The sequence below is a fragment of the Canis lupus genome, chromosome 19 (genome assembly GCF_003254725.2).
Source record: "Canis lupus dingo isolate Sandy chromosome 19, ASM325472v2, whole genome shotgun sequence".
Lineage (NCBI taxonomy): Eukaryota > Metazoa > Chordata > Mammalia > Carnivora > Canidae > Canis > Canis lupus.
In genome coordinates, this window is record NC_064261.1 from 4,123,572 (window position 1) to 4,411,929 (window position 288,358).

General features: G+C 39.5%; 4 long non-coding RNA genes and 1 other non-coding gene across 10 annotated transcripts; 3 read left to right on the forward strand and 2 right to left on the reverse strand.

Moving 5' to 3' along the window:
* Positions 1-3,576: 3,576 nt before the first annotated feature.
* Positions 3,577-3,683, forward strand: LOC112669347 (U6 spliceosomal RNA). Its single transcript, XR_003142189.1, has one exon. It is a non-coding gene; the product is annotated as a U6 spliceosomal RNA (small nuclear RNA).
* Positions 3,684-24,537: 20,854 nt separating this feature from the next.
* On the reverse strand, positions 24,538-29,331 carry LOC112669287 (uncharacterized). Its single transcript, XR_004806974.2, has 2 exons — positions 29,243-29,331; positions 24,538-24,800 (listed from the first exon to the last, which is right to left on the reverse strand). It is a non-coding gene; the product is annotated as an uncharacterized LOC112669287 (long non-coding RNA).
* A 1,353-nt stretch (positions 29,332-30,684) lies between these two features.
* On the forward strand, positions 30,685-50,193 carry LOC112669286 (uncharacterized). Its single transcript, XR_003142149.3, has 4 exons — positions 30,685-30,899; positions 45,595-45,730; positions 45,970-46,191; positions 49,596-50,193. It is a non-coding gene; the product is annotated as an uncharacterized LOC112669286 (long non-coding RNA).
* Positions 50,194-70,490: 20,297 nt separating this feature from the next.
* LOC112669285 (uncharacterized) lies at positions 70,491-221,682 on the forward strand. Of its 6 annotated transcripts, none has more exons than XR_007403919.1 (7): positions 70,491-70,756; positions 125,092-125,271; positions 186,733-186,851; positions 190,754-190,857; positions 205,479-205,873; positions 219,195-219,417; positions 221,035-221,682. It is a non-coding gene; the product is annotated as an uncharacterized LOC112669285 (long non-coding RNA). The 6 variants fall into 6 exon arrangements; XR_007403920.1 differs by lacking the exon at positions 190,754-190,857 and adding an exon at positions 198,199-200,217; XR_004807056.2 differs by lacking the exon at positions 190,754-190,857.
* LOC112669284 (uncharacterized) lies at positions 102,945-104,910 on the reverse strand. Its single transcript, XR_003142146.3, has 3 exons — positions 104,585-104,910; positions 103,206-103,314; positions 102,945-103,113 (listed from the first exon to the last, which is right to left on the reverse strand). It is a non-coding gene; the product is annotated as an uncharacterized LOC112669284 (long non-coding RNA).
* Positions 221,683-288,358: the final 66,676 nt, after the last annotated feature.

The following is a 288,358-nucleotide window of genomic DNA, read 5'->3' on the forward strand; positions in this document are numbered from 1 at the left end:
ACCCCCCTTCACTGTGGCTCTACTGCCAGAAAGGGGCCTGGATGCATCTCATTAAGTGAAGCATTAACATTTTAACACACATCCAAATGGCATAAACATCTGGGTCTGCTCAAGATAGACACATTCCAATCTGCATTACCAACCGACTACAGAATGCCTGACAAGGCTTTTCAGTGTTTCTTTTTGCTTACAGAAGATCTCAGTCAACATTTGGGTTCTTGTAAGTGTGGGGTGATGAAACTCCCTTGGCATCACAAAGAGATCGTATTTTTAGTTGCCTTTCTCAAGACCTGACATCTACCTTGAACGTGACGGACAAAATAGACCCCTTCCCTTTACAGAGGAGGAAAGTGAGGCTCACAGAGAGCAAAGGACCTGCTTAAGGTTGCTCAGCTTGCTATTGGCAGAGCAAACCCCCAGTTTCTGTGTTCTTCCTACCACCCCTCTGAATACAATCTAATTCACAGACAGCAATGCTATTTTTTTTTATGATGGTGAAAGATTTACTTTTTTTAATTTAAAAGCATTTATTTATTTATTTTTAATTGGAGTTCAATTTGCCAACATATAGTATAACACCCAGTGCTCATCCCATCAAGTGCCTCTCTCAGTGCCTGTCACCCAGTCACCCCCACCCCCCGCCCACCTCCCTTTCCACCACCCCTTGACCATCAGCTATAGACCAAACCCTTAATTTTTGACTCTTTTGTATGCTTTCTAGGTATCATCCTGAGCTATTTTTACCCTCAGATGTTAAGCCTGGAGCATCTCTCAGGTAGGCTAATTCACAGATGAGGAGACTGTATCATATATAGGGTAAAATAATTTGTTTGAGGTCACTGACAACGAAGCCCATGTAGAAATGATCCTTAACGCCATTGGAGCTTTTATTTGGACATTTAGTTCTGGCAAAGAAAAAAAAAACTCATTAACTTCTCTCTGCTCTTGCTGAGCTGGTCCCCCTTGGGACCAATAATAGGCATTTTTTTATCCTCTTTTTTTTTTTTTTTCTTTTTTTAAGACCTCTCCAGGCGTGTGTGGGGCCGCAGGTGAAGCTGGGCATGTACCTGACAACTGAATTCTCAGCTTTAGAAATTAAGCAGCATTATGGACTGTTCTGCTTGCTTTCTGCGGCGACCCCCTGGCTCCCAGCCCTCAGAGCCATCGGACGGGGGCCTCTGCAATCTCAGATGTCTGTTTGGTCATGGTGGCAGCTGTGAGGCCACTGATACTGGTGCTAAGTGCTGCCTTTTGGTTCTACTCATGCCCATCTTTAGGCTTCTGAGTGTCAGGGGATTCTCCGCCGAAATGGAGAATGGCTCTCTTCCATTTCTTTGCCTCACTTGGGCCCTAAAACATCACAACTTGGGTATACAGTCACAAAAGTCGCTTTAGAAAACAGTTACTTCAGGGGCAGCCTGGGTGGCTCAGTGGTTGAGCATCTGCCTTCGGACCAGGGCCTGATCCTGGAGACCCGGGATCAAGTCCCACATCGGGCTCCCTGCATGGAGCCTGCGTCTCCCTCTGCCCATGTCTCTGCCTCTCTCTCTTTGTGTCTTTCATGAATAAATAAATAAAATCTTTAAGAAAAAGAACACAGCTCCTTCAGACCTTGTCCTCTCTGACTTGAGGAACCATATGAAGCCAAGTGGCAGGGCGGGAATAGGTCCCTTATTACCTTCCCTGTGTTCTTCATTTCTCCCTCCCAGACTCTCCTAAAACAAAAAATAATTCCTTGCCCTCCTTGAGCAAAACAACAAAAGAATCTTGTATATCAACTCATGCGAATAATTGTTGGAAAGGATGGCAGGCCCTGTTCCTCAGATGAGTGGGCAACATACAAATGTGAAAACCCTTGCTCTTTCTGTCTTCAGATTTGTACTCTGTGCTCTGCATTTTGACATACATTCTCACGACAATTTGGAGCTGTCCCAAATTTACAGGGAGGGACCCAAAGCTCACCGAAATTAAGTCAAGATTAAGGAACGTACCCAAGTCAGGCAGTAATAAGTAAAATATCTGGGGTTCTAACCCACATCTGGCTGACTCCTCAGCTGATGCTCTTTCCCTGGGCATACTTGCCTTGGTGTTATGCAGCGAACTTTAGGGTACGTAACATTTGCCTGGCATGCTTGTTAAAAAAACAAATCACTGGACTCTGTCTGAGGTTCCAGGGATTGTCATACCCTAGGTGATTCAAACCATAGGACGCTATGGAAAACTCTGGCGTGAAGGATGTCTGTGGGGCCAGGAGCAGAACAGGATCTGTTAAAGTAAGTGGAGTGGGATCTTAATGCCAGACTTGCTTCGTGGCACTGTTTTCACTGGAGCCTCTCTCATCTGGGGCCAAGGTCGCAGGGATTGTTAACACCCACGTCCAGGCGTGCATGTGGATGAACACAGCACTTCCCGAGGTCCCCCAGATCATCTGCTTCAGAGTAGGGCTTTTAGGTAAAGGTTGCAGATACCCCAGTACTTTCACAGATCTACCAATCTGTATGATGTGAAGCCCAGGAACCTGCATTTTTACCCCGCTCCTAGCTGGATGTTATGCACAGTCAACACCAGACATAAAAACAAAGACATAAACAAACCCAGAAGCAGATTCAGTAAATAGCTCTTTCTATGCAGCTTCCAAAATTAGTCTGTGTTCCTGTGTTTCAGTGGCGAATAAATGGGAAAAAAAAAAAAAAAAAAAGTATGACCAAAGGCATCTCCAGGTTTGATTTCAATTAAATTTGTCGTCTGGGCTGGGCCTACCTGTTCAAATCAATACACAGAGAGGAAGGCAATGAGAACATTATGAGAAACAGACGAAATCAGAGCATATCAGATGAATCCTTTTCTTTCCCCCCAGGTCCGTGGAGTGTACACTTCCTAGTTGCTTTTCCCCACAGGCTTTCAAAGGAGACGCTGGGACCAAAGTCCTATGAGAATGCGGTTGATTGAAACTGCAAGAATATTGGAGCATAAGGGCTAGAATTAATTAGCATCCTTAAAACAGCAGCACTAGGCCCTTGAATTTTTGGAACATATGAATGGTAACTGTTGATTTCTCAACCCAAAGCAGAACATCTGTTCTTTTGCAGAGAGTCTAGCAAAGATTGCAATGCAGAGTCAGGTGGGGGTAGTGTTGTTAGGATACGCGGTTCGTACCAGAGCTGTCCATTTGGATTTATTATTAGACAGCACTCAGTATAATTGCTTTCTCAAGAATTTTTAGATGTCTGACACATTCACTGTACATCTTGTGGGGTTTTATTGGGCCTTAATCCTCTGTAAAGTTATTCTAATCACAAACGCACATGAGAAGTGTCCATAAAGTGTAACAATCTGTATTCAGAATTAATTTTTCATTAAACACAATTCATTAATTCCCATCAAGTCATATGGGGATCTTGACTTGCCTGGATCTCTGGGAGATCTAAACGAGCCAGTGAAGGAAGGAAAGGGTGCAGATGAAGGAGGAGAAAGGAATGGGTACAGATGAACTTCTTGTTTCTTAAGAAGTAAATGACTATCCCCAAGAATAAGGTAGAAGCAAAGCAAATGTAACACTTAAAAATAAACAGAATTGTGCTCGCTTCGGCAGCACATATACTAAAATTGGAATGATACAGAGAATATTAGCACGGCCCCTGTGCAAGGATGACACACAAATTCGTGAAGCGTTCCATATTAAAAAAAAAAAACAGAATTATTAAAATTAAGTCCAGAGACTCACGTAGTGAATAATCATACATAAGGTGTCATGATTTTTTATCATTTCCTTATTTCCATTTTAACTCAAGGAGTCCAAGAGACCTCGGGTCTCGTCCCAGCGATACCACACACTCGTTCCGTGGTCTTGGGGACGTCATTTAAATTTTGCACTTAAGGAGAGTTTATGTAAAATGGGGATAATCATTCCTTCCTTTCCTGTGCTCCTATGAGGATGAAAATATAAAAGATCCGTGCAAGGGCCTAGCGAAGTGCCCGATGTAGAGGGCATTTAAAAATGCTAGTGACTTCTCTTCCTTCTCCTGTTGCCAAGTGCTATGCAGCTGATATTTTTATGTTCAGACTTGATGGAATTGGATTATTTAGTTGCCGCTTCACTAAATTAATTGGAAAGTGAACAGCTGACTACATTAATTTTCTGTCTGGTGCTCTACAAACAAATACGGGTTCTTGTTGTTAGCTGAAGTGTGTGGAGAGCCATTCGGTTAGGACTGAGGAGCAAGGGGATGCTTGAAAAGCAGGTTCACTTTCATTTTTACTCAATAGATTATGGTTTTCATTCCATGGTGATGGAAATGAAAAATCAAAATATTGTGGCATTCTCTTTTGTTGCACAGTCTGCCACGCTTTTGGATACCTGAGGCATCCTGCGGAGTCGTGCGTGGGGGAGAGGGGTTAGCAATGGGAGGTGTGACCTGGGGGCAGGCGCTCCTGCTCCTATGGCCTTAGCTTCTGCTCCTTTTGTTTTGGGATGCCTCTGTTCCCTTTCAATGGCTGATATTCTGGTAGGCCTTAAAAACATTAAATATGCTTCTCCACTAGTATTTTCAAAATTTATAAACTCAAGAACTTCTTATACGGTATAAAGAGGCCTATCAAGTGGAAAATGAGAGATCGACAACCAGATGTAGATCATTGGAGGCATTATGAACTTGGCTTTTTCCAATTTATACCTTAATGGTCTGATCTCTGGTTACCTTAAATTGGCTGGATGGCGAGTGATTAACGCTGTTGTGGGTAGAGCTGGCACCTCTGGCTTTTCTAACAGGCTTCCAAATTATGCCATTTGTTAACTAAATTAACTCAGCCTGGTGATTTTATTTCTATAGTCTCCGTCATTGGTGAGTATTATCTCTGTGATAGGGAATGCTTGTAAGAATTTAGATTTCACCTAGCAATTGTTAGCTGCAATTTCTCTTAGCTGCTTTGTTATTATTATCATTTTTTAAAGATTTTTAAATTTATATATTCATGATAGACACAGAGAGAGAGGCAGAGACACAGGCAGAGGGAGAAGCAGGCTCCATGCAGGGAGCCCGACACGGGACTCGATCCCGGGTCTCCAGGATCAGGCCCGGGCCCAAAGGCAGGCGCTAAACCACTGAGCCACCCAGGGATCCCCTGCTTTGTCATTATTGCTTTGACACTAGGAATCGGAATTCCTCTATATGAGTAGAGGGGGAGAGATTAAAGTTAAAAATAAAAGTAAGTAACATATTTTCAGCTTTCACAGAAGATTCCCAAAACACCTTTCAAGGATTCCTCATGCCTTAATCTCGAGAAGGTAAGGGAGAGCTATCTTTTTATAAGACAAAAACGATAGTGTATGATTAACTGTACACTGTGACAGTAACTTTCTACTTTATTTCCCTTCCGTAAGGGTGACATGGAGACAGTGGTGCTTCCGGAGTAAGTGACAGAAATGAAATTAGCACTAGGATTCGGAATCGACACTCTGGACTGCCGTGGAAGACAGACCGGCCAGTTATGAAATGATGAAGTCTGGGTTTTTCTGTATCGATACCTATCATTTATCTGTCTATCAATCATCTGTCAGAGAGCCAAGATTTGGGTAAAGTCCATGCTGGTGAAGCTCTCATGGATATGGCACATTAGTGGATTTGGAAGACACTGAAAAAAAAAAAGTCTAAATTTAAAAAAGAAATGTAGAGTGGCTGTATTGGTTCAGATAACCTGGCAGTAAAAACAAATCCATTCCTGTGATTCCTTCTCCTATGCTCCCTTGCACAAGGTATAGCGTTCTCTTGGCAGGTTTTGTTTTGTTTTGTTTTGTGTTTTTGAGTCAGCGCCAGAAGGAAGACACACAGGTGTCACCAGCGTATTTTTTCCAGAGCCTCAAAAGGAAATTTCAGGTAGATTTCGTTAGGAAATGGTATTCATTGCTGAACTGCAAATTAGATTGCAAGTGCTTTGGGCATTCTTAGTAAATTATATAGCTAAAACCTGGAGCTATACTAAACCCTTTGAATTTAATTTGACTGCTGGCAGCCATCAATGGTTAAAAGATTTTAGAAAACCTGAATGCTAATGCTTGAACGTGCTGGTAGGGGAAGTTGTAGAAAAGACAGGTGGCTCAGGGAGCCAAATAAAACACTGGCCTTTTTACAGACTATTCAAAAACTAATACAATAAAAATGAATATACTGCATAATATCACAAGCAGCGCTAATGTAATCAAGGCCCACACAGCCCGACGAGGTGCAAGTTCATTTTCCACCTTCGGAGTGGTTACTAGTACCATTTACCTCTTCCCTCTACAGTCTTTATTCTGGGAGGGCTCGTCTCCGCCTGTATTGCTGGCCTGTGTCCTTTTGCATGCTAATGCAATATTCTGTTCTAACCTGACCATAACAGATTAGCAAACAAACAAACAAACAAACAAACAAAAAAAATAAAAAACAAAACAAAAAACCCCCCCAAAAAACCCCAAACAGATTAGCAAGTGTCCCTGACTCCCTTTTTTGCCTAATGTGATTCCAGTCGAGCAGGGAACCTGACGTTTGTCTTAAACAGTCCTAAGCATTTTTCATATGAAATTCAATTAAACTATTTCCTAGTCTAAGTGTTCCGTTTCTTACCTTTCAGCAAAATGAAGTTTTCCTTCCTGTGAAAATACTTAAAAGCAAGCAGTTGGAGGAAGGAGGGAGAGGAGCAGGTGGGGGCGGGAGGGGGCGCACCGTGCTGTTTGGCGCAGTCAGCTAATTGTTCTAGCCTTTGTTTTTCTGTTCTCCTTGAAGATGAGCTGTATTTTAATTACCGCATAAAAGATTTGTCTTGATTAGATGGCTAGGAGGTGTCAGTGCTTCTGAAAGAGAGGGAAATGCACAGAGCAGGGAAAGGAGGCAGAGGCAGGAAAAGTGGATTTATTTTGGAAACTTCCTAAGTGTCTGCTTTCTCCTTCTCCCCTGGCCACCGCACACCTCCTTCTCCTGCAGGCTCCATTTCAGGTATAAGAGGAGCCTTGGGATATTTGATGACATGGAGGCCTGAGATTGGACCCTCCTTGCTTGGGATGAGGAATGTACAGATGAGAACTTTGCCTGGAAAGATATCAGGCCAGACCTCTCTGTCTCGATGGCATGAGAAGTAGCTACTACCATGCAGCATCCAGGACTTGCTGGCCTACCTCCTGAGATTGAAGAGAGAGCAGAGTTGAGACCCTGGGTGGGCGATGTGGGAATCAAGATAAACAAGGCTAAAGCCTGTCCTGGCATTGCTCCTACACAGTGGGGAGGTGGGGGAGACAAATAAATGGGTCCCCTGCTGCATGGAATTTCTCTTAGAACATGCAAAGGTGCTCCAGGAGGACAGGGTGGAACGCCCAAGGTCGCCACTGGGGCTCCATCTCAGGACCCCGGGATCATGACCTGAGCCAAAAGCAGGTGCTTAATGGACTGAGGACCCAGGTGCCCCTTGGAGCAAGATAAATTCCTAATTAGAGTGTTTTCAGTGTAGGCTTGCATGTAAAGCAAAGAAAAAAAAGTTGATATTTAGATATCTCAGGCCCCTAAGTATTGCTATTAAACAAAACCCAGACTCCATTAAGTGTACATTTTTCAAACAGCCAACACAATTAATGACATCAGGAGACCATTGCTCAATTCCCCCACGTTTTGTTTTGTTTTGTTGTTTTCTTTCTAACAGAGCCTTTTAAAGAGAATATTCCTCAAGGGAATCTGACCTGTCTCCTCTTTACTCTAGACATTTTTTTTGACTTTTTAAAATTAACAGAGATATAGAACCTACTTTATTTAATACATTGGTTTAAAATTAGTGTATAAGGCATAAATGAGTTTGGCTTCACCTAATAGCTAAAGAAGCAGTAGACATTTAACCTAAGGTAACATTTAGTTGTATAAAGAGCTTTTTTTTAAAAAAAAATGCAAAACACATTTGATTCATTTATATTTTAAAAGGACAATTTCCAACTTCTTTATAAAAGTCAGTATGAGACCCACAACTACCATATTTTCCACTTATTTCCTTTTTATTATTAAACTTTATTATTATTTCCTTTTATTATTAAACTCCTTTTTATTATTAAATAGCATTTTCAGTGCTCTCAGTGAAAGGGCTTTTCAAATCCTGGTTGCGCTAGGGGAATAAACATAGCTGTCCGTTGTCCACCAAGTGAATTTTACAAGGTACAGGAGGGAGGCAGGAACTTGGAGACTCCGTCATCATCGTGTGTGAGAATCAGCCTTGGCCTGACCATCAGGTTGATTCTGGGCTAAGTAAACATGTTTCCTTTGGAGTTCAAGCTTTCAGTGTTCAGGACCATTGCCAACGAGTCGAAATGAGGGAAAAGAGTAAGGAAAGTGTTAAAAAAAAAAAAAAGAGTGTTGCCAAATCTGGAAAAATTTGCATCATACAATGGCATCATATTTTTATCATGGAAGGCATAATTTTCCCTATCATTGCCACTCGAGTTTGTTTTGCTAAAAGTAAGCAATTATTGAATGCCTGATGAATATGTGATCTAGATGTGGCCGTTCATATTTAAGTGGATGCTATTTTCTTTTTTTTCAATCCTACTTCTTCAACTTTTTGGTTTTAGAAACTACCCAGGACATTTTGAGGTCCAGAAAGATCAATAGATGTTGAGGCTGAATTTTATAGGATGTGGAAATACTGCAGTAAATTTGATTGGATTGTTTTTAGGTAGAAAATAAACATTTGTCTTTTTAAAGCATTTAATCAACTTTGGGGGGAAAAATTACCCACAAATCAGGAAATGGGTGTTAGAAATCACTGTGCAGTGTTCTAATGTGTTAGATCTCCTTCCTGTGTCTCATGTAGGAGACAGTGAGATAGTGACTGTGAAGCTTGATTTGAAATAGTCGCATATACAGAAGAAAGCCACTAGACCTCCAGACTCCAGTGGGAGAGCCCAATTATTTAAAGAAAGCCTGAGTCAGGAAGCAAATATATGGGCCAGGAAAGATGTAAGTTGGTGGTCTTTTTCTGAAATTTTATGTTAATACAAATTAATTTTTATATTACTTTTCATGAAGCCAGGAAGCTTCTTGAACTTAAGTAGGGATCACTGAGGATGATTGTTCGGGTTTGTCTTTCAACTTGGAGACAATGACTCACAGCATTCATAATAAAAAGAGTATGATTTGTTAAAGAATCAGTAAATCATAAATCAGTTTCTCCTTAGAATGCCTCGTATTTTCTTAGGTGGTGGTGACAATGGAACTTTTTCCCAGGAGAGGGACACGAATTATGTATGAACTAGGTGAAGAAAATCTTATCACTTGCAAAAGGAAAGACCAAAAAGTTCTTATTGAAAAGTCTAGAAGAAGCAATTTGAATCTCCTATGAAGGGGACAGATTTTAACCTGCTATCCAGTGCAATAGGAGATATTTAAAGCTATGCCATGCATCTGATATTAGAATCTGCTCCCTGAGCCTGTCTTATTACTGGCTGTTATTCAATAAAGCATAAAAGAGTTTTAGTTCAATTTATCTTACTCGTATTTGTTGTGGGGGAAGAAAGCCATATGAACCACCAATCTGAATTTATAGTTATTTCACAAAAGACAGAGGCTTGAAAGAATCTTAAAAAGTTAATGCAGTTAACATCCCTGTCAGTCAATTTATGATCGTCTCTCAACGAAAAGCAGTTTTAGAGAAATGATATTTCTCCCAAGGTCTGAGAAGGCCTGTCTTAAGTTTCTTAATTTCAAATTTCAAATGAGATATGTGGACATATGGAGTGTCAGAGGCATCTGTTAAATCAAATCGTGGACATTGCTAGGGTTTATGTGTGTGTGTAAATATGCAGGAGTGTAGAATTTCTGTGGATTATACTGACTAACGGAAGGTCACAGAAGGACACATTTTCCTTCCAAGCTTTAGAAAGCTAGTAATTTTAGGCTATTGAATTTTATGTTAATTGCATATTGCCTAAATAGATTGATCCGGTAAATGGAATTGTAATTACTACAAAAACACATATTTAGAAATTTTAATTTGATAGTTTCATAGGACTGGATGACAAAGAGAGATGAGTTCATTGTTTATTCTGTGCACCTAGGGTTCACGTAGGGCCGAAATGGGATAGTACATGGATGGGATTTTGTAAGTAAAATAAACTCCGGTAAACATGTTGTCAAGTAAATGGAATTTTTTAGGTGTTGAACACTTAAGGAATATTTAGGATCCTTATCAGGAGACAGTTGCATGTCCGTGCTCCGAGTCAGCCAGATCTTGATTAATCAGAAACCAATTCTCCTGACTAGGAATTACTCAGGGCTGCCTCTGCTGCTGGTCATTTCACTTCTTATTAGCATAATCCTCAAGCATATGGAAGGGAGTTGGGAGATAAAACTCAAATCAGCTTTGTTCCTTGCTAACAACTCTGGCAAACTGTTGACACTTCTGGCTAAAATGAAGTTTGGGTATTCTCTGTGGATTTTTATTATTTGTACTGTCCTTGTCTCCGCAGATAATCAACAGCTCACTGCATAATATATAGCAGATGCAACCCGGCTCGTTCTTTTGAATGAGTAATCAGAGGTAATGCAAATTAACACCTTCACCTCAAAAAAAAAAAACAACAAAAAAAAAAACCAAAAAAAAACTTTAGCATTCACCAGGTTCAGTAAATAGAAGAAGTAATCTTAATCATAGGGTTTTAATGATAAAGGATTGAGAGAAAAAGCAAGGCATTTTCCTCCTGCTTTTTCAGTAGAAGATATACATTCTAATTATATTTGATATCTACGCGATTCAAGTTGGGTTGACCCTACATTTCAATGAACTTGAATAAGCAAAAACAACTCAAGTTAGTTTTCTCCTCCCTTCTTTCTTCTTTCCCAGTAGCTGTGCTAATAATTAATATTGGGGGATATTTGTTTGAGATCTAGAAGTCGTAGTTAAACAACTTTCACTTTTTATTTTAAATAGTCCATATTCGTTGTATAGACTTCAGAAGCCACCCCAAAATATAAACACGTTGGTGAAGCTTTTGATTCTCTTACTTTTGTTTACTTATATTTTTTATGGTGGCTTTCCCTAATAGAATCATATGGTTCATATTGTTTTATAATCTTTTTTCCCTGTTAATGTATCATGTTACTAAATATCCTTCCATATTCCATAACACTACTTTTAAACAGTGTATAGCGTTTCATGCCAATATATTAGAGTTTATTCAATCTCCTAATGCTAGCTAGATAATTGATTCCAGTTTTTTTTTTCAGTTTTTTTTTTAAGATTTTTAGTTATTTATTTGAGAGAGAGAGAGAGAGAGAGAGGGCATGAGAAGGGAGAGGTGCAGAGGGAGAAGCAGACTTCCTGCTGAGCAGGGAGTCTGATGTGGGGCTCCATCCCAGTACCCTTTGATCATGACCTGAGTGGAAGGCAGACGCTTAACCAACTGAGCTACCCAGATGCCCCTTCCAGTTTTCTCCTACTGTAAACAAATATAGGTTAAATATCCTTTATGGTTAGATCTTTGCATAAATCCATATATACATATATATGGTTTTACATATATATACATATACATACACATACATTTTCAGGATAAAGTTCTAGATGGGAAATTGCTGAGTCCTAGAGTACATACACATCTAAAAGCTTTTGAAAAGTTTTGCTAAATTGTCCTTCAGAAAAATAAATAAACAAATAGTCCTTCAGAACAGTTAAACCTATTGATATTTATGTTTGTCATGATTTATTATGTATTTATTTTTAAAGATTTTTTTTTTTTTTATTTTAGAGGGAGAGGGGCAGGGAAAGAGAGAGAGAGAGGGAGAGAAGTAGACTCACTACTGAGCATGGAGCCCCACAAGGGGCTCACAGTCACGACCCTGAGATCGCGACCTGAGCCATCCAGGTGTCCCTATGTTTGTGATAGGCCTAAGTCATGGGGCAACCTTTCCATATGAGTTTTGTTTGATCTCAACAAAGAAAACATAAATTTACCTGTGTGCAGACACAGCCCTGATGGCTGTGGTACTACTGAGTGACACTTGCCTCTTCCCTTAGATCTTTCCTAGCATTTTGACACCTTTAGAATATGCCCGGTTTTCTTCTGGAGTTTTGCAGAATCTGTTTGGTATTCAGGGGAAGTACAAGACCCTCCGTAGAAATGAGTTACTTTAGGTCTGACACCTGTTCTCTACCCCTTCACTCCTCCAAGGGGCAGTTTCTTTTCATCTCCCTGAAATAATAGGATTATTGTGTGTGGTATGCAACACTGAACCCGAACTGGTACCCGAACACTGAACGTGGGGTTCCAGAGTGGGTTGGGTCTGTGAGGGTTGATAGGGGAAACCTGTCACTGCCATATGGAGAGAGACACAAGTTAGAGGCCATATAGGCATGGTTTTAACTACCCCAAGGCCTGTCTAGTGGCTCAGGAATCCCCTTCTTTGGTGCCCAGCGGTGGGGAAGCCTTTTCTACCTTATGATTGCTCTTTGAGCAGAGAAAAATTTCCACTATAAATGGGGAAGGGGAGGGGGCTGAAAGGTACAGAAAATCTTTATTTAAAAGAAAAATACTAAACTTAAACTACATTCTGGGTATATAAAAGTGTTGTGGTTTAATCAATAACATTAACAGACACCAGAAAACTCACCTCATAGTCACAGAGACAGCTTCTGAAAAGCCTTGTTTAGAGCTTTGTTTCTTGTGTCGCCACTACCCCCCATCAAGTGTAATGGCTTTTAGGCATGCATTCTGAGGGTACAACAGACTACCACCAATTATCATGGATTATCAAACTGCTATTTTAGGGTGCTTTGTTCATAGGGGCTCTACACTCATCTACCCATACTCCTTCCTATCACAAGGTAAGAAAAATTTACACTCTGTACACTTGCCACAACTCCCAACAGGGTCTGTGTTTAATACTCATTTTAGGCTGTAGGTCAAAAGAGTATTAGAAAGCTGTGTTATGGGGGCATCTGGGTGGCTCAGTCAGCAAAGTGTTCGACTCTTGATTTTGGTTTAGGTCATGATCTCAGGGTTGTGAGATCATCCCCCCCATCAGGCTACACACTGGGCATGGAGTCCTAAGATCCTCTCTCCCCCTCTGCCCTTCCCTGACCCCCTCTCTCTCCCTCTCTAAAAAAAAAAAAAAAAAGAAAAAAGAAAGCTGTTATGGATCAAAAATTTTTCTTCTAGACTTTGAACCATGTTTACAAAACCAGACACTGGTGTGCCAATATAATTAGTAAGATAGGGCAGCCCAGGTGGCTCAGTGATTTAGCGCTGCCTTCAGCCCAGGGTGTGATCCTGGAGTCCCAGGATTGAGTCCCACGTCGGGGTCCCTACATTGGAGCCTGCTTCTCCCTCTGCCTGTGTCTCTGCCTCTCTCTCTCTGTGTCTCTCATGAATAAATAATAAAAAAAAAACATTAGTAAGATAAATGTATATTCTGATCCTCACCTCTTCTTTCTAAATTTAATAATTCAGGATTTAAAAAATCTTTTCATTAAAAAAGAAAGTCTGTTCTCCATCTGACTATATAGCTATGATGTCGGTTTTTCAGTGTTAATTTCAAAAATACTTTTCTCTTGTTCTCCATTGTATTAAATATAAAAATTTTGGGGGGTTATAAATCATACTTTTTGTTTCAAGAAATGTGGTCACCATATCTATGGTTAAAATACTGCTCATATCCCTCCCCCCTTTTATTTAACAATCCTTTGTCTTCACCTTGAGAGTATACTTACTATTCCCTGTCTCTTTGGGACAGATAGGCTTGGGCAAGCACCCAAAAAGAACAATATTGGATTCATAGGATGAGTAGTTTAATATAGAACTTATTCTCAGGTTTCAAGTTTTGTTTTTCTGTGGTGCATTGTAAACCCAGGTGAACAGTATAAAAAGAAGACAACCCATGTGTGCCCTAACTGTTAGATGCCATCAATAACGGGGTGAGTTAGTTTTCTACTTGTGTCCATCGGCCTCTGGACTCGGAGGGAAGTCATGTGTGAAGGATGCTCTCCAGCCCCATAGCTGCCCATGGGAATCATCGTAAAGCAGTCTGCCAGAAGGAATGTGTGAGCAAATGACAAACGGTACCTGACTCCAGGGGAAAATAGACTTTGGGAAGCTTTTAATGCCAAGCTTTATAATGTTTAGGATGAAATACTGCATCAGATTTCTCATGAGGATGGAAACGACCTCAGATCAGTTTAACAAAGCATTTTCCAGCAGAAGAGAACATGCTTGAATAGAAACAGAAAATAAGCTAGTACTTAGAGCACACAGAGGCCTTCTTTCTTTACCTGTTGCTGGCTCTCCATACTCTTTCATCCTGACTCCTATTCTATAACTCTCAGCCATGCTCACTTAAAAAAAAAAAAGTGTCTGTATGGATTTTCTGTATTAGCCCTGAGAGCAAATAATCTGCCCCATTGAACCCAAAAGTACCCTCATGATCGTCAGTCCACGTGTCCCATTTTTTTTGGTTCAGAAGACATGGACATCACCTTTATATCCACTCAGTCATCAATACCTTTGTTTATCTTCCTTTAACGGACGTCTCATCTCTACCCTGTCCTGCATCCTATTCTCATTTGTCACCATCTCAGCTCAGATCCTCATTCTCTGCCTGGATTAATGCCATTCTTTCCTCCCTATTTCCATCTAGATTGATGAGAATAGGAAAGGTGGAATGGATGCAAGAGACTTTCTCAAATTAAAATTCACACGACCTAGGAGTGGCTGTGGGGAGGAAGGCATCAGTGATATAATTCTTAAAGGATTCCAACCTCATCTGGGTGACCATCTGTCAGGGATGTAGAGAAGAATCCTGCTCTTGATGGCTAAAGGTACTATGCTACCATTTTAATTGCTTAATTTAATTTAATAATTTAATCCAAGACTGCTTTTCTAAGGCTCTTCCCACCATTGTGGCCTGCTCTGAAGTCTGTCTACAATGATCGCTTACATCGTTCTTCTCCATTTTGACACAAAAGCACAGACAAAATGAGGAGGTGGGGATAGTTGTATTTAAGTACCTTCTAATTCCTAAATTCTACAAATTTCTGACTTGCATTGTTAGGAGATAAATAGTTATGTATCTATCCATTCATTCATCTTTTTTCTACTTCCTAATCATATTATTTCCTAAAACTGAGATCTTTTCATGTCTTTGTTTTTTCTTATGGCTCATGAATGTAATACGATAAGAGGAACAGAGCTGTAATTAATATTATTGATCAGGATTCAATAATGAAGGGGAAACACTGAGGGTTCATGATTTATTGATTGATTTTTAATATTTTTAAAAATTTAAATTCAATTTGCCAACGTATTTATTTATTTTTAAATTCCTCTCCATGAATCAGAGTTGACTTGATGTTATTTTTCTCTGTTTGGGATTTTCTATTGGTGTGTAGATACGAAGCTGTTTGATGTATTCAGTGAAGAAATGGGATGAGAGAAGGGAGAAAAGTCATGTCTTAAGGCTTCTTTAAGAGCATTCCAGAATCTATCTTCTCCTGGTTATTTACGTGGCTGAAGTTGATAACCCTGAAATTTGAGCAGATTAGGTTTCATTGGCTTCAATCAACTTTTATATGATGAGAATGTTTTCAAAATAGCCCAATCTGAAGAAAACATGGAGAAAAGCCAGTTTCTTTTAAGGCCTAAACTATATTGAGCTGCACTTTTAGAAGAATTAATAACTTTTTATGGAGTTTACTGTTTCCATTGTAAAAGTTATACATGCTCATTACAAAAAATTTAGAAATAGAAAATAGAAAAAGTGAAAAGTTTTGCTTGTATTCCAGCTACCCATAGGTATCCATCTAGTGCCTACTATATATATATAGTAATGATACTTTTAGTATGATTTTTTACCTGTTATTTCTAGGGCAGCTTTTAAATGGCTTCATAATACCCCATTTAATTGTCACAAAGAACCTGTGTAATATACTGACTCGTTGGGCATTGTGATATTCTATTTTTCATTATCTTACATAATGCTGTAATGAGTATCTTTGAGCTTTTCCAGTAATTAGGATTAATTCCTTAGGCTAGATTATGCAAAGCGAATGTTTTTAAAGCCTATTATAAATTTTGCCAAATTAGTTTTAGAAGTTCTTCCGTCACTGTGTGTGTCTTTTTCATCTCCCCCTTACCAGTGTGGAATAATTTTAGTTAAAAAGATATTAATTTTAAAGGCAAAAATTGTCTTTAATTTAGTTTTCCTTGATTTCTAGTGATGCTTACAGTTTTCTAGTGCTCATTATTTGCTTGTTGAGTGTTCTGTTTTGTAAATTATTTGTATGTCTCTTTTGGCTACTTATCAGTTGCTAGTTCAGTGGCTTTCATTTTTTAGAGAATCGGTTTCATTTTTTAGAGACTATGTGTTGAACATTAATCTTTGTTATAGGTTTTGAATTTTTGCCTATTTTATTTGGGTTAATTTTTTTCTGAACCTGCAATATTTTTAACTTTTATATAGTGAAATCGTAATTCCTCAACTTTCTTGGCAACTAAAGAAATGCAGGTTCAGCTTAGAAATTTACCTTCCTCCCCAAACACTCACCCCCCCCATATCAACTGAAGATTTAAATAAGAGTGTAATTAACACTTGTGATAAGAAATCAAAACTCTTGGGAAAGTTTTTGGGAAAAATGTTTATGGATGTTTTATTTTACGGTTATAGCGAAACATCCAGAAAAGATGATTTGTGCTTTAACTTTTATTTCCCCAACCGGGGCTGGGTTTCACGATGTTTTACATATAGGAATTAGGCCTTACAACAGCAGTTCTCAACCTGGGGCAATTTGGTTCCCAAGGGACATTTGGTAATGTCTGGAGACATTTTTGATTGTCACAACCTGGAGGGAGTCATGTTACTGGCATGTAGTAGGTAGAGCCCAGGGATGCTGCTAAGCATCCAGCGGTGCCCACAACAAATAATTATCCAGCTTAAAATGTCAGTGGTGCTGTTGTGGAGAAATTGTCATGGAGTTAGTGCTAGTTGAAAAGATTATTTCTACTGTATGAGTGGGAGAGAAATTTAGTGACAATTTTTTTTTTTTAGAGAATTCTAAAAATTCTTTTTTTTAGAGAAAAAAGTTATTTTAAATAACTTAAAATTTGCCATTTCTCTTTCCTTTTTTTATGAGTAGAGCATCCATTATCTTTCACTTTGTTTTCTTCAAGAATTCTAATGACTTCCTTTACTCACCTTTAGGAAATTGTCCAACATGGGGAAGGGCATGTGTACAAGGGGATGGTGGTTGACCCTCCTTCTGTGTGAATTTTCCTGCAGTGGGGACCAGGTTATGGACCAGTTCTGGGCCATGTGTGATCCCTGCTTTCCCTCTTTCTGTCCCTTTCTTGTTTGGAGTGGATAATGTGGAAAGCCGTATTAAAAACTGTGGATATGATCTGTTTGCATGAAGCTCAGAGACATGCCATTGCATTTGGGGAGTGCTAGGATTTCCAGGCTGCCTCAAGTCAGGTTGAATGAAGGGAGAGGGGTAAGAAAGGTTTGCCTCAGTCCTGTTCCTTAAGGAGAAACCGACATCCAAGTTTGGGAGAGTCAGTGCCAATATAAAATCCGGAAATAGGAATGAAATAAATAGTAAATAGAAATAGAAATAGAAATGAGGAGTTAAATGAAAGCAAAATTGTAGTACAGAAGTTGTTACAAACTGCATCTAGGGTAGCTCTTCACTCAGAAAACATGGCAACAGCCTTTATTTAAGTATATTTCTACTACACGCGAGGCTCATTCATATTATGTAAAAACCAACCATCTAGCCACCAAACAAGCAAGCAAACAAAACAAGTTCCTTTTGTAATTAAATCTTGAGAAAAATGTAAATAAATTTAAATAAAATTAAATTGAATTCTTTGTTGTAGGACTTCCAGAGCCTTCGATACGACAGTCTGTCCTGGGAATCTAGAAGAGGGGCTTAGAGAATACTGCCTCTACACTCATCTCGACAGCCCTTGTGTTTCCCGGAGCATCTTACAGAGCTGGTGCTAAAACGCTGCTTTGCATTTCTGGTTGTAGATGTGAAGAAAAATGACCGTGTGGATGGGACTTAAAATTCCCAGGCTCCACACCTTGCAACTTCTGTGCAGTCAGAGATGAGGACCCCTACCTAGTGGAACAGGCTTTGAGAATTGCCAACTGGCACTATGTGGAACAGTGTCTCCAAGCCTGTCCATGCCTGAGGGCCATCTGAGTGCTTGTTTGATACTTATTCCCATGTCTCCCTCTTGGAGATTCTGATTCAGTGGGTGGGTTCCAGGAATATGTATGTTCAGCAAGCTCTTCGAGTGATGCTGATGCTCAGGCAAGACTGAGGCACAGCCTGCTGTTCCACAGTCTTCAGTGGTGATGCCTGTAAGCCAAAGGGAGTGTGGCTGGTGGGCGGGGAGCTGTCCAACATCGTACTCTGCAGTCTTGCCTTTCATACTTCTCGGCTCTATTTTTGGTCCTTTGCATGCCTACAGACCTCTCAGTATATATATATATTTTACAAATGAATGGATTTTTCCATAAAGGATTTCTGAGTGTTCAGCAGTCCTTCCTTCCTTTCAGTACCCTCAGGAGTTTATGGGTTTCAAAGAAGTTTTGGAAATAAAATAGATGGCTAGTCATGAGTAGGAAAGGCAAATGAGTGAGGACGGGGAAGGGGAAGAGAGGAAAAAATAAAGAGCTAGAGCAAGATCTCAAAGTGCAATAAGGAGTGAAGACCTGGATTGGACAACAAAGACCTGATGCGAGATAGAGCTTTTCATGTTTGCCAATGTGGCTTGTAAATCTGCAGAGTCTAGAGGTGAACCTCAAATTGGGTAGATCTTGAGGTAGTTGTTATAATGCTAAAATATTGCATTAATCCTGTTGATACTTTTTATCTGATTTCCTTCTAGACTTCTAAAGCCCAAGTCGGCAATTATTTTAAGAAGAGGTCAAACGAGCAGGCCGAAGCTACAAAAGATTATTGCTGTTTTGGTTAAAGCTGCTAGGAGCAGTTATCAGCTAAGTGGTAGGTTAGATTCGAGTGAAGTTAAGAGTCAGAAAATATTTTATTATCTGGGCAACTCCCTTTAAGGAACAAAAGCTATCTTTTTTTTATATGGGGATCAAGAACTTGCTTACCCTGCCAGGTTTGACTGAAAAAGGATCTCCAAATGTGTCCTCTAGATAGAAAATTCTGACAAATTTTCATCCAGCCATTACTCAGCAAACCCTGTGCCTAACTCTCTGTTAGACAGAACAGAGCAGTGAAAGTTTGGTTATGTCCCAGGAGATAGTGCGACAGGGGTGTCCCAGACTTGTCTATTGTTTAAGACAGTTTATCCCCAGGTAAATGTAGCTAAATTCCATACAAAGACACCCTATGGGTCTTGAGTAAGCAGACTAGACCTGAATCGAGGGCACTAATCCACCAAGATACAAGTGGCACAAAACCATGGGATGGGAGGGACCAATCAAATTCCTCCTGTAGAAACTTGGAGTCAGGAAGCTGAGAGATGACACCTGCTGACACAAGAGACAGAAGATGAAAGGTAATGTGGAGGGCTAGGTATGGTAGTGCAGGCTGGGATGGGCTTGTGGGTTGAGCTGAGGTAGGGGAGGCTGGCTGATAGAGAGAGAGAGAGAGAGAGAGAGAGAATGGAGAATGGGGAGTGATGAGCAGAGAGGAGCGATGATGCTGTGACCGTAGGTTCTCAGAGCGGGAGACAGAAAGAAGAGCTTCAATTTCTGGTGGCTTTTATGTTCCAGTTCCTATGAAGCTCATGTTCTCAGATGCCTGTGAGGTCCCTTGCATCCTTGCAATGATCCCACTCAGTGTGGTCTGACTTGAGGGCATCTCTACTCTTTGCAGAGAATGTGCAATGCCAAGCAGCAAACAGGCAGTTGCCAAGTTGTGCTAAGTGCTGGGATGGGGGAAGTACTATGCGCTGTGGGAGGATCTGGGGAGCACCTGGTCAGGACTGGGGGACGCAGGGAAAGATTCCTGGGGGAGGTGATAGCTAAGATGGGAACTGAAGGACAAGGAAGAGTTAGCTGGACAAACAAGGTTGGACAGCATTAGGGAGCAGCATAGACAAAGGTCTGATAATGAGAGGAAACAGGACACTCTCAAGGAGGAAAAAAAAGTCCCAAATGATAACAGAGGCAATGAGAGTTAAAATGGATGAGATTGGAGAGACATTGAAAGCCTAGTAAATCATATGAAGAAGTTGGAAATTTAACCTAGGGCAGAGGGGGAAGCATGTAGGGATGTTAAGCAGGGGACCTCGATAGAATGATTTGCTCTTAAGATGGAACAATCTGGAGGCGGGAAGACCAGGTGGGAGGCTTGTTGTAGGATCAGCTTATGGCTGGCTACAGGGGAGCAGAGCCCGATCATTCCTAGTAAAACTTTCAGGAGCCTAGTCCCCAGGGTGCTCTTAGCCTTGGTCTGTGAAACTGCGATACAAAGATTGAAGTTCTTTGTTCCTACCGCCGGGCGGTAGGAAGAGCTAGGGTCTCAGTTTCCTGGAGGAGGACACTGAGTTGGGGCTAGGAGTTTGTGAAACTCTGTTGGATGGGGAAGGGGTGCAAAAGGGGAAAGCACATCACACACGGAGAGGAAATGGAATATGAAAGGATTTTGAAGAGGGAAGAGTTCGGGCCTTGCAGGACCGACGTGGTGCTCCTGGAGTATAGGACACCAGGAAGCCAGGCCAGGCAAGTTATTCTAGACACCTGTGTTCCCTGTCCTGCCTGCAGGATTTTAGTGAATGTAAAAATGGCCAAGTCACTGAGAAGTGACCTAAGAAGACTTGCAACAATGCAGGCTTTTAGGACTATGAGCGTGGTTTTCCTTAAGACTTGATCTGTCCTGGGTCTCAAGAAAAGTTAGCTATAGAGTCAACATGCTCTTTCCCTCACTCGCCCACCTGTGCCCCATCTCACAGCCGGTGGGTGCAACCCCAGTGCCCCAGCTTGTACATATTGTCTTGGGCTTGATGCTACACTGATTTATTATTTAGGTTAGGTGCCTAATGCTTTGCATAGAACCTTGGCCTCTCACCGTTGTCGTAGAGTGGATTTTTTTTTTTTGAAGCTGCAGCCAATTTACAGTAATTAATGTGCTAAGGACAGCAGCTGTGGCAGCCATTAATTCCTTAATCTTGGAGTAGAGAGAAATGGATTAGTTAGAGATAAATATAGCTTATGGCATTTTCTCCTGAGAACAACCCTTTAAAAACAGTGTGTTTCTGTTGCAGTGTGTGTGTGGGGGGGGGGAAGGGGGCGGGTGGTAGGAAAATGAAAGCCCATTTCCCTTCTTGGGGAATTATTCTTGCAAGAAAGAAGAGATGGGGGTGAGGTGAAATGGAGGTTCATTTAAAATGAGACAAAAAGGCTGACCCTGGGCACCACGGAGGCTTTTGTCTTCGCTCCCAGGACCCCGAGACCTCTGGGTGAAGATTCGCTATTTGAGCTTCCTACGTGCAAGCATCAGATCTCTGCTCTGGAAGCCAAGCTGGGGGAGGAGGGAGGAGGAAAACCAACCAGATTCTCCTCTGTGGAGTGAGCCATTTGTTTTAAAATGAGATGAGAGGTGGCTCAGAGATGTTAATGGAAATCTTTGCAAACACAAACTTAAAGTTTCTTCAATCCAAAGAGTCACTCGGCCATAAATATGTGTGGGTTATTTAGATGCTTCCAAAGGTTACTCGAAAATTGCCTATTTTTCCACAAAGAAGTGAGCTGTTTATTGCTTCAAAAGCATGCCTCAGAGCGGATGCTTGCTTTTCTTCTTTGGAGAAGGAAAAAAAAATATGCTGAAATACGTGCAGTGCTGGGAAAGATTGAGTGGAGAGCAGAGGTGTGGGGGGCTGAGGCTTTAGCAGGGCTGCAGAAAGGAGGGGAAGAAGCAGGTGACTTGCTCCGCAGGTGGCATTAGCAAGTGCTGGTCTCTTAGCAGGTCAGATAACAGGTCACGGTGAGGTGGACTGTAGGCCCGAGAAGGGCCCTTTGTGAGGGAGTTTCCGTAGCAGAGACTGCTGGGGGCTGCAGAAGCATGCCTCCCTGCGTGCTTCCTGACTGCTACCTGCCAGCAGGGGAGAGCTTGGCTGAGCTCTCCATGGAACCTCATTACTTCATGGCCAGTCCTATTGCAGGGTCACAGAATAACAGGGCCCAGTTTGTGTTCTTTAGGAGACCCTATAATAGAGAATGTTTGCTGACCTTAGGTAGATTTACACTAGATCCCCAGAAAGTGAAGGCCGATGTTTTGTAGTTCAGATACATCTTTTTATTATTATTTTTTTATTTTTTATTTTTTTAAAGAATTATTTATTTATTCAGAGAGAGAGAGAGAGGCAGAGACACAGGCAGAGGGAGAAGCAGGCTCCATGCAGGAAGCCCGACGTGGGACTCGATCCTGGGACTCCAGGATCACACCCCAGGCTGCAGGCGGCGCTAAACCGCTGTGCCACCGGGGCTGCCCTCAGATACATCTTTTTGTGGAGCGCTGGTATGGCCTTGCCTGGGATTGAATTGAAAATTAGGGTTGAGGCCAGGGCCTCTAAGTGTGATTGCTAATTGCTGTGGTGCTGGTCAGGGGTCAGGGGAGTGTGGAGGGTCACCTTTTCATGAGATCCTTGTCGTGGGGAAGTTTAAAGCAGGCTGAGAGAGAACATTGGTTGAGGATCTACTATGTGCAGTGCTATGCTAGGAATTTTTCATGTAGTATTTTAATATAACCTCAAAATAACCCTGCAGGGTATTTCCTCATTTTCACATACGGGTGAATTCATTTGCGGGAGGATGAAAGAGAGGGAGATACACACACACACACACACACACACACACACACACGACAGTGTTGAACCTCCCTACACTGCTGGGTCATGTGACCTCTTAGAGCCCCTCAGGTGAATGTGGCCAAGCATCCCAGTTCCGCACAATAACTTTGAATTGGGAGAGTCAACTGGCGTGTTGGGCTCAATGCCACCAATGCTCAATGCTCAATGCTTTGGAAATGCATCCAAGCCCTTTTAATAAGTTCTTTATAGATCCTTGGATTCAGGATCTATAAAGAACTTATTAAACTCAACAGCCAAGAAACAAACAATCTGATCATGAAATGGGCAAAAGACATGAACAGACATATCACAGAGGAAGACATCGACATGGCCAACAAGCACATGAGAAAATGCTCCACGTCACTGGCCATCAGGGAAACACAAATCAAAACCACGATGAGATCCCACCTCACCCCAGTGAGAATGGGGAAAATTAACAAGGTAGGAAACAACAGATGTTGGAGAGGATGTGGAGAAAGGGGAACCCTCTTGCACAGTTGGTGGGAATGTGACCTGGTGCAGCCACTCTGGAAAACCGCGTGGAGGTTCCTCAAAGAGTTAAAAATAGACCTGCCCTACGACCCAGCAATTGCACTGCTGGGGATTTACCCCAAAGATACAGATGCAGTGAAACGCCGGGACACCTGCACCCCAAGGTTTATAGCAGCAATGTCCACAATAGCCAAACTATGGAAGGAGCCTCGGTGTCCATCGAAAGATGATGGATAGAGAAGATGTGGTTTATGTATACAATGGAATATTCCTCAGCCATTAGAAACGACAAATACCCACCATTTGCTTCACTGTGGCTGGAACTGGAGGGTATTATGCTGAGTGAAATAAGTCAATCGGAAAAAGACAAACATTATATGGTCTCATTCATTTGGGGAATATAAAAATTAGTGAAAGGGAATAAAGGGAAAGGAGAGAAAATGAGTGAAAATATCATGAGGGTGACAAAACATGAGAGACTCCTAACTCTGGGAAATGAACAAGGGGTGGTGGAAGGGGAGGTGGGAGGGGAGTGGGGGTGACTGGGTGACAGGCACTGAGGGGGGCACTTGGTGGGATGAGCACTGGGTGTTGTGCTAAATGTTAGCAAATTGAACTCCAATAAAAAATAATATAAAATAAAAAATAAAAAAAAGAAAAAGGAAATGCATCCAAGGCCTTACGGCTGTGCACATCACCTTCCCTCTGCCCTCTTCCAGGGCTCCCCAGCAGCCTGCAGAAAGCATGGTCCACACTGTGGATCAAGACAATGGGGTTTCCTTTACCTCTCCCAAAGCCCTGAGGATGGAGACCAAATGGAATCACGTAGTGTTATGATTTGTACACTAACTGAAAAATTTATGACTCTTGTAAAAATATAGACGAATATGTTGTCTGCTGAGAACTGAAGATAAGATATAAACCAAGTTATTGGCAACATTTCCCATGGGTTCCACTTGAGCGAGAATGAATCATTCATTGGCTGTTCATGACCACAACCACCACCAATCTTGCTGCTTTTAGAAACTGGGGGGAAAGTTTTTACTACTGTTGCAGGAAATGATAAAGCAAATTAATTTTGAATCCACACAATGCCCAGCATTTTCCTTTGGTATGGCTTAGATTTGGGAGTCTGCGGACAGGCCTTTCAAACTCGTCCAGTCAGATATTTTGAACCTCTTGGAGCATCCTCTTGCTTAGTCAGGATGATTTCAGGTCCTGTGTTTTATCTTTTTTTTTTTTTTTTGGCCTCAAAGCCTGACTCAACTTGCAGGGCTTTATGCAGAGGAGTTTGTTTACAACCCCATTTAATAAAGCTGGCTATAAATTTGGCCCATTTTCACGTTGTCAACGGGCAGTATAAGGGTTTCATTGGAATTCAGTTTTGATCGTTAAAATGGATAGAAGATAAACTGCTTAGCAGCTCCTCACAACCACATAAATTGGATGTCCAACAGTGCAAAACTCCAAAATGCATCTTTTAAACCTGTGAAAAGAAGCATGAGAGGCAGAATTTAGAATTTGTTTCAATCGAGTTGACACTAATCCCAGACACAAGGGAGTGTCCTAGGTACTATTTATTTCTTTGAAAATTGATATGTTATGGCTAAAACCAGCTGATAGCTCTGGAAAGAAAAGCTAACACATTTGTGAATTATCCTTGAGTTTTTGTGCTTTACTTTAGAATTGTTAAAGTCATGCCTGACTCCACCAAGAGAGCTTTGACTGACTTTGGCTACCTGCTAAAAATTCAATAAAGTAGGGGCATCTGGGTGGTTGGGCTGGTTGGTTAAGTGACCGATTCTTAGTTTCAGCTCAGGGTTGTGATCTCAGGATCCCCGGATCGAGCCCCACGTCAGGCCCTAAGCTCAGTGGGGAGTCTGCTTTAGATTGCTTTCTCTCCCTCTCCTTCTGTGCCTTTCCTGGCTCATGCATTAGCTAGAGCTCTCTCTCTCTCTCTCAAATAGATAAATATTTAAACAAAATCAATAAAGTGAAATGTAAGTTACAAGTAGTTTTGTATATTGATGCTAAATAATGATATTGATATATATGCTTAAAAAAACAGTTTCTTCCTTGATGTGTAAATGGATCTTATAAATGTGTTGTTTCTTCTTTATTAGAGGTAAGAAGTTTCCTTTGTGATAAGAGACAAACTTCTAAGCAATTTGCTGCTCGGAAATCTATAGTAGTTAACTATGCTCAAACTATGGGAAAATATCCAAATTTCCTGTCTGGCTCAAGGGCTTACCTTGCCAACTTCAACAGCAGGACTCCTTGGAGCTACCACTTCCTGTGTGGACCCAGACTCTTCCAGCCTACAATGTTACAGGCTTTCATCTCTAATTATATACCTGTCCTCCAAACTTCCAGCTGAATCTGACCTCTTCCATGATTTTGTTTTTTCTCTCTGTTCTAGATGAATTCCTATTAGCAAATGTTTATATCACTTGCATGTCACAAAGGATGAGCTCTACAGGCTGGTACTGAATTAGTAAGGAACATAAATATTAAGCAAAACTCTCAAACTTCCTCTATGGCTATTTCTAAATTAAACCTAAGTACCCATTTGGTAGGTTTTTTGGCAGGGCAGTTGAATAGACACTCTATCTTTCTCTTTTCTGTGGGGTCCCCAGGCTTGTTGTGGGATAGAGTTGACTTCATTTCCCCGCATTCCCCTTTCCTGGATGATAAGTGGGGTTGTTTCTGCGAAGGAGCTAGGCATTCCAGTTCTGCAAATCCTCCTGAATGTCTTCCCTCAGAGGTTTGGCTTTAGAGAAAAAACACTAGAAGGAGTTTTGCTGGCATCCTAGGTTCCTTCCACTGCAGTCTGGAGTACTCGTTCCTTTATTCTTTGTCTGTCTACATTCTCAAAGGATGCGTCTAGAAGTTGGGTCATCTCTCCCAAAGTCTTGGCCGGCTGAAGTCCCTTGATTTGGTTACTTGGCCCAAGTGGCACATGGTTACCTTAGAGCTGCTTCTGTCTTCTTCCATCTCCCAAGCTGAGCTCGGCTAAGTTTCCAGAGACTTCATGTGGATACTGCAAACTCTTTGGTGTCTGTTGCTGCTGTCCAATTTTGTCCTCACAGCACTATGGCCTCGATGAGACACTTAACTTCCTAGTTAAGGGACTTACCTACTAACCTAATAGGACTTCTGACTCTTCTTTACCTTGGTTGCATGGTTGCAGGGGTGGGGGGGGTGGGACTACCTCCCAAGAGCTATATTCTTATTGAACAGATGAAATCCAGCAGCATCTCTGCCTTTTGCCAGCTTCTTCTTTTTTTTTTTTTTAATTTTTATTTATTTATGATAGTCACAGAGAGAGAGAGAGAGGCAGAGACACAGGCAGAGGGAGAAGCAGGCTCCATGCACCGGGAGCCCGACGTGGGATTCAATCCCGGGTCTCCAGGATCGCGCCCTGGGCCAAAGGCAGGCGCCAAACCGCTGCGCCACCCAGGGATCCCTTTTTGCCAGCTTCTTTTTTCCTTCTGTGGGGATGTCAGCAGGGAGCTGTGTCACATCTTAGCTTCTCCTTTTCCCTTTCCTAGGGTTTGTAGTTTACCCTTGGTGGCATTAATGAAGGTTCTGGCTGGCCTTAGACGTACCCACACCTTTCAAAATCCATACCTCCATCATTATCTGTGTGGTAGATGTCCTAAGGTTTCACACCAGTCATGTTCCTACTACTTTATTTGACATGCTTGCATCAGTCTGGGGGCCTTCTGTGAATGTCCTTCAAATTGCCCAACTGTGTGTGTGCATGGAGGCTCATGAGTGTGTGCACTGGTATAGTCTCCTGTCTTCAACTGGCTTTGTTCCATAGTTCCAGTCATCCACATGCTCCTATAGAAATAACCCCAGGACATCAGTGTGGTCTTTGGAAGCAAACCCACTTGGGGTGGAATCCCATCCAATTATCTACTAGCTATGTCTTCTTGGGCAAGTTCTTTAACCTTTCTTCTCTTCAGTTCCTAATCTCTAAAATGAAGATTATGATTGTAGCCACCTCAGAAGTTCATTATGGGATTAGATGGGAGATGGCAGATTAGAGCTCACTGCAGCATCCAGCATATATTAGTTATTATTTTTTTTGGCCAGGTGTGTGTGTATGTGTTAATTCCTACAGATATTCATGATGATAGAGTCATCACCCACTGGCCTGGTTTAGTCATTCAACAAATATTCTTCAAATGCTTATCATGTGATCTCTGTTCTAGGCCCTGGGATAACATTAAGCCAAATCAAATGTGGTCCCTGGCTTCATGGAGCTTATAACCCTAGTGGGAGATACAGACATTAATCAACTAATCATAAACATATGTGTTTAACTGATAAGTATAACCTATTCTGAGAACTAAAAGTATATGATACTAGGAGGTTATTTAACAGGAACAGTTGGCCTCGCTTGAAGGATGGTTACTATAAATTAAGTGAAAGCAGAGAGATCTCTGTGCAAAGGTCATGTGGCAGAGGTAACTATAATTTATTTGAGGAATTATAAGAACATCAGTGGGTGTTGGAACTCTTGGAAAAGTAAGGGATAATTCTACGAAGTAAGACTGGAGAGGTAGGAGTAGTAGGTAAAAAAATGGCTCCATCTCTTACTCCCTGTGAATAAGTTACCTTGCTTGGCAAAGGGACTTTATGGAAGTAATTAGGGTTAGGAATCTTGAGATGGGGAGATTATCTTGGATTATTTGGGTGGACCCCAATGTGATCACAAGGGTTCTTGTAAGAGAAAGAGGGAGGCAGGGGTGTCAGCATGAAAGAGAGAGAGAGAGAGATTAGAAGATTCTACACTAGTGGTTTTGAAGATGGAGGAAGGATGCTGCAAGCCAAGGACTTTTAGAAGCTGGAAAAGACAAGGAAACAAATTATCCTTTAGAACCTCTAGAAGGGATGCAGCCCTGCCGAAGCCTTCATTTTAGCTCCATGAGACCAATTTTGGACTTCTGACTCCTAGAACCATATGTTTGCGTTGTTTGAAGCTACTACGTTTGTGGTCATTTGTCCTATAGCAATAGGAAACTGATGTAGTAAGTGGGCAAGGCCCAGGCTTGTAGGTCAAAAACACTCCCATTTAGAGTGTCCTTGAGACCACCTAGAGGTAAAGAAGTAGCTAGGGTGAGCATGGCAATCCCGAGTTATGGGTAGGGGTGGGTAAGCTTGGGAACTGAGAAGAAGACGTGAATCTGAAAGGTTGTGAAACATGGCAGGATATTGTGCCCATTGGTTGTGAAGGACAGAGAAGCGGCTCCATCAGTGAAGATCTGAGGGTTTTGAGACTGAAGAGTGAGAGGGCAGTGATTCAATTCGATTAGAGAACATGAAAGGGAGCTAGAGAGCACAATAGGTTTCTCGACAGCAGGTGGAGTGGTTGGGCTGGAGTTAATGGTAAGCCTCGCTTCATTGATGTTGAACTTAATGCACTGATAGAAAAGTCAAATCCTGGGATCTGGGGAAACATGGAATGATGACAGAGGAATAGATCAGAGTTAGGTTAATAGGATGCTTAGTAGAGGAAGAGTTGAGGTCGAAGATGTGCTTCTGGAAGACGAAGTTGGGATGTGAGCTGAAGCGATGAACATAGACGTTTCTCCGAGATAGCCTAAAGACAGCAGACAAGAGGGAAGGGTGGGTAGCATTCACTGAGCACCTACTCTGACCAGGCATTAGAGGACCTTTTATTTTTAAAATATGTATTAACTAGTTTAACCCTTATAGCGCCCCTCCATTCTGTCCCTCTATTACAACATAGTGTTAGCACCATTTTTATAGGTGATAAATACAGAATTAGAGAAGTTAAGTAATTTGGAGATAGTCCATCAGCCAGTAACGGTCTTTCACACCATGTGCACAGTTAGGGGAAGGGTAGCTGCTCCTAAAGGCAAAGATAGGAGCAGACAGAGGGAGGGAGAGAGATACCTGGTGTGGTGTCATTGAAGCCGAGAAGCAGGAGAGACCTACGGTGTGGAATAGTCTTTGTAAAAGATTGGGCAGTCAGAATTCGGAATTCAGAATCCTGAATGACTCTTTGTTGGAACCCAGCCTCTGGATCGCTGGGTATTAGTAGCACTTTTTCTAGAAGTCTGTTTCCTTGGGGACTGGCTCTTTAGTTATATAATGGCGGCTAATGTGGTGTCTGATATTTGGTGATGGTCAACCACCGTGTGTGTGTGTGTGTGTGTGTGTGTGTGTGTGTGTGTATGTGTGTGTGTGAGAGAGAGAGAGAGAGAGAGAGAGAGAGAGAAGGAAAGAAAGAGAGAGAGAGGGTGGGGGAGAGAGGGAGAGAGAGGGAAAGAGAGAGAGAGAGTGGGAGAGAGATGGAAAAAAAGAGAGGGTAGGAGAGAGAGGGAGAGAGAGGGAAAGAGAGAGAGAGGGTGGGGGAGAGGGGGAGGGAGAGGGAAAGAGAGAGAGAGAGAGAGAGAGAGAGAGAGAAACAGAGGCAGAGGGAGACACCATCAGAAAAATCATGGCTCACTAATCTCACAGGCACAACTGGTCTTCCCAACTAGAAAGTATGGTTATTGAAGAAGCTTCTGATTTTGAAGATGCCACACCTTCCCAGGAGTATTGGTTATAATTTTGTGACAACCATTGAGGGAAGTATTTGACTTCTGCCTCGGAAGTTTCATGGTCCAGATGAATCAATAATATATGACACGACTTTAAAATCCAGCCCCCCCCCCCATCATGTCTATCAAGGGCACCTTTAAGATGGGCCCACCCACATCCAGGCTGAATCAGATGGTCTATTAATTCAGGTTTGAATTAAAAACTCTCGCCTCTTTTGCTTGAGCTGTTCAGGATGCACTCTGCATAGAGTTATTAAAATGAACACTTACAGTGACCAGAGCTTTGAATCGAATACTCCATATGGCACCAGAGTGAAGACTCTCGACATGTGCACTTTTGTCTTTGGTCATTTCAGACTGAAAATACAATTAGACTTGGCTGTCAGACAGATGAAATCTGTCATATTTCCCCTATAGGACCTGCACTCGGTCCAGATCAATAAATACAAAACCGCTCGCACATAAATTGCAAACTAAGCTTGCAGCCTCAATACATGCGGGCTTAGATTCGCTTGTATCCGGCATACACTGCTTCCTGGCCAAACAGTCTGTTTCTGTGATTAGTGCAATTTCATAGCTGGACCAGAAAAACAAGGCTGAAAACCATCACTATAAAGCAGCAGATGGCTTTGCCACACCTTCCCTGTAAGGGCAGCGCCCCCCCTCCGGAATGGGGTTTTCGCTGCCTGCCATATAGGATGGAACTTTAAAATTGGGATGAGTTCAAATCATTTCCTGGGTATAGCTCCATAAAGCTGTTGTTATTTTCCCCCCTCTTCCTTCTCTAGATTTTAGACTGAATTGATAATAAGCTTTGCCTGGACATGACTTGTCACACGGAAGAGATGTGATTTATACACGGAGATACAAGATTCTCTGTATATGCTCAACTGAGCCAGCTTTTGCTTGATGATACAACCACGTTGGATTGGCTTCATGGAGAGTGAGATGTATTTACGTTTTCCCCGGAGATTGTTAACCAAGATAATGTGTATTTGGGGCAACAGGTAAACTGTGACCCATTTCCTACCCGCCCCCCACCCCCGGTTTAACTTAGAGGTCCAATTTCACACAAAGGGAATTTTATTTTTCTAGTGTAACATTGAATTAGGCTGTAGAATTTGCTGCTGTAGGATATTAAGAGAGGCAATTAACCTAGGCTATTTAGAGGGAAGAATTAGACACTTGCTGTATCTGAATAAGAAGAACATCTCTATTTTCAGGAGCTGCTGTGGAATAGAAACCTCCAGACTTCCAAATATGGTGCTTGCTAAGCAAAGTGATTATAAAATCAGGTCAAGAAAAAAAAAATCCCCTGTAACACACAATATAAAACGACATGTCAAGTGTGGGGGTGGAACTTCCTTGAAGGCCACTGCCGTTGGACTTAGGACGTATTTTATTCTAAGCATGGCAAAATCCACCTGGCTGCATGCCCTTCCTTGTTCAGTCTGGCCATTCCTCTTGGGGGAATTCTTGGGGTTCAGTAACACTGTCGGATGCTCACGTTGTTACCGAAGCTTCTTGGGAATGGTAAATAAGTGTCCACTCTTGAAGGCCAACTAAAATCCCTAATTCAAAAGAGGTAGAGCAAACAATACACATTGTGTTTCCAGGGCATGTATTTTGGGGGAATCATACAATTTGGGTAAATTATTCCTGAATTCGTGTTAGACTTCAGATGTGTTGTTAATTCTGGTAAGTAAAGTTTGTTCGAGGTTTGGATTGCTAGAGACCAAGGCTCGCAATCTTTCAGAAGTTGTAGGAGGGTGGAGGACACCAGGCTGGTCCACAGATAGACCAGAGACCAAGAATGAACTTTGATCTTAAAACCACAAAACACAACTTTGGGCCTCATTTTACTAACTAGAGATGAATTTACCCGAATGAGCTGGTTTTAAAACATTCCTTCCTCCACCCCCAAAACCCAGTTCTACCAATCTATACATATCAAGGTCTTAACAGGAAACAGCTGAAACAGTCAAATTAAGGTAGTTCAAGAAAAATCTAAGGAGATTTATTTATAAAAAGGATGGTTCGTGGAAACCAGAAAGGATAGGAGGAAGAAAGGAGACTGGAGTTGCAACAATTGAGCTGTTACCACGCCTGGGAATTAAAGGGTGCAAGGGAGGAGAGGTTGCCCACCAGTTATTAAAGCCCATAGGAAGAAAGAGTTTCCTTGAACATGACCTTCAATGAAGCTGTCGGTCATCTCCAGGAAACCTACCAGAGAAGCAGCCAGGGAGGTAGTACCCTGACCTCGTTTTCCTTTCTGCCTTCCCCTGATTTCCTGTTAGGACTTCCCATTGGCCAGACAGGGAATGGGTCCCATTCTGCTGATGTGGTCCATAAAGGTCAGAGTAGGGGGTAGGGAATACGTCTCCACCAAATGGGAGACACACTGCACACTAACCTAATTTCCTGAGTGAAAAGAGAGTCAATCCAACAGACTTTTACTTTCCTTATAACACTCAGCTGAGACCAGCCACACTGCAAGAATAGTAGTTAGGAGCAAGCGGGCATTTCCGGAAGGAGGGGCTTATGTGTGAAGATTAGGTGCAGCGGGAAGACAGCACAAAGGGCCTAGGAGGACTTAACAGCCAGGGAAAAATCCTTGCCCGAATGGGTAAAGGATACAACTTGAGGTGGGACAGCAGAAAGGATGCCATACACAGCAGTTTGTAGTTGGAAACAGCATCACAGAGTTCAGTCCCCTAATTTTACTCTGGTAGAGACCGAGGCTCAGAGGGGTTAAGGGTTAGCTTACGGTCAGAGGGGAGTCATTGAAGAGTCAGAGTGCGAATTTTAGTTCCTTAATTTCCCATCCACTCAGCTTCTCTCTGTTCCACACAGTCTCCTGGGCAAATATCACCAACGCAACATTTTGCCAAGGCTCCTATTTACCTCCAGTGGCTCTTCTTTGTCTGAGCCACATTTTGATCACAACTTCCTGTGTTTCAGACAGAAAAATATACGAAAGTGTACTTGGAAACTACTTAATGCTCATTACATATAGTATCTATCTGTGTATCTATCTACATCTATCTATTGAAATCCCATCTAACACTTCGAGGTGTTAGGATAGTTATAAGGGAAATAATAGTCATGGTGTCTGCCCTCAAGTGGTTTACCAACTAAATTGTTTGATGCTCGGCCTTGATCAGTATCCTCCCTGTTTTCTGTGGTGTTTCCCTTATTCTTTTCCTGGTCCCATGGCATGTCTTACTCATGGAATCTTGTCCTCGTTGAGTCTTTCTTTGGTTCTGTGATGCCATTTTCTTATTTTCCCCCCTTTCCTTTATTCTTGCTCAATGATCCTTCTTTTCTCTGTGGGTTTGAATGTTGGGGTTTCCTGACTTCTGCTCCCAGACCTTTGCTCTGTGGGCTCATTGCCTGAGAGGAGGGGATTTTCCAGTAGGGAACAGAACACAAAACCTCAAGTATGTTGCACTTATCACTGATTGACCTGTGATAGAAGAATCTCCAATACGGAGGAGTTAGACGTATATAAGTGATACGTGTGCTTCTGCCATAGGAACAGAAACCACCATAGCAGCAGGAAGCAAGAGCTATGTTGGGAGTCCCTCTAACTATCTGATAATTATTGCTGGAATGCATTGAAATCTCCCTTTGGATCTGAAATGCTCTCTTAAAAAAAATCATTATGGCCACAAGACCTTGGAACTCATGAAAGTTTATACGGAAAATAGAGATATTAAAGAAATGGCCTGAGGTGAAGAAACCAGCTTCTACAAAATTATAAATGATGCATTAAAGTAAGTTAAACATGAGATTGAAATCCCACCATTTTCTGCACTGAGCTGTAGACCTCGACCGATTGGCCCAGTAATAAATAAGGAAGTGTTTTTGGTACATGGTTTGCATCACAGAGGTATAGGTTTCCTCCTTTTTGACGTTTCGGAGTTACGCACAGTGATCCGAATGCCAAAATATCTGATACAAGAGGGCTGGTGGTGAGATTCACACGAAGAATCAAGCTTTGTCAAATCGAAATCTCACAATAAACCTGGATCATCCTTCTAACACAACTGAGATCTTCCAGAAGCTCTCTGCAATGAGACACACAACTGTAAGCACAGAGTGGGAGCAGCGGAGCAGACCCTGACCCAGGAGCCAAGATCCTGATGCTTGTCTCGCTGGAAATGCACTTCTCCACTGGCCTCTTGGGGACCACAATTTTCCTGGATTTTACTTCTAAGAGAGGACGCTGTCTTTGCCAAGCCATGAAACTTTAAAGGAGATTACTAAGCTTAGCTGCCATTTCAGGATTCAGACATTCGTTCCATGCTCTATTACCTGGAGAGAGGGAAAAAATGAGACAGACTTTTCATGTCCATAAAGTACAACAGGCATTAAAGCTAATGGACAGAAGGAGAGGTTCGGGCTGTGTACTCACCTCCCGCAGGACGGATAGGCTCTCACCAAATCTAAGGGAAACACCACACAACTTTTGGTTGTGCCTTTGCTCATGCAGAGGCAGTGACTAGCTAAATGCACCCATGGGAGGGGGCACGATTACGATCCCCTGGCTTCATCTGAGGGTCAAGCTATACAAGTGGGTGCTTAGAAGAGTCAGCAGGTCTGATTAATATCCTCTAGGCAGTACTTACGAGGCATTTTTGGTGCATCAAATGGCTAATCATAAAGTACAGTGGTGCAATTTGTATTTTTACTGCAGGCCAATTAAGAAGGGGGAGAGAGAGTGTAAGTAAGATGACATGTCCTTGCAAAGCAGAAACAACAGTCATAGCGGCAGGGGGTGGGGTGGGGAAGAAAGATGCACAGAAAGGAAATAGCCAGCCACTTAAAGCAGTTAAAAGGGTCAAGGCATCTCATGTCTTGTTGCCCACCCCCTGCCAGCAAACTCTCTTTTCCTGCTGGTTTGTAGGACAGTGGAGATTTTCAAAGGGGAATAATTGTGTCTTAACACATGTTCATCCAGACAGGGATTGGCAAGTTTAAAATCAAAGAGCATTAAGAAAAAAAAAAAAAAAAAAAGTGCTGTTTGAAGAGGAAATGGTGTTTCTCAACATTCGTATGAGAGTTCTCTGAGGCTTGGGTTCTTGGGTTTTGGGGTTTAGACTTCCCTCCTGTGTCGGTTTCTATTTTGCCTTCATAAAGCCAGGGAATAGGCCCTTGGAAAACTTTTCTCATTCGATTATTACTTTTTCCAGTCTTCACTAAGGGCACGGTTTTGAGTGTGGGTTATAAACCTGGCCCTTTCTGTAATGTTGGGGTCGTGGATCACTCCATGAAATTCTCTCGGGGCAGCTCCTCCCCACGCTGCTGCTTAACCATTATTCTCTTTGGGCACCTGGGACTGCTTGAGAAGAGGAGTAAGCAGAGAGCGATGAAGGAAGAGAGAGGGTAGGGGGCAAGGGAGCCTGGGGAAATAAATCAGGGGTTACTTTATGAAGGGAAAGGAAGAGACACGAAGGAGAAAAGGCAGGAAGCAGGAATCAATGGAAAATGTTAGTGATTTCAATAATCAAGAATAACATCATGCCATTTAAAACAGATGATAAGAAATAAATTCATAAATACTGCTGACTGCCTGGAGGGGATGAGAGGAGAGCTGGATGGGGTAAACATGAGAAGCTTGGGACCTGTCCAGATGTATTTGGTCAGTAGGACATGAGACTAGATCCTGGGAGAGGAAAAAGCAAGTAGAAGACATTTTGTAGGGCAGCCTGGGTGGCTCAGGGGTTTAGTGCTGCCTTCAGCCCAGGGCCTGATCCTGGAGACCCGGGATCAAGTCCCACATCGGGCTCCCTGCATGGGGCCGCTTCTCCTTCTGCCTGTGTCTCTGCCTCTCTCTCTATCTGTGCCTCTCATGAATAAATAAATAAAATAAAATAAAAAGAAGTCATTTTGTAGGTAAGTTGGGTCCAAAATACTACTAGTGAAAAAAAAAAAAGAGGGGTGTAGTGAAGGCAGGAATAAGGCTAAAATATTCATTGTCAGCTGACTGTTTAAGTTGATGGAATTCCCTGGATGTTTCTCACCCATCTCCTTTTCTTGGCATGTTCTGTTTTTCACTTCACTTTTTACCAGGCAATGTTGAGCTTTTTCTTTTTGCCTGATTATAAAAAGGCAACCCAGGATCAGCCCTTTCTGATCCCGGTCCTGTGCTACTTGGCGAAGATGGTATCTGTCTCACATCCTTTTCTGGGTTGTCCCCCCCCAATCCCCCAGCTGCCTGCCTAAGTCACCAGCAAACTGTGGGTTCTTCCGGGTAAAACAAACAAACAAACAAACAAACAAACAACAACAACAACAAAAAACCAGAATAGCCATGTGAAAAGTGAGCTGGGTGAGTGTTAGCTACTCCTCACAATCCCGCTCTCAGTTTGCCTCTGAGAGTGATCTTGGCTAGTTCTAGCACATATGCAGGACTTCGGTGAATAAACAATCATTACCAGGCAAGAGCAAAACAACACAGTACATCTAATCTATTCTATAAATCCCCTGAAATCCTCTTAAGGTAGTTTCTCCTTTTAGAGGCTCCAACTCTAACTTCAATGAAGAGTTCACTTGAAACCCTACTGAATTCTCTAGACAATGTTCTCTTATCCTTAAGGTCAGCAATAGGCAACCAGAAAGCTTTAAACTGATGGGTGGATATAGGACTGTTTAAGGATCAAGACTCAGGGGACACCTCTGAAAATACAGCTCTCGGGCCTCTCTAGATATTTTTTACTCTGCTCATGCGAGGGGAGGGACGTCTCTAAAACCTTTTAGCCAACTCACATTTCTTGAATTCTACAAATTTCACCAATGATTGCCCATTTCTAATATCCATTATGCTCATTAACAACCCATTAATTTCCCCTATGAAAACCCATTTCTGAAATTCAGTATGCTAATTAACTAAAGTTTTTTTGTTGATTAGAGATGTGGATTACAGGAGGGCTTTTAGTAATAGCCTCTGGAGTGGCCTTTCCGATAAAAGCCTAGCTGACCATGCTGGGGTATGGATTCCTGATTAGAACAATTGTCTCCTTCTAGGGTGTAGCCTAAACTGTAAAGAAAGAAAAAAAACAAAAACAAAAAACAAAAACCCATGCACATCTCTATTATACTATATTGCTAAAGTATTTAGTAAACTATGGATATAGGTGAATATATGTCTTTATACAGTGTACTATAAATTTAAATGGCCATAGAGTACTAATTGTATGTGGATCATAAAAATTAATTCCCTTTTGTAGGACATTTAGGTTGTTTCTGGCTTTTTAAGTAGTAATTAATAATATGAACATCTTTATTTTTATTCACCTTTTGGTTCCTTTTTTTTTTTTTAAGATTTATTTGTTTGAGAGAGTGGGGGAGAGCTAGTGACTTGCATTGCATTTCATGAGAGAGTAAGGGGCGGGGAAGAGGAAGAGGGAGAGAGAGAATCTGAAGCCGACTCCACGGTGAGTGCAGAGCCAGATACAGGGCTCCGTGTGGGGCTCAATCTCACGACCCTGAGAGCATGGCTTGAGCTGAAACCAAGAGTCAGACCCTGAACCAACTGCCCCGCCTAGATGTCCCTGTTTGGTTCTTTCTTTAAGGCAAATTCCTAGAAATGGAATTACTGAGTCAGAAGTATATAGGTTTAAATCTTGATATATGGTGCTCATAGATTTTATTCTGATTTAGGGCATATGGGAATGTGCATTTTCTTGGGTACCTGTCGATATTTGGTATTGTCAATATTCTTAATCTTTGCTCATGTCCTGGTGGCCTCACTTAGTTGCATGGCCTTAAATTCTACCTAGATGCTTATGGCTTCCAAGTACATGTCTGCAGGTGCAAGAGATCTTTGGAACTTACCTTATAGATCCAGCTGACTATTTGACATCTCTATTGAGATTCTTAGTAGGTATCTTGGAACTGAACCCCTCAATCTCTCAAAATCCCCAAATTTGTTTCACCTGCAGCCTTCCCATCACTGTTAATGGCTACTCCATCATTCTAGTTGCTTCAGTCAAAAACCTGATGCTGTTTTGACTCATTTTTCAGACATCAATTACATCTAATCCCTTGCTACCACATGGCCCAAGTCACTGTCATCTCTCAACTGGATTATTGGAATTGTCTGCTACCATTGTTGTTCTGCTTCCAGGGGAGTCTAGTCTCAATGTGGAAGCCAGAGTGATTCCAATAATTTGTGAGGTAATTCTGAATTCTTGCAGTAGCTCGTAAGACCTAGGTGACATTGCCCTCTTCCCACCTATTTCCACACTTACCCTGCTTTCCAACCCCTCTGGTCACGTTGGCTTGCTTGCTGTTCCTGAAGGACACCATGACTTACACTGGCTCAAAGCTCTGCCTGAATCACTGATCGTTCTATTTAAAATGCTTCCTGTCCCACCCTCCAGCATCCCTTATTCGCTTTTCTAGCTTTATTTTATTTCATAGCATTTCTCTAGTATATTATGTAGTTTACTTAGTCATCCTGTTTATTGCTTATCTGGACCCAATAGAAGGTAAATGTCACAATGGAAGAATTTTTTCCCTGTTTTCTTTATCTCTGGATCCCCAGCTCTTAGTACAATGCTTGTTACATAATGGACATCTGACAAATATTTGTTAAGGAAATGAATGAATCTGATAGGTAGAAATCTAATCTAATTTTATTTGCATTTTTTGATTATTAGTGGGTGATATTTTAATAATCTTTGTGTATAGAGGCTTTTCTGAGCTTAATAATAAATTCACAAAGCATGCGGGAAAACACTGATAAATTTGACTGATTACAAATTTGAAACTTCTGCATAGAAAAAAATTCCTATCATGAACAAGACTGACAGATAGGAAATCTACTTGTAACACGTATTTCGGAAAAGAGGTTAATAGACCTAATACACAAAGAGTGCTTACGAATCAATAAAAAAGATGAAAGCTACAAGAGAAAAACAAGGAAGAACTGGCCACTCACAAACAAGAAACACACAGAAGCATCTGAAAATGTTTACCATCACTTTACTCTTTCTTAAATGAGCCTTCTTTAAATCAAAGAGAATTTTCATTTCCTCTTGCTTTCAATTTCATCTTCCCTGAATTTAATTTCCAAGAAACTCTTATTTTCTCTAACAACCACAGTGTATTTCCAGCTGCTTTTCTCTTAGCAAATAGAGCCCCATATCCTGCCTCCCTCAGTTTTATAATTGCTTTCCCCCTTCTCCCTTCTTAGCCTCCAAAATACTCTATTATCATGGGCAAAACTCCCCAGAGCTGTACTGCTGGGTACGATGCTTTGCCTCACCACCGAAGAAGAATTGGAATGTGAGGACCAGTGCTATGCTTATATATGTAGTAGCAGTTCTATTACAAATATTTCAAATCACACAAAATGTGCACATTTGCTATTTCAACAACGATAAAGACCTGCTTGACTTGCATAGCATTTAATGAGCAGCGTGCCAGGAATGCTGATTGACGATATTTGGCTATTGAGTTTCCTAAGTTTATTTTGTACAAAGTTTGTAAACTTACGCTCTAAAATTATTTTTCTTTTGTGCGTGCCAAAGGCAGTATCCTTGTCTCCTTTTGGAATGAGCATTGTGTCCTATGTAGAGCTACGTATCTCCAAAGACAAGGAGAGATAAAATAGGAGAGACTCATTAATCAGGAAATGCAGGAGTGGAAATAAGTAGCAAGCAGAACGAACATAGACTACTAAGGCCGAGAATGTTTTTGACACCTTGGTAATGAGAGAATCCTCTTGGCAGACACCTACTCTCCACTTTAATTGGACTACCCCAATATTTCCAGAAGAAAAGTGTGATAAACAGAAGAATACTACCATCTTTCTCCCCAACATGTCCTTGTCTAATCCCTAGAACCAGTGGATATGTTACTTTACATGGCAAAGGGGCTTTGCAGATGTGATTAAATTAAAGATTATCAGATGGAGGAGACTATCCTGGTGGGCCCAATGTAATCATGAGGGTCCTTTTTTTTTTTAAGATTTTATTTATTTATTCGGCAGAAAGAGAGAGAGAGATTGAGAGCATGCACAAACTGACAGAGTGGCAGTGAGAGGGAGAAGCAGGCTCCCCACTGAGCAGATCTAAATGTGGGGCTCAATCCCAGGACCCTGGGATCATGACCTGAGCCAAAGGCAGACGCTTAACCGGCTGAGCCACCCAGGCTCCCCTACACAAGGGTCCTTTTAAGTAAAAGAGAAAGGCCGGAGAGTCAGAATCAGAGAAGCCAAAGTTGGAGTGACGTGCTTGCTGACTGGGGACCACCAGCCAAAGCACACAGACAGGAAGCCTCTAGAAGCTGAAGAAGGCAAGGATCAGATTTTCCCTTTGAGCCTCTGGAAAGGACACAGCTTTGCCAACCCCTGGGCTTTAGTTCCATGAGGCCCATTTTGGACTTTTGACCTCCTGAACAATAAGATAACAAATTTGCATTGTTTCAAGCTACTAAATTTGTTGTGATTTGTTACAGCAGGAAGAGGAAATTAATACAAAAAGAATGAATCCTGTTTTATTATTCCACTGCTTTTGCTCATCTCTAATGATGACTTGGAGTATCTGGAAGGTGCGTTGGGAAGTGAAGGTCCTCTCAGGTGTGCCTTCCATTTGGGATCTCATCCTGACACCCACAGGTGCCAAATCCGGCTGCACAGCAGAAGCACCTGTGGAATTTTTAGACGCTACCATGCTCAGTTCTTCTCCACATCTCATTTTCCAGCGTTGGGGGCCTGGTCTTGAATACTTTATCTTAGGTTCCAGAGGTGACAGTGAGATTAGGAAACAGGGTTTCTGGTAGTTGGAGGTAGCTACCGCTCTGGTGCCCAGGCTGTCTCTACTGGCAGGCAGACCTTCCCGAAGGAGCGTCCTCCCGCTGAATGTAGGTAGGTCCACTTGTCCTTACCCCATCACTTCTGCAGAGCAGCCCAGGTGAACCAGCTGGAGCACTTCTAAACATCTCTCCACAACCCACTCGGATGAAGTGCATGTTGAGAAGTGTGCGGGTCTTCCGGCCTTCAGGAAGATTCAAGGAAGAAGGGTTTTCCATCTTGGGGGCTGGGCCACATATTGAATATGGGCTCACCTTCAGTGTTGTACTGAATTCACTTATTTGGAGACGCTGCGTCACGCGGAAGAGGGAACTTACCATCTTTGTAGACTTTGTGGACATTCTGTATTACATGTTTAGTTTCTCTCTCTCTTTCCTCATCTTTCTTTTTAATTATAAAGGACAGAATAAAAGAGAGAGTGTAAGTACATAAAAAAGTTTTGTCTTAGGAGAAATCTGGCAGTAGTATTATTTGAAAGGAGTAGCAATTCTTTTCAGTGTCGTCGCTGGTTAGGGACGGATCAGGACAATGCCTAGGAAGGGTGGTCAAAGAAGTTGGCTCCACACATACTCTTGTATAATATAATATCACGGTGCTAAATGCACTCAGTGACTGGGAAGAAGAATGGAGAGTTGCCCAGATGATTAAAGTGAAGCCTAAATAAATGGCGCCCTCCCTGTTTCAAAGATGTGGAGGTCAGATCTGCAGGAGAAGAGCTCCTTGTCCTCTCTGGGTATGAATGCCCAGGGCTGGGGAAACAGGGCAATGTTTTGCTACCCTGTGGCTTCCAGGACCGCTGGAGAAATGAAAAGACTTGTTTCCAGAGGGGAACCCAAGAATGTAGATTGGAGGCGGCATTCAGTGCCTGCCATGGAAAGGGCAGGGAGAAGGGATTCCAGGAGAAGTTATAAGGGCTATTTTTAGTGTCTGGCCAGGGGCCTTCAGGGCTGACCAGTTTATAGAATTGATCCAGTCGGTAGATATGTTTAAGAATGGTTTAGAAACAAGGCATTGGGGATCCCTGGGTGGCGCAGCGGTTTGGCGCCTGCCTTTGGCCCAGGGCACGATCCTGGAGACCCGGGATCGAATCCCACATCAGGCTCCCGGTGCATGGAGCCTGCTTCTCCCTCTGCCTGTGTCTCTGCCTCTCTCTCTCTCTCTGTGACTATCACAAATAAATTAAAAAAAAAAAATAAAAAAAAAAGAAACAAGGCATTGGGAAATTTAGAATGAGAAAAAAATATTCTTAGGATTTTCTTTGGTTCGGGGGAAAAACCTTCTAGATTTGTGACCTATGTTTTCATGACGTTGAAAGCTTTCCTAGACTTCTTTTTCGTTTACCCCAAACTTTGCTTCTTGGACAAGTCTTTGAAGAAGAATAGAAATGGAACAAAAGTAGGGATTTCATTGGAAGCTCCCAAGATATGTTACTTATCAAAGTGGATAAATGTGTTATTATCATTCTCCGCCTTGAGAACCATTTATTTGCAGGAGAGAATGACACACTTGTTGGTTGATGGCTCTGTTACCATGGAAGCATATAAATAAAAAATAAGAAAAATGTTTTAATCCATTAATTTTTAGATCTCCTATACCAGCCCCCCTTTCCCCCCGAGGTGTAGCACGGCAAAATGAAAACATAGCCCTGACCCAGGTCATTGTTCCAAGCAGTGCTTGCAAAGGGGGCAAGGCCAGCCCTTCCACTTCTCCTGCCTCCCAGCTTGGCCAGATATGCATTTTAAATGCACACTTTCAGTGTGAATAGGTTGCCTTGGGTACATGAAGAAAAAGCAAAGCACTCGGCCTGTGGGCCTTGGCTGAATAGCTGTGGGAAGCGAAATCGCTTGGGATAGAATAGGTGACCAGGCCACAGTCCAGATTTCCAAATGGCTGCTTTATCCAATCCTTGAGATACCATAATAGGCTCTGCCTTTCTTGTGGGTGTAACTGGATAGAAGTTGGGATAGCACCAAGACAGTTAAGGAGTATAAAATAATACCCATTCCAGGGTTATCTTTGGGCTCATATTCAATGTGGTACTGAATTCACTTATTTGGAGACGCTGTGTCACGCGCAAGAGGGAACTTACCATCTTGCTCAAGATGAGCCCAGGCTTTGAAGCCAGGCACACCTGTTCTTTCTCTTCTTGTTCTGCCTCTAACCAGCTTGGTAACCTGGGGCAGGTGCCGAATCTCTGTCAGCCTTGACTTCACCAGCTCAACAATGGGGGTTGTAACTCCGGCACCACGGTGTCTTTATGGATATTTGTTGACATAACACTGTCTCTGTACCATGCTCAGCATCTTGCTGGGCTCTCCGTGAGTCCCTGGTACAGTGTAACTATAAATATAATCTTTGCTGACGTGTACCAAATGTGTTGTTCTGCTTAGCACACCCCACGTGGAAGGGAGGGGCCTTCTGGCCCGGCAGCAGGATTCGCAGGGCTTCTGTGTTCCTCAGAGAAGGCCCCCAAATCCTTGCTTTTCTGCTTACAGCTTTATTGGAAGCTGGTTAAACACCACCCTATTTCACCTTAATACCAATGTAAATTTGAAAATATTTCACTGAACTCTCCTTAAATAGATGCACATCCTCCTTTTTGGTTTATTCAAGAGATATTTGTGGCGTACCTACACACACAGGCCCGGCCTGTGTTAGGTGCTGGAGTTAAAACAAGGAATGAGGTAGAAATGGGTCTGCATTTACGGATGTTACAATGTGGTGGGGACAAAAAAAGACCCCTGAGCGGGCAATTACAAGGTGACATATTCAGTGCTGCGGCAGGGGAAGGTGCTGCTGGAGCATTTTGCTGGGGCGCCCAACCCAGGTTTTGGGGGGATGTTGTCTCTGGAAGTGGGATCATTTTTAGAGCCGTCTCAAGGCTGGAGGCCTTGTGGGCTGACTTGAAGTGCTGGAATCTGTTCATTTACACCTTTACTCATTCATTCACTCACTTATTGAGTGTCTGTTGAGTGCCTATTAGTTTCCCAAATTCCGTGGCAAGCACTGGGGAGAGTCCTCGGTAGAACATTCTTGCAGGGAGCCTGCTTCTCCCTCTGCCTATGTCCCTGCCTCTCTTTCTTTTCCTCTCTCTTTCTGTATCTCTCATGAATAAATAAATAAAATCCTTAAAAAAAATGAAGAGAGGAATTACCCAGCAGGAGAAGTGAGAGACGCTAATGGACTGGCCAGCTGGAGGACGTCAGACGTCATCCATCCTGGGGAGGGGTTTGGGCTTGAGCCAGGCCCTGAGAGGGAGTAGGAATCAGGTGAGGCAGAGGATGGTGGTGTGTGGTGAAGGAGAGCCTGGTCCTCAGAGACACGGAGGAGGTCAGATGGCTGGAGGGTAGAGGGGGAATAGGAGGAGAGGCTGGACCTGGAATTATCTGGAAGCCACAGAGCAGCCCTGGCTGGAGGGAGGCATTCCTAGTCTTCCCATCCTTTTTAGGCTGGATGGGCTTGAAACCTGGTTTGCCCTTCTCGCCATTACCACCTCAGTTTTTCAGTTGGGTTGGGATTGAGTGTGGCTTTCTCCAGGAAATTAGGATTCTCCTTCCTGGGGGGCTGCTACAATGTGTTGCCCATTTTCCCCTTCAGGACCAAAGGATTTATTCCCAAACTTTGTAGGTGCTGCTGATAGACAGCTCTCCGTTTCTAGCTTGCCCTGGAGATTGCTTCAGCTGGAGAGAGCCACCCCACCCCCTTCCCAAGGTAGTCCACAGCCATTGACTGATGGGAATAGGACTACAAAGGCTTAAACCGCCTCTCCCCAACTGCTCACTACTCTGCGGGGTCATCCCAGCTTCAGTGCTCCCTGTGGGGCTGCCTGGGGTCTTTATTGGGACTCCCTTGTTGCCCAGTGTCTCCCTCTGCCCACCCGTGCTCTCCTTCCCCGCCCCTCTATCGGGGATATGACCCCAAGGGCACCCCTTAATGTACGTTTTTTTCTCAAAGTTGGCTTCCCAAAGAACCTCACCCGGGACACCCTCAGAAGTCAACCCCTAGGAGGCCAGAGTACAGATATATGAACACCACTTAATAAAGACAGACTGATGTCCAGGAGAGCAAGGATTTGGTTAGAACTGATAGGATTTGTCAGTGAGGAGGAGGATCACTCAGTCCCAGGTAGAGAGCAAAGTGGGTCACAGAAATCTCCCCGCCTCAAAGTCTTGTCTAAGGAAGGGGAAGACTCGACCAGTTGAAATCTGGTCTGATTCACAAGGCCGTCCCTTTTGTGGAGCCAGATTCGTTGATAAGCTGCCACCGGGAGATGCTGTTAAACCTGCATCTGAGAGCATATATTCTGATTTCATGTTCACCAACTCCCTCTGATTATGGGCTGACTTCCCCTGCAGGGCCGCCTAAGGGGAGAATTAGGTAGATGAGTTTCCACTATGGTTCACATGGCACATCTAATTTTTGTCGGAAATTAATGCTTTGGGATTCTGGTTTTATGAATCATTGTTATTCTTCCTCTACGTCTGAGATGGACTTGGGTCCACTCTTGGTGTAGTGGCGAAATCGGGCCTCGGGCTGGAAGGATCTGGACTCTTTGGGGACAGCCAGCTGACCTTTCCTGGAAGCCCTACACTAAATCCCTGTGCTCTGAAAAAGGTTTTTTTTTATTTTTTATTTTTTATTTTTTATTTTTTTAAATCCACACCCATATTTTTGAGTCTGTTTGGACTGATCCATTTATTTTTATTTTTATTCTTTATTTTTTTTGCATCGTAGGCTTAAATTTAACTGACTGGCTTTTATTAAGCTCATAAACTAAAGGTACTTTAAGTATTGTTTATGTTCAGGGGATGTGGTTGTCATGATCTAATGGATCTTTTCTAAAACATTTTTTTCTTTTTTCATATTTTTTTCTTAAAAAGAGGTTTCAAGCAAGCAGCATATCAGAGTGATGGGTGAGGGGTTGAAGGTCAGCGAACAGGATTTGGATTCTGGATCTGCCGTTGTCCTGTCGCTTGGGAAGGTTACTCTCTGCTTATGCTACAACCTCCTTATCAGGTTGGTTGGGGGTGATGCAAGTAAAGTGCTCAGAACAGTGCCTGGCGCATGGAAAACTATTATACAGAAAAAGTATGATAATCACGCACATCTCAGCTATTTCTATTGTGCTCCAGAAGCTTTGTATCAGGGGTCTTTTGTGTTTTATAAGTGCTAACACAAGTAAACCCCCCATGCTCCCATCCCAAATAGATTTCCAATTTCTCTCTCTCTCTTTTTTTTATAAATTTATTTTTTAGTGGTATTCAGTTTGCCAACACATAGAATAACGCCCACTGCTCATCCTGTCAAGTGCCCCCCTCAGTGCCCAATTTACTGCTTTTCAAAAAGCAGTAAAGCAGATTTCTCAGCTCGTCCCCCTGTTGGAGAGTCGGGTCAGACCGAAGGGCTGGAGCAGCAGCGTCTGTGAGCGCTGGTCGCCAGCAGCTGGGAGAGAGCTCTCCGGCAAATGTGCAAACGTGGTAAGTTTGTGGCATGTGACATCGCTTCCCCTCCCCATCTCTGCCCAATTGCATTTTTAAAAGTAATGCAGTTAATTTTCATGAGTATTTTAAGCTCAAATTAGATCTCATATGGTAAACACTGCAGAAGCTGAGAAAGATCTTGTTAACAAAGGCAAATTACTCAACTTCCACAAATCTGAATCAGACCCACAGAATTGAGACGGAGCCGGAGTACATGCCCACAGAATTCATGCCGGTTCATTTCTGCAGGATTAAAGTAAATGCTGGTGCTCTAAGCTGCCAGAGGATCTGTGACCGTGGCATCTAATTGCAGCTTCCTTTAAACCTTGAACAGGTCAATGGAGGCACGATGATCTCAGGGATAATTTGTCTTTTATGTATTTCTATGGTGTGATAGATAATCCCTTGCTGCAAAGGGTCCTTGTGGGTGTCAGTTTTCTGTCCCTACCTGTAATAGAATAAAGAACTGATAAATAGGTGATTCTTTATATCTATCTCTTTTGTCCTGCATAATGTGGGCCAAGAGTGAGCCCGCCTCCATTTAGGTAGCAATGGGGGCATTCAACCCGTAAATGATTCTGGGTTCCCTTATGTCGTGATTGGACTGAACAGCGTGTGCAGATGCATCTGGAATCTTGCTACACCGTAATGACGGTGATGAAGAGCCAGAGAGCTATTTTCCACTTTGCATCTTAAGTCCTACTTTTCTCTGCTTGCTCCTGGGGTAGCTACGTGCCTCATATGGGGTGGAGTGAAGAGATGTGAAAAAAAAGCAGTCATGCCATCTTGAGATGCAGGAGCCAGGGAGACAAAACACAAAACAAAAAAACCTCAACAACAAAAAACCCAGCTTTGTCCGTTTTTGAACATAGTAGGAGTCCTCTGCTAGAGGGCTGACGGTCAGGCGGTCAGCAGGGTTTCACAGGGAAAACACAAGAGCCTAGCAGTGATAGGGCAAAACCCTGCCCTAAATGTTACAGGTGTGCTGAGTATGGATAGGGTTTCTGCTCTCTTGACTTCATGGTCTTCTGCCTTTGTCACCCCCACCCCAGGCTCTTCCTAGGTTTGAAGTCCTGAGGGATGGGGATGCTCCCAATAGCCAAAGTGTGCGGAACCTTCGTTGAGTGTCCTGGTGTGGTGTAGTTTAGGGAAAACTCTCCCCTTAAGCCAAGAATGTTTCCCCATCCCCGTGCCCGGTATCCAGGGTGGCATCTCTGTAGGCCCACCCATGGCAACTCCATGCTGGACAGCAGCAGAACCAAGCAGATTGAGCACCCCCACTCCACCCACCCAGCCCACCAGTGTAAATGCGAGTCTCCGAGTGTCCCAGCTCCTTCCTCCCCACAGGCAGGATGCACTCTCTGCTTCTGGGCTGCTTTCCTTTCCCTCCTCAGGGCTCTTTATCTCTCTCAAGTCTGTGCTGGACAAATACCTTCTTTGGTTCGGAAATCCATTTCCCTTCATTTTCTCTTCCTGACCTCCCTCCCTCTGGCTTTCTTTCTGTTCTAATCATTATATAATTCAGGTAGATAAATAGCCCAGACGTAAGCTATTTTGTAAGTAAATAAGAGAGTCCCCTGGAAAGGTCAGCGATTGTGGAGAATTAATGGGCAAAAACTTCAAGGAGGAGGTGGACCTTGAGTTTCTTTTAATAGAGTAGGAGGGCTGGCGTTGGCCGATGGAAGGAGGAGGGATGTACTGTGTTGAAGAAGATGGTCCAGCGATGGGGAAGGTTATGGTTTAAGAAGCCCGGGGTTGCATCCTGGCCTCCACAGTTACTTAGCTCTGTGACCTTGGGAAAGTCACTATAGCACTCTGAGACTCAGGCTTCTTACTTGTAAGATAGGGATCATCACACCTGGCTTCCACCGTTGTTATAAGACTATAATCGACTCATTTCGATCGTTATGGGTTATTATATGCTGATCCCTATGCTAGGTGTTAGGATGAAATGGTCCTAGTCTTTGCCTTCCAGGAACTCCGAGGAAAGAGAGACAAATAAGTGAAGAAGCATATAATTCAAACTGCATTATGAGCCATGAAGGATGCAATGTAATAATTATGTCAGTGGTTTTTACCGAGGGGTCAGAGAAGGTTCCTGAATAATGTCTGTGTGGCACTCATCATAGCTCCCAGCACAGTGCAAAATGAGATCTCAGTAGTTCATTGTATCCAGGGGACACCTGCACGAGGACAGGAGACGTTGGGAAGGGCTGCGTGGTGGCAACAGGGATTGTCGTACCAGTGGACTTCCCTCCCTGCCCATCGTGCCCTTTTCTGTCAAAGGGGATAAGTTCACAGGCAACCTTCAGGAGGAGAGATCTGCCCTGGAATTTGCTGGTTCACCCTGTGTCCTTGGCCAGAAGACCCTCTCTATGGCCTTAGCTTGCTGTCGGTCTATTCCTGTGTGGAGGTGAAGAGGGCGCCCGTGAAACATCTCAAAACTTGGGAAGAACGCAGCAACTGTGGAGCAAATATTAAGAACGTGGTTACTGGACTTTGAATCGAGGGAGTATTTTCCTCTCAAGTGCTCAGAGGAGAGATGGTAATAGGGTTTGGCATTATTCTTTCTCAGGAGAGAAAAAACAATACAAGGGCATTGAAGATATTTGCTAGAAATTTCATGAATAGAATCAGCCAGTCCTTTCACATAGGTCCTCGCCACCAGTTTAGTACGTTACCACCAGGCCATTTGCTTGAGGTGGACATTTGGGGGCCACCTCCTTCTCTGGCTACTTCCTCCCTGTGACTTCCAGGCACAGCCTGGAAGGAGGTCTTGTCTGGGTTTGTTGTCACCTCCCTACCGGGGTTAATTAGACAGGGCTGCACTGTCTTCCCATGATAGAGGACTGGGAAGCAAAGTGAAGATATTTCCTTGGCAGCCACAGCTTCTTAACCAGGACATTAATTTAATATAAGGAGGCCAGAGGTCAAATATTTTAAAAATCCAATTTAGCCCAGATTGTAACCAAGGTAGGGGATATTTTTCTTCTTCTTTTCTTCTTTTTTTTTTAAGGTTTAGGGAGACCAGGATAGGAAAGGGTGAATGGCCAGGATTTTCCATGGGATATTCCTGAGAGACCTTGTAAGAGGTGGATTCACGCCTTGGTCAAAAGTGGGTGTGGCAAATGCCAATAGACCAACAGAGAGTGCCCGAGGTCTCAGGAGCCTCAGGTGAAAGGTGGGTAGGGCAGATCAAAGGCTCACTCAGGGGATGATTATTATTTTTACATTTGGTTAAAAATTGACAAACTAATTGCTGAGTCCATTGTCAGAAAACTGGCAACCCATTAGGGATGATTGTAAGCAATTTTCTCTATTATTCTTAATGAGATGGACACTGGCTCCTGTTCTGTATTTATTGCTCAGAGAGAAATGAAGGTTTTGTCTCTCTCACTCAGAGCCAGAGAATGATGCATCAGGCCGGCTCTGGGCAGCTCCACAGGATGCAGGGCTTTCCTCTCCTTCCTGACCTGAGCCCAGAAGACAGATGATTTGTTTGTCTGACTGCCCGAGTGAGTCCCTTGCTGCCTCTTCATTTTCCACCTTTTCTCCCTTCCAAACACCCTTCTTCCTCCTGGCCAGCTCTCAAGATATCATTAATCTAAAAAACAAGAAAACAAACTTGAATAGGAAAACAAAACCAAAATTCTTTGGGAAGTGAAACTTTACTGTCAAGCTAAAGCTTCCTGGAGTTTAGGTTTTTGGTGGGGTTTAGGGAGACCAAAATATTCTTTAAAAACCATTTAGAGTATTTCCCACTGTGAAATATCAGAGGAAGTGCTTGTGCATCAGTGGAGTGTCCAGAGTGTTGAGTATGAAAGAGAAAGTGCCTGCAATCCCTTCACACTGGGGTGTTACACCCTGGCCTAGTCTTCCAGAGCTAGCCTGGAAAGAGTGGATAGTCATGAGTCCCGCTCGAAGGCAGGGTTTCCCACACCAAGTCACACCCCTAGGTCCCCATCTCATTTCCCACATCAAGTCAGGCCCCTGGGTCCCCGTCAGGCCTGGACATTGTGTTTGCTCTGCACGGCGATGTGTGTGCTCGGTGATGGCTTCCCCTCACGCTTCATTCCCCCATGGCCCTCTATGACTGGGATGCATGTTTTAGCAACAAAATGAGATCTGGTTTATCTGGCAGATGTGCAGATCAGAAAGTACATTTTCGTGGGGCTCTCTCCCTCATTTGAAACCCATTTCTGTGTCAACTTCCCACTGTTTGTTACATCAGGAAGATCAGAGGAAATGAGAAAACAAAATGGCGGCCTAACCAGTTTACATGAGCAGTTTTCATCATTCTGGTGTACTCTTGGATGAATCCTTGGTAATTTCTTCTATTAAATAAAATGCCCAACTTTGCTTGTTTAGTTTTGCTGGTGATTGACACCCATAGCTATAAAACATGTGGCAGGCTTTAGTTATGCCCCAGAAGATCATCAGCTTTGAGTGTTGGCCTGCTGTTCCACTGTCGGTCTTTGAGACATGGAAAATGGTCATCATAATTCCTCCCAGGAAGGCCTTGGCGACCGTACTGGTTTCTGATTTCTGCTCTAACAAATGATCACAACCTTAGGGGCTTGGAAACCCCACAAATTTATTATCTTACCGTTTTGGAGGTCTGAAGTCCAAAACGGGTCTCACCGAGTTAAAATCAAGGTCTCAGCAGAGCTGCGTTGCCTGGAGGCTCTAGAGGAGAATCTGTTTCCCTGCCTTTCCAGCTGCGGGAGGCCTCCCAAATTCCTTGGATGGAAACTCCTTCCATCTCCAAAAGCCAGTGGTCCCTTCACTCCTGCTTCTGCTTCCACCATCTCCTCTGAAGGGCCCCCCTGCCTCCTTAATCTTAGGGGGACCCCTATGATTGCAGTGGACCCACCAGATAATCTGGTGATAATCTTCCTATCCAAGGTCCTTGACTTGATCACATCTGCAAAGTACCTTTCACCATAGAAGAGAGCATATTCAGATTCCATGGATAATGATGTGGATATATGTATTTTTTTGGCCGGGGGTGGGTGGGGAGCTTTATTGTGCCTCTCCCAGGAACAAAGGGCAAAAACCAGCCAATCAGTTTTTTTTTTTTTTTTTTTCAGCCAGTCAGTTCTTATAAATAAGCAATAACCAATACTTTTTTGGACTCCTCTCCCCTTTTTTTTTAAAACCATTACTTCCGGTCCCATATGGTATGACTTGCAAATGGCAGCCCACTCATTGAATTCCTGTTCCACTGTACCCTGTGATTTATTTCGTGTGTATGAAAGTATAGTCTTTTCGTAGGATGAAAAATTTACTTTCTGATTTCCTTTCAAAGGTCAAGTGGCAAAGAGAACTACTTTTAAATGCAAGGTACCCACATGGAGCAATTAAGGAGAGCTATAAAGTGGTATGGATTTTCAGATGTGGCAAGGGCCAGACACAAATGGAGGACAATTGACTAAGATATTAGCTGATTTAGGAAAATCCACATCCTACCTGTGGGAGAACCCTTACGTGCATGTATATTTATTGTGATTCATTAAAAAAACTCTTCTAAACTGTCCTATCCTTCAATTTGCAATTTGCTTCTCTTTGCAGCCAGACGTAAACAGCGAGAGCCAACCTCTGTGGTGAATTCTTGTCCCCGGCTTCTCTTTGCTATCCTTGGGCGCTGCTCGTGACTTAGAGCCTCCTTTCCGGGATGTATTGAAATTCTATATTACGTTAAAGGATGCTCTGTGATATTTGATCTCTCCCAGAACAAACTGGCCTGATGTGGTCACAATGTCCCTCTTCAGAATAACCTAAGACGCTCTTCTCTTAAGGTCACTCGTGATTGTAGGCCATCCCCCTGGAGATTTGGCTCTTGGCTATGAGCCTGACCTTTGGGGTATTTCTAGATTTCCACGCCAGTCTGCTCTCCCTGTGGTCTTGGCCCGAGGGAACTTTCTCTTCAGTCCTGGTTTGTCTGGAGAGCCCGGCCTGATGAAGCCCAGTCGCTGCCCTCCCCTTGCCAGGGCCCAGAAACAGGGGGGGTCTCTTTGGCTCCCCACCCAGGGGGTGGTGGTGGCTGAGTGATAGCCCAGTGGGTGGCCAGAAGAGCTCAAAGACCCTCTCTAAGCTTCATGCCTACACCTTGAGGCACAACCATCACCCCTCTGCACCCCTTGCTGTCGCCTCCCGTGGCTCAGTCAAGCAATACAGGGAAACCATGAAATACAACCTGTCGGGCCTGGCACCTGTTCAGGCCCTGTGGCCTACGTGGAGACAGCCTGCCCATGCTGGCATCTGGGCCCTGGCCTGGCAAGTCCAGAGCATCACCCATCCTCACTGTGGCCCGGACAGGACCCGGTGACAGGTAGCCACAGAATGCTGACCGAGAGAGGCAGAGAACAATGGCAGAGAACAATGGGGAAGCAGGAGGCCAGGCCGGGAGCAGCTGTGTGGGTCAGAAGGGAGGAAAAATCAGGAAGTGCTAGTGCCCATGATTTCTTTTCCTTTGTTTCCTTCTCTCTCTCTCTCTCTCTCTCTCTCTCTCTCTCTCTCTATTTATTTTTGGCTCATTTTGGTCAGGTTCTTCTCTACGAGCGAGGAGAGCTCTCCAGGCTTGTCAAATCTTCTGATTTAGTGCATTTTTCTGCTTTAATGAATCGTTCCATGCTACCGTCTGAGGAGCCTTTTGAAAGCCTGGCTTTGGGGTAAGAAGTCAGCAAAGAGCACCGGCAGGGACCTAGTGGGGTCTGTGGTTTGGGCTGGTCCTCACCGCTGTGTGCTGGCCAGAGAGCGCCTTGCGCTGCCTTTGGCTTTGTAGAAAACCAAGGCAACGTGCTAATTGGTAAACATAAGGTATTATTATTATTTTTTTGTTATTTTGTAGCTTCGTCGTGTTGGAGAATTCCCCAATAGGAGAATCTTCTACGTGAAAATTGAAAATTGCTTTGAATTTTACTCAGTGGTTCTCAAAATGTAGTGCGCTTGGAATTACCTAAGGCACTGGGTAAAATGCAAACTTCTAGGTCCTCGGCCCTGGGTTGGGCCCCCAAATTTGCATGTTAACGACCTCCCAGGTTATTGGGATGCAGGTGGTGGGCTCCCAGCTCACAGAAAATGAGATCCTACGCTTGGCCTTAGCTCATCACGGTGTGATGAGCTCTCACTCAATCCCTCCTTACACGTTTTCACATGATATAATTTTCTCAAGCCAGCAGCCGTGTTTTCGTGCATTCAGGAAGGGGCTCCTGATAGTGCAGTGTACCACCTGCATTATTTTCAGAGCTTTGGGTCTCAGGTTTATTCCCGGTACAAAGATTGAAGGATGATGTGAAATCAAATACATTTGTCTGGGAGTTGAATGTCTGTCAGGCCCAGGCATTGATTCCTGGAGCTTGAGTTCTCAGTAAATGTCTTTCCAGGGAGAATTCCAATCAGGATTCTAAAGGTTATATGCAATAGGCCTGATTTCTGAGCTTTCTCTGGGGAGACTGCTTAATTTATAAGCAAAAGGGGGAGAAAATCCGCTCACCACCGACGCTTATTTTATAATCAGCACACAGTTCCTATTTTAGGATAAAATGCTATGTTGATTAGTGGTGTGAACTAGGCTGAGTCAGAAAATGTCTCCACGCAGAGGATCTTTAAGGATGAAATATTTGCACTTTCGAGGATGAAAAGAGAACAAAATGAAATCTCTGCTGAACTGTGAGGAGCTGGGCCCAGGAGCGGAGCGGGAGGTCTGCGGGCGCTCTTGCGGAGGCCCATCGCTCGGGGGCAGCATTGCACTTCGTTGGAAAATGCTCTCTGCGGCGGGCTGCCCTTTAAAGGAAAACACATCCCAAAGTGAGCAAAACTAAAAAACCAGAACATTAGCAAGAACCAGAAAACCAACAACACAGAGCCCAAACTGTCTTTGTTGCACTGTGCCATCGTTGCTTGTCTTGGTGCACAGAGTTTCATATTGTAGTATTAAGACTCTCCAGGGCACACTTTCTCGGTCCATTAATACACTCTCAGGGGTGGTGGATGATGCAGTGAGATTATTTTTTCCTTTCTCCCACTTTGTCTGGCTCTCCCATCTCATCTCACTGTTCTTGTCTTGCTGCCAAGGAGCTACTCTCCTATCTACTTCCCTCCAGGAAGAGACGGACTGGCGGCTGGCCGTACCTTGGAAATGTTGGTCATTTGGGGAGGCCTGGTGGACGTGTGTAGAGCTGGCTGGAAAGCTCCCCGCCTTCTTCCCGGTGTGAAACCAGGCTCACAATCTGTGTGATTCTGGGATAGTCCTGGGGATCGTAGTTACTTTTATGTACCTGTACAGACACACTTTTACGGGAGTCAAACCATCATTTTATGGAGAGTGATGCAAAGTAGGGAGATGCTAAGCTTTTGCATCTTCAAAATGGACTCATACTGATAAGAAGTGGGTGGGTGGGCTAAAAACAGACCCAGTCGTTGGCTTTAGGAATGTGAATTCCACCGGTGCAGGAATTTTTGTCTGTCTGGTCACGGAGGTATCCCAACCTCTTAGAACAGTGCACGGTGGAGAAGGCACTCAATAAATGTGTTGAGTGAATGAATGAATTTAAACACAGGTGTGATGATAGCACCCCCCCCCCCATCTTGCTTTTGCTTTCAAGCAACGGTTCTCTGATTTTTGGGGGGACTGAAGCAAGGTAGGGCACCTGACAAGTCCTCGTCTCAGTCTTTGTGTCATTTCTGGGCTCTTGGGATTACAACGGTTGATGGTTTCTGGAGGGGAAGTTCTCAAATTCAGCCTTCAAGATCAACTATAAACCCCCAATATGTTTGTTTCTCTGAAACTTGCACATAAAGTTGCAAATAATTACAGTGTTAATTCCACCATATTTTTTTTGGGTGGGGGGATAAGCATAAAGTCTAGGTTTGAAAAGAACTTCCTATTAATGCCCTTATTTCTATAAGGAATTCTTTCTATTTCGCTTCCTCCTCTCTTTTCTTCTCTTGGAAGAAACAGGCAGGTTGGGAAAGTTGACTTTGAACAGCAGCAGAAGTATGCACAGGGCAGGGAATAACAGGCAGCATGAAGATTAATTACCCTCATTGGAATCTAGCTTGACTGGGCAAGGTGAGACAGTTCAATTATTTAATCATGTTGGCGCTCCTGGCTTCTGAGGCCTTGAGTGCTGGGATAGTCCTCCCTTCCCACTTAATCTATATGAGGAATCGGTCCTCAACTCACTGTTCCCAGTTGAACCCTGAGGCAGAGGGAGAGGAGCAATCGATTTGGGAAGGAGATGGTCCCTTCTCTGCCTCCTCCTAGGCCGCTTCTGCAGCAGGTTCTCATGCTTATGCTGGACACTTGCTGCCTGCCTGGTCCCCTCTGCGCTTTTCCCTTCCAACACAGCTTTTTAAGATTTTCATTTGGCTGGACGTGGCTACCCACTGGACCATACACCAGAGTCGGCCATCAGACCAGAACGTGCCAGAGCAGTGCAGCGCAGTAGAACTTGCTGTAATCAGAGGTGTTCTGGGTCTGTCCCATCCCATGTGGCAGGCACTGACCCGGTGCGGCTGCTAGCACTTGAGTTGTGGGGGGTGCAATTAAATAACTGAATTTTTAATTTAATTTAGAGTTACACGGTTACCTATAGTGAGTGGGTACTGTTGGGCAGTGAAAAACTAGGCTGTACCCATAATGCCAAGGGAGATGCTTCTGTTTCATTAATGACTTTTTCCTTCCTTCCTTCCTTCCTTCCTTCCTTCCTTCCTTCCTTCCTTCCTTCCTTCCTTCCTTCCTTCCTTCCTTCCTTTCCTCTGATGGAGCTTGATCATTGCACTATCATATAGAGAGGTTGGTCTGTACCAGAGTCCTGCTGTTATTCATGTAGGTTTTCTTCTTTTTCCCCCTTAATCTCATCTCGCCATGCCCTCTTGTTTCTCACCATGCTCCTTGGCTGCCTTTGAGTTGGTCCTGTCACTCCTCATTAGCATCTGAGGAGGGACTGGAGAATGGAATTTTACACATTTTGCCCCGGTTCCTTGTTTCCTGGGGGTGGTGAAAGGTCTTAATCACAATGCAAACTGCATTCCCTCAAAACAAACTGAGTTAGGTGGGCTGGCTTTCTCCAGACACTTGAGTATTGTTAGGTCCTTGAACACTGCCACAAGGGTGTCACCTACTTAGTGTCACAGAGCGTGGCACTCAAATACCATTTGGCATAGTTCAGAGACCCGTGGACGGTTTGTCTATCAAAATGAGCCCTTTAAAAAAATGACCTTATGAGCGAGGTATCAATGGTCCCAAGCAGATGCACTCAGAAAGGTATAGGACATGAAGTGTCACAGTATGTAACAATGAAAGACAATGACTAAGCTAACCCCCCAGGCACCAACGTTGAATGATGGAGTAATAATGAATGACTTCCAATCTTCTCTCTTCTCCAACATCCATCCTGCCCCCAAGCTGATCAACTCAATAGCCTCCTGCTGCCTCTGCCACACTGACACTCCGGCCTGTGTACCTCATATCCTAGTTGCTAAAATTATACAAATTAGAAGAAAAACCCTGAGTCTGTGAAATCACTCCCTTGGTTTCTGCAGTTTACACTGGCTAGTTAATTTGAGACTTCACGTTGGTCTCTCAGAGTGACAGAAACAGTAGCCAGTCTGCTGTTGTACAAGCAAGCGCACACAGCCTCATTGCTAACACCCTTGAAAAATGTCCCCAGAAATGCAGCTCACGGAGAGAGTTCTTTAAATTAAGCTAGATTTGTAAAGAGCCCATTTACTGCCTGACTTAGAGTTAAATCCTGTGGCAGAATGGAATTTGAGGCTAGCTGCCAGTGAACAGAAAACAGCTTGGGTACCAAACCATGAGCCTGGGAGTGGCAGGGAGAGGAGTGATGCTAGAACAGAAGGCAGCCCGAAGTCTGAGAGGAAAGAAAATACAAAACAGAAGGAAGTGTCTAGAGGCCAAGTACAGATAGGTTGTCCAAGAAAAGTTGAGATGCAGAGAATGAACACGGAGAGAGAGAGAAAAAGGAATAAGAAAGGAGAGTTCATGGAAGAAAAGATGGAGGGAGAGGAAGAAAAGGAGAAATCATCTGTGGACAGAGAAGCTATTTTCTTGCTTTAGATCATTAAAGAGACGTAGCTGGAGTTCAGGTTGTCTCAATAGGCAAACAGATGGTACTGAGTGGGCAAAACTGCTTCCCCACCTAGGTGTCAAGTTCTGAGTTTATGAGTGCAAATAAGCAAGCCATCAAACAATCAAACAAACCCTATCCTTATATTCTGCTCTCTCTAGGTAATAGCTGCTTTTAATAGAAAGAATTTTTTCCCCTCCCCTGGATATTCTAATACGGTTGATTTCGAATCTCTTGGAGAGGAATTTAAACAGTGATGAGAAACTGGATTTTCCTATAGCCAGCCTATTTCTCGTGGCCTCCCGCCCAAAAGTTGTCCCTCCTTATTTTCCCCACAAATGAAGACACCAGAAAAAAAAAAAAAAAAGATACCATGACTGATTGATACCCACCTGCAAAATGTTAACTTGTTTTGTATCTTGGGACTCCTACTTGGGGAGGGGGTGCTCTAGAACTGCCTGGGGAGCTTATTATGAATATAGTTGCCTGGACCCCACCCATGGAGTCTCAAGGGAGGCCAATGTCCCTACAGAGAAACTCAGGCTGGGGAATGTTGAAAAAACAGGATCAAGCTGTAAAATGTGAAAATTTTAGAGCTGAGAGGATGAAGCCATCTCCCTTGATGCTGGTTAAATCTCCCCAAAAGGCAGTCTCATGGAATGACATCTGTATACTTGATTGAAAATTAAGGATCAAGGGAAGAGAAGATGGCTTATTTTTCCCCCATCATCATTCTTGGCTAGCAGAGTCCTCTTTTTCTTTCCACGTAGTTACTGAAGAAAGAGCAAATTCCCAACTATGAACACAAATTTTGGGGTGGTCCAGATGGGAGTATATCTGGGCTCGTGGATCTCTGTGGAATCTGGCTTGTAGTTCCACTGATCCTCTTAGCCAGGATACGTTCCGGGTCCCCAAAGTCCCCCTTGTCAGCCTCTGTCACATTCCCTGTCTCTGGAGGGCCAGCCTCTGCCCTGAGCCACTGTATGAGGGGGAGCTGTAATGTGAAAGTCAGGCAAACGCGGTCTCCCTCCCGCTCAGCTGCTTACTCTGTGACAGTGGGAAAGTGGCTCTCCGAACTTCAGTGGCCTCTGTTGTTAAAATGGGTATAAGCGTTATTCCTCACTGAGTTGTAATTCTTAAAAGAATTAGCCTGAAAGTGTTTGGCAGGGTAAGTGTTCAGTAGCCATGACCACCTCTTGGGCATTTCTCTTCTCTTATCCAGCACACAGTCACCTGCCCTCCACAGGGCCCAAGTATTGAGTTCTTAGCAGTAAGCCTTACCTCCAACCCTGCCCCACATGACGTGGCTGTCCGTGTTGGTAAGCTTTGGTGGCCCTTAGGTCCTCTAGTTGGTTGTTGCTCTGGTCACGTTCTCTGACAAGACCTGAAAAACCACCAGGTGCTCCATCTACAAGCTGAGGTTGGCAGGTGGCAGGTCAGCCTGGCTGTCTCAGGACCTGCCGAGTTGCTCATCCTGCTAGACACAAGAACACCAGGAGTTCTCTGGATTGTTTGTTGTGAAGCACAGTTACATATTTGCCGAGTGGTATTTATACCCTAATTTCAAGGATCGACATGTAAAATTTTCAACAGCGCCTTGTCCTTGATCCCTCCTGGGCAATATACAAGATGGAGAGTCTAACATCCTTGTGGGAATTCAAACATGTCATACTCGGTGACAGGCAATCATGATTCTAATGAGGGCAGAAGAATTTAATTCAATAAAAAACCTATTAGAATTGACAGTAGAAATGTAAACGGGTCCCTGGTGAATAATTGTGCTGGGCCTTCTCTGCTGCTGTATTTGTTGACATAGACCATAACCAAACGCGGAAGGCAGATGCTCAAGCCTGTTCCAACAGGATCAGATGCCTCCCCGTTAACCAGTGACGGGGCGTATCATACCATTTGCGTTGAAACCATGGACCTAGTTGCTGGGGGCGGTCTCATAAAAATTGGCATCGGTATGGGAGGACTGGAGGTATTGTTGGGAGTTGTTATTATTATTATTATTTTGTCATTTTCAAGATAAAAAATAAAAGGAGTCTTCAGTTAGCTGCTTTGGTTTTTCCCTGAGACTCAGCATATCATGCCAAATAATCAATCATATGAATGTCTAGAGATTTTTCCTTCTGTTTTAGCAACCAGATTTTAAAGACTTCTCATTCAGTTAGTTTATAAGCTATTGCCGGTTACGGCCAACTTAAATATCATCCAACAATACCCTGCTCCATTTTTAACAGATACAATTAATAATAAGAATTAATTAGCATTAATTTCTCTAGGACTCTGAGACATAGCTATGTCACTGTACCAATCATTCCTTGTAAAAACCGTGTTTTTTTTTTTTTCCTTCACTGTTGTTTGCTAGTGCTTCAGAGTAGAGATACTAGGATGTTTGATCACTTTCTTAAAAAAAGACAGAGAAGGAAAAAAAGAGGCCCAGGGGAGAGATCCTTTCCTTTCCTCCAAGTTAGGATACGGTGAAAGTGCCAGCTATAAAGTAGGACGAGAGCTTCTCATCAGGCTGTGCTGGCGCCTGACCTTAGACTTTCCAGCCTCCAAAACTGTGGGAAATAGATTTCAGTTGTTTGTAAGCAATATATTCATTAATTCATTATAACCTCAGGGATAAATTTACTCTCAATACTTGAAGGTTCCCTCCATCTTTCTATTTTTAAAAGCTGGCTTCAAAATTGACCAAATCATTCTTCATCTTCAGTTTTTTGGGTGGAGGTTTATCTTATTTATTTTCTTTAAAGATTTTATTTATTTGAGATGGAGAGAAAGAGCGAGCACACTAGCAGAGGCAGAGGGAGAAGGGACACAGGGCTCGATCCCAGGACTCCGGGATCATGACCTGAGTCAAAGGCAGATGCTTAACCAACCAAGCCAGCCAGGCCTCCTGGATGGAGATTTATATAAAAGAAGCAAGAGGCTGAGGGCCCCAGATAAGTGGTTCCTCAGGTGTGGGCTTTGCACCTCCAGGAGGAGGGAGGTTAATCACACTGTTGCAATGCATCCAGAAGGCTGTATTCTCACTCAGTATCTTCTCTTGTGGGATCAATAGTATTTTTACACACACACGTCGCGAAACCATAGGGTTAAATATAATTCACATTTAGGGTCGGCTTTTGAGATTATAGGTTTTCTTAATTGACAGGTACAAAAAGGGCATCTTGGGCCGCGTAGGGTGTTCTGTGACTCTCTATTGCAAAAGAAACTGCTCTCGTATTTTTAAATATTGGGAACTCCTGCCCTTAGCTAAAGTCGGATGACCAAGTAAGTGTTTGGAGACCAACCCTGGCCTTATACCATGAAAAATACTGGCTGTGATGCTGCTGTCCTTGGTTCAGTTTCTATACTGAAAGGAAAGATCAGTGGTCACAGGGCCAAGGTGAGCGATGACGCTCCTCAGCGGGCAGGGGCCTCACAAGGGCCCCCTGTGTGAGATTTTGGTGAATTTGTGGGCACTTGTTCTGCTCAATGCAAGAGGACAGAACTAAGTAAGTACTTACGATGGTTTTGTAGTGACTGAGAACCATTAGCCATTTCTTGGGATTGCTTGCCTCGGTTTTACTCATTGATCCATTGCTGTTTTCTTGCCCCTGACTGCCTCTGCCTCCACAAATTGAAGTTCAAGACCTTATGCAGAGAATTCCATGTTGCTTCCCCAAAGCTGTTCTGAAGGAAGAAGGGATGAGCTCCTATTTCCCAAGTGCTACATGCTGGGCTTAGCCCTTTAGCCCCTCTCAGATGGCGTGATCACAGAGAGGGATTTGGGGCTTGGACGGGGGGAGCAGCACCCTGATGGTTGCCACAACATAGATGGCACATCCAGGAACCAGTCTCGGGGTTGGAGATTTCTCAAACCCCTCCTTCCTTCCGTCCCCGCTTTATCTGTAACACACCAGTGCTTATTAACTACTTTGGATTTTTCGGTGCATTTATGTTTGTCATGGACACATGAGCTTCATTTTCCACTCAAGATTTCATTTACCTTCTCAAACAGGTGCCAATCCTTTGTCTTTGATTTTTTTTTTCCCCTGTAGCTAGGAACATCCAAATATAGGATCTGATATGTTCAGGTTTAGGCCTTGGAAATCTACTGATAAACAGACATATGTATTAGACAGTAAAGTTCTTTGCTTTGTGTTCCTAGTAAAGAGAGTGCTCCCGTGAGCAACAGAAACAAATTCCAAATGCAGACTCCTTGAACCCACCACGAACCCTTTGCTAAGGACACACATGTGTCTTAGTCTGATCGTCCCCAGGGACCCAAGTGTTGTCACGTGTTGGCCTGGGCTCCTTGTCCCTGTTTGGATGATCCCTTAGTCTTGGCGCCCCTCCGAATTGACGGTGTATGGAAACCCCACTGTCCAGCCTTGCTTGTTTGTCCTTTCCCCTTTGTTCTGTCTCCTGGTTCATCATTAATTCTGTCATTTTCCTACTGCTTGTCCACTTGGGGCCGTGAGCGGTAACAGACAGCTCAGAATTCTGACCTTTTCTGCTTCTCACGTTCTTTTGCAGAAGCACTTAGTAAACAGCCGAGTTGAGAATTCCCATTGGCAAGAGAGTGCTGTTGCCTTCCTCTCCAGGCCTGCGGGCCTGTTTGCTGGCGCTGGAGCTGCTGGGGTCACAGGCTCCCCTCCCCAAGTCCTCCCCATCCCTGGCCCCCCCATTCCTGAGCTCCCTCTTCAACCCCCGCCCCTCCCCAGCCCCTGGCCCAGGAGCCCTGCTACCACACCAAGGGCCTAGTGCGGTCCTGAGTGTGCCGCACACCTGGGCTGCCCCTGTGTGTAGTGGTTTACTACAACCTCACCCTCTTAGCCACTTTGGAGAGGGTGAAACTTTTGTGCCTCCCTGGCCAAAATCCAATGTCTTCCAAAGAAAAAGTGCACCTAGGAGGAAAGGAGGGGTGTGGAGGTCAAAGTTGGCAACACCAACATCTTTCAGATCTCTTGGTGGGAGTCAGTGGAGCCTCTCAGGGCTGAGGGCTTCTCTCTTGAATAAACACTCATGCTCACGAGGGCACAGTTGCTGACTCTAGGCTCCCGGAAACCTCTGGCTTGGAAGCTCTACAGCCCCTCAGGATTTCCTTCTCCAAGCCTTCCAGAACACATAGTGTTTCCCTGCCTTGCGAGGGATCCATCAACCCTCTCTTTGGTGTGTTTTACAGTTTCTTTGTCCTGGTGGCTGGGAGAGATTAGACCTTCAGCCACCCCAGGATCATTCTAGTGGCTCAGGAAAGTGAAAGCTAGGAGCAAACTGGACGGTGCTCGCGTGTAACGGGGACCTGCTCCATCTGCTACAGCCACAGAGGTGAGGCTGGCTGGTGGCTGGGGGTGACGGAGGTGAGCACACAGATGAGCTCCTAGATGCCTTGTACTAATTAGCTGATCATAACTCTTTATTTTTTTTAGCCACATAAAGTGAATCCTGCCCTTAGTCTTGTGAACTCAAGACATCCACTCACCCTTTCTGAAGGCTACATGAAGATGCAGGTACACCTGCCAGGGTCGTCTCTTTCTTGGGGTGCTGCTCTGATCTGGGATCCCCTTCATTGCTGCCCCTCTTGTCCATCTGCTCCTGCTGCTCTGGCTCTCTGTGCTCTGGTTTGCCCCAAAACACACATACATGTTCTTCTTTCATTCCCCAAGGCTGCTATTGGGATATAGTGGTGAACGGATGACAGGAAGTCATCGTGAAAGAATTACAACATGGGGAAGGAAAGCATAAGTGAGAGGTTAGCTATCGCCGCTCCAACAGCATCTCCTGCAGCCCTGGCCAGCAGTCGTCTTGCTGTTGAGGTTGATTCCCCCACCAAGCTATCTATTTCCCCAGCCCCAGGCTCCTCACTGGGGAAGAACAGGGAGACTTTCTTCGCAGCCAGGTAGTGTCTCCTTAGGCGTGCATCACACCACCTAAGGCCTTGATTTTAACACTGTTTGGTTTCTTATGATCTTAGTCTCTTTTTCCATAGCAGGCTTTGGGCATTTCCTTTGTAAATTAAAAAGGAAACCACAGTGTTTTCCCCAATTAAAAAAAAACTCCAGATCTTCCCCAAAGATAAATCTGTTATACCACCTGGAATGCAGAAATTGCCATCCATCGCTTTTCAAGTAGCATTTACCCCAGGATGAAGATGACAGGGCCCCTGCACACAACCTGAGCATAGTAGGAGAGCCAATGAGAGAACCAACTTTGCAGCAGAGTATTTTGAGTGATGTGACAAGAGGTGTGCGTGGGCTGCTATAGGACCACACAGAAGGAAGCATTTAATTCCACCCACTGGTCCCTGGAAGGCTTTGCAGACTCACTCGAGTTAGGAATTTTCCAGCAAGATAATGGGAAGACAGCATTCCAAGCAGCTAGAAGAGGATGTGAAAATTATAGAAGCATTCCGGTTGGGGGAACATTAGGTGTTGGCAGGACAGGACCATGGTATGGAAAGATGGGCAAGGACCACGCGGCATGCTCAGAGTTGATCGGTAACCTTATAGTGGCAGTGCCATGATCAGATCTGTGCTGTGGAGACGGCCATGTGTCAGCACAGAGGATGGACTGAGGAGGAGGGAGGCAGGAGCTCAGATGTGGAGTCAACTGTGCCTTCAGCTGCAGTGATGAAGGCTTGAGCTCCAGTAGGGCATGGTGATCAGACAAATGGCGAGCCAAGAGACTTCATCTCTAATGTGTGTGTTTGGGGTGGGGTTGGGGCTACCCAGCGGACTCCCTGCATCAGCCAGCTTGCCTAGAACAGTGTCTGTGTTCAGCACATAGAAGCCAACCAATCCATATTGGCTGAAAGAATGAAGGGTGCAGCTGAACATTGGTGTCCCAAGATGTCCACAGTGACTGTCATTTCATATAAATGTGGCTGAGGACCCTTCGCCATACTGACATGTGTAATATGAGTTTTGGAGTAAATGTAACACCTTTTCCTCCATCACTGTAAAGGAATAATTTGAGGGTGGTTTAATACACACGTTACCAAGGTGTGGATGGAACGTAGGGCAAGCTTAAGTGATAGCAAAGGGCCTAGTAGTTGTCATCCCTCTAAGCCTCTGGAGACGTGGGGAGGTAGTGTTCCCACAGCCTGAAAGGAGGAAGTTACGTGCGGTGGGCTGCCTTGACAGCACCTGTAACCTCTTGTGGAGGTTCGCAGTCAGCTGGAAGAAGCTGAGGGAATAAATACCTCGTCATTGCTCTCTTCTCTCCCTCAGTCTGTTAGCAGGCCTTCTTATTGGCTGAATTCCACCAGCAGTGGAAGGTCAAGGGAGCCCGTGGCCCGTCCCAGACAGAGGACAGAGTTTCCTTGCCATTTCCTACAGGTCTGCCTTCTTTTTAGTTCAAGGTCAGAATGCATGTGGAGGCAAAGAGATTAGACTCTGGCCTGCCCTAATCTTCTGCTTCAACTGCTGCCTCAAAGCTACCCAGGCTTCAAATAGACTTGAGGCAGTTATGTGTCCCTTCTTTGCGCAGCCGAGGCCACTTTCTGACCTTACATAACTGGGTGGTACGCGACCACCTCACTGACGGGCCCAGATCAGTGGCCAAAAGAGAGAGAGTCCATTCAGTTGGGTGCTTAATTCACACAGTAGCAAAAGCAGAAGTATCTCCTTATCTGAAATTTGGTTAGAAAACATAAAGTCTCTGACATAATTAAGGGCTTTAGAGAAAAATCTGTGCCATGGTTGAATAGAAACCCACAGTGTGGTCAGCTTGAAGGGCGAGGGAAGTGATATTCGCTGGATGTCTACTGTGTTCAGATTCTGGGTCGGCGCTTTGTGTAACTGGGGCTCTCCGGTAATTGAACTTGGGAGGTCCGCATCACTCGTTACCAGTTAGTCGTAGTTCTGGAAAAATGACTTTGATAAAACGTCCCATCTCTGTGCATTAACGTCTGTTAAACTAGAAAAAAAAATGTAGAACTTTGAAAAATTAAACTAATGTAAAACCTCTGTGGGGAATTGCTGCCACAGCTGGATGGCACGCGTCAACTATTAAATAACAACACTTCACGAGGCAGCCGAGCGTGGAGCATGGTGTCCCACTGACGCCACAGAGAAATCTTACTAGAATGCAGAAGCTCAGTAGGCATTTGACTAGGCTAATAATACTGCATGGATATGTGAACCTATAATTTAGCCTCAGGATTTCTGCCCTTTGTTATCCTTCTCCGTTTGGTTTTCCCATATACTTTCTGACAAGGGAAATAAGGTTGTCATAAACCTTCTACCTTGGTTGGTGGATTCATTGCAAGCTGCGCAGCTTTCACTACAAACCACCGTAGGAGACAAGGAGGATAAATGTTACAATAGAATTTTATGCCGTTGAGCTTGGCGACCTTTTAATTTGTGGTGAGTGTCTTGATGTTCATGTGCGCACCCCCTCTCCTGGGAATTTTGTTTCTCCAGGTGAAGCCAACCAAAGAGAGTCTAACTTTGATCACTTTTCTTCAATAAAATCACAATGATGGAGGTGAATGGAGTAATGTATCTCTTTATTTGATTTTCTTTTTTTTATTTTAAAGATTTTATTTATTTATTCATGAGAGACACAGAGAGAGAGAGGCAGAGACACAGGCAGAGGGAGAAGCAGGCTCCATGCAGGGAGCCCGACATGGGACTCGATCCCAGGACCCCCGGATCATGGCCTGAGACAAAGGCAGATGCTCAACCACTAGGCCCCCTGGGCGCCCCTTTGGTAGACTTCCTTGACCCATGAAGTTCCATTGCCCTAGTGAAGATGACAGCCTACCAGTGTTCAATGAGACAGGAGAATGCATCTCTTTAACACGATGCGATTAGAAGAAATATACTGGCCAGATGCTAACATTAAATTATGACCTTTCTGGCTTGGATTAAACGAAATTGAAATTGCATTGCAATCCATCAGGAGCTCTCCTTTTAAAAAATGTCACTTCTCTAGAAACTCTTTCTTTAACTGTGACTTTGGAAGCCCTAGTTAAGCAGTCAGGCACACATACAAAAAGAAAAAGTCCTTATTTTTGGAGACAATGTGTATTTGTTAACTCTTGCTCTTACCTGCTATGATACATACCCTAGGTCCTGATGAAATCACTCCCATCTCCCTCAGTGATTTCTGAAAACTTCCATGATGTGACTTAAGTGTTCTCACGAGCCTCGGCGGTCACTTACCCCTTGGTATCTCCTGGGCACCATACTTCCCACTCCTGCTTCTTCAGGACATAGCTGTATCCACCACATGCTGCTACTTATGTCACATCTGGTTGATGTCCTGGGGCACTTTGTCATCAAAGCTTTACTGCATTTTCTGAGCCCTCGGTGTACTCAGCTACGCTGTTTTAAGCTAGGAAATAAGGATAATGTTACTCCCTATTAGCCAGGTAATAAGGCAGGATTGCTTATGCTACCAAAACTGAACATATTTAGGGCAGCCTGGGTGGCTCAGCGGTTTAGCACCCCCTTCGGCCCAGGGCCTGATCCTGGAGTCCCGGGATCGAGTCCCACGTCGGGCTCCCTGCATGGAGCCTGCTTCTCCCTCTGCCTGTGTCTCTGCCTCTCTGTCTCTGTGTCTCTCATGAATAAATAAATAAAGTCTTAAAAAAAAGGAAAATGGAACATATTAAAAAAAATAAAAACAGCTCTTTTACTTTTAATTTGGAATCTATCTTTTCCCCCAAGGACTATGAATTTATAGGGATATCCAGTGACAGACCCTGTGTTCTTTCTTGCTGGCCACTCACCTTCCTCTCCTTTTCTGTGTCAGTTTACTCCACAAGATCACCCAGTCTCTCAGGTGGCAATAAGCCCTTGGCAATCCTGCCTCCCCAACCTTTTAAGACACACTCACATATGAGGCTTTAGCAGGGGATACCATTTGGATTTCCTCATTATAGGACTGAGGTTGAGTTGAAAATCACTGCTTTTAGACTCTCAAGCTCAGACCACGTAGACAGTGGGTTGAACTAAACTGGAGTGATGGCATCTGTTACCAGTGTTATGTGCCCCCTGCCCCTGCTGCCATTCCTTTGTTGATCCTAACGTCTCAGAACCTTAGAATGTGGCCATATTCAAGATGGGAGTCTTCGCAGAGGTAATTAAAGTAAAATGTGGTTCATCAATGTAGGCCCTAATCCATTCTGACTGGTACCCTTATAAGACAAGGAAATGTGTGCACAGACACACATGCACACACACACAGGGATAATGCTGTGAAGACACAGGGAGAATATGGCTGTCTACAAGCCATGGAGAGAAGCCTGAAACAGATCCTTTCCTCATGGCCCTTAGGAGGAACCAATACTGCTGATACTTTGAGCTCAGACTTCTAGCTTTCAGAACTGTGAGACAATGCATTTCTATTGTTGAAGACACCTGGTCTGTGGTCCTTGGTTATGGCAGCCCCAGCAGCCTTACAATATCCTAGGAACAGTTTACATCCTTGTGGTGCGGCAGGTCCTGAGAGGCTGAGTCTGCCTGCAGGGGTGGAAGCGACCACCCTGCGTGCTATGTGTGGTTTCTGAAAAGCCACAATGGTGGTAGATTGGAGAAGAGCCAGTGTCAAGGTGGGCCAGCCAGTGACAGGTGGTATTCTTGCAAGGAGGTGGAGCCCAGTGGTGCAAAGTCTGGACAAAGCAAGATGCTCAGACTCAGAAAGGCATACATCATTGTAGAGCATCTGTCAGAGCCCAGACTGAATGAAGAAATAATAATAGGGCTCTGGTTTTGAGGAGACTGAGGATGAGATAGAGAGCACAGGAGGACCAAGTGGCTGGAAACAGGAGGAATGCGGGCACCTGGTCATAGTGGAAGGCTCTAGTTACTAGAATCTGAAGTCAGATTGGGTCTACCAAGGTCATTTTCCATCCCAAATACATTTCTAAGCTGAATGTCCCTAAAGAAGCCCTGACTAGGAATAGATGGGGTCCTAGTGTCCAAAGCAAGCCTCAACCTATAAGAAATAATGTCAAATGGCTTTAGCAATGAGTGGTAGTGGCCCAGGGAGGCAGGGAGGTCATTACGCTGACAATACAATTCTGCTGAACGAACAAGAGGATACATCTTCCATAGGAGCCATTTGCTTGGTACGCTTATTAATTTCCAATGTGCCATTCTGGGATCTTTCCCAGAAATGTCATCCATGACTCCTGGGAAGAATTTTTCCAAGCAGGTGTCACTGCTTTGCTGCTCATAGAGGGAACTTCCGAAAGCAACAGGAGTTGCCTTTCGTGTACCAGATATCCCAGGCAGAAGCAAAAATGCCCAACATAGTTGAGATTGTAGAAAATGTAACTAGGGTTTTAGCTTAGTTTGGCCTGTAAATGGAAGATAATTTAAGCCCATTGCTCCACTGGGTCGTGAAAATAATCTGAGCTACTAGCAGAGGACATGGCCTCAGATTTGTTGGGCTTAATACTCTAGAACAGCACTTTTCAAACATTTTGCAGCTATAGAATCCCTTATTAAAATGAATTCTTGAGAGGAACTTGAAATATGACAGTGGTGGGGGGGGGACCAAATTTAATTGGAGCTGGAGCATGAGGCCCACATCCTATTCAGTCTCAACCCCCACTTAGAATTTTTGGTGGAATAGAGTTTGAATGCCACACAGAGCATGTATGTCCCTCAAAAAAGAGTAGCCCATTCATTAATTAACTGGCCAAGTTAATATATTATGGATATTGAAAAGTCTAGGAAATATTTAGATTTTTAAACCATGAGACATGTCCCAATTATTTGCTGTTTTTGAACAAACCATCCCAATGCTTAATGGCTTGAAATGGCAACACTCATTTAATTTGTTTGCAAATTGCCATTTGGTGGGTTTGCCGGGGTAGCTCTGTTCTACTGGCCTCAGGTTGGGGTGGCTCAACAGGGGCTGGAGCTTTTACCTTCAAGATGGTTCACTCATATGGTTGGCTAGTTGGTGCAACCGTCAGCTGAGAGCTGTTGGAGCCTTGACTCATTTCCTCTTTGGGCTTCTTATACTTCTCCAGCATGGTAACTGGGTTCCAAGAATTATTGTTCCAGGACAGGCAGTGGAAGCATCTTATAAGAACTAGGCTTGGAAACTGGCACGGTGCCATTTTTACTTTATTCAATTGGCCAAAGTAGTTACAGAGCCTACCCACATGCAAGGGGACTGTACTTCTTCATAGCAAGAGTGTCAAAAAATTGGTGGCCATCTTTATGCCACCTAATGGTCTTTTCTCTTTTTCCCTTTCTCTTTTTAATATCAATATCCTCTTCCTCCTCAATAATGACAAATATGTATGGAATTATTACCGCTTACCAGACACTGTTCAGTGTTCAGCAGCACCTAAGGGAGAAGATATAATCACATATTGGCAAGAGAAGCTTTACTTCCTGTACGATCCATTGTTGAAAGAGGAGGAAAGACAAAATCAATGCCTCAAATGTGAAGGGTCAAGAGCAAAAATTTCAAGAGACAGGGGGATCCCTGGGTGGCTCAGTGGTTGAGCGTCTGCCTTCAGCTCAGGGAGTGATCTGGGTCCCGGGATCGAGTCCTGCATCGGGCTTCCCACAGGGAGTCTGCTTCTCCCTCTGCCTGTGTCTCTGCATCTCTCATAAATAAATAAAATCTTAAAGGAAAAAAGAGTCCATTATTGAAGAGAAAGAATCAATACAATTCCTTACATTTAACAAATAACTAAATATTGCCTGTTTGCATGTGCTGGACGCTGGAGGGAAAAACAAGATCAGTAAGACTCAGGCCTTACCTTCAGTGAGTTTAGAGTCCATGGCTATTATGCAAGACAGGACTCGGCCCGTTTTATTGTAGGTCTATAAGCAGTGTATCAGGAAAGCATGCTGAAGAGGAGATGGGTTTTGGCTGGAGGGGGATGGAGACGGATTCATGGGGGGAGGCGGCAGCTAAAGGAGTCTCAAACGAGCGCTGAGAATGAAGAATATTCCAAGGCAGAGGGATCTGGTGAGCAGATGCTCAGAGGTTGGAAAATAGGGGGTTTGTTTAGAAACCAGTGCTTCAGGTGTTTTGGCAGGAGTTTTTACACACATGAAGGAGAATTAAGGATAATAATGTCGGAAAGCTGGGTTGGGGCCTTTGTCAGGAAGGTCCCAGGATTATTTAAAAACCTTGAAAGCTCTGGTTTGGAATATTTAACATTTTCATATTTTATTTGAGAATAAAAATGTGTTCTGAGCTCACAGAGATGCAGAGTTCCGGAATGCTGTCTATAGCTGCCAAGAAAGGAAATATCGCCTCGCAGAAGAGACTAGCTGGAGATGTGGGGCAGTTCTTTCTGCGTCTTTGTCCAGCGCCGGTGTGGCTGAAGGCTCTTGGAGATATTCCATTTCCTGCTGAAAACTTTGAGTGAGGATTATCGCCTTTTCCTACGCTTTTCTCTTAGAATCTCAAAGGCCTGCCTGCTGGTGTGGAAAAGGCTTCCAGAATAGCTCTTGCTCACTTTGGGTGAGATGCTTATGGTCGGCTAGAGAAAAGTAAGCAGCATATGGACCCGAGGATCTATAGAAGTGGCTGCTGTTCCTGGGTCTGCTGCCAGTTGACAGCAGGCTCTTGGAGAAGAACAAAGAAGCAGATTTATGTGCTGGGGGGTGCCATAGGAAAGTATTTTTCAAATTAGAGGTCAGGGTAGCTGGGGGTCCTTTGCGGTCTAGGGGCCGAGAGGAGAAGAAGAGTGTCAGTGATTATTTTGAGTTAGAAGACGCTGCCATAACCAGAATCGCTGCCACAGGGAACATAAGAAATCACTTCAAAGGGAAATAAGAAGGTTGGCATCAGGTGGTTAGTAGGTAATAGCAAGGCCTGCAAACATTTTGAAGGGAAAGATAAAATGCTTCGGGAGCTGTAAAGACATAGGAACGAAGGAAAAAAGGAAACAGTCCTTTAAAACTTTATTTCGATATTCCTAAATTTGGTTAGAAAAATTGAGGAAGGTCTTTAGGAATGAGGTAGGAAAAATCCTGGTCGTCAGATTATCAATGCATCTTTTATTTTGATTACATTCTTGGCCCGTATGCTTGTGAGGAAACAAAACTATAAATTAAAATAATGTAAACCCCACTTTCTGGCATTTTGTGTACAAAGAGAGAGGTCATTTCATTTTGCCAGGGGAACTTCCCCCCCCACTCGGGACATCCCTCTGTCCCACAAAAAGGAACCCCCATTAAGTCACCCTGTGAGGGTGGAGTAGTCACTGCAGGGTCACACCATAGAATTTGTTATGTGCGTGTTGTTCTTCCCTCTCCCCAGAGTCGTGACCTATTTGAGGCCTGTGTCGCGAGTTTACACAGAGGGCTCATCAAAATGTGTAGTTATCTGGTTTATTTTCCTTTCCTTTCCTACTCTCTATTTCTCTGCTTCCCTCCCCTCAAACTAGGATGGAAGTTTCCTAAGAGCAGGGACGTTGCTTGTGTCGCCCATTGTCTGAATATCAAGTATGTAGCGCAGTGACTGGGCAGGCCCCCCCTCTGCAGAGAGGGGTTTAATGGGTCAATGGGACCTGCCTTCACCCAGAGATAATTTTTCCACAACTTTTGGAAGAAACACTTTCCAGCTTGCAAGTCATGTGGTGTAACTTCCTAGAAATTGTGTCTCGGTTTTGAAACATACACAACGAGGCCCAAGAATGCGGAGGAAGGGGAGTTGAGTTGTGAATGGCAATAGAGCCATAAACGTACGGGAAGAAATGGTAGTTGGACATCAGGGTGAATGAGAGGTATCATCTTTGTGAGGGTGACAGGTCCGAGGGGAGGGGACAAACGAATTGGAAGCACCCTACTTTTGCATGATGTTGTTCAGAGTTCTCAGAAGGAAAACAGATCAGCACTGAAGAACAGGCTGCCCAGAGTCAGGAGAGCCTGTTGGTGGAACTAGATTCAGGGTTTCCCCCACCGATTATGAGGTATGCGAGGGACCGCCATTCTGTCCTAGTATATGGCACCCTTGTGTCTACAAGACGCACAGCGAGAGTTTGAAGGAATCGCTTCATGGAGGATGGGAGGATATTCCTGCTGTCTGTGTGATGGGACAGTTAGTGGTTCCCAAGGTAGAGTGCCAGAGAGGTGAATAACTAAAGGTTTAAAGGAAATTCCTAGCTTTCAGACTGTCTGAGTTGAATTCAAACAGGTGAGTAGTCGCCCTAAAAATATGAACCCTTTTATTTTCCACTTTTCTTTTAATTTTAAAAAATATATCCACAGAGCTGAGTGTCTGGAGGCACGCTTGGAGACTTGGTTTGCTGTCATTGGAGGCCATTTCCTTTACAAACACAAAATTCCCAGGGAAGTTATATGTCTGTCATCTTTCTCTGCCGAAAGCTGTCAGTTTCTTTGGGATTAAGAAGCCAGGGTTGGCTTGGTGTTACTTGCACTGGGTAGAACAATCATTTCTCCAGGTTCCGTGGTGTGACTGGGCCTTGTGTAAGAAGCAGAGGGAAACTCTGTGTCTTTGCTGGTTGTGCAAAGGCCACACCTCTGCTAAGAGCCCACTTGCAAAAGCCATTGTAAGCACAAATAGACTGTGGTGCCACAGTAATCCTGTAAATTCAAGGGTACGGAATTAGGGGAAGTGGGGGAGGGGTGTCTTTTGGTTCAGCCAAACACATACCCAGCAAATGTGTGTGAAGATGGTTTTTTTTTTTTTTTTTTTTTCCTTACCACTAATAGCCTAGACGGATCCTTAGCAGGACCACGGGAATAGCTAATTTATGTGAGGAAATTTAGTACAGTGGTGGCATGCTCACAAGTTGGACTTTTATTTTTAAAAGTTGCGTGGCATTTTAACTTATTAACAGAACAGTTTCAGTCAAGATGAGGTCTTTTGAATTACTGATGATTTGCATGGTTCCTTTTTGCCACGTCCTCATATGAAATATGGTAGGGCATTCTCTGTTCCACATTTTAATTAATCTTTCAACTCTATTTATCTATGAGAGAGCAGAGATTTTCAATTGCTTTAAATAGAAGACAACATTAAAACCCAGAGCAGGCCAGAAAAGTCTAAGCTAAGTGAGTGTTTCACTTTGAATGAGGTTGTTTAGGATTTTAAAGTCCTATAACTTGTGATCTTCAAATGTCTTTTGAAGATGAATTGTGGGCATGACAGTATAATAGGGTCAGTCCTCAACTGATGGTGGGTAATTGAAGTGCACAGACAATAATACCACCTCCTCTCCAACCAGTGGTTGTAATCCCTCCACATGCCCACCCCTCACCTCATATTTGTTGGAAATCTTAACAGGAAGCAAAATGACATTGCTCAAGTTTCCTGATTAGGTTGTCTCAGTCTGTTCAGGCTGCCGTGGATGGGTGGCTTGTAAGCCACATACATTTAATCTCACACAGTTTTAGGCTGGGAAGTTCTAGATCAAGGTGTCCAAAGATTTGGTGTTTGGTGAGAACCTGCTTTCTGGGTCACAGACTGTAGACTTCTTATTGTGACCCCCCATGGTGGAAGGGGCAACGGAGTTCTCTGGGGTCTCTCTTAAGGACACTAATCCCATTTACAGGGGCTCTGCTTTCATGACCCAATCACCTCGCAAAGGCCCCACCTCCAAATTCCCTAACCCTGGGGGTCAGGTTTTAATATATGAATTCTGGAGGAACTCAAGATTTGCTGGTGTGCAGTGAGGTAGAGGGCAGGGTAAATAATAGGAGGGAGGAGAGAAAAGGAGGACAATGAGACAAAAAGTAGACAGCTAAACTGTCTCCAGCACCCTGGTCGCTACAGTGGTCATTTCTGATTGGAGCTCTCCACACCCCAGGCTTTTCCTGCCCAGTGCCCAGCTCTTACCAGCTGAGAGGGCTTCAGCTTGTCCAGGCAGGAATGACCCTTGAGAACCCCAGCTTGGCTGCTCGGTTGTCAAATGGACACATGCAGATATTGGTTGCCCTTTGGCTTTCTGGAGACTCTCAGCTAGAGGCCTTTGTTCTGGTTTTGGACCTTTTGTGGAATCTAAGGAATCCATCTACCTTCTCCTTGGTGCCTGCCAAGCCAATCTCTCCACTGCTCCTTTCTCTAGTAGCAAAGATAAACGAAAATCCCATTATTCAGCTCATGGTATTGTGATGGCAGTTTCCTTTGAGCTTCTTTGCAAAACCCTGCTTGCTTTAGAGCCGTACATCATATTGGATCCATTGAGAGCCATTATTTATCTGACAGGATATTTATAAAAGCCAGCATTAGCTGCAGCTCCAAGTCAATATGTTTCTCTCTTGCTGACACACATCACACCAACAGGCTTGAAATATTTAAATACAATAGTCCCTTCAAGAAATCATTAATTTTTCTATCACCACTAGAAGTGATAATTTGATGGAAATGGATTTAGTTGGAAGAGTTGAGTCAACCGGAGTGGATACTTTCAAGTGTCTGGACTTCAGAGAAGCCTGCGAGGAACGCAGTGAGGGTCCAGTGAGGACCAGAATCCAGAGCCCCAGCACCATCCCACCCAATTCAGTCAGAAGGACTGGCCCTCCAGAAGAAAACGTTTAAATATCAAGGACGGGAAAGGAAACAGAGGCCAAACCCCCTCGTTACAGCCCTGTCTGTCTCTTTCTGTCCCAGCCTGTCTCCCTCCAGCTCCTCTTCTCTCACTCTCCTTTGCCCTCCTCTCTCTTTTATCCCACCTCTCTATTTTTGTCTGCCTCTTCCCCTGGCTTCCTCTTTTGTTCTTTGATCTCCCTCTTCCCTTATTCATGTTCCCTGCTGTGTGTGGCTGCGCTGAAATTGAGGACAGTCTTAAGTGTCTGCACCACTGTCACCGCTCCGGAGAGGGGAGGGGTCGGGGACACACAGTATGTGTGCACCTGGCTGATGGCTTGATCCTGCCCCAGGGTTCCTCATACATAATTCATGCAGAAAGTTTCCCTGATCCTTCACAGTGTGGGACATGGAGTCAAAGTTTTGAAACTTTCTGGACTGGTGAAGGCCTTGGGCCTTGACTAAGCGAACAGTACCTTGTGTTCCTGTATATGTTTCCTGACCAGCGGAAAGCACACAATCCCCAAGCTAGCATTATGTTCTTTCCCAAAGCAGCTTCGAACTAGCCTTTCTATACCAGAAATCGCCCGTCATGGCCTTGAAGGTGAGGCAAGCAGTAAGACAGGAAACACGTTTCCCTGTAGTTCTTGGTGACAAATCTTTTTTGAGCCAGGAAAATGGGAAAAACAAACAATTCACTGTAGAATTAAATGATCATGTTGGATCAACCTTGCCATTTTTCTCTCAGCCACATGTACAGTGAAGAAGGAAACCAGAAGCCCAGAGGAGCTGTAGGCCAAATGGTGAGGAGGATCCTCCATTGCCTTCTATTTATTTATTTATTTATTTATTTATTTATTTATTTATTTATTTATTTTCGTCCATTGCCTTCTGCAGTGCTGTCCACCTTAGTAGCAGCACTACTGGGACCACCAGCCTTGTTCCTCCCCTTTTGCTCCCTTATCAAAACAACCTTCTCCTGTATCCCATTACTTCTGTTCTTTCTTTTGACCTAGGGTCAACTCTAGTTGTAATTAACTCAGCTCTAGGCCATTAAAAAAAAAAAAAAAAAAAAGAATAACTCCCTAAATTCTGAGTTCAGAGACTATACAACATACTTGGGATTTAGCTGAAGAGAGAGAGAAAAAGCCAGCAAATAAAAGCAGTTTATGATTGAAAGTGCAAGGAGTAAGCAAAGAGAGAAACTCACTCTAAGCGGTAGTGGAAAAAGGTTCGACTAGGAGGTGGGCATTTGAGTATAACCTTGGAGGATGGACTGGATTGTCAAGAATGGAGAGGACAGAGCAGGGCAGAGCGGTAGAGAGGCAACAAGCTTCAGCGAGGGCCTGGCATTAGGACAGAGAGTGTAAACCCTTCTTCAGGGTATTTGCTCTTGGGGAAGGATTCCCTACTGGTGTGAATTTCAGGCTTCAAGACAAGTGGGTGGGAACTACGTGCATGGGCTGGTGGTCCTCACTTCAGTGTGCAGATGGTGATTCTCCACCAATGCTTACAGGAAATTCTGCAGAGTAGCCTATCTGGCCAGCCACTTACCATGACTTTTTACCAATGAAGTCTTGTAAATGTAGCCTTCCTCCCTCTCGTTGTCTAGGAAAATGTCATTGTTAAACCCACAGGGCTTACTTGGTGCCAGTTGTGAGATGTATCTCCTGTTATTCTTGCTGAGAAAGCCATTTAATCTCTGGATTCAACCTCAGAGTCCGTGAAGAAAGAAGTGATTTAAGGTTTAAGAGCGCCAACGGTAGCATTCAGGCGTCAAACCATCTTTCTGGGTTGACTTACCTCTCAGTTCACTCAGAGACATTTGAGCGGACAAGGACCTTAGAGATCATTTCATAAAACATAGTTTCTCAAACTAGCCATACAATCTTGGAGATTTCTGAGTTATCCTCAGAATTCTTAAATTTTGAGTTTTTACTTAGATAAGAATCTAAAATAAGCAGGCTATATTCTAAATAACCACCTCATTACCACATCCTCTTCTTTCAGTGCCCAGTGGTATTGATGACCAAATTGGCGGTAAGCATTATGACTTAGATTATGCTGGCTGGTGAATAAAGAAGAGAGGTAGCTCTCGTGTGGGGGAAAAAAATACATTTGGATCAGGTGAAGGCCAGATGGTATTATGAAGTCAAATGTGAACAAGGGTTGAATGAGGATTCCATATAAATGCCTCTTTCCCCTCCGATATCCTCAGGTAAACTCTGGAGATACCTGTTGGATTACCCACACATTGCTTTGTTATAGAGATTGCCTTAATCAACTGGGCGTGGTGAATGATTTCCAAATGGAGGATTTGCATTGGAAAGAGCTCAGTTTGGTTCAAATAGGAAAGAAAAAGGAAGAGGGCAGAAGGAATAGAGGAAATAAATGAGTCTTTGGAGCTTCTGAGAGAGTGTGGGTAGGAAATTCAGGGTGAGGAGGAGAAAAGAAGACTTAGGCCAGTGTTGGTATGAAGAGCCTGGAAAATGAAAGGAATAAAGGAATGGGATTTTAAAAAGAGCAATTCACAGTTATAAATGGGATCTCCTTATATATTCTGGGGCCCCAGAAGAATTAAAACTCTCAGCTAGGAGCTCAGCTACACCAGGAATGAAGTAGTGATTGTGCTGGTTCACATCTTTCACTCATACTATCTGTGTGAAAGTTTAATGAAGGCTGAGTTTTTAAAGCTTTGACGGGGCTTTGGATAGTTTCCTTGCATGACAGAAGAATGGGGGTGGGGTGAGGAGGGACGGGGTAGGCAAGGGGCAGGCTGCACACAAGCAAAGTATGTGGCAGGGCACGCAACTCATGAACATTTATCCAAGGAAAAGATTAAGATATAACTCAAATAGAAAAGTCTGTTTAGCTTCGGGGGATTTTGAACATGGATTGGGGCTCATTAAGTAGATGACCCTTAGATGGAAAAATCTGCCATTTCAAGTTCATTTTGAAGCCTGGTACTTGTCATGTTCCCGCTGCTGGTGGCTAGTTCTTCATATAATGGCATTTTTCATTTTTAGGGGCTTTAAATAGAAGAGCCGCGTGTTCAAAACCACTGAAACTGCTCCAGGAGGCTGTAGAGCTTTCAAAGAATGGCTTTCTCCAAGGGGAGGAAATAAAAGAAAGCCCTTCTCTTCCTAGATTTTTAAAAATTGGAGCCACTATGCTTTGTACTTTCGGGGACTCCATGACCATCCACAGTTATATGGTTGTTTTCCAATTCAGGCAGGTTGATAGGGTTAGTTAGGTTCATTCCACAAGCTACCTGGGTCAGAGTGATCAAATGCTTGGCACCGATGGCTGTACCAGTTCTGTTTACTGTGGAATGGGAGGATGCTTTGAAACTGGGCAAGAACTCAGCAACAACACAACGCCGTACTTCTTGGATAGCTACGCGGGAGTTCACCAGATTTCTCAGCTAGTTGTGAAGTGCCTTTGAAGTTGCTGATTTTTTTTTTTTTTTTTTAACCATGGTTGACAGTTCTGGTGAGTGTTTTTTTTTTTTTTTTTTTCCTGCAAAGCAACCATAAGACCGTATTAAAAAGCTACAGAAGAAACCAGTTCTTGCTAGACACAATTATGTGGGTGTGCCCAGTTTTTCTTTTCTTTCTTTTTTAAAGCTTCTGGATTTTTATGTTTTTGGAACAGTAACACATATTTGTTAATGAAATGCCTACAGTGGGGGATTGGTATTTCTCTAAATGCATGACTCCTCTGACTGCTGAGATTCCAAACACTGGAAGCAATAAAGAAACTGTTTCAAATACCTCTTTGTCATTGCCTGGGAGTGTACATCTTCAAGATACTGGCCAAAGGCAAGGCCTTGTCTGAGGTTGTTGCAGACTACTTTATATACCTTCTCTAATATTACAGCATGCTGTGATGTCATGTGAATTTTATTTTGTCCAAGCATATCATTTATGTCTTGTCCACTTCACATGTTTTTTAATTTATTTTTATTTTTTATTTTTACCTTCACTTTTCTCATTAGCCCATGACAAAAAATAATGGTATTTGGCAGCATTTCCATCATAAACACACATTTAAACACAGTCAAGGGAATCACAAGGCATTTCTTGTTCAAATAACTGTAAGGTGGCCATCTAGTTCAATATTTAATTTATATCAATACATCATGATCAATATGAAAACCAAAAATTTACAAGTTTTTTTTTTTATTTTTATTTACTTATGATAGTCACACACAGAGAGAGAGAGAGAGAGGCAGAGACACAGGCAGAGGGAGAAGCAGGCTCCATGCACCGGGAGCCCGACGTGGGACTCGATCCCGGGTCTCCAGGATCGTGCCCTGGGCCAAAGGCAGGCGCCAAACCGCTGTGCCACCCAGGGATCCCTACAAGTTTTTATAACTTGCAAACCACTGAGGATATATCTGGAAAACCCAATGCTAGTTGCTAACCCCATATCCATTCTACCCCTTTTTCCTTGGAGATTGTGATTTTTAAAAACTCACCTGCCCAGATTAGTTTGCCTCAAAGGGTACCTACTGGCATGGTTCTGACTAATGAGATACAAGCAGAAAATTGTTAGAGATTTCAGGGAAAGTTTTGCATTTCTTTTCTCCTTTGCTCCCTCTTTTTTTCTTGTCTGGAATTCGGATGTGATGACTGGAGGTGCAGTAGTCATCTTGCAACCACAAGGCAACAGGCATGAGAACAAAGGCCTATGTGCTGGGGTGATAGAGAGAAGAGATGGATGAGCTTGGTCTCTGATGACATCCCTGAGCCACTGTATCTGCCCTGGATTGTCTACTCCTGGATTCTAGTTGTCAAGACATCTATTTGTTTCAAGTACTATGGTAGGGTTTTCTGTCATTTGCAGTAGAGTACAATCCTAAGTGATACTCCCAGATTGTTAGAATTTGTTTACAGTTGTTCCTTCTTTAAGGAAAGGAAAGAGGCAAAGAAACGATTGATAGGCAGTTTCTGTGTTTGACCTCTTCATACAGTTGTATATCATTAATAGTTACCCTCAGCACCATTTCTCTGAGTCAACTGATCCCACTACCCTTCTGATTTCCTACTTTTTGGCACAGCACCATCTAATGTTTTCAAACTATGTTTAACCAGAGTCAGGGTTCAGGTTAGTATAGCTATCTAAAGCTAAGCATAATGGATGGTGGTAGTTTCCACATGCTGTCTAATGGGACACCTGGAGTTGTTATTTCATTAAAAGAGGCACTTTGTGGCTGATTGTATGTAGCTAAATTATTTTATGGCATGTCCATATGTCATGCTCTGTTTAATTTGCATATCATATTTTTCTCCTTTAGTATAGTCATTACTTATACATTTAATATTTTATTAATATGTCCGCAAACCTGAATGGATGTAAATACTGACAAAACATACATAATTGAGATTTAATCAGTGATTTAGGATGATAGTTGCTCCATTTTGAATTAACTATTATTGTTTTCCTTTGGTTATATTAATTATTAGAAATATTAAACATTCTTATAGCTATTACATGATACTTTTCTTTCCTGTTTTGAATTTTCTAAAAACTTGAGGCCACCTTATTGGAAGTGCATACCTCGAAACTACATCAGACATACTTTATTTGAATATGAAATTTTGTTATTCAGTTAAAAGTACCCATAGAACTTAGAAGTCATATCTGATGGTTGTCATTTCCTCTTTATAAAAGGGGACACATATCAGTGACAGGTGGAGTATAAGGAAGGTTCCAGCAGAATGCTTATTTTGTCATTAGAGTACATGAGAAAGAGGAGTCAAGACTGAGGCAGGGGGCAGGAACTGGAGAAGTAGATTTGCTCTCCATAATAAAGTGAGCGGGATTATTTTTCTGTTGCTCTGGGGGAAGAAGAAGGGGAAAGAATGAGGACTGAGCAAATTAGTGCATGTCTGGAGGCTAGCTTGTGGAAATATCTGAGAACTTTTTTTTTTTATATAGAACAGCTTTATTGAGATATAATTCACATACCATAAAATCCACTCTTTTAAAGCATGCAATTCAGTGTTTTTACTATATTTATGGTGCTATGCAACCATCACCACTGGGTAATTTTAGAACATTTTCATTACTCTCAAAGGAAGCCCTGTACCCATTGCAGTCACTCCTACTCTCCCTCCCCACTGCCCCTGACAACCACTAATTTAGCTTTTGTTTCTATGGATTTGCCTTTTCTGCACATCTCATATAAACGGAATCATACAATATGTGGTCTTTTGTAACTGGCTTCCTTCACTTAGCGTAATGTTTCAAGATTCACCCATGTTGTAGCATGTATCAATGCTTCATTCCTTTTTATTGTGGAATACTATTCCATTGTATGAATAAATCATATTTTATTCAACCTTTCATCAGTTCATGGGGCATTTGGGTGTTCCTGCTTTTCGGCTATGATGAATAATGCTGCTACAGACATATGTGTGCTAGTTTTTGTGCGGACTGATGAAGACTCTCTCCTTGACCAAACTTTAGTTAGGCTCCTCTGAGTCCTCTCCTTGACTGGTCCTTGACCGTGGCTCTGTCCTTGCCAGGCCTTCAACAGCCCAGTGGTAGCAAGAATCCTGCTAGGTGAGTTTGGCCACAATCGTCCCACCCTTGATATCTGATTACCTCTGATAACTGGTCAAATTCCTCCATCCCACTTTTGATGTATGAGTCTGTGATCTGCCTTCAGAATAATGCTGTTATATTAGTTTAGCAAGAATCCCTCTACCTTGGATGTGTCCTCCTATCTTTCTCCATCCACTGACTCCTTCACTCTGCTCATTGGTTCTAAATCCCCAGCCATCTCTGCTCTTTGGAGTTGAGCCCAGTTTTCTCCCTATTGGGCCCATCTCTCTCCCTATTGTGATAGTCCTCATAGCTATAGCAGTAGTCCTGAATAAAGTCTTCCTTATCATTTTAGCAAGAGTCAGAATGATTTTTTCTTTAACAGTACATATATTTCCATTTTTTGGGGGGAGTATAAGTAGGAGTGGAATGGCTGGGTCATATAGTAACTCTGTATTTAACATTCAGACCGGCAGTGTCGTTTTACATTCCCAGCAGCAATATATGAAAGGTCCAACTTCTCTACATCCTTGCCGACACAAGTGTTTGTCTGCTGAGAAATGTTTTAATGATAGAAAAGCCAACAATTAATTTTGGAGTTTTGTGGCTTTTCTGTGATATAATTTCCTCTGACCTCAGGAAACTTCAGCAAAGTCTTCTGTGTCATAAATGGTGTGTGCAGTAGGCTTAGGGAAAGTGGTGGGTGCCAGACTGTGTCTGCAGAGACCTGGTCCTGGGGGCCACGAGTGTGACTCGGGTGAGGCTCCCATCAGCAACAGATGCCCTAGGAAGAGCGCTCAGAAACCTGTGGAGAATTGGGACCAGCCGTTTCAGCTGATATCTGGGTGACACCTTAAAGACCTGTGGAAATACGCAGAGAAGAGTAGCTGGTGCCTCCTAGCTGCCCTGCAATTCACTTCTTCATTTTGCCTTTCTTTAAAAAAAAAACAAAAACAAAAACAAAAAAACTTACTACTTGTAAGTTTTTTCTACTTGTAAAAAAACCACATTTGCAATTATCCTTAAAACAAAGACCCTCTCTTGTTATGCTGAATAAGTCAATCAGAGAAAGACAATTATTATGTGGTTTCACCCATATGTGGAATATAAGAAACAGTGCAGAGGATTGTAGAGGAAGGGAGGGAAAATTGAATGGGAAGCAATCAGAGGAGACAAACCACGAGAGACTCTTAACCATGGGAAACAAACTTAGGGTTGCTGGAGGGAGGGTGGATGGAAGTGGTAGGTAACTGGGTGATGGGCATTAAGGAGGACACTTGATGTAATGAGCACTGGGTGTTATATGCAGCTGATGAATCACTAACTCTACCTCTGAAACTAATGATGTACTAGAATTTGGCTAATTGAAAATCAAACAAACAACAAAGACCCTCTTCCTGAGAAAGGTGTAAGACACACACATGGTTTAAATAAAATGACTTTAATTTTGCACATTTGTTATATTGTTGGAATGATTGCATTTACTACAGGGGGTTGCAAAACCAAGATTAAGAGCGACCGTTTTGCACAATTTTCAGGCACAATCTAACTCTCTGGTCACCTGTTCTGTTCTCAAAGGACAGAGAAGGAAATAAGAGAGAGGAACAAAGGCCTGTAGGAATGAGTTAGTGCCTTCCCTTCCACATGTTTGCTTTACTAAATGTGCTTGTATGTGGGCACACGGGTGTGCAGGCACCAGAATGTGTTCTCTAAGCACTGTGTGTGCAAGATTAGAAAAACTCTTCATAACCCTCATGATGCTCTCCACCGCTGTGGGGTTGGACACACAACAAACACAGTTGATTGATTCTCCCAGCTTCTGCTCGCTCTGTTGTTAAAAACCTCAATACCTAAATAGCGTCCTTTCTGTAATATATATTTTTTCATAAGTCAGACATGGAACATTTATTTTCTTTTGAAATAGGCTCTTTTATGGACAGAATGTTGTAGATCAATTACTTCATTTAGAAAGATTTGTCTTTCCAGAAGTTGAAGAAGAAAAACAACAAAAGAACCCATAATCTTATTGATTAGAATTTTTAACTGAAGTGAATTTTTTGTGGCACTCAGACTCAGTGGCTTTGAAGTAGGAAGTAGATGGTTTTCCATGAAGACACAGAGCTTTTAATTAATATTCATAACAATTGATATGTATAATTTTGGTCACTGGGGGACTACTACAGTTTCCCATTGATGCAATAGAAATATATTGAGGACAACGGAAAAGTAATTAACAGCTGAATATGAGGGTCATAAAGTTAAATTATTCCCTAGTTCGCAGTAAGCTTTACATGCATACAGAATTATTTTCTGAAAGTAAGACAATACTGAATGTCATGTTTTTCTTCTCTAAATTGTGTATTTAATGCTTTTCTTGAACACGGATGACTCTGGGTGCAATAAGGATAATTAAATGCTGAGCGGATCAAGCTTGAGCTTTGAGAGGAATTTCAGAATAATGATAAGAGATATAATAATAGATAAAAGAAAAACTGCACTTGTCAAATTTCCTCCTTCTTAGTGTGATTTCAATGCAGAAATTTGGAGCATTGTAGTGTTTGAAATAGTCATGTGGAAATTTCTGATTCCATTCAAAAAAAATCAGAAATCTCTGATCCTTTTTCTATAACTGACTTAACTGGTGAAAATCGATAAGCTGATTATGTGTTTGTAGGCCAGCCAATACGTACTGCTTCATTTCAATTTAGTTCAGTTCAACATAGCTAGAGAGCACCTTGTTTTGTTTGAGGGATCTGGGGGTTCTGACTCAGTCCTTTGCAGAGACAAGCCTAGGAAGAAGCCTGTGCATATGGCTGGGAACAGCTATGGTTTACGGTGCCAACAAACATTTGACATCCTTTCCCCCTTTTGGTTTCCGTTCTTTTAATATGCTTTTCAGAATGGTTTTCTGGATAACAAGGATAATAGATAAAATATAACTTGTGGCATATGACAATGTCCATTTGAGAATATGTTCTCTTTTTAGATGCAGTCCTAACTTTTCTGTCCCTATGATTTGCTAAGTACATAATAAAAAAAGTGAAAAGACGTGATTCTCCTAGGCACTAGATGCTACACCAGAGGCTGGCTATGCAGAGATGTTCTTACACAGACTATAATATGCTTAGAGTCAAACTGCAGCTTTTGAAGCATAATATCTAAGAGAACTTATGAAAGGAGAGACTTGTGTTTTGCAATGTGTATGGTTTTTTTTTTTTTTTTTTTTTTTTTTTTTTTTTTAATGATTCTAATCCTTTGCTCCCAGAGGTGACCTTCCATGTTTTATTGAACTCCATGTCTGCTGCCTAAGTGAGTAGTAATGTATTCTTTGAGTGGAAGTGGAGGAGGAGATATGGTGTTGAAGAAACCTATATATGTTAATTTTGAATACCCGACATGCTTGTTGGGGGATGGGATGGACAGCAAGGGGATGGTGAGGAGTTGAAGTAGAAGGTGCAAAAACCACCCAAAAGACCAGCACTTCTCACCTCCATTGCCACCAACTGCATGTTCTACTAATTAGAGCAACGTTTTAGTTATCCAGCTTCTCTAAAATGCTATTTATTCTGAGACAGCCCACGCTAGTTATTCCAGTAATCATGTAATCAAAAAAGAGGGATAAGAGACACATAGAACGTGAGTTTGGGAAATGGAAGAAAGGTGATTGAGACTTTCCAGATGTGGACAGTGGACAGTGAGCTTCAAACATGGGGAGAATAGGATGTTGGGTTGAGTGTCTTGAGGTCCTAGAGTAGGTATTATAATTTGAATTGTTATCTTTCCTAAATTTATATATTGAGCTCTAACCCCTACCACTTCAGAATGTGACTAAATTTGGAGATAGAGCCTTTCAAAAGGTAATTAAGGTAAAATGAGGTTATATTGGTAGGTCCTGATCCAATATGACTCGTGTCCTTATTAGAAGAGGCAATTAGGACATGGATGTGCACAGAGGGAAGACCATATAAAGACAGAGGGAATAAATGGCAGGTGGCTGTCGTCTAAAGGCCAACGCTGCCAGGCTAATGTGAAAGGCTGCAGAAATTCATCCTTGACTCCTCAGGTGAGGCTCCTCTTAGCTATACTCTCCAGGAGACACTTGGGCCTCCCTGTTCTATACCTGCTCCTGTCTCCTACAAGGAAGTGAAGAGATGTTATAATACAATGGAGGAACGAGGAAGGAGATATTTCCTATGGTCTTCATGGGGGTGGCAATAAAGAGATGTGTTGCCTATAGAGAATTTAAAACCAATAATAAAACCGACTATGAGTTGGTGTGCTTCTTGTCACTAAGCCCCAGCTATTTTAAACAATGCCCATGGTAAAATATTAGCCCTCCCCCTAAAATAAAATACTTTGTTGGTTGAAGCACTAAACAATTGCTGTGGTTACTGTGAGTTTTATGAATGTAAATCTTAGCATCAATGGAACATGTTTTTGTTTGTTTGTTTTTTAACCTCTTAATAAAAAAATTGCATTCCACACAGAAGTTAATTTGGAGTCCCAGCCATACAGTAGGCCCTGACACAGGCCAAGGCAGCTACCGGCGTTGGTTTGGGGAGTGGGTCTGTTAGGGTTTGGAACCACCTGAGCCCCCGTGGAGCACAGTTTTTGTCTCCCAGCCCAGTGGTACGTCCTCTTCTTGCTTATAAACAGTAGGCTCGAAAGTACCAAGGATAGCACCCATTGTGAAGACAGAGTAAAGGAATTCAAGTTACCTCAATTGTGTCATGCTTTATAACCACGTGGAGTTTTTGTGTTTAATGTTTTGAAGAGGAAGAGGAGTATGAATTGTGAGGTATACTCTTTCTGTTTGGTAAGGGCACCTTTTCATTCATACCTGCAGTATTTTACTGAGTTTGAATACTACCGTGGACTTGAAAATGTCTTCTTCATTTTAAGCTGGCGATTTCCTCAAATGACGGAACACTGTAAGAAAATAATGATTATTATGGAAGATAATTTTATCGTATGAAGGAGAGGGATATTAAGAAATGACCTGCGCCAAGTGTTAAATACACCAGCTTTCCCGCTGGGCCCCTCCTTGCCTCTACTCCCTTCTCTTATCCCCGAGGAGAGTAGAACATTGATATTGCTCCTGTGTTCAAGGCGATATTTAGACCTCATGCCCTCGGAGCTTAGATGCTAGCCAACTAGAATGTAAATCGTATTTTCTCACATTAGCATTATATAGATATTCAAATGTAGAGTATGCTAAGGCCCAAATTAAAGTGAGATCAATTCACTCTTTCTGGTTCATTCCACAAACTCTACTTGAGGGCTGACTATGTGCCTGGCATTTTGCTTGGTACCGAGAATACAGAGATGATGAAACCTAACCCCTGTTTTGGGAACTCCCCGTCTAATAGGGAAGACAGACATTGAAGGAAGTGATTATAACACAAGGTATAAACGTAGAGAGTATAGGAGAGTGAGCAAGCATCTGATCTCAACCCAGTCTTTGCCTTGTTGGGTTGTGATCGGATGATGGTTTTTAAGCCTTTTTTGTTTTTTTGGTTTTTTTAAAGGAGTGGGTCTTTGAAGACAGGACAAAACATTGCTGGGAGGAGGGAGAGAAAGGGAGATAAGGAGGCATGGAAGAGTTTAGGGGAGAGGGAACAATTCTGTGTTGAAGTGGGCACAGTGGGTGAGCAGGCTTGAGAGACAAGGCTGGATGGATAGTAGGGACTAGGTTTCATTCTGAAGTCCGTGTGGGCCATCAAAAGATTTAGAGAAGGAGGACTTGATCACACCCACTTTGGAAACAATGCTCAGGTAGGAATGAATCAGAAGAGGGAGAGGCCAGAGGAAGGGAGGAAAGTTGTTAGGCAAATTCACTGCCTGCAAACCAGGTCAGCCAGGCAGCTGGCACTAGGGCCACTGAGGAAGTACCAGCGGAGGAGCCCCAGAATGACACCCTACTACTCCTAAGACACCTTTTTCACCTTTATAGGTGATAAACTATCAGGGGAACACTATCAGGTGCATGTGAATCTGCCCTGATGGGACTGATTCAGCCTAAAAATTCTAAATTGCATATGCCTTTCTGTGTAAATTTTATTATATTCTCTATCTGTTAAATTAATCTGGGTTAGCTAATAAAATCAAAAGGTGGGAGGAGAATATATGAACTCCTAGGAATCTATACTCTGGTTTCTTTGAAAAGTAAATTTTTTAAGATTATTTTTTTTCAAAGTAACAAATATAAGAGATTCATAAGTATTTCAAGGGGTTTACTCTCAATAAAGGAGTTCCCAGACCCCCAGGGCCACCACTTTTAGCATTGTTAGCTGTTCTCCTGGTATTTTCTGCCATATTTCTAAATCACTGAGGAGAGCACAGGCAGGGCTTGCCTCCTGTTTGTCTTTGTGGTTTATGTCAGGTCGGAATTTGGGGTGTGGAGTAGAAGGGGCACCTCAGCGTTTAGCATTGAGGCTAATGTGTATCTCTTGATTTTTGTCCAGTGTTCCCTTTTTTTCTCTCTACTGTGCCAGTTACTAAGAGACAGAAGCTTCTCTATACATAGAGGGAAGGACTACAGGAGGCCTAACTGCTCCTGCTTCTCAGACTTCTTGCTAATGCCTTAGAGGAGCCCCCCAGGCTCCCCAGTGAGATAATGGATGCCTGAAGTTCTTGAGCCTTTCCTAGTCTGGGGGTATGAATCGATTTTGTCTCTAGGCACTTGGCACTCAGCTTTCTCCTCACTCTGCTTCCTTGACTGCTTTACATCTTCTAAACACTTGCTAGATTTTTCGCATTCCCTGCTGTTTCCTTGACTTTGTGAATTGTGGATTTGTATCTGTTAAACATTTATTATTCTTTGATGTGGTTTTAGGGAGTGGAGGGAAATGCACGCGTTATTTCATCGTGGTGAACTGGAAATCACCAAAAGGCAACTCTCATAACAGTAACAAGAGCCATGACCATCAATCGTTGGTTTAAACTATTGAATGAACTTTCACACCGTTCATTTCATTTGATGCTTAGAAATCCCTGAGAGGATGTAGGAAGGGGTTAGTGTGCCTATTTCATGGGTTCCCACAAATGGGTAAAGCAACTGATCCAATTTCATGGGATGAGTCAGTGGAAGAATTAGGGCTGCAACCTGGTTTTCTGACTCCTGGCCAAGCCTCCTTCCTTTATCTGGGAGGTTTTCTGGAGGTTAATATTTTGAATAAAGTACTTTTATCTCTTTTAGACATGAAACTGCAGATAATTTTAACAAGAAATAGGCCGGTTCTTTTCCTCCATGACTATTACAACTTTACATCATTGCATATTTCTAAAGCTAAGCACCTTTTCAGCATTTGTAATATACGACTTGCTGAATAGATCCTAAAAACACAAATTCTCCCCATGGGCTTATGATCTAATGGGACATAGATGACCATAAAGGCAGAAAATGAATAAGGAGAAGCTGAATAATTGTCCTCGAGTAGACATATTTGGTGTCTGGCATGGTGTTTGCAGGCATTTTGTTGTTCTTGAATCTTCAGGCCCCTGCCCCCCCCACAGCCACTTAGTTTTGGAAAAGACATTGAAGGGGAAGAAGGAAAAGACTTTGAAGCAGAAATTTAAGGGGGGGGGGGCGGTTGGAAAAAGGGAATCACTGTAGATCCAAATATGGAGCAAGAGCTTAGGTTTAAGTTATGTGAAATAAGGCATAAGCTCTTCTTGGTCTACACATATGACAAAATAACCCACCTAGAAACAAAAGTTCAGTTAACACAGGGCAGATGTTTCCAAATGTTTCATAAATGTTTGCTTCAGAACATTTCTTCTCTATTTATTATTTCAAGATTGTTATTCCGAAGACATCTATATGGTGCAGACACATTTTCAAGCAAAGATGGAAAAACAGTAGGGAGCTGGTTGCCACTTTGAGAGATTCATGAAATAATCACACTAATTTTGTGTCTGTTTTCTGGTCCCTCATTTGAATGTGCACTTTAATATCTGGATAAGAGTTACCAAAGTGAATATAGGCTCCAGTGCCATTGGTAGGGCAGTTTTTGAGGTTTATTGAGGCCAGGGGTAAGGGAGAGGGTTAGGGCCTGGATAGGAAGGCACAGATTTCATCACACCAAGGATTTCAAACCATAAATTTGCAAATTGTAAGGGTTTTCTTGTGCTATCAAATGCCCTGTTACATAATGGCTATTTCAAATCCTCCCTCTGCCATTACTCCCTATTTCCAATTAACGTGCAATATTTTTTCCTGGAACACTGTGGGACACAGCCTCTAGTGCCAGCCCATTCCAGTTTAGTTCCCTTTTCAGAATCCTTACCCCATCATCATGGTTCTCCCCTAAAGCAGTTAATAAAGATGCAAATGGGGGAGAGTTGAGAGAACATGAACTCAAGTATCAAACAAATTTGGCTTTGATTGCCTGGCAGTTCCACATAACTCTATGATCTCTATGGTCTGGGACTAATTACTGACCAAGACTCAGTTTCTTTACATGTGGAATGGATATAAAATAGAATTTGCTGCACTGCATAGGTTTCTTTAGGGTATTAAATGATATAACAAATGCATAATACTAACTCAGTGCTTGGCATCTAGTAGATACTCAACAAAAGGCAAGTTTATTTCAATATTAAACATGTAGCTTTTAAGAGCCAGATTTATGAATGAGATTTTATTCTGCATTTCCCCTCAAGTTAAAGGCAAAACTCAAAAATATGCATAAGCCTTTTAATTGTAACACTTTTGGGTAAAGCTTGCAAACTAAAACAATCAAAATAGAAAACAGTACTAAGGTCATATCAGATACTAACTTCAATGCTGATAAAAATTATTCTATCAAATTTACAATAAATGCTTACCCAATCGCTAGTGTATGCCGCATATTATATATGTAGGAAGAATGTAAACATGAATAAAATTAGTCTCTGGTTTCAAAAAGCCCATTATCTTGGGGGCCATAAAACTTTATACATAGCTTGCTACAAAACATGATAAGTCTAATAGCGGGGACCGAGGGTACGATTAGTGTACAAAGAAGAAATGGTTAATTCTGATGACTGGCATGAGTGAATCTTTATAAGGTGATGGGTGTGATCTGGATGCGTAGGGTTTGGATTTAGTCAGACACGGAGGGTGAAGGGAATTCTGGATCTAGGAAGAAACATTAACAAAGTGTCAGAGTGCCAGAAGCTCATGTTCAAAGGTGAGGCCTGGTCTGGCTGAAGTTTTACAGAGGGAGATGAATGGAGGTTAAGAAGTTAGAAAGATGTTTATGTCATGTTCTCAAGACTTTAAATGACTTGTAAGAAGTTTCTACTTCAGTTAGGAGGTAATGGGAAGCCACTGAAGGTCCGTGAGCCTGACAATGACATGATCCAATTAGAGGTTAGAAGAGAGAGCTTTCTAGAAGAGTTGCAAAGTACTGAAATAGAATCGAGAAGTTCCATCAATCAGCCAGCTTCTGGGGCTGCCCAGTTAATGTCTGAGAAGTCCTGAGCATGGGCAGGAATGAGGACGGCAGTAGGGAACAGCTAGATACGAACAGCACTTCAGAAGAAGAATCCACAGCATTGTTGGCATTCAGAAATCCTTATTGTTTTTCTTAAGAAAGCAATACATCTTGAATGTAAAAATTCAAAATATCATCAAATACAAAGTGAGGGAGAATAATGTGTCTCAAGACACACCCTGGGTCTTTGGGAATATTTTAGGAGAGAAATTCTTAAGAAGAAAGTATCTTTTAAGATTGTGGGCCTATGTATTGTTAAGGGTTGTGTCTAACTAGACTGTGGGCTCTATATTCTGTGAGGTTGTATCTATTTGGACTGTGGGACTCTATCTTCTGTGAGGATTTGCTTTAAGATATGTTTCCAGAAATGGAACCACTGGGCTAAGGCGTTACTTCTATTTTGTGAAGAAGCAGGGTGAGAACAAGGAAAAGAGGCACCACAGAGACAGAAAGAATGGGAGAAAAGAATGGATGGACTGATACACCTGATCCTGGGTGAGCCAGGAAGGGCTAGGGCTGTGATGTAGAGTACCTGGTTAGCTGGGGAAGGAGGAGGTCCACTCCTTCCTCGTAGGCCGACAGGAAAGAGGGAATGGTGGATGAGGGAATGGGAGCATTTTGAAGAGGAGGACCTGCAAGGAGAGGGATTCTGATAACTATCATTTCAGGTGAATTAAAGGCCAAGGTACTTGGCTAAGAATTGGTAGGGTTGGAAATGTGGGAGAAAAAAAAGGAAAAGTCTTGAAAAACTCATTCTGCAGGATAGAGAAGAGAATCAGTTGTTAGTGAAATGAAATATTTTCCAGCAACAGCTGGTTGGGGCCCAGCTGAGGTCGTAATGCATGAATTTGTCAAATATCCAATACGCATGTAAAATCTGAATAGAAATGAGCTATCATTTTCAAATCTATTCCATAATACTTTGAAAAGTAAGCCTCCAGGCTTATCCTGAAGGTCCCTTGAGAAAGTAGAGAGAAAGAAATTATATCATACAATAAACAGTAAAATCTTCTAAAAATAAATTCTAGTTTTTTTTTTTTTTCTATTCTATGTTACTTATTATGGCAACTGCTACCCTTATCCACTTTTCTCTTATGAAACCCCACCTAGCTTTGCTTTTGTCCTCATTTTCTGCTGTCCCGTCTTTCCCACTGCCTCCTGGAGCCTCTTAGATTTTTTTACTTTACTTTTGAGGATAATCTCATGGCCTATTTTCTAGAAATCAATTTTATCTTCCAGGACTTTCTCCAGCTCCCTTCTCTATTCATTACCTTGATCATTTCAGCAAATGCCCAGGACTTGGGCATCCCAAGCAGAGAATTGTCTTGAGAAGGCAGGACAAGAGGGAGATTATGGAGACTTGGTTTTTTAATATTTTTGCCTGACATACAGCAATTCTCAGCAACTGTGGAGCAGCAACAGAGAAAACTGGTGTTTGCGTTGATCCAATGGGATATGATCAAACAAAACAAGTATCAAACATGTAATTATTAAAGATATGTTTGAAGCCATAGAGTTACATGTGATCCAACAAATTTGCTAGTACTCTAGTTACCAGAGTCAATGTGCACGAGTAGGTCAAGGGTACAGCATATATGAGTTACTTTCTGTGATCTTATCCTCAAATGCTTCTTTTTCCTTGCTTTCATTTTATGTCACCTTGTCTGGCACTTCTCTAGGCATGTTACAGATATCTGTAATATTTTGGATTGCCGAGCTTTTTACGTTAGTCTCTAAACAGGTTTGCTTTGACTGATGGCTCCTGTTCCATTTTATCTTTGGGATGTTGCCCCTGACCATCCTTTCCTTGAATTGTTCTTTCCCCAGATCCTAACGTAACTGAATAAGTCTCACCCTTCAGATTCTAATCCAAATATCACTTTGTCAGACGCTCCTTTCTGACTAGCTTATCTAAAAGAACCCCATCCTTTCTCCCAATCTGTTTCATTTGAAGGTTTATTTGTTTGCTTATTACTGCACATATTTTCACTGGAATATAAACTCCAAGAGGAAAGTAATCTTTCTTGTCTCATTTACCACTGTAATCCCTACACAGTCTAGCCCTGTGCGAAAGACAAATATGTTACTATCTCACTGTGAATTTGATGGATTCTTTATGAATGCTGAGGTTGTTAATTTGGTAATTATGATGAGTTTTGATGCTTTCTACATTAATATGCACATAAACTTATGCTCCTTTTCTTCTTCTTTTTAAAAAAATTTATTTATTTGTTTTGTTAGTAATCTCTACACCCAACATGGGGTTTGGACTCATGACCCCGAGACCAAGAGTCACACACTCTGTGACTGAGCTAGTCAGGTGCCCCTAACCTCCTTCTAAATGAAATGCCAGTAGATAGATTTATAGTCAGTAATAACTTAGAGTAACATTTCAAATTCCTTTTATACTACTGTTATTAAAAAAGTTTTTCTGAATTCTGTGATTCTATGATAATCCTCTTCAATGAGGCAAAAAACTTAGCCTTGATATCAACTAGGTAATCGTTTTAAAAGGGGAAGATGACTCCAAAAGGGAAGGCAGTTCAAGAGGATGGGCTCTAGAGAGGAAATTTGGAATGACCAAGTATGGAAGGTGTGGGTGCACAATCGGTTCTATGAGCACTGATTTTAAAGGAGATCATAGAGTAGAGAAGAGAAAAAAAATATAACAAAGAAGCATAAAATCATGGGGAATAAAACTGCTAAGGTTTATGAAAAATGTGAAAGAGAACAAAGAGTTTTTTGGAGTTAGGATAACAATAAAATAAATAATCATGAATTTCCTGCTTGTTATAGATGGTATGATGCAAACAGATGAAAGGCAGGAGGGAGAAACTATTCAAATTCTATTTTGATTTTTCTCTTTTCTCTCTAGGAGAATGTGCTTAGACTGGGGAAACTAGAGCAAAAATATTTAATAGGTAATTGCAACCTGCAGTAGAAGAAAAATAATTTGATGGTCTCTGACTACTCAAAAATAAAACCTTGATTTTTGATGAATGATATTATCCCAGGCCACTAAAAAACCTAGCACATGTAATAGTGGATTTTTGGCTTGGGTAATTGTTTTGAAACTATGGAGCAATAAAGAAGACCCAAAAGATTAAACATGGGAAGATGATGTCTGTGTTATCAAAATGGGAAAATCTACCAGACAAGTGGATGTTCAGCACAATTCTAGAAATACACCATGAATGTAAATAGGAAGATTCATGACTAGTTGATTACTAGTCCCAAAGAATTTTGTATAATGAGTATTTCCATTCACCTGGAGAGCAGTATTTAGAAATGTCTTAACAGAGCTTTAAATCTGTTTAAATTTTGTTTAAAATCTGTCTTGTACATTTTTTTTAAATCTGTGGCTTGTATTAAGACGTAGACGTTTTGCTTATCAAATTTGTGGATGACAGAACCTGAGAGAGATAGATAATATGATGGATGAGGATCATCATTCAAAATGATTTCATCAGATTGGAAAGATAGGTAGAACTCAACAAGGTAATATTTCAAGAGGATAAAAGGTTTTAGGGCTTAAAACAAAAACAGTTTTGCAAGTATTGTTGGGCAAACACACATGATGAAAACACTTGAGACATTTTGTCCGCCCCAACAAAAGAAAATGAAAGTTTGCTTTTCATGCAAGTGTGTGATCTAGATCAAAGTTGGCAGCAATACCTATGATAATCTTAGCATATCTGGAGTGTTGTCTTCACTTTAAGTGTGGCACTGAGTAAACTGAATGAAAAGACAAAGAAGATAAAAATCTTACAAATCATATCCCATGTGGAATAATTGCAGGAACTCTGCACATTTAACCAAGACAAGGGAACTTCTGAGAACTTGAAGACTCTTTCTCAATGTGCGAAAGGCCGTCATGCGAAAAATAGGGTAGTGGGTATGATGACCCCGTAGAGAAATAGCTTACAGTAATTATTAATGTAACATTTTACTTTTCCAGAAAAGACTCATTGGAATTACTTGTGAATTCTTTGGCACCACTGCATCCCATTTTTGCTTCTTACACCTTTTAAAATATACCATAATTTTCATAGTACCTTATATTTTAGTGGGTTTTATAGGCTTGGGTCACATTACATTGATTTGATTCTTATAACATGTGGGAGATGGTGAGGGCATTGGTAGCATTCCTATTTTGTGGAGGGAGAAACTGAGTCTAAAGAAGATGAGGAGGGGTGCTTGGGAGGCTCGGTGGTTGAGCGTCTGCCTTTGGCCCAGGGCGTGACTCCGGGGTCCAGGGATCTAGTCCCCCATTGGGCTCCCCACAGGGAGCCTGCTTCTCCCTCTGCCTGTGTCTCTGCCTCTCTCTGTGTGTCTCTCACTGAGTAAATAAACAAAATCTTAAAAAAAAAAAATAAAGAAGGTGATGATGCATTTCTCCAAGGAAAGATGACTCATGAGTGATGGAACCCTAGCCAGAATTTTGGATTTCTGATTCCTAGGGCTAGCGCTGTTTCCACTAACATTTACTTCTAAAAATAAAGCCTTTCCAGTTAATGAGGACTCAAGCAGTATCTTTTTTTGACAAGAAAAATGATCCGTTCATGCTCTTTCCAACAAGACTTTCAGTTGGTTACCTTGGGCATGTGGCATGGCACACACTCTTAGTGGTTGTTAACTGAGGCGAGCACAATGCCTAGGGTGAAACGTACAAGTAAACAATGAGATGGCACACAATTTTAAAAAATGGGAAAGGCTCCCTCTTAAAAAAAGCCAGGTCAGTGTTGAGAGCAGATAGAGCTTGAGAATGATTAGTTAGCGTGTTTTTCCGATCATGCATTTTTTTGTTTCAGCACCTTTTCCCTTCTTTCAGCAAATTGTCTTCTTTTTAAAGATGAATCACTTTAGAGCGTGTAAATCCTCTCCCAGCATGTAAATGCTGTAGCAAAGATGAAGACAAAAGTTCAAATTGTTGCTCGTTGCCTGTTTATAAATTATAACTCCTGCTATTGTCCAGCTTCCAAAATGTTCACATTCACGGATACTATAGTGGTGAAGAGGGTGACCTCTGGCATTTTGGTGCATGATCTCCCCCAGGTTCTACCCTAAGCAAGCTACTCAACCCTTCCAAGTCACGGTTTCCTTATCTGTAAGATGGGCACGATGATATTTCCAGAACAGAGATGTCATGAAAATTAAGTGAGATAACCCTTATAAAATGCCTGGAACAGAGTAAGTGTTGTATACACATTAGCTATTTGTATCGCTTACTAGTTCTTTTAAAAATTTTTCTTATTTGAGTATAGTTGACACATTATGTTGCCTTAGTTTCAGGTGCGTAACTTAGTGATTTGACAATTTATACATTATGCTGTGTTCACTACAAGTATAGCTACCATCTGTCCCATCGCTTACTAGCCCTGAATTAAGATTGGGGCAGCAGTGAGGAAAAATAATGATTCAAGAGTCTGCTCATTAAAAAAAAAAAAAAAAAAAAAAACACTTAAAAAATAAAATAAAATAAAATAAAACTTTAAATTTAAATTCAATTCGATGAACAGATGCTGTATTATGAGTTTCAGAGGTAGAATTTAGTGATTCATCCATCGCTTGCACACTTTTTCTTTGCATGTGGGAATAGAGAGGATTAGCAATCCTCGAAATGCACCCTGGACCTGTCTGTTGGTGTTTGTGTGTTTCTCCATCACAGGCACAGTACGTGGGGCGTTCATTTTGTGCATCCTGGGGTTTGTGCAGCCTCTGGTAGAAGCCAGACCACCGACAGAAGTGCATATTCCTAATCCGTTTTGAAGCACAGAGGGGTGGATTCCCTCATTATGGGGTTTCAAGGAAACTTACCTTTCCAGAATGCACTGATATTATTTATGACTTTATTTGTTCCTCATAAAACATAGGCTGGCACAATGACTTAGATTTATATAAAGGCAAAGAGTTGAAGACAGCCCTCTGTTAACTGACTTGCTAGAAAATGACACTCCAGAGTGTCACCCAGAAACTTTCCCAGCAAAGTTCAGCCCTCTGATCGTAAAGGAAACTGTGAAAAACAGAGCAAGAACCATCCTGAAATGTCAGGCATTGGTGATGAACTTAAACAGGTTTTTGTTGTGTGTGTGTGTGTGTTTTTTTTTTTTTTTAACAACAGAGTTATATTTTAAACATGACATCCGTAAATGAGTTCCCATCCTGGTGATTGCTTAGATATTTTTTTCTCTGAACTGTGGTTTTTCTGAGAGCAGACGCTGATATTCTGGATGTCCTTGCTGCTTAGCTTGTGACACGGTGACATATTTAGTATATTTTAGTCCCGGAATGAATCTTCTTTTTCCATTTGTATGGGCCCACTGCCGTTGCTCCTTAATGGTCTGTGACCTATGGGTACTCAGCGCATGGAACAGTGAAACATCGTCCTCCAGAAAGCACCAGAATTTAAGGGAGTATAACAATTTCTGATGAAGTCTGTGTAAAAGTGGAGTCCTCCCCATACTTCTAAATAAAATATGCAGAACATAATTTGAACTCTCGTTGGGAGACTCAGAATCATTGGAAACTGAGTCACCTTGTGGTGTGTATGTCGGGGACGGTCTTAGGGTTTATTGGTTGGCACAGGTGGCAAGCCTATGATGGAATTGGCCCCACTTTGCTGAAGTTTGGCTTGTCCCTTTTCCCGCTGCTGCACAGTTGAATTGCTTCGTGTGCTATTGCTGTGACTATGGTTCGTGGTTTCTGTCTTCTAATTGGCTTTTTTTAATCATCTGTGGGCCAGGATAGGAGATAAGCACACATTTTAGAGCATAAAATATGGGACGGTGGGTACGGAATGAAGGTGCACGAGGCCCTCGCACATGCAAAATACTTGAGTTTCAGAGTTCAGAATTTGTTACATATCTTTTGATCATGAGAGTTTTTTTTTTCTTTTCCTGTTTTTCTTTCTAGATCTTGAGTGTGTTTTGAATACAGTTGGGTTTTTGAGAGGTGCTGTGTTCCTGTATGGTTGTCACTTCCTTCATTGTCCCTTTGGTTTGTGGCTCTGTTATAGAACTGATGGCTCTGTCTTGGATTATAGTTAAATGTATGTCTCATGTAAGCTATGGGTTCAGTAAGTATTTGTGAAGTGAATGAACATTTCTCCTATTCGGTGCCATATTAAGTTGTTAACTCTGGGGTGGGGGTGAGGGGTGGGGGGGATGCCATCTTATTCATCTACTCAGCGTCATGTATACATCGAAGGTTTGCTGAGGGACTCTCTGAATAAAACTGTTAGACTTCCCACTGCCGTTGGTAACACATAACTCCCAAAGGTTCCCAAACATATTATTATAGAAATTTATTACTAAAGGTAGAAAGATATAGGAGATAGGAATATACGGAGAAACATCACAAATGGGAGAGTTTACAGTAAAAGAAAAAAAAAGTTCGATGCCTACTAAGTACTACCGAATGTTCTAGAAATAGTATTTCTCTTTTGTTGGGTTGGAAGGTGAGAATGGTTGAGGATGGAGGTTTGGGGAGCAGAGGGAGTCTAGGCTTAAGCTAAAAGGGAGTGTGAAGAGAAAGTGGATCTGCCGGGTAGAAATATGCTAGGACAGTGTAGACTGGAAGAGTTGCTGCTGCTGTCATTCTCATTCATCTTTCCTTAACATCTGTAGCTGCTGGAGAATCAGAGAGCTTTCACAAATCATACTTTATGGTCTATGTGATTACTTGCCCTTTTCGGGAGTAACATCTCTATATCATTTCCTGGGGCTGCTACACCAAATTACTACAAATTTAGTGGCTTTAAAGAACGTCAATTTATTATCTCATAGACCTGTAGGTGGGAAGAATAACATGGGTCTCATTGGGTTACAGTCAAGGTGTTGGCAAGGCTACATTCCTTTGGGGAGGCTCTAGGGGAACATTTATTTCTTTGCCTTTCCTAACTTTCTAGACTCGTGGTCTTCTTCCATTTTCAAAGGCAACAAAGGCTGATCAATTATTTCTCGCATTATATCCTTTAGACATTAAGTCTTCCACCTACCTCTTCTACATTTAAAGGACTCTCGGGTTTACATTGGTCTCACCTACATAACCTACATAACACCCTTGTATTAAGATCAGCTGATTAGCAGTTTTAATTCCATTTTGCCATTTTGCCGTGTAATGCAACACATCATAGGTTCTGGGACTTAGCACGTGGACATCTCTCGGGGGCCAGTATCCTACCTACACAATCACCAAACAAAATATAAAGAGCTGAAGTTAAGGAGACTATAAGTAAGTATAGATTTTGAGGGTAGAGAGAATGAGAGGACAGAGAGATTTGAGCAGCTGTGGTGGGAACAGGGGTCAAACAAAATGGAGCCCACTGTTGGAAAGTCAAAGGGCCAGCAATTAGCAGGCACGTGACCCACAGAGCGGACACGTGTTCTTTGTCTTTCAGACCCTGTAAAACTAATTGCTGGCCAGTCAACCTTTTCTGAAGACTTGGGTGGTAAGAGTTCCAACTGAGATGCAGCAGCATCTTCAAGTGAGAAGATGCCATGTTTTTTTTGAACAGGAATTTGAAATGAAAAAACCAAGAGTTTCTTATCCATAAATAATACCATTCACCGTTTTAACATTAAGGAGCAGCTGAGAATCTCAGAAATGAAATGACCGAAGATAATCAGTGACAAATTGAGATACAGAACCTAAGAACCTTGTTTTCCAGCTGTTCTCCCAGTATCATTCCACAATAAGCGGAACAGAATGAGTCGCTTCCACAGGCTTGATTCAAATAGAAGGATGAATTGTGGTGTAGATAGTAGCTAATGTATTGCCAGCCCTCTCTCGGGAACTGTAGAGATTTCAGATCAATACGTAGTCAAAGAGTACACGGTGATGACTTTCTGAAAACTTGATCAATAAGTATACATCACCAAGATCAGAATTTATTTAAAATTATGAACAGCCTGGAGGACTGCCAGTGTCTGAGTAATAACTCCAGGCAGTCCAAATTCACGCCAGCTTCTTCCATTTATAGAAATTGCTGGAATCTCTCATGCCTGACCCCTCTGAAGTATCAGCTTTGTTATGTCAGTTTAGATATAGGTAAATTTCCTATGGGCATTTATTAGCTTTATTAAAAAAGAGGCAATTGTCCAAAGGCCTCTGGGTGTATGCACCCAAAACATAAAATAAAAGAATGAAATTAAATACTCGGGCTGCCAAACACCTCATAAAAAAGCCAGGCCAGTTCAGCCTACTGAGGCATGCCAGATTGGCAGGCTTGAGCTTGTGCTTTTTCCCTGAAGGTTCACAAACCCTTCTATTGTCTGGTTGGATGGAGAAATGAATTACAAAGGCAAAGACCATCAGCAACCTTGTTTTTGGGATTCATATCTGGAATCCTTTATTAGAAATAGAATGGCTGATATTAATATATTTGAATGAACCGGTAGATAGGAGAAGCCCTCAGAGGGAATCTGTGTCTTTATTAAAATGTATCCACCCAAAATTCTCTGACTCCAAGTATCGCTTTATTGAGGGGCTTTTGCCCCCAGACTTCTTCACATTGCCACTTGCACAAAGCCGGACACTACACCCTATCTACCTTCTAAAACAATTACTCAGAGACCATCCTGCTCTAAATCAGTGATTTCTGGCCCAGAGTTATTCTTCCTCCACCCTCTCTATCCCCACCGGGGACATTTGGAAATGAGATAATTTTGGTTGTCACAGTGGTGGGGAGCAGGGGAGCTATGGGCATCTAGTAGGCAGGGGCCGGCGGGCATTGCCGTGTTTACCAAACCAGTTATCATCTACCACTTTCTTTGCCAAGCCCATATACCACCTGCACTGTTTTCCATGGAGCAATCCCACCCCCGCCATGGAATTCACTTCTAAAAAAAGTAAATGTAAAAAAAAAAAAAAAAAAGTAAATGTGTTTATTTTAAGGAGAAACTTTATATTACTATCGCGAACAGAACAATAGCCAAAGCTGCCATAAATGGAAAGCCCCAGTGAAAGTACGTACAATGAAGACAAAACAATATTATCAAATTACAAATTGATACCTGATGACCGCTACCTTTTTGATAAATGAAAGATTAGAGAATTCTAAAGAAGTATTAAGGAAAGGGAAGCACCAGACTGAGACTGTCATCTGTTAAGTAAAATGGGTTGATGGATTGAAAAGAGAACAGCTTCCTCATTCTGTGACTCACTGGTATTTGGGTCCTTGTCTGACATCCATTTCCTGCTGAAAACCATCCTCTACCTTAGTTAAGGCTTTTATGAATACGTGCTTTCCGTTTTAGGGGAAACTCATAAATGCACTCTTCTGCCCAGAATCATGTGTTTTTTGTTTTTGTTTTTTTCTATTCGGTTGCCACAGATTTGAAGGGCTATTCGAGGGCTGTTTTGAGGATGTGGATTCCACAGTGATGCATCCAGGTGGATACTCCTCTAACCAGGGCTGTTCCTCTGAATCCAAGAAAATCAGAGAAATCTTAGATGGCAGAGAAATCCCGAGTCTGTTATTGCCAAAGAATTGACAAACGCTCTCAAGTTTTATTGCCCACTCCCACCCCATTAACAGAGCATCTAAAATGTACTCAGAATCCTTCTTGTAGAATTGAAGTGACTGCTTTCAGAGTGCTTATTAATATAATTATTCTGGGTCCTCATATTCTAAAGAGGAGGACTAAATTCTTTGATAGTAACTGATTGCACGTTAAGTGTTGCATGCTGATGGGTCAGTACCATTATGCACAGTATCTACTCTTGGGTCTATATGGTAACATGGTGAATCAGTTCACAGGGAGCATCACCTTTGTGAAAGGCGACACACGTGGAAGGGGGCTGGTATTCTTACTGGCTCTTTGGGTTTGCGTTTGCACTGCGGGAGAACCTGCAGTGTGGGAGGTTACGCTGCATCCCGGCTGCTTTGGCCAAGGGATGGAAAATGGTAACAGGCGCTCCAGGTTCCTGCATCCCCACTTGCTGCCTGGTGCCCTAAGTCGGAGTCTCTTGGACCAGGAGGCCGACACTGAGAATTTTTCCCCCTTGGGGAAAACCAGTTAATGTTTCATGTCAAGAGGAAGCTATGCTGCATTATGAAAACAGTCTGGGCTTGGCTCAGTTCTTTCTCTCTGGAACTGGTGTCTATACCTATAATTATCTTCAAGCACCACCATAAAAGCCCTCCAATCTTTACCTCATGTTGTTCTTCCTTTGGGGCACTGGTTCCGGCCCCGTGAACTTTTATACCACGCCATAATTAGTCGAATTATATTTAATAATTCCCGCCCTCCCCCCCCCCTTCTGCAGGGAGCAGAGGCAGCAGCAGATAATGAGGGCTACAAGGGCTGTGCCTGAATTGTATCATCACAGTTCAGCAAGCAATATGCTGCCACTGTCAGCCAGCATCAGCCTCCGCAGCCTCCGCCTCGGTGACAGTTAGAAACCAGGGAGAGACGCACCCTACCCCTGTTCTTTCTTTTCCCTTTGACTTAAAAAACCCTGTATCCGTGAAAGAACACGCATAGGGCTGCTCTGCTCTGCAGCTGCAAGATTTCTCTAGGTGTGCGACGAGGTATTTCCAAATTTCCTTCCTTCAATCAGGTGTTGCATTATTGATTCACTTTATCAGTGGGATTCAGGCCCGGTCAAAGACATGAGGTTTAGAGTCAGGTGAACTAAACAAGATCTTAGTCACCTGAGAGGTGATTATTTCACTCTTAACGTTCACCATCGTGTCTGTTGCTCCGAATGCTTATTGCAATCTTATTTTTGTAGGAAATCAACAGTATGAAAAAAATTTCCCCAGCAGTAAAAATTATACATTTAAGGGCACAGACACTTCCATATCTCCATTCTTATAGCAAAAGAAACCATATTCAGGTACTCCCCACCACCCCATTTGTTCTAAAAGGATTCCAAATAAAATGGTTTTGCTTTTAGATTTAGAGGATGTCCCACCTGACATAAGCTCAGATAAAAGAAAAGCATTTATGTGTAATCTCTGGCAGATAGTGAAACTGGTTCTTACATAGAGCCATAAATTTTACGGCTGGAAAGGACCTTAAGGAACATTTAGTTCAACCCCTTGTGGGTGGTAAATGGAGGCAACCGCATGATACTTTCAAGACTGAAGTTAAAATTACTTTCTGAGAAGGAAGTTAGGGAAAGCAAAGCAAAACAAACAGCCCAAACATGCAATAAATGTGATCACTCATTTATAGAAGCACTTGACCAGAAGAGATAATCTGAGAATGGGCAGTCCAATTCTGGAGCCTTGGTGTTAGATGAAGTGTGCTTGGAATGTTAAGCCTGACCCACTGTATTGTGTTACAGGCTGGGACAACACATGGGACGTCGGCAGCCTGCAACAGGGATAAAGAGGAGTTGAGGAACGTAGCCATTATAGTGACAGCCAAGGTGAACTGGCCCACATACCGAGAAGACGTAGTATCACCTAGCGAGGGTCCAAAGGCCAGGCAGGCCTCAGACATGGTACCTCAGGCTCCAGGCTTCCTGCTTTCTGATGCCTTCTACTCTCTTCTCTTGGTGACTTCATCCTGGGACTAGACATAAGAAAGGTGCAGAGGCCTCCCATAAATAAGGGAATTTTTGTTTGTTTCTTTTCAGCAAAAATCAAGACAAGGAAACCATGGTACAGACTGGTCAGGTTATCCATAAATTGAATGCAGTAAAAGTAAAAACTTGAAGCCAGAGGTTGCGATGAAACGTCCTGAGACCTTGCAGCTATATCATGGGGAGGCTTCCTCCAGAGAAGTAATGCAGGCCCGAGCTTAGTTCGTCTACCTTATTTCTGTCCATGGGGCAGCTTGGCCCCAGATGACCTCTGAGATACAAGGGGAAATATGTACGTTTGCTTTCTTTGTGGGGAAATTAAGAAAATGTCTTTCACTGTATTGTGAACAATCATTTCTACCTTACATCTCAAAGGGAGATTACATGATGTTTGGTAGCAGGTAAGAGACAGAGAGCTTGTAGACGTGGAGTAGGGCTTGGGGTCAAGGAGGGGATCTAAGTGTCAGAGAAGGATAACGACCCAGAACAAGGTGTTTAGAACATGGTTTTCTCCAGATTCTCAGGTCAGGGACCTGCCTGAGCAGGGTGAGAGATTCTGCAGAGCTTGGGTAAGAACAGATTCCCAGCATGTGCTAATAGTTAACCCAAAGAGAAATTTGTAGCATCTGGGAAGACGGGAGGAGGAAGGTGCCTGATGCACGTTCAATAAATTACCGTTTTAGGCTTAGCAGAAAGTGTGAATGAAACATGCTGCAGTTACAGAAATAGAGACTACCAGAACTGTAAAGGAGCCTACGATAGAGCCTTCCTTTAAAAGGACAATATCAAAAGTCGGAAGGAAGGTTAATTAACCAACAACTGAAAAAAAAAAAAAAAGAATGTTAAAAAACTGAAAATGCAGTGTTAGGAAAGCTGAACTTCTGAAAGACTTAGAATGATGCTAAATAAAGTTTATAGAACAGGTCCAAATGAGAAAGCTCCTCCAATGGAGGCTGAACCAAAATATTTAGTCGATCCAGACACACACACATCGACAGACTGTTCTGTTTTGCCTGGAGCAAGGACAGTGTGGTCGGGCTGTCACGGTGCCGGGGGCCAATGGTGTGATGTTGATCTGATGACCAGAAGGAATGCACCACTACACGGTTCTGAATTTTCCCCTCTCCTTTCTATAAAGGTAATTGGTTTGGAAACTCAGAAGGGTGGGAAATGCTGGGAAAGAGGGAACTGGGGAGATAATGAGAGGATCTCTGTGTTAAATGAATTTTAAGCTTTCAGGCTGGAGCAAGCACATCCCACCTTGCTGAGAGTTCTCGAAGAAACGGTCAGGAGATACACTGTTGGTGACCTTGAATGAGGGGTTCCAGAGGAACGAAAGTGTGCTGACTTCTAGAGAGTGGGGAGCCGTGGCCTCTCAAGGCATCAGCTATAATTTGGTGTGAATTGCCAAACGGTTGTAGAGATGAACACGAGGAAGGGGGTCCGAGTTCGCCAAAAATGCACGATGTTAAACTAGCCTTGAATTTGATAGAACTGAGGAACGTAGGTAAGAGAAACACTCAGGCAAACCATTTTATAGGGCTTTTCAGGATACCTCATGCGAGTGGGCTGTAACCAGGAGATTACAGAATTTTACCCGAAGAAGAAGAATTAGTGGATTAGCGTCAGTCTGGAGATGGTTACTTAGTGACATCCTTCAAGATTCTATTCCTAGGTTTTGTCTTGTTTTTGTTTTCCTAACACCTTGGAATCATACAGTAAAATAAGTGCGTACCCAATATGCAAATGTCTTACACCGGGATTAGCAACACCAGAGCGAATGACGGATTAGTATCCAGGATAGAATTATGGGTCTAAACGAATAAGGGTTACTAATGGAATGAAATGAAAGTATCAAAAAGAATAAAAGAGCAATAAAGAGGAAAATGAAAAGAATAGCTTTCAAAACCTTATTACCAGAGATACAAACAAACTACACAAAACCTGGCATTTTATTTGACAGGGAGCTCAATGTAAGCCTTGCATCGTGGTTCCTTAATGTTGACCCCCAAAGGATCAGTTAATGCCACTGGTTGGACTACCTCTATGGCACTGTGTTTAGTCCTCAGAACCACATTTTCATTAGAGATCGCAGAACATTTCATGGGCTACAAATCAAGGGAAAGCAGGAGTCTGAAAACCATGTTGATGAAGAATAGCATTATCTCAGCAAGCATTTATGGGGTGCCTGCTATGTGCCAGTCACTGTGCTAGGCATAAATTAATGTGCATTATTTGCTGGCTACAGAGCGCATCAGGACAACTGATGTGTAGGCCAACAATAAAGTACACAGAGCCCCAAAGGAGGGGCTAGCACAGAGAAGAGGTTACCCCTTGGGTACGTTCTTTATGGGCAATAATAATGAAGGTAGAGACAGAGGGAGAGGAATGGTTTCCATGTAGAGGGAAAAGCATGTGGGAAAACACAGTGGCAAAAAGGATCTTGGTGCTCTCAGGAGTGGGAAGTAGTTTGGTGTGGCTGAAGCGTGGGGTCTATGTGAGGACGGCATGGGCTTAGGCTGGAAGTAGACTGGGGCCATCGTTTGCCAAACTAAGGGCTTTCCCTTCCTCCTGAAAGTGTGGACAACCAATAAAGAGGTTTTAGTAGGTGATATGATGAATAATATCATTGAGATGGTCGCTCTGGCCTCGTTAGGAAGATAGATTGGAAACGATGAGTCAAGTAGACCAGTGAAATGACCGATGGAGTTGGCAGGTGAACAGCGCTAAGGGCCCGATCTGAGGCCATAAAGATAGAAAGGTGGGGTCAGATTCTCAAGTAATTAAGGAGCTAGCCCACCAACAGAATTTGGATTAGGTTGTGGGGAGAGAGAAGGAGGAATGCAGTTGGATGTCCAGACTGTTGCCATTTTGACTTGGTGGATAATAATTTGATGAGAGAGAAAATGTGGGGGGAATAGATTTGGGAGACCAGTTCCGTTTGAGCTTCCTTGGAGAGATACCTATTGACGGCCAATTGCAGTTGGATTTATGGGTCCAAAGCCTGAGAAGGGGCCTGTGATCCAGCTCCAAGAGTGGAGGTAAGACTACAAGCTAACTTGGGATGCTATCTGGAAGTAAGGAAAGGAGTCAGACAGAAATCCTGAAAACAACAACACTGACATGATAGAGAAAGAGTAGACAAGAGTCTTGTAAGAGGGGCACCCGGGTGGCTCAGTGGTTGAGCGTCTGCTTTTGGCTCAAGGCAGGATCCCCAGGTCCCGAGATCGAGTCCCACCTCAGGCTCCCTGCATGGAGCCTGCTTCTCCCTCTGCCTGTGTCTCTACGACTCTCTCTCTCTGTGTCTCTCATGAATGAATAAATAAACTATTAAAGAATAAAACAGTCTTGTAAGGGATTAAGGGGAAGCCAAAGGGAAGGGAAGCAAAATTTCAAGCAAGTGTAAGAAGACAAGGAATGATGTCAGAAACATGAGAAATATCAAGATAGAGACTTGCCCTAGTGTGCGGCAACCTGGAGGTCACAGGGGCTCTCTGAGCACAGATTGCCTGTGTGGGAGGGGCGCGAGCCTCCTTGGAAGGCGGAGACGTGAAGGAGAGCTGAGGAAACCACCGCCCTCGAGGCTGGCTGCTCGGAAGCTGGACAGGGACCCAGAGCAGGCGAGGTACAATTGGTTCCTGCTCTGCTCATGCTGTTTCTTTCACCAGGAATTCCTGCTCCTCGACCTGGCCATTTCTGTTTGCTCAACTCCTGTTAGATCTCCAAAGCTCACATGACAGAGAAAAGTAAATCTAGGCCAGTGTGTCCATCTCAAGGTGACCTTCGATGTTGCATTTTCCTTTTTGTCTCACATTCTGAGAGGGTCATGGACAAACTCATGGTGTCAAAAGTGATCCTAAGCTTTGCTCTGGGCTCCCTCAGCACTGTGCTGCCGTGCGGAGCCCACCTCTTCCGTGTATCATTGGTTTCTTTTCCTGTCTTTCTGCCTAAGGCCACTGGGAATGTCTTGGGAGCAAGGAGCGTGCTTTTTTTGGTGGGGTATTATTGTTATTTTTTACATGTTTACATTATTTTTTACATGTATTATTAAGAGTTTTTTTACTTGTTTACTGGCCAGCCCCTATATTTCTCAAGTGCACTAATGTGTCTTTAAGCCATGTCAGGTAAAGAACTGTCAAAGGCACTGTGATGTTGATTCTGGAAAATGGAAACCTGTGCAGTGTCACACCATGAACACATTCTCCCGAAGTAGTGCTTTTTCAGGCAAGGAGATGAAACAAGAAGTGAGATGTGCACTAAAGACATCTGAAGATGGCACCTTTTGAACCAGCAGATCCTGATTCAGCTCATGGCCTCGAAGTGTTTGATGTTCCTATCTGAGCATTGTTTATACTTCCCACATCCTATATAGTAGCAGGCTTGTTGGAGGCCGGGGCCACATTCCACAAATTTGCAGATCTCTACGTTCATAGTGCTTAGCAAATTAACTGTATAGCATGTAGTTGAGAACTATTTGTTAGGTTGACTCTGCATGGGCTGCAGGGCATTTAACTTTTATTATACTTAGGAGTAAAATCACACTCTAGGATGAAAAAATATTTCAAGGATCTCAAAATCTTATTCTTGCTCTCAACAGTTTTTATCTTCCTTTTGGCATATATTTTCTCAGAGGGCTCACAGATGGTCTCTTCATCATGCCCATCATGCCTCCATTGCCAGAGTACATGGGAAATGGAGAGGCGATCATGCCCATCATGCCCATCATGCCCATCATGCCTCCATTTCCCAAAGTACATGGGAAATGGAGAGGCGATCCCTCCTGGGGTTGGGCTCTGGTGCCTACATGTTTTTTGACTTTGTAGAAATGTAGAAATTAAGTCGATGTCACCTCCTCTTCTTCTTCCTCCGTTGGTTCACAGGGGAAAGCCTTTCCATCAGTAGTAGGGAGCCTGACACACCTGAGTTGTCCAATTCTTCAATTTTGGACCTCTTGATTGAATTTTTGAATATGCACCGAAGGAATGTGGATTTGGAAATTGAAGGATTTAGTTTAATTTCCCGAGTAGAAGTCCAGCTCTATAGTTCATGTAAGGCTTTGATGTTATTGTTAATGGTCACTGGTCTGCACGGGCTGCAGGGCATTTAGCTTTATTATCGTTAGGAGTAAAATCACATCTAAGATGAAAAATGACTGGGGCGTTGTTAACAATCTAACTAGGAGCCTCAGTTTCTTTATCTGTAAATGGACTGATAACGATGCCTATTTCCAGCTCTGAAGATTAAGTGAGATGATATATTTACGAGGCTTCTCAGAGATGTGACATACCGTCAACACCTAACAACTCCTATTTTTGTTATGAGGAGGAGACGTCAAGGCATCTGCCTCAGTCCGTAGACTTGCATGGACTGGCAGGAGGATCTGACCTATCTCAGGTGCAGGCTGTGGGAGCTAGATCTGCAGAGATAATTTCCGACTAATGAGTTTCCACATTGTGCTGCTCTCGCCCTGCATGCCTCACGTTCCACCTGCCCTTGCCTTTTCTTGCATGCTCTCGTGACCTCATCCAGGGCCTCATAACCCCTTGCTCTTAACAGATTTCATAACCACGCTTCCCTTCAGTCCCTCCTTCCTGTCAGAGGAATCTTCCACAAGCCTAGATCCGAGGTTAACACTTCTTTGTTTGAAACTTCCGGTGGCTTTCCATGATCTATTTAATCTCCATAAATGGTTATTTGAGGTGTTCAGGGCTTCCCTGTCTGGAGCTTACCGAGACAAATTCAGGCTTGGCGTTAGATGGGCTCTTGTTTCAACACGTCCCTGGCACGAGTATTTGACCTTGGTCCTTATCTAAATTGCCTCTGTTTTCTCATTAATAAAATGGGGATTATGGTATTTGCCTTACGGGTTGATATAAGGCTTACAGATGATGAAAGTACAGTTGTTAGTGTGATGCTCCAAAATGACCGTGATTATCCTACTGAACTGCTTTTGTTCCTCCCTGTCTTTTCTCACCCTGGTGTCTCTTCTTAGGCCCCAAACATAGATTATCCCATTTTCCCTTATTTTACACTTTTCCCACTCCTGCCTTGTTAGCATTCCTAATTTTAAGAATTGATCATCATTATCCTTGACAATTTCTACCCGGACCCACATCAAATCTAAACATGACATAAAGAATAAAGTCATATTCTTAGGTTTTAATGTAATCATGTAATCGGCAATAAAAGTTAACAGTTTCTTTCATTTGCTTTGATTTTAATGGGTGTACTTCCTCATATCAGAGATTCAGAATAGATTTGAAAACAGGGAGTATAAAACACTGGATTTAGGAAAAGCAAATACAGACAGGGGTTCCACCTGTAATGAGCGCCAAGAAGACAGCAGAGGATCAATTTTTCGGTCTCTTTCGCTTGACTTCTCAGCCTACTAGGTGTTCCTTTAACTTAGTAAATATTAATATTTACTGACTCTACTGCACATTTGATCTCCCTCAGAATCATGTTCAGACTATATCTTAAGTGAATACATTATTGGCAAGAATGATGGATTTCACAAAAATACCTGAGCAAATATACCTTAATTTAAAAAGTTTCAAATGGTTTGTTTTGACAACTAGAGAAGAACATGAATTCAATTTGGAATTGAATGTCTGAATCCCCTCATGTAGTCTTTTCAACTTTTGAGGGACTGAACTGTATTTATTAAAGAGGGTGGAGGAGTGTTTCGGGTTAAGCTGTTTCTTTCTGAGAAGTCCTGGCAGGATGAGCTTGTTGATGATTGGATGGAAAATATATCCATCGATAGAGTCAAATACAATCAAATGGCATTTAGGAAACCCAGAGGGCAGATAATCAGTTTCCTCTGACAATCAGGTGATGGGTTTCTTCCCTTACTTACCTGTGTTCAGTCCATAGGCAGCGATTGAGCCTAGATGTTTCCATAATTCTTAACTAAGTTTTAGTTCCACTACTAGATCAAGGCTTGTCCCACAACAGATCATATGGCATATTTAAGGTCAAAATGAAGGAATGAGAGTTGGTTCTGCTGTATTCAAAGCTGATATTTTGTCTGCGGAAGAATACAGGTGTTTCCAGGCTCAATAATAAGTTGGCCTTCCACCATCTAGGTTTCCTCTATATTTGCAACATGGGAGTAATCATGATGCGGTGTCTTATTTAGTGAGATTTCAAAAAATCAAAAATTTTTGGCCATCACGCACCTCCCCCCCCCCAACTCACACAGAATCATCATGCTATGATGCTGCAAAGTGTTCATCTTGAATGTTCAGAGATTTAATCATGTCTTACTCTCCTAACATAAGGCCATTGCATTCACTGTAGTCTCTTTTGAAGATTGACAAGCTGCCCGTCATACATATGGTAAGGCTTACTATTCTTCTAGACAAATAGGAGTTAGCTGTACCTGCTGATGTTGGTAATGCATTTGCAGAGTCCTCAAAGGAGATACTCAGAGTTTCCTTTTAAGTAATGTTCCCCTGAATACGTCCTTGTTGGTGGTGGTCTTTCCCTTAGCCTGCTGGTCTGGATGCTCACAACCGCGAGTTACCTGTGCAACATTCTCAGGTTAGGAGTCAAGATAAGTAATCGCTGGATCATGACCAATCAGTTCTAGAAAGGAACTAAAACTCTTCAGCTTACACTAGATATTAGTGAGATTATGTTTATACAGTTCATGCAGTTGACAAACTTATGGGTCACTGATCTTCTATCCAAATGTATTCACTTTTTGCACTTTGCCTCCAAATCCTCCACTAAAATTTAGCATCCTCTGTTGTCTGGTTGTAGTAACTAAAATTAATAACAGTATGAATTCACTTAATGGAAAATCGTTCTCTCTTTACGATTTCTTATTGTTTGCATCTAAAGCTAACATGCTCAAATTCATTTCCTTGTTCACTCTCAATCAGATTCAGACACAGGGATCTCATGCTTCCACTCCAACTGTGCCCCTAACCTGGGCCATATTCAGCTGCTGCCACTATTTCATATCCTACTCTTGTCTCCACTTCCCGTTTATTCAGTTTTAGAAGGAACTATAAACCTTGGATCACAAAATAGGAGGAAATAAACTGTATCTATATGAACCATAGGTACTGAATATTTATGCATTTAGCTTTTCTTATGACACATCACCCATGCACAGACTGAATTTCCTCAAAATATAACTTGACAAAAATCTTTGAATAAGCTAAGCGATATTCAATAATCTAGCATGATAAAATAATGTAATTTGGTTAGATGATAGTTCTTTATGAGAGAAATGGAGTGGGAAGGAAACTAGAATGAGCTTAAAAAATTATTTTCTCTTAAATTTACCTTTGTAGGAATCTGTCTTTATACATACAGCTTTTTATTTGGAATACAGCTTGGAGTCACTGAAGCAAACATTGCTTTATATACACCATGATACCAAATCAATAATGCGACTGGTGCACTGAGCAAAAGGAGCTCCAGATTATGTTGCTGTTTTCTTTTACTGTTCAGTCAACAGAAAAATAGCCAAAAGAAAAGAAATAAAATACAAAGAAAGACATTTTCATTTCCCATTTTCAGAGCTTCCATTCTCTTTTAACTTCCAGGGAATTAGTGTGCGTGATTGTGTAATTACCATTCTAAAAGACAATTATAGAACTTTTTTTTTCTTTTTTCTTTCTTTCTTTCTTTCTTTCTTTCTTTCTTTCTTTCTTTCTTTCTTTCTTTCTTCTTTTTTTTGCATCTAAGATGTTATGCTTTCACATGCACAAATAACAAGGGCTTCTTTAAAGCAGTTTCAATTAGGCTATTAATAATATTTGACTAGCATTAGCATAGTATATCTTTTTCCATTCTTTTAGCCTATTTGTATCTTATTTTTAAAGTGAGTTTCTTACAGTGATCATATGGTTGCATTTTGCTTCTTTTAATCTACTCTGAATACTTCTGCTTTTTAATTGGGTCTTTAAACCATTTACATTTAATGTGATTATTGATATAGGTGGCTTAAAATCACCTATCTTGCCATTTTTTTCTGTTGTTCCATTTTTATTTTGTTCTTTTCAGCCTTCTTTTGGGTTGCTTTTGGTTATTCCATTTTACTTCTTTGTTGGATAGTATACTAGCTCTAATATTTATTATTCATTTTAAGTGGTCATTTCATAGTTTATAGTACACATCTTTAACTTCGCTTAGTCTACCTTCAAATGATATACTACTTCATGTGTTTGTAAGACCTTACAACGATATAATTCCATTTCCCACATCCTAACCTTTGGATCATTACATTATTGTTATACATTTTACTTCTATATATATTATAAACCCCACAAAGCATTGTTGTTATTTTTGCTTTAACATGGCACCCTTTTAAAGGTATTTAAAAACTAGCTTTTTGAAAATATAGACTAGAATCATGGTGAATATTTTAATGTCCTTGTCTGCTAATTCTACCAGTTGTGTCATTCCTGAGTTAGTTTTGCTTGATTTATTTTTTCCTCATTATGGGTCATATTCCTATCTCTTTGTATGCCTGGTAATTTTTTTAAAGATTTATTTATATATTTTAGATAGAGAGTGAGAGAGCACAAGCAGTAGGAGGGGCAGAGGGAGAGAGAGTTTCAAGTAGATTCCCCGCTGAGCACGGAGCTGACACAGGGCTCCGCCTCATGACCCTGAGATCATAACCTGAGCCAAAATGAAAAGTCAGACACTCAACCACCTGAGCCACCTTGGTGCCCCTGCCTGGTAATTTTTGATTAGATGCCAGACATTGTAATTTTGCCTTGCTTAGTGCTGGATATTTTTGAAATCATTATAACTATTCTTGAGTTTTGTTTTGGGATGCACTTAAATAACTTGAAAAGTTTGATCTCTCTAGGTTTGCTTTCAAGCCTTGCCGGGCATGATCAGAGTAGCATTTAGCTTGCATCTAATATTGTCTCCATATTGAGGTAATACCTTCTGGACACTCTACCAAATATCTTACAAACTGGGTGGTTTTCCACTCTCACTAGTGGGAATAGATACTATTTCTGATCTATGAGAGCCCCAAAGATTGTTCTCTGTGCTTTTTTGAGTTGTGCTTCTTTCCTCAGTCTCAGGCAGTTTCCTCACACATATATGTTCGGACCAGCATTACTCTAAAATTTCAAGTGGGATCTTCTACAGATTTCTATAGTTGTCTATCTGTGCAGCTGTTTTCTCTCTGGAACTCTATCCCACAAGCTCTAGCAGTCTGATTCTCCCTGGACTCTTAGGTCTATTTCTTCAACTGAAGTATACTTCAAAATTTTCCTTGCATTCTTCCTCCATGTGCTGCATCCTGGAAACTCTCTCTAGTCAGTTAGCTGGAGTATCATAGGGCTTTCCCCATTTATTTTCCCCTCTCTCAGTAATCACTGTCCTGTATTTCTTGAGGTTCAATGTCTTACAATTGTTTTTCATATGTTTTGCTTGTTCTTTTTAGTTGTTTTAAGTGGGAGAATAAATCAGTTCTCTAATCTCCATCATGATTGATAGCAGAAATCTCTGTTAATTATATTTGATTTAGAGCTTGTCAACAGGGATGCCTGGGTGGCTCAGTGGTTGAGTGTCTGCCTTCAGCTCAAGGCATAATCCTGGAGTCCCAGGATCGAGTCCCACATCAGGTTCCCTGCATGGAGCCTGCTTCTCCCTCTGTCTGTCTCTTTCTCTCTCTCTCATGAACAAATAAATAAAATCTTAAAAAAAAAAAGCTTGTCAACATACAAAGTACAGTTCTAGAACTGGAAAAGTTTTACCTCCTTTTTCAGGACATATTTTGAATGATTAAGTTTTCCATTACCTGGGCTCATATCTGTTAATCTGTCATCTGTTAAAACACTTGTTGATACCTTCTTGCTATCATCAATTTATTAGTCAGTTTTTTTTTATTTGAAAAATTGGTACAATCATATCAGCCTTCAACTTTCATAGAGGTATGCCACATATAAATAAACAATGTAGGCAATGGTTTAAAAATCTTTGGAAATAAAACATGAATGTAAGCTATAGTAACATATGTTTCATGACTAAAAATTCAAATAGTATTAGATCCTAGATTCTAGGATTCTATAATTTTATTTTTATGATATATGCAGAGTGGGACAAAATTAGAATTATTGTCTTTTTTAATACATGCTGAGAAGGACTCTTCAAAAAGAAGTCTATCATGTTCAGCATAAATGGAATATCAAAGGTTTTTGCTAAAATAAAATGAAAGATTTACGGATATATTATTTCTTGAATAATTAACTTTGAGAATAAAAGGCCAAGAGAAATAACAAAAATTAAATTCTTTAATTGTGCTCTTCTCCAAGGCACTATTGGTTTTTGTGAATTCTTTCTCTGTCAGCATTCACATTTGCATTTATGTATATCTGTGTGTGTATGTGTGTTTATATAATAATATTATAACTTACAAAACTGTACAAATCATCTACCACCACTCTGATCACTTAGAGAAACCTCTACTTAATATGCAGACTGCAAGTTCCTGGCAGGATAGGACTAGAATGCCCTTTTTCTAACTCCAAGTGTGATAAAGTTTTCTTTCTGCTTGTTTCTGTACTTCTTTTTATAACAGTGAGGTAGAGAAAAAAGCATCTGGCAAGATTTTTTTATGCTACATCACAACTCACTTGATCCTGTTGAAATTATTTTATCCTACCTACTTAAAAAAAATCTATGTGAGTAACAGGTTATTTAACAGTTAGGTATGGTTAACATGTGTTCATTATATCATGTTCTCAGTGCTGAATTACAAAACCATTATATCTTAGTGTTACCATTGGCATCATATTTGTTAATCCACCAACTTACGGTAGTCATTAAAAATAGAGATAGCAGTTTCTTATACTTTTGGTTCTGCTTATCAAAATAATTCACTTGAGGGACACATACTTTATTAAGGATTCCATCTATCTTTCTGCACCTCCCATCCCTAACAGCTCAACAAATATTTACCATCTACATTCATCCACTAACCACTCTTTGGTGTTCAGGTCGGCAGTATATATTTTTTAAGATTTATTTATTTATTCATGAGAGACACAGAGAGAGAGGCAGAGACGTAGAAAGATGGAAAAGCAGGTTCATCACAGGGATCCTGATGCGGGACTCAATCCCTCGACCCGGGATCATGCCCTGAGCCCAGGGCAGATGCCCAACCACTGAGCCACCCAGGTGTCCCATCAGGTTGATAGTCTTAATGAAGTGCACCCTCTTCTCTACAAAAATACTTTTGTGTTACACGTAGTACAGTTTTACAGAAAAGCATCTTTGGTAGATGAGAATGGCCACAAATATCTTGCAACTTCCTCCATCAAGAGGTCGAGTCCATTTTCCCATTGTTTGTGTCTGGGCTGTCTTGTGACTCAGGTTATCATAAAGCAGATGTGATATTATGTGAGATCTGAGCCAACACCTTATAAGACTTTCAAGGTTTTTTAATAGTCCTCTTGGAACTCTGTTTCTTGGAGGCCGAGCGACCACGTGGAGAGAGACCCAGATACCTCAAACATCTTAGCCATCCTGCTTGTCCCAGCTGAGATCCCAGACATGTGAATGAGCACCATGAACATCACCTGGAGTAGAGATGAAATTTTTCCAGCTGAATCCATTCCCAACTGCTGACCCACAGAATCATAAGCAAATAGCTAACTTTAAGCTGCTACAACGTTTTGCGGTAGTTTCTTACACAGCAAGAGGCAACTGAGTACTACAGATGAATAGTCCTTCTGTCTCTGCCTTCTCTTCTCCTTTCTTTTATAGTCCTAACAACTTCAGTTTCTCTTCTCCAGGCCCTTTAAAAGTCTTTTGTTATAACATACTCTAGGAGTCATACCCAATGCAATCCATTTGCTATTAGCTATCTATGTAATAAGTTATATCATATAGACAAAGTGTTTTTTAAATCTCAGTTTATTTAATTCTTCTAGAACTCGTATGAAATAAATAGATGGCAATGATATTCAAGTTTAAGATGATGAAGCAATACTTTGCATTAATATAATACCTTTCTTTTAGTGAGGCTCACTTTGCTTTTTAGACATGATCTCAGCACTCCTTTAATTGTGCAATCAGATAGATAAAATGTGATGAGCAAATTTAATATCTTCATGGAATTTCTGGTACTGTTTGGACCTTGCTAGTGTTCTTTCTTTCTTTCTGATGAATTACTATATATGATATCCTGGCGGGGGGAGGGGCACGGTGGAAATAGTCACAGAGACTATTTTTTAGTTTTACTAAACAGAATGTCTTACTTCGTTTATATAGAGCCAAAGCAAAATTAAAGACTTTCAGGTTTGAGGAAGAAAAAACATTTCACCTTCTTTTATTCTACTCCTAACATTTTTCTTTTTAATTCTTGTACTTTAGCACTTAAAATTACCTGCTTTGGCTATTTTTATAGACTGTGTGAACTGGTTGGCTGCTAAACTTTATTTTACCTTTGAAAGTTTGGAAGTGGTGTTTTGTTAACAATTTTTTTTTTTATTTCTTGGAATCAGAAGACCTGTCTTACATTTCAACCACACATTTCAGCTGTCACCACCACCTCGTCATAGAACATATTGTCTTCACATTCTTAAACTCAAATAAACATTGGCCCTTATATTTATGACCTAGTTTAGGATGGAAATCTCTACCCTGAGGTCTGTAAAACTACCCAAATGGTATAAAATTTGTGTGGATGTGCCTTTTTTCTTAGTAAAGAGTGCATAGTTTTTCAACAAACTCATTACCCTCAATTTCTTTACCAATATCCTAGGAATCTGGATTTTATGACATTCCTCTATTCCTGCTTCGGTTCCACCATGAATTAAGGCTCCATAGCATCATTCAGATAATCCAAATATGCAATTTCTTTCAAAAGAGTAGACTTTTCAGGGGCATGTAGAGATCAATAGTCAATCTCAGGGAACAATCAAAGGAATCATGCCAGGGGGGATATTTGTATTTTGTCTTCATTAATTTGGGCTGCTATAACAGAATAACATAGAGTGGCTAGTTTAAAGAGAAGCATTTGTTTCCTACAGTTCTAGAGTCTGGAAGTTCAAGATTAGGGTGCCAGCATGGTTCGGTTCTTAATGAAGGCCCTCTTTCTGGTTTGAGTCTTAACATCTAAGCTAGTTGTCTTTCTTCTCTCGTAAGAACACTAATCCCATTTTGGGGAGATCTACCTTTATGACCCACTTACCTCCCAAAGTCTCCACCTCCAAATACCATCACATATGGGCTTCAACATATGAAATTTGGGAGATGCAAACATTCAGGCTAAAGCAGATATTCAGCCAAATTATATTTTATTAGAATTATAGTGTAGTGTTTTCTCAAACCATGGTATAGGAAGATCAGAAATTTCCTGGACTCTATGCCAGACAAAGCGAATAGGAATTTTGAGGGGCAATGCTGAGGAATCTGTATTTAGTCAAATTTCTTTGGTGATTTTAAAATACGCTAAGTTTAAAAAAAAAAATAAAAAAAAATACGCTAAGTTTGAGAACCACTGGTAGACAGTATATTAGAAAACTGCCGTCTTTTTTTCTTTTAATGACAAATGAAATCAAATATGGAAAGTATGTAGAACTTTTTCAAAATACAGCAAGAGTTGTAACTAGCTAGTCATGTGATCAATTAAATGCAATTAATTTCATGCTGGATTTGGTTGTGATTATTAGTTTTTTTTTTTTTAAATGATGTGCACGTGCACAGTAAAGGGAAAACTGACATCCCTTTGTTGAGACTGTTTATGAGATGCTATCTTTTGAGAGAACATTTAGATGGCACTGTGTCTGTCTGGTGGGAAAAGGTTTTCAGCTCTTGTCTGTTGATCTTGAGGTTTTGTTGCACTAGGGAATGAAATACTCAGTGTGTTATATCCACAGAAGCAGAAAGTGCTTTCTTTCCCCCTAGCCCCTTCTTCCTAAGATGTCATATCTTGGAGAAAAACAAAACAGAAAAGGAACAAATTTATTCTCAGGGAGCTTGGAGAAGCATGAATTATTTATTCTCAGAAATCCTCTACTATCTTTGCATGAAAGAGAGCCTTATTATTAAAAGTGAATGTTTCTTTTTCTGCATGTCAATAACTGGGAGATCAGAACGACTGGCTGTTAGATAGCTTCCTCCTTGGAGACTGAACTCCCTAAGGCAGCCTCTGCAGCAGCTAAATTATTTTTAAGACAATAAAATCATTGGAATTGATATATTAACACCCCAAATTGATGTGACAGGGGTCTGCCACTGAGGCAGTCTAAAAGGAAGAAAAGGCCATTAAAATGATCTCAATTACCTTTTAATTATGAATTAACACATTTGCATAAATCATAGCACAGAGAATTTCTGGGTGCATGTGTGTGTTTAAATTGCCTGGGTTTACGAGGCTCCTTATTTTCTTTCAGCTAGGTCGAGCAATAAATTCTCTACTACCTTCATCCTGGAGCACAGGAAGTCAATTCTTCTTGCCTGGGGAAAAATTTAAATTTTCCCTTGATGCCAGTAATCTCATTTTCTTTCCAAGCAGTTGTGCAAATGAGAACAATCGTTTTGTCTTTTCCAGTTCATACTGGGCTTCTCCAGAGCTGAAAGAACATGGTGCTTGCTTGATAAAATAAATTTTTGTTAGAAAGAGGCAGCTGGGCCTTTCCATCCCTCTGGGATGGAAAATAAAGGAGAATTACAAATTGGGCTTGTCATGCTGCTGGGCAGTGACTTTGGGAGTCACAGCCCCTGAAGGCCCACCTAGCAACCTGATTCTCTTTGCTCCAAGGTAAGTGGGAACCTGGAGACTATTGGCATTTCATTCCTGGAAAGAAAATACTAGCTGTTTGAAATCAGCTCTTCTTGTTTTTTTTCTGAGTTGAGGGAGACCCCAGCATTTGAATCATTATAAAGACTCCTATACGTCCAATATATGCATACTATCCAGCCGTACTGGAGAAAAGGCAGTGTTTGTTGACTTCCCTTTGTTAAAATAGGTAACCACTTAAAGAAAAATGTCAAGGCTGGAGGAAGGCAAAATTCTAAAGGAAAAGAGTTGATGTGCGGTGTCACAGCTACCGACCCTCATCTCAGACGTTCCCACCCCCACGCGTGTTCAGGGCCTTTATGCCACTGACAACACCTTCCCACGTCGATTTCCATGCCTCTCTCCTTTCTCCCTTCCTGTCTTTTTCTTCTTATTATTTGGGAGCTTGATATATTTCTGTGAGGCAAAAGATTAGAAACAACCCAAATGCCCATCAATAGAAAGGGCTGGGTAAATAAAGTATGGCACATCCATTTAATGAAATACAATGGAGCTGTAATAAAGAGTGGAGGAGGTCCATGCACTGATAAGAAGAGATCTCCACGATTCATTGTGAAGAGAAAAATAAAAGACTCAGGACAGTGTGTATATTGTATCTTTTATGCTATCTTTTGGGCAAAAAGGAGTCTGTATCCTATTCGCTCCTATATGCTTTAAAAAAAAAAAAACATTTGGAATGATCAGTAAAACAACAAATGAACAACAGTGGCTGGTGCTGAGATAGGAGGTGGTTAGCTGGAGAGGGATTTCACTGTATACCTTTTGGCTGTTTATTTAATTGTATTTTTAAAATTTTAAAATGAGTTTTTCATTTAAGTATAACATACATTCAGAAAATTGCAAAGAGCTTTCGTCTACAGCTCCAAGTGTTCCTCTGTGGAGTCAGCAACCATATCTAGAAATAGAACATAGCACCACCTCACCAGTGCCCATGACGCCAGGAAGCTTATTTGCCTCAGGTGCCCTCCAGTCATTATCTGCTCCCACTATCGTGACTGCTCACTCCTGTTAAAAATTCATCTTTAAAAAGAGGTAAAATCATGACTCTCACGCAAATAGAAAACACATATGGGTCAATGATTTTAACTCATTCATTAATCAGGGAACTAGTAAAATATATTTTTTTTAAAAACCCAGAAAACCAAAAATAAAAAACCCAGAACAGTTCAAAGAGAATCCAGAGAACGGACACTTGTATAGGTAATTGGGAATGTTGAAATGAATTAGCTAATAGATGCAAAATTAGCCAATTTCCATGGGGCTATGATCAATTCCATCTTCACCTTACAAAATTCATTGGTGTATGATTAAACAAGAATAATTTGCATTACTATCCATTGCCCACAACGTACACAGCTGTAGAGGAGCTCAATTTTGTTTTACCAACGAATTATGTGGAGATGTTTTGGGGGAGCCAGCATCTGACAAAGCTCTTATGAATCGTGCTATGATAAATATTCTCACCAGTGTCTTTTGGTCATACATGCATACATTCCTGCCAGGAATGCATCTAGGGGAGGAACTGCTGGGTCATGGGAGATGTGTATGTTCAGTTTGGTACATACTGCTGAACAGTTTTCTAAAACAGCTGCTGTTAGACTTTTTTGATCTTTGAATGTATCACCTCTTAAAAAAATCAATAAATAATGCAAGAAACAAGGATATGGAAAAAGTAGACTCAATATAGCCAACATGTGTGATTATCTAGCAATCAGTAGAGAAAAAACTATATTTTATGGACAAACATATTCTGGTTTTTGGAAAGATGTATGCTATACCAAAGCAAATCGGATTCTTCAAGCACCAAATATACTACAAGAATATTTGGGTCTTTTCCTTCTCATTCTACATTCGCTAAGCATCCTTACAATTACAGACTGGATTTCCTGAGACACCTTGTGTGCCTGATACCTCTTGTGCTTTGCTTCTCATCCTTTTGGACCCACTTTTGATTTACCTGTAGCTAAAGGAACGAACTATGATCTGTATAGGCATCGACTCACATTGTGCTGACAGTATTATGCCCTAAGCATACATTGTGTGACTTTTACTTTTGGGCCGAGGGCTTCTCCAATGACACAGCATGAGACACGGAAGGGAGCCCTGAAGTGGGAGTTTTGGGAGTCAGTAGTTCCTGGGGGCAATGCTCAACCAATGGGGAACAATGGCAAATACCTCTCCCAAGTGAGGACGAAGTGCCTGACTTGACCCCCATCCTAGCCCGCGAAGTAACTCCGGGAAGATTTATCTTAAATGACACATAAGTTGAGTTCTCTAATCATTTAACCACAGCACAAATATGTTATTAGTATTTCCACACTAAGTTGCATATATTTAAATTATGGGAAAATGTGAATTCTGTGTGAAGTTTGGAGCCAGAGGGCTGGGCCAGTGAGAACTAACTCCATAGTCTGTTGGATTATCTCATGAGTGAAAGTGACTGCAAGTCCTCTCTAAATTTTGGAAGGTCCTATGGGAGATGCTACAGTCTAAGCCCACATATTATCCCTGAGCACTAGCCCCTGGCCTGTAGTCCTGAAGAATGCCTAATGCATACACTAGCAGTGAGATAACTCAGATGTTCTACTTTCTATTTTTATGGCAACCGGGCTTTTGACCTCCATGTGACTTCTCTTCTTACACTAGCTTTTTCTCAAACCTTCACACAAAGTGAGCACCTCCTACAATTACAGTTTCAACTTCTTCAGTGGCCCTAAACTATTTAATGAACATTTCCCCACTCTAGCTGACCAAGCCTCAAAGACTTCCATGATCAATGAGAGGAGCTGATGGTATCTGTATGGCAGAGCAAGGACAGCTGTAAAGCCATGGCTTAGAAGCAGCATTCTGGAGGGAAGGGATCCAGATGGAAGGCTGGGTTTGGCTCCTCCTGTACCATAACCATATTCTGAGCATAAAGCTAGAAGGGTTCCTGGAAACTTCTCAAGTATTTCAGTTCATGAACAGGGAACTATCCCTTCTCTTGCTTCTCTCTTCCAGGTGCATCCTGGAAGATCCCATGGGGACCCTGCCTTGTCCACATTTCAGCAGGCCTTGCTCAAGGGTTACAAGGGGTGCAGCATCTGGTGGGATAAGAGGTCTGTGCACCAAGGACAGAGCCTCCAAGCTCATGTTTCATCTTAAGCACACAACTGCTATGCAGAAGCCTTTCAGTAGGCACACCCATATCTAGAATGGAATTTGGTATTTCAGATGCTTAAACATAATGGGGGCAGCTTTGACTGTACTTTAACTTGTGGAATATTTTTTTCCACTGTAAGCAAGTGTGTACTCTTGGTTATGTCAGGGGAAGCAAGTTGTGTTCTGGATCCAGAAGGGATCTCATTTGGTAGGAGGGCTCTGATCCTGTCACTGCTACTCCAGAATGCCACTTTTCTTGGTGTGACAGGTGGGAACCGTCCCATTTTACTTTGGCATTGTATCAGACAGGGTCCCAGCAGAAACAAGATGGCACACTTGAAATAGGTTTACTCAGTGAGAGCTCTATATAGAAAGGTCTGGTATAGAAGAACCACAAGGAATGGTGAAGAAACCTGGTGCTAGCAGAAGCAGAGGTGTTCCAACCCTCAGGCTGCAGAACTTGAAGAGAATGGTATTGCTTTGGCTTCCTGGGGAGAGGCAGTAACTTTTGTGGGGCATATCCAGCTTGAGGTAATCTTGCAGAGAGGGAGCCTCTACTCTTCTTCACAGAACTCCCTGGTTAACTTCCTATTAACCAGACTCAACTTGAAGCCAGAGGACTTGGCAGCCTATTGATGCCATCCTCAAGGCAGCTGTGTAGAAGCAGAGACAAGACAATGAAGGAAGGAGAGTGGCTCTGGAGGGGCAAAGAGGAGCCATCGGGGCCAAGGATCGGAGCATACAAGTCTTCTTTCATCTGAATCATGATTAGATATTATTGAAGCTTCACAACTGTGGGTAGGAAACCCAATATTAGTCCATTTTGGAGGTTTATTATTTTGGATTACATACAGAGCAACCTCTGTGGTTCTGACAAGATGTCCTCTGGCCGTCACTTCTGGCTCCAAATGATGCCCTGTGGGGGTGAGGGGGGAGTCCTCCACTGCCTCTCTGGACTTGCTGCTCAGGGCAGGTTGGCACACTACATGCAAGTGTTTCTTCCCACAGCTCAGAGGTCCTTCTCCTGGAAACCATGAGCCTTCTCCTAGTTCTCCCATGGTGGTCCTTCATGTACACTTGAAACACAAGGTCTCCTCTACTTCCCCCTTTTGACAATCTTTAATCAATCTCTTAGTGGACTTGGATCCACTTAGATGAGTTGTGATACATCTCTGCAAGGGCCAGATAGGTGTATCACATGAGTGTATGGGGGTAAGTATAGGGTAGAGCTGGAGTCGAGAAGTGTTTCATATTCCTCTTATTTCACAGTCAGGTAAATCCCAGGCAAATATGACACTAAATGACGGCTAAAGTCTGAATTCAAGAAATAGTGAGGACCAGCTTCTCTGCTTTAGCTGTTTGCTGTCATTTGGGAATGCAGGCAATTTTAAGATACACTGGCATCCAGATTTTCATGTAAAACCTCTCAATTTTTAAATGCTGGCTCTGGGGAGCTATGACAAGGTATGAAGACAAATACTACAGTGTCACATGGAGGGGATTAAAAAATAAGCTTTTTAGGGGAGCTGGTTTACAAAGCTGAGCGTGGAGAAGAATAGGAGTTTAGTCTTCTGTCCTTTCACCGCCACACAGTGGAGCAGGCTGGAGTCTGGTAAAACTGCTGCACTTGCAGCTTTCCTGGGAAGTGCTGTGCACACCTGATATCTTACCTTCAAATAATGCCAAGTGTGAGATCACTCGAGGGTAGGGGATAATGTTTTGAGTTTAGGCATCAAGCAGCCAACCTCAGCTTATCAAGAGTAAACTCTTATTCACCAAGCGTAAACCCCAGTTATACAGAGAGTTGTTTGGCAATGCCTGCTGCTACCTGCCAAAGTCACAAGAAGTTGGATTTGGCCTCCTGGGAGAAGCAACCCCTCATTTCATGGAATGTGGGGCTCGCCAGGTGCTTGTCAGCTCATTGCTAAGAACTTGAGCTCTGCTGTCCTACATTGGATAATCCTGTTTGTTTCTCTCCACTGCAACTAACTCACAGATCTTAGAACACTGAAGACGTGTCAAACAAAACAAAACATGTCTTTGGGCCACCAGTTTGAGAACTCTTGAGTGGACCCTGGAAACCAGGAATGCCTACACAGGACCTGCCTGATGTCTCCTTTTCAGCCCTCAAACTGAAAAGGCGTCCTCTGGTCCCCTGGGGTCAGGGAAAACCCAAATATTAGGAGGAGAAATTAAATGACTTTCTGTTCTCCTGGGGAGGGGCGGGATGCACTTACTTGAGTTCTGATAAACTGCAGCAGATTGAAACGAAACATAGGTAACTTTACAATACCTGATACGATAGATTTTTAATGAATGACTTTTCTACACTAGTAGAAAAATTGGAATCTTTAAAATTCACTGGAGAAGGAGAATGTCCTCATGGGAGGAAATGCCTGGACTTTTCACCTGAACCCATCTTTTTTTTGGGAGTACTTGCTCCTGATTGCTATGCTGACCACCCTAAGTGGCTCAGGGCTGAGGGGTGGGCAGCATTAATGCTCTAGACCAAATGTGGATTCAGAGCTATTTTCTTTGTCTTCACAGCATAGCTAGGCAAGACTGTCCTGTTTAAATAAGACTTTGGTGATGCCATAAGAAAAGATTTGTCTACAAATATTTGTATCATTTAACAAATACTTATTGGTGCCAGTGTTTGTGCTAGGGTTAGAGATCTATTAGTGAACAAAATAGACACAGTATCTGCCTTCCTAGTACTACTCCAGGACTCATCAATACAAAATGATACCAATTGGATAATCTTGATTACAATACATGGCTTGCTTACTATCCTGCGTTCTAACATATAGATCTTTTCTCGTTTCTGGCCTTCTTCCAGGTGTTGGAACCTGCCTTACTCATCCTTGACTATGTGGATATCCACTTTCCTCAAAATCCAAGCCTAAGAGAGAAAGTGCCAGACTTGCTCTTCCTGCAGCCTCCATGAGTCAGCCTCATTGGGCCTACTTTCCTCTTTGGAGACATTTTACTTCTGTAGGCGGACTTTCTCTACTCACAGGTATCTGACATTTTCCTAGCCTACTTCCAAAGGATAAACGTATTGGGATGCAGCATGACAGCCTCATATACATAAGACAGAAATGGGGTTGTGGTGAGGTGTCACTTAACAGTCACACACTGGAAATGTCCTGCTTTACAGAGAAGTGTAAGAGTTGACATGGTATAAACATTATATGGTCTCATTCATTTGGGGAATATAAAAAATAGTGAAAGGGAATAAAGGGGAAAGGAGAAAAAATGAGTGGGAAATATCAGAGAAGGAGACAGAAAATGAGAGACACCTAACTCTGGGAAACGAACTAGGGGTAGGGGAAGGGGAGGTGGGCGGGGGGTGGGGGTGACTGGATGATGGGCACTGAGGGGGACACTTGATGGGATGAGCACTGGGTGTTATTCTATATGTTGGCAAGTTGAACACCAATAAAAAATAAATTTATATATATATATATATATAAAGAGTTGACATGGTATTGCACAAAACAATACAGTCGATCAGGTCTGGAATCTATCATCTCTGATTATTATTTTGAAGACACATATTATATTTAGTTCTACATCTGAAAATTGAATTTAAGACACTTTCGATGTTTGATGTAATTTCCCAGAATTACTGAGCACTGACTTCCACTGGGTAGAAAAATACTTGTAAATGATCTAAAAACTAGTTTGCCATTCATTTGCATTAGGCAAATATTGAGCACATATTTTGTTGTTAGGTATTGTACGAGATATTGAGGATATAGCAAATGACTCAGGAACTTATATATAAGAACTATATTATATGTAAGAAATTATATGTATTATATATAAGAAATGACTAAATTATATATAAGAAATATATGTAATATTTATTATATATAAGGAGCTATATTATACATATAAGAATTAGTAATTATTCAATATATATGTGTGTATACGATATGTGTAACTGTTACTAATCAAAATTCATTTGGAAAGGCAGAGTCACTCTGTATAGTATGGAATAAAGACTACATTATAGGAATAAGTCCTTACACAGCTGTGAGAAAAGCTGGGGAAATGAAGATCTGGGAGTAGGAGTCAGATCAGGGAGGAGTTCCTAGCCTGCCTGGAACACTGGCATGGATGGACAAACCAGAGCTTCCACATCAGGCTCTTGCACTGCAGGAGCTCTTGGAGAGGCCTCTGAAAAGCTCCAGGCTCCAGGGTCCCCAGCTTCATGTCTGGTGATGGGCTGGGGGCTGCCGTTAGCAAGGCCAGCCATCAAGAAGAAGAGCTTGATGCAGAACACAGGAGACTGAGGGAGGTCTGGGACCCATGGGGCACTGACCATGACCATGGTCACATGACCATGACCACATCTGATGATGAACACATCTGACGATGTTGACTGTTTCACGTCTGCATCTTAAATTTTCATACAAAACTCCTTTGTTTTGGCCACCTCCAACCTAGAACCATACAGAGAAAGATATTTTGAGAAACGAAGCTTCCATTTTAATCAACTTGACATTGCACCATCCAACAAACTAATTATGTAAGTGAAGGGGGGCAGAGTACGCCACTCTAAAATCTTGGGCCTAAGGATTATTTTGAGCCAAAGGCACTCTAACAACAGCAAAAGGCAGGTGAGGCTTTCTCTGAATTCCACTAAAGACAGATCCTCCAAAATTGTCCTAAATCCTCTCTCTGGGAATTCCATCAAGAAGCAAAGATTGACTCTTACCACAGAGAGGAGACTAGAAATTACACCGTTTTGACTTCTTTGTGATAAACCGACAAACTCTGATACAAGCTACCATACTTCCCATCTGTTCCTTTTGGGCCCATTCAGCTTTCCTTTTTTTTTTTTTTTTTTTAATATTGCATTTATTTATTCATGAGAGACAGAGAGAGACACACACACAGGCAGAGGGAGAAGCAGGCTTCATGCAGGGAGCCCAACGTGGGACTCGATCCTGGCACCCCAGGATCAGGCCCTGGGCTGAAGGCGGCACTAAACCGCTGAACCACTGGCGCTGCCCCCATTCATCTTTCCTAAAAACAGTTTACTCCCCCTTAAGTGGCTTACATCTCCACTTAAGGCAAAGTATAAGCTCTCAAATCTTATCACTTTTTCAGGTAGGCACTTTCTTCCCAGTGATGCTCCCATGCACACAGTATTAGACATGAATGAATGAATGTGTGCATCTTTTCTCCTGTTAATCTGCTTGTTGTCAGTTTATTTCATAGACATGGTTATGGAACATAGGAGGGTGGAGGGAAAGCCTTTCCTCCCCTACGGGAACCCCCCCCCGCCCCCCCCCCCCTCGCCGCCCATGGTATTGGCCTGCTCTGATTGATTTCACAACTTTCCTGAAGTCCCATGAATACATTCATTACGTACTGTAATTTCTAAGAAGTGGTGACTCTTTTCAGTGATAACTTATCTTGAAGGAATGCTAAATAGGATTATTTAAAGCAACCAAAAAGCCCGATAGATTTTTGTCTTTCTTGGGTGCATCGTATTTGGAGAAAATCCCTCTCATCACAAGTGCTTAAAATCGTGTGTATAACCCTATGACAGATCTTGTACAATTCCCTCTGTCTCCGAGCCCGTGTGGATGTCAACACACTTCCCATCAGTTAGAAACACCCATAAATCACAAGTTATTGTTGTTTTGTTAGGTGTTCAGTTCCTGTTGAGTAAAATATCTTTAGAGGACATCCTCACACAACTCTTAGGGCCTCCAGAGAACTGGCAACAAATACTGGTGTGCTCCAATGACAAACAATAGGTTTTAGAACCGGAGGCAAAAGCAACCATCAGGGATGTTCTTTAATGATTTCTGTTGATGCAGGAACACAGAATCCTCAAGATTCTTGAGTAAATCATGCTAAAACTAACACATGATTACAACAAAAGGACTTATATTTCTTTTCATTCACAATCTCTTTTCTTATATTGAAATAAGTTCCCTTCTCTTATTCTGAAAGGTTTGTTCCAATACTTTCACGTTACTCAACAAGGAAAACCTCCAGGTGATGCTAGGGGCACAAATTTGAGGGAAGAGAGAAATGAGTTTCTAGCCATAGCTTTTAGTATCTGTGACCTTGGGCTATTCACAAATATGGGCTTGTGAGTATTTTTTTTTTCCCCAAATGGGCACCTTTAAAGGATTTTTGTAAAGACTAAATGGGATAAGTAATCCAAGTACTTGGTTAATTGTATATAATCCATAAATGTTAATTTCTTTACAGTTCTACCCAATACAAAGTTCTTCTATCACGGTAATGAAAGAAAGCTTTCTCTCATAAAGCTTTCAGGAAGAGGCTTTGTGCAGTTGATTCTCCTCCTGATTAAGGACTGTTGCTTCCTAGATAGGTAATAATAGGTTTGCCATAGGCTGATCATGAGCCTTTTCTTCTGCTTTTTGTATTGGATGAACAAAATGTGAGCCAGGGGGATGATAGCTAATAAAGATGAACAGAAAAAGAGACACTGAAGTGACTTCTAGGCCCAAGGTGGAACTGCTCTTGATTGGGGTGCCACATCAGCAGATCAAACTTCCTAGTTTCTGTAAGTGTTCTAACCAGTAAATAGGTACACCCAGTCCCTAAATGCCAAGCAAATTCTGGGATCGGTACATATTTCCTCGATCTTTCTCAGTAAAGTCAAATGTACAACCTAACCCAAGCATGCCCCATCTCTGCATAGCCTCTACTAAGGCCCTAGGAAACTGGCTCTTGTGCCAAATCCCTTGGGAACAGTGCTCCACAGCTTGTGAGGCAAGGTACTCGCCTAATCCATTATTTCTTTTGAATGAAGGACATCAGACTGGCTGTTAAATTGTTTTCGATTTACCATTTGGCAGAGGCTACTGGAGAAATGGAGAAAACCTCTCTTTCTAGTCTCATTCTGGAAGATCTTTGACAATATTTTTTTATGGGGTGAGTGGAATATTGTTTTGCTCAATAGCAAGAATAAAGTCTAAAGTTAATATATTCAAATCTTGGACAACCAGCCATTGGACTGATTCAGTAATTTGCAAGTGGAGATACTGTCATGGGAAACAACCATTGATAAACTAGAATTCTCACCAAGCATCTTTATGATTTTTTCACTCTAGATATAGGTCAAACATCTTGATGTTTTCATCCTATTCTTGAAACCCATTAAAATATTTCTTGACTAGAAATCTCATAGTCCTATGAAAAACAAAGTAGCCTGGAAAAAAAAAAAAAAAAGAACAAACGAGTCCTGTAGTACCTCAAATAAAGTATTTGCCTAATGTTTATGCAGATAAGTAACGGTTTCTACCTACAATATTTCATTGCCAGGTGATTCTTCAAAATCCCAGGGGGAACCCAGATATGAGTCAAACACCAAATTTAAGTTAGGTCTCTTTGGAAATTATTTAAATAAGACATAATGTAATGTACCACTGAGGCTATAATTTACTTTAGTGTGATGTTCTTATTGTAAAAGAGTTAAATAGCTTCTGAGGATAGCTTTTGAGTTAGGAGAACTTGTTTCTATAGATAATCATTAACTTTTATATGAATATATATAAAAAATTACATCGTAATCACAAATCGCACACGTTAGCGTATCAAATGTAGCAAATGTATCTATTGTAACTTTTCCTGGGATGGGACTTATTTCGGAGTTCTTTAACTGGGATGGCAATTTCTAGCAAAACGACTTGAACTGTGATTTGGCTGTAAGCCATCTGGGCAAGGAGCAGATGACCTGCGCAGGCATGTCACTACCCTGGCCGCAGCAGCTTTGACTCTAAAATGAGCGGGCTCTTCTGATGGCCTCTCAGGCTCTTTACCACCTGCAGGTATAGGAAATCACCCTAAACACGAGTCACTGGAAGATACCCTCATTGATTAGGTTTTTTCACATTAGAAACACCCCCCCCCCTTATATTATTTAATTGGTTTTGCCATACAAACACCCAGATCTTTTGTTTGGCCTCTTTTCTCCCGCCTAATAATGGTTCACTCATTAGCCCTGTGATAGGTACTAGGGCAAAAATGAAAAATCACAAAATAAATGGAGTTGGAAGGGACTGTGACAGATCGTCTGGCCCAGCCATCTGCAATTGCAGCATGTTTTAGTGTTCGCTTGCTCTATAAATAACCAGGAGTATCCAGCCAAGTCCGTCCCACTCTAGCATGGCCTAAGTGCTGGGCAAAACTTAGAAACTTTTTCCTTTATTTATCCTTGGAACTCTTTTGCTTTACTTGGCTGAGGTTTTTGGAAGCTCATCTGATTCCAGAATGGAGTCTGAAGTGAATAAGTATAGAAAATTGGGTTCTCTCAGCAGATAATTTTGCATCAATCTTCTCCATTTCTACCTCTGTCTTGAGGGCAGTCTCATCTCTCTACTTCTAGCTTCTTGTTTCATCACCATTTCTTTGGAGCTTAGAGAGAGAACGCACAGAGCTTATACCATGGTGGTAAGCATGGGGTGGGAACCCAAGAATGCCTTTGCACAAATTCTACAACGTGAGTTGCTTCTGTCTGGTTTACTGCCCTTTCTGCACACCTACAAGAGTGCTTGGGGCCTAGTAGGTGCTCGGTAAATCCCTTGTGAACTTACTAACTTGTTCATGTGTTCTCCCCTTCCCTCCTCTGTCTCTGCATATCACTCTCTCTCCTCACTCTCTTTCTGAGTATCTGCTCCTCTCTCTTTCTCTCTCACATGAAGAGACTCAAGTTATTAGGGGAAAAAGGAGATTGATATGGGGCCTTCACCAGTCACTGGTCACTGACCAGAAAAATGGACAATTTTGGTGAGTGTTGTGTGCAGGGCAGGGTGAAGGAGCTTCTGGGAGAGCTGCAATCTAGGTTTATTTGTGAGCAACGATTCCTAGAGAAAAAACGCTCGCATAAGCTATTTTTATCCCAACCACAAATCCCACCTTGAGATGTTTCAGCGGATGCCTGTGGGCTTCTGATAAGGAGCGGTTGGAGTTTAGCAGTTAACGCCTGTCTCCAAGCTTCCCTCAAAGGACCTAGTCACCCTGTGGGCACACAGTCCCCCACAGAAGAGGCCTGCCTGGCTTTTTGGTGCATGACAGCCCTAGTCCTTACAACAGTTTTCTCTCTCCTTCTTGTTCCTCAAACCCTGTGTTTTCTTGTCTCTCATATCCCAAGAGCACTTTCTTGTGTTGTGTCCCTCCAAGGGGGTGTGTAGGGCCCCGAGGCCTGCTTCTCAGCTAGGGCAGCGGTAAGCAGGTGGGCTTGCCTGGTGGGTCCCAGCACAGCCCTCCCCTGTACGTCTCCACGCTCTTCACTGACGGGGGCTCTTGTCCTGGCTTTCCTTCCTGCGGGCGTCACTGGACCGAGGTATGTGAGGGCTAGCCCTATTCTCTCCCTCTCATGTGAGGGTCTCTGCCCAGGTATTGGGTGAATTCTTTCTTGTTCTTTAAAAGTCTTTTCTCCCTGCCTCTTGTCCTTGGTGTCATTGTTGCTGCCCGGGATATGGAATTTTGTGCCATTGCATATCATTCGTGTGGGCAGAGGAGCCCTGTGAGGAAGTCAACATTTTGTGAAGGTTAAGCTCATGGTGTTGTTCAGGCCATACGACAGAGAGATTCCCGGGGCTTCTGACTTCTGGTCAGGAGGTGAGTGAAGAAATCTGGTCTCTGGAGCCTTAGTGATGATGGTGCTTGGAACAGAAAGAGAAGGGATGACATCAAAAGCCATTCTATTGCTTCTTGCACTTTCAGCTTTTGAATTTCCTATTTGAGTGTAAATGGTCATTGATGTTGAGTGAGCAGCTGCTGTGATTTTTGGGTGTCAGATCCTCTCACCGCCCTCTTTTTTTTTTTTTTTCTTTTTTCTTCTGGAGGTCGTACCTTCTGTATGTGGGGTGGTTCACCTCCCTACCTCTTCTTCTCCAGGCTCTTTGTCAAACAGCCCCACCAGGGCCTCTACCTATTACCTCCTGAAGCTCTAACCCGCTCTTAAAGCCTGGAACAAAGGCTTCACTGTTCTGGCCCTCCTTTTTCTTTCATCCCATCATTCCTCATTAAGTTAGGATCTTTACCAAACTGTCTATACAGAATTGACACCAGACCATGAATTCTATTAAGATTTTACTGACAGTTCAGGGATAATGGGAGAAAACACCATGAGAATTAATGTCCGACTGACTGTGGAACTTGACTGGCACAACTCACTGTCCCAATTTGGCCTCTGGGCTGAACTCCTCACCTGACACCACCGGTTCCCCTTCCACGGCTCTGAGCAAGCTGCTTTGAGCCTGAGCCCAATTACCATCCCACTCAGAGAGGGAGATTTGCTCCTCAAACTTTTTTCTGAGTCAACATGATTGGATATATGGGAATGTCCTCTCCCTTCAGAGGAAACCAGGCAAGGTCTTGTAGGAGAGTGCCCAGCAGGCCAACATCTGTGCATTTTGGCTCCATTGCCTTCTGAAAAACCACAGCGTGAGAGCTAACAACAGTCCAGCATAGCTCCTTTTTACAACCTCTCCTCCAATGTAAATTGAAGACAAAGTCTGCAAGTTTTTCTGGCAAGCTTTTCAATGTCAGATCTCTACTCATTGTAAAAAGGCAGTGAAACAACCGTAACACAAAACAAGCAAGCAAAAAACCCGTCCACAGTAACAAGGAATAATTTGAAATCCAGTGCACTGCATCCATCATGCAGAAACTGAACTAATATCTTCTCTGGCCCTTTACCTGCCTCTTTTCTCTCCTACCCAAACAAGGGCAGCCAGCTTGTAGGCAGAGTCCTATTTGCATTTTTCAACAACACACTCAGCGTGTCTAAAAACACCTTTTCTAAAACATAAAACAGGTCAATGGTGACTTTAGAGTTTCCCTCAGAATCAACGGATCAATTATTTACATTTGTGTAATTAAAGGACCCATTCTGTTGACTTCTCCCAGAGAAATTGTGTCCCACAGGTACGCGTCTATTTTCACCACTCAGGAGGTTCACGAAGACCTTGAGGTTTTGGAATGACAGTTTTTGGCTTCTATTCATCAAAGTTTCAAAAACCCTGGTATCCAGGCCTCAGTAAAAGAATAAACCCTTTCCCATATGTAAATTCTGAGAGCACACCTGACTCAATAATTAAAGTGGAAGAAAGACGAAAGTTCTCCAACCTGGGTTAAGTGAGAGTAGTGTATGCTGTTGATGGACACGTGGTGCTAAGAAGGGAGAATGGTTTTGGACGATAAGAAAAAGTTAGGGGGTTCAGATATTAATTGATAACTTTTTTTTTTCTTTTTACCACCTCCAATTCCCAGATGTGGAATTAGAAGCTCTAGCTTTCACTGTATCTAAATCTAGCAGCAGACATGATGAGTCATGCAATGTTTTCTTGTCATTAGTATGTAAATATATAAAATGCCTTTTCATTTTATGCTCTGGAGGTAAGAAGCTAGATCAAGTTTTGTATCTGGTGTTCTCCTCAACATAGAGATCATTCTGTAGGACCATGTTTTTAAGTAGAGTTGTCATTTGAAATGAGATTTTTCAGAACTCATAGCTTTCTATGTAGTCCAGGTTAGACAAGTTAGCAGATGGTTTTAGTAGAGTTTTAAAAACTATATTAATATTCTCATTAATACAAAGTGACAATATCTATTAAACGTTATTTTCTTGATTGCCCGGTGTTTTTCTAGAATTTGGTAATGTGAAGCAAGGTCTTACCAATAACACTTTATTCCATTTTCATCATTATGCTTGATTATATTACTGCTTTATCTGCATGTATACAGAATCTAATCCATTAATTCTAATTCCAATTTTATTTTAATTACTAAAGTGTTTTATTTTTGAAACTACCCTGGAAGGTTATTTTGTTTTCTCAGGTGGTAAGCAAATATTCATTTCTCACTCTTATTAAGATGACTTGCATTTCTTATCACATTTTTAAAAACTTAGTTATAATGGTAATTGTTCTTAATATTTAGTTAGACTATTGCACTATGGTTTTCTGTTTGTTAATAAAATGTTTTTCTTTCTCCTAGTTTTTCTTGTCTCTAGGCCTTTCTCTTATTTAGAGACAAATACTTAGCTCATTAACAGTACTTGTTAATCTTTCTGAAATGTATTCCTTGATGTCTTTCTTAATCTTTAAATAAGCTTCTCTTTCAATTTCAATACCCTGGAAATAAGTCCCTTTAGCTTATTAATGACTTATTTATTGACACCTATTTTCTTGTTGGATTAAAAAATTAATTATATTGGCATATGCTTGATAAACTTCTTAGTAAATCACTTCAATGTTCTTATCCTCCCGTCTTCAATTTAGGGTAATGAGAATTAATCAATCTGCTGTAGGTGCACTAAAATGTAACTTTGCCCCACTGGGTCTCAATAACCTTCATGCATCTGCTACCCAAAAGGCAATAATAATTTCTCATCATTTCAGAAAAAGTTGGGAAATGACTATTAATGACAGTCTCCTAAAGTATCCCCAATTTTTCAACGTCTTCGTTCAAACTCATCTGAAGTTATGAGAACTTTAGCTGTTCTTTGATATACTTTTTAAAGGATTACTAATAGGAGTAGCAGGAGAAAATATTTGCAAAGCGTATATCCAACAAAGAACTTGGATCTAGAGTATATAAAGAACTCTCAAAACTCAAAAGTAAAAAACCAAACAATCCAATTAAAAAATGGACAAAAGACATAAGCAGAAATTTCAGCAAAGAGAAAATATGAAAGGCCAATAAACATACACGTGAAAAGTTGTTCAACATCATTAGCCTTTAGGGAAATGCAAATTAAAACCACAATGAGATCTCACCACACACCTATTAGAACAGTTAAAATTAAAACTAATGACAATATCAAATGCTGACAAGGACATGGAGAAACCGATTCAGGCATACATTACTGATAGAAATGTAAATTGATACAGCCATTCTGGAAAATAGTCTGATGATTTCCTATAAAACTAAACATGTATTTAGCAGAAGCCTTAGGAATTGCATTTTTGGCATTTATGCCAGAGAAATAAAAATCTATCTTATGGCAAAAACCAACACATGCATATTTACAGCAGCATTATTTTTAATAGTCCCAAACTGAAAACAACCCAAATGTCCTTCAGTGGGCGAATGGTTGAACAGATTTGGTATACCGTGTAATGGAATACTACTCAACGATTAAAAGGGACAAACTACTGATATACACAACTCCAATGTATCTGAAGAGTATTATGCTTAGTTAAAATAAAATCCAGTTTCAAGGTGACATACTGTATGATTGCATTTGTTTAACATTGTTGAAATGATAAAACTATAGGGATGCCTGGGTGGCTCAGCGGTTGAGTATCAGCCTTAGGCTCAGGGCATGATCCCGGGTTCGGGGATCAAGTCCTACATTGGGCTCCCTGACAGGAGACTGCTTCTCTCTCTGCCTATGTCTCTATCTCTCTCTCTGTGTCTCTCATAAATAAATAAATAGAATCTTAAAAAAAAAAGAAATGATAACACTATAGAGATAGAGAACAGCAGTTGCTAGGGGACAGGGACAGGATTGAGATGAAGTGAGTGCAAACATAAAGGAGTGGCATGAGTGAGTTCTTCTGTGGGGATGGAACAGGTCTGTTCCTAATGGTGGTTGTGGTTACATGAGTCTTTAGATGGGACCAAGTTACACAGAAGCACATACATATGCACATGCACACATGAATGCATTGAAAACCACATCAAAAATTTAAAAATACATCAAAAATGCAAACTGGGTAAATTCTGTGGTGTAATTTTTAGTCTAATATTACTCCAACATAAATTTCCTGATTTTGATAATGTACTACAGTTATATAAGATGTCACCATTGGGGGAGCCTGGGGAAAGGTTTCAAGGAACTCTATGTATTACTACCTTTTTTTTAAAAAAAGATTTTATTTACCTATTTTAGAGAGAGAGAGTGAGAGAGCATGAGCAGGGTGAGAGGCACAGGGGGAGGGAGAAGAAGAGAGAAAGAATCCCAAGGAGACTCCACCCTGAGCACAGAGCCTGATGTGGGCTGGATCTCATGATCTGAGATCACGATCTGAGCTTAAACCAAGAGCTGGATGCTTAACCCACTAAGCCATCCAGGCGCCCCTCTATGTTCTACTTCTATAAACTATTTTTGTAACTTCTCATGAATCTACAATCATTTTAAGATAAAAAGTTAAAAAAAAAATGAGGGACGCCTGGGTGGCTCAGCGGTTGGGCACCTGCCTTTGGCTCAGGTTCTGATCCTGGGATCCGGGATCGAGTCCCACATCAGGACCCCTGTGGGGAGCCTGCTTCTCCCTCTGCCTGTGTCTCTGCCTTTCTCTCTCAGTCTGTGTCTCTCATGAATAAATAAATAAATCTTTAAAAAAAAGGTCAAAAAATGAGTAGTAGGTAACTTAAAGTATTAGCCATTTCAATAGTATGTTGCATGCAAAATTCTTTAGATACTTTTAAAGAAATTTGTGAAATAAAATCATTTTCACTATGTCTGCCTTAAATCACAATAGAGGATTACTTATGAATATATTAGGGTTTAATTTGATGAAATGAAACGGACAATTAAAATATCTTAGACTCTCATATCTGCATTGTTATATGAAGCACAATCATATTTTCAGTGTCTGTCCTCTTGGGAGAAAGAGAAAAGGAGTAGAAGCAGAGTTTAATGTGGAAAGAAGTTGCTATTTGATAGATGTACGGATTGGTGGGAACTTTAATCTTCTGGAAAATAGGAAGGTATTGAACTAGTGCTACCTACTGCAATGATCCAATTCATGAAATCTCAATGGCTTACCACAGTAAAGGTGACATCCTGTAGGATGTTTTTAAGGGTTAGGCCAGGAAGTTTGCTTCCATCACTTCTACCAACATGCTATTGGTTAGAGCCATTGGCCTGGCAATGAACTTCAAGAAAAATTGAGAAATATAAGGGAACACATGAATATTTTGTGAGTACTAATGGTCTCTGGCATAAATAGGATGCTTTTCGATATGTTTGTGATAGGGATAGCATGATAACCACCCTAATTGTCTTGAATATATGTGAAATAAGGTACGTTACTCTAAAAATCTTAAATGTAATGCTGTTGATTGAATATATGGTCATTTATAGTCTTCAATTTTCTTTATGCTGCTAATCAACTTATAAACTGAGACTCTCATTGAAGAAATAATCTGTGTCATTAAAAAAAATAGAATCCAATTTTATAGATATGAGCAATAGACTTTTGAAGTCAGTTATTACCTGGCAACTATCTCCAGATGCTCCTTGCATGCTATAAGTAAGTGAGAACAGAATTTAGAATTCTAAAGTTTCTGGATATAAAGTTTATTTAGACCAAACTCCCAAGTCAATAGTTAGGTATTTGCCTAAAATCAGTGAGGGTGCCAGAACCTAAGTCTGTGGTTTTAAGGTCCAGTGCTCCTTCCATTTCCCACATGATCTGAGCAATAACACAGTGCATGTGGAATGCATGAAGCCCAGTAATTCCATAGTTGCCTCTGAAAGTCAGGTCACATAGACAGCTAATGTTGGAGACCGAGTTGGGGCTTGATTAGGCCCCAGGCCTTTCCTTGAGGCCATCACCACCTTTGGATTCTTCTTTGTGTCCTCACTGGTCCTAGAGATTCAGGGAAACTTGTGAGATACTAGGAATGGTAGGGCATTGTGTGGCCCACTAGGGGAGCTAATGGAAGACTGATCGATGTCCCTTTATATTCTCTATCTGTTGCCATTCTTTAGATCACCGTTATCCCAGAAGTCAGTGATGAATGGACAAAGGAAATTAGCAAAGCACCTAGGGGTAGAAAAATCTCTGCCATCAGATAGAGAAAGAACATGCAGTTCTGGTGATAATCCTCCACAAACTGGCTCCTTCCATTCTTTTCCATTTTAGTAAAGGCAGTGGTGAGCTGTTAAACATTTAACAGTTGCCTTTCTGGAGAAAAAAAATCTATAAACACATTTATTATACATTTTAGTGACAGCCAATTGATTCTTACAGAATGCTTTTGTTGATGTTTGACAAACTCTTCTATTTGTAGCCAACCTATGGTTGCAATTGGTGAACAAGCCTAGTTCCATGTGAATGTTCGTTACTGTTTTTATCTACTTTACTAAGATGAAAGTGACGCAACAAAAATATGTGTTAGAACTTCACTCATTTGTCAGTAACACAGAGACTTTGCTGAATCAGATGAATGCTTTTGAGTACTGGAGGAATAGTTCTCCTACTTTTTGCATTTTCACAGTGTGACAGACACAACCACATACTTTTGAATTTAATCTACAATATTAGCATCTTCTCTATCACTTTCTGAAGTCTAGACAAACAATGAAACTATAAATTAAGCCCTGACTTTTAGCATTTTCCAGTTTCTGTGGTGGGAATACTCCTAACATGGTGGTTTCAAGCTACCAACATGACATCACTGAATGGATGGTTGGGAAGAGAGACACAGTAACACGCCACCATATTGTATTTACATCATATGGATACAACAGATGTAAATAACCTCAAGAACATCAATATGGTAAAACACAGTAAACTGATCAGTGTCAAGTATGTATTATTATTTTTAATATTTTTGATGATATATATTAATTTTGTTCTTAAAATTTTATTTGATTGGAAGTTTGTATAATTTAATCTTTAATAATGGCTCTACTTAATGACTGGCTTACTGAGTCACTGGAAATTTAACAATTGGCTCTCATGAGCTAGTATGAGTCCAGCTCTATATCCAGCCTAGATATGGCAACCCCAACTTTCCGATTGTTCAGGCCAAAAAATCCTGGGGTCAAGCTGACTCTTCTCTTTTTTGTGTACTCCACACCCAGTCCATTAGCAAATACTGTTGACTTAGTGCCTTGTTTTTCTATTTAGAAAATGAAGGAAAATGGAAGAACACACACTTGCACACACTTGAAGCACTACAGTAATTTAGTACCAGTATCTGCCTGTATACTCTGCTGTCCTTCCTGTTACAACATGACCATAGATAAACAACTTTCATGTTACAACATGATCATGGGTGAACAACAACTCAACTTGCTCCTATCTAGAGCTAACTAATTTGTGGAAATGATCACATTCCTTCTCAACTACTCAAGAGCACCGTGTTAGCAATATTCTCATTTCCTAAATCTACTGAATCATGCCCTCCAACATACAAACATGTTGTTGTTCTTAACATCTTGGACGCTTATTTTTTTATCTCTCTTGCTTACCAGCTTCTACCCATTTTTGTCTTCCACTTTGGAGTGATCATTCTTGAAAGAATTGTCCACATTTACTGTCTCAAAATCTATTTCTCTCATAATTTTGTGACTGTAATTCCTACTTCACAGCTTGCTGTTCCTTACTCTCCTTTGCTGGTTCTTTCTCTTTTGCCCAGTTCTCTAATGTTGAATGTCCCAGGGCTCAGTGCGTGGCCCTTTTCTCCATCTACATTCATTCTTTTGATCATCTCACATAGTCTCAGTGCTTTAAAAACCATTTATAGTCCAGGGGCACTATATCCCCAGCACAGAGCTCTAGTCTGATCTCTAGACAAAGCTCTATCCCACATCCACTAGGATGTCTTAGAGACATTCCAAATTCAAGTCCAAAACTGAAATCATGATCTTCTCTAGATTTGCTTTTTTCATCCATCTCATTTCTCAGTTTTACTCTTTCATTTTCTCAGGACCCAAACTCTGGAGCTATTCTTGCCTACTCCATCTCATACCCTACGTCCAATCATTTAGGAGATTATTTTGGTCCCACCTGCAACATATGTATAAAATCTGATCACTCTTACCATTTCTCCTGATATCACCCTGATCTGAGCTACCATTAATTTCACACCTGGATTGTAATAGCTTTGCAATTGATTAGAACGTCCCTTCCTACAGTTGATTTTCTATACAACTTTAATCCTGTTAAACATAGTCAGATGGAAGTGCTCTGTCCATGTCCCTACAGCGACTCCCTTTTCACTCAGTAAAATTCAGTGCTTCAATGGCCTAAAAAGTCCTATAGTATCTGCCCCCTTCCCCTCAACATTGTTCCTCTTCATCTATTTTGTCCTTTGCTTATGCTACTCTGGGAATGTAGTGGGAATGCTCCCTTCATAGGGTCTTTTGCTAGCTTCTCCTAGGGAGCCTCATCCCCTTGGCATTCCTTCATCAAATCCCTTACTTCCTTTAAGTATTTTCAGATACTCACTTTCTCAACAAGGCCTATCTTGACTACCCCCATTAAATCATGTAATTTGAGCTCTGCATCTTCACCCAGATCCCTTTGCCAGCTTCTTATTTTTTTCTCTATTGCACCACTAAATTTCTAACACACTAAATAATTGACTTATTATTATGTTCATTGCCCTTTATCTGCTTCATCCATGTAAACACCATGAGAGTACTTCTGTTTTTTTCTTCCCTGATATAATGCCAGATCCTATAATAATAAATGCTTAATAAATATTTGCTGCATATGGGACTGGCTACATAATTTGTGGGTCTAGTACAAAGTGAAAATTTAGGTCTTCTTATTTAAAGATTATTATGAATTTAAAATAGCTACAGCAAAGTATCAAACCCATCATGGGACCTTCTAAGCACAGGGCCTTCTGCTCCTGAACAGGTTGCATGTTCATGAAGCCAGCTCTGGTTGAATGAATAAATGAATGAATGAACAGGTGGCTTTACTTTTAAGATACCAGTAGAATCTGACCACTGTTCATCACTGCTACTACTACTAGCTTGGTACAAGGTATCATCATTTCTTACCCAAATATTGCAATGATTTCATAATTGTTCTGTTTGCGTCCATACATTTTTGTGCTATAGGGGTTCTCATTTACATAGAGTCTTCTCTAGAGTTGTACAAGGTGGCAAGACTCTGATACAGGCATACGTGATTCTGTTCTGACCATCCTGATCCTGAGTTCCCTCTGCCTGGAATGCTCATCCTCTTAGGCTTTCACATACTACAGATCTTTACCCTTTCTTTCTTTTCTTTCTTTCTTTTCTTTCTTTCTTTCTTTCTTTCTTTCTTTCTTTCTTTCTTTCTTTCTTTTTCTTCTTCTTCTTCTTCTTCTTCTTCTTCTTCTTCTTCTTCTTCTCCTTCCTTCCTTCCTCCCTTCTTCTTCTTCTTCTTCTTCTTCTTCTTCTTCTTCTTCTTTCTTTCTTTCTTTCTTTCTTTCTTTCTTTCTTTTCTTCTTTCTTTTACTTTTACTTTCTTAATAAAGATCTTCTTGACTATTCATGTAAAATTGCAATCTACCCCTTATCCTCAATTTCTCATTCTATTCCCTTACCTTAGTTCCTCTAGGTCATTTATCACTCTGATACACTATGTATTCCATTTATTTGTTCATCTCTCCATGAGGAAAGTGGTCCTTTTCTGTCATTTTCACTGCTCTTCCCCAGCACTTATAAAAGTGCCTAAAACATAGCAGGCATACAACATGTTCATTGAATTGATCAGTGAATAAATAAGTGAATGCATACCTAGAACAAAAATCTCCTAATGAAGCAGAACTTCTGGAGGGTACAGATAATGAAATGGACTAAAATGTCCATTAGAGCATTAGATTCAGTTACTGAATAAAGAGACATATTTGATGTAAGACAAATAGACAAACTATGATTTCTCAATTAAAATTTGGTAGATAAATTGAAAGGAAATGGTGAAACCAGAACTGTGGGTCTGGAAGATCAAATGATAGAAATATTGTGAATATGGGGTAAAAATAAAAACAATTGGAAATCATAAGGGAAAATATAACAGATTTAGTTACATATTTGTATTTCCCAACAATCAAATTATAGGATTTCATTTTTTTTTAAATTATAGGATTTCAAAAAAAAATTATAGGATTTCAGAAGGAGAAAACTAAACAGATGAAAAGGAGGTAAACAATGGATTAAAATTTCCCTGATCCAAAAAAAAAAAGATTGAGCCTGCAGATTAAAGGAGCTCACAAAGTTGAAGATAAAATGTACAAATATCCTGGGAATATTCCTAAGCTTTAAGAATAAAAAGAATATCTTCTGATCTTCTAGGCAGGAATAAGCAAGAATCAGACTGACATCAGACTTTGCATCAGCAAATTGAAAGCTAGAAAATATGAGGTGCCTGGGTGAAGAGCACTGATAATTGTCTGTTAGGATGAAAGAAATCTTTTTAGATATATAGAAGGATTCTGAACTTGTGCTATCCACTAGCCCCATCTATCCAACAGTAAAACATGAGAGATAAACTTTAATATAGGGGAAGATGTGGGGGCAAGTGGTTGTCAATGAAACTTGCAGCATACATAGTTCAATTTAATATGACAATACCTGAAAAAAAGTTATAAAACAAAAATTATTGAAATATGAGTCATGTTACAATGGAACCAAAAATAGTATCTAGTTATAATGCTAAATGAAGCAAAGCTTAGGAATTTGTTAGGTATGGTGAGAGAAGTGAAGTAAAATCAATCTAAAGATTTCATTGGTTGGAAGAGTAGGAAAGACAAAATATTCTAAAAGTCTAATCTAATTGGGTTAGGATGAAGCAACTGGGACATATAACATCTCACTGGTGGGATCCCTGGGTGGCGCAGCGGTTTGGCGCCTGCCTTTGGCCCAGGGCGCGATCCGGGAGACCCTGGATCGAATCCCACGTCGGGCTCCCGGTGCATGGAGCCTGCTTCTCCCTCTGCCTGTGTCTCTGCCTCTCTCTCTCTCTCTGTGTGACTATCATAAATAAATAAAAATTAAAAAAAATAACATCTCACTGGTGATAATAATTGGAATATTATGAGTTTTAAGAAGTAAAGTTGTCCTAGTAGAAGTAAAGTGCACAGTAAAATGTCTGAATAAAAAGAAAAAGAATGAATGACTAGCAACTTCATTAAATTAGCTCAAAATCAGAGAAAGGAAAAAAGCAACAAAATTAAATGAATATCAAATGTTATGAAAAAATAAAACCTAGCAAATTAAATATAAATAGGCTATCAAAGATAGTTGTATCAGGTTAGAAAACAAAATCCAAAAATATATTGTTTTTAAGATAAACACTTAAAGCAGAATGATAGAAAAAATTTCCAAAATGTAAGCTGGATAAAGGAAAAAGCAAACAGAAAACAGTAGTGTCAATGTTAATATTAGGCCATACTTAATAAAACTAAAGTTTAGGGATGCCTGGGTGGCTCAGCAGTTGAGCATCTGCCTTTGGCTTAGGGCATGATCCTGGAGTTCCGAGATCGAGTCCCATGTCAGGCTCCCTGCATGGAGCCTGCTTCTCCATCTGCCTGTGTCTCTGCCTCTCTTTGAGCCTCTCATGAAGAAATAAATACAATCTTTAAAAAATAAAAAAATAAAAAATAAAATAAAACTAAAGTTTAGCACACTAAACAAGATTTAAAAATAGTAACAGGATAAATAGGGATATTGTGCAATTATGGAAGGAAACATTTATGAGTAAACTATAGATCTGTAAGTACTAAATATCAAAACATTTAAGTAAATAAAGCAAAAACTGTTAGAATTACAAGGAAAACCTGATAAATATATAGTCACAATGTGAAATTTCCATATACCTCATGCAAAATGGGCTGAATCTAGTAGCCCTAAAGTAAGCAAGAAACAAAGTAGAAATAATATAATTAAAAAGTTTTTTAAAAGTTTTAATTTAAATTCTAGGTAGTTAACATATAGTATAATATTGGTTTCAGGAGTAGAATTTAGTGATTCATCACTGACATATAACACTCAGTGCTCATCATAAGAAGTGCCCTCCTTAATACCCATCACCATTTAGCACCCCCCCACCTCCCTCCATTAACCCTGAGTTTGTTGTCTGTATTTAAAAGTCTCTTATGGTTTGCCTCTCTCTCTCTTTCTCTTTCTCTTTCTCTTTTTTTACTTTCCCCTATATTCACCTGTTTTGTTTCTTAAATTCCACAGAGTAAAATCATATGGTATTTGTCTTTCTCTGACTGACTTATTTCACTTAGCATAATCCATGTCATTGCAAATGGTGAGATTTCATTCTTTTTCATGGCTGAATAATATTCCACTAGATTTATATAGACCATGGCTTCTTTATCCATCATTAGTCAATGAACGTTTGGTCTCTTTCCATAATTTGGCTATTGTTGATAATACTATTACCAACATTGGGGTGCACGTGCCCTGTTGAATCAATATTTTTGCATCCTTTAGGTAATTATAATTAATAAATTTGTCTTTATCTTTATATACTTTACATCTAGGGCTGCCATAACAAAATACCACTGAGCAGCTTAAGCAACAGAAACTTATTTTGTCACAGTTTGGGAGGCTGGAAGTCTAACTAAGATGTTGGCAAGTTGATTTATCTAGGGGTCTCTTTCCTTGGTGCAGATAACAGCTTTCTTGCTATGTCCTCACACGATCTTTTCTCTGTTTCTGTGAGCTCCTGGTATCTCTTCTTCTTCTTTAAGGACAACAGTCCTGTTGGATTAGGGCCCCACCCTTATGACTTCATTTAACCTTAATTACCTCCTTAAAGTCCTTATCTCCAAATATAGTCACACTGGAGGTTAGGACATTAACCTATGAAATTTAGGGAAACAATTCAGTTCATAACACTCTCACATTTTAAATCTACTTGTGGAATATCTAAATTTTTTACATTCGTGGAAAATTCATAAAAACTGTGTACGTGACTGCAAAAGAAAAAATCTAATAGTGGGCAGCCTGGGTGGCTCAGCAGCTTAGCACCGCCTTCAGCCCAGGGTGTGATCCTGGAGACCCGGGATAGAGTCCCACATCAGGCTCCCATGGAGCCTGCTTCTCCTTCTGCCTGTGTCTCTGCCTCTCTCTCTCTCTCATGAATAAATAAATAAAATCTTAAAAAAAAAGATGAGCAAAAAATATTGACTACTTGAAATTAAGAAATATCCCATAATTAACTCTGAAATAAAAAAGAAATTCAAATGGATATTATAAATTGTCTTGAAATAAAAATTAATTTCAATTAATCTGCTTACAATTGAAATTATAAGAGGAAAACATATGACACTAAATGCCACTATTATTAAGGAATGCTAAGAATAAAGAAACTTGACATACAGTTTTAGAAATTAGAAAAGTAACTTGACATACAGTTTTAGAAATTTAGAAATTAGTAATGAAATTAACCAAAAGATATTGGGAAGAAATAATAAAGACAGAAGCTGAAACTGAGGTAGAACAACAACAACAGAGTGGAAAATAAGATAAATCCAAGGGCTAGTTCTTTGGAAAGGCTAACCAAATAGATAAAATCCTCCAGAAGCTAGAATGAAGAGTAAGAGAGAAAATATAGAAAGTGTATCAAACACAGATATGGAAGGGCTTAAAAATTTATAAAATAATATTTAGTGATGCTCTTTGGTGATGCATTTGAAAATCTAGACAAAATGGCTGTTTTTTTTTTTTTAATCAAAAGGTATGTTATGCCAAGGAATAAAATGTTTGAATGGACACATTGCCATAGAAGGAATTGGAAGGGCAATTAAAGATCCACCGTCAAAACAGGCACCCAGGTCCAGATGGTTTCACAGCTGAGTTTTTAGCCAACCTTTAAAGAACAGATGATTTCAATGTTATTTATGCTATTCCAGATCTCAGAATTAGAGTGAAATTCCTCAGTTAATTTTATGCATATGGAATAACATTAATAGCAAAACCTGATGAACATAATACAAAAATAAGCCCTCAACTAAAGACTATTATCCCTGATGGATATAGATGCAAGCATCCTAAATAGGAAAATTCAATTCAGCACTACATGAAAATAACATACCCTGTTGACCAACTAAGGTTTATTCCATAATAACAATATAGTTTAATACCAGGAGGTCTGTCAACGTTCGTTCACATCATAGAATATAAACTTTACTAGATGTTAAGCTGCACAAAGGAAAGAATTTTGGAGTTTTTTCACTGCTCTATCCCCAGTACCTAGAACAACACCTGGTATGTAGTGTCTGCTCAAGAAGTATTTGTTAAATGAATGGATTAAGTTAATTAAATCAAAGGAGAAAGTCTAAATGATCATGTCCTGTGGTGTGTGGTAAATGTTTAAGAAGCAACTTTCCAAAATACAAAACCCCCTGATTTGTTGCATTTGTTGATTTCCATGGTGCAAATACTTCTACCATTGCCATTTAAAAATGCTTTAGCCATTAGCCAACATGATGACACTGCATGAATTTGAGAAGGGATTTCACAATTGGGTCTCCCCAACCTGGGTAAGCCACTCACGCACATCACTGATAGGTTGATAGATGCTGAAAAGGGATATGGAAGGTCAGCGGTCATTTCTAAACAGGTAATGGAGGGGTTTTACTTAAATATGATAAATTATATTTGCTAAAACCTCCAAATAGATATGGAGCCACTAAAACCATTTCAATCAAAATCAAGAACTAACAGAGTTTGCTGCTATCATCATATTATTCAACAGTGCTTTGGAGGGGCTTGCAAATGTGGACAAATAGCAGTGTAAAACATGAACGTAAACTGGAAAAGAAAAGCCATCTCTCTGGGCAAATAACGTATCTGGAGAAATCAAGGTGCCCTGTTGAAACAAACGAACAAAATCCAAAGCAAAGTATAGACGGTATAACAATAACAAAATGAGAGAGGGCAAAACCAAAGCAAGGCACAGCAAAAGCTGCTAGAATTAAAAAGAAAATTTGAAGTAGCATCTGGGTACAAAATGAAAACTCGATACTTTTTCTGTATTAGTGCTAGATAACTAGAAATGGAAATGGCAAAGGTTGTCCATTCACAAAGACTTTATTTTCTGCTGTTAACTACATCCACACTCAGAGAAGTTGCTGCTCCTAAAAGGTGGCATTGTGATTTGGGCTAATGAAAAGGAAGCATGCGAAGGATAAGGCGGAGGTCAAGGATGTGTAACCAGGATGAGAGAGAGAAGCAGGGAGAGGATGCTGTGGCTTCATTACTTAGCAATATTAAACAAACAAACAAACAAACAAACAATATCTGATTTTCTTTTTAGTGTCGCAAAGCAGGAGCAAAATTTTGTCTTTCCTGCTACTGCCAAATGTTATAATTATACCTATTTTTCATACTTGCTTGGACCCTCTTATAGTAGCTGTTATGGCCCTTTAAGGTTCTGAATAATATAGAGAAGAGAGGCTGGTCTGGTTCAGACTGTAAGAGAGGTCATTGCCTCCATGATGACTGGTGCACCAATCATAATACATCATGTTCCAGGTTTTTTTCAAAGAAGGAAACATTTATCAAGATGCCATACATCCTAATATTTCAATATCTTCTCTGACATTCTTCTACTTACTTTCTCGCATCATCATAACCCACCATATGTCAAAGTGTTCAGGGGACCAGGAAACACTTTAATATTTATATTGCTGGACCTTGACATTTTTTATGTTCACCTGAGTCTATAACACTTTCAATGAACAACTCACACATTTCCAGTAATTCCAGATTTCATGGTAACCCTACACTATAGCAAGTCTTGGATTTGTATACAAAAATTCCTGTATTTCATAGATTCCATACAACAAACGGTGGCAAACGAAATCCTTATCCAAGGAAGCCATAAAAATAGAGAAGGGTGGAGTGGGATGGTGGTACGGAGAAAGTATTCTAAAACAGTTGTTTCTGTACTTGGCTGTGCTTTTGAATCACATGTGGAAGTATAGTTAGAATTAAAGTGAAGTGTGGGTACTTTAGTAGCTTGGAAGGTTTTCTTATATAGGATGGCTTATGCATGGTGTATTTACATATTGAAGTAAATCGCAATGTTTTTCAAAGTTAGTGTTCATTTTTTTTTTAAGATTTTATTTATTTATTCATGAGAGAGACAGAGGGAGAGAAGCAGAGACACAGGCAGAGGGAGAAGCAGGTTCCATGCAGGGAACCTGATGTGGGACTCGATGCGGGGACTCCAGGATTATGCCCTGGGCTGAAGGCTGTGCTAAACCGCTGAGCCACCTGGGCTGCCCACTAGTGTATTTTTTTAAAAAACTATTTAAGTGAGAGAGAGACAGAGAATGAGCAGTGGTGAGGGGCAGGGGGAGAGAAAGAGAGAAGCAGACTCTCCGCTGAGCAGAAAGCCCTACATGAGGTTCGGTCCCAGGATCTAGAGATCATGACCTGAGCAGAAGGCAGACACTTAACTGGCTGAGCCACCCAGGTGCCCCTCAAAGCTAGTGTTCTAATACATTGTTGGGTGGTGTTCAATGGGAGATAAAGAAATGATTTCACAGCTTTTGGGCATATATTATGAATCTTAGACAAATAATCTTAGTATTTCCAAATGTGAATATAGTCAAGTGTATCCTCATGGAAGAAAAGATTTGGTATTGTTGATATATAAGATTTTATCAATACACCTTTGTGCAGAGAATATCAATTGTGCAAAGAAATGCATGTATGGCTCTGAGAATTCATTTGGCTCCTGGCTATATCTCAGACTCCTCTATTTTTTATGACTTTAAAATTGTTTAGATATTTGGCTTAGTTTTGCTTGACATTGCTTTAAAAGAACATTCCATAATTTTAAAAACATCTTAACACGTATGTAGGCAATATTACAAAGAAAGTAATATAAAAATGGAAATTGTGTCTGGGCTGACAAAAATGTAGACTAATACTGTATTCCGGTGAGCAATCTGGTAGTAGTTAGATCAGAATATTTGAACACTAAAAAAAAAAAAAAAAAAAAAAAAAGAGTATTTGAACACTGTTCTTTGGCATAGATCCCAAAGGGTCCTGCGTAGGTCCATAAGCAGAATGATCACACAACCTGGCTTTCCTGAGCAGGTCAAGTAACACTGCCTCCGTTTGCTCTCAGAAGTGACTTACCTTGGACACTATAGTCATCTAATCCATAAGCGTACATGTATAAGGGGGTTCATTGCAGTGGTGTAAAGAGTTTTTCATGGGAATAGGGAGTAGGGGAAACATGATGGGAATATATACAGAGTAAGTTTTAAGCAGCAGTCAGAATCAAATGATTGTTAAAATAGGTTAATCCTTTAAAAAAAATAAAAGAAAAAAGCAATACATTGCTTCCTTAGAAAGGAAATAGCCAGACTGAAATATATAGTACCTTATAGAATAAAATACATGAAAAAAATGAACAATATACATGCTATAAGCACATGCACAGAAAGATACATATCAAACACATTACAATTGTTGGCTAACGGGAGAGAGAGAGGAATGTGAGTGGGTTATAGGATTAAAAGGGAGTGAAATAAAAGAAGGTAGTGCCTTGTACAGGCCAGTGCTAATAATGTGCTATGAACTGAACAGTATGATTAAGACAAAACTCTGTACCTGATGTCCAAAATAGCACCCTGTAGTCTATAATTATATTATACATGATACAAGTGTAAAGAATTCATCTTTTAAAATATTTTTTTTTACAAGCCAGGATTAAAACATTATGTGTAACTATCCCAGGTATGAGAAACCGGGCATAAAATAATATTAATAAATCTTTGCCAAAATAGAAGCTTCTGTTTTAAGACTCTCTAATTTGAGAATTTATAAAGCTGTGGGCGGGGGGGGGGGGGGGGGGGAGTTGCGGCAGCTGGGCTGGTGGGAGGGGCGCTGAAAGAATTAAATAACCTCTGGATAGAAAAACTTACCTTAGCCTTTTATCCACACTTACTGCCAGCCTCTGAACAACAGTAATTTTTCACAATTTATGTAATTATAAATGCAACCTTTCATCCTCAGTGCATAGGCATCTCACACCTAAACTCTTTAAAGAAAATAAATACCTTAAGTTTGAATCTCTCCTCTGGAGCCTTAATGATACACTTGGAGGATTTCACAAAGTAAAAGAAACTACTGATTTTCCCGATGGACTTTCTGGGATTCCCTGACAGGAGGTGGCTGACAATTTTAGCTAGATTTGGGGATGACCTGGGTTTGATAGTTGTCACCTACAATGACTGATGAAGCTCTATAGGTGGGCGTTCCCTCCATTTTCTTGTGTGTCCCTCTGGTTCTGAATGCTTGGTAGAAGAACGTGGCTTTTTCTGCAAAGAAGAACCAATCTTCACTGCAAAGAATATATGTCCCTGAGCTTCCTATTGAACACTTGGATCAAATTCTCAATTCTGGTTGGCTCCAGCATGCATGGTTACTAGAAAAATGGCCCCCTTTGTGTCACTGGTGATTGTGCCTCAGGAGGAAGCTTGGGATTTCATTGGGGAGCTACAGGAGGCTGTTCAGAAAGGCAGTTCTCTCAGCAACTAGGCTTTTTGAGCCACAGGGAAATAACCTAATTATTCGGGAACCTTTTAAGAATACTACAGTTCCAGTATGTGTGAATGAAGAGATAAAAGATGTTGACTATCTTTGTTCTAAAAGACCAGTATTTATCAAAGTGGTGTGTGATATAAGTGGATTCTTGGGTATCTGAGTTATGTAGGAGATTTTTGATTTAATTTAATTTCTAAAAATATTTTATTTATTTGAGAGAGAGACAGAGAAAGAGAGAGAATCTGAAGAAGACTCCTTGCTGAGGGCAGAGACCGACTCAAGGCTTAATTCCATGACCTTGAGATCATGACCTGAGCCAAAATCAAGAGTTGAATGCTTAACTGGCTGAACCACCTAGACATCCCATAGGAGATATTGTAAATTTAGGGTTTTATTTGGATTATAAATTTAAATTTTAGTATAGACATTCTGGACAAAGTAAGTTTCAGGTGATGTTGTTGCCTGTGTGTATATTTATGATTGTGTTTCATACCATATAAAAGCTAAATAGTGTCTTAGCACACTGTACACATGGAGGGTTTTTGTTTTTGTTTGTTTTTGTTTTGTTTTGTTTTTTACAGTTGTTCAAATACAGAAAAACAGTGGATAAATACAGTTGACCCTCAAGGGTCAACAATGATGAAGTTAGAAGCACTGACCCCCTGCACAGTTGAAAATCTGTGTGCAACTTCTGAATCCCCCAAATCTTAACTACTAAGAGTCTACTGTTCACCAGAATCCCTACCAATAACATAAACAACACATATTTTATGTGTTAATATATATGTTAGATATCTTATATGCTGTATTCTTAAAGTAAGCTTATGAAAAGGAAATGTTATTAAGAAAGTCATAAGGAAGAGAAAATACATTTATAGTACTATGTTGTAAAAAAAATCCCATATAAGTGGACTGCTTATTTCAAACCGCTGTTGTTGTAGGGTCAACTATGTTTATAATGTGGCAGGTTTTAGTGCAGGCAGCAAATTCAAAAGCGTCTGTGCCAAAGACATTTGTGACATATTATGGTTTGGGGTGAATGTATTCTGTGGATCCCATCTTTGTTCACACCGTTCTGCAAGAATTTATTAGAAGTTAAGTGTAATAGTATATAAGTACATATGTAGACACACATATACATACAAATAAGGAAATTTCTTTTCCTGGTTCCTGCCATAATTGGAGCAGATGCCAACTACAGTTCAAATTTTAATAATGCCACAAGTCTAATCTTATGTTTAAGGAAAAAAGATATCTCTATAGAATTACCAAAAGTGCCTCTTTTCTTAGTTGCTGGTTTGTGTAAAGGTGGGATCTGAATATCCTAGAATAGGACACAGAGATTTTAGGTTATTGATAACTTTTTTTGGAAAAAAAAGTTATTCTTTGCATTATTGTCATTGAAGTTACATTGTAGACACAATGAATGAGAACTAGGCCTAAAAATGTATCTTTCTCATTAAACCTGCCATTTAGTCAGCAAAACAACATCGTTTGTCATTTGACATTAATGTGATTTTTATATGGTATAAGAACAGTAAGTATATGTCACTACATTTTATTTATATTTAATTTTCAGTGTGCATATTAAATTGACCTTGGAATAAAATGAAGAAGGCAGTTCTTCATGTGAGCACGTGAGAACTTTTTCTTTTGAAAGAACAACGTATATTATTCATTGAAACACTCACTACCCAAAGACTATCGCCATTAAAATATTTCATTATTCAGACGATAAATATGTAAGCATCTTTAGCTGAAGAATTTAGTTGTGTCATCATATAAGCCATTCAAACTGAGTTGTATAAAAGATATTCCCAAGGGACAATATTTACAGAAATATATTTTTAGCCCTTTTACAAAACATCTGCATCTTGTACCTAGGCATGATTAGTGCTTAGGGGTGTATGGAGAACTGTGAAATTTGCACGTTTTTGAAAATTTTGTCTAGCAAAAACCTGAAAGCAATCATAGTGTGAAATAAATTGATAATAACCTTTGAGTCTCCATACCATTTTAGCTGAATTTTTACCCAAAGTTGATTTTATCCAATGAGGGCCGCTTCATGATCTGCTGTTTTTTAAAAAGGAGCTCCTAGAACCCATCTGCAGTCATGCTGTGATTTTTTTTTTTTAATTTTAAATCTAAGCTACCTTTTGACTTTCTTACATAAAGGCATAAGAGGAGGATGATGGACACAGGGATTTGATAGTGATTATACAGACTTCTTTCCTTAATCTGCTTTGCAACTTTAAACTACTCTGCAGCTTGAAGTATTGTCTCCTCTTCTGTAGTATATAGCTAATCTAGGGATAAAAATTGAGAAATAAATGAGGTAAAAATAAAGCATTGTTCAAACTAGCCTTTTTACTGCCTTGAAGTTGGGGAATGATTGCTCTCTACATTGGCATTTGAGAGAAAAATTTGGCTATTATGGTTTTTCTTGTTATTTTTATTAAGCGAATGAAAAAGGATGGTAGCAGTTCAGCCACTGGGGTGTTGGAACAGCAAATTGAGGGCCCCCCAAAGACCTTGATACCCATTTTTGAAGTTCAATTCCAGTCGCTAAGATTAGAGCAGCCCTTCCAAAACGAGGGTCACAAATGCATTTGTGATTTAGACTATTTGTCTGGATGCTGTCAGGGAAACAATTGGCTATTATTGAACAGAACTGCTGATTTTCTCTTTGTACCATTTTTTTTTCCTTTTGTTTTGGTCGTCTCTGAATGGTAAAGTCTGACAGCAAGTAAAAAAAAAAAAAATACCAGTTATGTGGAAGAGAAAGGAACATGGAGAAGGAAAGGGAACAAATGAAGAGGGATAAGGGAGAAAAGAGACAGCCCTTCAGTGTCATATGGCATTGATTTTAGTCCTGAGAAACTTAGTTGAATTGAAAGTATATTTATTGAGCATGTACTACGTAACAGACGTTGTTAATTGATACGGGGTTACAATTTAGACAAGATGAAAATCTCTTTCAGCAAGAGGCTCATTCTCTAGTGCGGGAGGTTGAGTAGAGGGAATGTCGTCAATGTTGTCCTTGGGTTTGGCCTCATCCAGAGGTTCTCCAAGGGCTAGTTCTGATTCTGGCCCAGGTGCCTGTCCCCGATCATAGCTGGTGCAGAGTCCAGAAGAAGCTAATCCAGTGACTAAGCAGGGACTCAAGAGTCATAAGGCTAAGTCTTGAGTGAGTGAGCCTATTACCAGAATCTGTCCAATCTCTCAGCAATGGTCTTCATTTCCCCTGGAAAGTGTGTCTCCCGTCTGCTCACTCCTCTCTGCTGCCATGCTGCCCTATGAACATATTATCATAGTTTCCTACATGGTTTCTTTATGTACAGCCTCTTATCTGTGAAGTTCATTCTCTAGTTAGAGGGATGTTTTAAAAATATAATCAGAACATGTCATTCTTGTATTTAAAGAATTTCCATGCTTTCCCACTGTCCTTGAAAACAACTTCACAACACGACCCTCCTCCCCGATGCCTCCATCACTCACCCCATGACCAGCCCCTGGGATCCTTCTTTTTCCTCATCCCTCTGATTGGCCTCCACTTTATGCTCCTGCCACTTTGGCCTTGTTTCAATTCCTCCAGTGTGCTAGGGTGATTTCTACATTAGGGCCTCTGCTCATGATGCCCTTCCTTGGACACTACTCTCCTACTCACTCTACATCTGGCTCCTTTGGGGACTTTCAGACTCGGCTTAAATTTTAGCTTCTAGAAGATGCCTTTCCACTATATCCTCACTACGGTAGGTTCCACTTATTACTCTCTCTGCACCCTATGATTTTTTTTTTCACAAAGCTTTTTTTTTTTTTTTAATGATTTCAAGTGCACACACACACACACACATTTTTACTTAGGTACTGTTTGATCACCTCACTAGATTGCAAGTAGCATTATTCCCTACTGTAATTCCTGCACCTTACACAGTGCTTAGAGTATAGGAAGCACAATAAATATGTTCAGTAAAGAAGTGAATTTACATTGAGACACATAGCAATTCATCAGTGGAGTTAGCAGATAGTAAGGCTCTTGGTTGAGGGTGAACATTTTGGGGTCCTACGTACACTTGGCAATATCACGTAGAAGCTGACATGTAGGCTTTGGGGTCAAAGACTTCTGGGTTCATGCTCTACTTTCTCCTCTTATTAGCAGTGTTACCTCAGGCAAGTTACTTAACATCTATGAACTCACTTTCCCAATATGTCATAGGGAGGTAATAATATTTTTTACAAGATTGTTTGAAGGATATAGAATAATGCATGCAAGGTAATTAGCCTAAATGATAATGAATAACATTTGTTTAATACTTCCCTGTGCCAGGCCCTAGGCTAGGAGTTTTACAGTGCTATCTCACTGGGTCTCTTCATCAATTCTCTTCAATACAAGCGATCGATCGTCCTCCTGTTATGCAGGAGGAACTGAAAAAAGGATGGTGAATTTGGGGTCATATAGCCAGTAAGTGGCAGAAAGAATCAGGATAAACTCAGGACTTTTAGTTGCAGATATTATAAGCACTACGCTATACTGGCTTCTATAGGGTGAATGGAGAGTATTTGCAAATGGAAGCAAGAAGCTATTGATGATGCGCGGGTAGTATTTAGTATGTAAGTAGATAATCTGAAAAGAACCGAGAATTAAAGAAATGTACAGTCAGAAGCCACATCACGGTAGTATGTAGCTCCTCAATGAGACAGTTTTGCAAAGAGTAGTTGCCTTGGTTTTGATAGTCTTTGGTTTCTAAGACTAGTCCCTTGAGGGCCGGTTGAACTTTGTATCCTCTCCTTCCCCCTTTTATAAGATTGTTCTAGTATCTGTAGTATTTAGGGAACTGCTCTCCTGTTTGTTCTATCTTCCCTGGGTCATGTGGATTTTTTTTTCTTGGGATCTGTCATTTTTTTTTAAATTTATATCTTCTGTGGGTTCTGTTGGTGGTGTGGTCGTGCTAGGATGTTTCTATGGGCACTGAAATGTGGAAGCATTCTCACTGAATGGATTTCCATTTGCGTCTGTCTGGGCTCAATGGATTTAACAGCATAGACTAATTTTTATTTTGGGGTTTCTTTATAACACAGATAATACATATTTAGACTCAAGCCCCTCTGGCATGAGGCTCAGACTTTGAGTTCTGATTGGAATCTTTTTGCCTCTACCCTTACTCCTCCCTACTTTCCCAATGGGCCCATTGAATGGCAGTCTTCCTTGCAGCTTTCTCTGGCTAAGGTCAGAGGTCTCATTTCCATAGACGGGCCAGATCTTTGAGGCTATTCAATTTATTCAGGGTTTAGCCAGTTTCCTTTTTTAACAGGCCAGAATCCATCTATTTTTTCACATATAGATGTTAGAACCAAAGTCTCCACCCTCTCAAGCTCTTGTCTGGAGTGGAAAGTCTTCTGGGCATCATCCTCTGCTTATTGTACTAGATTTACCATTGCTCTCTGTTTCTATAATCTGCACCTTTGATTTCTTTTGTGGTCACTCTGCATTTGAATTGTTTGTGTGTGTTTTATTTTATTCAGAATTTCTATGAGTTTCTAAGGTGAGCTCATTGATATCATCTTAGTCCATCATGTTACTAGAAGTGCCAAAGCACATACGCACGAAATGAATAATTTCTTGTGTGTGAATAGAACACGTTACGTAAACAGGTAAAGAAGATTATGTGGTAGAAAGGTAGAGTGGTGCTAGAGAAGCCATGCCAATAGATGGGCTTTATTCTTTAGGGCCTTGGGGAACCACAGAAGACTTTTGAGTAAGTATATAGCATAATAAATTCTATATTTTTAAAGAAACTAACTTAGTAGCACTGTAAAATAATGGATGGAAAACTGAGAAATCAATGACATGGAAACAAATCAGAATACTGTTGGAAATGTTTAAGACAAAGACATTGAGAGATTGGCCCAAGCATTGGAAACAAAAGGGAGAGGATGGACCCAAGAAGAAAGGAAAAGCACTTGGAGACTTATTGCATAGGAGTGAAGAGGGAGAGGAGTCAGAGGTAACTCCTAGGCTTCTGACCTGCATGACTGGAAGGTGATTTGGTTGAATTTTAATACTTTTTTGGAAATGTAGGTTATCACTGGCTGAAGGAATGGCACTGTTCCAGTCTCAAGCCTTAAATATCCCAACCTAATAGTAGCGTGGCTACTAGCAGATCGTAGCATGGCTGGGTAAATAGGCAGTGGAATAGGCTGGTGGCCTTACTTCTGGCTCAGAGGTAATGTTTACCAATCTTATTTAGTAGATTATGTTAAGTGCATCCATATTGGGTAGAAATCTTCTAATGTTGTGAGTTCCATACTTAGGCTGTCAGGAAGCAGGGTTTGATTCCTTTAGTTACACTCATGTTAACTGTGTTCTCTAATCTCCCGATTTTTTGTGTGATGGGAGGATAGTGGGTTTCAAAGGTGAGTAGTTTTTTTCTTTTCTCTGTCTGGGAATGAAATAGTTGGTCTATAGGTGGAGAAAAGTGAAATTAAATGAAACCATACAAATAGACTGAAAAAAAAACCAACAACCCACAACCCTGTATGTTAGCAGTTTATAAACATTTTATGCTGACAAAGCTCAGCATGCCCGGACAAAAATACTTGCACAAATCTGATTATAAGGTTCCCTCAGTGCAGCAGGAACTGGCTCAGCAAAGGGAATAAAAAGGATAACCTGATATAATTTATCCTTTTCCTTTTTCTTTTAAGGAGAGGTGCTTGGTCGGAAGCACGGGGAGATTTCCCCATACTGTACCGGTGCAAACCCCGCATGATTTCTTTGTTTTACAGAACTGCTGCTGCATTCTAGAGACGAGGGGAGGGGTAATGGTTCAGTCAAGCTAGTTGAGGCCTCATCAGAAATTATCTCCATCAACAAAGGCTCTTTACTTGCTTCCCCGAATTCTTTCTTCCAACCGCTTTTATTTCCTTCAGGGTTGAAACCCATAAACTCCAGCAAACATTAAGAGACTTGACTCTTTGACTTGAAAAGTATGATTACAAGCCAGTGTCTGCGTTTTCAAAGACCAGGTCTCCAATTTAGCCCTGAGCTCTGAGGACAGTCACAGCTGCATTGCCGAGCTCCATGGGAAGCTTCGGGGTTGAATACAACAGCATTTTAAGTTGAGAAAGCTTTGAAGATCAAGATTTTTTTAAAAAAAACAATCCTACTGAGAGTCAACCATTTATGAATTGTGATCAAAGAAAGCTGAACTGGGAGTCAGGAGAGCCCGATTCTGGTCTTTTCTCTGCCACTACCTATCAGAGTGACCTGAAGCAAGTCCCTTCACCTCTTGGGGCCTCAGTTTCTTCATTTATAAAATGAGGGCGACAGAACAGATTAATGGGTCCCAGATGCTGGTCAGTGGATGTGGTGCATTCAAACCCCTGAAAACTTTGAAAACTTAGCAGGTGGAAAGAACCCTTGGAGACTTTGATTTGTAAGACTGGAGTGTATGTCAAGAATCTTTAGTTAGTAAAGCTCTCCTGGGGATTCAGCTATGCAGCTAGGATTGGGAATCATGATCCCCATGATTTCGATTTTGTTTTGTTTTATTTTTAAAGTTGTCTTTGAAAAATAAATCTCAAACCTAAAGAGCTTCCGAAAGAGTACAATGAATTCCCATACATCCTTCATCTAGACCTACCAGTTGTTAGCATTGTCACACTTGGACTCCCCGCTCTCTCTGTATGTGCATGTGCATTTTTATTATTAATGTCTTTTTCGGAGCTGCTTGAGATAAATGTCAGACATCACGATCCTTTACCTCAAGATACTTCCACGTGAATCTCCTTAGCAAAAGGACATTATTCCCTTTTATAGTCACAGTGCAAAGATTAAATTCAGGAAATTTTCCATTGGTTCAATAGTATTATCTAGTTTGAAATCTGTTTTTAAAACAACCTGTGCTGGTAAATAGCTGATTTTGCAAGAACTTTGAAAAATTTTGAAATCATCACAAGCTTACAGAAAAGTTGAAAGCACAGTCCAAAGTAGTTCGTTACTGAACCTTTTGAGAGTAAATTGCCCGTGGATGCTCTATTGCCATGTCCCCCTAATGCTCAAGTGTGTGTTTCCCATGAAGACTTTCTCCTACGTAACCACAGGTCAACCGAACAGAGGAAACTAATATTGATACATGAGTCTTATCTTGTCCTCGGCTTGGCCAGTTATCTTGATAATGTCCTGATAGAAATTAGGCAGTTCAGAATCATGTGTTACATTTCATTGTCATATTTCTTTTTTTAAAAAGTTTTCTCGTTTTTATTTTTTATTTTAATATTTAAATTCAATTTGCCAACATATAGTATAACACCCAGTGCTCATCTCATCACGTGCCCTCTTTAGTGCCCATCACCCAGTTACCCCATCCCCTCCACCCACCTCCCCTTCTGCAACCCTTTGTTTCCCAGAGTTAGTGATCTCTCATGTTTCTTTAGTCTCTCTCAGTCTGAAATAGTTTCTCACGCTTCCCTTGACTTTCATGGCCTTGACGTTTTTGAAGATTGCAGGTCTTTTATTTTGCAGAACGCCCTTCGACATGGGTTTGTTTGATGTTACCTCATGATTTGAGTTATGCATGTTCGTCAGAGATATTGCAAATGCGATACTGTGTTCTTCCCACTGCAGCTTATGCGGTGGCACCCAATTTTGACCTTATTACCTGATGAAGGTGGTGCTTCTGGGCATCTCCACTGCAAAATTACTCTTTCCCCCTTTGTAATTAATGAGTATTTTGAGAGGAGCTACTTTGAAATTACATAAATGTCTCACTTATCATCAGACATTCAATTCACTCATTCATGGGCTTATGGTTTCCTATTTTATCCAATGGGTTATACTCCATTATCATCATTATTTATTTTGATACTCAAAATTTCTGATTTGGCAGTAAAAGCTGCCTCAAACTTTGACGTATGTCCCCATCGTTCTTTGAGTACTTCCTCATTCTCTGTCATAAAAGGATGTTCTGGGATCATCCTGTACTTTTTCTTTCTAGTCTTGAGTTCTCTCCAGCTCTTTAAGCAGCCTGGGTTCCTTTAACTGGAGAATGTATTCAGGAGGCCAGGCTCTAGGTGTGCTCATTGCTATCAGCATATCACTGCTACCAGTCCTAGGGAGTGTGTGTGTGTGTGTGTGTGTGTGTGTGTGTGTGTATGTGATGTATAGGGCATAAAACACGTACACATATTTACGTATATGTATGTATCATATACGTATGTTTTGATATAGAAGCACAAATACCAGCTCACCTGCACCTCGCACACATATTCAAACGTTCAGACACATATTTGTATCGATATTTATTTCTCTTTCTATGTGTTGAAAACACAAGTTTATACTGATACCTTCAATTCCTACTCAATACAACCGTACTGCAGGGTCATTATAGTTTTCTTACTTTCTATATTTGTGATCTACTATGCAATAGTGAGAAACCTGTCCCCGCCATCCTTACCTATTTACATATTTGGTCGCTCCCTGTATTAGCCAATTTTCTACCTCTGCTGCCATTTCTTCTCACACATTGACACCCTCCTCACCCTGCTTGGCTCTAACACCTTACACTAGGCCACTCCCTCTTTCCTCCACGTGGTAGAGGCCCATATTACCCTACTTGTGGTCTGGTACCTGTACCAGGCCATCCCCCATATGGATCCTGTCCTCCTTTGCTCGGGTTCAGACACTCATCATAGGGTCATCACCCAGTGTGGACACCCTCTTCACACTTCTTGGCCTCTGAATCCCCATCCCTGGCTGATCTTCACATGATTCCCAGCTCACCCTGCTTGAGCTCAGATACTCCATATAGGCTGCCCTCATGGGGATACCCTTCTTGCCCAGCTCAGGCTTTGACACCTCTTTCTGAGCCATGGGGGCTACCCCTACCCTGACATGGGTACCTACTTATTCTGCCAAAAAGGAAAAGGTACCGCCTTTCTACTTTTGCAATTTCACATTGAAAGAGGTAAATTAGGTAGCATAGACTTCATTCACTCCAAGTTAAGGATTTAGGGTGTGGGGTATTTTTTATGTGAATCAGAATGTCAAATAATCTGGAGAAATAGTAAGTGCATAAAATTGTGCATAAGTTCAAAGAGTCAATGCTTGATAGGCAATATTCCATTATATTTGAGCAGTGTTTCGAAGTTTACTGTAATTCTGAAAAGACTGCATTTGATTTAGGATTATAGAGAAAATATTACCAAAGAGAGGCCTTAGAAACTCTTATTTTGGGGCAGAAGATATTCCACAATATCAGATTCCTTTAAAGAAAACAAAATTTGGAACTGTGAACTACTTATGCTAACAAGAAAAACCCTCTTTATCTCCTCTTAGGATTCACCTTCAGAAAAATGACTTTGTTGGTAAAAGGATGGATTTTGTTATGGAACAAGAAGGAATTGTGACTTTAAGAATATGATAATTGGAATGGGTAATCATGGAAGGTGAAGATCTTCTGTGGAGATTTTTGAAAAGAGATAGGACTCAGGCTGGAGGCCTAAAGAACCCTCTGGCATTTCGTACCACTAAAGTGGACACCAGTTTGGTGCTTTATAAATAAAATCTCATTTACTTTAAATGCTGGAAGCCTCAACTATGGTATCCATTAAATTATTTGCTATATAGATAACTAATAAATTTTGATAAAGACTAATTCTAAAACCAGTAACAGTAGTTGCAAGTTGTTTATTTGCTTTTAGGTTATATTAATTGTGACATTATCAAATAGTCAAAATGAATGTCCTTATTATAAAGAATTCATTGAAGACCTTGCCTTGGTTCCAGTTACTGGGACCAGAGCTATCATTTATGGCCTCCTGGATCGTGCCTTCATAATTCCTAGGGACACGGTTTACATAGACTGTCATGTGAAAAGTGCCTGTGGAGCTGGGCATTGAAGCAACTCTGCAAGTATTACATAATCCACTGTCACTTGTCCGCTTCCCACATTCTGAAGTCAAGCAGCAGAGGAAAAGGGCTTGGACCCAGAAAGGGAGAGAAATATTGCTATTGGCTGTAGATTGCCAATACCGACAGGCTCCTCCTCTAGTCTCAAGCCCAAATCCTGAGCCTTGGAGGAGATATAGACACACTGCTGCTGGCGATGTGTGGGAATATCCTGACATTTAAGCAATTTAAATTGCAAAAAACTTTGTATATCAGTAAGAGGAATTAAAACAGAACTAGCTTTCTGCAGTGTAATTATGTCTTACTGAATTAGCAAAGTAGCATGACCTTCGAGCTAGTCTTTGGTATACCAGGAGAATTGCGTCTTTGCCAGCCCGCCCGCCCGCCCTGCTGATGCAGCATCTGCAGAACTCCGGGGAGTCCATTTTGAGCGTGTTAGGAAGGAACTCTACGAGATTAAATTCCTTTTTTCCATTAACAAAAAGGGAACACTTTCTGCAAAGCCAGTCTTAGCCAGCAGAGGGATTTGAAACACTTGGCAAGATCATTTCTGAGAAAGAGGCTGAATCCTGTGTCTTGCCCCACTGAGGCCACAGCCAGCCACAGGCCGTGACCACCTAAGCTTTGCAAAGGCTATTTCAAATAGCTTTCTCTCTTCACTTTGATGCTTGCATTTTTGACATCGATTAAGAGAATTAAGTAATTAGCTTGTTGGTCTGTTTAGTGACAAGTAGATATTGATACTACGACAGAAATAATAGTTGCCAGTTGTTGAGTGTTTATTTTGTGCCATGTACTGCTCTAGACTCTTTCCGTGTATTGTCTCACCTCTGCCCTCTGAGATGGCTCATCACATCTGAGATGTCTTCAATTGTAAAGTCACAAGTTAGGAGGCCTTTGCATAAAGCTGGGACCTCCTTCTCAGGATAAGGGTAAATGAAAATAAATTTATCATCCAGAAGAGTAAACGAAGAAAACTTGCATGGCTTGGTCAAGACACTGGGTACAGGGAGGGTAGAAAATTCTCCTGGTGGGAACACATGAAAATCTTCAGAGCTTAACTTCCCTTTGGCCCTATAGCAATTGTAAGACACTTCTGGATTTCAAATATGTTAAAATGTAAAAGCTTTTGTCTTCCAAGTAATGAATTACGGTATTACTCCATTTTTACAGATGAGGAAAATGAGGAAGAGAGATGAAGTTACATGTCTGAATTTATTAAGTGAAGGAGCATCTGGGATACATAGCCTGTGCTCTCTGTCCCTGAACTTGACCCCTTCCAAACATTTATGATAGTCTGGTGTGTAGATGATGTATGTGAGGAAATGGCTATGTATATTAGTTATGTCAGGAAGAAAATTTCATATATAAGGATAGAGGGTCGGAATCAGAATGTATTTCTTAGGTATAAAAATAAGCAACGAGAGTGTTAGAAACTCCATGCCCTATGTTTGGCCCCTCTCATCATGTTTTTGCCAGAAACATTTTCAAATATTCAAGAATCATATTTTTCCCTGAAAAAGAGAGCTTTCTCTTTGATGCCCTTGTGGCTGTTTAATTAGAAGATAAAGCACATAAAGGAACAAAATTTCCCTTCACCTTTTTGTTTTAATCCCTGTTTATCAAAGGACGTGCTATGTATTGCTTAGGCTAATAATATTCCCTCTAATGTGCGCTGTGACTACGTGAAGAATATCCTTAGTATTCAGAACTCATGGCTGGATAACACAGCACAGGCTTTTTTAATAGAAAATATTTGAAATTGAAATAGCTAACAGAAAGGTAATTTTTAAAAATGTTTTATTTATTTGTTTGAGAGACAGAGAGAGACAGAGCAAGCATTAGAAGGTTAGAGGGAGAGAATCTTCAAGCAGACTCTCTGCTGAGTGTGGAGTCCAATGCAGGGTTCAACTTGAGGCTCAATGTAGGGTTTGGCCTCACAACCCTGAGATCATGACCTGAGCTGAAACCAAGAGGGGGATGCTCATTAACCCTACTGACCAAACCAGGCACCCCAGAAAATTTTTGAAGAGAAACTTTTATCTTCTCAGCTTGTTTTCCTAGACCCTAATTTTCTTTTTATTTTTTCTTTCCTTCTTTTCTTTTCTTTTCTTTTTTTTTTTTTTTTTTTTTTTTGCTATAATGCTATATTTAAAGATGATAAAAGTCTTTAACTTTTGGTTTGCTTTGGCTTACTCTTACATTAGTATTTAAATAACATTTTCAACAAAATAATATGGTTATACAACCATATGATGAAACTGGCTCATGGAAGGATTGAGATACTTTTCAGTCATTCAGATTAATGGGATTATTGCTTCTAGCTTAAAGTTTTTTTTTTTTTTTAAGATTTATTTACTTATTTTAGAGAAAGAGCCCAGTGTGAGCAGGGGGAGGGGCAGAGGGAGAGCCTCAAGCAGACTCCCTGCTGAGCATGGAGTTTGACACTGGGACTCAATCCCATAACCCTGAGATCATGACCTGAGCTGAACTCAAGAGTTAGATACCTGGGGCAGCCTGGGTGGCTCAACTGTTTAGCACCTGCCTTCAGCCCAAGGCGTGAACTTGGAGACCCGGGATCGAGTCCCACGTGAGGCTCCCTGTGTGGAGCCTGCTTCTCCCTCTGCCTGGGTCTCTGCCTCTCCCTCTCTCTCTCTCTCTCTCTCTCTCTGTGTCTCATGAATAAATAAATAAAAATCTTAAAAAAAAAGAGAGTTGGATACCTAACGGACTGGGCCACCCATGGGCCCCAGCTTCCTGTTTAGACAAACAGATAACACCTGTTGAACAATTTCTGTGGTTTTCAGCTTTTTTAACTCCTCAAAAGATAGAGGCCTACTGGTTCCATACATTTGTGTTTTTAGACTTTTTGTGACAGTATATATTTTTACATTTACTTCATCAATAACATTTTTTCAAAATATGGAGGCATATTACTTGCTCTTAAATGTTTCCTAACATGTCTTCTAAGATGTCTCTAATTTGGGGCATGAACTACTGATTGCTTTTACTTTTCTTGTTTGCACAGAGTCAAGTACTTACTTAGCTGGGTAGTGGGAATATATCCTGCTGATTAAGGCCCATTCCTGCTCTAAAATATCTTACATGCTAGGGTGGAGACATATGTACATAGTCAACCATTAATGTGATATGTGCTGAATAAGTTTTTTGTTTGTTTGTTTGTTTTTGTTTTTATTTTTTTTTAATAAAGTTAGAGGTGGCTTGCAGGTCAAAAAATGACCTGTGGTTCAAGTAGGGTTGATAGAAAAGCTATTTGAACAAGGCCATGACACACAAATATGCATTTACCAAATAGGGTAGATGATCCAAATATGCAAAACTATGGTGGGTCTTTGCAATGAGGTGTAGCTGACTGGGTGGGGATGCAGTTCATGACTTGAGGTCAGGGAGTGGTTGCTGTGGGTGATACAGGGAGATGATGAGTCTGCAAAGCCAGTGGGATCAGATTAGCTGGAGCTTTGTATCTGATACCAAATAGCACAGGAATTAGCACTTGATGGGATGACCACTGGGTATTATACTATATGTTGGCAAATTGAATTTAAATTAAAAAAATGTATAAAGGACAGTAATTGCAATTTCAGGATACTTTCCCAGCCGTTTTGAAACTGCTTTCCTTTTCATATCCTCATCTTAGCTTTGTAAATTTTTCAATTTTTACTGGTGTTCCTGCTTTATGATAGGAAAACCAGATAGAGAGGGATTTTCTAGTGAAGGGTTTGTCCTGGGGCCAGCTGGGGTGGGCAAAGCTCATTAAGTGCATGTTTTTGAAAGCACACACATGATTTAATAGTTAAGAAATGTGCCCAGGGACTCAGAGTACTAAAATACTGAGGGATGGTTGCTGAATTTTTTTGCCTGCGCTCCCGGGACATTTGCTGTGCTGAGAAATGGTGAAGAAAGTGCTAATGAAGGATGCCAGCGGAGCCCTCCATTTCGGGCTGTCATCCCAGACAAGGTCTGCAGAGTGTAATGAGGCGAACAATCAAGTTGCTGTAGTCTGAAAAGGTTAAAGCAGCTTCAGGGATCACTATTTGTGCTTCTTGGGTACTGGAATGTCATGCCAGTAATAAGCAATATGCAATCCAGAGAAAAGAAGCAATTAGTTCTCTGCATTGGTGAAAGGCTGCCCAGCTTCAGAATGGATGGTGAAGACTGTGGATTCTTTTCCTTTGAGGTGGAACTGAGTCACAAAGACTCAAGCCAGAGGTGAGTGAATCTTGTCAGTCTGCCAGCAGCATTTATGGAGTTCCCACCATTTGAATACCATATAATCAGGTTTAAACAAGTCCTCAAAAGTTTAGAATGTGTACTCCATGATATCAGAGAGTAGCTTTGAGTCACTAGCCTAACGAAACTCTACGATGCTTTTGTTGGGACTTAGATTTGGAACAGACGGTAAATTCCACAAAACAATAGTTTAGACTTGGTCAGAAACAATGAAAACCATAAGGAGAGGTAATCTCACGTTAACCACACCAGGAAACAATGAAAACCATAAGGAGAGGTAATCTCACTTTAACCACACCAAGAAATTTTGTTCAAGTTATCGAAATGTGTATATATATTTCATTAGTGATGTTGGGGCTCTTTAGATATCATTTGCAATTTGTTAGTGAACACCGTTATATTCTAGGCACTGCCTCCTGCACTGGAGAAATAATGGTTGAGGATAGCTAGTTGTTTTTCTAGGATTTTACCATCTATGTGGCCTGCCTTAGAGTGCTGTGTGGCACCCTAATACTCTCCCCACTAGGAAAAACATGGGAGAAATATCCCCAGCACGTTTTCCACCCACTCCATGGAGGGCAGTCTCTTAAGGCATGGCAAATGGCAAAATCTGAATCCTGGGAGCAATGTGAGCTAGATGTGCACATGGAACACCTTTCCTGGTGATTCTGATTCTCTCCTGCTCCTCTCCATACTCCTTGCTCAAGTAAGAATTGCTCTTCAAACTTTAAAGCATAAACTGTTTAAAAAAACGATTAAAGAAGACCACTTAGGTGATACAAACAAACTTCAATTCTTCACAAAGTGGACAGACTCCACCTAGAGTACTGCCACATGGGGTGGAAGGCAGGCAGGCTTTATAGGATAAATAGTAAAGAGTAAAGAACAAGGAAGAGAAAAATGGAAAATATCTGATTGGCTGGAATCACATAGTCAACTTTGTTTGGGGAGAGAAGAACAAGAAAGTAAGTATAGAACCCAGAGTTGGCTTGGTGTTTAGGGGTTGGCTGACTGGATATAGACAATTTTTGGTCAAGCAGAGCATTTGGTGGGACGTGAAAGGTATCTGAGTTTTGGTTTGCTGATGTGGCACCTTGGGTAGGAGTGGCTTCATCTTGTGCCTAGAAATTTATCTCAAAAATACAAAATATGTTGAGATCTTATCAAAATGAAGATTTAGATTCTGTAGGTCTGAGATGGGTATTGAGATTGTGCGTTGCTGCTCTTCTTCCTGGTGATGTGGGTGATCACCCACTGCAGACCATCCTCAAAAGGTTCCCATTGCATGGAAATATCCTTAGACAAACACTTGATTCTTCCAGACACCACTTCAAACAAGTTCTTTTCTGGGGAGCTGTCCATTTTTATTGGTAAGACATAATGTGGTAAAACAAACGAGGAAAAAAATACCATGGTAAGGTCGAAAGACATAGTCTCAGAAATTAGTATGGTGCAGAACTGATTTTTCTAAGGAAATAAATCTTGAGGAGGAGAGGAAGAAGAAAGAGGCAAGTGATCTTTCGAATCAGTATTGAAACACAGCTGCAAAGGCAGCTCGTGGCTTGGAGATGAGAGTGGGTAAGTAGCAGTTTTTACTCTTGGGATGTGAATTATCTTCCAAGCCAGCAAGTTTCAGTGTTTCCTGGGTTTCTTGGCTAACGTGGTTTGCTGAAAGGGAAGCATCGAACCTGTAAGCTTTTAAAAAAGCAGAAATTGTGGGAGTTGCAAATATTTACTAATATCTGTGCTACTCAGCAACTTTCTTATTTGATTCACCCATCCCAAGTTGACACCCTTGGGGGAGGGGAGAGCAGCGTTTTTGCAGAGGTAAGTTTCCTAAAGATTTTTAAAAATGGATTTACCTTTGGGAATGTGAGGCCTAATTGTAAATAAACTCTTGCTGCATTCACATCAGCAGTCCTGGATTAGTTAAGAGCTTTACTTGTGTGTGCCAAAAACCACTTTTTAAAAATGGCTGAAACTATGTAATCAGCAACTTTGAGTTTGACAGAAAACTGTATAGAAATCGGGACCCATTTCTCTTTGTCTTTGTACCCTGTACTCAACTAAATGATGGCTTTTCCTCCTAAGGAAGTGTTTACTATATTTTCTAAATGTTTACAGATCATTACCATGCCTGCGCTTGGCATACTGATCATATTTGCTCCTTTTCTCTTGTATTTCTTTTCTTCCCCCCCATTTTAAATCAGATCAATACTTCCGGTTCCTGTGATTCCTTTTTTTTTGTTTTTTTTTTTTTTTTAAACCTAGAAGCTACAGGAGATACCTCTCATGAAAACAAAATACAAGAAACTTTTAATACAAGAACTGGCTAAAAATATGTCTTTGTACAATAATCTCAACTCGGTTGACTGCAACACTCATGTCTACTGGGGGTTGGTACGTTTAGAACTGAATATGAACTCAACTCCCCAAAGACATCAGATAAAGGTCTCAAACCAAGTGTTGCCTTAAAATATAGACCATATCAGTGTGTAGTTGTATTCCTGTACCCTTTAAAAACACGTCCTTTAGGAGTAGGCGTCAGTGAACACCAATGAATGGAACAAGAAAGAAACTATTTTTCAGACACTCAAGGCAAACACATGTCATTGGAAAAAAAATCACAATAAAGAGAACACTTGTCTAAAGAATATACTATTATCCTATTCCTCCACCTTTTGGAAAGGTAAGAGCCTAGTGCTGTAAATCAATGAAATCTATGTCATCATTTCCAAGGTACGGTCCACCAGCTCAAGCTCTTTGTTAAAAATGCAGATCCCTGGGCCTCACTTCAGATCTTCTGAATGCACGATTGGATTCTGCATTTTCTTTCTTTTTTTTTTTTTTTTTTAAGATTTTATTTGTTTATTCATGAGAGACACATAGAGAGAGGCAGAGACATAGGCAGAGGGAGAAGCAGGCTCCATGCAGGGAGCCTGATGTGGGACTTGATCCCGGGACTCCAGGATCATGCCCTGGGCCAAAGGCAGGCACTAAACCACTGAGCCACCCAGGCGTCCCGGATTCTGCATTTTCAGTGAGCATCTCTAATTAAATGTTTGCAACTGAAAATTTGATGACTACTCACAAATTAAATTGAAGGGAAAAGGCTGCTTATAGTTTTCCTTGGGATTAGAAAGGAAGCTCTTTAAAGAACGATAGGTAAAAACTAGGTGAAAGTGTCACTTATCTATCCTTCCCACCCTAAATTCCCAGAAACATTCCCTGTACCCAGATATCCCGTGAGAATTTGCTTCTAAATTTATTAATTAATTAGGAAAGTAAACTTATTTTCATGCTTACAGTAATAAGCAACTTATTCAGAGCTCATTACCATCCCATGGGTCTTAGATTTTTTCAGTACTTATAAGTATATAGATAATAAAAGACAAGATTTTTTTCCCTTTGAAACTAAAAAGAAGGATTTATATTTACCATAAGAAGAATAGATGTCATTTTAACATACTTTCTTTGTGCCCAGGTGTTAGTGTTTCTTCGAGCATTTCTGTCATTTGAACCTTGACTTCCATCCCAAAACCAGTAGCAGAATTCAGTCAAATAATACTATCCAAAGGATATATATATATATATATATAAATATATAAATATCCTTCTATATATATTTTATATATATTTATATATATATATCCTTTTATATATATATTTATATATTTATATAAAGGTATATATTTTTATAATAAATATTTATTGAAATAGTTTTCAAAGTTTTATTTATCTGTTTTTCAGAAGTAAAATTTGTTTTAAACAGTATCTGTCATGGAAATTCAATATGCAACATAGATACAAATACAGCTCCCTGGTTGTGTGTGTGTGTGTGTGTGTTGCAAGTGGTGAGGCCTGGGGCCAACTCACTCAGTTATTTCATTCTCTTAGAATGAAAATAAAAATCAGCAAACTATGGTTCACGGACTAAATCCTACTACATCTTGTTTTTGCAAATCATGTTTTACTGAATACAGATAGCCGTGCCCTTTTATTTATGTATGGTCTGTGGCTGTTTTTGTGCTGCAACCTCAGAGTAGAGAGGTTCAGACAGAAACCTTTTTAGGCAAAACCTAAGTAGAATATTGCTCTCTGGCCCTTTCCAGAAAAAAGTTTGCTGATCACTCCTCTAAAGGGGACAGTGTTTGCAATGCACATCTCCTTGGCCTCGCGGGGTGCGTCTTCATCCCTGTAGGTCATCTCTGTTCAAACTAAGTATTTACTACAATATGCTTTGCAGATATTATTATTATTTATATTATTTTCTGTGTGTTCCATGCCATGAAAAGGTGAAAAAGCCCTTCCTTGGGGACATGATTCAATGAGTGAAGAGCTGGCTTTGAATATCCTAATACATTAAATGACAGTGAATGATGTAATTCTTATGGAATATTTTGGGAATATTTCTTCCCAGTATTTTTTAGTCCGCATTGTTTGACTTTATCTTTTCCCTAGGAAAGGGTTTTTTGACACAAGTTTATATGTAAACAGTATTAATTATTTCCTTTTCCTCTGACCTTTAGCTAGTAGAGGTGGATCCCTCTAATCAACGGGCAGGGCAGTCTGAGATTCTGAGGACAGGGTGGTAGAAGACTTCTTTCTCTTTAATGCCCCTTTTCATATACAGGCAGACAAAATAAGTGAATTGTCTCATCAATAATGAGTCCTAGTGATAAGAAGTTAAAACCTAGTCATTTATATCTTACAAGATTGGTTTAAACCAAACTATGACCCAGCATACTACTTAGTACCCATGAAATATATTTGTTTAATCAATTATGTTTTATGACTTAGCTATAAGTCTCCACCTGGTCTTGTGTATAAGGCCAGCCAAACTGCCTTTGGAAAGTTTTTCCTTGAAGATGACAATTTGGATTGCCCCTGCAGTAGGTGGGAGGACAAAGCCTATTTCTTTTCTAATTAGTTAATTTCCAATTTCTATCATTCCTTTCTAACAAAGTCACACAGAGCAGGGTCGTGTGGGGGGAAATACACTAAACCGTTGAATTTCTAGTCACTCTAAGAAATCCATCCTACCTTGTTTTATTTAATAAGTATTTTTGAATTGCTAACTCTAAGACACTAAGATTGATGAAGCAAGGATAATAAAGTCATGTGACTGTTTTTGATGATCTGAAGTTATGATGTAGAATAAGAGAGGTGATCTCTGGCTGATAGTACATTAAGCTTTACAGTATAAACTAAAGGAATCATTCTAGATGTCTCTGGATGATCCCATTAACAAACCCCAATTCCAGTCTGAATTGTACATCCTGTGCACTAGTGTTGGTGTCCTGAATGCCAAAGGTGTTGCTGTTCATAATTGCTTTTGATGGTACTCAAGAGAGCACTATCTTTTCCTTCCTGGAACTTATCACCACAGTTTAACTCCTGGATCTTGACCTGGACCCCTAAGAAGGTCCATTTAACAATAGCTCATTGTAATGCCTCCTCTGTCAGGAGAGAAAATGGAATTAGTTAATCCTTTTAGCACTTAGACTTTTAAAGTGGAGGCCTGGGCAGCCCCGCAGGGGGGGGCTCAGCGGTTTAGCACCGCCTTCAGCCCAGGGCATGATCCTGGAGACCAAGGATCGAGTCCCACATCGGGCTCCCTGCATGGAGCCTGCTTCTCCCTCTGCCTGTGTCTCTGCCTCTCTCTCTCTGTCTCCTGAATAAATAAATAAAATCTTCAAAAAAATAAAGTGGAGGCCCATTTTTTTGGTGTACAGTAGACCAAGATTAAAGTGGAGGTGCCAACCCAACCACTCATTCTCTTAACAGTCACCTGTACCCTAAGACAAGATATGTTCACTTTCCAGATGTCCTTCTCTGGGCTGAGACTGGTTGACAGTGGGCACCATATCAGGCATCCCCTTGGACTGCAGCTTGTCTACTGCTGAGCACCTATCCAAAAGACAAAGAGCTGAATTGATTTTCAGAGCATCTTCCACAGGAGCCAAGTGTGTGCTACAGCCAGAGACCACTTTCTGGTCCTGGTACAGTGCTTTTTCTATCCCTCTAGCATCAGGGTAAGAGCCTGATCCTTGCTAATCCGCCTCTGTCAGGGTGGCCACGTCAGAAGGTGGCTAACTCCTAGCTGGCTTAGTCCTTCTACCTGAGAATGCTCTAGAAGCAGAGGCACTCCTTATTGGATGCTTTGTCCTTCCCAGCGAAGCAAAATGTGGTGGACGCCGAGATACAAAGAGAAAAGATCTATTGCCATTCATTTCCTTTTCTCGAACACATAACAAACTTAAACAGAATTTTCAGAATTTTCAAGATACTTATTTTCCTTTTTTCCAAAGGTGAGATAATCAAAACGGTATAAAGAAATTCCCTTGTGCCCTCATGATCTGTTACGGGAGATAGGCCTGTGATGATTGACCCTTGATGAATGGTGCTGTCGGGAAATGACAAGTAGCCCACTAGTTGGCACCTCCTCTCATGGAAGATCAGGATGTTTCCTCCTCCCGCTGAGATGCACTTGGCGGTTTCTCAGGGGGCACAAGATACTACATAGGGTTAAAAATGCGCTAAGTAGTTTTTAATTTCCGAATTTTATTAAAATGGAATTTCACCATGAAACAATAAAGGAGAATAAAAATATAATTTTAGCAAGTTTTTTAAAAAATCAAAATTAAAAAAAATGTTTCTTTTTGATCAGAAACTTCCTAGCTCACCTACTTTCCATAACACACCTGATCCCTTCACTGAGGAATTTACTTCCCCCGTCTCTGTGTTACTTGTGTAGCAATTTACAAAAGAAAAGATTTTCATAATTAAAGAGCCTTTTTTCCCCTATAAAAATACCCGACAGCACTGAAACAGGAGCCTCGTCTCCTTCTCTCCCTTCAAATCTTTCTCTATCCTTGATCATAATTGCCTAATTGCACCCATTCTTTATATAGCCCTCTGTGCCTTCTTAGCAGTTCCCCAGGTGGTTAGAAATGTTATTTGAAAGACACAGATACAGATGCATGTTATGCAATTAATAGGCCTTCACTAAGTGGAACCAATAGACCATTAAAATGAATTCGTGCTGTCCAAGCTCTCTCTCTCCATCTTTCTTTCTCTGGCAGTAACTTGACCCAATGGCTAAAGAGATATGAAAACCCTGCTCTTCAATTCCACTGTTTCAAGCACCAAGGAAGAACAGGGCACAGATAATGATTTCCTGCTCTCAGCGACAAATGTGCAAATGCTTCCCTCCTAAGCACGCCTCCTGTCGAGGCTCCTGAATTAGGAGTTGCACCATTTCCTATAGAAAATGGAATCATTTGCCTACTCCAACCCAGAGAGAGGCAGTATCTTGCAATAAATGGCCTGGCCGTATAAATAATAAAGTAAAAATGGACCCAAGGCTACCCGGATTTTTTGTTTGCGGGCAATGGGATAACTCTAAGCAATTTATGGCACTGTTTTCCAGCCAGAGTCCAGGGGCTATTTAGTTAGTAATGGCAATAACAGAAACGGCTTCATGTCAAGATGGAGTCACAAGTGCTAGGCAGAAAGAGGGCAACAAATATTAAAAGATGTCTAGTGCCAGCACGAGTTGCTTGTGCCTTGTGGTGCTGGGGAAACGGAGCAGGCCAGGAGCACCGGCGGTGAGAGGCCAACAGCTCAAAGCCCCTGCATCCCCAAGATCCTTGCTGAGGAAGGAAAGAAAGAATAATTTATGAGCACTGGAGGCCTGATCTGTTAACACATTGTTATTACTATTATTTTCTGTCAGATGGGGTAATTACTGACCTGACAATATTATGGATGTACCTCCAGAGCAACAAACATTCCTGGGGTGACGGCAGGAAATAGAGTGTTCAGGTTGCCAGAGTGACCAGTCCACTCTTGCAATGTCCTGGAGCAGAAAGGGAGACATGCTGGACTTCCTGAGAGGTTGACGTACGAGGGGGATATGCTCCCCAGAGACCTCTCCAACGAGTACGCTGCAGCAGATTTTTGAACCCTCCCAATATCACATTTTCCTTGCGAGATAATATGATTAGTGGCTTCTACTTAATGAGTGCTTGCAAGGTGCAAGCGTGCCAAAAGATTTATGTGCTTTATTTTATTCGATACTCATAGTGACCTTCTGAGGCAGGCACCATCATCATATAGATGAGCGAGGTGAGGTGTAGGAGGCTAAGTGACTGGGAAACACAGTTGGTACATGTGGCATGAGGGGTCAGACCCAATTTTGTCTGATTCCAGAGCTTGAGCTTGAGCTATCATGCCGTATTGTCTCATGTATGAATAATAATACGACCACAAATAATAATTCTGGGATCTTCAGCTAACATTTCTTCAGTACTCTGTGCTAAACATTGGGCTAAATGTTTGAATGAAGCAGGGTAGAGGACCGTAACAAAAAACCACAAGGACTTAGTGTAATAACACAATACAATTTTTTTGAGTTTTCTTTTCTTCTTCTTCTTCTTCTTCTTCTTCTTCTTCTTCTTCTTCTTCTTCTTCTTCTTTCTTCTTCTTCTTCTTCTCCTTCTCCTCCTTCTTTTTCTCCTTCTTCTTGTTGTTGTTGTTCTTGTTCTTCTTGTTCTTGTTCTTTTTCTTGTTGTTGTTGTTGTTCTTCTTCTTCTTCTTCCTCTTCTTTTTTTTATCACCACATATCACAGTCCAGCCAGGTTAGCAGAGGGTAGGTGTGTGGTATCATAAAGGGGTTCTACTTCATGTAGTCATTCAGAGACCCAGGCTTCTTACCAGGGAGTGTTCAACATGTGGACTCCAAAGTTATCACCCAAGGAAAGGGAGAGACAATGACAAGGATGCACCTGCTCTTAATTGCCTTAGTCTAGGAACTGACACACCCCTAGGACTCACCTAGCATTGGTAACTAGTTCCATGGCCCACCTAGATAAAAGGTTGCCCCCAAATGTAGTGTAACTATGGCCCAGGGACAGGAAAACATTTGGTGAGCAACCAATTCATCCCTGACGTGGCATTTTACCTGTATTAGCTCCCATGTCACACCAGCTTCATGAAATTATTATTCCCATGATGAAGATGAGGAAATGGAACAGGGAGGTTCCACTGTCTTAAGATCACACAGCCAATAAATGTTAGAGGTGGGATTATGAGAGAAAACTGATGAATTTCTCACACAACAGAAACAAAAATTTGTAAAAAGCCTTTCTTCAGTGTATTTATTGATCACTGAATGGAATCATCACCAGCATTTTTCTTTGCAGTCAGTCCTTATATCCAATAGCTAGCTCTTTATCTCTGCCCATTTAGTGTGGCTCTCCGAATGAGCTTTGTTCTTTCTTACTTCTGGGCCTTCGCAAGAGCTGCTGTTCCTCTGTTTCTCAGCTTGAATCACTCTGATGTATCCTTCATATCTCAGCTCAGATATCACTTCTTCAGTAACTCTCCTCTGATTTCAAAGCCTGGGTTAGAGATTCTTCTTGAAGCTTCCTTAGCATCCCAGATTTCCCTTAACATAGCATTTGCTGCACTACATTTTAACTTTTGATGAATGATTCAGTCTCCTTTGAGGTAGGCTTAGTTCCATTGGGGTGGAGATTTTGTTTAGCTGGTTTAGCTCTGTATCCTAGCATCTGAGGTGCCTGGCACATAGCAAGAGTTCAAGAAATATTTGTTAAATGAATGAACAAATAGTGACTCCCCCAGTATTCTGAACCTACCCTTACCCATCCATGATGGTTGCCTGAATAGGTTGCTATTCCTTCTCTTAGGAATCATCTGAGTGAGCCTGAATACTTAAATGTGGTAGGCACTGTATTAAGTCCCAGGCAGATACAAAGAAGAAAAACACTCATCCTGAAACTTTGAGGAGCTCCTAGTCTGGGGATAGATAGAGACCAGTAACAATGAATTATGATGTGGTATGATGCATGCTGCTAGAGTGGAACGTGGAAGTGAAGTTCTATCAGAGCTCAGGGAAAGGAATGGTTGGTGAAGAAGCTACGCAGGGAAGGGGATCTATGAGCCAGATTTTAAAAGATGTATTAAATAGAGACGGAAAGTAAGGTCATCCAGTGCGTAGTGAATCGCATCACACGGGATGAACCAGGAAGAAGATTTCCTTTTTGAAGAATACAAGAGAACAACCCAGTGGGCACATGATTTGAAGAGGTTTTTCATGAAAGAAGATGTAGGAATGGCCAATAACACATGCAGAGGTGCTCGACATCTTTAGACATGAGGATAAGGCAAATTAAGATCACTTTGAGACACTTCTATGTACCCACTTGAATGGTGAAGATTAAAGAGACTTACATACTGAGTGCTGGCTGGTGAGGAAGTGGAACTCCTGAGCCTGCACACACTGCTAGTGGGAATATAGGGATATAATCATTTGGGGAAAACAGCTTGGATATCTCTTATAGGATTAAACATATCTTTTCCCTATGTTGGGAATGACTCAGCCATTCCACTCCTAGATTTTTACCCAAGAGAAATGAAAATATATATCTTCCAAAAGATTTGTACACACATGTTCCTAGCAGATTTATTCATAATAGTCAAAAGCCTCAAGTAACCCAAATGTTCCTCCACAGGAAAGTAGATCAATGAATTGTAGTACATCTATATAAGGAACTATTTCTCAGGAATGAAAAGAAACTACTTACAAACCCAACAGCATGGCTGACCTCAAAGCATTATTTTGAGTCAAAGAAGCCAGATGCAATGAGTATAAGCTGTATGATTGCATTTCTATAATATTTTAGAATGAGAAAAACCAATCTATAGTGATAGAAAGGCAACTCGCAGTTGCCTGGGGTCAGAGGTTGGGAGTGAATGACTGTAAATAGGCATTAGTAAGAATTTGGCGGTGATGGAAATATTCTTGATTGTGCTAATAGTTGCACTGCTGCATGTATCTGTTAAAATATAAAACTATAACTTGGGTAGCAGAAACAATAAAGTCCATTACAAAGATTATTCTTGATTCAAGCAAATAGGACCTCTTGTTGATTCCCAAACGCCATGTGCTTTTCCCAACACCATGTGTATTAGAGTCTTTGATAACACTATTCCTTAGGTCAGGAATGTCCAGCCCGCCCCATCTTTGTTGGATGGACTTGTACCAACTTTACGTCACATCTTTTCAATGATGTCAATATATCTAATTAGATGATCTCGAGCTGCCTTGCCTCTGAAACTTGTAATTATTTTCTATCTTTCTTTCAGGCTTTTTTTTCCTATTCTGCCTTGCATTCTACTTATTTGTGTCCCTAACTTGTATTGCTCTCCAATGATATATAAGCTGCCCTAAGGGCTGCTTACCTCCGGGAGCACAGTGCCCAACAATGCACGTGAGAGTGGGTGTTCAGTATAGGTTTGCAGACATCAATTAATTGCAATGAATTGTTTTGCAAGTCTGATCTGAGAGATGTGTAAAATCAGGCTTTTTTTTTTGCACGTGGAGATACATTTGAAAAAGACCCACTATTTTTCACTGTTGTTCGTACCAGGTGTTCACAATGGAATCAGGAGGATTTGCCCTCGGATTAGATTTTAAAATTGAAACAGTTACATGTGAGTTGAGCCCAGAAAGGTATATGACAGCTTTATAGAGACATGTGGCGGTTGGGTTATGAAATGAAAGGGTTGCCATTGTAAACTATTATTTGTTCTGAGGAACTTCTAAAACAAAAGAAAAATAATTTTGCTTTTGTAAAACATGAAAGTTGATAGATGGTAATTATTTTCTGCTTGACTGCAATTATGACTTCATAACATAATACAGTATATTAATGACTAGGCTGTGTTAATTGGGGAAATAGGTATATTAAGAGTATCTATTAAATGCCAAATTCTATACAGGTATTTGTTATTTTAATAAGGGTTTTTTCATTTTTTTTCACATATATTACTTTATTTAACCGCATTTCCAGGTCTTATAAGTCTCATAAATTGCAAAGATATTTTAATCCTCAAGAATAATATTTTCCATAATTAAAAAGTTATTTGGACAGGTAACTTAACCTTAGTTTCTTTGCCTGTGAAACAGAGAATAATAAATGTTTCCCGGTGATGTATGGGTAGCAGATCGACGCCCAGGACTATCTTTACAAAGGATAAACCTTGATTCTAATTATCTACCTAACTCTTAGCCATGTAATTGCTATTGCATATAATTGTGCTTTCTCTCGCACCAGAATTCAATATATATGTTTATAAGGTTTAAGGCTATGGGTATTGGCTTGAATAAGGTGGTAAGTTTATAATGAAATGTATCAAGCAACAAGGAAAAATCGGAATGTCTATGAGATTTTAATACTGGTGATGTATTTGTATCCTTAACTCTAATGGAAATGGCATGAAATGTTATTTTTCCATGCCAGGACTTTTATCCTCAAAGCTAAAGAATTTGAGCAGTGAGTTTATAGCCTTGTCAATGCAGAGAATCAACTAATTGACAGATTTTTTAAATATAATTTGTTTCAAGAGATGTGAACCTTGAGATCGGAAAGATGCAAATGCTCTAACCTCTGGTTAGAGGAGAGAAAACTAACCCTATGGCTGGCTCTCCCCTAGTCTCCAGGGCTGTGGCTGTCCTGGCTATAAGGTTGCTAAAAGGTGTCCTATGTATTAAGTAGATGTAGACACAGATTTAAATTTTGGATCTCATGACTTTAGAGCCCAGACTTTTGGGGGGTTTATCAAGCCTTTGTGCGGTTCTCAGCATCTGTGTCTGTTTCTCAGTTGTGTTGAGGGATATCATCATATTATTACCCTTTGGGAGAGGATAGGAGAAGCTGGAGATCACAGTTAATGGCAGCTCCCTCACCTTATCTTTTTCATATGTTATGCTGAGTTTTCCTCATTGACATACCAGTGAGGATCCCGAGGTAATCCTTACGATGAAAATAGCCAATATTTATTGAGTGCCAGCGGTATGCTGAGCCCTTTATATACAATCCTATAAAAAGTAGGTATTATCATTATTCTCCCTTTTTTACAGGTGAGCAAACTGAGACTTGGGTTAAGTAAACTTAGTCAAGTGTACACGTTAGTAAATATTAGGATTCAAACCACAAGTATTTTCTTACTTTTTGGTCACTTAAAAATATATACTCTTTCATTGCTGCGATCTTTGGCCCTAAAATGAGATTAGAAAGAGCTGAACGTATTATCACAAATTCATCAAGCAGGACTTACGAACACCCACCCCTGATCTGAATAGCTTTTTGCTCAGGATGGGCAAAGAGAATTCATATACGGCCAAAGTGGGAAGGACTGCTTTTATGTTTCCATCTTCAAATTAAAGTTGGAGTCTTCTGAGGCTACATAAATACACAAATATCATCAATAGATTTGCCTTCTTAGTCTTTGGACTTGAAAGTCTAGTTTTAACAAAAATCTGTCAATGCATGTTTAATAGCTTCAACATATATGCACCCCATCTTCAGAATGTATAAGGTTATGATTTTACATATTTGTCACAAGTGGCTGCAGCATCCATATATTATTGGAGTGAGCTTTTCTAATGGGGATAAATGTACTGCACTGTGGACTCTCAAGATGGCAAGATACACAACTCATGCTCAGCGAAGCAGGGGGAAATATATTATCCCTCTGCCATGCTGTGACTTGCATATATTCCATTCGAGCTTCATGAGGGCATTAAATCCAGAGAGAGATCAAAAGAAAATACAGACACAGACTTCCACTGCTAGCTTTTACAGCACTTTCTGTTGGTTCAACGCTATTTGCATAGAGTGCAGAAGGCTCAATTGCTTTTTCAAAAGAGAAATTTTGTTAAAACATTATATTCTATAAGTTTTTTCTCTTACAAGTTACATTTCCCCAAATTGCCTGAAAATCCAGGGAGATTTTTAATAAATGATAACTCAAGGGAAAAAGTTCTACTCCAGTTTAATAATGATGGAATGCAGAAAAAAAAATTTTTAACTTGCTTACAAATTATCGCAGTAAGTTCAAAATTGTATTTCCTAAAGACATAATTTTCACAAGCCTTGTTTCAAATAATTGTTTTTGTCTGGCTTATTTCCTTCTATTCTTTTGGTAGTAGCATTTTACACACAAAAATAAAGGTGCCCCGGGTTAATTAATAAATTCTTTGGGCAGATACCGTTTGTTTTCTTCAGAAAAGCAAGACGAAATAAAAATAAACATAATGTGGGGAGAAACTTTTCACGAGAGTTATCATTTTCAATTTTTGCATTCTGCATAGTACAGTGGACTGTTCAAGCCATTGAAATTGTGGGGCACAGTGAGGGTTCCAGAGGATTGTAGGAAGCTCTCGGCAGCACCTCTTTGCTCCACATACCAGACTAATCCTGGTGTCAGAACCAGAGAGATCAAGCATTGTGATCGCCTACCTCTGTGGAAATGTAAGTGTGAAGAGAGGTGTTAAAGCTCTGGATAGAAATCCTCTTGGCAATGCTAAACGAGCTTCAGGATGGCATTAAATGAAGGGATTAAAGCCAGAAATTTTGCATTCTAGCCATTGTAGATTTTATTTCTGTGACCTCTGAAACAAAGAGATGACATTGCAAGTGAGAATTTTTCATTTGCACAGGAAACCTGACAGTAGCTTTAGTCTGGAAAAGAAAGCTGAGGTTGAGTGTCTATTGGTCATGTTTAAGTTCAATGGCATGATAGACAGTTCTCTCTCTCATTGCAGAAGGCTGGACGTTTGGGGCTCTACAGAATTGCTAGGGACTCAGGTTCTCTCTACCTGGCTGCTTTGCCTTTCTTAGGATGGTTCAAGATGATGACTGGAACTCTAGCTAACATGATGAAAGGACTGAAAGAGCAGATAAGGAGTACATGGCATGTTCTAAGGGAGTTTCCTAGAACCTGCCTCATACAATTTTTCTTTACGTTGCATTGGCCCTAACTTAATTCCACCATCACACATAGCTGCAAAGGAAGTTTGGAAACATAGTTTTAATTTGAGGAGTCTTCTGCTCAGCTAAGAATCAAAAATCCTGTTACTGGTCAAAAGGGAAGAAAGGATATTGGTGTGGTAACCTCGTCTCTTTTATAATGAGATTAAATAATTGCTTAGGATCATACAGTTTGCTAATTGGAGAGATTAGAAGTAGGTCTCCTGATGGTACAGTGCTCTTTGAATCAAAGAAAATGACCTTCTCAGCTCAAAGAGGAACAATTTATGTATAGACGGAAATGAGAATAAAGGCCATTATGAATTTAAAGTTACATTGGAAAGTTTGGTTTTAAATGTTCTTTTAAGGGCAGCCCGGGTGGCTCAGTGGTTTAACACCACCTTCGGCCCAGGGCCTGATCCTGGAGACCTGGGATCGAGTCCCATGTCGGGCTCCCTGCATGGAACCTGCTTCTCTCTGCCTGTGTCTCTGCCTGTGTCTCTCTCTGTCTCTTGTGAATAAATAAATAAAATCTTTAAAAAAAAAAAAGAATATAGAGATAATATCCAAATTTCCCATTCAGCAGTACGGGGGAAGCAGTAAGAGGCAGAGAGTTACTTAACTTGTGACTACCAATCTGCACTCCCTGGAGGGCTGTTAGGTCCCTTGGCCAACTCCACCACTCTGAGAAGCTGTTTCCCATGCTTTCTCTCACTCCCCTAGCATTTGATACTCTTACATCACTGTGGACTGATGACCTTACCTGCTATTTCACTAAGAGAATAAAGACAAACACAAGAGATTTTCTGCCAGTTTCCGCCATCCCAGATCCCCTTGGCACCGGATCCATACACTTGGCCTTCCTTTCATTGCAACGGATGAACAGTCCTGTTTCTTCCAAGGTCCAAGTCTACATTCATGCATGGATCCCATCCCTTCTTCCTTCTCAAGGGCTTTGCTCCTGCAATTACATTCTCTTTCTCGGGCATCATTCTTTCTTTCTACAATCATTCCTGCCCATATTCAAAGATATTCTAAAATCTCCCCTGACAAAGTCACCCACTCTCGCTCAGATTTCACATCCCCTCTCAGGCATTTTCTTTTCTCACTGAAAAGGTTTTATGTTTTATATATTCATTCCTTGGCTCTTTCAACTTCAGGCTTTCATCTCCAGCATGCCACTGAAATCCTTCTTACTGAGGCTACAAATGGTTTCTATCTTGCCACATTCCATGGGCATTTCTCAACCTTGATCTCACTTGACCTGTTAGTAGCACTTGATCCCATTTTTCACGTCTACTCTCTGGAAGTCTATTTTTTACTTGGTTTGGATAGCTCTATTACTCTCTTGTTTTCTTCCTATGCAATGGCTGTGCCTTCCCATTCCTCTTTGTTGGCTCACCTCTCTCTGACCTAGCGATTTTGGGGGTGCTCTAGGATTCAGCCTCTTCACGGTTTCTTCTCCTTTTCCTGGTCTTTATCTCTAGGTGATTTCACTCACTATTATGGCTTTATATATTAGCTATATCAGGGCGGTTCTGAATTTACATCTTCAGCCCTTTCCTTTCCTCTGGGCTCCACACTTGTATATCTATTCCCTCCTCGACATCTTGCCCTGGATATCTAAAAGGCATTTTTAAATTTAACATCTTCAAAGGGGAACTCTTGATTCTCATTTTTCCCAAGCATTTCTGGTTCTCATTTCAGTAAACAGCACTATCATTCACAAAATGAATCAAGTCAAAAACTGGGAGTTATCCTTGATATCTATCTCACAAACCTCATATTTAGTATATTGGAAATGCATAATCTCTAACTTCAAAATATATCTAGGACTTAATCAGTTTCTTCGTGTTCACTGTTACTTTTCCTAGTCCAAGACCCCCATTTAAACTCCTAATTGGTTTCTTTGGCTTCTAATCTTGCCCACACTATGTCAAGAGCTTCAGAGTTATCTGATTGACATGTAAGTCCCTTTTCTGCTCAAAATCGTCCAGTGGATTCATTCAATCAGAATAAAAACCCAGCTCCTTACTATGGTCTTCAAGGCTCCATTGGATCTGCCCTCTTCCTGTCCACACAATCTCATCTCTTGCCACACTCTCAGCTCTACCACACTGGCTCTTCAATTCCTCAAAAATTGCTTGTTGCTTAGCTTGTTGCTACTTTAGGACCTTTGAGCACATTATTTTCTCAGCTTGGAGAGTTCTTTCCCAAGATACCTGTAAGGACTGCTCTTGAATTTTATACAAGTCTTCATTCCGATATCACTTTCTCAGATGGGCCTACTGTGGGTAGGCACTCCACCTTCCCATTGATCCCCCTGCCCAGGGTTATTACAACTCACAGTGCTTATTACTACACAATGTTGCATTACATGTACACAGGACTTTTTGGTTTCTTTATTGTCTGTCTTCCCTGCAGTGTTAAGTTCCATGATGGTGGAAGTTTTGTGTTGCTTACTCTTTTATCCTCTGTGCCTAGAAAGGTTCAAGGATGGTGTGTTCGTGTGTGCGTGTGCGTGTGCGTGTGTGTGTAATATATGACTGACAGATTCTGAAGCCTTGGAAAGACGTTGGTCACTTATCCGAATAAAAATAAAAACTTATTTCTGTTTTCATTTAATCTGTGCTGAGCTGCCTAACCTTTATGCCTTTCCTCTTTCTGGAAGAACAAATCAGTATGCAGTGAGATCAAGAGCAGTTGGGAAGCAAAGGTCAATCTGATGCCTACTCTGTAAGCTTTGCATCTCAAAGATGGCATTGTGGCCAGAAACAGATCCATTAGCTGCTTGAGCACATGCTACACTTCAAACACTGAAAAATAGGAAGAATTATCTTCTGAATCAAGCAATTCACTAGAAAGCCCTGGTTGCAAAAGGAACATGTGCAAATTTCATCTTTTCTTTCAAGCTCATCTCTATTTCACAGAGGCATCCATTCCACACTTTCGAAATGTATTGGGTTTGAAAATCATTCTCAGAATGTTCAGAGTTGCATCAAGGACACCTGGGGGTGGGGGCAATGTGGTTAAGCAGAAAAAGAGACTCAGAGGACCAGGAGAATTTGTTTCTGGCATCCATTTAAAGTCTTTTTTTGTGTGTAACAGCATTACCTGTGGCACCCATTCCCCCTCCATTTACATAAAAAGCAACATGCATACTTTTCAGCCTCAAGCAACTCCTGACAGGTTTTGGCTGGATAAGTTGAAGGAGGGTGAATCACAGCCACTTTTAGGGGGAGGTGAAAACAGCTGTTTAATACCAGAAATGCTATCCTGCCAGAGGGGAAAACATGTTTCCTATGTGTGCATAAGTGATCCTGGGTATTAGGAACTTTGTTTCCTGTCTATTATAAATGCCTCGACTATGGATAGGGTTGACAATATTCAGTTAAGTTGTTTTATTCAAGTTTTGTGAAACAATTCATGTCAGTCCTTTTATGCTTCTAACTGAAAAGAACCACTCTTTGAAAAGTTCCACGTACATTTAGCTCGAGGTGTGTAGCGCCAGCTTTGGCCTGCATTCTGTGATTGCTTTCATCCCATTGTAGGCAGAAATACAAAAAGTATTAAATTTGCCTTTGGCAAAGGGCCAATTTAGTGTTCAGGCCCCCGGATACCTGAATGCCCTTATCACCACCCCTGGATGGCTTGCTAATCTGTCCTGAGTTGGCTCTGGACCCGGCCTTTCCTTTGCCACTCCTTTCAATCCCTTTGTGAAAACAGAATCTATCCATGCCTAGCTAATGGAAGGAAGCCCTAACAATCAAACTGATGCAAATATATCAAGGAATCAAAAACAATTTAATGTGTATTTCCCATGGATGCTAATTAACAGCAATAGGGTATTTAGTTTGGGATTTTAGGCAAAAGGTATTTCGGGCTGGGACAGAGGAAGAGTCAGTCCCTAGAAATGCTTTCATTTTATATAGGTGACCACTTCCTCAGCTCACCAATTAGATCGTCCTTAATATTTTAAATCGAGCCCCGTTGTGTTTGACCATTATCCTTCTAATTAGGCTCGACTCAGACCTCTAACATAAATTTGGCACCATCACACTTGGCTCTTGAATATTTTTGTTTAATTTCTTTCAAATTTTTACTTATAACATTGATAGATGTTTTTGGAAAGTCAGTGAAAAATGTTTCTTTGTAAATTTGGCCCAAGTCTCTGACTTACCTAGACAGAACTGTTAGCTTACAAATACCTTATTATTTTTTAGACAGCAGCTGCTCTTTGGACAGAGCAAGTAACTCACCTGGAAGAATTTCAGTAAGATCAATGGAGCATTCTTTGAAGAAACAAACCCATCTAAGCATAAATCCACTATTTTTAGTATTGGATCTGAAATTCCTCTTCTTCTAAGTCTTTGGCCATGAACTCTGTTAAAACAGCCCGCTCTTCAAACCATAGATTATTTGGAGCTTTCATATTGGACTCCCCCCTCCCCTGATCTTGAGGGCTAGAAGGCAGTGTGTTTTATTTCAAGTTTCGCAATATGGACAAGAGCAGGATGATTTCTAACTGAACTAAATCCCTATTGTCATTTATTTTTATGATAATAGTAAGATCTGTGAACATTTCAGAGGCTTTGGGATAAAAGAATATACCGTTTTTAACTTTCACTACACTTGCCACTTGGGGACACATATTGTTCATTCTCTCTTAAGAAATCACCTAAATAGATTAAGTGCTCCATATGGCTTTGGAGAAATGGAAAATACTGATGGAAAAGGTGCTGGTGACCACAACAATACACTTGCAATTGCCATTTAGCTTATCCCTTTGTAATCCTCTGTTCCACCTCACTGAGGCTGGTAATGTGAAAACCAAACCAAGTGCCCCCAACGCTCAGCACGGGGGATTGCTGAACTCATCACACCAACCCCAATGGCCTCCCTCAATCCTTTTCTCAGGCAGGTGGATGTGATCTTTTTATGGACAGAGAATGCCACTGGGGGGCTCCTCACCCTTTTTTATTCTTTGAGGCAGGGGATGCAGATGAGACATCAGTGCCTGCTTTTGCCCTTTCTTTGTTGGAAAGAACTTTGTTGGAAAGAATGTGGTTGGCTGTTAGACGACATGATGGTCAGTTGCAAGTGGCTGAAACCTTGGTACCCCAAGTGAGCTCTGGACCAGCAGGATCAGCCTCGCCTCGCTTGAAGGCGAGTCAGAAAGTCAAAATCTGAGGTTCCAACCCAGGCCTTGTAATCCGAATCTGCATTTTGACAAGATCCCTGGTGACTCACACATGCACGAGGGTTAGGTTTGAGAAGCACAGCCCTAAATTGCTTCATTTATTTCCCTTCAGCTTCCAGAAAAGACTTTAGTAGGAAGTGCCACAGGCATTACATTTCTCACTTGTCCCTTACCCTTCGTGTTCCCAGGTAGGGAAGTACAGTCTTCCTTCTCTGCCTTCCTCCCTGGTTTAACAATGGAAACCTTTCAATTTCATGTTTAGGTGTCCTTTTATACTTAATAGTTGATCTTGGGGAAAAGAAATCAATATTTGCCCACAAGTCATTCCTTTTCGGGCCTGTTTCAAAAGAAGAAAAGGATTGATGAATATTCTTCGCCTCTGCCACAGCCTTTATAATGCTGCAAATCTCTTAGGTCAGCAGAGAATCTATGATGACTACTAAAGTGTACAAATACCGTTTGAAAAGGCATTGCAAAAATTCTTACCTAAGGCATGCCTCTCTATTCCTTCACTGAAGCAGCTCACACAAAGACAACCGGGGCAGGTCTTCAAAGGGGGCAGTTCTCTGCAGAGAGCAGCTCGATGGGATTGGCAACAAAGGACTTCTCCAGATCAACAGCAGCTTGCTGACACTACAGTGGGTTGGGGGATTGAAAAAAAAAATGATTAAAACACAATTAAGACGCAATAGCAGTAGCGGTGAGATCCTGTGGGGTCTGTAATGGGGTCCAATGGAAGGAGAGGAATGAACCAGCAGTTTTATGGAGATTGGAATAGGAAGCTGTTGAAGTTGACGGACCGAAGTGGTGTTTCTTTTTTCTATTCTTGGAAATAATAATGATTTATCCCCACAGATATCAATAAACACACAAAATTTACAATGCCACTTAATATATTGCTATGAAATTTTAAAAGAATTAAGTTGAATAACTTATTCTGTACTCCAGTAAATGTAGTTCCTTAAATTCAGACTGTTTTTGAAGTTTCCCAGTTCAATTAATATAATTTCCTTGTGCAGGGCCAGACACTGACTCTTCTAGCAACAAACGACCATGTGAGATGTGCTTTTATAAGACTTGCTTTCAGAATGCTTATCACATCAATATTCCCTACTGCCAATTTGGAAAATAATTAAAGGTATTAAATTCTTTACAGATATTTGGAAAAAAAAAAACAACAAATAGGACAGGACTCCCTGTCAGGAGATGACAGCTTGGGACAGGAGTGTAGGTAAAAGTAGACTTCCCGTGGAAAACATTATAACCTCGACATATGGTCACACACATTGTACACGGTACAACTCCAGGGGGTGACATTTACGTGGCCTCCATGAATGTCATTCCACAGTCACAAAACAATGCAGCAGCTATGAATCTTGTCATGTTCCCAATATACTCCTTGTAAACTAGTTTCACTCATTCCTGGTAATATTTAAAATTCTCTAGTTAGCCTAGAGCCACATAAAGTTTATAGAGTAGCTCCAAAAAAATGCTCCTTATGTAGCCAGCCATTTGATGTATGAAAGGAATCTGATGAAGTTAAAAGCTAGCACTATTATTTTTTTTAATGGGAAAATGTGCTGGAATGTGGTTTTGGAACCGTTTCTCAAAATTACAGTTGTGAACTGGCATTTATTTAAATACACACATTCGAATGGTATTTATAAGAAAACACGTTACCGATGTTACTGTCATATGTGGGTTGGCGGTGTGGGCTCTGGAGTCCCCCCAGGTGGGACAGCATCCTTCCTCTTTCACCATTGACTTCGGCCATCTTCCTAACTTTCTTCATCTGAAGTGTGAGGATGACCATAGTGTCTACACACTTCATACAGTTGCTCTGAAGATGATATGAGATGATACAAACCCCACTAAGTAGCATCCAGCATAGAGTCTAAATAAATGTTAGGGACCATGAGTCGTAAGCTAATGTTCTTAAGTCTGTACTGGCCTCTTCCTAATTTTTCTTGGAGGTTTTGAAGCTAACCAGGTTCCCATTTAGCAATATCCTGGAAACATAAAAGGAGCAAAGAATTACACAAAGGTGTATATTTGCATTTACAAGGAAAGGATTCTCTGAGGGAAAATAGTAAGTCTTACTCTAGTCATCCCCTACCTCTGGAGTCTGAGTTAGAAGGAATGAGATGAATGTCACTGAAGAATTTTGGGCCTTCATTGGGCCAGCTGTTAAAACTCCTGCCTTTTCATTTCTTTTCTTTAAAAAAAATTTTTTTTTTAAGATTTTATTTATTTGAGACAGAGAGTGTGTGTGTGTGTGTGTGTGTGCAAGCGAGGGGGATGGAGAGCAGAGGGAGAGGGAGAAGCAGACTCCCTGCTGAGTAGGGAGCCTGAGGATGTGGGACTGGACCCCAGGACCCTGGGATCATGACCTGAGCCGAAGGCAGATGCTTAACTGCCTGAGCCACCCAGGTGCCCCTCATTTCTTTTCATGATGACAGGATGAGTAGGGGCTCTGATAGCCATGCATGCTGCCCACCAAACGTGTAGATGGTTCTCTTTAGCACATGGAAGAATCATGTCCCCCCCCCCCACATAAACTTAGGTGATCCATGGGGTTGCTTTGGCTAAAGAAGTGTGAAAGAACATGATTTTGAGGAAGAATCGTTAATGCTGAATACTTGGTTAATTAAGCCCTTGCTCCCACCTGCTTTAGTGATTGTATAAGATGAGCTCAGGTGGAGCAGCCAGTGGCTTGGATTCCTGTGAGACATTAAGGAGCAGAGGCCCCTGTCGACCCATTTTGGACGCATAGCACGAGCCAGGTACAGAGCTCTGTGGTTTCAAGCCACTGAGATTTTGGAGGTTGCTTGTTGTTGTGGCATCACATGCCCATTCGAATTTCTCCAAGGAGCCTTGTGAGGGCATCACACAGTGCTGCCTCTGAGCTACACTCTAAGAGCTACTGATTATGTGCTGGTGATGGTCCATGTGTGGTGCTCCTTGCAAATATCATTTTTCTAATTTTTTTAACACATCATATATGTAGATAATATATAATAAAGCAGCCAGTTTATATGTTTTGAACATTTAGTAATACATAATAAGCATTACTTATGAAAATGTCAATCATTCATGATCTTAAAAAAATCAACATTTGATCTTTATAAATTAATCTTTCTTAGTTAAGTCTAATATTATTGAAGAGGAACTGAGGTAGAAGAGAATATTAAAATCTACACAAAGAGATTCTTTCCCTACAAAATGGCATTGAACCAGTATAAAATTGTTATTGATTTTTGCATATTATTTACGGTGTTGTACGAAGATGACAAACATGGAATGCAGCAATGATTGCTGTATTTTGAATGCTACTCAGCCCACTTTAAAGAAAACAGAAAAATGTCTCACAAAGAAACTTTGAAAACTAGTAAGTAGAAAACACGACTACTAAGAGATTCATGGGATTAGAAAAATAATAATGTTTAGAAAACAATGAAGGTGTTGTTCAATTATATCTTGGACAGAAAATTTGTATTTTATGTACTTTAAAAATATTCCATAGCTGATTGAAAAGTAAAAGTAGAAAGAAAAAATCATAGATTCATAACCAATCATTTCTCTCCTAAAACAAATTTGATTAGGAAAATAAATATAAATGATATGAGAAATTAATATATTTACAATGACCAAACCAAAAATATGAAAAGGAAAACAGGCTATTGATTTATCAGAAATTAAATTCTGTTTTTCCAGGGCAGATGAAATCCCTATATTCACGGATCACATCCACTTTGATGTATTTTATAGGAATTTGTTCTTAAATTCTAGTGTTGGTTTAAATATTATTCTTTTTTTTTTTAAATATTATTCTTGATTATTCTGTTGCCTTAGTGATAGAAGATAGATGTAGCAAGGGTTAGATGAATTTTTACTCACTAAGATTTGTAGTTTTGATAACCTGTTAGGGATAATACTGGCTTATTTACTCAGTGACCCACATGGAATGTTTTCTGTGTTTTGTAAGGGCTATTTCATTTAATCATCCTTTTCCATTTCAGAGATGAGAAAACTGAGCTTCAGAGAGGTTAAGGAAAGCACTGAAGCACACAGTTGCAGAATTGCTTCTGTGGGCTGCCTTAAAAAATGTACAGCTGATTTCAATTTTCATTACAGCATCTATGTGATGATGTGTGGATAAGAGGAAAATAGAAACATGGCACCGATCATCTGGTCCCCATTCTCTCGTCCCTTGACTCTAAGAAGACTAATATATCTGGTCTTCCGTAACCTTTGGATGGAACCATTAATGGCTACTTTGGACCTTACTCAGAGGCTCAGATCCCTATCTTTCCCACCCTAGAGGGGGGAAGACATGGAATGTTGGGTTCTAGGATATCTTAATGGAAGACCCTATTGTAATTATGGCAACTCAGTATGTGTGCCTGAGACAGCATGTGTGCCTTCAGAAAGGTATAGAGACTTCCTTAAATTAACTTCCATACAAACTACCTTTTATCACATTACATAACCAACCTTCTCAATCACCTTTTTATTTATTAAGTTTAGACTTTCTTATATCTGATGACAAAAATTCAAGCAGTTATATAGTGAAACTATGTGCCAGACAACAATTCCCTTTCAGCAGGATTGTCTTTTTGTATGGTTGGTTGTTCAATTATTTGAATATTTGATTGCATTTTATTTGATTATTTCTAAAAAAAATTATTTGAAAAGGAAAGCCGGAAAATGTTAAACATAATGATAAAGCAGAAATGGAAATCCTTTGACCTGCTGAAAGTGATAAATCTTCAGTCCAGGTACTCATTGACCTTAAGACAGCTTCTATGTATCAGCCTAGATGGATAAAAAAAAAAAAAGAAGAAGAAGGACTATATATTTCACAAGTATAATCATACTACTCGTAACAAAATCATGCTTTTGTTGTCTATGAAAGTGTGCCATGAGCCAAATATGTTTTTACATACTGGTATAAATGTTGAATGGAGTGACTGGCTTGATCATTTATAGACTTCGAATATAGCTACTGAAATATATTTATTTATATTTACTTTCCTCCAGAGAGAAAATAAGTTCTACAGAAACTACAAATGTGGGTAGAAATGCTGTCTTGTTCCTAGCTGCATCCACAGCACTAGCTGTGACAGAAAAGACACCAGCTCAGAGTAGGTGCTCATTAAACATTTGGGGAGCACATGAATGAGGAATTACTGCTTTACATAATTACACTTGTTATGTTTATACACACCCATGCCTTCCTATGCTTATTTAAAAAAAAACATTATCCTTCAGCCTTAAAATTATTCTTTGCTTAACTCATTTTTCTACTCTGTGCTTTCAGACTCAATTATGGTTATTAGGAATTTATTGAACTTAAAAATGCACTAGATGGTTGATGGCTGTGGTATCCTGCCTTTAAAACCACTTTTTCCTGCAGCCGTTCATATACTTTTATAAAATTCACCCCGATGTGTGTGCATGTATGTATTTTTAAAGCAATTCCCCGAGGTTTAGTCTCTAAATCTTTCTCAGCACATTGTTAGAGCCAATGACTCCAATGAAGAGTTTCCTGGGTGAGTTCAGAGAGCATCCTGTCAGCTGGCTTTTGATTTTCAATAAAATCCGAGTTCTCACAGCTAGTTTTCTTCCTGTCCAAGGGCTGGTGGGCCAGCATAATTTCAATAGCCATTACTGCCAGGCAGCTTCAGCAATGCAATGTCATTGAGCGACAGTGCAAAAACAAGGTTTTATCACCCGCTCTAAGTCCTTTACCACTCTGGTTTCTCAGGAGCATTCCGTTTCACAGAAAAGCAGAAAACTTAAAAAGCACACCGGATGGGCTCCTCCGTATGTGTGCAGATGGGGAAAGGTTGTATAGACCCCATTGAAAAAAGAACAGTACAGCCCACACATTAAAATCCTATTGACTTTCTGTTAATTTACCTTGAAACTGTGGAGGGGGTGAAGAAAAATATGAAAGTAATATTCTCTGATTTAAACCAGGGAGTTTAGATGATCGTCTTTGAGATTATGTAGCGTTGAATCGGCCACCTGAAATTGCTGGGATCAGTTGAGGATATATTCTATGCCAGGGAATCATAGATTCTGAAGTTCAGCCTGACTTTTTCCTCTTTCCCTTGTTTTAGCACCCTTTATGTAACAGAATTATTTTTCATGTAAAACTGCAGGCATCTTAACTGCACCCTCCCTGGATAATCCATTTCTCTCTCTTCTCCGTGTCTCATTTTATCTGTTTCTTTTTTCTTCCCTTTCCATTCAGGGCCATACATGTATGGCAGCTATTTTGCTGGAAAGAACATTGCATTGTCTATTTTGTTTTAAATTTTAAATGCTCAACTTGAATTCCTGTCCCTTTAGACATCATGTAAGAATGGTACGCGTCGGAGTTTTAAGATATAATTTCTTTTCTCCTCTCTCCCCTCCTTGTCTCCAGCAGCCCTGTAAAATAGCTCATTGCTTTGCATTTCTCAACCATTCAAGTGTTTATAGAATCTAACGATCCTGATCTCTCGCTTCCTTTTTATAAGCAGAAAATGATAGCTATATATGGCACAGTTCCCAGGGAAGCTGCATGGAAAGGGACAGACAGACTGATGCCAGGGTCTGGAAGAGAGCCATAGGTATGTGCTTTTAAGGGAGTTGTCCCATCAACTCAAATGCCACGTTTAATGGCATAAGGGCAGTTCAACTTCATTTTCTGAGAGAAAAGAAATTTGAATGATGCATTTGAAAATTTCCCTGATCAATCTCCTTTTGAAGTTCAGCATAACTGCACAGTAGCTCCATAGCAAAGGGAAAAAAAAAGTAATGCCAAATGAATTAAACAGACCCCAGTGGGAAGTGAGAGCTACTAAACAGGACAATTGACCGTGGAGAAACAAAGCCAAATATGAATAGTAATTAGTAACTTATTTTTCTGTGTAGGGCTTATTTTTCAGCAGTAGGGCTGTGGCCAGAGAAATTGATTAAAATCTGAAAGAATCTTTCTAGCACTAGATTTGTATTTCTTTAGGTTATAAGATTATATTCGCTATGTCCTTTCTGGGATTCCTGGAAAATCCCAGCATCTATAGCTTCAAGTAAAGAAGATCAGTCAAAAATCAGGAGAACTGAGGTGCAGTGGGTGGGAAGACCCTTGGATTCGATTCAGGGCTGGAGATTACAGGTGGTGATCCAAACCTAGACAGGGAATGTGGAATTGGGGCCCACTGGGAAGTCAGGCAGCAGGCCCTGACAAAATTCATGTGATATTGCCAGTAGTTACATGGCAGGCCCAGTTCTAGGGACTTTACATGATTTATTTCATTAGTCCTCATACAACTGTGGAATATGACTATTGTCCCCACTTCACAGATGAAGAAACTGAGCCTGGAGAGCTTAAGGAACTTGCCTGAGGTCACACGGGAAAATAGTACCGAGGTCAAAGTTTGAGCCCATGCTCTTAACTCCTACATTGTCCTTCCAGAAGGCAAAAGCTTCAAGGAGACCTAGTCTAGAGTCTAGAGAGTGACTCCCTCGGAGACTCAAGTTGGGGTATATGAGAGAGGTTATCTGGGAAGCATTTGGCAGTGAGTGACAGCAGCATACAATTTAAACACACCGATTGCCTCAATAACTCCAATTTCAGAGTTGTGATCATCAGGGCTGAGTCCTGACTCACTTCTCTGTGATTCTTTGGGCTCTGTCCTCCTCTCAGTGATGTGACTACTGCAGTTTTGGATCACGTATCAGCTCAGAACATATCCAGCTAGCAGACCAGAAATAGCTGTTTTCTAATTCCCAGAGGAATGAGGAAGAACTTCCTCAGATGGTTGGTGTAACCTCTGCCTGTATTTCAGTATCTGAACTCGGTCACCTCCTCGCTGCTTATCTAGTCACTGACAAGGGGCATGGGATTGCACATGGATTGTCAGAAGCTTGGGCGGGGCCAATTTTCCTGAGCCAGTTGACACCTGGGTACCTAAAGAGAATAGCAGATCTCTGAAGGAAAGGAAGAGGAATAGGAGTGAGGTGGACACACACATGGTGGTCTTGGATCTACTGATTACCATATAAATCCAGGGGCCTACTTCTTAGAACTGGTAAAACTGGACAGAGCCTGATTCCAAGCTCAGTTTCTTGGTTTATTTTATTTTATTTTTTAATTTTTATTTATTATTTATGATAGTCACACACAGAGAGAGAGAGGCAGAGACACAGGCAGAGGGAGAAGCAGGCTCCATGCACCGGGAGCCCGATGTGGGATTCGATCCCGGGTCTCCAGGATCGCGCCCTGGGCCAAAGGCAGGCGCCAAACCGCTGCGCCACCCAGGGATCCCAGTTTCTTGGTTTAATACACACTTCTAGGATGGAGCTACAAACAAGATGAATTAGATGCTGTACCACTTACCCACCAGCCTTATCTCCCTTATGCTGGCAAAACCAGTTTGAAGAAGTGGCCTTGGTGAAGCAAAGGTAGAAAGTCAAGTGGGCATTCCTATGACTGGTAGAGCCAAGTTGATTATTACAAAATGAGGCTGAGCATTTAGCATGTCAAGCTTGCAGGTCTAATTTACTTTCAATACCATATATAATGCTCTCTTCTGTTTGCAGTATTTCTCAAAATTTATTTTTATTATTGGGTCCTGAGGCTTTATTTAGGGAGTGAAATTTTATTGACTGATTTTAGGATTTTTCCTAAACACAACTGTGAAGTTGGTAAAATGTTTCTTTGGTCTCCAGGATTGTGCTTTGGGCAGTAGTGGCAAACAATGTCCCACCCTGCCACTCCTGCCTCCGAGTTCCATGGCAGACATCGATCATTTATCCTCTTTCTTGTTGAGCATGGTTGCAGATCGAAATTATTCTCTATTCAGTGCTCAAGGCGGCCACTGCAGAGCTGGCACAAGAAGCGGAAATTATTTCACATCCTTGCTCGGGGAACTCTGTCTCTGACAGGAAGCATGGGAGAGTGGAGGAATATTCTAGAACTATATATCAAACAAGTAACTCAGCTTTGAATCAGACACATTAGGAATCTAACAAGCTTGGGTTTGAATCCATGTTTTGCCACTAACTAACCTGGCGACTTAACTTACTTCCCTGAGGCCGCTTCCTCTCTCTAAAGTGAGATTAATGATACCAATTTCCTAGGCTATTTGGTGATATTAAATGCGATGGGATATGTACTATTCTTACCAGATTGCTTGGCTAAATATTAGTTCTTGTTGCCTTTCTATCAAAACCTAGACCAAAGAGATGGTATGATAAATTAATGCAGAATAGGTAACATGCAAAAATATTTGCATTTTAACAGGAAAGTCCCATTCATAAGAGGAATTAATTGTTGTAGTGTTTTATGTTTTATTTAGGGGTCAAATATTTTAAGCTGGAGCTTCCTTTTCTCAAACCTCTCAGACCATCATTGGTTCTATCTAAAGACACGGCTTGATTTTAGTTTCCAAAATGTCAAACTTGGCAGAGACTATGTTTTAGGGAATTACAGAGGGAGGAGAATCCATAATCTTTGCCCTTGAGGAAGTCAAACCAGAAGAACACAGTGACAAATAAACATACTGTAGAATACAAATAACTAAAGCCTGGAAATATACCCACATATGCTAAATTATAGCTCCATAAATGTATTCACTTTAAAAATATCTGCATAGGCAGACAGATCAATGGAACAGAATAGAATCTTAAGTAGGTCCAAATACTTCAGGGAATCTAGTGTATGATAGAGGTAGCATTTTAAATCAGCAAATAACAATAGATTATTTAATAAATGGTATTAGGAAAGTTTTTAGCCATTTAGGGGGAAAATGGATCTGTATGCTTTAAAGAGAAAATAGAAAACTGTAGAAGTTTTATAGGGCATCACAGCAAAAATTTTTAAGTAATCTTGGAGTAAGACCTTCTCAAGTCAGAAACAACCTTAGTAGACATTCAAAAACAAGAGTGATAGAGATAAATTTTGCTGTAAAATATGAAAATTTTCTGTTTGGAAAAGTACAGTAATTAAGGGCAAAAGACAAAATTGAAAAATCTGAACATGTCCAATCATGTTCCAAAAAGTTTATACCAATTTTTACCACACCTGAACTGTATATGCACCTATATCTTCAAAATGTATATACAAGCTTTTTATATATCAACAAGAAATATACAACAGATCTCACAAAATAGGCAAAGAATGTGAAGAAAGAATTGAGAGAAAAAAATCTCTTTAGGCATATTAAAATCTTCAGTCTCTTCATAATTAAACAAATGTAAATTCAGAGCATGATACAGTTTTCACCTGTCAGGCTGGTGATAGTTATAAAATTTGGAAATTCGTGGTGGGTGATAGAGTGAGGATAAAGGCATATATACAGTGTAGAAATGGTAAAAATTGGTTTTGCCTCTTTGGAATGCAACTGAACAGAATCAAAATTTAAAGTATAAATCCAGCAAGTGTTACTTCTAAAAAATTGTCCTCTGGTTTTATTTGCATCTCTTTACAAAAAGTTTTCATTGCGGTCTTATTTATACTAGTGAAAAAGAACAGGGCACAACCTCCATGTCCATCAACAAGAGACTGATAAAATATTTTGATCCGGACACATAATAAATTGTTATATAGTCATTAAGAAGAGTACATCTACATGTGCTGATTTGGACAGATCTGAAAGATGTATCATTCAGGCAAACAAAAGGAAGGTGCTTAACAGTGTTTATAGGCATGTATTCACATTAAAAATTCTGGAATGTCATACAAGAAACTGTTGACTATGGAAGGGAACTCTGAGGCAGGGAAGAAGAGTCACCTATCTTTGGACACTTTTTTGTACTATTTAACTTCTGACCAAAGGCATGTGTTGTTTTCGTATTAAATGGATGGGGTTGATTGGCACACAGAGTGATAAGATAACCAATTGCGTGGAAATTTTTCTAGCTAATTTCTTCTCTCTATACTACACTGAGAACCTCCCTCATACATCAGTGAATCAAAGCCAAGAACAAATTCTTACTGGAGGACAAGAAATCGATAAACAGAAAGTAGATGGATTTACACCCATCAACATAAGGAAGAGACTGCTGTGCAAGTCTTCTCAGCTCACAGGCAACAGAGAGCTGGAGGAAAAGGACCTTGGAACAACTAGTCTGTAGCATCAGTTGGAACAGCTGGGTCAGTTGCCTCTTCCCTGAGTCTTGCTTGAATGGGTGGGTAGAGCTCTGTACTCACAGCAGATGACATCACTATGTGCTGGGTCTCCAGAGACAGAGCAGCACCCTTGGTAGTTGTCAAGACTAGGAAGTCTGGGATTCATCCTCACAGAAAAGTCTATCATATAGCTCACCAAGCCCCATATCTCACTATTCCTCCACTATAATCTTGAGCAGACTGAAGTAGAAAAGATCGTGGACCTGGCATTTTTTTTTTCTTAAAGATTTTATCTATTTATTTATGAGAGACACACACACACACAGAGAAACAGAGACACAGGCAGAGGGAGAAGCAGGCTCCATGCAGGCAGTCCGATGTGGGACTTGATCCCGGCACTCCAGGATCACCACCCTGGGCCGAAGGCAGGAGCCAAACCGCTGAGCCACCCCGGGATCCCAGTAGACCTGGCATTTTCAAAAACAAAGGTTCTCAAACAGCGAAGACTCAACAGACATTTGAAAAAGTGAGACAGTAAATCCAATGGGCAGAAGAACTAATATCCAAAGAAAAAGAGTTAATATAGCAAACAGATCTATTAAAATAACTGTGATTAATCAATATCTTCAGGGATATGCAATTGGATATTAGGGATATTACAGCTCTGAATTAGAAATCATCTTTAATTAAAACATATGTATTGAAAAAAAAGGTATATGGTAAGTTTTCTTACGAGTAGTTAAATCTTCCGCTAATTCAACCAGTATATCAGTCCCTGCTACCTGTTGCTGGGTCTAATAATTGCACACTTTCCTATACTACTTGAAAGTACTTTCACACTTGTTTCTCACAACACCCTTGTAAGGTGAGCAGGGGGGTGGCAGGCTTTATTATGTCTCAGAAGATTTGGGCTTGGAATGCAGTTGAATATTTTGCTAACAATAAAACAGTCAGTGACAGAGCTGAGATTCATCAGGATTTTTAATTCCCAGTACACGACACTTCTAAATCACATGGTCTTTGTAAGGTATATAATGCTTATCCTATTTTAGAAAGTGAAATAGGACTTTTTCTGAAGTCAGGGCCTGATAGCACCGAAAAGATGTGCACGTGAGAATTATTGGATTTTTGTTTTCTGCTTGTATTTCTTAAACATCACCAAGTACAAGATTACCAGAGGCGGCTTCTATGTATACAGAACAACTTGGATTTATGGTTTCAGGAAATAACAGAGCAGAAAACTTAGTGACATGCCTTTAAAAAAAACTTTTGTAGGTTGTCTGTTTCAGCCTGAAAGAAGTAGGTCGTGAGGGTGACCACAGATTTATCAAGAAACTTGAGATTTTTTTTTTTTTTATTTCAGATGAAACTGTGCTTATCCCCAGATTCTGACAGTGATGGCACGAACTATATAGCTAAGGAAAAGCTCCTGATCCACCCGTGTCGATGTTCAGGACTTATTTTAAGACTAAAGCTCAAGTTTCCAAGGACACTGGGGTAGCTGTCCAACCTGATCACAAATGTTCTTATGCCCAAGTACGTCTTTCAGAAATAAAATAGTTTCCTCAAATTCTGTTTGGATTCCAAGAGCTTGTAAATAGACCCAGCCTCTGCAGGTGATACAGCACAACGGATGAGCTTGATGCCATTGAACTGTAAAGTACCATGAAGAGTGTCTGAAAGTTGAAATTAACTTTTTATTAGCATGACACAGCTGTGGGCTGTTTCATCTTGTCAGCAGCAAATTTCTGGTTCTCTCACTTGCCTTTTCATAGACCTCACATCGGTTCACCTCCAGCTATTCCTGTCGTCCTAACAGGCACTGTCCTGCTCCTTGTCAGCTTTTTCTGGTCCTACCGCTTTTTTATGTGGCTTTTTGATGTTTCAAAAGAAGCGTGGAATGTGATAGACCTTTCATTTTCAAATGTGCTTTTACTGGCTTTGATGCCGTATTAAGAGCAATAGCCTGGAAAGATTGGGTGAAGAAGAAATGGGGGACCAGCTCTTCCAAGGGCTGACTGAATAATCTTAGTGATGCTACATTTTCCTATCTATGTCAAGAATGTGGGTTAAGCAGTAAGTCTTCACTTCCCCAGAATTTGCTAGCCAGCTGCCAGGTGTGTTGCCAAGACACCTGACAAAATATAGACCTCCAGTGGTCAGACTCAAACCAGATCTGAAATGTAATAATCCTTGCCATAGCAGTGTATCAGTGTGCATATCCTTTTAAAAAAATTTCTCAAAAAAAATTTCTCCCTTCTGAAAAATTAAGGTTAGGTGGGCAGTTCATGCTTTGTTTTCTGTGTACCTTGTCTGTCTCCATTTGGTTACCCAAGTACGCATCTTGCTTTTGCCTGTGAGTATTTAAAGCCATGACCTCTTGAAAGAAATAACCTGAAACAGCTGAGAATGTATGAATATTTGCTCTGTTATGCAGTTTTCATTTCTGGAACATCATGTTTTGAATTGCAGTGGAAACAACAGGCCTCTTTATGGCATTCAGTAAAGTACATTTTGTTCTCAAAAGATTTGATGAGCTGAGATGCTATACAGAGCCTCTTAAGGATTAAGATAGAATAACAACAAAACAATAAAAATTCAACCTAAATTGTAAATATTTCTGGTTTTAAAATATCTAGTTACTTAAATTTTCTGTGATTTTGGCAGCTTGGGAAAGAGAAGTATTGGAATCTTCCTTCTGGAGCCACATCACATTTAATAACAGCGAGAACGCGCTTCCCTGAAGGACATAAAGGTGTCTGCATTAACACCATTTGGACTCCTTCATTTGAATTACTGTAATCTCGCAAAATAAATCCACCAAAAAGTCAAGTTCACAATTAAAAGTAGAGGCAAAATCAATGCGCCAAAATCATTGTAAGGATAACAGAGTTTTGATTGTCTCATAGTTAGAGGGGAACCATCGCTTCATTAGGTTTTCCCAAATTCATTGAATATTCTTGTCACCTTGGGAATGATGGTTCATTTGTCTTGAAGGAATCTAAGAAGAATATGCAACGGACAAGTAAATGAAAGCACAATCCAATTACCTAAGGAAAATATACTCCATTTATTCAAATTACTGTTCTATTCTGCAGGTGCTGAGACAATATGATATAGAATTGAAAAAAAAAAAAAAGAAAAGAATTGAGATGAGATGAGAGTCTTGCAGGTCTTTTACTCCTTGATGAAACTCTTCTAAAAGTGTTAATTTAGTGAATATGTGATGTTAAAAATGAGAGACTTAATAAACATAACTGGGAAATATGTTCCAGCACCTACTACGAATGAGAACAGATTTGATTGTGAAAACTGTAACTCTTCAGAATATACCAGCACTGAAGACCCTGGTCGTTTTGTGTGACCTCACAGGGCAAAAGTGGTAAGGATTTGTAGTTCTGGTTTCCCCCGGGCAAAGATCCTTCCCTCCCGAATGTGGTTTTTTCCTTACTAATGAAGGCTGCCCAATAAAAAAATCCTCTAGGTGGTTGTGTTCTTGACTACAAGGGACAGGTCTGGTTGTATACAGGTTTTTGTTGGATATTTCTGAGTTATCTTAAAATTCTGATTAATATTTTAAGAACCGAGGTTCGCATTTATGGCACACTGTACAGTTGGAATAATAGGCTTTAAAGAGTTAGGGTTGGACATTTTATAACTGGAAGTCTGGCCATTCACCTTGTGGAGTTAGTGATACAGAGTATGAAATAAAATACCATAATTATGGAGAGGAATATCAATTGCAAATGATGTTCTGCACTAAAAAATATGGAGACAATTATGCATTTGGGCTTTTGGTTCAGACTATTCCATGTTTAAAGAGTGAGCTAGCCTGTTTTCCCCAAGTGCTTCTAGGAATTCTCTTTAAGGAAGAACACAAAGTTAGGAATATAAGAGAGTATAAGGACATTGGATAAAACCCAGAGGTCAAGTATTTAAAACTAAAAGTTAGCTAATTTAAAAATGGTCCAATGAATTTTGTTTAAAATGCTGCCCTTGAGACGTGGCTTATTCCATACACTTAGAATATTTTAGGTTACATGTTAAGAAGTGACTTTGACTTTCAGTTCTAAAAGTCAATGTGCATTTCAGTCATGCTATAATTTTGAAGACTGGGTCTAATAGTTTGAGGGCTTTCTATATATGTTTTTATATCTTAAAAAATTATATAGGGGATCCCTGGGTAGCTCCGTGGTTTAGCGCCTGCCTTTGGCCCAGGGCGTGATCCTGGAGTCCCGAGATCAAGTCCCGCATCAGGTTCCCTGCATGGAGCCTGCTTCTCCCTCCTCCTGTGTCTCTGCCTCTCTCTCTCTCTCTCTCTCTCTCTCTCTATGTCTATCATGAATAAATAAATAAAATCTTAAAAAAGTTAAATGTATTCTCATTATAGAATGCAGAGTACACACAAAAATGTTATGTCCCTCTCTTGCCTTCTGTCCTTCTTTCCTATATTCTTTCCTATGATGAGTGTTACACATCCTTGTGTCTTCTTTTCTATGCCTTAGAATGTATTCATACATACTATGCTCTATGCATGCTTACACATACAAACACATCTGTATTTTTAAAATACAGGGGATTAAATATATAAATTGTTCTGTGACTTGCAACGTGCTCCCCTCACCCCACATATGTTGCTATATTTTTCTATATTGGTCCATTTTGGTTCACTTCATTCTTCTTGATGGCCATATAGTATTTCATGGCATGAATGTGCCATAATTTATTTAACCACTCCATTTTTGGTAATCATTAAGATTGATTCTATTTTTTTTAGCTCTTTGAAAGAATGAAAAAAAATCAATATACACACATTTTTGTGAACTTAAAGGAGAATTTCTTTCAATAGATTCCTAGAAATGAAAATGCTACATTAAAGGGCATACACACTTTAAGGCTAGGTAAATTCTATTGGGGTTGATATTTAGCCGGTATGTATTGGAACACTGTACGGCCAAGATATTATCAACTGGTTATAGCTAGCATGTGTTTTGGTGACTTGGGGCCTGTGCCACATTGGATATTGAATGTTACCTTTGAAATTGTCCTTCCAAAAAGATTTCAATTTATATTTATTTTCAATTTATATATAATTGAATTTATATATAATATTTTCAATTTATATATAATTTATATTCTTCCCAGAAGTGTATAAGAGTGACTGTCTTTTGCCTTCCTCATCCCTACTCAAGATATCTTTTTAACTCTTGTTGATCTGAGAGATGAGAAGTTAAAAATGGAGAGTTGCTTTTCACTGGTTATAATATTTTAGTTATATAAGATGAGTAAGGTCTAGATCTGCTGTACAACATTGTGTCTAAGTTTATGATATTGTATTGTGCACTTAAAATTTTGTTAAGAGGGCAGATCTTATGTTGTGTTCTTACCACAATAAATAAATATTAATATTTAAAACTTTATAGTTTCCTGGTTACCAGGGAGGTGGTGTTTTTTCCATGAGTTTATTGGTCATTTTTGGTTCTTCCTGGAATTGCATCTTTATTTGCTGTGTTTAATTTCTACTGACTTTTCTTACTTGATGTGAAAATAATTTTTACATATTGTAGACATGAAGCTTTTGTAAAATATATTATGGATGTTTTCTCTCTGTTAGTCGCTTGTAACCGGCCTTGAGTCTGGAGACTTTTGGTGTAAAGATACTTTAAAATTTTTTTTGAAACCACTTCACTGAGGGACACCTGGGTGACTCAGTCAGTTAAGGATCATGATCTCAGGGTTCTGGGCTGGGCCCAGTGCTCAGTGAAGAGAGTTTGGAGATAAGCTATACACCTGTGAAACCATTGCCATAATCCACGACATAAACATACCCATCACCTCCAGAAGTTTTTTGCCTGCCTTCTTTATTGTTACTATTATTAGTGATAAGCACAGACTATAAGAGTTATCCTCTTGGCAAATTTTTTAAGTATATAATATGGGGGTGTTAACTAGAGGCACTATGCTATACAGTTGATCTCTAGGACTTATTCATCTTGCATAATTGAAATTTTGTACCCTTTGATTAATACCTTCCTGTTTCCCTCTGCTCTCAGCCCCTGGCTATTGTGAATTGTGCTGCAGTGAACATGGAAGCAGATATCTCTTCAAGATCTTGATTTCAATTCCTTTGGATGTGTATCTATATATAACCGGAAGTGGGATTGCTAGGTCATATGATAATTCTATTTTTAATTTTTTGAGGAACTTTCATACTGGTTTCCATAGTGTCTGAACAAATTTACATTCCCATCAAGAGTGTCCTAGGGTTTCCTTTTCTACAAATTTTGTGAACATAACATCCATTCTAACAAGTGCGAGGTCATATCTCATTGTGGTTTTGTTTGCATTTCCCTGATGATTAGTGATGTTTTAGTGTTTTCATGTACCTGTTATCCATTTGTAGGTCTTCTTTGGAAAAGTGTCTATTCAGGTCATTTGCCCATTTTTAAATTGGATCATTTAATTTTTTTTTTTACTATTGAGTTTTAAGAGTTCCCTATATATTTTGGATATAAACCCTTTACTAGATATATGGCCTGCAGATATTTTTTGCATTCCATAGGTAGGTTGCCTTTTCATTTTGTTGATTGCTTCCTTCATTGTGCAGAAGCTTCTCAGTTGCATTTCAATACACCTACAATGAACTATCCAAAAAAGAAATTAAGAAAATAATTCCATTTATAATGGGATAAAAAAATTAAATTATTTTGAAATAAACTTAACCAAGGAGGTAAAAGTCTTGTATATTAAAGACTATAAAACACTGACAAAAGAAGTTAAAGCAGACAAATAAATGGGCAAATATTCCATGTTCATGGATTGGAAGAATTAATATTACTAAAATGTAATACTACCCAAATACTACATACTACCCAAAGGAATCTGCATATTCATGTAATCTCTATCCAAATCTCAATGACATTTTTTACAGAAATAGAAAAAATAGAAAGAATTCATATGGAACCACAAAAAATTCTAAATAGCCAAAGCTATTGAAGAAGAGCATAGCTCAAGGCATCATACTTTCTGATTTCAAGATATATTATAAAAATAAAGTAATCAAAACAATATCATACTGGCCGAAAAAGACATATTGACTATTGGAACAGAATAGAGACCCCCCCAACCCACACATTCTGTTTGATATTCGACCAAGATACTAAGACTATACAATGAGGAAATGATACTATTGATAGTCTCTTCAATAAACGGTGCTGAGAAAACGATATTCACACACAAAAAGAATGAAATCGGACCGTTACCTGACACCAACCACAAAAATTAACTCAAAAAGAATTAAAGACTTAGACCTAAGACCTGAAAATGTAAAACTCTTAAAGGAAAAGATCAGAGAAAAGTTTCTTAACATTTTCTTGGCACTGATTTCTTAGACATGACACCAAAAGCACAGGCAGCAAAAGCAAAAATAGACAAGTGGAACTACATCAAACTAAAAAGTTTTTGTATAGCAAAGGAAACAATCAACAAAATGAAAAACAATTTAAATTTCATGAGCTCAAAATTGTTGGTTTTCCCCATAGGAAAAGTGTTTTTTCTTTTTCTGTTGTTTTATGACTTGCTTAGTGAGGCCTTTTACATTCTAAGATTATGAAATATTCCCCTGTATTTTCCTCTGATTTTACATACAGATTTAATTCTTTAATCCATCTGCAATATCTAAAAGCTGTGTTGTAGCCCTAGTTGTGGAACTGGGATCTGAACTTATTTTTTCCTTACAAATAGCTGATTGTCCCCTATGCAATTATTGAATAGTCCATGTTCCTCACTAATTTGCGATATCAACTGTATTATAAATTTTATTACTAAAATCCTTATTATATGTGAGTATGCTTCCAAACCATATTCTATTCTATTGGCTTGTTTTTGTGTTTCTGCTTTATACCATACTGTCTTAATTAGCGGAGAATTTTAGTATGTTTTGCTGTCTAATTGGGCAATATCTATAGGTGCTTAGTATTAATTTATACTTTCTCATGATTTAATTTTATCTTCAGAGTCCAATTCTCCAAGCAGTATTGTTGTTTTTTTCAATATGATCATACTTTCTAGCTTTCTGGTCTCATTCAGCTCTTGCCAATACCTAATACTTTTTCTTGTTTTTCTACTTCTTAAGCTGGTACTACTGGGCATAAGTAGCTCCTTCCTTCCCTTTAGCTGAGTTTTTTATTAGTTGAGACATTAATAATTATTTTTTAGGTGATAGGTTGCAGGCAAGAACGTTTTTCACAAAATATGGTTTCCTAAGCTTTAATATTTAGGTTCATCTCATTCTTTTTACCTGCTACATAGTATTGCATGGTATGGATATTCCATAATTTGCTTAACTACTCCTTTTTTAGTGCTGATTATGATTATTTCTTTTTTCTTTTTTTATTTCATTTTTCTTTTCCAAACAATGATGAAATAAACATCAGCATACATACATTATTATGTACTTAAAATGAGAATTTCTTTGGGATAGATTCCTAGAAAAATGGAATTGATGAGTCAATGAAGTAAATATCCAAGTTATTTTACTAATGAAATACTAATGAAATAAATGTCCATGTTATGTTATAAAGACAATTCTAATTAAATTTAAAATGACAAATATTTTTTTGCCCTTTCCACCCTTCCTTCCAGAAACCACCTCCCAAATAACAAAGAGGAGGGAACAGAAAACCACAAACACTTTCCTCAATGATACTAAGAGATGCCCAGTACCTGAACCAACCATCTTTGAGTTGCCAAAGATGAGGAAGGCGATGCTGGCACAGAGAATTGTGACAAGAAGACAGCTAGTCCCAGAAAGGCTTGGAATAACCACAGGAGAACTGAGCCAAAGTGGCTTCAGACTTTAGGACCCAGGCAAAGTAGAACTTGGAGTAAGATCTGGACGGAACACAGAGGATTAAGTGACTGATGATATCCCCATCACTTCCCCCACTGGGTTCCCAGCATGCCTACAGTCTGCTCCCCAGAGAAGAGGTGTCCACCTCAGAGGGAACCATCCCAGGAGAAAAGACTCATTGAGATAGGTATCTGAAGTTAGTTATACACTGACACCTCCACCAAAGTCCAGATCTGTGTATTTCTCCACCTAGATTTTCCCTAAACATCTCAAAATCCAAATCTCAGCTCTATTTTCCCTCCTGAGGCTGCTCTTCATACAGGTTTCCTATCCTAAGGGCAATCATGCCATCTAGGTGTTGCCTTGAGCCAAAAAAAAAAAAAACAACAACAAAAAAAAACAAAAAACGAGTGTTCATTGATTCCCTCTCTCTTTCTCATTGATGCAGCCTGTTAATTTTTACTGCTTGAGAATCTTCTATGTCTCTGTGTTCCTCACAACTCCTGCTTTAATTTATGTTACAGCATCTCTCCCTGGGCCTACTACAATGGTAACCTTGAACTAGTCTCCAACCTTTCATCTGGCATCATTAAACCTATCCTCTGCAGCCTGCAGAGTGCTCTATCTAAAATGAAAATCTTATTATCATCTCCAGCACCCTCCTTAGAACCTTTGGTGCTGCTGCCTGTTGCCTTCTCCTCACCAATCATGTCTCCTCCCTTAGCCCACAGCAATGGTTCCAAAATTCAATATGCATCAGCAAAAATTGGATAGCAACCTCAAAATGCATATTCCTGGGCCCCCCTCACCAAAGATTTTAATTCGACAAATCACTCAGGCAGAGTATAATGTTCTTGGATCACACTAAAAAACACTAGGCTAGAGAATCCTAAATTCCCTAATATGACATATTTGGTCATCAGTGCCCTGACTTCTACCCACCATTTGTCTTCTGACTTTCCATTGTCTTGTGTTCCAGGGTAATCCCGCTATTATTTCCCCTGATCACCTACCATTTTGTTTTATGTCTTCATATATGAGGCCCTGTCTGCCTTGCTCCAGGACTTCAGTGTCTAGTGCAGTTTCAGGTACATGACACAGCAGTTCTTAACCCAGAGTAAATGAATCAGAATCTGTGAAGTCCCTGAAATCGATATGTGATATTTTGTACATTTGAGAATGTGTGTATATGTCATTCGATCTCTCAAATTTCATCAGATTCTGAAAGTGGACCATAAGTCTTAAAAGGAGGTTATGGGTTAATGATGGAAATATCAAATAAGAATTTGTTGAATTGGGGCATGTGGGTGGCTCATTCAGTTAAGCATCTGTCTTGGGTTCAGGTCATGATCCCAGGGTCCTGGGATCAAGCACCACATTGGGCTACCTGCTCAGTGGAGGTTTGCTTCTCCATCTCCCTCCGCTTGTACTCTCTCTCTCTCTCTCTGTCAAAAAAAAAAATTGTTGAATAGAATTTGCAAAATCCATTTGAGTGATTAATTTTTCCTCCAGTGGACACAGTTGACTAATATGTGGACATAATAGTGGACTGATATGTGACTAATAGTGGACTAATTAGTCACTAATATGTGACTAATATGTGGACACAGTTGACTATTATATGTAAATATAAACACAATTTACATTTATAAACATTTATTACATTACATTTAAAAATGTAAACACTATTTACGTTTACGTATAATGGAGGGGTTAAAACCTGTATGAGAGTAAGATTTGTTCACTGGTAGCTTTAATTACATCTCCTTATTCTAATTTAAGTGAACTAATGCAACTTTAGAATATATCATGACAAAAGTACTTGCACATGTCAAATATCCATAATAGAACAGAAGTTGTTTTTTTTCTTTTTTTATAGAGTCCCTGATAATTAACTCTGCTCTTCTCCTCACTTAATGTGGACTAACAGGATTGATTGTTTTGATTGACTTAACTCTGTTCCAGATCAATAAACAATACAATTGGCTTTTTCCATCACTTCATTGACTGAATCAACTGGCAATTTTAGTTCCGAAAAGAAAGCCTCATGCCTTTAATCCATATCTTCCCTGTTGGAGTCTAGTCTGTGTTGAAGTTTCAGTTCAGGAACTTTCAGTTCAGGAACCTTGAGTTTCCTGTCAATGAATTTTCTAATTTTGTTGCCTAGGGACAATCTGCCTGTTTCTGTCCCAGTGATTTAAAATTATCTAGTCAGAGATGCCTGAGTGTCTGCCTTTGGGTCAGGTAGTGATCTCGGAGTCCTGGGATGGAGTCCTGATCAGGCTCCATTGCAGGGAGCCCTGCTTCTCCCTCTGCCGATGTCTCTGCCTCTCTCTCTGTGTCTCTTATGAATAAATAAAATCTTAAAAAAATAAAATTATCTGGTCAATTTTAGTTTCTGGAAAGTGTGCTGGTGCTGAGTTCATTCAGACTTACCTACTTTATAGCATTTGAAAAATTAGTGATTGGGGTAAAAAGTGTTGAGATGTGATGTTCTAATTAGGACAAGAAATTAAGAGAATAAGGTTAGTAAGGCACTCCTCTGCATGTCTGCTTCATTAATATTACATATTTAGATTTATCAGCAATTTCATTTAAAATTAAAAAACTAATTATTTTAATTTTTAAATATTTTGGTAAATACCAATACTTAATGTCTAGTAAAGAAAGTTCAAAATACATAGTGAGTTAGTTAACCATACATCATACTGATAGATTGGTCTTACTTATGTTCTTTTTTTGTTAAATACTTCATTTTTTAAGCAGTAATATTAAGAGGATGTTAAAGAGAGTTCTCATACACCCTTTGCCCCTACACATGCATAGTTTCCACCATTATTGACATCACTCACCAGAATGGTACATTTTTAACAAGAAAGAACCCACACTGACACATAGTCACCCAAAGTCCATAGTTTACTTAGGGTCATTCTTGGTGGTATATATTTTATGGATTTGGACAAATATATAGTTACACATCATTATAATATCATATAGAGTATTTTTTACAGTCCTAAAAATCTTGTATTTTACCTGCTTATCTCCCTTCCCTATCTTGGCAACACTGATCTTTTTTATTGTCTCCACAGTTTTGTCTTTTCCAGAATGTCATATAGTTGGAATCATATAGTGTGTAGACTTTTCAGATAGGCTTCTTTCACTCAGTAGTATGCATTTAAGATTCTACTATGTCTTTTTGTGGCTTGATAGCTCATTTCTTTTTAATGCTGAATAATATTCCATTGTCTGGATGTACCACAGTTTCTCCATTCACCTACTGAAGAACATTTTGATTGGTTCCTAGTTTGGGCAATTATGAATAAAGCTGCTATAAACATCCATGGTCAGGTTTTTGTGTGAACTTGTTTTCAACTCCTTTGGGTAAATACCAAGGATGGCAATTGCCGGATTGCATAGTTTTGTAAGAAACTGCTAAAGTGTTTTCTAAAATGGTTGTATCATTTTGCATTCCCCACAGCAATGTGTGAGAGTTCCTGTTGCTCCACAACCTTGTCATTTGGCATACTAGTCTTTTGGATTTTGGTCATTCAGATAGATATGTAGTGGTAATTCATCATTTTAATTTGCATTTTCTTGATGACGGATGATGTGGAACATCTTTTCATATGCTTATTTGCCATCTGCATATCATCTTTGGTGAAGTATCTGTAAAGGTCTTGGGCCCATTTTTGAAGAGGTTATTCACCTTCTAATGGTTGAGTTTTAAGAGAGCTTTGTATGTTTTAGGTAAGTCCTTTATCACATATGTGTTTTGTAAATATTTTTTCTTAGTCTGTAGTTTGTCTTCTAAGTCTCTTGACATTGTCTTTTACAGAGTAGATTTTTTTTATTTTAATGAAGTCTAGCTTATCAATCTTTCTTTATGGATTATGTTTTTGGTGTTATATCTAAAAAGGATCATCTATATTTTCTCCTATGAAATCTAAGGGTTTTATAGTTTTGTATTTTACATTTAGTTCTATCGCCCATTCTGAATTAGATGTGTAGTGTCTGTGTCTAGACTTATTCATTTACATGTGATGGCCAGTTGTTCCAGCATCTTTTATTGAAGAGACAATCTCGGCTTCATTTTATTACATTTACTTCATTGTCAAAGACCAATTATTGTTTATGTTCTTTTCAGATTCCTTGTTTCTCCTTATATTCATTGTTGCACCAGACATGATGTCCTTCTGGAAACCATATGCCAATCTATTTTGTAGGGGAATAGCAGGAAATAAGTAGATATGCAATAATTCTTTCTACTTAAACTCAGGCACCCAAAAGATATTACAAGGACTGTCCGGGGTCATTTATCTTCTAATATCACAAACCATAAAATATTATGTTTATCTCTTCCTTTTCTGTTTCTCTCTATTGGCATCTCCTTAGTAATGTTGACTTTGACATAGGGAAACTGGAAGGAATTAGGTACTGTCTTATGAAAGGACCGTGAAAAGTAAGATTCCTTTTTACTTTAACTGAATATTCAAAAGGTTAGTATAAATACACATATTCTATTATTACATTTGAACCTTAAATTACTTTGTGTTTCATTACATTGGTGGCTTTGGAGTAAAAACTAAATTTTGGCTGGAGTAATTCTGAGAAAATGACTTTTGCCATAAAATCTGTCTTAGTGATCCACAAGGCTCAAGTGTAAGGGTACAAATGAGACAGGAAGTCTTTTTTTAAAGATTTTATTTATTTATTCATGAGAGAGAGAGAGAGAGAGAGAGAGAGAGGCAGAGACACAGGCAGAGGGAGAAGCAGGCTCTCTGCAGGGAGACAGATGTGGGACTCGATCCCAGATCTCTGGGATCATGCCCTGAGCAGAAAGCAGATACCCAACCGCTGAGCCACCCAGGCGTCCTGAGTCAGGAAGTCTTAACAAATTGTGAAGACCTATTGGGAGCATATTTAATTGAGAGTTCATTGAATTTAGAGACTGGCGTCATGTCATGTATCTCTAACACCTAGTTCAAATTCTGGTATATATTTGATGCTCAGTAAATACTTGAATGACTAGAAGAATAAAAGAAAGAACAACTGAAAAAATGTCCTCAAACAGAGTCTTAAAAATATTATGATCATCCTCAAGCATTGGTGAAGCATTTACTTTGTTTCAAGAATGAGGGTTGTCACCTGTGTTATTTTATTATACTGTGATTTCATAATATAAAGAAATTGAAGTTCAGTGGGTTTAAAATGACTTGATATTACAGAGTGGATTCAAAATTTAAACCCAATGCATTTGTCACAGTTACTATAAATCTATTAATAAAGATTTAGATTTGCAACTTCCCATCAGGATGGGGGAGGAGGCAAATTACAACTGAGCCGCCACTGAACTGGAATAAACTTGAATGGAATAGGAAGCTAACAGAAACATAAGTGTTACCTCTAGCCCAGTAATCTATGTACCAATGAGCCCCTTACAATGGCGCTCTTACCTCCTTATTTCCCATCTTTTTCCATTTACCATTTATTACATTTTTCTGTTAATATACTCAATGATATGTTAACTGAATTTTCCACAGCACCTATTCCCTGTACCTTAACTAACTCTATTGCTTATGAGAAAGAGAGGGCACAATTTCTAGTTAACTAACAGCTATCAGAATAGATTAAAGGAGCAGCAATAGGATAAAAAGATAATAGGTAATAGTGGGAGGAAGATATAACTGATCTTTGAAAACAAAAATGAATTATAGAATTCATTAACTCCTGATTATCAAAGTGTTGGAAACTGGATATTCCATTTCTAATTCTGTACATCTTACACAGAATTAATTTGAAATCCATTAATGTTCTTTAATTTCACAAAATCATTGTTCTTCTATCATCTATATTCCCAGAATTGATTTACTTTGTTATTTAGCCTCATAGTTAAGGGCTTCTTATATTCAGCCTCAAAGGTTTTTGATTTGGGAATTGTTTCACAGAGAAAGTTGAACAGAAGAGATACCCATAAGTTAGTGTCTCAAGACAAAGCAGAGGTGAGAGTTTTATGAGAGAAAAGAAAATGATTATGGAAATTACAGTAATACAAACTTCTTCTTCTTTTTTTTTTTTTTTTTATACAGGTAACCTTTCCCATGGCTAGAGTTTTATGGTTCAGCATTTTTAGATGTAAATATTTTTTTCCTGACCATGGCATAAATAAGTTTTGAATAGCACAGAGGTATACTTGGTTTAAAATAAGTGACCTCTCATTTAAAAAGCTGCCTAAAAGATGCAGTGAAAGAGAGAGTCAGAGTGTGAGAAGTGGCAGTGTTTATTATTTATTAAGCTTCTCTCAGGTCCCCACTGGCATACACGATCTTGGCTGTCTCTGCACTTGCCACATTAATCATTTTCTCTTTTAAAATTCAGGAGCATCATGCTAGGTGTACAGGGTCAAAGACAAGGTAAAACAACGAGAAAGTCAATTATGGTAAATAAGTCTCTGATAGTAAGTTAGAGGTAGTTCCATGATGATTTTGGCATCAGCCATTAAAAACGGTCTGCTTTCAATTTACATTGCAGATAACTGTATTTATAATCTCTATTAGTAAAAACCTATGCCCACTGGGGTGATAAGGTATACAATTTTTGTTCCATTTAGAATAATTTTACATGTAAATATGCAGAATCTCTGGAGATACCAGAGACTGTGTTTATATAGGAGGGATTTTTGTAACAAGAACGTGGAAATACTTGCCTGAAGATGATAGTTGGCCTCTCTGCTTGTACCATCAATTGTCCGCGGGTCTGTCTATTGTATATAGATTATGGTTATTTATTTATTTATTTATTATTTATTTATTTATTTATTTATTTATTTATTTTTATTTTTATTTATTTTTATTTTTATTATTTTTTAGATTACAGTCATTTAAAGACAGATATAGGTTGAATTTGAACATTTCCCTCTTTGGAAAGTACTGTTTCTCCCTAGAATAGAAAAAATGGAAACTAAATTTTGTACAGATAAATCTTATATTAGGAAATCAGAGCAGGTAGTGGTTTCTACTATTTTCAAGAAAAGGACTTTTAACATCAGTAAATTTCACTATCCCTGTACTCATAATGGAAACATGCTAGACATTTATGTCACATTCAACACATGTCTATGTCACTTTCAAGATTTGTGTACATTTGGACAAGGCTGTTACTAGCAGCACAGGTATATGTGGCACAGGTTTGGTCTATAAGCAGTGTGATGTAAAATAGCATTTCCCCACCATCATCACACCCAGCTCCATGGCTGCATTCTCTCTGGAACATGCTCAGCTCATTCTTGCTCAGGGTCCTTGCATTTTCTCTCCTTGGAATTCTTCTCCCCAAAATCTTCATAAGCCTAGCTCTTTCTTATTATTTTAGATTCAGCTCAAATATTTCCTATACAAAGAACACTTTCTATGGCCACTCAACCCAGAACAAGACTTCTACCCCCACCCTCCCAATCACTCCCTGTTACATTACTTGTCCTGTTTTTTCCATAGCACTTATTGCAATTGGCGGGCATGCCATTATATCTAGCTATACTCCTTCACTAGACTATGCTCCTCAAGAGCAGAGACCTTGCGTGACTTGTTTCTGCAATAGCCACAGGTCTTCCTGCTAAATACTCTTCAGTGTTTGCTGAATTAATGAAAGGGAATATGATTCAGTTTGTGGAACTCTTAATAATAACCAATTTTTCAGCCTACCAACTGGGAAATATTGGCTTAGGTTCTTCTTTTTACACAAAGTCTCAATAGACTAATAAATCATATAACTAGATATTTAATGACTATTACCCTGTTGTCTCCGAATGTTTAAATGATGTCCCAAAGTTGAGGACAGAATATTATACAGAGAGGTTTTATATAGATCCCTAAAGCACTTAGTAAAAGGCTGCCAAACTATTAACCCTGCTTCCTCATCTCCAGCCCATGTTCTCTCTCACTAGAGTCCAGAGAACAGTGGATGACAATGAGGGGAGAGAGGCTTACCTTATAGGGCGAGTGAGGGATGCTCCAGGACCCTTAGTGGTGGACTCCTATGTCTGACCCCTGGCCTGGAGGCTGATGAAGCTATAAGTTCTATTTTTTGAACTAGCCACTGCCCCACAACGACTGTCTCGTGAAATGAGAATGTGCCTTTTTTACCATTCTAGCTCCAATCAGGACTGTATTTAATGTGATCTATGGCAGGCAGGTGGGAGAGTACGTATGAGGGCTAGGGAAAGTGTCATTGGTATAGAATGAAGGGAACTGGGCCTTCCATGGAGGAGGTTGTTTTCCTTCCAGAATGGCTTCTTCCTAAAAAATACCTCTCAGACTTTCTAAGCCATTTATTTATAACATGACATATTGCATATCCAAGTAGAAAAAGAAAGCTTCCTTAAGATAGAATCCTACAAGGAGTGTACTTGACTCAATTTTGCACCAGAATCCTGACTTCAATAGACAGGGAGGCTCTATCAGTTTCAACCCCAAAACTTAAAATACCAATAATTCAGTTGCTCACAATTCTAAAATATGGGCTGGGTTCAGCTGAGTGGTACTTCTGCAGGTCTTACCAGATGACTGTCATCAGTGTAGGCTGCTGTCAGTTGGTGTTTTGACTGGGGACTGATAGTCCCAGTTGGTCTCAGTAATGTGCCTGGGCCCCCAAAGAGATGCCCGGGCTTTTTCCCACAGGTCTCCTTCTCTCTCCCTCATGGGCCAACTCCTAGGACCTTGCTGGCCTTTCTTACATAATAGTCTCAGAGCAGCAAAAGGGCAAGAGAGGAAGCTGCAAGGATTCTTGAAGTTAAGGCTCTGAAGCCCTACACCATCACTTCTATTGCATTCCATTGGCTCTAACAAGTCATAAGATAGGACCAGCCACATCAGGGGGAGGAAAAACATCTCCACCTTGAGAAGAACAGTGAAATCACTTTATAAAGACATGTGCTTCCCAAAATGGGAAGAATTGATGAAACTATATTTGCAAACAATCTACTAGAGAAAGAATTTACCAATATGTCTATAGATAGCAAATCTTGGCACTTATTTGTGGATTTAAGAATAGGATCTTCTGAGAATGACTGAATAGTCACAAGAAAAACAATACAATTTACTACACATAAATGCTTGATATATTTTATAGTATAATAGAATATATAAGATATACAGTAGTTTCTATTATCTGTCTCCCATTCCTCTTTACCAAGGAACAGAATCAGTATAATCCCATCTAGATCCTCTCTATGCCCTACATTGTTCTTGTCCTACACAGTTAAGTCTGTAGGACTTCTGTTTCAGAACCCTATTACTATAATATGATCTTTACTTACGCTCTTGTTTAAAATCCCATCCTTGGGGATACAAAGTAAGCCCTTAGTACAGTGGGTCTGTAGTGTTAAAACTAGTATGAAAGTTCTGTGTGTGTGTGTGTTTGTGTGTGTGTGTGTGTGTGTGTTCTCTGCCAGAATCGACTTTTGTGCTCTGGCACAGCTTTCTTCCTTCATGTCATAAAAACAAGGGTGGTTTAAAAAGACTCTGGTATGAAGAAACTCTTCCTGCTTGGAATCTGAATCGCAAATAAATCCTGCATTTTCCTAGAGCGGTGACAATTCTAGTGTGTACCTGATATAATGCTTTGGGCTGCAAGTAACAGAGTACCTACTCAGATTGGCTTAGACAGTAAACAAATCAATCATCTTCTATAGCTTCAGGTTTGATTCATTTAAGAGCTCAGTGGTAGCCTCAGGTTCTTTCTCTCACAGAGTTAACGCTAATCTCTTACTTTTATCTAGCAGGGAAGAGAGAGAGAGAGAGAGAGAGAGAGAGGAAATTTCTCCCCCAACCATGGACATCTTCCATTCAGTCTGACTAAACCAATTTGGGTCACATGTCCATTCCTAAAGCATTGACACCTCCCTGGAGTGCTCCAACCTGATTGGTTGAGGCTGACCATGAATTACCTCTGGGATGTCACCTTTGTCTGGCATCGTAAATGGGAAAGGGTCACTGAATAAAGTTTGGGTTCTCATAAGAATGTAGAATGGGGAAAAGATGCTGAGAAGGCAATCAAAAAACGTCTTTTATAATCTTACATAGTAAACATATTCTGAAAAAAACAGTAGCTCTGGATAAATGTTTTAACTGTAGTAACTAAAACTAAAATGGATAGAACTAATAATTAAAGGGAAAATTACAACGTTTTTAAAATTTTATTTAAAATTACAAAGTTTCAAAAGTTTTATTTAAAAATAAAAAGCTGGGATGCCTGGATGGCTCAGCAGTTGAGCATCTGCCTTTGGCTCAGGGTGTGATCCTGGAGTCCCAGGATCAAGTCCCACATTGGGCTCTGTGCCTGCTTCTCCTTCTGCCTATGTCTCTGCCTTTCTCTCTCTTTGTGTCTTTCATGAATGAATAAATAAAATTAAAAACAAATAAAAATAAATAAAAAGCTAATATTACTGAGTTTTACTTATTTGCTTTGAACAAAGTTCAAATACACATCCCCCTCCATTCCTTTCTGCTCAGTATTACATATACAGACAGAAATGCACATACAAGATGTGGTATGTGCTTGGATCCCCTAAAAGTAAAACATAATTCCTCAACATTTTAGAGGAAAGCCCCGATTTGTTCTCATGTATTTTCTTTCCCAGACAAGGCTATTATTGGCATCTACCAAAGGCCACCAGATGAGAGTGGTTGGAGATGGAGAGGTGCAGCAAAAGGGAAGAACTGGATGTCAGTTATTCTTTCTTATGCTCATCTCTCTCCTCTTCTTTAATCTCCAGTTGGCACTTGAAGGTGAACTCCCAGAGAGCAATGTCTTATTTGGTTCACTGCTATGTCATTAGCACCTAGAACAGCACCCGATACAAAACAGATACTCAGTAAACTGATGTTGAATTAATTGCTACAAACTCTCCCAGGAGTAGCACTGAAATGAGAACAGTTATAGGAAACTGGGAAAGGAAACACCACCTGCTCAGTTGGTTGTTTGCAAGGTCAGGGCTGCTTGAATGGCTCCCTTCAGGTTGCTGGGTTCTTTTTAATTAAACAGAAATAAAACTAAGCAGATATTTCTTCAAAGAATAAAATGTCCTTAAAGTCTAATGATGAGATTTTAAGGAGAAATGTAATTGAGATTCCTGGATTTTGTCATGTGTGAAGTTTTAGCTTCTCCTGAGGAAAACATGCCAGACACGGGGTATGAAGCACCTCTCTGTTTGTTTGTAGATGTTGATGTGAATGGCTGCTCTTTGACGTTGGTACTATGGACTTTAGATACAAACATTCGATAAAAGCTAAATTCCCAGTGTCCACACAACCCTTTGATGCCTCACCATGAAATGAATGAGATCCTTTGGTGCAGGGCATGGATGGTAAATAGGGTGACTACTTCACTTTGCCTAAGTAATTTTATTAGGTCATTTCTCTTGGTAATCCATTGATTATTGTTGCTCATATTCATTCAATATCTTAACTTCCAGGCAGCCATATTGGAGGCATGATCTCTTGGGATTGTTAACAGGGCCTACGCAGAACCTTAGTATATATCCTACAGGAAGAGCACAACTCTTACCTGTGAGAATGCTAATAGCTTCTCTGTAGTGAGGAAGGATAATTAGTGCTCGGTCTGCACTAGGCTCTCCACATGTATTTCTGAGTAGTCCTTACCAAAATGCTATGAGGTAGGTGTTTATTTCTACACTTGTCTCCTATAATCTATTACTAACACCACAGCCAGAGTGATCCTATTCAAATATAAGTCAGATCATGTCACTCCTCTGCTCAGACCCTTCCAGCAGCTTCCTGTCTCTCACAATAAAAGCCAAAGCCCTTGATATAACTTACAAGCCCTATGATTTGTTGCTTCCCCTCTACCTCTCTGACTCCATCCTCTCTCCCTCTATGCACATTGCTCCATAAGCTACACTGGCACCTGTGCATTTTTTTTTTTCTTGGAAATCCTACCTCAGAGTTTTCATACTTTTTGTTCATTCTGCTTGAAATTGTCACTGTCAAGCTTTTGCTTGAAAGTCACCTTCTTACCAAGGACTTTGCTAGTAATCCTGACTGAAATCTCATGAAACCTTTCTATCAGCCAACATTTCCTATCTTTCCTTCCAACTTTAACTTTTAAATATTTTTTGGCATCACATTTACCTACTTGTTCTGCTAGTTGTCTTCCTCGTTAGAATGTAAGCCCCACAAAGGTAAGGATTTTTCTCTATTTTCTAACCACTCCCACTACCCTATACCTAGCAACTAGAACAGCACCTGGGCCACATGAGATACACAATAAATATTTATTGAAAGCTGAATGATTTCATTCTTTCAGTCATCAAATATTTATTCTGCATTTACTAAAACCCAGGCATTATGCTGGACACTTGTAAAGCAAAAATGAACCAGAAGGACAAAAGTTTCTAACCTTATAGAATTTAAAATCAAGAGAGAAAAGAAAGAAACAATTAACAAGTGCTCATTTTATACATGTGGACTCTAAGTTTCACAGAGATTTGTGATAGTCTCCAATGTCCACTCTCCTTAAGTGCCACAGCTGGGATATATTCCCAGGAATTAAAAATCACAATGTCAGGTCTTTTTCCTTTATGCTGTGCTAGGGTTGACATAAATACCTTTTTTTCTCTCTTTTTAAAAAATAAATTGCTAATTGCACATGCTTGTGTGTACTTATAATGCCCTTCATTGAGCAGGAATTTCGTTGCTGTTTGCATCTATTGGGATTGTTCTCAGAGGTATTGAGGATTAACATTAGATGAAGCTCATCAATCATTATTATTGCAGATAAGCTTCATTTGATCTGCCCTTCAAGAACATCAAAATAAGAATAACAACTATTTCATCTCACTTGTTCTAAATAAAGAAAAAATCCCTTAGCTTCTTATATGAATAGGATGATGTGAAAACAAAGTCTGCTAAGTGGGTCACACTAGGAATTCCTTTTGAAAAGGTTATGTTGGCTATTAAATTTCAGCTTTATATAGTAATTATAAATTTTTAAGTTTGATATTTTTGATCAGAATAAACACTTAAAATGGGCACCTAGTTAGAAATCACATTAAATATCAGCTTTATATAGTAATTATAAATTTTTAAGTTTGATTTTTTTAAAGATTTTATTTATTTATTCATTAGAGACACACAGAGAGAGAGAGAGAGAGAGAGAGAGAGAGAGAGAGACAGGCAGAGGGAAAAGCACGCTCCATGCAGGGAGCCCGATGTGGGACTTGATCCCATGTCTCCAGGACCAGGCCATGGGCTGAAGGCGGTGCTAAACCGCTGAGCCACCTGGCTGCCCAAATTTGATATTTTTGATCAGAATGAACACTTAAAATAGGCACCTAGTTAGAAGTCAACTTCCACTGTTAACTTTTGTTAGGTTAGGGCTTTTCATTGAGAAAGCAAAGCTTAAAAAAAAAACACGATTTTATGTATGTTTTTTAAGAAAAGAAATTAGCTCTCCTAAACAGCAACAAATTTTAAACATTGCTTGATCGTCTATCTCAGGAGATAATTGTGTATATCAATCTGCAAATATAGAGGAAATCTCTCCATTTGGAAATACATCACATCACACAGAGAAGGCTTATCACCTCCACCGCCATTTGATGCTACCGTCTGGAGGCCAAGGCTTTGCCGTCTTTAAGGGCAAATAACCAAAGATGCTGTTGAGAAAAGTTCCACTGGATTCATGCTTCACCTTATAGAATGCAAAAAAGGCTTGACTCTGGTAGGATCCCTGTCATTTTCATACCTTGTGATTTTTGGTGAAAATACACATTAACAGGATGTGTTATCTCTGGCTTTCCTTTCCTTAATTCTTTCAACTTCACTCTTGGTGAGGGGGGCTGTTTTAGTGCACAAATGTGGTCAGCATTAACAGGAAATGACCGTGTTCTTATTTTTCATAAGTGTTAGGCTCTGAAGAAGAAAGAGTCACTGTACTCTTCTGGCTGGAACTAGGAAGAGATCAAAGGGCTAGCTGCAGGATAAGGCCAGGACCCTGGAGGAGGGAAAGAGAGGGGGGCAAGGGAGCCAAGGGAAAGAGACTTCCAGCTGACCCTCCAGATGTCCTGAGCCATACATGCAGCAGCCTACATCAAAGACATTACATATGTTGTATTAGTAATTATCCTGTCTGTGGGTTCCTAGTAAAGACATGGGTATCATGTGATACTAAAGTTATGTGCATTTCACAAAAACCTAAGAGACAAAGGCTTTGACAGAAACAGGATACGATTACATTTCAAATGAAGGTATGAAGAAATGATTATTTGATGTGATTTTCTCCAAATCGTAGAAGTTCCATGGAAAGTAATAGGAAAATTGTCAAGATTTGTAGATAGGCTAAAATGTTCACCCTGGACATCTTCAAAGTCATTAGTGCTGCAATAAAAAATATTTCTGCCTAACTAGCTCAATGTTGTGCTAGGTGTGCACCAAACGAAGTGCACAGCCCTTGCTTTCATAGCACTATATAGAGATGAGAGAGTCAGAGTCCCCTCTCTTCTAGCTGAAGGAAAGCATAATGGCGTGTTTTAGTCTTCTAAAATTAGTCAGTTGGTTGGTATGTTGCTTTTGGAATGAAAGTCTCCAAGGTCTTCTGAATAAGAGAACATAATCTCTCATTATGCAATCTTACAAGTTCCAAGAAAACGTAACACCAAATTTTAAAAGTTCTGTTTTTAAAAGAGATAAGACATTCCAAGTTGGGTTCTAAATCATTTCAAGTGGCCAACGCTGGCTACAGAGAATGGAAAAATTGGACTTATTGCACATGTTTGAAAATATGAGTAAGTGGTCTCTGAGAGGAGGATTGGTTTTGTCACACCTAGTTCAGTTTCCCTGAAATTAGGACTTGTTTGCTCATTTCAAGTTTTGTTAGATATTCTGGCTCAGTGCAACTATGGAATATCTGAATTCTGTAAAGGTAAATTGTTTCTATACCACTTCAGGTTAATTATATTAGTGTATATACTTTCCTATCACTTTATTGGAAATAAATTTTGACCCTTTATGTCACAAGATACCTAAGTGGTATTGGCAGAATTCTGAACTGAATTGAGATTATAATCACTTGGAGAAATCAGTCATGCTAAAAGATACTTCAAGCACGTGTTTTCTGGAGTAGCCTATGTCCAACATTTTCAGTATTTTCAAAAATTTTTAAGTCTAAAAAAAAATTTGTAAATCTAAAACCTGCAGTCATCCTGCCCCTAAAACAGCTGCTGATGTTCACACAATAATCCACCGCTACCTGTACAATAGAATTATGATGTAGTTCTTAGATTAAACCCCCTCTTATTGGTCTGCATAGACGTTAATCACTTTTTTACTTTACGTATAGATTATTGCATAACTGAACAGGATGGAAAGAGGGGAGCTCTTGTACGTATTAGAAGCTTCATTCGACGGCCATAATGGAGATGCTGCTGGTGACAATGCTTTCGACATTCTTCCCCATGATACACTGATGTAGCCAAACTTTAGAAAGTCTCCAACTCTCTGATGAATAAAGTCTTTAAACAAATGAAAAATAAGAAAGCATCTGGAAATGATATCATCCCTGCCAAATTTTCATGCTGGAGGAAAAATGACTCATGTAATCTCCCTGTATTCTCTTCTTGAGAAACAAGAATAAAAGAGAAAATGACATATGACTCTAGGGATATGGGGAGCACGGGTTTTATGTAATGATATACATCCAATGGCAGGATAGATACCCATTTCTGAACCACCTGCAGAGCATATGTTTTAGAAAAAGAGTTTTCATAAACAAGTGTCCATGGGAGAACTCTCATTTCTATTTTGGAAAGAGAATAATTTCATTTCTTAAAGGTGGGTATTTTGACATGGAGATTTCACTTCTCTCTGTTTCATCTAGTCTCTAAAGTTTTTCTTAGAAAGTACTGTATAAATGTATTTCACTCCACTTTTAGATGTTCTAGTTGAGGAAAGAAGCTCATCAATGGCTTAGCGACTTGAAATAAAATGAATCTGAAGGCTCTTGCTTTAGAACATATCCTTATTTAATTTCTGAGTGATGAATAGAGTTTTCAAAGCTGTAGAAACTACTTTGTATACTTTCTATTTATTAGCCGATTTGAGAAGAGTCTTGCTTATTGGAAGTGCACAGGATTTAGATAATCAGAAAACCTAAGCAGAAATCATATTTTTACCATTTTCTGATAAATTATTGAGCTCTCTGTTTTAGGATCTCCAAAATAGATGTAATAATAATACTGAAAAGGGCTTTGTTACAGTAATACACTCTCACAGTGCCATTTGGTCCTACTCCTTCTTCCTAGTAGCTACTTAAGAAAAAATGTTTTCCCATTTTGTTAGTACTCTGAGACCGTAAAGCATGTTTTCTTTTGGGAAAGTGCTATACAGTTATGGTTGTCTTAAAATGTGTCTGGTAGCTAAGTGTATTAGTCAAATATTGTTATGATAGTGCTATGTAACCAACAACCATAAAAATCTCAGTGTCATAAAACAAAATCCTGTATTTCTCATCTATGAAATTGGCTGGTGCTCAAGTGACCTATGCTAGGCTCAGCTGGATTCAGGCTGAAGGTTGGGTCCTGGATTGTATTACATACATCCCCTCCTCTTTTGAGCCATGAGCATCCTAAGGCATGTTGTTCTCATGGCTCAGGAAGGAGCACCAGAGTGCAAGATCACTTGTATCTGCTGCATTCCATTTGCTAATATCCTATTGGCCAAAATAAGTCACACCGCCAAGCCCAAATCAGGGTATGGTGACATACACTCACTCACTATATCACAGGTGTGATGTGTGTTATTATTTTAGGGGATGCAAGAACTTACACTAAAAATCCAATCCTTTGAAAAAGGTCTTAAGGTGACTTGTTTCCTCTTGGAAGAAAAAAAGAAACAACCAAGAACAGCAAAATACTTTTTAAAAAATTGACTATAGACTTGAGCATAAAGATGTTACTTTTTTTGCTAAAACATCTAAGTAACTCCTTTCCTCCAGAATCAGATTGGAATTTACACATAAAACTTGAAATCTTGGCAGTTATTGCTTCGATACAACTTTCATTGGTGTTTTATCTTTTAATTTGTAGATCAAGGGAAGGAGAGAATATATATAACCATCGAGATGATGGTAAATATTCAGCTTTAGCAATGCCTATGAGTTTTTGAAGAGTCTCGTCCCCATCTGCGCAGGGGTAAACCTACCCTCGTGCAAAGGTGACTGCATTCTAGACATCTGAAATGCATCCCTCAGTGATTTCTTATATTCCTGGAGTCACAGACACATAATGACAGAATGGAAAGAAATTTACAGAGTGCCCACGCCAATACCAATAGATTTTGTTAATGATATGGTTGTTCAGAATTATGAAGGGCCCGTGCAAAATGTCACAAGTGACATGGCTCCATTTATTCTTAGAGTGACTGTCTGTGACATATGTGTTGCTGTAACAGCAACGGGAATGAGTTAGTAGATGCCAAGGTATTTAATATTATGTTTATGTTAAGGGTTTTCTTGCTTTTCAAGTCCCAGATTTGGCCTTGAGAACTTTTAATTTCTGAGAAGGACCAGGCAGCTGCTGGAATCCTAGTTTGTATGGCTGTCACATCTTCACACCTCTACGTTCCTTGACAAGAAGTGGAAAAAAATATATACAAAGATTGAGAGGCAGCCCGAGAGAAGAAAATTAAGTACTTACTACTTTTTCCTTCTCTCTATCCAAGCCAATAATTATTGATTGAATCATTCATGTCTTAAATCATTCATGACTGTAATGCTGTGGCAGCCCACATAAGCAAACCAAAATCTAAGCCTATAAATGCTTCAAGGTTACAAAGTCAAAACCTTAGAAACAACCAATCACAAACAGCCGACTAGGCTTTAAACTACAGCCGATCAATAATTTCCTTAACTTTGCTTTTGACTTTTCTCTATAAAAGTCTTTCCCCACCACCTCCTGTAGGTGGAGCACTCCTAACCCTTTCCGGTTTGATCCTGCTGATTGAAATAGACTTTTGCTCAAATAAAGTTTTAAAATTACCAAAACCAACAAACCAACAAACCAAAGATGTGAAGATTTGCCTCAGGAATATAAAGAGTAATGGAAACACTGGTTTTGAGTCAGAAGGCCAGCTCTGAAGCTCATTGCATATGCAACCCCAGGTGGCCCTTGAACACCCTTAAGACTCTGACCTGTAGTTTCTCCAGATTTATGTATTTTTTACTTTTATTTCTGATAGTCTCTGCCTCTCTCTCTCTCTCTCTCTCTCTCTCTCTCTCTCCCCCTCTCTTTGGTCATTCTAGAATAGAGATTACAATTTTGGTCCTGTTGATTCTTTTCTATTTTCAGATTTCAGAACTATTTATTGGTTCTACTCTTATTTTTATCTTTTGCTTTTCTGGTGCTATTTTTCAATTTTTAAAGTTAGATACTTAGATCATTAGTTTTTTCAACTTTCGATTTTCTCTTTTTAAGTTATACACCTAAGTTATTAATTTTCAGCTTTCTAACATATGTACTTTAGACTTTAATTTTCTCTCTAGGTACTACTTCCATTGATTCCAAAAGGTTAGACATGTTGGATTTTCATTTTTCTTTCTTTTTTTTTAACAATTTTTTTTAACAGCTAACGTGTATTCATGATTTATAAGTGAAAACTATGGAATAAGATGTAGACTGAGGCTCTGATGCTCACTTTCCCTATTCATTTCAATCCTTAGCTGTTTGTGAGTAATGGCTTCTATTATTTTTTCATGCATTCTTCCATTGTTTGCTTCTTTCTTTTCAAGATCTTTTTTTTTTTTTTGAGCAGTTTTAGATTTACAGCAAAATTGAGAAGGAAGTACATAGATTCCCTATATACCCCCTGCCTCTGCACTTGCATGGCCTCCCAAATTACCAACATCACTTATCAGAATGGTACATTTTTTCACAGGGATGAACCTACACTGATGCATCATAATCACCCAAAGTCCATATTTTACCTTAAGGTTCACTTTTGCTTTTGTACATTCTATGTAGAGGTTTGCATAAATGTATTATGACATATATCCCTCATTAAAATACACACAATATTTTTCTTCCTTAAAAATCCAGTGTATTCCATTTACTTATCTCCCACTCTGCACCCCTAGAAACCACTGAACTTTTTGTTGTCTTCACAGGTTTGCTTTTTCTAGAATGTCATATACCTGGAACCATACCATATGTAGTCTTTTCAGATTGGCTTCTTTTGCTTAGTAATATGCATATAAAATCCTTCCATGTCTTCTTGTGGCTTGATAGCCTAGTTCTTTTTAGTATTGAATAATATTCCATTGTCTGGATGTGCTACAGTTTATTTATCCATTCTCCTACTGAAGGACATCGTGGTTGCTGTCTAGCTTGGGCAATTATGAATAAACCTGCTATGAACATCCGTGTGCAGGTTTTTGTGTGAACATAAGTTCTCCTCTCCTTTGGGTAAATTCCAAGGAGTACAACAGCTGAGTTATACAGTAGGAGTAAGTCTGAGAAACTACCAAGCTGTCTTCCAACGTATCTGTATCATTTTGCATACCAACCATCAATGTATGAGAGTTCCTGTTGCTCTGTGTTCTTGCCAGTATTTGGTGTCCTCAGTGTTCCAGATTTTGGCCATTGTAGTAGGCATGTAGTGGTATTTCACTTAATTTGCATTTTCCTGATGACAAATGATGTGGAGCATCTTTTCATATACTTATCTTCCATCTGCCTATCTTTGGTGGGGCATCTCTTAAGATCTTTGACCCAGTTTTTAATTGAGTTGTTTTCTTATTGTTGAATTTTAAGAGTTTTTAAAAAGATATTTTAGATAATATTTTTTTATCAGAAATATCTTTTGCAAATATTTTCTCCCAGTCTGCAGTTAGTCTTCTAATTCTCTTCTATTGTCTTTTGCAGAATAGAAATGGTTCATTTTAATGAAGTCCAATTTATCAATTTCTTCTTTTATGTCTTTGGTGTATCTAAACAGTCATCTTCATATTCAAGGTCATGTAAATTCCTTCCTATGTTATCTTGGAATCTCATGGTTTTGCATTTTATATTTATATATTTAGATTTATAATCAATTTTGTTAATTTTCATAAAAGGTATAAAGTTTATGTCTCTCTCTCTCTTTTTTTTGTTTGCATATAGATAGATGTCCAGTTGTTCCATAATAATTTGTTGAAGAGATGATCTTTGCTTTTTTTTGTCAAATATCAATTGACTATATTTCTGGGCATCTATTTTTGGACTTTCTATTCTGTTCTATTGATCTATTTGTCTATTCTTTCACCAATACCTCACCATCTTAATTACTGAAGCTTTATAGTTAAGTCTTGATTTGAGTGGTATGGGTCTTTTGCATCTCCCCCAAAACATTAATTTGTTGTTATCTACAAAATAACTTACTATTATTTTGAGTGGGATTACACTGAATCTATAGATCAAATTGGGAAGAACTAACATTTAACAGTATTGACTCTTTTTATCTTTGAACATGGAATTTCTCTCCAATTATTTACTTCTTTGGATTTTGTTCACAAGAGTTTTATAGTTTTACTCATATAGATCTTATACATATTTAGTTAGATTTTATAGAAAGTATTCATTTTTGGGAGTATTAATATAAATAATATTGTGTTTTTACCTTCAAATTCCTCATATTCATTATTAGTATATTAGAAAGCAATTGACTTTTATATTAACCTTGTATCCTGTCATCTTGCCATAATCATTTATCAAGTCTAGATTTTTGTTGATTCCTTTGGATTTTCTGCATAATCATGTTATCTTTTAAACAAAGTCAATGTTATATCTGCCTTCTTAATCTGTATGCTTCCCCGCCTTTACTTGCCTTTTCGCATTAGTAAGGACTTCCAATGTCATGTAGAAAAGGAGTAGTGAGAGGATCTATTGTTTGTCTTTATGTAAATATGAACAAATATAAATACCTCTTCTTAATTTCCCTCTTTCTTACACAAAAAGGAATATATACTGTACACTTCTTTCCCCTTGTTCCTGACACTGTACCCTATCAATAGGAATTGTCCTAGAAATTTCATTCTTATTATGACTACAAAATATTCCATTGTGATGAAGAAACAAAAATTGTTTCTCCAGTATTCTATTGAGGGACTGGTGTTATTTCTTTGTATAGATGTCATTTTGTACATAGCACATTCATAAGAGAATTCCTAGGAACAGAATTGCTGGGCCAAGGAATAGATGCATATCTATTTCAATTTACATTATCACATTGCCATCCATAGGGAAATAGTTTTGTACTACCACCGTCAGAATATGAGAATGTCTATTTCCTAATAGTTTCTTACTTTTTTTTTTTTTTAAAGGATCTTATTTATTTATTTGAGAGAGAGAGAGAGCATGAGCCAGGGCAGGGACACAAGGGGAGGGAGAAGCAGGCTCCCTGATGAACAGGGAGCCCAACATGGGGCTCAATGACAGGACCCCAGGATCACGACTTGAGCTGAAGGCAGTGGCTTAACACACTGAGCCACCCAGGTGCCCCTATTTTCTAATAGTTTCATCAAAGGCTGGAGTTTTAGAATTTTTGAAGATTGAAATATACTTTTAAAACTTACTAAAAGTTCTTATTCATTCCTTAGGCATTTAGAAGTGTTTAATTTTCCAGTACATGTGGATATTTGGTTTTCACATGCTTATTTATTATGTTGAACTTTTAGTCAGCAAACATGATCTGTATTACACCATTTCTTTGAAAATTGTTAAGACTTGCTTTCTGGACGAGCCTGTGGTCAATATTTGTAAATGCTTCATTTGTGCTTAAGAAGAATGTGTGTTCTATAATTGTTGGGTTTGGAGTTCTCTCTCTGTCCTATTAGATCATGCTTGTTACTTCTGCTATTCAAATCTCTTATATCATTATTGCCTTTTTTCATCTGCCTGACTTATCATTATTGAGAGATGAATGTTAAAATCTCCTCTTTTAATGCAGATTTCTCAATTTCAGTCACTAGTTCTATCGTTTTTATAATTTAAAGCAATTATATTAGGTGCATCTTTCTATTATTCAAGAATATGTTTTGCATTAAAAATATAAAACAATCATAACTAAAAATATAAAAACTACAAAAACACACATAATAAATATTGCTTTCATATAATTATACCACTCCAAAGTAACCACTGCTTATTTAATATGATGATGTGTTTCTCTTTCTATATCTTTGTTATGGTATTTATATAGAGAGATCCATAAGGAAGGAGATGTTCATGCTCCACAATCACAGCTGGAGATATTCCAGGCTAAGTGGTTTGTTCAATCCCTTAGTATGGATATGGATATATCCACCTCACATCCCATTGGATATTCAGGAGTTACTTTGGTGTTATAGTGATCATAATGAATAGTGAAAGGAGATATTCTTACAGAGTAGAACTGATAGGGCTTGATGAAGGAGTAATTGGAGATGTAAAAAATAAGAATCTGAGAAAACATGTAGGTTTTTGCCCGGAAATGGCACTATTACCAGTACAAAGAAGCCAGAGAGAGAAACAGTTTTGCAGGGGGTATGAATTAATAGTTCTATTTGAGATTTATTAACTTTGAGATGCCTATTGGATATTCTAGTGGAGATAACATGCAGATGGTTTGATATGTGAATATGGGTTTCAGGGGAGAGATATATATGAAGACATATGGAGTTATTAGTATAGAGATAATATTAAATCCATGGGAATAGATGAAATTGCCTATAGAGAATAAATATTTGGTACGTGGCATTTAAAAGCTGGATTAAAAAAATAAGAAATCAGCACAGGAAACTGAGAAGGTGAAGTCAATTAAGTAGGAGATAAGTTGAAAGGGTATAGATGCCAGAGGCTAGATCTAAATGGGAGAAAATTTAAATGATGGTGTGGACTTAACGAATGTGGAGGGTGGGAATTAGTATCTGCAGCAAGGGGATGAAATTAGCTTCATCCAGAGGGAGAGACATCTCCTTGATTGCCAGAGGAAAGGAAGAGGAGAGAATAAGTGTAGATATAGATGAAGTTGTAGACTTAGGAGAAGAGAATTTGCTGTTTGCTTTTTGCTTTTTTTTTTTTCCCCTGTGAAATAGAAGATGAGGTTAGCTAGAGGAAGGAGAAATTGGAGAAATGGTTGTTAGAGTTTTGATGACAGTAGAGAAAGAACTGCCATAAAGATTATGTCAATTCATATTCCACTTATGGCACAAGAATGTCTAGTATACCCACCATTGTTCAACATTGGGTATTATTTAAAAAATAAGTAAACTTTTCACTTAAATGAGGTGGAAATGATACTGCATTTGAAAAATACTACATTTCTTTTGCTTACTAGTGAGAGAGAACATTTTTTAATGTTTTACAATTGCCTTTTAAATATTTTACAATTCCTTTTAAAGTCTTTACCCATTAGTCTGCCGAGTAATTACGATTTTAATTGATTTACAAGAATTACTTACAATGTGTATGAAGAGTATTAACCATTTGTGTGCTATGTTTCAAATATTATCAGTTTGTTTCCCCATTTTAATCTTGTTTAAGGTGCTTTTTGGGAAATACAAATGTAAATTTTTATGTATTTTTAGATTATTTATCATAGCCTTTTAGGGTATTCTCTCCAATTTTGTGCTTAGAAAGAGCACTCTCTCCATAAGAACAAATACATGTTCATCTATAAGCTCCTGAAATTCTCAATATGCAGTATATCTATCCTAGACTTATTTGGAAATAAAATGTGATATGTTGTTTTAACTTTATTTTTTTTCATAAACTGCAAACAATTTCAATATGACTTATCAAATAGTCAATTTCCTCCCACTTAGTTAAACTAATACAAGCTAGTATTTATTGAATAATTATTTTTGGCAGGCTTTGTGCCAAATATTTTATGGACATTGTATCATTGATCTTCAGAACAGCCATCAGGTTGTAATAGTATCAGTATCCCCATGGTAGGGAAAAAGACAAAGACTACCCAAGTTTTGGAGTCCCCAAGATCACCCTCAAGTTCAGTGACATACTAGAAGCACTCATAGACCTTATAGAAGCTGTTATACTCATGGTGCTTGTTTTATCCAGAAAAAAGGATCCAGATTAAAATCAACAAAGTGAAGGGGCACATAGGGCAGGATCCAGAAAATGCCAGGTACAATTTGTCAGCTGTCCTCTTGCAGGGAGCCATGTGGACAGAGCTTATTTCTCCCAGCAAAGATGTGTGGCAACATGCATGGTATATTGCTAGCCAGAGAATCTCACCTGAGCTTTGTTGTTCAGGGTTTTTACCAGGAGTCTATCAGGTATATATGGCTGACACATACATGACCTCACTTTCCAGTCCCTCCAGAGGTCAAGCTGATAGTGCATGGCCCAAGCCCTGCACCATAAATCAGAGTTAACATAGATTATTTGGCATCTCCCAAATTCCCACGTAAGCCAAAACACTCTTACCAGGCAGGAGATCTCACAAGGTAACTTCTAGAAGATGAGCAAGGTAAGACCTTTGTTGCACTGAGACTTACAAAAGGGAAGGACTTTCCTCTAGGTTATCCAATCAACTTGTAGTAGAGGCAGAATTTAAATTTGAGCCTTTTCTGGTTTTAGAACCTGAGGTCTTAGTCACTAGAATTTATAACTTTCATAACATAAAACTATTGCTGAGAAGGGAAGAGCTAAGGGCCATTTCATAGGTGAAGTAAATAATTAAGCACTAAAATGAGATGTTTGGGGCTTTTTTGTTTTGTTAATTAGTCATGTATCTTTATCACTAGATTTTATTACTTATGAAATTTTTATAAATATCTCCTTAGCTTTAAGATCCTCTTCATTGTTATCTTTGTTCATTCTTGTGCCATCTCTCATTGCTCTAATTATTTAACTTTATGGTGTGCTATACTATCTGATGGAGTAAATTAGCAGCTCCCTTCCCTTCCCCCGCCAAACCTTCTCACCAATTTTCATCCACTTATTTTCTAACACTTCAGAATCATTTTCTTAATATGCAATTTCTTTGGGATTTCATTTTAGTTATATAGTGCTTGTTGATGAATCTGGGGAGAGTTCATATATTTACATTATAGAATCTACCAATCCAGAAAGAAAATATTTATTTTTGTTTTTTTAAAAAAACTTATTTAAAAAATTTCAGCAAGATTTTATAGTTTTGATGTAATTTTTATTAACTTCATTCCTTCATAATTTTTTATTGTGGATATTTTGAACTGCATTGGCAGCAGTGACTTTGAGTTGATGCCCAGAATGCATTCTCCCCTTCTTCTTAAATAGAACTCCTGATTTTTAGTTGGACACATAGTCACCTTGAATAAAGATATTTCTCTGCCTCTTTTGCCATTAGTCGTAGCCATGTGAGGAAGTTGTGGCCAATGGCATAAAAGCAGACATATTCTATATGACTTCTGGACAGTAGTTCTTTTTGGACAGCAGGTATCTGTGTTTCTCCCTTCTCCTTTCTGGCTGATCCGCAGTGACTCCTGGATCTAAGAGCTATGAGGATATTCCCTAGAGATAGCAGAGTAGAAAGCTCCAAGCTGACTCCCTAATGGTTCTGTAGAATTGCTGTCTACGTCCATATTCTTTACATGAGAAGATAATCTTTGCATATTTGAGCCACTATTTATTACAGTTGTTTTACCATTTGCAGCAAAACACAACTGCTGAAGTGTTTTTTCTTTTTTCTTTTTTTTCCAGGTTTTTAAGTTAGTCTGTTTTGCTGAATTTTATATTTTGAGCAATAAAATCACATGCAAATAAAATAATTTTTTCATCTCCTTTGCAGAGTCTATACCTCATTAGCTAGAAATTTCAGAACAATGCTATGTAAGAATGACAAAAGAGGCATTCTTCTCTTATTCGTGACTTTAATGGGAATGCTGTTACAGTTTTATTATTAAGTATGGTACTGGCTGTCAAGATTCTTCAAATTTAAAATGGGGATAATGATATTTGTTTGTTATATAGACTTGTTACAAAGGTCAAATACACTAATAAATATAAAAATGCCACATGACTTTTGAAAGGTATACCACATTTGGCGTAAAGATCCAGTCAACAAATGTTTTCAGTGTTATTATTGTTTTTAATAATTAATAACTTTAATGCCATGAAGAAAGGAATTCAATATTCCATAAATATCTCTTTGGTGCCTCTGTATAGAAATAAGCTGGGTCTAATGGATAATTAAATAGCTTTTTATATCTTAATGTTAGGGCCAAAATTTAGAAAAGAAATAAATGATTCCTATTATAAAGAAAAGTGATAGAGACTGAAATTTTGAAAAGAGTGATAATTTCAAAGTAGAAGTAGTTCTTAAGGATGGGACTCATGTTTGGAATATACACTTAAGTCTGTTTCATGGAGTTGATTGGCGAACGGTCAATTCGCTTCAATTACCAAAGTATAGATCACCACACGTTACTTAGTCTTAAAGTCCTTTCCTCACATATTCCTGTTCTTTTTCCTCCCACGACTGCCCTGAGAACACATCCACTGAGGATATATATAGGTCCTTTCACCTTTTCACATTTCCAGTCTGTTCTTAGAGACAGAAGTTCTGTGTGTTTGCGATTTTTTTGTGGAAGCAAGGTGTGACTTTATTTAACAAAATCTTTTGCTATGCTCAAAAAAAAAAAAAAAATGTCTTTTTTGTTCTTAACGTTCCATAGTAGAGATGTGCCTTTTAAAATTAGTCCATTTTTGCTCCTTGCAATTAGTTTCAGAAAAGGTCTGTGGGGGAATAAATTAAATCTGTTGACTTAAATGCCTTTGGATGTTATCTATTTATCTTACCTCTGAAACAGCTGAAACCCAAGATCTGGTAATTTGACATGTATATTGGATATAATTTAAATTTAATAACTCTACCTATTGTTTTGCTTTTCCTAATGAGAAAAATACCTTAACTTGAAAATTTTATATAAAAGCCTTTGATAAGTTAAAAATAGATCTACCCTTTGATCTGATAATTGTACTACTAGGTATTTACCTAAAGGATACAAAAATACTAATTCAAAGGGATACATGCACCCCAATGTTTAAAGCAGCATTATCAATAGCCAATTATGGAAAGAATCCAAATATCCATTGACTGACAAATGGGTAAAGAAGATGTGGTATATATAATGGAATATAACTCATCAAAAAGAACAAAATCTTGAGGTTTGCAATGATGTGTATGGAGCTAGAAAGTATTATGCTAAGTGAAATAAGTCAGTCAGAGAAAGACAAATACCATATGATTTCACTCCTCTGTGGAATATAAGAAACAAAACAGATGAACAGGGAGGAATAAAAAGAAGAAAACCAAGAGACATGTTTTTAACTATAAAGAACAAATTGATGGTTATCAGAGGGGAGGTGGGTGGGGGTAATGGGCTAAATGGGTGTTGAGCGTTAAGGAGGGCACCTATTAAAAAATAAAAATTAAAATTAAAAATTAAAAATAAATACAAAAAAAAGGAGGGCACTTGTGATGGGCACTGGGTGTTGAATTATATTCTATGCCTGCAAGTAATATTACACTGTTTACTAACTGCAATTTAAATAAAAACTTGGGGAAAAAAAAGAGTTGTCCCAAGTTCCCCATTAAAAAATAATAAGTTTTCTTACATACTGGTAAAAAAATTAATAAAATAAAATCCTTTGATTATATATATGTAAAAGTAAAATTTGAGATAATTATCTGAAAAATTAAAACAAAATCAATCAATCAATATAACCCCCAAATGGATCTTTTTAAGTGTTGGCTATGTAAATTCTTCTCTCCTTTTTAATTTTCTGAATAATTATCTCAAAAAAATTTATTTATTATAATATTCATCTAACATCAACATTTACTGAATATCTATTAAGCACCTTGGACTCTGACATGTTCTGATAATAATAGTAAATAATGTTAATATGAATTTTTATAGACTTCCTTCTTTTATATACTTTGATCACCATAGAAATCATTTGATTTAAGAAAAGAAATATTATCATATCTAAGGAAACTGAGACACAGAGTTAGAGCATTTTATAGATCATGTCACATCAAATTAGTCCTGTGACTCCAATTTGAACCCAGAATTTCTGACTATAAATTTTGGAAATTCCCTTCAATCTTACTCCCCTTTATCATTTGATTTCAAGCCTATTTTTTGAAAATAATATGTAATAACTCACACTTAAAGAATGCAAATTGTGTATTGGATGCTGTTCTAAGTGCACTAGCTATATCAGTTCATTTAATTTTTATTTCTTCTCTTTGTGAGAAGTACTGTAATTAGGCCTGATTGCATAAATTGAGGTCCAGTGAGGTTGAATAATTTCCCCGAGGTGAACATAGCTAATTACTTAGTAGAACTGGGATTTTTGAACCAAGCATATAGCTAGACAACCCAATCTTTTCATCATGAAGGTCCTGTGTTTCTTCTCTAGCAAGCCCTACATTCTCTCCTTGTTCGTGCTACTTTTGCCTGATTGTCCCACTCCGCAATGGAGTAGCGGGTTGAACTTTCATTAGAAACAGTATTTTTCTGGGTTTACTTGTCCTATGTCTAGAGAAGACTGAAAAGTAGCCCATTTTCTCTAGATTTTAAGTCCCGAAAAGGGACTATATCCTGACTTTTCAGAGATTTCATAAGTTTGCACACACAGATGTAGACATTTGCAAAATTATTTGATTCTTTAGGCCAATCTGTTCTTTGCTGCTGTGTTAATGGAAATAAATGGTCGGTACTGAATTTTACAATCCAATTGCACATAGAAGCATGGTGTAGATTCAGCCCACATCCAACTATTTTTGGGCTCACTTTTATTGCTTTCCTTGGAAGTGCCTCCAGTGTTTTACAACTATTACATACTGTGATATTCAGAACTGACCAGAGCTTTCTAGGTGAAATTCTGTTCAGTATCATGATTCCTCTGAGCTTACAGCAAAATTACATTAGGTACTTTTTTTCTTTCATCCTTCTGTTGCTGTATTGTAATGCAAGCCCATATATCATCTGCTATCCATTCTTTCTTCGGGTCTTTTTTTGTCACTACTGCCTTCCAGGTGTTTTGGATTATTTTACCTAAGATAAATTAAGTTTACTTTGTCTGCAGCAGGGTATTATTTTGCTATTTTCTTCCTCTTTTCTCAGGATGACTTCCAAATTCAGAATCATTTTTTAATAGGTGTTGTGATTACCTTTTCTCACATCATGAAGAAATGTAACATAGACCATTAGCTGTGATTGATTTATTAGTATAGCTACCTTCTTATTTGGTTTTGGCCGGTACATATTTTTTGTTTGTTTCTCAACAATATGACTTACTCACTATTTTCTTATTGTTGTTAACTGAGCACCTAGTAAGTGGCATATTACTATGAGGAATATAAATATGAATAAAGGGCCTGCAGTTTCTCTGACACTCACCATATATGTGACCAAATCCTCAATGTCTTCAAATCCTAAGTGATATTAATAGGATTAAACCTATTTTATAGCATTGTTGTAAACACTAAGTAAGATTAATCTCTGAAAACTTCTGGCATATATGAAGCTTGGGCAAATACCTACTACTCTTTGAATGTCAGTGCAGTAAGCACTTTATATACATAATCAGTCTTTATAATAGTAGGTGAAGTTAATTTTGTCCCTGCTTTTACAGATAATATGTGTGAAGTTAGCTACTTTGCCTAAGGTCACTTACCTAGTGAGTAGCTATGTTAGAATTTGGACCTCTGTCTACCTGACTCTAGAGCGTATAGAGACTTACTGACCTGGCCCACCTCACCAGTTAATGAGTAGCATAAAAATCTATTAGATGACAAGAAAGGATAAGTGCCATAATCCAACTTTAAACACAGTGCTACTTGGGTAAGAGAAAAACAAGATTTTTCAGTTAGTAGTTCATAGAAAGATTTGTGACATTTTCTCTGGGCCTTAGCTGAAATAAAGAATTTGGACATGAGATGTGAGATGAATTGCTGGCCCAAGAGCCGATGTTAGTAGTTACAAAGTGTTAGAAGTGATAGGTCATTAATGGGCAATAACTTTTAATGTTTTTTGACTTGGATTTAAAGAGTAACAGGAAATGAAATTGTAAGGATTAGGTGGGGCTAAAGGGAGGAGAATTTGAATGGTGGATAAAGTAATCTGAATTTACTCAATAGGCAATGGGAAGTCATGGAAGGGTTTTGAGGGATGAGCAAAATGAATTTAGCAATGTTTCAAGGAGATTTATCATGGAAAAATGTGAGATGAATTAAAAATGGGAGAGACTAGACACAAGGGACTTTGTTGGGGTGCCATTACAATACTACAATTCAGAGGTGGGTAATGATCTGAAATAGGGTATTGGCATTTGGAATAAAGGAGGGGAGGGAAATAAAATATAAATATATGTCATCTGAGAGAATTTACTGGTTTGGCCAGCAAATGTCTGAAGAAGAAGACAGAGTAAAGAAAGTTTAGGAATTGCTTGGGTGTGTGGTATTTCCATTACAGATGAAATGGGTGCATTTGGTTTTAGATATATTGAGTATGAAGACATGGTGCTTTTTTTTTTTAAGATTTTATTTATTTATTTGAGAGAGAGAGAGCGTATGAGCATGACCAGGGGTGGGGGAGAGCAGAGAGCCCTACAATGCAGGGCTTGATCCCAGAACCCTGAGATCACGACTCAATGTGAAGGCAGATGCCTAGCCAACTGAGCCACCCAGGTGCCCCAATGTGGTGGGTTACTATCAAATATGGATGCTTTGTGCAGCAGTGTTTGGGAACATAGAACTAGAACTTAGGGGAGTTATTAGAATTAGTGATCGGAACTGGAGCTATAAGATTGGATGAGATTTCAGAAGTAAAGATTATGGGAGCAAAAAGAAAGGAAACCAAGTCAGATCTGAGTGGTACCTATAACTCTGAAAGCAGTTCAAGAAGATATTTGTTGAGTGTGTACTAAGTACCTGACTGTGTGTTACATACTTTTCCATATATTATGAATATTGCATTATTCCATTTATATGAAGTTTTATGTTAGGTAAAATGACTTTATGGTAAACAAGTCAGAACAATGCTTGCCTTTATGTATAGAGGGTAGAAATTCACTGGAGAGTGGCACAAGGGAACTAACTGGGTTGATGGATAGTGGTTTTGGCTACTTGAGAGTATGCATTTCTCACAACTTCTCAAATGGTAAACTTAAGAGATTCCCATAATTCACATAATGTAAAATTCTAACTTCAAAAAATAAAATAAAATAAAAAGTTGTATTGAAAGGTTTTAGTGTGTTGGACAATAGTATCTACAACATACCGTGAAATGCATCAGAAAATAAGCTGGACAGATACATAATGAGGCAACTCTAAAAGAAACGTCAACTATAGAGTCTAGATGGTAAATATGTAGGTGAATACCATATAATTCTTTCACCTTTACTGAAGGTTTGAAAATTTCCATAATAAAACAGTTAAAAAAACTATATAGGTTATGCAGCTACTGTGTTATTCATACAGTCCTTCCCTCAGCAGATTAACTGCTTACCATGTGCTGGGCTCTTGTTTCATGAGTACTTCCTTGAAAACCAGAATCTTTACTAGTGAATACATTGGCAGTTGGTTTTCATACCATTTGAGCTATGGAAGGAATTGTGTTCAATCTCAGTAAATTTCATGGATGGGTAAATTGAGCCAGATGGTAAGGGCTATGGTGATGAAAGATGGAATATATTTAAATAGGATAGAGGATCACAAAAAAAAGCCTGAAACTTGTGATCTTACTGAAACCTTTGCTTGTAAGGATGACTTGGCAGTGTTTTTGTTAATGTCATATAGTTCAGAGATAAAGACAAAGTTGTCTACATAAACTACGTGGTTATTAATTGATTCATAGCTTGGTCATTATAAAACAAAATATTTGAACCATAGAGAGATCTTGACTTTTGCTAATATCTAGCTTTCATATTTGCAAACCTAATTTCACTCTATAAAAAAAGAAACACTCCATAAAAATGCAGCATTTTGCAATAAAGTATCTTCTATTAAATTCAAAAGAATAAAAGTCAATGATCTTTATGTTTAATCTGATTACTTGAGATCCCACTAAAAGTAAATATCAATAATTGAAAAGAATATGGAATAAGGCAGTATTATCTTCAGGAGGTAGATGTCTTATCTTTGAAAGACATCAATGAGTTTTGGAAATATACAAAGTTTTCCAAATCTGATAGAATCTCTGTATTAAGCAATGTAATTGATTTTCACAGTATTAATTCAATGGAATGACATAAATTTGTCTTTATGTACTAAATAAATCACTTATAAGTTCTTTGATATCTTGAAGTAGATAAGTTTGGGTTTTAATGGTAGAATGTGCATATGCACTTAATTAATTAATTAATATTAACTTTTTACTTTCCTTCCCGAGCAGTTTTGAGTGTACTTAATTATTCTGACACTGATCTATGGACCCTGATGGATTTAGCTTCTTAAATCTTGCTACAGATGGAGAGGCTTTATTGGAGAAATACCTAAGCACTGGGTTTAGGGTCAGTGGGCTTTATATTTGTTGCTAATTGGTATGTGATCTTGCACAAAGCACTTAACATCTCCAGGCTTCATCTTCCTAATTTGAAATTGAGGAGTTTGGACAAGTAAACTTTAATGTATTCCATGATTTAAAATAAACTGTGCTAAAGTATCTAGGGTAAATCTAAGTAGAAATTTGGAGTAATTGTGCTTTTACTTCCTTCCTTCCTTCCTTCCTTCCTTCCTTCCTTCCTTCCTTCCTTCCTTCCTTCCTTCCTTCCTTCCTTCCTTTCTTATGAGATGTTTTTCCTAGGTATGTAACCAGAATGGGGGAGGATAGTTTCCCCTTATTTCACACAAGCTTAAGAAATGACTGTGTAAAAATATGTGTATGTGTAAATAATCTCAAGTAGGCTTAGCTACTATAAGAACAACTATTTATTTACTGCTTGCTCACTATTTTTACTCATATTTTTACTCTTTTATGTAGTAGCTTATTTAATCCTAACAGTCTTATGAAGTATATACTATTATTACTGGCATTTTGTAGATGAGGGAATCTAAGGCAAACATATTTAAGTAACTTGCCCACGATTAAGTGGGGGATCCAAGATTAAATTCAGATGGTCTATGTTCAGACATTAGATATTAACTATTATGTTAATCTGCCTCTCTAATGACTGTCATTATCTGTGTTTATGATAATATCAATCAATCCATCACTCTTTTACATAATATGATAGCAGAAATTTAGGTTTTCTTGATTAAAGGAATTAAATTAAAAGTAAATTCCTAAATCATGAGAACTTTTAATTAAATTTTATTATGTTTTGGCCAGATACAAAATGTTTTAAAACTACATGTTGAGATAGACACTAGAGTGACTAAAATAAAAAATTAATAGTGCTAAGTATTAGTGAGGATGTTGAGTGATTAGAACTCTTATACACTGGTTGTAGAAATATAAGTTGGTATAATTACTTCATAAATCTATTTTTTCAATATCTACTAAAGCTAAATATGTATTTATCCTATGAACCAGCAAGGTGTTTTCCTTATGCTCAGGCGTATTTCTGTCAGAAATATATACTTATGAGTGAACAGAGACATCTGCGGCAGCACTATTTATAAGAGCCAAACATTGGAAGAAATACACATTTATCAACAATAGAAAGGATAAATTGCAGCATTTTTAGATTATTTAAAAATCAGAATGAACAAACAGGAATTATAAGTAGCAACATGGCTGCATCTTTTAGGCATATTGTGCAAAAGAAACCAGACACAAAAGACGACTGTATGCATAATTCCTTTCATATGAATTTCAGCAACAGACAACACTAATCTGTGCTGTCTGTAGTCCCCATAGTGTTCACCTTTGGAGGGTGCTGACTGGACAGCAGCAGAAGGAAGCTCTTGGGGTTCTTATAAATTTCCGTATCCCAATATGGGTGCTGGTTACACAGATGTGTTCACTTGGCGATAATTCGTTAAGCTGTCTACTTAATATTTATGCAATTTTCTTTTTTTATATGCAATTTTCTATATGTATGTTAAAGTTTAATAGAAAGCTTTCATTACAAAAATAATCACAGAGCTAAAAGAATACCAGTACAAGTGGCACTCCCATGGACCCACCACTCTTTCTACTCCTTTCCCCCTTTATTTTGATCGTTCCTTACCCCTCAGATAAAACTCTTACTTTTTTTTTTACTTCTCCCCCTTTTTTCCTTTTATTTTTTTCTTTTCTCTTTTCTTTTCTTTTCTTTCTTCTTTTCTCTTTTCTTTTCTTCTTTTCTTTTCCTTTCCTTTCTTTTCTTTTCTTTTCTTTTCTTTCTTTTCTTTTCTTTTCTTTTCTTTTCTTTTCTTTTCTTTTCTTTTCTTTTCTTTTCTTTTCTTTTCTTTTCTCTTTTCTTTCTTTTCTTTTCCTCTTCCCACAAAAAGCTTTATTGTTTCCATATGGCTCCTGGCTTGGAAAAGGTCTCCAAGGTGGTTAAAAAGCTGCCCAGTGGCTGCAGGGAAAGACATAAGCAGAAACTCTGAAGCTGCTAGCTATGCTTGAAGATGAGCTTTTCCAGGAGATACTTGCCCAGCCCAGCCTGGAGACCAGCCAGCTTGGGAGGTCAGACAGGTGATTGCCATCTTCTTGTTGAGCTTCACTTCTTTATCCACCAAGTGGTTCTCCGGGAAGTCGCAGAGATATGGGTGTGGAACGCTGGGCATGCAGATACAAAATGGACTGGTTCAGGGTCTTCTCCAGGACTATGGTAGCTTCCATGGCATCCAGGGTGTTACCTCACTCATCTTGGGACAGCTTCTGCATATCTTAGGCAGGGTACAGACCACTGGTTTTGTGTCTTGAAGAGATGCTGGTGCCCTGGAGCTTTTCCTCAGGCAAGTCACGGAAAAGTGGCCCATGCCCTCAGAGCCTCATTGTTACAGTGGAAGTAGAGACCCAGAGAGTGGTAAGTGTAGGAGGCTGGTGGATACATGCTAACCGAGGGGTTGACAGTGACCTCCACCTGGGTGGAATAATTCTGAGAAATGTGGGAGCTCACGGTTGATGGATAGTAAGAAGCTATCCAGCCAAACACGTTGACTGATCTCAGAGGCTGAGGATGGCTGAGAAGATGTTTCTGAAGGTTGCAACTGGAAGAGAAATTGGATGGTGGTCTGAGGCTGGAAGAAGAGGTGTCTCTGGTGTATTCCATCCAAACACTGTTGAAGCAAGAGAGAGATCTGTAGGATTGCCCCGCATTCTGCCTAAAACTTTTATCTTGAATGGACCCTTATTTTTCCCTTTTTAAATAGTTTATATTATACATGATTGCTTTAAAAATCATGTATTTAAATACTTTGTTTTAAATATTTTTTATTTTAATTCTCGTACAGATGATGCATAGTATTATATTAGTTTCAGGTGTACAGTATAGTGATTCAACAAGTCTATACACTAGTTAGTGCTCATCTTATTAAGTGTACTTTTAATCCACCTATTTCTTTTTTTTAACATGACATTTTAAATTTTAATTCTAGTTAGTTAGCATACAGGGTTAAATTAGATTCAGTACAATATGGTGACTCACCAATTCCACATATTACTCAATGCTCATTGAGGTAAGTGTACTCCTACTCCCCTTCACCTATTTCACCATCCCACCACCAACTTCCCCTCTGGTAACAATCTGTTTGTTATTTATAGTTAAGAGTCTTTTTTTTTTTTTTTTTTGGTTTATCTATTTTTCCCCCCTTTGCTCATTTGTCTTGTTTCTTAAATTCCACACATGAGTGAAATTATATGATATTTGTCTTTCTCTGACTAACTTATTTTACTTAGCTTTATACTCACTAGCTTCATCCATGTTGTTGCAAATGGCAAGATTTCATTCTTTTTTATGGTGGAATAATGTTATACATACCATTTCTCTATTTATCTACGGAAGGACACGTGGGCTGCTTCCATAGTTGGCTGTTGTAACTAATGCTGCTATAAACATAGAGGTACATGTATCCCTTTGAGCTACTTTAAATACTTTGGGTAAATACCCAGTAGAGTGATTATTGGATTGTAGGGTACTTCTATTTTTAATTTTTTGAGGACCTCCCATACTGTTTTCCACAGTGGCTTGATTAGTCTGCGTTCCCACCAACAGTGTGAGAGGGCTCCTTTTTCTCCACATCCTGCCAACACTTCTTGTTTATTGTTTTTGTGATTTTGGCCATTCTGGCTAGAGTGAAATGATATCTCATGGTAGTTTTGATTTGAATTTCCCTGATGGTGAGTGATGATGAATATCTTCTCATGTGACTGTTGGTCATCTGGATGTCTTCTCTTTTTTTGTTTGTTTGTTTTATTTTTTTTTATTTTTTTATTTTTTTTAATTTATTTTTTATTGGTGTTCAATTTACTAACATACAGAATAACCCCCAGTGCCCGTCACCCATTCACTCCCACCCCCCGCCCTCCTCCCCTTCTACCACCCCTAGTTCGTTTCCCAGAGTTAGCAGTCTTTACGTTCTGTCTCCCTTTCTGATATTTCCCACACATTTCTTCTCCCTTCCCTTATATTCCCTTTCACTATTATTTATATTCCCCAAATGAATGAGAACATATAATGTTTGTCCTTCTCCGACTGACTTACTTCACTCAGCATAATACCCTCCAGTTCCATCCACGTCGAAGCAAATGGTGGGTATTTGTCATTTCTAATAGCTGAGTAATATTCCATTGTATACATAAACCACATCTTCTTTATCCATTCATCTTTCGTTGGACACCGAGGCTCCTTCCACAGTTTGGCTATCGTGGCCATTGCTGCTATAAACATCGGGGTGCAGGTGTCCCGGCGTTTCATTGCATTTGTATCTTTGGGGTAAATCCCCAACAGTGCAATTGCTGGGTCATAGGGCAGGTATATTTTTAACTGTTTGAGGAACCTCCACACAGCTTTCCAGAGTGGCTGCACCAGTTCACATTCCCACCAACAGTGTATGAGGGTCCCCTTTTCTCCGCATCCTCTCCAACATTGGTTGTTTCCTGCCTTGTTAATTTTCCCCATTCTCACTGGTGTGAGGTGGTATCTCATTGTGGTTTTGATTTGTATTTCCCTGATGGCAAGTGATGCAGAGCATTTTCTCATATGCATGTTGGCCATGTCTATGTCTTCCTCTGTGAGATTTCTCTTCATGTCTTTTGCCCATTTCATGATTGGATTGTTTGTTTCTTTGGTGTTGAGTTTAATAAGTTCTTTATAGATCTTGGAAACTAGCCCTTTATCTGATATGTCATTTGCAAATATCTTCTCCCATTCTGTAGGTTGTCTTTGAGTTTTGTTGACTGTATCCTTTGCTGTGCAAAAGCTTCTTATCTTGATGAAGTCCCAATAGTTCATTTTTGCTTTTGTTTCTTTTGCCTTCGTGGATGTATCTTGCAAGAAGTTACTATGGCCGAGTTCAAAAAGGGTGTTGCCTGTGTTCTTCTCTAGGATTTTGATGGACTCTTGTCTCACATTTAGATCTTTCATCCATTTTGAGTTTATCTTTGTGTATGGTGAAAGAGAGTGGTCTAGTTTCATTCTTCTGCATGTGGATGTCCAATTTTCCCAGCACCATTTATTGAAGAGACTGTCTTTCTTCCAATGGATAGTCTTTCCTCCTTTATCGAATATTAGTTGCCCATAAAGTTCAGGGTCCACTTCTGGATTCTCTATTCTGTTCCACTGATCTATGTGTCTGTTTTTGTGCCAGTACCACACTGTCTTGATGACCACAGCTTTGTAGTACAACCTGAAATCTGGCATTGTGATACCCCCAGATATGGTTTTCTTTTCTAAAATTCCCCTGGCTATTCGGGGTCTTTTCTGATTCCACACAAATCTTAAAATAATTTGTTCTAACTCTCTGAAGAAAGTCCATGGTATTTTGATAGGGATTGCATTAAACGTGTATATTGCCCTGGGTAACATTGACATTTTCACAATATTAATTCTGCCAATCCATGAGCATGGAATATTTTTCCATCTCTTTGTGTCTTCCTCAATTTCTTTCAGAAGTGTTCTATAGTTTTGAGGGTATAGATCCTTTCGATCTTTGGATAGGTTTATTCCTAGGTATCTTATGCTTTTGGGTGCAATTGTAAATGGGATTGACTCCTTAATTTCTCTTTCTTCAGTCTCATTGTTAGTGTATAGAAATGCCACTGACTTCTGGGCATTGATTTTGTATCCTGCCACGCTACCGAATTGCTGTATGAGTTCTAGCAATCTTGGGGTGGAGACTTTTGGGTTTTCTATGTAGAGTATCATGTCATCGGCGAAGAGGAAGAGTTTGACTTCTTCTTTGCCAATTTGAATACCATTAATGTCTTTTTGTTGTATGATTGCTGAGGCTAGGACTTCCAGTACTATGTTGAACAGCAGTGGTGAGAGTGGACATCCCTGTCTTGTTCCTGATCTTAGGGGAAAGGCTCCCAGTGCTTCCCCATTGAGAATGATATTTGCTGTGGGCTTTTCATAGATGGCTTTTAAGATGTCGAGGAATGTTCCCTCTATCCCTACACTCTGAAGAGTTTTGATCAGGAATGGATGCTGTATTTTGTCAAATGCTTTCTCTGCATCCAATGAGAGGATCATATGGTTCTTGGTTTTTCTCTTGCTGATATGATGAATCACATTGATTGTTTTACGGGTGTTGAACCAGCCTTGTGTCCCAGGGATAAATCCTATTTGGTCATGGTGAATAATTTTCTTAATGTACTGTTGGATCCTATTGGCCAGTATCTTGTTGAGAATTTTTGCATCCATGTTCATCAAGGATATTGGTCTGTAATTCTCCTTTTTGGTGGGGTCTTTGTCTGGTTTTGGAATTAAGGTGATGCTGGCCTCATAGAACGAATTTGGAAGTACTCCATCTCTTTCTATCTTTCCAAACAGCTTTAGGAGAATAGGTATGGTTTCTTCTTTAAACGTTTGATAAAATTCCCCTGGGAAGCCATCTGGCCCTGGACTCTTGTGTCTTGGGAGGTTTTTGATGACTGCTTCAATTTCCTCCCTGGTTATTGGCCTGTTCAGGTTTTCTATTTCTTCCTGTTCCAGTTTTGGTAGTTTGTGGCTTTCCAGGAATGTGTCCATTTCTTCTAGATTGCCTAATTTATTGGCATATAGCTGTTCATAATATGTTTTTAAAATCATTTGTATTTCCTTGGTGTTGGTAGTGATCTCTCCTTTCTCATTCATGATTTTATTAATTTGAGTCTTCTCTCTCTTCTTTTTAATAAGGCTGGCTAATGGTTTATCTATCTTATTAATTGTTTCAAAGAACCAACTCCTGGTTCTGTTGATCTGTTCCACAGTTCTTCTGGTCTCGATTTCGTTGAGTTCTGCTCGAATCTTTATTAACTCCCTTCTTCTCTTGGGTGTAGGATCTATTTGCTGTTTTTTCTCTAGCTCCTTTATGTGTAAGGTTAGCTTTTGTATTTGAGTTCTTTCCAGTTTTTGAATGGATGCTTGTATTGCGATGTATTTCCCCTTTAGGACTGCTTTTGCTGCATCCCAAAGATTTTGAACGGTTGTATCTTCATTCTCATTAGTTTCCATGAATCTTTTTAATTCTTCCTTAATTTCCTGGTTGACCCTTTTATCTTTTAGCAGGATGTCCTTAATCTCCACGTGTTTGAGGTCCTTCCAAACTTCTTGTTGTGATTTAGTTCTAATTTCAAGGCATTATGGTCTGAGAATATGCAGGGGACAATCCCAATCTTTTGGTATCGGTTCAGACCCGATTTGTGACCCAATATGTGGTCTATTCTGGAGAAAGTTCCATGTGCGCTTGAGAAGAATGTGTATTCAGTTGAGTTGGGATGTAAAGTTCTGTAGATATCTGTGAAATCCATCTGGTCCAGTGTATCATTTAAAGCTCTCGTTTCTTTGGGGATGTTGTGCTTAGAAGACCTATCGAGTATAGAAAGAGCTAGATTGAAGTCACCAAGTATAAGTGTATTATTATCTAAGTATTTCTTCACTTTGGTTAATAATTGATTTATATATTTGGCAGCTCCCACATTCGGGGCATATATATTGAGGATTGTTAAGTCCTCTTGTTGAATAGATCCTTTAAGTATGATATAGTGTCCCTCTTCATCTCTCACTACAGTCTTTGGGGTAAATTTTAGTTTATCTGATGGCTACCCCTGCTTTCTTTTGAGGACCATTCGAATGGTAAATGGTTCTCCAACCTTTTATTTTCAGGCTGTAGGTGTCCTTCTGTCTAAAATGAGTCTCTTGTAGACAGCAAATAGATGGGTCCTGCTTTTTTATCCAGTCTGAAACCCTGCGCCTTTTGATGGGGTCATTAAGCCCGTTCACATTCAGAGTTACTATTGAGAGATATGAGTTTAGTGTCATCATGATATCTATTCAGTCCTTGTTTTTGTGGACTGTTCCACTGAACTTCTTCTTAAAGGGGAATTTTAAGAGTCCCCCTTAAAATTTCTTGCAGAGCTGGTTTGGAGGTCACATATTCTTTTAGTTGCTGCCTGTCTTGGAAGCTCTTTATCTCTCCTTCCATTTTGAATGAGAGCCTTGCTGGATAAAGTATTCTTGGTTGCATGTTCTTCTCATTGAGGACCCTGAATATATCCTGCCAGCCCTTTCTGGCCTGCCAGGTCTCTGTGGAGAGGTCTGCTGTTACCCTAATACTCCTCCCCGTAAAAGTCAGGGATTTCTTGTCTCTTGCTGCTTTAAGGATCTTCTCTTTATCTTTGGAATTTGCAAGCTTCACTATTAAATGTCGAGGTGTTGAACGGTTTTTATTGATTTTAGGGGGGGATCTCTCTATTTCCTGGATCTGAATGCCTGTTTCCCTTCCCAGATTAGGAAAGTTTTCAGCTAGAATTTGTTCAAATACATATTCTGGCCCTCTGGCCCTTTCGGCGCCCTCGGGAACCCCAATTAAACGTAGGTTTTTCTTTCTCAGGCTGTCGTTTATTTCCCTTAATCTATCTTCATGGTCTTTTAATTGTTTGTCTCTTTTTTCCTCAGTTTCCCTCTTTGCTATCAACTTGTCTTCTATGTCACTCACTCGTTCTTCCACCTCGTTAACCTTCGTCGTTAGGACTTCTAGTTTGGATTGCATCTCATTCAATTGATTTTTAATTTCTGCCTGATTAGCTCTAAATTCTGCAGTCATGAAGTCTCTTGAGTCCTTTATGCTTTTTTCTAGAGCCACCAGTAGCTGTATAATAGTGCTTCTGAATTGGCTTTGTGGCATCGAATTGTAATCCAGATTTTGTAACTCTGTGGGAGAGAGGACTGTTTCTGATTCTTTCTTCTGAAGTGAGGTTTTCCTTCTAGTCATTTTGCTCAGTGGAGAGTGGCCAAAAACAGGTTGTATTGGGAAAAGGAGAAAAAGAGAGGAGAGAAAGAAGGAAAGAAAAGAGAAAAAGAAATAAGGAAGAAAAAAAGAGAAGAAAAAGAGAAAGAAAAAGAAAGAAAGGGAAAAAGGGTGGGGGAAGCAAACAGAAATCAAAAATCAAAAAAAAAAAAAAAAAACATGGGGGAGTATCTTCTGATTCTGTATACTTTAAGTCCCTTAAATTCCCCTGGAACTTGTCTGTCTAGCTGGTCTTCTGGGGGAGGGGCCTGTTGTGATTTTCAGGTGTTAGCACTTGGGGGAGCTGCTCTGCCCCTGCCTGGTGCAGGGCTCAGTGGGGGTTGTTTACCCCGTGAGGCCGCAGGAGGAACAGCCCCAGTGGCAGGGCCACTCTGGAAACCTAGATTCAGCTCCGGAGCTCTCCGTCTGCAGGGCCTGGAGGCTCCGGGCGGGGCCGCTGATCTGCTCAGCTGGGGCAGGAGCGTCCTCGCTGTCCTGGGCCCTCCCGGCCTCTGCCTGTCCCGGGGGAGGCCGGATCCTGGGCTGTGTCCCGGCGCCCTGTGCTCCGGAGCCTGCGCTGGTGGATTCGCGCTCCCGCCCCGCAGTCCCCTCCGCGGTGCCGCCCCCGAGCCCCTCCGAGCTGCCCCCGCCCCGCAGCCCCCTCCGCGGTGCCGCCCCCGAGCCCCTCCGAGCTGCTCCCCCCCGCAGCCCCCTCCGCGGAGCCGCCCCCGCGTCCCCCCCCGAGCTGCTCCCCCCCGCAGCCCCCTCCGCGGAGCCGCCCCCGAGCCCCCCGAGCTGCTCCGGGTCCCGCCGTGCGGGCTGCAGCCCTTAGGGAGCTCGGGGCGCTCTCCCGGGGCGCAGGTGTCTGTTAGTGTCCCCGGGAGCCCGAGGGCATCCTCGCCCTCCCGGGTCCTGCTCCACCTCCCTGGAGCCCCTTTCCCCCGGGAAGGTCGGTGCAGCTCCTGCGTCTCCGGGACGGGGCTCTCCTGTCCTGGGGACACTCGCCCCGGCCTCAGCCCGGCTCCTTGCGGGCCCCTCCCCCTTGGAGGCCTTTTGTGTCTTTATTTCTTTTTCCCCGTCTTCCTACCTGGATAGAAGCGCGAACTCTTCTCACTGTAGCATTCCAGCTGGTCTCTCTTTAAATCTCAGGCCGAATTGATAGATTTTCAGGATAATTTGAAGGTTTTCTAGGTAATTTGGTGGAGACAGGTGATTTGGGGACCCTGCTCTTCCTCCATCTTGCTCCTCCTGGATGTCTTCTTTGGAAAAATGAATGTTCATGTCTTTTGCACATTTTTAAATTGTATTATTGGCTGTTTTGGGTGTTGAGTTGTATCAGTGCTGTATACATATTTTGGATACTAACCCTTCATCAAATATATCATTTGCAAATATCTTCTACCATTCTGTAGGTTTTCTTTTAGTTTGTTGATGGTTTCTTTTGCTGTGCAGATCTTTTTTATTTTGATGTGATTCCAATAATGTATTCTCTTGCCTCAGGAGACATATCTAGAATGAAGTTGTTATGGCTGATATCAGAGAAATTACTGCCCATGCTCTCTTCTAGGATTTTTATGGTTTCGGGTTTCACATTTAGGTCCTTAATGCATTTTGAGTTTATTTTTGTATATGGTGTAAGAAAGTGGTCCAGTTTCATTCTTTTGTATGTTGGTGCCCAGTTTTCCTGACACCATTTGTTAGAGACTATATTTTTCCTATTGCACACTCTTGCCTCTTAGCCAAAGATTGACTAATATAATTGTAGGTTTCTATTCTGTGTTTTTTATTCTGTTCCATTGATCTCTATGTCTATTTTTGTGGCAGTATTCTACTGTTTTGATCACTACAGCTTTATAACCTAACTTTAAATCTGTAATTATCCATTTTTTTTCTTTTTCACAATTGCTTTGGTTATTTGAGGTCTTTTTTGGTTCCATACAAATTTTAGGATTATTTGTTCTAGTTCTGTGAAAAATGCTGTGGGCATTTTGATAGAGATCCCATTAAATCTGTAAATTTCTTTGGGTAGTATGGATATTTTAGTAATATTTGTTCTTCCAATCCATGAGCATGGAATGTCTTTTTCCTTTCTTAGTATCATCTTCAATTTTTTTTGCCAATGTTTTATAGTTTTCAGAGTACAGGTCTTTCACCTCCTTGATTAAGTTTATTCTTAGGTATTTTATTGTTTTTGGTGCAATTGTAAATGTGATTCCTTTCTTAACTTCTCTTTCTCCTACTTCATTATTAGTGTATAGAAATGCAAGAGATTTCTGTGTATTAATTTTGTATCCTATGATTTTATTGAGTTCATTTATCAGTCTAGTAGTTTTTTGGTGGAGTCTTAAGAGCCTTCTATATATAGTATCATGTCATCTGCAAATAGTTTAAGATTTACTTCTTCCTTATTGATTAGGATGCCTTTGTTTCTTTTTGTTGTGTGGCTAGGACTTCAGATATATGTTCAATAAAAGTGGTGAGAGTGGATATCCTTGTCTTTGTTCCTGGTCCCAGGGGGAAAGCACTCTCATTTTTTTCCCATTGAGAATAATATTAGCTATTGTTTTTCATATAAAGCCTTTATTATGTTGAGGTATGTTCTCTCTAAACCCATGTTGTTGAGGATTTTTTTCATGAATGGATATTGTACTTTGTCAAATGCTTTTTCTGTATTTCTTGAAATGATACATTTTTTTAATCATATGGTTTTTATTCTTTCTCTTGTTAAGGTGAGGTATTATGTTGATTGGTTTGCAAATACTGAACCATTCTTATATCCTGTGAATAAATCCCAGTTGGTCATGGTGAATGATTTTTGTAAATGTATTGTTGGCTTCAGTTTGCTAATATTTTGCTGAAGATTTTTACATCCAGGTTCATCAGAAATGTTGGTTGTAGTTTTCATTTTTTGTAGTGTCTTTATCTGGTTTGGGTGTGAGGGTAATGCTAGCCTCCTAGAATGAATTTGGAAGCTTTCATTCCTCTTCTATTTTTTGGAATAGTTTGAAAAGAATGGGTATTAACTCTTCTTTAATGTTTGGTAGAATTCACCTGTGAAGCTGTCTGGTTATGGACTTTTGTTTGTTGGGAATTATTTTTTGATTACTGTTTCAATTTCATTTTCGGTAATTGGTCTGTCCAAATTTTCTATATTTTCTGATTAAGTTTTGGGAAGTTACATGTTTTTAGGAATTTATCCATTTCTTCTATGTTGTCTAATTTCTTGGCATATAATTTTCATAATATTCTCCTATAATCCTTTCTATTTATGTAGAGTTGGTTGTTATTTCTCCTCTTTCATTTCTGATTTTATTTGAGTCCTATTTGACTCCTCTCCCCTCCTCCCCCCTTTTTGTTCTTTCTGATGAGTCTGGCTAAAGATCTATCAATTTTGTTGATCTTTTCAAAGACCAGCTCCTGGGCTGATTGATCTGTACTATTGTTTCTTTAGTTTCATATGTTTTGCTATGATCTTTATTATTTCCTTCCTTCTACTGCTTTAGGGTTTTGTTTGTTCTTTATCTAGCTCATTTAGGTGTAGAGTTAGGTTGTTTATTTGAATTTTTCTTGCTTCTTGAGGTAGACCTCTATTGGTATAAACCTCCCTCTATTTATTTATGCATTTATTTATTTGGGGGGAGGGGCACAGAGGGAGAGGGAGGGCGAGAATCTTAAGCAGACTCCCCTGCCTTGTGCAGAGTCTGACATGGGGCTCTATCTCATGATCCTGAGGTCAGGACCTGAACCAAAATCAAGAGTAAGATGCTTAAGCAACTGAGCCACCAGATGCCCCTAAACTTCTTTCTAAGAACAGCTTTTTCTGCATCCCAAAGATTTTGGACCATTGTGTTTTCCTTTTCATTTGTATCCATCTATTTTTTTATTTCCTTTTTAATTTCTTGGTTGACTCATTCATTGTTTAGTAGCATGCTACTTAACCTCTATGAATTTTTGTTTTTTTCCAGGTTTTTTTCTTGTAATTAATCTCCAGTTTTATAGCATTATGGTTGGAAAAGATGAAGGAATTACTTTGATTTTTTTAAAAAGATTTTATTTATTTATCCATGAGAGACACAGCAAGAGAGACATAGGCAGAAGGAGAAGCAGGCTCCCTGCAGGAAGCCCGATGCGGGACCCGATCCCAGGACTCCAGGATCACACCCTAAGCCAAAGGCTGATGCTCAACCACTGAGCCACCTAGGCGTCCCTACTCTGATATTTTTGAATTCGTTGAAACTTTTTTGTAGCCTAATATATGATCTATTCTGGAGAATGTTCCATGTGCACTTGAAAAGAATGTGTATTCTGCTATTTTAGGATGGAATGTTCTGAATATATCTGTTAGAGCCATCATGTCTAATGTATAAATTAAAGCCACTGTTCCCTTATTGATTTTCATTTGAATGATCTATCCATTGATGTAAGAGAGGTGTTAAAGTCCTTTACTATTATTGTATTACTATCAATTACTATCTTTATATTTTTTATTAAGTACTTTGTGTTTGGGTGCTCCCACATCGGGTGCATAAATATTTACAGTTGTTATATCTTCTTGTTGGATTGTTCCCTTAATGATTTTATGATGTCTTTATTTGTCTCTTACTATGGTCTTTGTTTTAAAGTCTATTTTGTCTAAGCATTGCTACCCCAACTTTCTTTTCACTTCTATTTGCATGATAAATGCTTTTCCATCCTCTCTTTCCATAATCTGTATGTGTCTTTACATCTGAAATGAGTCTTGTGTAGGCAGCATATAAATGAGTCTTACTTTTTTATCCATTCTGTCATGCTGTCTTTTGATTGGAGCATTGCATCCATTTACATTCAATATAATTAATAATAGGTATGTACTTACTGCTATTTTGTTACTTGCCTTATGGTTGTTTTTGTAGTTGTTTTCCATTCCTTTCTTCTCTTGCTTTCTTCTGTCGTGGTTTGTTGGCTTTCTTTAGTGACATACATGGATTCTTTTCTCTTTATTTTTGCATATCTATTACTGGGTTTTGATTTGTGGTTATCTTTAGGTTTGTATATTGTATTACATGTTTGTATTGTTTGTATATTGTATTGTGTATTGTATGTTATGTATATGGCAGTCTATATTGAGTTGATGGTAGCTTAAGTTGGAACCCATTCTTTAATGCCTCTTCCCCCAACTTCTTAGGTCATACTTTAAATCCTTTTATTTTGTGAGTCCCTTGGCTGACTTTTAGAGATATACTTATTTTACTACTTTTGTGTTTCCTACTTTTCTTACTCCTACTTATGGTCTTTCCTTTGTACTCAAAGAGTCTCCTTTAATATTTTTCTTAGACTTGGTTTAGTGATCATGAATTTCTTTAACTTTTGTTTGGTTGAGAAGCTCTTTATCTTTCCTTCTATTCTGGATAGTAGCCTTACTGAATAGAGTATTCTTGGCTGCAGGTTTTTTCTTTTCTTTTCTTTTCTTTTCTTTTCTTTTCTTTTCTTTTCTTTTCTTTTCTTTCTTTTCTTTTTTCTTTTCTTTTCTTTTCTTTTCTTTCTTTTCTTTTCTTTTCTTTTCTTTTTTTCTTTTCTTCTTTTCTTCTTTTCTATTAGCACTTTACATATAGTGTGCTACTTTCTTCTGGTCTGTAAAGTTTCTGCTGAAAAACAAACTGATAGCCTTATGGGATTTCCCTTGTAGGTAACTATTTTCTCTCATGCTACTTTTAAATTCTCTCTTTATCACTACTTTTTGCCATTTTACTTATTTACTATGTGTCTTGGTGTGGATCTCCTTGGCTTGATTTTATTAGGGACTCTCTGTGCCTCCTGAATCTGGATTTCTGTTTCCTTCCCTAGACTTAGGCACTTTTCAGCCATTATTTCTTCAAATAAACTTCCTGCTCCCTTTCTCTCTCTTCTTCTTCTGGGATCCATATAATGTGAATGTAATTATGCTTGATGGTGTTGTTGAATTTCCTAGGTCTATTTTCATTTATTACTATTATTATTATTATTATTATTATTAATATCATCTCTCTCTCCTGTTCAACTTCATTGCTTTACATTACTCATCCTCCAGGTCACTAATCCATTATTCTGCTTCCTCTAATCTAGTCTTTTGTTTCATCTACTGTGTTTTTAATTTCATTTATTGAATTCTTCATCTCTGATTAGTTTGTTTTTATGTTTTCTATCTCTTTGATAAGGGCCTCACTGATTTCTCCACTCTTCTCAAGTCTGGTGAGTATCTTTATGATGAATACTTTATTTATTTATTTTTTAAAGATTTATTTATTTATTCATGATAGACATAGAGAGAGAGAGAGAGAGAGGCAGAGACACAGGAGGAGGGAGAAGCAGGCTTCATGCCGGGAGCCTGATGTGGGACTCAATCCTGGGACTCCAGGATTGTGCCCTGGGAAAAGGCAGGTGCTAAACCGCTGAGCCACCCAGGGATTCCCCTATGATGAATACTTTAAATTCTCTATCAGTATATCATCTCCATTTTACTTAGGTCTCTTGCTGTGAATTTTGTCTTCTTCTTTCATTTGGGACATGTTCCTCTGTCTGCTCACTTTATTGAACTCTCTGGTCTGTTACTCTGTGTTAGGAAAGTCAGCTATGCCTCCTGCTCGTGAAAGTAGTGGGCTTATGAAGGAAAGGTCCTGGAGTGCCCTGCATTGCAACATATTCTATGCACCAGAACCTGGCACTTCAGCGGTATCTCCCAAATTTGTTGTCTGCAGCATGCAATTGTGGCTGAGCTGCATTTGCCTGCAATCCAGTTGTGTGCAGTGGCTCTCCCTGTATGTGGTGGGTAGGGTTTGCCCATATTTTGGTCATATTCTGGGTTATTTAGAGTGATGTGGTTTCTATCCAGTTACATCGATGTTATGAGGTGAGCTTAGGGTCCACCTATTCCAACCATCTTCCCTGGAAGATCCCCTAACTCATATTTTAAGAATAATATATTATATTTGTGGTTTAAAAATCATATGTTTAAATACTTTACATTGGCTACTAACTAGATATGTGACCTTGCACAAAGCACTTATGTCTAGGCTTTAGTTTTTTTATTTGAAATTGAGGAATTTGGGCAAGTGACTTCCTTGTAACTTTTTAAATGTAGTGTCTTTTATTTATTCAATTTAGATATTAAATAAGTATTTGCTTATTTTGTACAGTACTATGGATTGGGCTGAGGAAAATACAAAAGCAGTATATAACCATTCTCCACCATCCAGGTACTTCGAGGCAATAAGGCATATATATGAAACAGGGTTGAGAAATAGAGTTCATTCTCTCATTTGTGAAAGGAAAGAATGAAACTAGATTATCTCCAAAAACATTTTCCAATTAAAAATTTAATTACTGAGTGTGTACTTAAGAGCTAAAAATTTTGTGATACGGAACTTAATTATGTAAGCATATGATGTATATGATAACACCATTAAGGAAGTTTTTATGGGAAAAATAATTCTTAAGACTAGTTCTTAAGAATGCATAGTATTTTTGAGCAGAAGCAAAAATTATTCATGTAAGAGTATTCAAGGTTTCTGTACTTCACTTCACACTGGGCACAACACACAATGTCAATCCAGATAAGTGGAAGAGTTAAAGGGATTTATAATAAAAAGAATGCCCTATTAGGAATCAATATCAGGGGAAAGGCAGACAAATTCAAGTTAGATAGGATTGGGAGAAAATGTCAATTTATGGGCTGAATTTAGAAAATGTTTTGGATTGAAACTTGGGAGTGAGGGAGAAAAAGAATTGGGTAATATTGAAGGTAGTGGAAATAGAAGTTTTATCATATTTTGGAACGTAATGAGTATCTTTTGCTCCTCTTCTACTATCCTGTCCCTTGGTGGAAGATGGTAAAGTGGAATTGCTTTCATTTAAAATTTTCTGTCATTTGAAGTTTATGATAGATCGCTCTGAGTGAAGTCTTAGTTGCATGTGGGTGATAACTTTTACAGTCAAAACAAGATGAGGACAGGCTGGTTTGACTCAGTGGTACAATTAATTGAACACAGCCAATTACAGATTTCTGTGTTCTTTCTCCACTTCCACTGCTTCACTTGACTAGCCTTAAAACAAACAAACAAACAAACAAACAACAGAAAACAAAAAAAAAATACGAGATGTATACATTCTAGGAAGTGAAAGCAATTTGAGAAAAGAAGATGGGAGTCATAAATTATACTAATTAGAAAGTGATCAGACTTTCCTAGCAAGAAGTAATATTTTGTATTGGGAACATTTGAGATACAAAGTTATTTAGGTACCTCTGATGATCTAGGATGAATAGGTTAAGAAACTAACTTTTAACATACTCAAAAACTCTCATGGCCTCCTTTATACTTACGACTATAAGATTACAATATAATGGGTATTTTACTTATCTTTAGGACATATATTAAATTTTGTAGTGGTACGCAGGGGAAAGCCTCAAACATATAAAATAAAAGTTAAAAATTTACTTCTGAAAGCATGATGTTTGAGCTAGCATGTGGACAGTTGAATATAAAATGAAAATGAAGGTGAAAATTTCTAATTAGGAATAATGAAAATTGATGATTCAATAGTGAATGCAGGAAAGGAAGAATCAATGACAGTTCCCAGGGCTTGAGTGTGGGAGCATGGGAGAATTGGGCATTAATAGTAGATTAGTATTACATTCTTTAAATATCGAACCATTTTTCACTTGTTCCTTCAACATGTTTATTATAAACTTCAGTAGTTTAGGACTATGCACTCATTGGAACATGATGGTGAAAAACAAAAAGATATAAATTGAACACCAATAAAAAATAAATTTATTATAAAACAAAACAAAAAGATAAACATGGGGACATTTCCTCATAGTTCTTACCATTTAATTGCGGATTTAGACATCAAATTCCCGAATCACATACTCAAACATGTAATTTTAAATGGTAAGTCTTATAAAGGAAGGGTATTTGGTTCTATAAGAACACTTAATAGAGAGATCAGACTTAGTCTGGGTCAAGGAGGACTTTCCTTAGGATGTTAAATTTGAACTGAGATTTGAAAAATGAATAGGGAATAGTTCAATGAAGGGAGCTCTGGTCAGGGGAATAGGAGCTGGGTTCATCAAAAGACAAGAATTATATTATATGTTTGGAAGACAGGCAGGAACAAGACCATGCAGAGCCTTATAAACCATAGTAAGGATTTTGATATTTATCCTAAAGACACTGGTAATACAATGAGGAGTTTACACAGAGGGCTGATCTGGTTGCCATTTGGAAAGGCCACTCCGATTTCATTATAGAGGCTGGATTATAGAAGCTGGGTGGACAGTAGAGAGATGTGAGGAGTAGATGTAGAAGGACAGAACAGATGTTATGTGGTAATCTAGACTCAAGGTGATGGTGCCTGGAACTAAGGTGAAGAAAGGTGGAAGAGATTGCCAGTGGAAGATTATAAAGTGAGCAAAGAAGAAGGCCTAAGGATGAACCTTGAAGATCTAACATTTAAAGACTGATGAGGGGATCCCTGGGTGTTGCAGCAGTTTGGCACCTGCCTTTGGCCCGGGCGTGATCCTGGAGACCCGGGATCAAATCCCACGTAGGGCTCCCGGTGCATGGAGCCTGCTTCTCCCTCTGCCTGTGTCTCTGCCTCTCTCTCTCTCTCTCTCTCTCTCTCTCTGTGACTATCATAAATAATAAATGAAAATTTAAAAAAAATGATCATACATTAAAAAAAATAAAGACTGATGAAATCAGAAATTATTTTTAAAGGTCAGAGAGACAGGAGGACAATAGGAGAGTGTGTCATCATAGGAGACAAAGGAAATAACAGTAGAGTGTATTGTCATAGAGACAAAGGAATCCAGAGAAGATGCTAGACAGTGAATTCTGGTCCTGGTTCCACTGCTACTGCATACCTTAGAAACCATACTTCATGGCAGGCCCTCTACTATTTGACCCTAGATACTGTTGCTACTCCTGAAATGGATGGATTCTCACCACTAACTCCTGACACAAGTCCTTACTGGTTATATCTAATTGACAAAGCTTAGGTGATATTCCTGTAATCCAGCTTCCTAGAGATAGGGAAGCATAGAACTGGCTTTTTTTTTGCTTTTGTAGTGAGACACATAGTCTTCCTCAAGACTTACCTAATGACCATTCTCCTGGATTTAGGAGTAAGAGATTGGGTGAAGGGTAGCAAACAAAGCAAAGCAAAAACAAAAACAAAAACAAAAAAAAAACAAAATCAATTGGAAATGTCCAATATATTCCTCCTAAACACCATTTCATTTCAGAAATTTCAGAAACTTTACTTGGTCCTTCTCTACATCTTGGTATAAAAATTTAATTGCCTCCCTCTTGCCAACATTGTCTTGTATGTACCATTGTTGCTCCATTAATCCATGAAATATTTTATTTGCACCCATACTGCATCATGCACTGTGCCAGGAGTTTGGTACATCAGGATAAAAGATGCAGGTCTTGCCTTCCAGGAGCTTGGAGTCTGAAGCAGGAGTCTATTGTGAGGAGAAAGAAACTCCAGCTCCAGGGCCATTCGCTTGTCAAGGTCCCACTTAGAGATCCATTAGGGGCCCCAGGAATGGGTTCATGTGGTTATATATTTTTAAATATTTTGTAAAAGTAAGCCAGTTGGTCTTAATTCTTGATTAAGAACACTTGGCTTCCCACTTTGACTCCCTTTCCATAAAACTATCCCTCTTCTTGAATGGTTAAGTAGCTGTGGGTGTTTTTTTGTATTTGGTTAAGGGGAAGCTGGGTTGGGATACAATTAGTTTGGGTTTAGTGGGATATAGTTGTTTGGTGTACATATAATTCCATGAGTAGTTAAATAATAGTTAACAAGGACATCTGTTGAGAGGGCACTGGTGAAGCTCTGGAGACTACTCTTGATTCCAGTAGGTCTCTTGCCCTGAAAAGGCAGGAGTTTTTAAGGAGAATTCCTTTTATTATTGACCGACTATAGCTAATTGTCTCTTCACTTCTCTCAGTCCACCTTTGAAAGGCTGCATCAACCTCAAAGTCACTTTCCTAGGATGTTCTGTAGAAAATACTCATCCCTATCCCTGTCTCCAAAATCTGGATGCTAAACTAACTTTGTTCAGTGGTAGGTACAGGCACCCAAGTCAGAGCCACCCATTCCTCATCAACTATCTGCTGGGTCATCTTCCCCCTTTCCCACCCCACCACCTCCTCTGGCCTTAAGGTTGGAGACTACTTCAGTAAAAGCGATTTGTCCTTTTTTCTATGCTAGTTCATCTCTTGGATAGAGTACACACATGCAAACTTGGGTTTGTCTTTAGAGGTCATGGGTAATGGGATGGTTTGAATTTTAAAGTGGTTTAAGCCTAGTGACTTAGGTTTAATGATATTAATGACTCTTGAAAGAGAATCCCAAACAATAAGTAGATTAAAAAAAAAAAAACTTTATTCAGAATAGTTGATAAGACCTGAATACTTCATTTGAACTGCATTTTGTAAAAATGTTTTGTGATGTTTCAACAATCCCTTTGTCATCCTTAGATTTAATTTTTAAAAAGCTAAGAATATTCAGATAAAAATAGAATTTTGAAAAAATTATAGTATCACATTTAGAAAACAGCCAGGGGTGTCTGGGTGGCTCAGTCAGTTAAGTGTCTGCTTATGGCTCAGGTCATAATCCCAGGGTCCTGGGATCCAGTCCCACATCAGGCTCTCTGCTCAGCAGGTAGCCTGCTTCTCCCTCTCCTTCTACCTGCCATTCTGCCCACTTGTACATGCTCCCTCTCATTCTATCAAATAAATAAATAAATAAAATCTTTTTTTAAAAAAATAAAAAATAATACCCAAAACAATAAATTGGGGACTATTATTATTGTTAAATCCAAACTAATTGTATGCCAACCCAACTTCCCCTTAAGCAATAATCTCTTTAGGGGAAGAGATATGTTTTACATAGAGATAATGAATAGAGTCGTAGACTTCTGATAATTCAATTAATGAATAAGAATGAATGAAACACACATATTGTGAAAAATTTTTAAGTTTTTGGTATTTTGTCATAAATATTGATATAGATGAAGATAAAATTTATCATGCCTTACGACATTGAGAACATTAGTAACAAACTTGTTTTTTTAAGATTATTTATTTATTTATCCATGAGAGACAAGAGAGAGAGGCAGAGACACAGGCAGAGGGGGAAGAAGGCTCCATGCAGGGAGCCAGATGTGGGACTCAATACTGGGATTCCAGGGTCATGCCCTGAGCCAAAGGCAGACGCTCAACCGCTGAGCCACCTAGGCATCCCAGTAACAAACTTTTTAAGGAAGATTGACAATTTGGAGTATATAGATTATTTACTGCAGTGGCAAACTTGGAAAAGCTTAATACGCAAAGTGATTTCCCCTATTTGATAACATCCTAAAAATGTACAGTACTGTTAATGAATTATGAAACTGAAAATTTTCTAAATCATATTAAAATTTTTTAAACTGTAAAATATATATAGATTCGTCTTTGGAATGATCAAGAAGTTTCAAAAGTATCATAGATAGACATTTAGTAATAGGAATGCTAAGAAGAACAGAATCATAAAGCATTTTGTAAGAAAATAAACCATAAATGATTTTCAAGGTCATATGTGCAGATCTTCCTCTGTCACTGTGGGGTTACGTCTTAATAAAACTATCATAAGTTAAAAATATCCTAACTTGAAAATGCATTTACTATACCTAATTTACTGAGTATCAAGGCTTAGCATAGTCTACCATAATTATGTTTAGAACACTTAGGTTAGCCTACAGTTGGGCAAAATCATCCAACACAAAGCCTATTTTACAATAGAGTTTTGAACATCTCATGTAATTCATAGAAAGCTGTACTGAAAGTGAAAAACAATGGTTATGTGTGTACAGAATGTTTGTAAGTATATAAGTTGTTTACCCTTCTGGTAGTATTCTAACTAGAAGTCTTGGCTCATTGCTGCTGCCCAGCATCAGGAGAGAGTATACCACATATTGCCAGCCCGGGAAAAGATCATAATTCAAAATTCAAAGAACAGTTTCTACTGAATATGCATGACTTTTGCATCATTAAAGTCAATTGTAAGTTGAACTATCAAAACTTGGGGACCATTTGTAATTAATTTTAGCGTTAATTCTAAAAACCTAAATTATTGTCTTATTCTAATTTACTTCCAGCATTTCTAGCTCCTCTCCTCTAAAATATTACATGTGTACGGAAGCTTCTTTCTACAGTGATTAGTCCTTCCCCAAGCTCAAACTATCAAGACTTTATTAACATCCTCACTTACATAAAATATATATTATCCCAGAAAAACTCACCTTCATTGTTAATAATTTCCTCACAACAATTAGATTCTAAAGAGAGCATGGAAGGCAAAAATCACATATGGTCAAATTTACTAAATTGCCCTTGAAAATTCTTTAAATAGCTTTTAAGCAAGCAAGTTGCTCGCCGTATGAGAGACAAGAAAACTGAGGCCTAGTGCGGTGAGAGGAGATTCAGGTTTCTCATTTGTTGTTCATGCTGGGGCCAATGCGTACTGAAGGGTGGGGATGCTTACGGCCCTATTAAAGTAAACAGCCAGCTATGATAGGTTTGTATTCATATTATTAATCTCTTTCTCGCTCTCCGGTAAGTCTCTCCTGAATCAGACCACATTAAGGATAAAATTGGCATATGTTCCCAATTGAATCCTTAGGATTTTATGTAGCATCTAATTTGACTAGAATAGAAGTCTGCGTGGAAGAGCAATTTGGCCAGGTTAACACAGCTGAATTGCAATTACTTCCTCCAAATCCAAACAAAACCCTGTTTTTTCCTTCACAGTCAGTTGGACAACTGTGATCTTATAAATTGGTCTATGGTTGTTGGCATAACTGAGTGTCAACTCTAGCTGTTTGCCATGTGAGCTTAGGCATAGCTCCATTAATAAAAAAAACTCACAATCATCAATATGTGTTAAAGATGCTTTTGGGGGTGTGTGACAGCTATGAAAATTGCCTGTGTGAGGAGCTAGAAGTAATCATTGTATGATAATTAAGCATTTAAAAAATATCCATTGTGTATTACAGGAAGATTTCAGCATTTGCCATTTTTTTCTACAATAGCTAATTTGCTGCATTTATTCTTTATTTGTCTTTTCCGTGAATATATTTTTTTGCTAATGTTTTTAGTATTATTGTTAGCTTCATTGCATAATTAGTGGTATTCAGCTGCTGCTTTTTAGCCTGAAAGAACTGTAATTAGTTTTCACTCACTAGTGGCATTTATGCAGCATTGGGGTTATTGCCAAAGGTATAAGGACTATAATTCTATTGCTAGACTTTACATTTCTATAAACTTAGAAATCTACTTTGATCATTTTATGTAATAAAAAAGGATATGAGTTACAAATGATAGAATTGGAAGAAGTCTTGGAAGAAAGGGATATTATAGGCTTCAAATGAATAATATTTATGGGTATGAGATGTGAGGTATCAAGTTGTTCTCCGTCTCGAGTGGAAAATTCTATTCTCACGATTTAGTTGATTAGTTCTAAATAAGCCAAATCACAGTTAAGAGATCTATTCTTTTGTACTTTCTCTACCAACTGTGCTATCTAGAGCAAAATATTATTAGTGAGTAAAAATGTGGGTTCGTACAATCAAGCCACCCTGAGTTCAAACTTCGCTTGATTTATTAAGTAGCCCTCAGTGAGTTAATTACACGAATTAAATTCAATAACATTTGTAAAGCACTTAGGACACTGCTCATAAATAGCAGTTACTATTATCATTTCTTCATATTCACACTGTCAATCCTCTTGTAAGTTTTTAAAGAATGATCAAAAGTGGCTGTCCCAGGGGTTGATACCAGAAAGCCTTAGTAGGGTCAAAGTATTCTGGAATTTTAGTGGAAAGGCGAAGTTTCCAGTGAGTATCAAGTGTATGGAAGGAAGGACCATGCCTTAAAGAACGTTTAATCAATATCAGCTAAAGGAGTAAGTATACTAGATGTTAAAATTCTGCCACAGGCCCGTGTGCCGGGTTTCAGTCCATTCCCTTGTTACTGCTACAGAGCTTTTGGCAGTGTGTGCACGCTGTGTGGTATATGTGTGCGTTGCCTGGGGTGACGGTGTGAGTAGTGTATGAGTGCGTGTGTGTGGGCTGCGTGTGCTGGTGGTAGAGAGGAGCTGAGCCTAAGAGAAGTTGAGGAGTTCTGAAATCATCTCAACAATTACTTTATCTTTGGTAGATCAGTGGCCTGCTTGTCCCGCACAGTGGATCAAGTGATTCAGGTACATGGGATCGCTTTGCCTCTTTCAATTTCATCCACCATTTTTGGATTTGGATTTGGATTGAGTTATGCACATCAGAAGCACTACGCCTATGACTCTTTGTGTGCAGAACTTGGAGTCAAATACCTTGTCCTCGAAATATTTGCTATGTGATATTTTTCTTGAATTTTAACATTTTGATTATACGTATTTTGAATGTTAGCAGAATGGAAAGGTTCTCATTTTCTTTTCCAGATCTGGAAGCCAGAAAGAAGCTGTTAAAGAGCTGTGAATTTTTTAATTAGGGAAGAGCTGCTAGGGGACAACTAGTAAATAACAGAGACCGGCTAGAGCATAACTCCGGCTAATAATTTCCAACTAATTGATAATTGGCTAAAAACTGATGAATTAATTATTTATTCAAAGGACCCACCTTTTGTAAGATAAAACTTCAATAGCAAAACATTGAGGGCCTTGCCAAAACTCTTGAAGGAAATGTCATAGACTGAATACAGGCAGTCAGTGGGCTTCAAGTACGCGCAATGTGAATCATTTCTTTCCTTTTTGTCATTTTCTTTGGATAGTTGGGTTTTTTTAGTGTTTACTTTAATTCCAGTTTGTAAACATATAGTGTTAAATTAGTTTCAGGTGTACAACATAGTGATTCAACACTTCCCTGCATTACCTGGTGCTCATCATCACAAGTGCCCTCCTTAATCCCCATCACCTATTTCACCCATCCTCCCACCCACCTCCCCTCTGGTAACCACCATTTGTTCTTGATGTTAAGAGTTTGCTTCTTGCTTTGTCTCTCTCCCTCTTTTTCTCTTTGCTCATTTGTTTTCTTTTAGTGCAATCATATATTTGTTGTTCTCTGATTGACTTATTCTCCTTAACATTATACTGTCTAGCTCCATCTGGGTCATTGCAAAGGCCAAGATTTCATTCTGTTTTATGGTGGAATGACATTCCATTTTATATATGTGTATATATAAAATTATATGTATATATATATACATATAATATATATTTTATATTTTAAAATATTTTAATATGGTGGAATGACATTCCATTTTGAATATATATATAATTTTATATACATATAATATATATTTTATATATTAAAATATTTTAATATTATATATAATATATTTTATATACATTATATATATTAAATTATATATAAAATATAAATTATATATATATCCTCTTCTTTTTTTTAAATAAAGATTTTATTTATTTATTCATGAGAAACACAGAGACAGAGACACAGACAGTGGGAGAAGCAGGCTCCCTGCGGAGAGTCTAATGTGGGACTCAATCCCAGGACCTTGGGATCACACCCTGAGCCAAAGGCAGACACTCAACCCCAGAGCCACCCAGGCGACACTATATCACTCTTCTTTATCTATTCATCTATATCTGGGCTATTGTAATAATGCTGCTATAAGCGTAGTGGTACAGGTACCCCTTTGAACTAGTGTTTTTGTATTCTTTGCATAAATACTCAGTATATGTGATTACTGGACCATAGAGTAGTTCCATTTTTAACTTTTTGAGGAGCCCCCATACAGTTTTCCGCAGTGGCCGGAGCAGTTTGCATTCGTATCAACAGTGCATGAGGGCTCCTTTTCCTCCACATCCTTGCCAACACTTATTGTTTATTGTGTTTGTGATTTTAGCCATTCTGGCAGGTGTGAGATGATATCTCATGGTAGTTTTTTTTTTTTTTATTTATTCATGAGAGAGGGAGAGAGAGAGAGAGAGAGGCAGAGACACAGGAGGAGGGAGAAGCAGGCTCCATGCAGGGAACCCGACATGGGACTTGATCCTGGGACTCCAGGATGGCACCCTGGGCTAAAGGCAGGCACCAAACCGCAGAGCCACCCAGGGATCCCCCTCTCATGGTAGTTTTAATTTTCATTTCCCTGATGGTGAGTGATGATGAACACCTTTCCATGTGACTGTTGGTTGTCTGGATGTCTTCTTTGGAAAAATGAATGTTCATGTCTTTTGCGCATTTTTAAATTGGATTATTGGCTGTTTTGGGTGTTGAGTTGTATCAGTGCTTCATACCCATTTTGGATACTAACCCTTCATCAAATATATCATTTTCAAATATCTTCTCCCATTCTGGAGGTTGTTTTTAATTTGTTGACTGTGCCTTTCTCTGTGCAGAAGCTTTTTATTTTGATGTGGTTCCCATAGTTTACTTTTGCTTTTGTTTTCCCTGCCTCAAGGCAAGATTAGTTGCTATGGATGATGTCAAAGAAGTGACTGCCTGTGTTCTCTTCTAGGATGTTTATGGTTTTGGGTTTCACATTTAGGTCCTTAATCCATTTGGAATTTATTTTTGTGTATGGTGTAATTAAGTGGTCCAGTTTCATTCTTTTGCATGTTGGTGTCCAGTTTTCCTGACACTATTTGTTGAAGAGGCTTTCCTCCCCTCCTTTGGATATTCTTTTCTGCTTTGTCAAAGATTAATTGACTATATAATTATGGGTTATATTTGGGTGGGCTTATTTCTGGATTTTTTATTCTGTTCTATTGATCATAGAACAGAACAGTATATATACTTATCAAATTTATCAAGAAAAAAAGAGAATGGACTCAAAAAATAAAATCACAAATGATAATGGAGAAATAATAACCAATACCACAGAAATACAATTATAAAAGAATATTATGAAAAACTATATGCCAACAAATTGGACAACCTAGAAGAAATGGGTAAATTCCTGAAACATATACTACCAAAACCAAAACAAGAAGAAATAGAAAATTTGAACAGACCCATAACTAGCAAAAAAATTGAATCAATAATCAAAAATATAAATATAAATATATATATATTTATATACTTATATGATCATTGAACAGTATACTGTTATGCCAGTACCATACTGTCTTGATTACTACAGCTCTGTAATATAACTTGAAGTCCAGAATTGTGATGCCTCTTTGCTTTTCTTTCTCCAGATCCTATTGGCTATTCAGGGTCTTTTGTGATTCCATATAAATTTTAGAATTGTTTGTTCTAGTTCTGAGAAAAATGATGTTGACATTTTAATATGGATTGCATTAAACCTGTAGATTGCTTTGGGTAGTAGAGACATTTTAACAGTGTTCATTCTTCCCATCCATGAGCATGGAATGTCTATTTCTTTGTGTCCTCTTCAATCTCTTCCATTAGTGTGTTATTGTCTTCAGACTACAGCTCTTTCACCTCTTTGACTAGATTTCTTTGTAGTATCTTACCATTTGGGTGCAATTGTAAATGGGATTGGCCTCTTAATTACTCTTTCTGTTTCTTCGACAGATTTCTGTGCCTTGATTTTGTATTCTGTGACTTTACTAAATTTATTTAGCAGTTCTAGCAGTTTTTTGGCAGTCTTTCCGGTTTTCTCTATATAGTATCATGTCATTGGCAAATAGAGAAAGTTTGACTTCTTCCTTGCCTACTTAGATGCCTTTTATTTCTTTTTGTTGATGGATTGCTGTGGCTGGGACTTCTAGTGCTATGTTGAATAGAAGTGGTGAGTGACATCCTTGTCTTGTTCTTGACATTAGAGGAAAAGCTCTCAATTTTTCCCCATTGAGGATGACACAGCTGTGGGTTTTTCTCGTATGACCATCGTGTTTAGGTATGTTTCCTCTAAACCTACCTTGTTGAGGGTTTTTATCATGAAAGGATGTTGTACTTTGTCAAAAGGTTTTTTCTATGTTTATTGAAATGATCATATGGTTCTTATCTTTTCTCTTATTGATGCGGTATAGTACATTGATTCGTTTGTGAATATGAATAAAACAACTTAATTGTGGTGAATGATTTTTTTAGTAGGTTGCTGAATTTGGTTTGCTAGTATTTTATCGAAGATTTTTAGGTCTATGTTTATCAAGGATATTAACCTGTAGTTCTTTTTTTTAGTGGTGTCTTTACCTAGTTTTGGTATTGCAATAATGCAATCTCAGAATGCATTTGGAAGTTTTCCTTCCTTTTCTATTTTTATGGAGTAGTTTGAGAAGAATAGTATTAATTCTTCCTTAAATGTTTGGTAGGATTCACCTGTGAAGCCATTTGGCCCTGGACTTTTGTTTGTTGGAAAATTTTTGATTATTGATTCAATTTTTTTGCTAGTTGTGGGTCTGTTCAAATTTTCTATTTCTTCTTGTTTTGGTTTTGGTAGTATATGTTTCAGGAATTTACCCATTTCTTCTAGGTTGTCCAATTTGTTGGCATATAGTTTTTCATAATATTCTTTTATAATTGTATTTCTGTGGTATTGGTTATTATTTCTCCATTATCATTTGTGATTTTATTTTTTGAGTCCTTTCTCTTTTTTTCTTGATAAATCTGGTTTAGAGGCTTATCAATAATATTGATTTTTTTTTTCAAAGAATCAGCTCCTGGTTTCATGGACCTCTTTTTTTGTGTGTTTGTTTCTGTATCATTTATTTCTGTTGTAATCTTTATTATTTCCTTCCTTCCATTGGTTTTAGGTTTTGTCTGTTATTCCTTTCCTAGCTCCTTTAGGTGTAAAGTTAGGTTGTTTATTTGAGATTTTTCCTGCTTCTTGAGATAGGCTTGTATTACTATAAACTTCCCTCTTAGAATTGCTTTTGCTGCATCCCAAGGTTTTGGACTATTGTGTTTTCATTTTCAGCTGTCTCCATGTACTTTTTTATTTCTTCTTTTATTTCCTGGTTGACCCATTCATTGTTTATTAGCAGGCTACTTAACCTCCATGTATTTGTGGTCTTTCCAGGTTGTTTTTAATGGTTGACTCTAGTTTTATAGGGCTCTTGTCAGGAACAATGCATGGTATGACTTTGACCTTCTTCAATTTGTTGAGGGTAGTTTTGTGGGCTAATATGTGACTATTTTGGAAAGTGTTCCATGTGTACTTGAAAAGGATGTGTATTCTACTGCTTTAAGATGGAATGTCCTGAATATATCTGTGAAATCCATCTGGTCCAGTGTGTCATTCAAAGCCATTGTTTCCTTATTAATTTTGTGTTTAGATGATATTTCCACTGATGGAAGTGAGGTGCTAAAGTCTCCTACTATTCTATTCTTATTGATTAGTTCCTTTATGTTTGTTATTAGCTGTTTTATGTATTTAGGTGCTCCCATGTTGGGGTACATAAATAATTACAATTGTTATATCTTCTAGTTGGATTGTCCCATTTATTATCATGTAAGTATCTTTTTTTGGTCTCTTGCTACAGTCTTTGTTTTAAAGGTTTTTTTTTTTTTTTTTTTTTTTTTTTTTTTTTGGTCGGATATAAGCTTACTTTGACCTGCATTTGCATGATAGATGTTTCTGCAACCCCTCATTTTCAATCTGCAGGTGTGTTTAGGTCTAAAATGAGTGTCTTATAGGCAGCATATAGATGGGTCTTGTTCTTTTTATTCTTTCTGTCACACTATGGCTTTTGATTGGAGCATTTAGCCCATTTACATTCAAAGTAATTAGTGATATGTCTTTATTGCCATTTTAGTATTTGTTTTGTGGTTGTTTCTGAAGATTTTCTCTGATCCTTTCTTTCATGTTTTGTTGATTTTCTTTAGTGATATACTTGGATTTAGTTCTCTTTATTCTTTGTATGTCTATAAGTGGTTTTTGATATGTGATTACCATTAGGTTTGTATACAACCTCTTCTGTATATAGCGGTCTATATTAAGTTGATGGTTGTTTAGGTTTGAACCCATTCTTTTTTCCTTTCCTCTCCATATTTTAGGTATGTTATTATATTTTATATTTATTTTCTTTATGAGTTCCTTGACTGATTTTCTACAGAAATATTCATTTTTACTGCTTTCATGTTTTCTATCTTTATACTGTCACTTTTGGTCTCTCCTTTCCACTCAAAGAGTCCACTTTAATATTTCTTGCAGAGCTATCTTAGTGGTCATAAACTCCTTTAGTTTTTTGTGTGCCTGAGGAACTCTTCACCTTTCCTTTTGTTCTGAGTGGTAGCCTTACTTGATAAAATATTCTTAGCTACAGATTTTTCTTATTCAGCACTTTGCAAGCCAGAAGAAAGTGGCATGATATAGTCTAAGTGTCTGTTGGAAAATTCCTGGTGGCCTATGGTTTTACCTGATAAGTTACTGACTTCTTTGGGCTTTTAAGGTTTTTCTTTATTCCACATTTTGCCAATTTAATTACAATATATCTTGGTGTGAGTCTGTTTTCGTTGATTTTGATAGGAGTTCTCTGTGCCTCTTGAATCTGCACATCTGTTTCCTTCCTAAGATCAGGGAAATTTTCAGCTCTTATTCCTTCAAATAAATTTTCTGCCCCTTTTCTCTCTCTTCTTCTGGGACTCCTATAATATAAATGTTATTATGTTTGATGGAGTTGCTGAGTTCCCTAAGTCTATTCTCATTTTGTGTAATTCTTTTTTCTCACTTTTGTTCAGATTGATTATTTCTCACTACTCTATCTTCTACATCACTAGTTCATTCCCCTACTTCTTCCGTCCTGCAATTCATTCCATTGTGTGTGTTTCTCATTTTGTTTATTGAGGTTTTTATCTCTCCTACATTATTCCTCTCTCTGTGTTAAGGGATCTCACTCATGTCTTCCACTCTTTTCTCAAGTCCACTGAATATTCTTATGATCACTGCCTTAAATTCTCTATCAGGCATGTTACTTATATCTGTTTTGTTTAGATCTCTGTCCATGGCCTTGTCCTGTTCTTTCATTTGAGATAACTTTTTCTGTCTTCTCATTTTGTCTGCCTCTCTGTGTCTTTTTCTGTGTTTTAAGGAAGTCAGCTATGTCTTCTGCTCTTGAAATTAGCGACTTCATGAAGGAGAAGTCCTGGAGTGCCCTGCAGTACAGTGTCCCCTGCTCACCAAACTGGCACTTCAGGAGAGTATCCTATGTGTGTTTCACATGCCCTGCTCTTGTGTCTGAGTCATTGTTCCTTTCAGTGCAGCTGTAAGCACTGACTTTATGCCTTTTGCGGGCTGTGCTTGCTCTCTGTGGTGTTAGTGGGATACAGGAAGACCAGCTTTCAGGGGGGCATGCCTGCTGGGAAACTTGGGAGCAGTACCATGGTGTTAGCAAAATTTGCATTGGGCCTCTAATCCTAGGCTGGGTTCCCCCTAAACCCTGTGGCAGCTGGGGGCTATGCTCCAGGGTGACTGGGCCCTGGCATGTTATAGTGGCTATGAGTGTGCAGCTGGGCATGCAGTGGCAGCTGCGCATCTGTTGGCTGGGCAGGATGTTTGTGCAGCTTTAACAAAGTTTGCCCTGAGTCTTGAGCCAAGGCTACAATGATCTGTGCTGCTCTGTCTCCCACAGGTGGCTCTGTTTATGCTGGCTGGGGGTGGGGTAGGGAGTGAGGGATGAAAATGGCACCTGCCAGCTCCCTCATTTCCAAAGAAGTCCCCCAGCACACACCAAAACCAGTATGAACGGATCTGTCTCCCATTTGGCCCCAGTGTTGTGGAAAGTACTGTTTCTCGTGTTGCCTCTCTGCATAGGCTGCTGTCTCTTTAAGAGCAGCAACCTAGCTATCACTTACTCTCAAGGCTCATCCAGTGCTGAATCATCTGACTTTTAAAGTTCCAGTTTCCAAATTCCACTGGTTTCACAAACTCACAAAATTTAGGTCCTCCAATTTTTAAAGCTGAACATTTTGGGGATTAATCTTCTCCATGTGAGCTCCCTGGTGTGGATGTCCATTTCTCTACCCTCTCAAACATGCAGGTCCCTCCCTGTTGTAGGCAGCCTGCCACTGCCATTCTGGCCTTTCTAAACTTTAGGTATATCTTCTTCTCTTTATTTACTTATTTAAAGATTTTATTTGTTTATTCATGAAAGAGAGAGAGAGAGAGAGACAGAGGCAGAGACACAGGCAGAGGAAGAAGCAGGCTCCAAGAGGGAGCCCAACGTGGGACTCGATCCTGGGTCTCTGGGATCACACCCTGGGCCGAAGGTGGGCGCTAAACCGCTGAGCCACCCCTTTTTCTTTATATTTAGTTGTGAATGTTGTTCTACCAGTCTTTTGATTGCTTTCTGGTTTGTTGACTTGGCTGGGGATGGTATCAAGCTGTACACATGGTGTGGGGTGAGTTCAGAGTCCTCCTACTAAGCCATCTTCCTAAATTCCGCTTGGTAGATGGCCTGAATAGTCTTAAGATACAATTTTGTATGCAGACCAGGTGTGATAAAAGGCAGACATTGGGGCTCCAAGCATGGGAAGTGCACTAAACCTGACCTAAGAATACTTGAGTACCTAGTCCTGCTTTATCACTTAGTATTTTCACTTAACGTTTGTGTTCCCTTGAGCAAATCCAGACATTCCCATCTGTGGAATGGGCTAATACATGTGCTGCCAACTCTATAGAATTGTTATAAAGACAAAGTAAACTACTATTTCAAGAGCATTTTGAAAAACTGTTAGAGACAAGATTAATAGAGGGCATTGTAGTTGAGCAGGTATAAATGTGAGAATGCCAACAGTAAACACCACAGAGACTGATTTAAGTTCAATGAGATAAGTAGTAACTTGAGGCCAGCAGTTCAGTCCTGACTGCATACATCCTGGCGGTCCTTTAAAATATACCAATACCTGCTACCCACCTCCAGGGTTCCTACTTTAAACGTTCTATGCTGGGCCAAGCTATAGAATTTTCTGAGGTGATTCTAAAGAGCAATCAAGGATAAAACCACTGCTGGTAGAGCTTCTTGAACACAGTTTGTGATGTTTATAAAATGCACACATTGGCATTTTTAGTTTGAAAAGTTAAAATCCTCCTATTACAAATAGGTTCTAATGTAAATGAAATTCGTGAAGATACAGTGTTGACAAAAAGAGGTGATCTCTAATCAGAAATAGAGTCATAAATACAGAACATATCTTTTATAGTTAGAAGTTCCAAGCTGAAGTGAAGCAAATGTTCTTATTTAACTTTTACAGTAATTTTTCACATTAATGAGCCTTGGAATCCAGGTTCGTGGAGTTCCAATTACTGAAAGGGCTTCTAAAGTGTGATATCATACATCAGGAGAAAATATAATAACTCTGTTAAAGAGAGGGCTGAGGTAATAAAATTATCATAAACAACTTGATTCAGTTATGCTACAGAACATCTAGTGATTAAAAACTTCTCTCCCTGTAGCTTCATAGTTTAAATTCAGTTCACTTATAGTTTTGCCCTGTTGCTAATTGTTTTACTTGAAAATTCAATGATATGTAAAATATAAAGACAGCAATTTAAAAGTAAATGTATATCTGCTCTACGATGTCTCAATTTACTGCTAATTTAAATAATTTGGGGACTGTTAGAAAGTTGCTAAGAAGAATTAGTTTAAAAACATTTGGGACTATTTTCTCTCAAATATAATGGTGCTTAAAATAGAAGAGTGCTTGAAATTATAAAGTTTTATGTTCTAGCCTCCCATAGACTTTCAAATAAAACTTTCCAATAAATGGCCATGACCCTGTTAACTAAGCAGAAGAATTCTCTGGATAGAACCACAGATTATCTTGCCCAGTTTATAGCAGAAGAAACCGAGGCCAGGAAACACTAAGTGACATTCCCAAAGCCACACAGCTCATTAGTGACAGAACTTGGACAGATCTCTTAGTTCCTAGCCCTCCCTGTCTTGTCCTGGAGAAGCCTGATAAATATTGATTAGATATTGTCTGCTATGGACCTTGGACTTGGCAACGTGTGGCTGGTTTTAATCTCATAAATATTCCTCCAAACCTTGGGGAAATCCCTTGCTGATGTGTCTAATCTTTTGGCAGCTAATTTGTTGGAAATCTCCTCATTAATGTGGTCTTTTGGAGAGTCTTAAAACTTTCTTAAGTTTTAGGGTTCAAATATTAGAGTGTGTTTCAGAGCCTAGCAGCATTCACAGCAGACACAATGTTAGCTACCAGGAACCTAATCAACCATTAGCCAAAAGAAGCTATGGTGAAATGCTGTTCAAAATAAAGTTGTAAGCATCACTAAGAGGCTGATGCATATAGAATTTGATTCATTGCACAGCTGATATTACTAATGGTCTGATAATTTTAATAGCCATAAAAACTAGAATAAAAGTCATCCTGTCAGTATCTACATACTTTCAGATATATTATCCTGTTATTTTGTTTCCTGCTTCTACTTGGCCTCCCAAACTCCCTACTGGCAAAGGAGGCCACATGGCACTAGCCTTGCTGTAGTTACTATGACACCCAAGTTGTTAAATTTATAGAGTGGATTATAGCAGCAGACAAAGATAGAAAAATAATAATCAACCATGAAAAACAAGTTTTACAATTATGCATGTACTTGTTATAGAATTACTAATAGCTACATAAATATTTTGTGTTTCACAAATATGTGGAAAGAAGAAAATCATGAAAAGACTTGGAGGGACAGCATTTGAACCTAAGTATCTAAAGATATTATTTTTTTAAAAAATTAAGTCTTATTAGTAAGTGAGTGCTTCAATTTACAGAAACCTAATAAAAGGGAACAAGGGTATAGTGTAAAATCTAAGGTTTATTTCAAGTTATATTTCTATCATTTGGGGCTTCAAATGTCATCCATTCTTCTGTTTTCTAGCATATTTCAGAAAAGTTTTTCCCTTCTTTTAAAAGGCACCATTTCTTTTTTTTTTTTTTTTTTTAATTTTTATTTATTTATGATAGAGAGAGAGAGAGAGGCAGAGACACAGGCAGAGGGAGAAGCAGGCTCCATGCAGGGAGCCCGATGTGGGATTCGATCCCGGGTCTCCAGGATCGCGCCCTGGGCCAAAGGCAGGCGCCAAACCGCTGCGCCACCCAGGGATCCCTAAAAGGCACCATTTCTAAAGATTTTCTAAGAGGGAGATTCCCTAGTCATGTTGGTGCTTATTCCAATCAATAGAGCTTTAAAATGTGTTCAAAGAATATGGGAACTGGAACTCAAACCCAGGGCTTCTAATTTCAGAAACTGGCCTTTTAACCACCCAAGACTTCTGCAGAATGAGCATCGTTCTCTTCTTAGGAGCTTTAGATACAGGGTGGTTGACAGACGATGGGCTCTTATGGGCTCTGCCTGAAACAACTAGCTACACTAAGATTTAATATTCCCGTCTTGCATCTTTTTATCTACGGCAGAAGTGTGCTAGTTCTGAATAAATTCTTTTGGTTTAGAGTTTGCCTCCGACAGGGATTGGGATGTAGGATAGAGGCATGGACAAGGATTATGAGTAATTTTCTATACATTTTGTTGATCACTCTAAAGGTCTTCTGGACCAGTGTCCAAAGACTTGTCTCAGACCCTAGGGAGAGGAGACTATTATGGAGAGTGAGTTGAATAGAAGAAATATCCATATGAAACCAGCATCCATGGTCACATGGCATCTTTGCCTAGTAATGGAGTTCAACCAGGAACTCTGACTGAGTCAGAGAGCAGCTGTGCCATCAGGACAGAATAGATCACTGCAGGCCAAACTTCTTAGGTTCAGTGGAACTGACAGGGCCACCAAGAGAAGCAATGGCTTTCACTGGAATACAAAGTACGCACAGAGAGGTACTTGATGAAACAACAGAGGAAAGGAAGGTAGAAGTTGGACAAGATGGTGGTCATAATCATATGGTGAATCCAAGTGAAAGAACCTGGCACCTTCTTGAACTCCATGGAGGAAGAGGCTTTACAACTTGAATCCCCAACTACTTTTGCTCTTTATCTAAGACAGAAGTGTTTTTTTGTGACTATTACAAAAATATGTAATATTACAAACACATGTAATACAATTATGCTGTCCTGGTTGATGTGACCTGGAGAAATACGGTTCTGTGTCTATTTGTATACTAAAGATAGTTCTTAATGGTTAGTTGAAGAGTTGTTAACGGTTAGAAAGTTTTAAATTCTATTACTATTATCGATCTTGTAACTCTAATATTTTCTTGTGACAAGAACCTGAAATTATTAAACAAAGTTGAATGATAGAAATTAACAAAGCAAAGCTGGACAATGGAAATCAATGAAAATTCCTTTTCAGAAAATCTGAGTAAATATTTGCCTAGAGGCTACACCTTGAAATTTGACTGGAATGTCCTTAAATAGATAGTTGTGAGACACTTTGAAGAGTTTGTATTTAGGTATTATTTAATATCAAAGGATATTCCAATTATTTGTATATCAAGAACATTTTATTTCATTTTTGAATAGGAACCAGCTTTCATAATTAGAAGAATGTCAAAGCACACATTCAGTTCAGAATGTCACTAACAAAAGTTTTCTTAATTGTTTACTTCCTGGAACAAAGATCATGACTCCTTAATAGATCTGAAAAGAGTGTTGTGACCTCTTTTTAATATTTGTTATTAGTTTCCCTTTCAAATAACATTTTGTGTTAACTTGTGAGTACAAGGGCCCATTTGAATATCATGAGACCCTTCCTCCCAGTGGACTACAAAGGTTCTAGCTGCTGGTCTCCACCCTTATTTCTTCCTTCAGCAAGCGACCTAAGTCATATCTTAAAATTTTGAAACTGCATTTTTTGCTTTTCTCCCCAAACATATTGAATCCAGTAGATTGGAAGATTGTGAACAACGACCATAGCCACTTTTGGACACATAGGATGATATCATTGAATAACTTTTAAAATGGTTCTGAATGACTCCTCTTCCACCCTCATGATTCATTGTTGAAGATTAAAATTTTACAAATGAATTTAAAAGCTTTGCGAAGCTGTTACGACCAATACCAAAGAGCTGAACCATCTGCTCAACTCTACAAAATTTCACAAAAATTTATATGACATGTTGTAAGAATGCCCTGCTGGTGGAATCCATGACAAAGCCTTCCATTGATATTCCCAACTAAACCAAATTTAGTTAGTGTTTTATGGCCCAGAAAATTGTTCTATTTAGGGAAACTGGTTTTGTAAATGTTTTAGAAATTAGAAGACAATTCCCAATACAAATCCTGTTCACAATGGAAATGTATTCTGTAAAACCCAAGACCAGTTCATTGTAGGAAACCTGCAGGATGCGCTTAAATAGTCACTTGCTATTCAGCTCAGAAGTGTTGGATTAGCATCTACTTGAAATTGGAATCAAGTTTATGGAATGGAAACTTCTGCAGAAAAAGGAAGGACGCCTTGAATAGTATGATTCCAAAAATTTTAAAATAAAGTCTGAAAAATTAAACAGTGATACAAAACATCTGCCATTTGGTGATCTTGATTATTCACATGTTCATAATCAGAGGGCTTAGGCTTGATGTCTCTATTTAGTTAATTATGTAGAAACATATTAATTAATGAATGGCATAAGAGACATACAGAGTACTTCTCACACACCTGGCATTGCTTTTTTTTTTCTTCCTCCCCTTTTGTTTCGGTTATATTATTTTTTCCAGTGTCTTAAAAAATTTTTTTAGTGCAGTATAGTTGGCATGCGATGTTACATTAGTTTTAGGTGCCCAACATAGTGATTCAACAAGTTTATGTCTTATGCTATGCTCATATGTGCCACAGGTGTAGCTACTGTCACCGTATAACATTATTATAAAATCCTTGACATATTCCCTATGCTGTGCCTTTCATCCCCATGATTTACTCATCTCCCATTCCCCTCATTTTACCTATCACCCTCACCTTTTGCCCCTCTGGTAACCATCAAGTTATTCTCTGCAGCGATGGGTCTCTTTCTGCTTTTTGTTTGTTCATGTTTGGTTTTCTAGACTCAATATGTAAGTGAAATCTCTTCTTTATCCATTCATCTATCACTGGGAAGTTGGGTTGCTTCCATATCTTGGCTATTGTAAATATTGCTTCAATAAACATAGGGGTGCATATATCTTTTTTTTTTTTTTGCATATATCTTTTCAAATTAATGTTTTTGTTTTCTCTGGGTAAATACCCACTAGTGGAACTATGGGGTCCTGTGTACCTCTATTTTAAAATTTTTGAGGAGCCTCCATACTGTTTTCCATAGTGGCTGCAACAGTGCATAATGCTCCTACCAACAGTGCATAAATATTACTTTTTCTCCACCTCGACCACATCCAACACTTGTTATTTCTTGTCTTTTTGATTCTGACCATTCTGGCTTGTGTGAGGTGATATCTCACTGTGGTTTTGATTTACATCGTTTGCTGATTAGTGAAGTTGAGTAGCTTTTCAAGTACCTTTTGGCCATTTGGATGTCTTTGGGAAAATGTCTATTCATGTCCTCTGCTCATTTTATATTTGAATTATTTGCTTGTTTGGTGTTGAGTTGTGTAAGTTCTTCATATACTTTTGATATTAACCCCTTATTGTATATATCATTTCCAAGTATCTTCGTCTATTTAGTAGTTTGCCCTTTTGTTTAGTTGATGGTTTCTTCCACTGTGTAAAAGCTTTTTATTTTGATGTAGTCCCAATAATTTTTTTTTTTTGCTTTTGTTTGCCTTGCCTCAGCAGACATCTTTAGAAAAATGTTGCTCAAACTAAGGTTAAAGGGATAACTGCCTATGTTTTCTTCTAGGAGTTTTATGGTTTTGGGATTCAAATTTAGGTCTTAAATCCATTTTGAGTTCATTGTTTGAGTATGGTATAAGAATGTAGTCCAGTTTCATTCTTTTGCATGTATCTGTCCAATGTTTCCAACACTATTTGTTGAAGAGGCTGTCTTTTCCCTTTTGTACATCTTTGCCTCCTTTGTCAAAGATTCACTAACCTTAATAGCATGGGTTTACTTCTGGGCTCTCAATCCTCTTTCATTGAAGATTCATTGGTTTTTGTGCCAGAACCATACTGTTTGATTTGTAGTATATCTTGAAATCTGGGATTATAATACCCCCAGCTTTGTTCTTCTTTCTCAAAATTTCTTTGGCTATTTGGGTCTTTGTGGTTCTGTATAAATTTTAGTATTATTTGTTCTAGTTCTGTGAAAAGGCTTTTGGTATTTTGATAGGGATTGCACTGAATCTATAGATTGCTTTAGGTAGTATGGACTTTTAAACAATATTAATTCTTCCAATCCATGAGCATGGGATATCTTCCTATTTGTGTCATCTTCAATTTCTCTCATTGGTGCTTTATAGTTTTCAGGGTATAGGTCTTTCATCTACTTGGTTAAGTTTATTTCTAGGTATTTTATTATTTTTGATATAATTATAAATGGGATTTTTTTTTCAGTTTCTTTTTCTGCTACTTCATTATTAGTCTATAAAAATGCAACTGATTTCTGGGTATTAATTTTGTATACTGTGACTTTACTGTATTCATGTATCAGTTCTAGCAGTTTTCTGGTGGAGTCTTTTATGTTTTCTATGTAGAATATCTTGTCGTCTGCAAATAGTGAAAGTTTTACTCTTCCTTGCTGACCTGGATGCCTTTTATTTCTTTTTGTTGTCTGAGTGCTGTGGCTAGGACTTCTAGTACTATGTTAAATAGCAGTGGTGAGAATGTACATCCATGTATTGTTCCAGACTATTGAGGGAAAGCTCCCAGTTTTTCTCCATTGAGTATGATGTTTGCTGTAGATTTTTCATATATGCCTTTATTATTTTGAGGTATGTTCCCTTTAAACCTGCTTTGTTGAGGTTTCTTATCATGAATGTGTATTGTACTTTGTCAAATGCTTTTTCTGTGTCTAGTGAAATGATAATATGGTTTTTACCCTTTCTTTTATTGATGTGATGTATGACATTGATTGATTTGTGAATATTGAAAGACCCTTGCAACCCAGGAATAAATCACACTTGAGTGTGTGAATTATTTTTTTAATGTCTTATTGGATTCACTTTGCTAGTATTTTGTTGAAGACTTTTACATCTATGTTTATCAAAAATATTGGCCTATAGTTTTCTTGTTTCTTCTTTTCTCTCTTTCTTTTGTTGGTTTGTTCATTCATTCATTTTTTTGTGGAGCCTTTGTCTGGTTTTGGTATCAGGGTAATGCTGGCCCCATTTAGTATATTTGGAAGCTTTCTTTCCTTTTCTATTTTTGGGGAATGGTTGAAGGAAAATAGGTATTAATTCTTCTTTAAATATTTTATAGAATTTACCTGTGAATCTATCTGATCTTGGACTTTTGTTTATTGGGAGCTTTTAGATTACTGATTCAATTTTGCTACTAGTAATTGGTCTGTTCAGATTTTCTATTTCTTCTTGATTTAATTTTAAAAGACTACATTTCTATGAATTTATCCATTTCTTCTAGGTAAACTTCTTAATATATAATTTTTCATAGTAGTCTCTTATAATTCTTTGCTTTCCTGTGGAGTTTGTTGTTATTTTTCCTTTTCATTTCTGACTTTGAGTCTTGTTTTTCTTGATGAGTCTGGCTAAAGATTTATCAATTTTGTTTATTTTTCAAATATCTGGTTCTTGGACTCATTGATGTGACTATTTTTAAGTCACTCTCATTATTTCAACTGTTACCTTTATTATTTCTTTTTTTCTACTAACATTGGGCTTTGTTCTTTTTATTCAGCCTTTAGGTATAGAGTTAGATTATTTAAGGTTTCTTATTTCTTGCTATAAGCTTCACTCATCAAACTGCTTTTCTTGTATCCATCTTTATTGTGTTTCCATCTTCATTTTTCTCCATGTATTTTTTTAGTTTCCTTTTGATTTCTCTGTTGACCCATTTGTTCTTTAGTAGCATTTTTTTTTTTTTAAGCTTTTGTGTGTCTACTTTTTTTTTCCTTGTAATTGATTCTAGTTTCATACTGTTGTGGTCAGAAAAGATGCTTGATAGCATTTCAGTCTTCTTCAATTTATTGAGAAATTTATTTATTTATTTATTTATTTATTTATTTATTTATTTATTCAGTCATTCATTCATTCATTTATTTATTGTTTTATGGCCTATCATCTATTCTGGAAGATGCTCCATGTGTACTTGAATAAAATGTACATTCTTCTGTTTTTGGATGGAATATTCCATACATATTTGTTTAGTCCATGTTGTCTAAGGTGTTTCCAAAGCCATTGTTTCTTTGTTGATTTTCTGTCTGGATGATCTAGCTATTGATATAAGTGTTAAAATTCCCTATTGTTTTATTACAGTCAATTTCTCCCTTTAGGTCTGTCAATATTTGCCTCATGTATTGAAGTCTTTCAATGTTGTCTAAATAAGTATTCACAATTTTTATATCCTGTTATTGAGTTGATCTCTTTATCATTATGTAATACTCTTCTTTGTATCTTGCTACAGTTTTTATTTTAAAGTCTATTGTGTCTGATATAAGTATTTCTAGCTGACTTTTTTTTCCCCACTTGAATTTGCATGGAATATCTCTTTCCATCTCTTTACTTTTAGTCTGTGTGTACCTTTAGGTCTTAAGTGAATATTTGTAAGCAGCATATAGATGGGTCTTAGTTTTTTATCCATTCAGTCATCTTCTGTCTTTTGATTGGAATATTTAGTTCATTTACATTTGAAGTAATTATTGATAGATATATACTTATTGCTATTTTTTTATTTGTTTTCTGGTTGTTTTTATAGTTCTCTTTTCCTTTCTTTTTTTCTTGCTTGCTTCCCTTGTAGTTACATGGCTTTCTTTAGTGTTATGCTTGGATTCCTTTCTCTTTAAATTTTGTGCATCTATTATAGATTTTTGTTTTGTGGTTACTATTGGGTTCACATATAACATGTTATGTTTATATGAAGTTGATGGTTGCTTAAGTTTGAACACATCCTAAAGGCACTAAAGTTTTACTTCTCCTTCCATGTTTTATGTATATTATGTCCTGATTTTACATCTTTCAATTTTTTGTATCCTTTAACTAATTTTTGTAGATATAATTGATTTTACGGTTTTGTGTTTTAACCTCTATATGCCTATGTGACAAATGTACTACCTTTACTATATGTTTGCCTTTGCCTGTAAAAAATTTTCCTTTCATGATTTTCTTTGAGTTGTGTGTGTGTGTTTTGTTTTTTTTTCTACTTAAAGAATTCCCTATAACATTTCTTACAAGGCTGGCTAAGTATTGATGAACTCCTTTAACTTTTGTTGTTGGGAAACTCCTTATGTCTCCTTCAATTCTGAAATGGCAATCTTGCTGGGTAGAGTGTTCTTGGTTGTGGGTCTTTCCTTTCAGCACTTTGAATATATCATTCTACTCTTTTCTGGCCGGCAAAGTTTCTGCTGAAAAATCCATTGGTAGTCTTATGGAGTTTCTTTGTATATAACTGTTTTCTGTTGCTGCATTTAAGATTCTCTCTTTATCATTAATTTTTGCCACGTTGTTTATTATATTTCTTGATGTGGATCTCATTGGTTCATCTTGTATGGAGCTGTCTGTGCTTTTTAGACCTAGATGTCTGTTTCCTTCCCCAGATTAGGTACATTTTCAGCTATTATTTTTTCAAATAAGTTTTCTGCTCCCTTCTCTCTTTTCTCTTTCTGGGATCTCTGTAATGCAAATGTTATTACATTTGATGATATCACAGAGACCCCTTAACGTATTCTCATTTTTTACTATTCTTTTTCTACTTGCTTTTCAGTTTGATTGCTTTCCATTACCCCATCTTCCAGATCGCTGATCCATCCATCTGCATCCTTTAAACTGCTGTTGATCCTCTCTACTTTTTAAAATTTAAGTTATTGGATTCTTTCCCTCAGACTGGTTCTTTTTTATATTTTATATCTCTATCACTAACTGTGTAAATATGACCTGCCAACCTTCAGAGTTTTTTGCTGTAGGTGTAGTTGTTGACTCAGTGCGTACATGGGACAAAGTGAGCTTAGCATCCTCATACTTTGCTATTCTCCCCAACTACCTCTACTGTTTTTAAAATCTAGAAAATAAAATTATGAAAAAAATTAAAGAAACAATTTTGTTTTTCTGCTAGGACTTTTCCAAAGCACAAAGTACTGCTAAGGAATAAGAATTCTCAAATTGCAGATGAAAAATTTACTCCTACTTCAAATGGCTTAGGCCAAAGGTGCAAACATGGAAGTGAAGGAAATAGCATAGTTTTATTTTGATGTACAATTGGAATGGAGAATAAAAGAAAATATCACTGTAATGGAGCAAAACATAATGAATCTGGAAAATATATCTAGACAGTAAGTTATTTTATAGCAAAGTCTCACCCACCCTTTTAGATGAGTGATCACAGCATTACACAGAGAAACTAATAGGTTACCCCGTGTCTTATTAAAGTGAGCGGGTTTTGGATTTGCCAGAGGCCCTTGTGTCTCAATCTTAAATTCCTCTTTTCATGCTCAAATTGTCATTTGGGGTGCTGAGGTGGCTCACTCAGCTATGTCTGACTCATGATTTTGACTGAGGTCATGATCTCAGGGTTGTGAGATTGAGCTCCTCATTGGGCTCTGTGAGAGGAGTGGAGCCTCCTTAAGATTCTCTTTCCTGCTCCCCTCTGCGACTCCTTCTCAGTCTCTCTCTCTCTCTCTTAATAAAAAAGAAAAATAAATAAAATAAAATAAAATAAAAAGTTGTTGTCATTTGTTCTTTGTACCTCTTTCTATTTACATATTAGAGTTAGCAGGGTATAGAGAGATAGGTTATCCTTATGCATAACATTAAATCTTCTCTCTTTTTAAGATTTTTCTATTTATTTCCCTTGTCTTTTAGTAAGACAAAATCTCCTTATTGAAATATTATTTAAAAAAGAATAAAAACATCACTAGTTTAGATGACTTTAAATCTTCATATAATTTCATTGTCTTTTGGATCTTCTCAGTAACTTGAAAATTAAATTAATTTTATTTTATTTTATTGATTTTATTTAATTTTATTTAAGCTTTTTAAAGATACATAAGCAGTGGAAAGATAAATGTCTTGTACATCTGTAATGTGATGGAGGCAAGAATTTTAATTTCCATTACGGCCTTTGGCCGGCCCTAGGATAGTTCTATTTCCTATAGGACAATGCCTTTGTGGTGTGAATCTGTAAGGCCTAAGAAATAAAATGTAATCAATTTGGAAGTGTTTTTATTTAAAACAAACAGAGGAAATACCCACATATCTTGTGCATACAATGGAAAAATTTTAAATGTAGATCACTTGTTTCAGTGGAATGAAACAGATTTTGAGGTCTTGCCTCCTAGAGTGGGGCTAGGTACCTACTACTTAGGCCACATTGGGGGAGTTACATGTAATGTTGGGATTTCAATATTACTTCAAAATTTTCATAGGTCTTTTTCTTAAATGATGCTGAATCCTTTTTCCTTTATCTTTCATTCATGAAAAATAAATACTAAATATTGTACTAGATGCCTTCAAATCTACAATGAGCAGACTCATGAAACTATATTTCTCACCTCCCTTGTCTCCCCAAAGGAAAACAAAGTTCTATTCTCATAAAATATTCTACATAATTTAAGTTCTTCATTTAATATTGTCATTTTATGCCTTATGCTTGCATCTGCATTTTAATAAATGCAAAACAATGTGCATTTCCTGGTGTGTCTCTGGGGATATGTGTTTTACCCTTTTGTTATTTTGCATTGATTTAGAGCCTCTTCTCTGGGCAGTTTGTGCTGTCATAAGTTGTGTCTTTAAGTGATGGCATTATTATCATGAAAAAGAATAATGCTTCTGTTAATGCCTATGTCATTATTTAAAAGGATAATTATAATTCTTCATAAGACTATTTCACAACATCTTCCTGGTAGGCAAAAAAGAGGCATTTTAGATGGTTCTTTCTCAGCAGGTCAGGAAAATGGAGATACTTGTGGTTTGGTATCTGGTATATGCCAGGTACAGACATGCCCCTGGTACAGACATGAAGGAGAGACTAGCAATGCTTGACCTAATGATGACATATAAAATGTTTCCTGCTCGGGATCATGTCCATGGTCTCAAGACAGGTCACTAAGTTAGGCTTGGCCCCCCCTATTTTGGCTTGGGCATGGCATCTTCATTTCTGGGAAAGCCATTTTGGCCCTTCATTTCACCATTTCTTTTCAGAAAGCAACTGATACAACTGAACTGAGATGACCAGCATAGTATAGTCATAGATCACTTTTGATTTTCTGGTAACTTCAGGTCACAGAAAACTACCTCAGTTTAGCAATTTAACTTTCAGTTGCATGAATTAATAAAAACTTCAATTTTGAGTTAAAGTTGATGCTTTTTTCTTTCTGGCAGCTCAGTGGGAACCCTGAAGTTGAAGTGGGCATGGGGAGGATTTATCACCTCATCATCTACTCCTTCTCCAGAGGTGTCTAGTTCTTCAGAGGTTAGGACCTAGGAAGAAGCAGTGGTATGGAAGGCAGCAAAGATGTTATTCACAACAATTTGTGGTGATCTGGTGTCATGGCAGGTGTTTACAACTGACTCTTCTATAGAAGCTTTTGTGAGTTGTCTGCACTTTCCTGTAAGATCTCAAGCAGGCATCAGTTTGCTCTCTGCTATATGACTAGTAAATGTGTCTTCAAGTAGCAAATAATCTCATCACTTTTTGGCCCGAGCCATGAATTTTATCTAGTGCCTGATGAATGCGTGATAATCAACTGAAGACAGACAAAGAAACAGTTCCTTAAGCTGGGCTGGCTAGTTAATAATCTAGGGAAAGAGTGTATATTGGTGGGAAATATGGGGCAGAGAAGAGTGCAGTTCAACACAATGATAAAATAATATTGGTATCGCAAGTAGACAGGGGCAGAAATGATGAGATTGAAGTCACCCACAAGGGGCAAAAAGGAAAATGGAAATAAAAAAAGAAGAGCATAAAGACAGAAGCCGTGTCTTTATGTCTTTAATGAAAAAAGAGCTTGTGTGTGATGTGAGGATTGTCTGTGAATCAGAAACTGTTGAAATGTAAAGGAGGAAGTTATACAAGCATATTGTATTTGTGGTTAGGCAGAAAATAATTTCACAACAACATATGACTTAGCAGGATTAAACATCTCAAAGTGTCTTTGCCCAAATGCTTCTGAAGATTTAGGTAGTCATTAAAACAGGAAAGAAAAAGAGTCAATGGATATCATTATTCTTTTATAAGAGAAGCTTTACATGCTTCTTTTAAAAGGAGGGATGTATAAGTTATAAACAGAAATTAAATGGTTGAAATAAGGGTCTAATTTAAAGGCAACAAGACCATTAATATGCTCACTAAATACCAGCTGGCTATTAGAAACCTATTTAATGAGATTTACCAACCACTAAAACCACCATGTCTATCTGTTAAGTAGCCATTAAATATCAATAATTTTGTTTGCTATGGAAAATACAGTTAAACTATTCCAACACAGTAGGAAAAATATAAGTAATAATTATATGTAATATTTGTTGAGTGTTTATTATAAGCCAGCCACTGTTTTGTAGATTGCTTGAGTATGATCTCTTTTAGAACTCACAAGGCTATAAGATCAGTAGTATTGTGTTTTCCACAGTTGGGGGAACTGAGGCCTGGAAAGAGTACTTGCCAAAGGTCACAGAGCTGGTGAGTATGAACTCAGCAGTCTGACTCCAGAACCCAATTCCTATCAGTAAGTTACCCAGTGGCACCTGTTCTAAACAATATCCAGGAGTCTTCGGGCAAATCTAATGATGGCAGCCCTACCAATTAGAGGCCGGGTGATTCGTTTTCAGCCAGACCTTCCTGTGGTCTTTGGCACACTGGTTGGTAAGAGTCAGACTATCAGTCAAAAGTACTGCAAGGGTGTCATCTGTGACGAGCCTCCGCTATCACTTCTTACACTTGCAGTCCGATCAAATATTGGACATAGGAAAGCAGGACTCCTGAGGTTTCAACTCCCCTCATTCTTTGTCTCAGGTTTTGTGTTTTTTGTCACCTACAGTCTTTCAAATCCATCTTCTCTTTGTTCATCATCCATAGCTCTCCCTTGTCCTACTGCACCACCTCCTTTTGTATCTTCCATTATGTTTGCTGCCTCTTCCATTATGTTTGCTGCCTACAGGGATGGAGCGGGGGGATAGGCCATGGTATAGGGAAGAGCTTGTCTCAAAGACTCCTGATTCCTGAAAGCAGGGTGTAAATGTTTGCAGAAGTCTGAAAATATGCATGCAGACTACCTGGAGGTTTTGCATCTGTGGCATTTACATTTCACATTTTGGGGGCATATAGTGAATGATGAAAGCTTAAAAAAACTCTGAAAAGGAATGTTGTGCTCATATAATTGTTGCTTGTCAAAACCATGTTTCATAAATATAGCCCATAGCAGAATTTTATTCTCTACAACGCAGTTAATAATTAATCCTCTAAATTTATCGTTGACTGGTAATGAATACATACCAAGTCTATTACTCATTCTAAATTCTTGCCCAATATGTCAACTTGTTTTCTTCTTTTTTATTTTCCCTAATTTTTAAAAGCTGAAATTGATCTCATTTCATACTGCTCCGTAATGCTTCTAAAAACTCATTCCCCCCCTGGAGTTCACCTACCAACAAAGGTTTTGAATAATCAAATCATAGCCATCTCTTTATCTTTCATTTGGCTAAATTTTATATTATGCCCTCAGGTTAAGAATTGCATCATTTGTACCTCAGCACAGTGCCAACCACATTGTTTTCTTTTACAACCAAACAACAATCTTAGTAACAACATATCGAAGCGCTTATTAGCTTTAATTTAACATATACTTTTAAGGAAATAATTGTACATTCACACTAGACTACGTGGGAGTTGCAAGTCTGGAAAAGATATAGCAAGACCGTTATGTAACATACTCGGCTAAACATATTTAGCTGAAGTAAAATATAGAAGTCTAGAAATAGCATATGGTGGATGACACCCATGAGTTAAACCACATGGCATTTATGAGTGTCCCGTGTGACAGATTCCATAGTCACCCTTTGCGAACCCATTCCACAGTGCAATCTTGAGTTTGAAGAAAGCTCTTTGCATGTGATTTGTATCTCCCCTGATACAACTTCTAGGTGTTTCATCTTAGACTATCTGTATGGGAAGGAAAAACAGCTGATTCTCCATTGGCCTGAAAGCTCTTTAGTTGGGTTTATACTTCTTTCTTTAAGTCAGATACCTGTTGTTACTCATAGTTGCTGGTGGACTTGTTTGCCACATGCAGGAGTGGGCTGCATGATGCAATATATGACATAATCTTTACACATGGGTTATGTACGTAAGCGGCCATGTTACCAAGATTTTCTGTTACCTGGAATGTACTGGACCTAACAAGATTTTCCAGCCTAGCTTTTTAATTTCCTAATTTTCAGAAATCCAGCAGCAGGTGATATTAGAGAACTGAAGCAGTGGTGGTGATGGGACTAACCTAGCTCTGTCAAAGCGGAACAAGGTTTCTTCTTTACAGTGCAGACTGTGGGTATTTTGTAGATCCAGTTGATTACCAGCCTGCAAGCATCATGCTTACTCTCTATAGTTTTCCGGTCTAATGAGGCAGCTACAAGCCACATGTGGCTGAGTTTAAATCAATTAAAATAAAATAAAAAATTCAATCTGTAGTCACAATAGTTAGATTTCATGTACTCAGTAACTACATGTGGCTAATGGCTACAATGTTGGACAGCATGGCTCTAGAACATTTATGACATTGCAGAAAGTCCTAATGGATGGTGCTCCTTAGAGTAAGGCAGCCCTGATCTCTTGCCTACGTGCTCTAAGTGACAGTAAAGTACCTTTCAAGGATTTGTGACAATAATCTTAGATTGTTCCACACATAGTAAAAGAACCTTGGAGTTGGTGAAATAATTTCTACCCCACACGCATATTCCTCATGGTAGGACTTAACAGAAGAGGGACTCAGGGGGTCTCTCTCTGGTCTCAGAAAATAGTCATCTTTACCCACTTGGCTGCTTATTCATAGTTATTTCTCTTATTAGGAATTAGGAAGAGCCACTGAGCTTTTCACTTTTCTTGCCTTATAGGTTCTTCATTCCTTTTTTTTGATAAAGTACTTTCCCAAATATTATTAGAGAACATTTATGATTTCTGTAATAAGGAAGACTGACGCTGTTTATATGTTAGTTGAACCAACTTCCAGTTCTTAAGCTGATTTCTGTGATTTTAAACCCTTTTCAATTTCTTCATAACCCTTTAAATGACTGTCTCAGGCAAATAGTGGAATTTTTGCAGATTCTAAGATAGTGTAATACTAATAGAGAATGACTTCACTGTTTTTGCTTATGCATTCCTGTATGTATTGGTCTCAATGTTTTATTTTAAAAGCGAATGTTAAAACTTATGTTAAAGTGTTATGTTAATAGGTGCTTTTCTCCCTCTTGTATTTGGGGACATAGTCCCTGCTTGTACCATGGCATGCTCTGTATTGATCATGATACTTAGGGGAAGATTTCATGTGAAATGTTTTTTAAAGATTTTATTTATTTATTCATGAGAGACACACAGAGAGAGAAAGAGAAGCAGAGACACAGGCAGAGGGAGAAGCAGGCTCCATGCAGGGAGACCCATGCAGTCCTCAATCCTGGAACTCCAGGACCACATCCTGGGCCGAAGGCAGGCACTAAACCTTTGAGCCACCCAGGAATCCCGTGAAATTTTTTTTAAGATTTTTATTTATTTATGAGAGACAGAGACAGACAGAGAGGAAACACCAGAAGGAGAAGCAGGCTGATGGAGGAGCCTGATGTGGGACTTGATCCCCAGAACCTGGGATCAGAAACAGCCAAAGGCAGACAGTCAACCACTGAGCCACCCAGGTGCTTCTCACTTGAACATTTAAAAGGAAAAATGTAAACAGTTGTTTGTCAAATGAGCTACTTCTGAGATTTCAGGCTCAAATATTTTTCTTTTGTTTTCAGTCTTGGCTCTAATGAGTTTCCCTATATAATTAGTAAATGATTCAGACCTAAATATATTGCTGTTACTCAAAGGAAAACAGTCTACTCAAGAATGACTTAATTTTTTCAAAGATGATATTCAGGAGAGGGGAACTGTAAAGAGAGAGATCTATAAAGAGAGTTTCTTTAAGGTACTAGACTGTTTAAAATCAAGATGATAATACAGCTGTATCAACGTGGCTCTTTGTCAGCCTTCATCTCTGCCCATCACTTCCAAAAGTCTATTTTCTTTCTTGTCTCCTCACACTGATGAGCTCATTGTGATGAATGTTAGGGGTTTATTTAAATCCCTTAAAATTTGTCTCCACAAAGATA